This window comes from Cydia pomonella, chromosome 12, assembly GCF_033807575.1.
Source record: "Cydia pomonella isolate Wapato2018A chromosome 12, ilCydPomo1, whole genome shotgun sequence".
Taxonomy (NCBI): Eukaryota; Metazoa; Arthropoda; class Insecta; order Lepidoptera; family Tortricidae; genus Cydia; species Cydia pomonella.
The window spans coordinates 217,224-505,581 of record NC_084714.1 but is presented as its reverse complement, the minus strand read 5'-3'; the positions used below and the strand labels follow the sequence as shown (position 1 = coordinate 505,581).

The 288,358-nt window shown below is 41.2% G+C and overlaps 16 protein-coding genes across 20 annotated transcripts in view; 6 read left to right on the top strand and 10 right to left on the bottom strand.

Annotated features, from left to right (window-relative positions):
• The window catches only part of LOC133523208 (sodium-dependent neutral amino acid transporter B(0)AT3), a 70,867-nt gene extending 27,584 nt beyond the window's left edge, over positions 1-43,283 (bottom strand). Inside the window, exons 1-2 of the mRNA XM_061858688.1 lie at positions 41,979-43,283; positions 3,604-4,275 (exon numbers count right to left, since the gene is read on the bottom strand). Of these exons, the coding sequence (XP_061714672.1) occupies positions 3,604-4,275; positions 41,979-42,662 (1,356 nt within the window). The 5' untranslated portion in view covers positions 42,663-43,283. The remainder of the gene's footprint in view (positions 1-3,603; positions 4,276-41,978) is intronic.
• A 4,288-nt stretch (positions 43,284-47,571) lies between these two features.
• On the top strand, positions 47,572-50,979 carry LOC133523207 (uncharacterized). Its single transcript, XM_061858686.1, has 3 exons — positions 47,572-47,680; positions 49,361-49,594; positions 50,206-50,979. Exons 2-3 carry the CDS (start codon positions 49,363-49,365, stop codon positions 50,838-50,840), a joined length of 867 nt encoding a protein of 288 aa, XP_061714670.1. The 5' UTR covers positions 47,572-47,680; positions 49,361-49,362; the 3' UTR covers positions 50,841-50,979.
• A 1,016-nt stretch (positions 50,980-51,995) lies between these two features.
• Positions 51,996-52,753, top strand: LOC133523206 (bladder cancer-associated protein). The gene has a single exon (XM_061858685.1). The coding sequence runs from the start codon at positions 52,186-52,188 to the stop codon at positions 52,423-52,425; it is 240 nt and encodes a 79-aa protein (XP_061714669.1). The 5' UTR covers positions 51,996-52,185; the 3' UTR covers positions 52,426-52,753.
• Positions 52,754-55,441: 2,688 nt separating this feature from the next.
• LOC133523205 (small ribosomal subunit protein eS28) lies at positions 55,442-56,574 on the bottom strand. The gene is made up of 2 exons (XM_061858684.1): positions 56,264-56,574; positions 55,442-55,563 (listed from the first exon to the last, which is right to left on the bottom strand). The coding sequence occupies exon 1, from the start codon at positions 56,462-56,464 to the stop codon at positions 56,267-56,269; it is 198 nt and encodes a 65-aa protein (XP_061714668.1). The 5' UTR covers positions 56,465-56,574; the 3' UTR covers positions 55,442-55,563; positions 56,264-56,266.
• A 913-nt stretch (positions 56,575-57,487) lies between these two features.
• Positions 57,488-64,323, bottom strand: LOC133523204 (translocon-associated protein subunit alpha). The gene is made up of 6 exons (XM_061858683.1): positions 64,136-64,323; positions 62,719-62,904; positions 61,185-61,339; positions 59,836-59,958; positions 58,590-58,830; positions 57,488-57,884 (listed from the first exon to the last, which is right to left on the bottom strand). Exons 1-6 carry the CDS (start codon positions 64,194-64,196, stop codon positions 57,814-57,816), a joined length of 837 nt encoding a protein of 278 aa, XP_061714667.1. The 5' UTR covers positions 64,197-64,323; the 3' UTR covers positions 57,488-57,813.
• Positions 64,324-67,532: 3,209 nt separating this feature from the next.
• On the top strand, positions 67,533-86,766 carry LOC133523203 (alanine--glyoxylate aminotransferase 2, mitochondrial). Its single transcript, XM_061858682.1, has 18 exons — positions 67,533-67,621; positions 67,835-67,920; positions 68,804-68,988; positions 69,340-69,463; positions 69,591-69,779; positions 70,035-70,163; positions 70,735-70,887; positions 70,968-71,189; positions 71,270-71,515; positions 71,748-71,789; positions 72,526-72,654; positions 73,370-73,529; positions 74,657-74,871; positions 76,089-76,195; positions 76,642-76,782; positions 79,801-79,980; positions 80,305-80,433; positions 86,618-86,766. The coding sequence occupies exons 1-18, from the start codon at positions 67,609-67,611 to the stop codon at positions 86,742-86,744; spliced, it is 2,577 nt and encodes an 858-aa protein (XP_061714666.1). The 5' UTR covers positions 67,533-67,608; the 3' UTR covers positions 86,745-86,766.
• Positions 86,767-92,666: 5,900 nt separating this feature from the next.
• Positions 92,667-99,407, bottom strand: LOC133523202 (ER membrane protein complex subunit 8/9 homolog). The gene is made up of 4 exons (XM_061858681.1): positions 99,074-99,407; positions 98,459-98,608; positions 96,472-96,577; positions 92,667-93,943 (listed from the first exon to the last, which is right to left on the bottom strand). Exons 1-4 carry the CDS (start codon positions 99,284-99,286, stop codon positions 93,762-93,764), a joined length of 651 nt encoding a protein of 216 aa, XP_061714665.1. The 5' UTR covers positions 99,287-99,407; the 3' UTR covers positions 92,667-93,761.
• A 6,109-nt stretch (positions 99,408-105,516) lies between these two features.
• On the top strand, positions 105,517-179,767 carry LOC133523201 (putative 1-phosphatidylinositol 3-phosphate 5-kinase). Its single transcript, XM_061858680.1, has 34 exons — positions 105,517-106,100; positions 107,249-107,417; positions 107,702-107,832; positions 108,259-108,401; positions 112,292-112,375; positions 113,184-113,317; positions 114,678-114,797; positions 117,763-117,819; positions 119,831-119,986; positions 120,614-120,734; positions 122,892-123,000; positions 128,019-128,271; positions 129,253-129,367; positions 129,685-130,479; positions 130,757-130,970; positions 131,041-131,155; positions 137,316-137,517; positions 140,110-140,241; positions 141,206-141,296; positions 143,240-143,439; positions 145,204-145,322; positions 156,221-156,343; positions 162,012-162,134; positions 162,969-163,019; positions 164,939-164,998; positions 165,667-165,758; positions 170,100-170,224; positions 170,545-170,650; positions 170,960-171,092; positions 172,278-172,385; positions 172,664-172,783; positions 174,624-174,794; positions 177,757-177,912; positions 179,489-179,767. Exons 1-34 carry the CDS (start codon positions 105,792-105,794, stop codon positions 179,656-179,658), a joined length of 5,307 nt encoding a protein of 1,768 aa, XP_061714664.1. The 5' UTR covers positions 105,517-105,791; the 3' UTR covers positions 179,659-179,767.
• On the bottom strand, positions 131,670-137,031 carry LOC133523197 (uncharacterized). The gene has a single exon (XM_061858675.1). The coding sequence runs from the start codon at positions 136,890-136,892 to the stop codon at positions 131,685-131,687; it is 5,208 nt and encodes a 1,735-aa protein (XP_061714659.1). The 5' UTR covers positions 136,893-137,031; the 3' UTR covers positions 131,670-131,684.
• A 3,379-nt stretch (positions 179,768-183,146) lies between the features above and the next one.
• Positions 183,147-196,327, bottom strand: LOC133523199 (ribosome-binding protein 1-like). Of its 2 annotated transcripts, none has more exons than XR_009800201.1 (7): positions 195,570-196,327; positions 194,782-195,495; positions 193,458-193,566; positions 190,443-192,276; positions 188,382-188,447; positions 186,291-187,360; positions 183,147-186,156 (listed from the first exon to the last, which is right to left on the bottom strand). XR_009800201.1 is itself a non-coding variant. In XM_061858676.1 (7 exons), exons 1-7 carry the CDS (start codon positions 195,769-195,771, stop codon positions 186,099-186,101), a joined length of 3,090 nt encoding a protein of 1,029 aa, XP_061714660.1. In that variant the 5' UTR covers positions 195,772-196,327; the 3' UTR covers positions 183,147-186,098. The 2 variants fall into 2 exon arrangements, 1 of the variants encoding a protein (XP_061714660.1); XM_061858676.1 differs by having other exon boundaries at positions 187,254-187,360.
• A 295-nt stretch (positions 196,328-196,622) lies between these two features.
• On the bottom strand, positions 196,623-242,508 carry LOC133523200 (transmembrane protein 64). 2 transcript variants are annotated; one of them, XM_061858678.1, is made up of 4 exons: positions 241,271-242,508; positions 215,083-215,238; positions 206,908-207,061; positions 196,623-203,018 (listed from the first exon to the last, which is right to left on the bottom strand). In XM_061858678.1, the coding sequence occupies exons 1-3, from the start codon at positions 241,808-241,810 to the stop codon at positions 206,951-206,953; spliced, it is 807 nt and encodes a 268-aa protein (XP_061714662.1). In that variant the 5' UTR covers positions 241,811-242,508; the 3' UTR covers positions 196,623-203,018; positions 206,908-206,950. The 2 variants fall into 2 exon arrangements, with proteins under 2 accessions (XP_061714662.1, XP_061714661.1); XM_061858677.1 differs by lacking the exon at positions 206,908-207,061.
• Positions 242,509-242,717: 209 nt separating this feature from the next.
• On the top strand, positions 242,718-256,554 carry LOC133523193 (zinc finger CCCH domain-containing protein 15 homolog). The gene is made up of 8 exons (XM_061858669.1): positions 242,718-242,991; positions 243,202-243,261; positions 244,047-244,188; positions 245,743-245,843; positions 246,279-246,407; positions 246,745-247,011; positions 249,011-249,241; positions 253,535-256,554. Exons 1-8 carry the CDS (start codon positions 242,923-242,925, stop codon positions 253,742-253,744), a joined length of 1,209 nt encoding a protein of 402 aa, XP_061714653.1. The 5' UTR covers positions 242,718-242,922; the 3' UTR covers positions 253,745-256,554.
• On the bottom strand, positions 256,446-269,514 carry LOC133523194 (phosphotriesterase-related protein). 2 transcript variants are annotated; one of them, XM_061858671.1, is made up of 7 exons: positions 269,198-269,514; positions 269,042-269,085; positions 267,885-268,139; positions 267,164-267,421; positions 263,922-264,086; positions 263,428-263,645; positions 256,446-257,800 (listed from the first exon to the last, which is right to left on the bottom strand). In XM_061858671.1, the coding sequence occupies exons 2-7, from the start codon at positions 269,061-269,063 to the stop codon at positions 257,657-257,659; spliced, it is 1,062 nt and encodes a 353-aa protein (XP_061714655.1). In that variant the 5' UTR covers positions 269,064-269,085; positions 269,198-269,514; the 3' UTR covers positions 256,446-257,656. The 2 variants fall into 2 exon arrangements, with proteins under 2 accessions (XP_061714655.1, XP_061714654.1); XM_061858670.1 differs by lacking the exon at positions 269,198-269,514 and having other exon boundaries at positions 269,042-269,190.
• A 468-nt stretch (positions 269,515-269,982) lies between these two features.
• On the top strand, positions 269,983-273,168 carry LOC133523191 (dynein axonemal assembly factor 4-like). Of its 2 annotated transcripts, XM_061858666.1 has the most exons (5): positions 269,983-270,659; positions 270,720-270,770; positions 270,946-271,138; positions 271,748-271,947; positions 272,713-273,168. In XM_061858666.1, the coding sequence occupies exons 1-5, from the start codon at positions 270,039-270,041 to the stop codon at positions 272,944-272,946; spliced, it is 1,299 nt and encodes a 432-aa protein (XP_061714650.1). In that variant the 5' UTR covers positions 269,983-270,038; the 3' UTR covers positions 272,947-273,168. The 2 variants fall into 2 exon arrangements, with proteins under 2 accessions (XP_061714650.1, XP_061714649.1); XM_061858665.1 differs by having other exon boundaries at positions 269,983-270,770.
• Positions 273,169-273,285: 117 nt separating this feature from the next.
• Positions 273,286-279,237, bottom strand: LOC133523186 (uncharacterized). The gene is made up of 3 exons (XM_061858661.1): positions 279,204-279,237; positions 277,373-277,529; positions 273,286-275,375 (listed from the first exon to the last, which is right to left on the bottom strand). The coding sequence occupies exons 2-3, from the start codon at positions 277,462-277,464 to the stop codon at positions 273,323-273,325; spliced, it is 2,145 nt and encodes a 714-aa protein (XP_061714645.1). The 5' UTR covers positions 277,465-277,529; positions 279,204-279,237; the 3' UTR covers positions 273,286-273,322.
• A 1,578-nt stretch (positions 279,238-280,815) lies between these two features.
• LOC133523188 (heat shock protein 68-like) lies at positions 280,816-283,019 on the bottom strand. Its single transcript, XM_061858663.1, has one exon. The coding sequence runs from the start codon at positions 282,852-282,854 to the stop codon at positions 280,974-280,976; it is 1,881 nt and encodes a 626-aa protein (XP_061714647.1). The 5' UTR covers positions 282,855-283,019; the 3' UTR covers positions 280,816-280,973.
• Between the last annotated feature and the right edge of the window lie 5,339 nt (positions 283,020-288,358).

The following is a 288,358-nucleotide window of genomic DNA, read 5'->3' as shown; positions in this document are numbered from 1 at the left end:
TAAACCAATCTGCACAACTCTTATCCATGAATAGCCTCAATATTTCAACCTTCTTCTCGTCTGCAATTTGAAAACGCTCACATTCTCTTTCGAAAATGTCTATCCACTGAACAGCGTTTGAATTCTTGGTTGAAAATTTCTCAATAACAAACTTCTCCGCAATATTTTTCAAACTCTGTTGTCGGTTTTCTTGTGTATTCTCTATTAATTTTTCCAATAATTTACCTAAGGCATCCGTATCTTTTTGAGGTTCGGTGGAGGGTTGTTTTTCATTTAATTCTTCTAGGTATTGATCTCCGAATTGTATGTTACCATCCTCGTCTATATAATTTTTCTTAAGTTCTTCGGTCATTGTTATCCAGACTCTTCTTATCTGATATCTCTTAGTTAAACTGTTTTTTACTTTACTATAAGCAGCTGTTTTCAGTATTTCTTTATGATAACCGACTGATTGTAGCTCTTCCGGAATAGCATAGATTTTATTATCACTCGTAGTTATAGAAGTAACACAGTAAATATTTGTCTTTCCATCACTTCCCGGCAATATCGTAAATTCGAAGCGAAGTTTCTCCATTTCCGATCGACTTAATAACAATAATGTCGTTTTATAAGATATTTCTTTACCACTAATAAGATAGACAAATAAAAATAATGCGTTGCTTTATCTGAAACGAAAATATTTTATTTAATCTGTGTTTCTACCATTGAAACCATTTGTAAGAAAATAACTAAAGGAAAACCTACATACCTGAAACGAAAATAAACGACATTAAATGTCTATTCGTCTATCAACATGTAAACTTAATCACTGATATTACTATTTGATAAATTATTTTAAATAAACGTTTTCTTTCGTACATTTCACATTTTTTATGACATATGTGACATTATCGACAGCCACGCATCCATAGAGTAGGCGGCGGTCAAATAGGAAAAATAATAAAGTATAATTAATACTTTTTACATCCATATGCGTATAATAATGTATCCTATAAATATACATTTATCGAAATCGATTAGGAAACAAACAAAGTGCCAGTCTCTGTAAATAATTGTTCACCCACTTTCAGAAATTGGGTTGGGTTTCAACACGAAACACGTACCAAAGACCCGATGATAAGGCAAAAAAGGAAACGCTTTAGTGCGAATAAGTATTTAGAATAATGTTTTTTGTGTGAGGGGATAATAGTATGCTATTCTAATAGTTATAGATGGTGGACGTACTCATAATACACAGTTTCCATCATCCAACATTGGTAACATCTACCTAAATAAATAAATAAATCATTTAATTATTATATGAGTAGGTTACAAGGACTTTTTCACAATAGTATGATTATATCACTGGCCTCGTGTAAACACGTCATAAAAAGAAAATTTACTAAGTCAAAATACTAAAAGTCATTAAAATTAATATTTATGGTACGGAAGATGGAGATAAGGAACGAAATCTCCATGTACCAAAAAGTGTCATCAAAAAACTTTGAATAGATGGCGCTACAATACCTAGAGTACTTGAACAAAAAAATCAAATCATAACAGCGCAATTCACTCCGTCAATAACGCCTTTCTTAGCTACTCTAGCGCTACTCTGGAGAGATTTGGAACTATTATTTATAGCTGACAGCTGGACACTTGTGCAACAGTTCTAACCTTAATTCCACACTCCATAATTTATGGTTCTAATTCAACAGACTAGCTAATAAGGTACGACAGAAAATGCTGAATTTTGGGGAAATGGCCTCATGATGTACCGACAACGGCGACACCCACAACTTTCTCTATGTATGCCTGTATGACTAGCCTCTGATTAACACTGTATATAAATAGCTACTAAAGTATTTCCTTCTGTACGGGGAGCAGGAAACGTGTTAAAACTGAGACCCCGTCCGATGGCACCATGAGGTCAGTAAATCGATCGGCTGGGGCCCGGCGCGCAGCCGTCGAGAGCGCCTACATACTTCCCTAATTTGCCTGAATTTGCCCGCCGTGCATGCTGCACTTTACCAACAATGCACGACACTTCAGTGAACATTGCTCAAAGCGTTCGGATTAAGCGAATTTTGTTAACGTAAACCATTTCCATGTATTAACACAAATATTCACAGCACAATACTCGTTCATGGTTAATTTAGTACGTTTGGTAATTGTTGTTTTTTTTTTGGAGAAACAATAGAAGTATGCGACGGGATAATACGAGTAGGTTACATTGTTAGGTACATTTATTATAGAGGTGAACACTTACTTCCTTAAACGCTCTCACTAAAACACATAAAATAATAAACGGACTTAACTAAAAGGTATGTTTACATACAAGTTTACCAAGTGTTGTATATTATGTGTATTATAATTTAGGTACTAAAATTTAATGGAGAAGAAAATAAAAACTAGGTACTGACAACCAATTTGCGCAATATATTATTAAGTACACTGATATTACCGATACTAGCAATGATGACGACACACTACTGATGAACATTCTGATGGCCGTTGAGAAAATTAAGTATTTGTTTACGAAATTTGGGCCTAGTGACATTGAATATATCAATGGAAGTAAATTCTTAATTGTAAGTATTACAAATACGACGTAAGGGGGCTCGAAAACTCGCGTTACTAGAGGCGGTGGGAACCGAGAACAAAGCATTATTTTCTTGTCTGTTAAATTGTTACTGTTTATTTTTTTGCAAATGTACAATCGCTCGAGTATCGCCCTGAGGGTGGAACACCGCGAGCGCAGGCGATTGTACCTTTGCAGCTATGCAGGGATTTATATAGGTCGATGTTTTTATTTTAAGTATATATTCGTCATCAGATCTATGAAATTTTATTTTTAACCAAGGGTGTTTAATGCTAATTTTGACCCAGTTAGGGCTCTAACTGATTGGTTCACCTATTAGATTAGATTAGATTAGATTAGATTAGATTAGATTTATTTATTTCTTAAAGAAAAAGACACAGTATTTTACACAAAAGGATAAAACAAAGGCTTTCACTAAAAGATCGTCAACTTAACATTAAAACAAAAAATATAAAATTAATAAATAAAGAAATGTCACCACAAAAAAGAAAATGTCAATGTATACATAGCTAGGGACAACCTAGGTATTGTCGAAATGTCAAAAAGAACAAAAAAAAAAAAAACATATTTACAAAAACACTAACACTAAAAACACTATTATGACTAATATTAGGTATAAATGCGAAGGGATCTCCGTCTGACTGTTTATTAGGAACTTCTTCAAGAGTAAACTGCTGGAGCAATCTAAATAAAATTTAGTATGGATACAGTTTAAGACCCGGGAAAGGACATTCCACGCAGATGAATTCGCGGGCATAAGCTAGTTCGGCAATATGACTACTTTAACTGGTATACGTAAAGAGACTTCACTCCTGTAGTCCACCAAGCATATTAACCATCCTAGTCACAATCGACTCATTCAAATAATATACATAGGTAGGTATTCCGTTAATTCCAAGTCAAAAACTTATATTCCAATATGTTACTTACGAGTACAGTTACGGTTATGCTCGGTGGGGCAGAACAGAACTTATAAACATTTGCTACTACTTAACTAAAAAAGTGTGATTCATATGCTAACTCACATTATCCAGCTCCTTCTGCAGATCGCACTCCGGCAGATGCGGCATCACCAACTTCGTCAAATTCCCATTCAAGTCCACCGTCACCATCTGACCCGCCTCCGGAAACTTCATAGATCTGTACCCAGACCCGAACAACTCCAGCAGCGTCTCGTTCCTCACGTCCAGGCACTTCTCGTACACCATCGTGGCTTTAAAACCAATTATAGAAAACACCACGATCCCAGCGAACATCGACGTTAAGCAGTTAGTCATAGATACCATTATCGCATCTCTATAGCAGTTGTTATCCACGGGATTGTACGATGAGAATGCTATTAGACCTCCAAACGCTAATCCAAGCGAAAAGAAGATTTGCGTGCCTGCTTCCAGCCAGACAACTGGGTCTAAGATCGTGTGCCATTTCGGAGTGAACAGATGTATAAGTCCATCACTCATGCCTTTGAGAGTGATGCCTCTAAAGAAGAATATAACTAAGACGATGTAAGGGAAGGTGGCGGTAACGTAGACGACTTTCCCTGAGGAGGCGATGCCCTTGATCATGCACATGTACACGAGTATCCAGGCTATGACGAGGGCGAGAGCTATCTTGTAGTTGAAGGTCAGAGGGTGGTTAATATCCTCGGATATTTGGAGGGTGGTTCTATACCAGAAGTACTGGGTTGGACTGCTGACCTGAAACAAAAGAGAAGAGGTTTTATTGCTGTGCTACTCATATATAAGTACGAGTATATAACTTTATATTATTTTTATGAAATCATCCTATATGATGGAAGTATTCACTTTTAGCTCAGATGGAGTGATGAGTCAGTGTTCCAGAGCGGCGAATTCAAATCTTAAAACCATAATTTAAAGCACAATTTAATCCACCACCAAGAAAACAATACGTATAATCATCTTTGATTGTCGTTCGTGATTCGTGATCTTTGCTATGCATTTCAAAGTCCTTAGGTACTCTGCTTAACTCCATTAAAGTGTTCTCTACAATAAATGTAACAATCATCTGTTTTATTTAAATGATGCCTATACTGAGAAGAAATATTTTCGCTCATGTGTTACGTTTCAAATGTGTTACGATATATCCATTTTGAGCTTAAAGTCGCTACTTAAACTTGCGAAGTAAGGGCGTTATCCACATGTACACATAGCTTTTTTGTAAATGCTAAAACATTTATACGAGTAAGTATATTAGTCTCAACAATCCCGAAACTCACCAAAGTTGTTATCAAGCGTGGTTATTCGTATTCATGGCAACTCTATGAACAAACAACAACTGGAACTTGGAGATAAACGGCTTTATGGAACATTACAATCGTCTTCGAGTTCAAAGTAATTAACATTAGAAAGCTATATTTCAATTTCATTAAGGGATGACTTATGATATTAAGTATGACGTGTTTTCAAGAAATCATTCGCCCAGACACAGTTTTTTCTTTCAACTCAAACGGAAAATTAGACATTAATCTAGACTTCCTTTAAAAAAATAATTTCAAGTAATTTCAAATGATAAATGACTTTTCGTCTGAGTTAGCCTTGTGTATAAATGTTCCAAATTTCAAATGGGTAGCGTAAGTAGTTCCAGAGATATTTAGCGATGTGACAGACAGACGGACAGATTCGCACCACAAGTATTCAGTTTTATTATCACTATAACATTACAACTTTTCATTCATAACAGTCCTATTTGTCTCTTAATAAATTTCGAGACCCATTCCCGCCACCCTACACTCACAGCGGCACGAAAGAGTTAAAACGCAAATACTCAGTAATATAATATATGTACAGCAATCACAATCACCCGCAGACACGAGCAAAAAGGTCACACAGAGCTTTGTGTGTGTCAGTGATGAATGGATTTCACACACAACTCTAAAACGTCTTATGTACTTCATACTGTAAATGCACATACGACTTATGGATATGAACATGTTGGCGCAAGCGCACTAGCTTTTGGGCCTAATTCTTAAATTCGATGTTATAACCGAAAGGGAAAAACGTGTAACTTAGTTTGATATCTAAAACAGGTGGCGCTGTGTCCGAGGCTTTGCTCCGTGGTCGTTAGTGCTAGAAAGCTAAAATTTGGCATGGATATATAAATCAATAAAGCCGACAAAGTCGTACAATAAAATCGCAAAAATTGATTTTTTTTAGGGTACCTCCCCTACACGTAAAGTGGGGGTGAATTTTTTTTTTCGCTTCAACCCTAGAGTGTGGGGTGTCGTTGGAAAGGTCTTTCAAAACTAATAGGGGTTTTCAAGAAACATTTTTTGATAAAGTAAATATATTCGGAGATAATCGCTCCGAAAGAAAAAAAAATGTGTCCTCCCCCCTCTAACTTTTGAACCATAGGTCCAAAAAATATGAAAAAAATCGTGGAAGTAGAGCTTAAGAAAGACATTAAATGAAAACTATAGCGAACATGATCAGTTTAGCTGTTTTTGAGTTATCGCAAAATGTTTTCCCTTCATAGTAAAAAGACTTACTTTAATTAGGTACTGATTATGCTGCCTATTTGTTTAACTCGGGTGAAAGGTACCGTTTCATCCTTTGTTTAACAATTTACTATACTTTAAGCTCCAGTTTAGCTTATTGTGACGGTAGAGTAACTACGGAACCCTACACTGAGCGTGGCCCGACATGCTCTTGGCCGGTTATTAAATTATGGCTACGGTCCAGTGGGACTATTTCGCCAGTATGAAGGGATTAGGATACGGTTAGTACAAAACAGTGTACAGTGATTTTATTAGCTCTTGAAATGCGATAGCTAGACTTTACAAGTAGTACGTGGTCTACCGGCCCTTGACTCCAAAATGGTGGTTTACTGCGTTTCATGATTAATTCTCCATTCACTGCACACTACCACATTAGATATTACACTTTAAACAATATTAATGAGCATAACACAAAGGAATTAATCATGAGTACAAAGTAAATAGCGGCGGCGCGCGCCGGAGCAGAGAGTTCGCTCAGTACAAAGTGCCAATTTCGCCGCACGCACACAGACGTGACATTTACGCAACAGACGTTACATTTACAGACGTTCTCGGGCACTCTCGGGCAGAGCTTAGTCTGGCTGTGCGCGCGTTGCTACGTCAAAATGCAGTCTCTAAGGAATGTAAACATGATAAGATGTATGTATAAACAAATCGATGTATGTATGTCTGTAAACTTATATTACCGACTCCTTTTTAAAATTCGAAATTAATACAGAAGCAACCCTAGTGAGTCGGGCAAGTTTAGGTATGTATTTTCAAGAACGGTGGGAACGGACCTTCTGTTTATTTTTTATTTTGTGTCATGAGGCTAACTATCGCTCGAACCGGAAGTCTGCCATATGTTTCGTGGTCACTGAATTATGAAACGTCAACTTTTGACAATCGGAGTTACCGCAAAATGTATGGAGCTGAACAGTCGAGTTCATAAATATATGTGCAAATCCAAGGCTTCAAAAATAAATGAGCATAGAAAAGTACATATGCATCTGAACATATTAACCAATCAAAAATATTCCCAGCGAATTGGCATCGCCATACAGCGCGGTAATGCCGCCAGCCTTCTGGGCACCCTACCATCGGGCGACGTGCTAGCCCCCATTTTTTATTTGTAAATATATGTATATAGATATGTTTCTTTACTTTAGTTATATTATTTTTTGTATTTTATGCGTTTTAATAAGTCAGTTTTTTTTTTTGAAAAATCTATTTATTGACAATAACAATATACATAATGGATATATACAGATGATTACTATAACTAGCTTATATCTAAAATAGGCCCTTGAGGCATTGTACCAAGGATGCTGGCGGCATTTCCTCGTTGTATCGCAATACTGATACGTTGTGCGAGGAAGCCGCCAGCTCTTCGGTCACCAGTTACGTCAACCAGACGTTTCGCGATTTCTCCAAAAAACTTGTGCGCGCTGGGACCCCATGGACCTAGAGTTTCAACGCCAAAAGGTACAAAATGGTACTCTCTACCGAGGCTCTTATATTTATTTATATTTATCTTATATTTAGTCAGTTTAGATATATTATATTCAAAATGTTATATTTTATAAATAAACTTGGTTAACAATTTAAAAATAACTTAATAACTATGCATTCATGAGGGCATTGTCGGCGCGGCTGGTCGACACAACAGGGGACCCCAGCCGGCCTATGATGGTTTTGTCATTATATCATTAATCATTTAATGCTTGGATTGGCGATTATCTGATAAGTGACTTAATTCGGTATAAAGTCGCGAGGGTAACCTATAATTGACTAATGATAGCGCGACATATTTTGAGGTTTTGAAAAATGAATTTTAAACTCTATGCCTTAAGGCGTATTTTAAAGAATAGATGATTAAATCACATTCTACCACTTATCTTCATGTGACATTAACAGATAAAATTATCCATGGTTTGAGCTTTTGAAAAATAAATTGTAATCAAGTATAATTAAAGCGTATTTTAATGAATAGTTGGCCAAATGACATATTACCACTTATCCACATTTGACATTGATAGTTAAAAGTTATCCATGATTTAAGAGTTTGCAAAATAAAGTCTTATTGTGTTTAATTAAGACGTCTTTTAATAAATAGTTGGCTTAATGATAAGTTGTGTCTACAATTCATACATAGCAAATGGGGAATCATTGCTCGCTTAGATTTGAAGGCACGTTTTAAGGTTTGAAAGACAGGCAAATGTAGTGAAGCGTGTAAGGTGTTCAAAATTAAGCGTGTAGATCATTTCCAACATTTCACACGATGAGTTACTTTTGGTACGGACTGTGCCTATTCAGTGAAATTAACGTAAGGCGGTCTTCACACTGGCGTTGCACCGCATTCCATTGCGATGTGGATGGTTTAGTATACGGCAGAGTTCGCTATAGTTTTCCTTCAATAGTTTTTCGCCCGGAACTGAGAACTCGCGGTTTGCCAAAAATTATGTATAGCGATTGCATTTGTTGCACCTACTTACTCGGAAAATAGTAGAAAAAAGTCGGTAAATTTTAAAAAATATATGCGCAAAGGGTTGATCTCCCATATAAAATTTAAACTTTGCGCCTTTTTCTACTGGCAAACTGGGTGTCTTTGAGTATAGTTTCAAGTCACCATAGAGATTTAAAAAGACCGTATCTGTGGTAAACGGTTACGTTTCTTGTCAAATGACTATATTATGTAATTTTGAATTCGTTTATCTTGCTAATTATGTAAAATGGTACATTTAAAAACAATATCAAAAACGTGTAAACCGGGCTTTTTCACTTGATACCACCGACCACACTTTCTTGCAAACAAGTTGACTAGAATAGCAATAAGACCCCTCACAAATAGCTTTTGGGCTTCTAGGCTCTTATATAGCTCCAGAACCCCTTGATTGAGCCTGCTCATAATTTAATTTAAATTAGTACAAAACTAAAGTTATTGCATAACAAGCTATACTCTGAAAGCTCTTAAAAAAAAACCTGCCAATAGCCAGTCGTGTGTTCCAAGTTGAATGTATGATTTTTTGTCATATTATTTGGACCCAACATGGTTCGAAAGTTAAAGGGAGGGACTCTTCTTTTTTTCTTTCAGAGCGATTATTTACAAAAATATTATTATTATCTAAAAATGGTCATTAAAGACCCATATTTGTTTTAAAAGACCTATCTAATGACAGCCCACACCGTAAGCTAAACACTACGGTTTAACTTACTCACGTTATTTTTGACACTTGTGCGACATGTTGCGGAGAACCTATTAGGTCTTCATTTTCAATCATGTCTAGTTCATGTGAGCATTCACGCTACCTAGTCATATTTCTTTTTTGCTAAAGTTAGACTCACAACCGTTTAAATTCGATCCCACGCCGTGCTTATTGTTAGCTTGGCTCAGTTGAATTGCAACATCCTATGTATACCTTATATTTCGTAAATAAATGACTTATGACTTATGACGTCTTATTTTATCTTTTATTATCTTGACCCCCTCTCTCCCCCTTAACGTGTGATCTAATTAATGGATGACCTCTTGGGGCTAGTCCGGTTTCCTCAGAATGTTTTCAGGAAGGCAGTGTTAATGAACATAACAAAATAAAATAATACTAGGCGAAATAATTATTTATTAATAGGGCACGCTTCTCTGCATGTAATGCATCCCTCGAGCAGCGCCCCCTTCCATTTCCGCTTCAGGTTCGCCTTTTATTGGAAGATTTCTGGAAAAAAGAAAAACCTATTATACCTATAAAGTAAAATAATCAAAAAAAAGTAAACCGACTTCAAAAAGGATAAAATAAAATATTATACTTTTTTAAGTATATGCATTACCAACTAATATGTTTGAAGTCGGTGCCTTATCGTCAGTTTATATTAAAATTTCTTACCATAATATCATATTGTTGCATTAAAACTACTTTGATTAAGCTAATCGCAAGATATAAGGTAATTGCAGCAAAAACAATTAGAAGTCTCACAAGTTATTTTCTCAACACATTATGACGTTAAGATTTTATAATTAAGTGAATAGTTAAAAAAATATTCATATTGTCCATTTCTGCCTGAAACACAAGGAATCCTAGTTAAGGTATTTGTAAACCACTTTTCTCCAATAACAATTCTTAGTCTTTAAGAGCAACCAACGTAGGTACAATACTTTTTCAATGGATGTGGTAGGCAGCTGCCCCCAGTCCCCCATTTCAAAAAATCCATGTACATGGGTATGTGTTCGGTCACCGCAGAGAAAATTTGAGGAGCCCTAAACATGGTAGGTAAACCTAAATTTAATTTATTCATAAAGTGTCCAATGTCCATGCAATTTTGCAGATACATCACGTAAAACTAACAGGTGACTTGCATGGAACGACTCTGGGTATCTATGTATCTAATCGCGGAAAACGTCAAACATTTCACAAATATTTATACTTAAAATATTATAACAACGGTTATATGTATATGTAATCTCTTAATATCTTAGAAATTACAAAATAGTATTTGACTACCTATTTGTATCCGTTTTAGCAGAATGAATGATAGATGAGTTGTAACAAAACGTACTAATCCCGATTCAAAGTAATCCCCATTGGTGTTGTCAGGGATTACTTTGGCGATCTTACGGTTTACTCTCTTCTTCTTTTTCCTCGCGTTGTCCCGGCATTTTGCCACGGCTCATGGGAGCCTGGGGTCCGCTTGACAACTAATCCCAAGATTTGGCGTAAGCACTAGTTTTTACGAAAGCGAATGCCATCTAACCTTCCAACCCAGAGGGTAAACTAGGCCTTGTTGGGATTAGTCCGGTTTCCTCACGATGTTTTCCTTCACCGAAAAGCGACTGGTAAATATCGAATGATATTTCGTACATAAGTTCCGAAAAACTCATTGATACGAGCCGGGGTTTGTGAACCCGCGACCTCCGGATTGCAAGTCGCACGCTCTTACCGCTAGGCCACCAGCGCTTCTCGCTCGATCTTACGGTTTACAAGAAAATAAAATGCATTCGATTTATTCTAAAATTTCTAATTATGATTTTGCAGTTATTACATACCAACTGAACGTTTAAGCGAATGAATTCCTTTTCTGTTTAGAAACTGTACGCCATGCGGTAAAGGTTATGGAAATATTTTAAATTGGGTGCAGTCTACTGTGCCTACAATGTTAACAACCCCATATGCCTCCTGAATACCTCTCATTTCCTGGGAAGACTATCCATGTGTCCTTGAGTCTGTAAACAATCCAACACTTTCATGATTTGGTACTTTAGCTACACGTAGCTAACATTGAATAATACTTACATAAATACATATGTAAGAGTGGTAAAGAAGTTGCATATAATAACAAAAATAAGGTATGATTCTGCATTGAAATATTTAGGTAGAAACACTTCAAATACAAATACCAAATTTACAAAAATCCATATTCAAGCCTCATTTGTACTTCATGGTCCCTAAAAATCTACGTAAGAAAATAAATATAAATATTTTGTTACTGACTGCGTCTTTTTGCCTTCATATGTGATCATACTGATTACGCTGTATACAATATCTATGTTATCTCCGGTGTCAGTGGTATTCTGTACCAAAATGGACATACCTTCTATTCACCGCAATTACAAATTGATCCAAGTACCGGCTGACGGTAGACTGAACAATGGACAAGCCATGGTCTTGTCCAGTTCCCCGTTAGTAACTACCGTCAGCCAATAGGTGCAGTGATGTTAAAACCTAAAACAAAGACTTGTAAGTAGGTATACTACGGGTGACCAGAGGGCTGGTTCTTTCCTTGCCCAGCAAATTGGCATCGCCATACAGCGCGGTAATGCCACCAGCCTTCTGGGCACCCTACCATCGGGCGACGAGCTAGTCCCCATTTTTTATTTGTAAATATATGTATTTAGATATGTTTCTTTACTTTAGTAGGTATATCATTATGAAATAATGATTATGATCAAGGTGGTAAAGGTAACGGGAATGATTTGAGGAATAGTGCAACATTATATCTTTACTTAAAGATGTGCCGGCAATCCATCGCCATGTTGAGGCTTGAGGTCGGCGTCAAGTTCAGCACACATAGAGTGCTAATTCTTTCCGCACCCTATATATGCGCCGAAACTCCTCGTCGGGCTTATCAAACGGGTCGCATGCATCCCTTATAGCCCGGCGTTGAAGTTTTCTGTCTTGTTTTTCTTCGATAGCAGCAGCTGCCAAGAAGAAATGATATCTTGCCATCCCTGAAAAATGTATTGATAATGTTATATGTAAATAAATGAGTTTGATTGTATATATAATGAAAAAAACAGATACTTACTGATATTTAACTCCAAAAATTTGTAATTTGCACCATTTATATAGCACAAGAGCACTTATCGTGACCCAGTGAGCACTAGGATAAAATAATCAAAGTCTAGCCGTCAAAACTCGACTATATATTTAATTATTCAACAAACGTTGCCATTTACCGTCTATCGCTGTCAAAAGTAGACAAAACGGTGTAAATGCTATAAAACGGTATAAATCTAGACAAGTGTCATTTATATCATTTAACTTATCCACTTATCAACTAAGTTTAAGTTAGAAATTTAGACAAATGACAAATTATCCACCGACCATGTTATGCAGTAAATCATTTAACATCTATCGCTGTCAAAAGTGGAAAAGACGTCAAATCAATAAAAACTGGATAAAATGTTAGTTATATTATCATTTATACAGCCATATCATTTATCAAATCGACCATAATAGCCCTGCAGGACTGGCGCGTACCTCTCTCAACGCATCTCCCTTGCGATACAGAGAGGTAACGCCGCCAGTGTCATGGGGTCCATGCCGCAGGCCAGAACACCCCGTCCACATAAGTCTCATTTCATAATAGTATTATTTAATTTAGTTAGTTTTATTTAATTTTATTGTAATGAATGTATTAGTAATCCCTTTATATTAAAATAACTTGCCAAATAAAAGTAACTAGGTAAGTACCTACTCGTATGTGTAAATTCGGAATATTGTGAATATAAATATTCAGAAGCCCAGAAAATGTCAGCATTTTCTGAGTTAGGTCCGGGACAAGGCTCACATTTGTCACCGTGTTTTATCTAATATGTTTACTCTTATTTTATCTCGTCACAAATAATTGTTTTTACCTGAATTAGGAAGGAATTTAGCTGTCTATGTATAATGTTTGTCGTGAATACCACGATAGCTTCAAAATTACTGTATTATTTTTTTATGACCGCTGTGTTAGTTTTCATGGCCAACAATTGGTGAAGAAACAATATTATGATAAAATAAAGCTGAACTGATGATGAAGACTGAAGGTGGCAACAACACAACCTTAATTCGTTTGAATTTGTTACAATTATCTATATAGTAGTAGACGACTGTCGGGAGAAAACTATTCGGCGATAAAAGTTTGTACCAATTTTTTTTTGACAATAAATATTTCTGAACTGTTTGCTAATAACCTAAAGCTGTAAGGAAGATCGAAGTGTTCTGATACTTTCGCAAAGCCTTAAGCTTAGACCAAAGGAATGTAATTACATATAAAGCTCATTAGGCGTTAGAGCGGCCCGGGAGTAATCAGCCTAATGTCAAGAGCGAGATTATAACGAGGGGCCAGCGCGGGCCGGACCGACTACTGAACAAATGTTGGTCTTTTTTGGTGGTATTTTTTGCTTCTGTTACAGACCCCACCCACCCAGCATATGTACCAGAGTCGTAAAATGTTACTGTACTGTCCACATAAGTAACATTTGTCTAAAATGTGTTTGACCCGATTACACAATCTTTTTGCTCCTAATCGTTCCGTGTCTGTACCGCAAACATTCCTACCTCCGGTTATCAAAGCTCAGACGCCGACACCGACAATACCTTTATAACATATTCATGTAAAGCGACGCGAGCATTTCTGGAGCCCCATTAACGAGCGAGCGACTCGCGATAGAGGTTTCCTTATGACGGGGGCGGGGATTGTTTGCAATGAATTTATGTAGATAAGGGTACTGAATGGATTGAATAGACCATTAAATTTTTCTTAGCAAATGCTGACAATCGCGAATAAATAACGGGCCAAGCTGCTGCTGAATTAAAGTGAGGGGATGAAGCTGTGCGGTGGTTTACAGGTAGCTTAGTAGGGTTAGGACCAACTATAAGTAAGTCTAAAAATGTATGTTTGAAATGAAAATGCTTTACCTTTCTGACTTTCATAGATAAATTGTTCATGGGACAGGTTTTTCGTTGAAACCAGTGGAAGTTCTGTGCCATTCAAAAACATAATAGCATGGAGGGTAAAATGCTTTAATTCAAGAATAAAGATTTATGGATTATTGGACCCGGGTCCTTAAACTACGTCCAAAAGAGAGGTATGGGAAATGTGAATGTCATCTCGCCTTGTGTGGTAGGGCACAGCACAGCAGATGTCATTCCAGATCTAGAGCAGAGCCTAACTGGGGAAGTACCTCCACCTTACAGAAAACCGCAGCCAAATAACACTTGACCCTACTCATAGTGTTGTGTTCCTGCCGGTGAGTAAGGTTGCCAAAGCTCAACGAGGGGGGTGGGGTTAGGGTCGGCAACGCGCATGTAACTCCTCTGGAGTTGCAGGTGTACATAGGCTACGGAGACTGCTTACCATCAGGCAGGCCGTATGCTTGTTTGCCACCGACGTAGTATAAAAAAAAAACTAAGTATGGCTAAATATAGTCATAATTCCCTTTGGTCCGTTTTCATAACTATGGTTTTCGTAACTGGCTGCCAAAGAAGATTAATTTTTCCTATTTCATAATTAATTATCAAACAAGAATTTACTTTCTGGTTTCGTAATCGAGTTTCGTAACTGGTTATGAAATAAGATTTTCTTTTCTGTTTTCGCCTGGATTGGCTACAAAATATGAATTATTTTTCGCTGCTTCGTAATTAGTTATCAAACAAGAATTTATTACTCTTTTAGTAATCGAGTTTCGTTATTAACTTCGATATATTTTTTGGAAGTTAAGTTCCCCTTTTGTTGCCAATTTACCCTGTGAGTGACTGACTGGGTAAATTGACTACAAAAGAGAAGAGAGCAACATCCAGACACTTTCTGTACCAATTTTGATTAAAAAAAACTTAGATACAATAAAAGTACCTACATAGATATCCCTACAGTAAATTAGAGAAAATAAAAATACGATTATTGTAAATCATCTACTTTAATTTTCTAGATTTGTATAGATACAAAAGCTTGTTAAAACAGAGTATCCTTAGTAACAGTAAAATAAATGAAAAATATGACCTAACTTCCTTTAACAAAAAATATAATTTTCACTTCGTAATAATTCTTCTTAGTCTAATTTAATACATAAATGGAGCAATAATCTCAACGCAGTGCCCGCTAGTTATTTTGTTTTCAACTAACTCTGCTACTGCCCTTTCAATCTCTTGATCGATTTCTTGATAGTTTTTATTTACCTTCATTGATCGCTTATAATTGCGAAGTTTAGTTTCCATTTCTAACACATATCTAATATTTGTGCTATATTGGGATTCTTTCATACCACATATTTATTTATACGCGTTCGGATTTTCATGTCTTCACAGCACCACTTTTTAATAAATCCGATGTCTTTCTTCCATTTCAATTGGTAGTACTTGTTAAATATTGTAGTTTGATCATCATTTGGGGCTCTATTCATCACATATTCGTATCCCTCTTTAACGAACGCTAAAGGTAAACGTGCTAAACCGGCACAACGGGCGACATGACATCTTTGAATTCTCGACTTCATATCGAGCATCTTTGCTTTACGGAAAAGCGTATTGCAGAAGTGAAAAAAAGCAACGCTTCACTATGACGTCTGGAAATACGATTTGAATACCTTTCATAGCTGCTACTTCGTAATCTAAAGTCACTCTTGCTGGTTTCCAATCAGAAATTTGACTTTTAATTATCCTGAATAATATCTCATATGTTCTTACATTCTTAGGATCACGCTCTTTCTTTTCTATCCTACTAGGAGAAAGAAGTCCTAAGTTTTATTTTTAGGTTCCGTTACAATTTTTCAAACGCGTTGTACGGCGGTTATGGAATGGACTATGGAAAACAAAGTGAAATGTATGAAAATTTTCAGAAATATGCCTACTTTTTCGTAGGAGGATGGAATCAGCTCATGATTCTGAGTATATAAATAACATTAAATTTGTCTTTCTTAAAAAAAAGGTAGGTATGTATCGTTTTACATGAAAAAGGTACTAAGTGTATCACACGAAAATGTCCAATTATGAAAAAAGAAAAAGTAATAAGTTTTGATAATTAATTACGAACGAAGAAAAAATACTCGATTACGAAAGCAGAAAGTGAATTCTTTTTTGATAATTAATTATGAAACAGGAAAAATAAATCTTCTTTGGCAGCCAGTTACGAAAACCATAGTTATGAAAACGGACCAAAGGCATAATTCAGCCTATATACGTCCCAATGCTGGGCACAGGCCTCCTCGCTTATACGAGAGGGCTAGGGCTATAGTCCCCACGCTGGCCCTATGCGGGATGGGGACTTCACATACACCTTTGAATTTCTTTGCGGATGTATCCAGGTTTCCTCACGATGTTTTCCTTCACCGAAAAGCAGTGGTGAAGATCAAATGATATTCCGTACATAAGTTCCGAAAAACCATTGGTACGGGCCAGGATTTGAGCCCGCGACCTCCGGATTGAAAGTCGGACATCATAGCCACTACGCCACCGCCGCTTAAGTAAGACGAAATAAAAATCAATTTGAGGGATTAATGTAAGTAAGTAAACGTGAATATGTTTATAAATCTCTTACATTATAAGTAAATATACAATATATGTATAATGTAATGTTCACTTAAGCGTGATGGTGTGTACCTACAGACGAGCAAGTTGTTTCACGTGACTTGTACAAACATTTAGACAGGCTGCTCCCAACAAGGTTAGGGAGTTAGGAAATTAAGTTTACGCAAACAGACTGAGGTACTAACCTATATACGAGGTGGCCAAAAAATTTATACATGGTGGCCAAAAAATATGTGCATTCACGTTGCCAGGGAGGTTTTGGGCTTCCCTTAGTAAAAGTTGCTCAGTATAATCCCAAAACCTCCCTGGCAACGGGAATGCACATATTTTTTGGCCACCATGTATAAATTTTCCTGTTTTAGGGCTCCTTAGTAGAGCGTGATTAGTCAACAATATTTCAATTACAATTTATTTATTAAAAAGAAGAACCATTGCCTTAATGGGTATTATTAATAACATTTGGTTTAGAAACCAAATCTAAATATTTATCTATCACTACACCTTATACAACAAAGTCTAAGATAAACTCAAAAACTACTGAAAGAATTTTCATGTGGTTTTTACCTATCACTAGAGTGATTCTTGAGAAAGGTTTCGATGTATAATTTGTTAAGGTTTTGTGTAACCTGTGCGAAGCCGGGGCGGGGGTCGCTAGTACAGTATTAACCTAGGTTTCAAGTTGTAGGAAATTCTCAAAATTTCCGCATTATTTGAAAACTTTCATGACAAAATACTCGAAAAGAGAAAGTTCCCGTTCAGAGGCCCTAGTGTAAATTTACTCGATTTCGTGACGTGACGTACGCGTTTGCGTTGTCTCATTTTGTATGGGATTTAGAAACAGCGCGCCAAGCGGAACGTTTTGGAAACTCAAAATCCCATACAAAATGAGACAACGTAAAACGCGTACGTCACGTCGTAACGTGACGTACGTACGTGGCGTACCATCGAATAAATTTACACTAGGGGTACAGATTGCGATTATTACTCAATGTTCTTTACTGAACTGAAGACTGTTTCATTTCACATTTACGCTCATTTACGTCACTCATTGGCGTCCATTTGATATGTCATAGAACTGTAAACTAACTGTTAGAAGGTTTGGCAATAAATTCCCCACTAGATGATTTGATAGGCAAATCGCTTATTCCATAGTAAATGGCGGGCTTTATTTCCTATTACCAAAATGGAGATGCCACCGCCGCCATTTCCTTGTTTATTCTTGTCACTCCCGACCCGGATCCAATTATGATGTACAAAGGACTTGGACCAATGCTTCCATTACCTTTACAACATTAGTAAGTGTCGATAATTACATGGCTTAAACAGGGAGGGCGCGTAAAGCCAGTCCGCGTCGCCAACATGCCAATTGTTAACGCTTCGTAGCGAACGAAATGCAACTTTCACTGTCGCACTAATATGGATGATAGAGAGAGAGATGACTACGCTACGCTACGGAGCGTTAACGATCGGCATGTGAGCTGCGCAGGCAGGAAATTAGAAAGGAACAAAAAATATGGCACGCCGCGCATATAGTTGCGACGGAAGATTTCACGAGCGCGCGGGCTTAGACGTTTACCTAATTTATCTCAATAACTCTGATTAGAATTTCAACCCTTTCGGTTGGGTGCTGGAGTCGGGTAAGAAGATCAAATGACATTTCTTAGAATTCTTAGTACACAGAAAGGTCAGATCCGATCTCGATGGATCGGGTCTCAGGTAAACACTGAAAAATGCTGTATGTTGATATCAAATCAATTCAGAATTATTTTATTTGTAGTTCGAATAAGCTACACATTTTTCACAACCATCATTTTTAGCGATATCGAGAATGTATAATATTTTTTATTTACCTTTATTTAAAGCGTCTCGACTCATGGCAATTGATATAAAAAAAGTGTAGCAATGACATTTCAATGAAAATATGTATGACGTCCACACACCCTCACTTTGTTTCTTCAAGAGGCTGCAAAGTTAGGTTCAATGGACTCTAACACATTCACCTCTGATCTACGGTCGTAGCGCTACCTCGTAGCCGATAACATAGATTTCCCGGTATATAGAGGAAATGCTCCGTAGAGGCAAAACGACAACGTGTCGTGATTAGCGCTTAAAGGCCTAACGGATGTCTCAGCAAAGTGACGTATAACGATAAAAAGGCTACCCTGAACACTCTAGGCCTAACAACTAACAACTGCCATCACGAACAGACTGTAATCAATTCAATTTGACTCTGAATAATTCGCCGCCAACTTGAGCTCACCTTCGGTTCGGTCGCTACGCAACGCGACGTGACGTCTGAAGTCTCAATATTATTCATTTACTATAATCCAGTCACTTGTATAAAGCATAGATACTTAAATTAAATGTGTAACAATTAAATTGAATAAAATTAATTAATTACCTAATGATATTGGTGTGCACATATCAGCTATAAGCTGCCTGTGCATTTATAAATAATAATAATAATAATATGAAAACCATCATGCACATGACATGTAACTTGGCGTTATAAATAAATTATTTGTATTTGTATTTGTAAGGGCCCACTGATTACCAGTTCGCCGGACGATATCGGCCTGTCAGTTATTCGCAAAAGCTGACCATCTAGCCTCTGCCCGTAGTGTAACTACCCGATGAAAAGGCTCTCTAAGGCCTAACAACATCACGAACAGACTGTTTCCAATTCAACTTGACTCTGATTATTAATTCGCCGCCAACTTTAGCTAACTCTCGATTCGGTCGTTCCGCAACGTACTCACCTACACGACGTGAAGGCTTATTTGGTAGAACTTGGACAATCTTTTCTTAGTCTGTTATTGATATGTACAGTAAATATCACCCGCACCTATACCGGGTGTGGCCTGTTACACGAACTAATAATTAAAACATAGATGGTACTCCTCAAACTGAGACACTTTTGTTGAAGACTTAAAAAAAATAAGTCTTTGGATTTCCTATTTTTCATACAAATGTAATTGACGTCTCAAATATAACAAAGTTTGCAATAGGGAGCGTGCATGAACTGTAGGAGGCAGCACAGGAGCCGTCAGATTTTTGGCGCGAGGCGTAAATGTGATGTTTATTGTTCCGATGTAGCCCACAAGATGGCAGAACCTACTATGCACAAGAAAACACGTGACGTGTAAATGTACATGTTTATGGTTCCGATTCAGGCCACAAGATGTCCCTATACATTGCATCTAATACAAAGAGCATATAATCACTACGTTTTAAGAGACGGGACTTCCATACTAGCGAGTGGAATCCCTTTGTTTCGCAAATCATTACCAAAATGTACGACAAAGAACTGTCAAAGAACCATAGTACCAACATAAGCAATTTAAATAGTGTAGTACGCTACACGCTTGCGTTTCTTATCGATATCGATAAAATGGGGAGGGTTGAAATATAGACTCTTGTCTACAAATTTTGTACTCGAAATCAAGTTAGGATCGAGTCCACATTTAAGTTGTATGTTATATAGTGGATAGTTCTATGAGTGGACTACGTGGTCGAGCTTAATGTGGACTCGATTTTTTTTAGAACACCTTGTTGTTCTTCACCACTAGGAAGGATCAAAGTAGCACTTTTTTTTCCCTACTAGGAGGGATCACTTTTTTTCCTCTTTTTGCATACTTCTTAGGTTAAATTATTTAATTTAATTACCATTAATTAAATTTATTTATTTATTTATTTGTACCATAATAATTTCCTCATAGGTGATGTGAAAAGCAGTATGTAAATTTATCACGTGGTAGCAAAAATATTTCCACCTTAGGGTGGTATTCCGCCTATCCAATTTCTTGGTCCAATGTCATTGCGTCTCACTCTGTCATTAATCAAAATGTGAGACGCAATACACATTGGACAAAGAAATTGCATAGGTGGAATACCACCCATAGGCGTTAACACTTGAATCCCTCACTACGCTAGGGTTCTATTTTAGAATACCTCGTTACACTCAGAATGTAATTATAAAATCCTTCACTATTTTTTTTCTTATTTTTTTTTATTAAAAGCACTATTTTCAAAATGATCTGCAGATACATGTTTCAATAAATGTAACTTTTCTATGGGAAGATGTATCAGGTCTTCGTTCCCAACAAATTTAACCCACTGCCTGCATCTGAAAACATACAGCCTTGGTTATGTACAGTTTATATTCCAAGTGTTTGCTAATGAGATGATCAACTGATTATTTAGCGCTAATATGCATCTATAAATCAAATCATATATGTTAAATAATGACCATTAATGCATAGATGATAGATAATTTTCCACTGAAAATCTTCGACGAATCAATTTTGTGTCATATTGCATGCAAGTTCTCAGGAAATTTCACATATTTTATTTAATTACTTACACTGATATACAAATAAACATACAATTATCGATAGTTTTAGTACATCCCTAGTTCACAACTAAAAATAATATAAAATATCTAATTTTCGATGTGTTTAAAGCCTGCACCAAAATAAGGTCAAAAGTATCTAAAGCAATACGTACCGGTCTTTATCCAAGGGAAATTTCGCCATAAAATCCCTTTTTTCGTGATTTTCTCGAGTGGCTCGCTTGCCACATATTTCACACTTAGTAAACCGTTTTCTCGGTGGCATCGTAACAAACTCGTTCTTTACTCTGATCACGGTTCACTATTTTCGATATTTTCACTAAATAATAAAGAAATTGCACGAAATACCCGAACAAAACATTGAAGCCTTCATAACAAACAAAACAATTAGGCTGACAGTTGACTTGATGTAAACTTGACAGAATAAATAGCACTGACGTTTTATTTTTCTTCGTTGGCAAAGATTTGCGAAACAAGTTCCATACAAAACTTATTTTGTTCCTAGTTGCGTCAGCCTGATCTAATACACAAGACACCCCGAAAACAAAAGATTGGTGTTATCAATAAAAAAATATAAACGAGATTACTTTAAAGATTTTGTTTTGGTGATTCACTAAACATATCTATTTATATTTCTAAAAATATGTTTACAAATAAGGTAAAAAATCATAAGTATCAATATACATTATTTTGGTTTTATATAATCAATTGTTTATAACCTCAAAATACAGTAACGACAAACAAATCAGTATTTCTTTCTTCATAAATAACCATAGACATAATCAGTATATTTTATTACCGCAAATTTAAATTATCAAAACAACAGTGTAATGTAATCGAACAAACATCAATATTAATTATAAATACAAAATACTAAAAAGTTTACAAATTAAATCATTTATATTTTAACACCTCATTCGTATTAATATGATGCTGCGAGCAATAACATATCAACAACCAATACAAAAAGATAATTCGTAAGCCGCTAACCGTATCAATGTTTTAAAAGTTCGAATCGCCCTCCTCGCCCTCGCCTACGCGCTCAACGTCTGCGGAGTGTCGCCCACGCGCCCGTAGCACCCGCAGCGTGGGCGCTACGCCGTAGCTACAATCTGCTACGTAAAGTTTTAGTTCTACCTACGTAGCGTTCTGCCAGATTTATCCGGAGTTCAAATGGTAAAGGTTCTCGCAGATGTGGGCTAACGAGTGGATAAATATCTGCCTACAATCTGTTCTGCTTTGCCTTAACGTTGACTGGTAGAAAATGTCTCAAGGCATTAAGTTCGCCTTTTTACATTAAATTTTTCTTTAGTGCAATAAAGTTTAAATAAATAAAGGTAGCGGGGGATAATTTCGCCCTAGGTATTATCCCCCGCTATCTTTATCGTCTATATCTATATATATATTTACGTACAGTCGCCATCAAATATATCTAAGCGAACAAAGAGCTCACAAATATCTGAACACGCTTGTATTGCCGCAGCGCTAAAGCGTGTTCAGATATTTATGAGCGTGGCGTACAGTCGAGATTTTTCAGTCCGGTCTGTTTGACTGACACAGGAAGATTTTATGAATCCCCTACACGTGACGATGACTTTTTCCGCTTTATCGTGGGGGATATATCTTTAGAAAGTGTGATTCTCGTAAATAATATTCGACCCGAAAATACAGGAGACTCTGATTACATATAAAAATAAACACAAAAACATGTATACATACATATATACATATAATCACGCCTATTTCCCGGAGGGGTAGGAGGAGATCACGGATTTCCACTTGCTACGATCCTGACATACCTCTTTCGCTTCCTTCACTTTCATGACATTCCTCATACACGCTCGTCGGTTTAGGGTGCCTTTGACCTGGCTTTTCTTCAGGATTTCCCCGATTTGATCTGAGAAAGTCCTCCGAGGTCTACTCCTTCCAGCTCCCTCTTCTACTTCTCCCTTATACACTCTCTTTGTTAACCTTCTTTCACACATTCATTCCACGTGTCCAAACCATTTCAACACACCTTTCTCAATTTTCGTCACTACATCTTCGTTCAGTCCACACTTTTCCCTGATCACACTGTTCATAATTCTATCTTGTAATTTTACACCACACACACTTCTCAACGCTCTCATTTCCACTGCATTCACTTGACTCTGATGCCTCTTCTACCATACCCAACTTTCGCTACCATACATAAGTGTAGGCACCAACACCCCTCTATGCACATCCAACCGTGCTTTTTACGACACTTTCTGGCTGCTCATAAAAGCATTGAGTGCCCCGTTTACATGATTTCCAGCATTCACTCTCCTTTCAATGTCTTTATCATGCTTACCGTCCCTAGTGAACAAAGTTCCCAGATACACAAACTTTTTCACTTGTTCCACTCTTTCTTGTCACAAAAATTTTGTTTTAATCAAGATATAATAAAATCGAGCACGGATTCGGCTATAAAAACGTTTCAGTACTAATGATAATACGAAACAGCCTATAAAATTCTCATTAAATCTACACAAAAACGATCACAGAATAGCCAAGTATATCACTAAGTACGTCAGTAACAGCAGAGTATAAAATAACGCCTTTGTCAAGGAATACAATCGAACTAACACAAATTTTGAAATCTGGAGAACATTTATAAAAACGACAATAATCTACTCTCGTATAGTAAGTAGCCTACAATTGCCTGGAGTTTCAAAGTCAAAGTCAATATATTCATTATTCAAATAGGCAAGCATTTTAAATTATCAAGTTTTACAAATATCATCTTTATCTAAAGACCTGTTTCACAATATACAAGTAAAGTATTGGATAGCTAATTAACAAATAAATTCACTGCCAGATAAAACTTCCTGCAAATCTCTGCACTTTATCTTCCAGTTAAGCTTATTTGTAGATTGTGACACACCAATGATGTCTTTATTCGTCGGACAAGTGACAAGTAGCTTATTCAAGACTATACTAGGACATCGTGGAACAGGCCCTAAATGTTAGAGTAATTTATTGATTCAGTTATTATTGTTCCTAAAAACATTGAATTATTATGTGGTCGTCTGAACCCTTCGGCTGAGTAGACCCTGTAGCGATAGCGAGTGGTCAACTGAACCCGTGGGCTGAGTAGACCCTGTAGCGATGGCGAGTGGTCAACTGGACCCGTGGGCTGAGTTGGCCAGACAGGTGGGACGACTTTTCTGTGGGCCCAGTTGCTCACAGAATGAGATATATCAATCATAATAATAAGAATTTGACAAAAGGATCGTCAAACGCCAATATTGTATAAAAAATACTAGCCTAGAAACTTTCTAGAATAAATTTAATTCATACTAGCTTTTGCCCGTGACTTGGTTAGCGTAGAATGATTGTTACAACTGACACAAACTATTCTCTGTCCTTCCCCGGGCCTCAACTTACAGTACAGTCAGCATCAAAAGTAGCGGATCAAACAACGCTTCAAAAATATCTACCATTCTATAACAGCTTAACAAAAAGTGATGATTCTATATGTAGAAGAACAATTAAGATTGTAAAAATATCTTTAAGTATAAAAAGTATAACAATAACAATCTTAATTGTTCAGTCAAGTGTAAAAATATGGGTGTACACATCTCAATCAAAAATATGTCCCATAGCATCTTATTCCAGTGTAATAAGAGCGTAGTACCATATTTATGAGACGATTATTTCGATACATATTTTTGCACTTGACTGTTCTTCATATAGAATCATAACTTTTTGTTTTTGCTGACTGCACACACGTAAACTTACCAACGTAAGTGTTATCGTTTTAATTTAGCTTGTTAATTCCGCCTTTTCACAAAGCCTAGATGTAAATTAAAACAACAGAAAGGTTCCTTTTAAATACACAACCTTTTTGCGCCGTTATTTCTTTTGTGGATCGGAATGACGAGAATGCTGGGACTAGACCGCCGCTTTCATTTCACTGGGTTTTAAAAATAGAACTGTCTCTTTTATTTTTAGCTGATAAATGTCAGGATTGGAAGAGCAGCATCAGTGGCCCGTTACAAGAGGAAACAAGAAACGATTACATTAGTTAAAATATTGGCGTTTAAAAATTGCGACGTAATAAATTGATGTGGGGTAAATACTTGAACGATTTCCAGATTTTTATACAAAATATCGCCTTTCTGTTATGAATCATCACTTTGTTTTAAAGATATTTTGTACGAAAACTACCTATGTCTACTAAAATTTATTTTTTACCGTCTTGATCAAAAGTGCTAACGATTTCTTGTAATAAACACCTTAAAACTATTAAAATTATAATTTGCATAGCTATATCCTCATCCGAAGTCCCCATCAGAAGACATCAGCCCCGCTTCAAAGAATGATTAAGATACGTTTAAGCAAGATCTTAAACGTATCTTAATCATTCTTCGAAGCGGGGCTGATGTCTTTAAAAGATAAATAGATAAACGACATGTCAAAATTAACGTTTATTTCGATTCCGCTGTGATCCCAATAAGATCTATCTACGATATTTCTAACGTCAAAGTGACATTGGTTGCCGAAATCGAGCTGCTTCTGTCAATTATACGACATACAAGCGATATTAAAATTAAGATCGTTGACATATAATATATTTTCATTATATTTTTCATTTAAATTACATTACAGATAAAGATATTTATAACTTAGTGTTTTTGTAAATATATTTGTTTTTTATTCTTTTTGACATTTCGAAAATACCTAGGTTGTCCCTAGCTATGTATACATTGACATTTTCTTTTTTGTCGTGACATTTCTTTATTTATTAATTTTATATTTTTTGTTTTAATGTTAAGTTGGAAAGCTGCTGATTTCCTGCTATTTACCATGAATAGGAAATCTTGGAACTATTGTTTGAAACGGTTAAGTCTAAACTGGGTAAACAAACTATTTTGTCAATTTTGAATGATTCACGGTTAGTTTCACCACACTTAAATCGACCGGGATATAAACCGAGATTACCTTTTATATTGTTTTCATTAAGCTCCTGATATGTAACTGCGTCGAAATATCCCGGTCGATTTAAATGTAGTGAAACTATTTTGAATCCTGTTCCTAGGTCTTAAGATCTAAATATGAATGTGCTATGATCGTGATACAGTGCTGTTGCTTTTCTCCGTATGATGTTAGAGCGAGTACGTAATTATTACTATTTCAAAAGCAGATACATGGTAATATAATAAAAAAAAAAAAAATGTTTATTTATCAGCTCACAAAGGATTTGTAACAATTTCACAGTATGATAACAACATTTAAATTCGAGATGAGGTTGTGATCCTTTGTGAGAGACTGGAGTCTGAACTAGCTATAAACCTGTATTACAGTTCACCAGGCTCTCACCCCCGAGAAAACATTAAGTATGCCTATATTAATATATAGGTTTTGGTACTAAATCTACAAGTGTACAACAAAACTGATAATAAAATAAAACTAAAAATATCGGAATAATACAAAATATGTATAAACAAAGAGTTAACACTATTTACGTATCATAATGTCTATTAGTGTTACACAGGAGTTGAAAGTGTGATTAATTTGTAAATATGCTCGTGTGTGTGTGTGTGTGTGAGAGAGAGAGAGAGAGAGAGAATATAATAAGAATTAGACTAAGTAGACGTCAGTAGTAGCTCGTAAGTAGTAGCCGAGGCAGCTAGCACAGGCGACTTTTAGCAGCGATTCATAAGCGCGCATTGTCAACGCGCGACTAATCGCGACATGTGGCCTATTTTAAACAGTGTTGATCTTAATGGTCCGATCACATGCTCGTTACGGAATCGCAGCGACGCATCGTAAGCATACAGTTTTTATCGCATGCTCCACACACGGCATTGCAGTTACGTGCCGTTAACTTTCCGAATTTACTAGGAGGACATGCGTTAAAATCATGACAATCTTGGACGTACCCGGGCGTCCATAAACTACGTTCAAAAGAGAGGTATGGGCATTGTGAATGTCATCTCGCTTTGTGTGGTAGGGCACCGCACAGCGGATGTCATTCCAGATCTAGAGCAGAGCCCAACTAGAGAAGTACCTTACAGAAAACCGCATTTAATCGCTTGCCCTCCAAGTAAAATTGTAAAGTTTATAGCAAGTCGCTGCGATATTCCGCACCGTCAGCGTATTTTGAGAATTTTGAGCAGCGGTGTGAATGGCACGCAAACAAAAACGATACGGTTACGATGCGTTACTGCGATTCCGTACCGTCTCCGTTTTTTAAGGAGCGGTTTGGCCGAACCTTAAAGTCATAAAGTTTACGGCACGTTACTGCGATTCCCCACCGTGACCGTTTTTTGAGCAGCGGTGTAGCCGAACCTTTATTCTTTCAGTTGCACGTAAACAAAATGTGGGTGTTATATAGAAACTCGTCCTTGTATAACAGATTACGAGCATATAAAACGGCTCACTAAACGCGCTCACAAATGCTCCTCAAATGTTTCCTCAGCCGTAATCAGAACGGAACAAAACAAGGAAGGATTGTATAATTCCAAGTCGAAACTTTATAATTGCTTTTCTTTGCCTGGCAGATGGCTCGCAAAAAATGGATTTAATGTCGCTTTTGGGCACCATTGGCGCTATTGTTGTGTCCGAAAATGTAACGGGAAAAGACTTTTATAAGTAACTAGCTTTTTTTCGCGACTTTGTTTGCATAGAACTCGTTAATCAGACTAACAGACAAACTTCAACCGCTATTTCTCCCTTATCGAGAAAAAAAATGTGAATTTTTGTGTTTCACTCGGGACCTCGAGAAGTAAAGTTAATGAAGTCATAGTAGTGTGGGAAGTTAATCCTCGCAACGCTCAAGGTTCCACTGTTCGAACCACTGGCTCATGGTTAAATTTTGAAATCTTTCGCTGGCTTGGGTAGAGTCAAACTTAGATAAGTTCGCAGTTATAAATCTAAAGATTTTTTTTTTTTAATCGCTGCCAACTTATCTTGGTCTGATTCTATCAAGATTAGCACGAGCGATTACTACAACAACTTTGCCCCATTATAAACGAGTACCTAATACTCTACATTATTAGTTGTGGATTCTGGGACTTACTTTAATTTTTTTCAGGTATTACACGGAATATTTTTGTTTATTCAACATAGCTGTTTTTTTTTTTATGATACAACTGTAAATCAGGATCATAACCAAACTCAAAGTTTCACGAAGGCAGCAAAAAGCTAAGTTTACACCCGGAATACTTCCCAAAACGGCCAAGAGGCCTACTCTGATTTATAAATTTGTTCAAATTTTCATTTTCTTTTAATGTGATCTTCAGTCGTGCCGTTAAATATCTAACGCTCATCAATAAGTGACATAGATTGCGTGGAAGAGAGCCTTCGAAAAATGGGAAAGTACACAAAAGGAAGGAGGCAAAGTACTGGACCACACGGAAAAGCACTGTATAGCAGGCCAAGATCCGCAAAGGCTTGTAGCGCCACAGGAAGTCAAAAATTCATGAGAAATGCGATCAGAGTCTTCTAATAAAGCATCTTGCTCGCATTTATTGGTGCGCTTGAAATGCCTTATGTCACGACTCATCATCATTGGACACATCATCTGCAATAATGATAGTTGCAACGTCGGGTACGGTCAGGTTTAATGTTGCCATGACTGAAAAGTCCCACACCAGAGCGGCATCTTCTGCCACAGAAATCACATATGATGAGAGTGCGGGGGAGGAGGCCTGGCAGTGCACTGTGGGCTGAAATTCGGCTTTCATTGACATAGAAACCGAAGTTGTTATTTTTACGTTTTTTTGATTAAAATAGGTTTTGCCTAGCATTGTTATGGTAACCTATGAATTTTAGACGATTTGGAATGAAAATTGTGGAGTTACGATTTTTTTTCAAAATAAATGTATGGAGCAGGAACAAGAAATCATCATTAATCAAGAACCGCAAAACAAACCGTAATATCCTCGCAGGTGGTTATACTACGAATTATTTGTGATTTTATGGCATACTACATATATCCGCCACGGGTGCGGTTTTTTTTTTAAATCATTAATTGTTTCTATGGAAAAAGCACAAAAACCAAATTCAACATTTTAAGATTTTTTTGATTGAAATGGGTTTTGCTCAGTGTGTTTATGCTAAGTTATAAGTTTCACACGATTTGAGTTGAAAATGGTAGAGTTATGATTTTTTTTCAAAAAAAATGTATGGAGCCGGAACAAAATATCAAAATATCGCACCCGTGGCGGATATATGTAGTATGCCAAAAAATCACAAATAATTCGTAGCATAACTATCTGCGAGGATATTACCGTATTTGTTGCGGTTCTTGAGATATTTTGATATTTTGTTCCGGCTCCATACATTTTTTTTGAAAAAAAATCATAACACTACCATTTTCAACTCAAATCGTGTGAAACTTATAACTTAGCATAAACACACTGAGCAAAACCCATTTCAATCAAAAAAATCTTAAAATGTTGAATTTGGTTTTTGTGCTTTTTCCATAAAAACAATTAATGATTTAAAAAAAAAACCGCACCCGTGGCGGATATATGTAGTATGCCAAAAAATCACAAATAATTCGTAGCATAACTATCTGCGAGGATATTACCGTATTTGTTGTGGTTCTTAAGATATTTTGATATTTTGTTCCGGCTCCATACATTTTTTTTGAAAAAAAATCATAACTCTACCATTTTCAACTCAAATCGTGTGAAACTTATAACTTAGCATAACCACACTGAGCAAAACCCATTTCAATCAAAAAAATCTTAAAATGTTGAATTTGGTTTTTGTGCTTTTTCCATAGAAACAATTAATGATTTTTAAAAAAAAAACCGCACCCGTGGCGGATATATGTAGTATGCCAAAAAAATCACATATAATTCGTAGTATAACCACCTGCGAGGATATTACGGTTTGTTTTGCGGTTCTTGATTAATGATGATTTCTTGTTCCTGCTCCATACATTTATTTTGAAAAAAAATCGTAACTCCACAATTTTCATTCCAAATCGTCTAAAATTCATAGGTTACCATAAAAATGCTGGGCAAAACCTATTTTAATAAAAAAAAAAACATAAAAATAACAACTTCGGTTTCTATGTCAATGAAAGCCGAATTTCAGCCCACAGTGCAGTGTTCCAACCAGTATACTCAACTCAATGTCTCATCTAAACAAGATGAAAACTTAACCAAATCGATAAATGAGAATCTGCCTCCAAGTTTAAGTATAATGCTTAGGTGTCGAAAGCTTCAGAAAGTTAAAGGTCGTTAAAGTCGTGAAACGAGAGCTGATTTAAATATCTATTAAAAGTGAAATTTTTCCCCCTTGCTGGAAAAATTGCCCGAAGACCGGGGGAGGAAAAGTGTGAAATATCGCTCTGTTTGTTATGATATGACCGCGAGCCTGTTGCTTTTTCAGTGAGCCATAAAGGCTCCTCGACTTCTTTTTAGTGTTTCGGAAAAAAGGATGCGTTTTATGATTTTGATTTAGAGATTGATACAAACGTGCGTAAATGGGCCTAACATTTTATGGTTATACGTTCTAACAGGAATCTAAGCGCGAATGTGACGCGCATGACACCGATAAGTTATGAAACTCCCAACTGGGAAAACAAACCATTTTAAGAACTCGTTCGTCGAACAAACTAGTAAAGCTAACGTCAACGCTCCATACACAATGGAGATAACCAGTCCAGGCTTCTGGGATATTAGGATAAGTGTCAATATGGCTGTATTTACGTAGGACCAGATAGTTCCCGTCCGAACCATATTCATTTTCTATATGGTTAGCGCAAAGCAAATAACGGAATCCATCGATCAACAAAGTGTAATGAAAAGGAAATAAGCTTAGCGGGATTCATCTATATTCAATCAAATCATTCTAGGTAGGACTTTGGTTGCCCGAATCGAGCTGCTTCTGTCAATTATACGACATACAAACGATATCTAAATGGGATCTTATCTAAACCAGAACTTATAGTTATCGTATCTCATCCTTCGAATCGGGCCGAAAGTCATCGTTGGCGTTTCACAATCTTCAAATAAGCTTAACTGGTAGATAAAATGCTAAGTTTTGCAGGAAGTTTTATCTGACCGTTAATTTATTTGTCAATTAGGTATCCAATACTTTACATTGTGAAACAGCACCGTAATAAAATAGTACATTACGATACAAGTGCGAAAAATAGGAAATTCGAAACGAGTGGCGATAAATTAAAACACGACCGAAGGGAGTGTTTTAAATCGACACGAGTTGCGAATTACCTATTCGCACATGTATCGTACAACGTTTTACAGTACATATGGCCCTTTAAATGTTCGACACAGTAACATAATATGCTACTTCTCGCACTAGTGCTATAAAGTAGCCCCATATGTACTGTAATAATAATAATAAGCAAGTAGGGATGAATGACATATATTGAATTTTATAACAAAAGAATCTACCTACCGTGCTCGGGTAAAAAAGATCGCAGAAAGGTAAAAAAGAAAGCTTTCGCTCCGGAAAATAGTTTCAAGATGCATATCCAGATAATCCCGCGAAAGATTTTACGGATGGTTGACAAAGACCCGCTTGATTTTATGTCAGATGGAAATAGATTCATACAACGAAGCGAAAAGTTGAAGAGGAGCATTCGGGTGACGACTTGACGCTACTTTGATTCGCGAATACTACGCTGGAGCATTTTCACATTATCCGGTCCGATATCGGATGTCGGATGATCGTTGGAGAAAAGCAATTGTTAGAAAGTGCAGGTCTATGGTATCAAGTCCTTTTATTTTTGCATTATGGTGCTTCCACATTGGTTGTTATAAAATGTTAACTTGGACCACGTAATAAAAAAATACTATAAATTATACTTATCAATTTTTGTCTGTTTTTTGTTAGCCTGCCTGCCATAAAGTGAGATATATACATAAATATATACATACTATCATGATGTCCCTGTCACACGATGTTGTACAACATTTTGTAACAGCTAAGGTGGGAAAACCATTAATGCTTTCTTTTGAACTACAGACAATAATGAAATGTATAAAAAATATGAAACCGAGTCGGACTCACCCACCGAGTGTTCCATACAAATTTGTCTAATTTTTTTTTTCGTATTTGTTGTTATAGCGGCAACAGATATACATCATTTGTGAAAATTACAACTGTCTAACTATCACGGTTCATGAGATATAACCTGGTGACAAACAGACAGACATACGGACAATGGAGTATTAGTAATAGGGTCTCATTTTTACTTTTTCACTTTTTGCTTTGTAGTCGTAGGTAGGTATCTGACATTCGATATCGGAATAGCCGAATAGTGATTTTAATTTTGAATTCTGAGCTTATAATTAACTCCTGTAGTTATTAAACTCTGCCAAAGGAAGACAAATCTTATATAATTCACTGTCCTTGGCCATTTTATTCGCTTAACTCTGGACGCATTCATTACAAACAATTCACTCCCCTCAATTCTGTTATAATTCCTTCTTCCTTATTACAGTTTCTTTAAGCTCTCGCATCAGGCGAATATACGCGAACCACGCTAGCTCTGCATAACATATTTAAACATATTTGTATACTCTGATCCATATGCATACCCTGTCAACTGCAAAGGTACTTGACGTAGCCCTTGGCATGAAAACTTAGCGTGGTCCGACACTATGAACATATCACGTTTATTGTGGCACATCCATACACTCTCCCCTATAGTTTTTCACTAACCACGCTGTAACAAGTAGTAGTAGATAGTAGTAGTGCTAGTAGAAGATAGTAGTAGGAAACTAGCGAGACCACATTGGTCGCAATTTTGCCACTCACGGCCCGATTCGCACTTTAAGATACGCCAAATATTAGGTCTAGATAAGATGTGGTTCGGATATGTCAGTGTTAAAAGTGACGTTTTTGTTTCAAGAAACGTCTCTTTTTACAATTACATATCTGATCCATATCTTATCTATACCTAATATTTGACGCAATAGTGCCGTATGTATACGCCTACCTTATTCTGTGCCCTTGTTTGTCATCAAATGAAAGGAAACACGATAAAACGCCGACATAATGACTGTCATCAATTAACGCGACGCCGATACCGGCGTGATAAATCCTTATTGTGTCGCGAGGCTTTGTTCTAAAGTAAATAACATCAAAATGTTATTGGATCCTTGTAATAATGATTTAGTATTTCACATTAAAGTGTTAATTTAATTTATTATTATTTATTAATTGATATAAAGTTAAGTGTAATAAAGTAGAATTATATACAAAAATATATTATTGGATACTTGTAAAATAAGACAACTAAAACTAAAAAATAAAGCAAGCAAGGTGCCCATCACGCAGGCAGCGTTCCCGCATTGAATAGTGATAGCAATTTTTTACGCGAGAAAGCTGCCGGCGCGAGGGTCCTGTTTATTTCACAAGAGATTTACATATCTTAAATGAATGTTAGATATGAGGTAAGCATTTTTTTACATACTTACTTAGAGCCTGTTTCAAAATGTCCAAGTAAAGTATTGGATAACTAATTAAACAAATATGTAAATAAACTGCCAGATAAAACTTTGTCTACCAGTTAAGCTTAAATATTTGAAGATTGTGAAACGCCAACGATGACTTTATTCGTTAGATAAGTGGCAAGTTATACGGGAATTTACTTGGACATTGTGAATTAATAACTTACCTTAACATACGATTATTGTAACATACATTTAAATAAATTAAGTAGCGGTAAGAGCGGCGACTTGCAATCCGGAGGTCGCGAGTGCAAACCTCGGCTCGTACCAATGAGTTTTTAGGAACTGAACATGTACGAAATATTATTTGATATTTACCAGTCGCTTTTCGGTGAAGGAAAACATCGTGAGGAAACCGGACTAACCCCAATAAGGCCTAGTTTACCCTCTGGGTTGGCAGGTCAGATGGCAGTCGCTTGGGTAAAAACTAGTGCCTACGCCAAATCTTGGGATTAGTTGTCAAGCGGACCCCAGGCTCCCATGAGCCGTGGCAAAATGCCGGGACAACGCGAGGAAGAAGAGATACAATTAAATAAATGATGTTATACGAGTTATTGCCTCAAACCTCATCATATACATGATCTAGGTCTTAACTAAATTATTCCAAAACAGCGCATAATGCGCCAAGTAAATTGTTTCATTTACACTAACCGCATACTTAAATATGACTAAAACAGACCAAAAACATATCTGCCGCAAGGAAAACATCCACAACGTTGCGATTTCCATCTTTCCATACCCACGACTAATATCCGTTTGAAAACTAATTGAAACGTTTACTTTGTCACTTCACAATGAGGGCAGCGACAGCGGCAGAGGCGGCGGAGAACGCCAAGGTAGGAAAATACAGGGGTATCGGCACCGAGTACAATTTTATTCCATTCGGTGTCGAGACCCTTGGTCCGTGGGGCCCTGGCGCTCTGAGTCTTTTCAAAGATCTGTCTAAGAGACTCAGAGACGCCACAGGAGATCAAAGAGCTGGCAGCTTCCTCGCTCAACGCATCAGTCTAACGATCCAGCGAGGAAATGCTGCCAGCGTCTTCGGTACTATGCCGCAGGGGCCATTTTTAGATTTATTTTAGTTTTATTTTAGATTTAATTTAGTAATATTGTAGTTTTAATTTATATTGTGTTTTTATAATGAATAAAATATCTTCACAATAAGGTATAAAATTGAATGAGTTTTCAAATGCACATACGATATATATTATGTGAAACGTTATCTTCACCCTCACAAATTGCTTCTTTGATGTATACTGAATACGTTTTCGTCGGCGTGGTTTGTGGAAATAAATCGTAAACTAATACGTTTGGGGAATTAGGCGCATTGTGTAAAACGTATGCAGCTTTAGTAAGAGGGTTGAAATATAATTTGCAACGAATCGCCATTCTACTTATCTTAGGCGCTTCGCTAGAAAGCTGCACGCGCGGATTTCCTTTTTTTGTTTTAAAATTGAAAGGCCTGTAGCCCGTACGTATCTGAGCATAATAAATTCTTAGAGTTAGACAAAGATAAGTTGGCAGTGATTTTGTTAGCCCCGAGGCTTTCACTTCACTTTCACTCTTTTGACTATGGCTACCGCGCAGTTAAGCACAATTTTGCCAAAAACGAGTATCGAGCTTCACATTCACACGGCTGACATGAGGGAAGATCATAAGAAGTCCAATATAAAGATATCGGTAATTTGTGTAATACCTGGAACAAATTACAACGAACACAATTTAACATAAACCACCACCAATTTTGAACCATTTGATCGAAAAATGAGACATTTAAAGCACATGGAGCATTAATAATAATAAACATAAAGTGTGCATATGTATTTATAGTTTTATGTTATTATTAGTCATGAATTTGCTTACGGCGCACATATTTTTTTTTGCTATCAGTTAGATTTAAAAGTGAGGCCATATTAGCGGGTAACGGTACGTTAAGTCTTGGCAGACATGAATACAGGTTTGGGGGGGGTTTGTTATTAATCGGACAATTAAAAAAAATATGATCGATATTGCCTACTTCGTTTCCACAATCGCACATGGGAGAATCTTTCTTTTTAAAAATATATAATTGCTCGGACGAGCAGACGCGGCCCAATCTAAGTCTAATGATGATACTAGTGCTTTTAGAGAGAGATCTTTTTTTGAAAAACCATGGACGAGATGGAATGGTTGACTGAATTTCTGAATAGAAACATTTCTTGGCTCGGGACCAGCGGACAGACCATATTTTCCTCATGAAATTAAAAGCAAGGCTCAGAGCATCTGGTTGGAATATTTTATAAAAAGAGTCATCGCCATCAAGAATAGCCTCTTTGGCTGCTTTGTCCGCCCTCTCATTACCTACTATGCCAGAGTGGCTAAGGGATTCAAACAAAAACAACCGCAAGTGTTAAGTAAACGTCATAATGTCAAAGTTTGACGTTTGGACTGCACTGCACCGTCTGGGCTATCAAAATAGCTGCCAACTTATCTTGGTTTGACTCTTGTCGCGACGGACGCGAAAATCCGATGCCACAATACTAATTCACCTGCGGCAACACCGAACAGCGCCCTCTATGTGGAACTGTGGTAAGTTAACCAACGTAGTAAGTTGGTGAAGCTAGATTCAGTATGGCGCGAAACGCGCTAGTTCTATAAAATGTGATATAAAGTGAGGAAGCCTACAGCTGTCCGGAATCATCTAAAGCTAAGTATTTTATTTACTTGGTGAAAGCTCGCAGTAGTGGTATGGTTTCTCTGTGCGATTATCTCCTTTATTCCTTTCTGGTTCGAGCTTGCCACGTGACCTTGACGTGGAAGCTATTGGGAGCCCATCTTAGGTAAGGCGGACTAGGGACTTATGATTGTGTAGGAGTCTGCGGCTTCGGCCGCAGATCCTCCTATATCAATGTGTAAGAGAATGGCAGGTTTAGCTGCTAGATGCTCCCCGTAAGGGGGGCGGCTACTATTGAGAAAGGCGTTAGGAGTTCTGTGGCTTCGGCTGCTAGGTTCTCCTTTATCCCCGTGTAGGAGTAAGGTGGCTCCGGCCGCTAGTTACTCCTTTATCAGCACGCAAGGGGCAGCTTCGGCTGTGGTACGCCCCCTTGAAACCAGAGAAAGGCGTTAGGAGTTCTGTGGCTTCGGCTGCTAGGTTCTCCTTTATCCCCGTGTAGGAGTAAGGTGGCTTCGGCCGCTAGTTACTCCTTTATCAGCACGCAAGGGGCAGCTTCGGCTGCGGTACGCCCCCTTGACTATACAGCTACTTAGGTAGTTGGCATTATGTAACCTACATCCGGCCGGGTAAGATGGGGCTCACTAGTAAGATATATAGATTTATGTGTGGGGGTTAATGGTTTGGAGAATACCATGTTCATAGAGCAATTTTACCCACAGATCTCGGGTGTCATACATTCAGCCGCCTTAAGATAAGCGAAGCAGATTAAGGCTCCTCTGGCCCAGGAGTTGAGGTGCAGAGAGAGTGAGGATGAAGAGTCCCTTATGGGATATGAAGGTATGTATGCGATGCATTCTATTTCCCAATTAGATCCCCCCATATAATAAGCATATATATATAAGTTGCCGCCTTTCCCCTCTTTACGGTCTCATTTATATACCGTAGGCGGCTAGGGGAGAGGCGGCCACAACTCTACCCAAGCCAGCAAAATATCCTAACCTAACCTAGTCGTCCGAGTAGTAGTCGGTAGTGGCCATGTAGTGACCCTGCCTACGAAGCAGGAGGGCCCCGGTTCGAATCCTGGTAGATGTGTTTATCACCGATATTGTTCTTGAGATATTGTTGGGTGTTTGCTGTGTATTTTAGTGTTTGTCTATATATTTCTAGTCGGATCCTTTTGTTTAGCATAATTATTGAAAGTCATAATGTAATTTTATTTTATTGATAAAAATGTTTACATGACATTACAGTTGAACCAATGCGTCACGAAACTTAAACTAACTAATAATTATAAGTATTAACAATTATAAAAACAATAATGGCACATTAACAAATTAAATTGGAACAGTTGAGCACCTAGCATCCATCGCCTCACAGAATCTCAAGCATTCACTATACACTGCCGCCCATCGCCAAGCAAATAGATCGCATTCATATGATAGTCATATTATCATTAGTCATAACTCTGAAACCGTTATATTTTCAGGAATTTCCTTAGGTTATCTTATAGATAGGTTAGGTTTGTTTTATGGCAATCCTAAAAAATTACGCGTTCCTGAGAAAAACCAAATTATGGCTAACAAAAATGCGGACGAACAATACATTATGACTTAAAACGTTATGGGAAACAATAGGGACCCATTTCTATCGATGCAAATAATATAGTTTCAACTTGTTCAATTACCTATATAAATCTGATGTATGACTTGATTTAGGCATGATTCCCGATCAAGCCCAAGTCATTTTATTAGTATTAGTAGTAGTACAAAAATACATATTAAAACTAACATACCATTAGTAAGAAGTACAAAGACGAACGTATCCCTTTGAGGGATCTATTCCAGTTAACCTTTTAATTTAAATTTAATTGAGAATTTTAAAAGCTTAACTTTAACAAATTCGTCCAATATTATATACACAATGATTTTTCATCTCGTTTTTAAAGCTTAAACAACTGATTTATAGCATTAAGGTGGAAAGGCAAATCATGGTAACAATATTACGAAATTGAGTTAGGGCGTGCCGCCCGAGCGCTGGGGCAGAATCACTCCCGGAATATTAAACTTTACTGATATCTCTCCTATTGAAATACGTATACCTACTTACGTATTCCTGCGGAATGTGCGATGCGAATCATCAAGCCGCAGGAATGGAGCATTTTTGCTCTTAAGTATTTAAACTTAATTATGTATTGATCAAAATCATTTGCACGTGTAATTATATGTTCGAAAAGCAGTAAATTTCCCCTTTTTTCCTTATATTTAAAAACATATTTAAATTAATCTATTACTTCAACTTTTACTGTGTCTATAAAATGAAGATCTTTGAATGAAACTGATTCAATCTGCTTTGATTGTGGTGATTAATGCTTTGTAATTATCATTAATTAAAAAGTAAAGGAAATTTTTCAAATAAAGTTCGGCAAGTCATTTCCGCGAGTAGAAAAAGGCGGTAAAATTGGCATAAAGGCTTGTCTTCCCATACAAAATTTGAATGTTGGCCCCTTTCTACTGACAAAGAGGGTTGGCCAGGGTTATATACCACTTTCACTTAGCACTATTTAGCTTAGCCTTATTTTCTAGTACATGAAAGGACGCGTGTTCCCAACAGTGGGACGTACATAAGTTCTTGTTGTTACTTTCACTTAGCAGACTAGATTTGTTAGCTGCCCTCACTGGCTCATTTAAAAATATCTTCCCTGAATGCAATGCAATACGAATATTCTTTATTGCACACCTCAATAATAAGTAATACAAAAGAAAACAGCAACACAAGCGATAACAGGTGGTCTTTTCGCTAAAAAGCTATCTCTTCCAGGAAACTTTTAGATATAATGCTTTATATGCTTGGTGAATATGCGAAAGGGCACTTGAATAATGTTTCCTAAAAGACAATATTATTCCATTTGTGAAAGGAAATCTGTTAATAAATCTAAACTCTTATCTTGAGCCCTAAAGTCGTTTAATGGAAGCTCAGCTCAAGCCCACGAATCCAAACACAGCTGGCTATTAATGTCAAGCGACACTTTGTCATTACGGTGTATTCCCATCTGTCCCCGCCGGGGACAGTTGGGAATAAGCGCTGCATACAATTCATTCCCATCTGTGCCCGCCTCTTGTATGGCAGCGGTCACGTGGGGCGGGCACAGATGGGAATTCACCGGCATTACTGAATAACATACACTAAGAAGAACGGACCCGTAAATACGATCAAGGAATTTAATTTCAGTACCTTTTCTACCTTCTCATTGATAATAGTATGAGGTTCCTATCGACTTTAATGTTGATTGCCACTATGGCAAGTAACGAAATGGTACGCAAATTAAATTATTTTATTGTACGCTAGGATACCGACCAGTGGTGGCATCATGGTTCCATTTATATCACTCGTCACTATGCCCGTCACTTTCGCACTTACATACTTGTTAGAACGTGACAGGCATGGTGACAAATGATAAAGAGCCGACCATCATAGCCCTACTGTCAGTTATTCGCAAAAGCTGACAATCGCGAATAAATGACAGGCCGAGATCGTCCGGCGAACTGTCCGGGAACATTATCAAGCTAACGTTCGACAATCCAGCCACCATAATGCTTATACCGACTGCCAGCTACACAGCTGTTAGCTTACAGCTACAATATTTTACACTATATTGCGAGCCATCAGCCCCCGGCAAGCGCGGCCGACTAACACCTTCCCTTCCACAAACGGAGTTTCGTTCTTATTTCAAAACTAACCGGACTAATCCCAACAAGGCCCGTTTTCCTACACCTACTTATAACTAATCTCCAGATTTAATGTATTTTACCATAGAGACTATACATCTCTATTGTATTGTAGTAATTATTTATTTTAAGATTATTATAATGTAATGTTTACCCAGGTAATGGCTGTTGTATTTATAAATGTTTTTATGTATTTTTCATGTCACTATAATGTTTTACTGACTTGTAAAAGAGCCCTTGAGGCCTACTTGCAGAAAAAAAAATGTTTTTTTAAAATATAAAGTTATTTAAGGGCGCTTGAATTTTCTCAGCTAGAAAACAGTAAATAAATAGCAGAGGCAAAATGGAGCTTTAGGTATTTAGCCATTTGTAAAGGAAATCTGCTAGAAAATGTAAACACTTAGCTTAAGCCCCAAAAGCCGTTTCATGGACGACCGCCGACCTCGAGTCGACGATTACGGACACAGCTGCCGATTAATATAAGCGCCACTTTGCGATTACTATAAAATATAATTACGTTTTTTGCTGACTTATACTTACAACCTGGCTGGGTAGTATAAAAGGTTAGTAGGTAAAAGTTGTAGAAGAGGTAAAGTCAAAGAACATTTTTGGCTCGAATTTAACAACTGAACCACGTACGGAGCAGATGGCCTACCGCGAACCACGTTCGACGTGTTGCCTCCCTGTCACACTTACCTACAAATGTATAAGTGCGATAGAGAGCCAACACGTTCAATGTGTTTCGCCCTCTGTTGTGTAAGCGGTATCAATAGTTATTGTATCAGCTTTCAAATTCGGCGGCACTATTTTTTTCCCAACCAAAAACTCTGCTTATTTATAGTCTAGGAGTGAGGGTATACAAAAAGGTTCACGTTTCTCCTGCGAACATACCCAAAGTCAAAGGCTATAAAGCTTTGTTTTCTGATAGAACCCTTCCGTATAAAAGGATAATCGTTATCTATTCGACAGAAACGATAAACTAGTAGCAGTAGTGGCTCTGTGAGCTGTAGACCTCGTGATAAGCTTCATAAACATACAAAATACTTCATCGAGCCTTTATCACAGCGAATTCATAATGGTCTTAAAGCTTGGAGGATTTAAAAACTGGAGACGCCTTGACTGTAATTTTCTGTACAAATCTGCCGATTTTTGCGGGGGAGGGGCATGTCAAATGTATGGCTATTTCTACGTAACGTACTAATAGCCATGTCAGATAAACGTCAGTCCATACAATACATATGACCAATGGCCGAGCTTTTCGACAGAGGGGTAAGCTCTTAAAGGCCTCTCCAGTTGTTAAATCCTCCAAGTCTTAAAGTGCCATAGGCCCTACTGGCACTTCAGTCCTTTATACCATTATGAACATTTTCCAAAAAAAAAAACCTAAATTTCTTTTTAAATTTATAAAGTGACCCTGCACCAACTCAATCTTTCGGTTTAGCCCATGGTTGACTGGTAGAGAATGCCTTCTGGTATTAAGTCCGCCATTTGTACATCCATGGATTTAATAAATAAGTGAATAAAAATTATATCTTCAAATTTCACGAGAATCTCAACGATTATACGACCTGCAGAGGAGAACATCTGGATACACGAAAGCATTTTTGCCCAAGCTGAAACCTTCGCTAATGCTTGGTCAATTGACCACAAAAGTACCTAACTTGTACCTATTCTAAAATCCATCATGCATCCGCCTAGTCTTAATTTCGACGATGTCAGGTATGGACTGTACCTCGCTAAAGTGAGATTCCCAACTACACGTAAGACAATGGATTTGTTTGTATATCAAAGTTTTGTTCTTGGGTGTACATAATGGAGCTCTGGTTATTTTTTACGAGTTCTTGCGTATGAAGAGTTCAACTCTCCTGATAGTCGCCTACCTAAATGGAATGGAAGTCAAATAGTGTAAATGAAATAATGAAGTGGTACTCACAGCACACTCCGGCTCCGTAATATAAGACCCGTTCGACAGAAACTTCTTCGGACACTCGGACCACGGCAGCTCCGCTTGGAAGCTCTGCGCGAAGTAGAACAGGCACCACGCAATTATAGAGTTATAGTACAGCGCCACGTTGAATGACACCACTGCCGAGCTTATCCCGATCCCACCCAGGTACGGAGATACCTGATGCCACACACCAATAGCACCTTTCCTAAGTCTCTGTCCAATGGCAAGCTCTAAGTAGAAGATGGGTATGCCTTCAATCGCAAGCATAACGAAGTAAGGGATCAGGAACGCCCCGCCTCCATTCTTCTGAGCTAGATAAGGGAAACGCCACACATTTCCTAAGCCAACAGCGTATCCAACAGTAGCTAACAAGAAGGTTAGCTTGCTGTCCCAGGATTCCCTCTCACCCTCGCCTCCTTCAGGCTTCACACCTCGCTCTACTGAGCTGGCTTTACTTGTAGGGGTCTCTGAGGATCGTCTGTTAGGACTCGTGTCTTCAAATGCCTCATTCGTCGCCCCATACATTATAGGCCTGTTATGTGTAGTCAACCCATTCTCCATGGTCACCAACCGACCTCGCAGCTCCTTCATTTCCATGCGATCTATAGACCTCTGGGCGTATAGATCCCTCGAGCTCTGCCGTCTCATCAGATGAGCCGGATTCGCCATTTTGAAAACCTTTTATTAATTTAGAATTATTGTCGATTATTTTATTGTCATCGTATTAAGTCTAAGTTAAGCTATTTATACGGACTCATTTTCGCCGTCATGGCACATAATGATGACCAGTAAATAACACGTAATAGTCATCGTCGTTTTTATTAGGCGTTTCGACATCGTTATAGATTTACGGTTCATTTTTTTATATTTTCTTTATTTAAGCACTGTCGTTTGATCGATGCTTTATTATTATTATTTTAAGAATAACGTGTGGGGGCGAATTGCGCCCGCCGTATCACGGACGGCACTGGCGGGAAAGCCGCGGGGTGAGGGCGCCATTTTGATCGGGCATGCGCAGGAAGCCCCTGCACAAAAGGCAGAGAATGAAAGAGATTTTTGTTCTAAAAAGGATTAACGTAAACCTTGATATAAACGAAAATTATGATTTTTTTGTAATGTATATACTTGTCTACAATTTGTCATCAGTCTAAACCTTTAGTAACTTAATGTACTCAATAAAGTAAAATTGGAAAAATAATTGTCGTCTGTAACACTATAAATCAGAAAGACGGCTTGCTTTATATATGTACTAGGCAATAAAGTCTCTATCACATTAAAATAAAGGTTATATTTCTTATCTTTGCGTGTAATCTAAAAGAATAAAACCTAAATATTGTACAACACGGGTCCGGCTCCGGTCAACCGACATTGATTTATTTCAGACAAAGCGTGGGATAATTCTGCGTTAATTCATAATATCCATTTGAGGAGGTACAGTCCATCAGATATATCGGAGCGGCCAAGGTGCTCAAAACTATCTGAACACGGCCTTTAGAATTTTTACAATTCTATTCAGATATTAGTGAACACCTGAGCCGCCCAGATTTTTCTGATGGAGCCTTTTATACGACCTCAAAATATTGAAGGCGGAGGTTTTCCCATTTCTCGAAAACGGCTGGACCTGTTTGGAAAATCTTTTTTTATTTTAAAAGGCGTAATTATATTTTATCATCACTCTAACTATCTATATCATTAATTCATTAATTTATGATTGAAACTTGACCGAATAGATAGAGTAAAACTTTAGAACTGCGTATATAGTCCCCAATCCGCACTAGGTTGGCGTGGGGACTATAGTAATGAAACCTATAGTAAGGACGCAAAGCACGAAGAATTCCGTACATTGACTTGCCTGTTCCCATCTCTATCGCACGCGCGTAATTATATTACTGTCCCGCTCGCACAGTTTCATTGACCACCGGCATAATGGGCGAAATTCTTCGTACTTAGCGTCGAATAGCTTTTTGATTCTAAAGTAACGGTAATTTTTCTATGGATTTCCATTTCGGGAGAAAATGTTTTCCACTGAGTAAATCTTAACAAATCACTTTGATTTTGATGTCGATGGCTTCAGCATAAATATTCTAGGTTTATAGGTTTCGCTTAAAAAAAAATAGAAAAAAACCTATAAACCTAGTTTTTCATTGTATCAATAACATATTAAAAATCATGGAGAATGGAAAATGTTTAGAAGTGGAAACAAGTTTTCGCCTTACGTTGGGGATAGTGCAATACCGCGTAAGTAACAAATGCAGTAAGGTCCAATTACCTTGTATATTGTTTGAATTTCGAACTCTTTCGACTTTGTTAGTTGCGCGGTATTGCACTATCCCCGACGTTATGTATGGACGATCATATGCTATTCTTCCCTCTCAAGTAAAACCATCTTAAAATCATCGCTTCTCAAGAAACTCATCAGTGACAATAGATAACAGTCGCTTACAGACGCGTAGTCTTACGGCTAGGGTTTGTTTTCTAGTGCCTTGAAACTCTCGCAACTCTCAAGAGTCCATTTTTTGAGACTCTCGTTACATTTTTTTTAATATTTCGTTTGCGCGGGTCTTAAATTTCGAGAGCTCAGGTGAAAAATAACTTTACTTATTTTGTTAAACAAACTATTGTTTACTGAATTCAATACAATCGTCATCATACTACACATACGTACACAACTAAACTGGTAATTTATAATTGCGTAATTTACATTTCCATGTAATAGTTTTCTTAGTAACGTAGGAAACTTTAGGCCTGTTTTTTAGTTCATTTACTTTAGATATATTTGTAAAAGGCTGTTTGTTTTCTAAATAAATTAAAAAAACATCCTCCTAGCGTTTGTCCCGTACTGTGACGATACAATATCTTTAGTTGAATACGAAAACTAATGAGCTAAGATTTCTTCCACTGTTAATACTTATTTCTCTCTCTCTCTCTCTCTCACACACACACACACCAACACACACACACACACACACACACACATCTACAAAAAAAAACAAATATAAATATAAATGTAATTGCACTGTATTCTATTAGAATGGCATTGTTTTCTAGTATTCAAACAAGCCTTAACTATCTACTTTCAGTCTAATATGTAAATGGTAAATGCAGTTAACTAAGTCATAAGTCATAATAGTTTCTATGTGGTTTCTATTATATGGAAGAGGACACTGACTTCTGTAACACAAATTTTTACCTAGCTCAAAAGTCGGAGACTTCAACATCTAACTTGCCTTTAATGCCATTAAAATATATTTTTATTTATTATCTAATTCCATCTTGTTCTTTCTCTTTTGTTCTTCTGGTTCAATGTTTAATTTAAAGTCAGTCTTAAGCTAAATAGGTATTATTAATTTAGTAATTTCGCACGTCATGTACTTTACGCAGTGTGTAGACACATTGGAAACTTGTAATTGGCTTACTGGGCGGCTACCGGGAAAATCGAAATTCGGCTTTAAAATCAGAGTATCAGGGGGCCTACCGCGAAAACCGAAATTCGCAAATTGCGGGGATCTTTCTCTTTTACTGTCACTAAAACGTAATTAGAGTGACAGAGACAAATGCCCGCAATTTACGAACTTCGTTTTTTGCGGTTATAGTCCAGGGCTCGATAGATGTGTTAGTAACACACTTAAGAGGGAAGTATTCCACGTGATCGCCCAAAAAATAAGAAAAAAAAATCCTCTTCTAAATATTTTCTCCATAATTTTTTAGGATGTTATTGACACAATGAAAAAGTAGGTATATAGGTTTTCCTTTTTTTCATAATATGCAAAACAAACTTTTAAAAAAAGCGAAACCTATAAACCTAGAATATATTATGTTGAAGCGATCGACATCAAAATCAAAGTAATTTGTTAAGATTTAGTCAGTGGAAAACGTTTTCTCCCGAAATGGAATTTCATAGAAAAATTGCCGTTATTTCGTTAGATTCGAAAAACTATTCATCCCTCTTAAACCTCTAGGTTATAAGCAATATAAATAGAAATATCTATTCTAAATACTAAAATTACACTTAATTAAATAAATACGCTACCCCTTTGACTTGTTGAGTCCAGAAAAGGACTATCCCTAGATCCCAGTCATATTTGTCCGCAATAATGACGTTTAGAATTCCGTTGGAGCTCTGTCTAGCTAGTCTGTCTGATTCGTCCCAGCAGAGACACAAACCTCTTCCTCATTATATCTAAAAAACATTACAAAAAGGGTCTCTTGCGCCGATCCTGCCAATCCATGTCTCTGGGGGCTATCGCGAACCACGTTCCACGTGTTGCCTCTCTGTCGCACTTGTAAATTCGTACGTAAGTGTGACAGGAAAGCAACACGTCGAACGTGGTTCGCAGTAGGCTTTCTGATTTGTTGTCCTTTACATGCAATCATCTTACTCTTCGATCGGACGGGTCGGCCCCGAATAATCCCGACAGTTGAATGACTAATGGACGAACGTCACACATTTGATAATGAAGGGAGTTGTTCCAAAACAGTGCCGAGTGCGGGCGAGTAGGTATAACCGCTCTAAAGACTATTCCAAATTGTACAATCTCATCGATATTTATGATACCGTGTATGATGGCCGTGTAGTAAGTAGTGTAATCAACCGTGAAAATCGAAGTTCATCAATTGCGGACATTTTTCTCTGTCACTCTAATTACGTCTTAGTGAGAGTAAAAGAGAAAGATCCCGCAATTTGCGAATATCGGTTTTGCGGTAGGCCCCCTGATTAGGGTGGTTCACATTTGTATGGGAAAAAGTCAATCTCTAGCCAGAAGAGGTTACACTTATTATATTGATAAAATACGCCGTATTTTGTCATTTTATTTCAATAACTTTAAAGATGTTAATACCTTATGTATGTTAACGGCATCAATCATGGGACATTTAAAAGAAATTTTGGAGTATTTTGGATATTTCACGGACATCTGTAAGATTTCTACCGCTTTATGCGTTAAAAGTTGAATGTCCTCTTCGTCTTTTATGTTTTCTATGTATTGAATGAAAGCTACCGCAATAGGTTTTAAAATTATTAACAAATTATAACTATGGTTTTTTGCTCCAGTTATGGTATTGTATGGCGACATTAATTTTCAAACTAACGAATATAAATGAAAAATGAAATTTAAGCAGATCTTTGGCTCTTGTTTATGGTTAAATGTTGCCAGCGTTTAAAAACTGATGGTAAATACTTGTTTTACAGGATTTATCTATACCATCCCATTACTGGTGCCTGTTCCATCATAGGGGCGTTTATTACTATATATTAAGTATGTAGTATTACGTATGAAACCCAGAAAAATCAGTAATTATTTTACTGATTTTTATTTAAGTAACTTATTGTTTTTACACTGTTTGAATATGTGATTTGATTTGAATTTGAAATATTTTAATTTCTATTTTTTTTACCTACTTCAATACACCTACATATAATATTGCTATAAATCTCTAGATCAAGTTACACTAGTTCGCTCCAAAGCTCTCGCTCGTGCTCGCGATACCTATAGAAATACAAGACAAGGACAAAGCTATCTGCCAGAATGAAAGGCAATATTGCTATCTCATTAAAACTGCATGCCATATCCAGTCAGCAGTCGTTAGTAACACTCGTGTAAACTCCGCAACGCTCGTGTTTGTACACGGAAATATAAACAATAGGTACATTCGGAACGATATGGGATTTACTCAACTATATTTTTGAGGTATGTAATTATTACACACTTTTATTTAGCTTCACCGCGTATCTTCTTTGTATAAATCTACATATATATATATGTGCTTCAAATCTTGTAACTTAAATTTAAACCACTTCCTGGTGTCTGTTTGAGCTGAAATTTGGTATACTTCCGTATTTTCGATGACAATGCAATAATATGCTAATATGGAGCTGATCTGATGATGCAGTCGGAAGGTAGCCAAAGGAACTCTTCGGTGGAAAAACGTAAACACATTGAGTTGAGTTTAGGCTCATTTGAAAGATCTCTAGAATATAATACTTGATAGACATATAAAAAAGAGAAAGTGCAGTTGCCATAATTATTCGGAACGGATACGGGACTATAGGCTAGTAATAGACTTGGGAGGGTGGGGGGGGGGGGGATGCAAATACATATTCCCCTATCTTTTAACTCACACAGGTATAGAAGTATAGAAACAGTGTGCTTAAACAGAGATGATTGTTAACCATATAAGTATATGCGTATTCTACAGTGGTATTGATATACGGGACAAAAACGGGACGAGTAAAATATATACGGGACCTAAGGCAACCCTAGTTATAGCCCAGGGGGCCTACCGCGAAAACAAAAAATCGGAAATTGCGTGGATCTTTCTCTTTTACTCTCACTGAGACGTTGTTTAGAGTGGCAGAGAAAAATGCCCCCAATTAACAAACTTCGATTTTTGCGGTTATAGCCCAAATAGTAAACCCGTAAAAATAAATGTCGATAGAATTGAGTGATAATACCTAGAGCGGTCCACGGACGATCAATAAAACGTGTTTCAAAATAGTGCATCTTTCATTTTTGGTTTTTAGGGGATTCACTTGTTTTTGTAAAACCTACAACTTTCGAGTTATTTCTACTCCGAATTACGAGGTCTATTGATTTGAAAAAAATAAAGAAAGTGTTTTAAGAAAATCGACCTTTCGTCGTTACAAAAATGACTAAAACTATTTATAATTATGGAAATCTGACTAGTTACAGATGGGCAAATAAGAGTGATACACTTTGTTTTTACATTTTAATTATATTAAGTGCAAAATATATTAAATATTTTTTCATAAATATATTATTCAGGGTTGGCAATTGTATACGGAAGGTAATTGCTTCCAAATGTTCTAGCAGCAAGCATTTTTTTTTCAAATGTTTGTGTTGTTTAAAAACACGTTATTTGCTCGATTAATTTAGAGAAAAAGTGACAGTGATTTGCTCCCAAATTCCCCAAATTTTGCAGGTCCTGACTTATTTCTGTGAGGCTATCTAAAATTACATATCTATGCTAATAAGCTGATGACATTTAAACAGTTAAAACCGACTATCGGACCCAAGTTTCCTAAGATAACGCCGAAAATGAACGAAAATATGCTGAAAATTGCAATGATAAGGGCTTACGTTTGCCTGTTGTTACAGGTGGACATATGTAAGAAATGATGTCATGCCAACCCTGAATAATATATTTTAACATTTGATAATTTTAATCTTTGAACCTAATATACTTAAAATTTAAAAACAAAATGTATACTTCTTATTTGCCCAGTATAAGTATATAAACTTATAGTCGTCGTGATTCTGAGTTGTTAGTGTTTCGAAAAGAAGTACTTAACGGTACTCTTATCTATTTTTGAAAACCCCCATCCCTTTATGGTTTTTATTCCCTTTCAGAGATGGAGTCCTATATCTACCACATCGTGGAGTTTAAGGAGCTGCCATACACCGGCATCGGGAAGTACGTATGTATTCCCGACTCGTGGATAAGGTGGCGGGATACCAAGAGCAAAGACCTCATTATTGCATACCCTGACTCAGATATAAAAGTAGTGAGAGACATGGTTAAAAATAACGATAAGTACTTGGAAAGTTGGAAATTATACAAAGCTTGTAGGAAATATGGTACAGGTTAGTAATATTTGTATTTTAAATGGTAAATTCGTAAAGCATAGTCACTGATAATGTGACCTTGGTCAGCGGTTTACAGGAAGCGAACCCACAAATAATACACTACTGATATACACACGTTAATATTGTGTTTTCATAAGTACCCATTAGTATATATTATACTGAATATTACATAATGTTCAAATATTTATATACATAGAAAACACCTATGACCGAGTAACAAATACACACCTGTGCTCATCACATCAACATCATCAACATTTAAATAAGAAATAAACGAAGTCAGAGACACGGAGATCACACATAGATAACTACCGTCAACCAGTTATACATAAATACTTAGTAATCACTTAATCAGAAGTAGCAATAAAAATCTACATAAATAATTAAAGAATTACCAGACTGTGACTCTGGTAATTCTAAGCTTAAGCTTTTGCGTCTATTGCAGACGATTTAAGCATTGCTGTTTAGACAGCGGGTTTTGTGACTATAGAGGCCGATGCGTGCTGAGCGGCACGATTTCCCACATTTTTGGCAGAGATAGCTCATGCCCAATGACCAGAGTACCAGTCTCAAAATAGCCATAAAATATGCCATTTTAATGATTACAGATTCCTACGAATGCGCCATGCGTATTCTTAAGACTAAAACAGACGCGTCACCCGCCATAGAAGATGAGCTGAACAACATTTACGAACAGTTCGCTAAACTACAACTACGTGTAGAACAGTTAGAAGAAAAACAGGATGCGAACGAAATCTCCGAAGATGATTCGTTCTACGAGACAGCTCAAGCTGATCAGTCAAACTTTAATTTACCCCCCGATTTTGATGAAAATGACCCTAAATGGACTCTAAAACATCGCGAATATAGAGAAGGACTTGTTCCGCTCAAACCTTCTGCAAAAATAAAAGTTTACGTCGATGGTAATGCATTAGATCGATGGAAAAGAACGTCGAGTGATTGCAATGAATTGGCTCGACATTTACTTGAAGAAGTTTTTACTAGCAGCGCACTAAAGGTGTGCTCATGGACTGGTCGACGGGGAAATACTGGAAATTGCGATAATGTAAGGCCCGGGCTGTATCTTTATGCAAGAGAACAATTAGTTACATGCGTTTTGAGTATCGGACGTGATAAGGGATGGCCAAATAGTAATAATAAACAAAGAGTTGTAAGAAGCTTGCAAAGCAGGCTCCAAGCTATTCGCAAGCAAAACAACACCCCTCAAAAGTCACCAAAATAATCATGAGGGTATTTTGAGTTTTTATCTTAGTAATAGCTAGAGTTTAGCAAATTTTATTCTAAAAACTATGTATTTCTAAAAATACGGTATGAAATAGGTATGTATGTGTTTCTAAAATATACTTTTTTAATTATCCAAACTTTTGCATTTCCTTTTTTTTACTTTTAAAATAAAAGATAAGTAGGTGTATTTATTGACATTTAGCTTTTGTTAATGTACTTTCTTGGTTTTAATAAATAAATTGTAATTTACAGTTTATATATCTATCTACTCTACCTGCCGAATATTTAACTATTATCACCTATACAACCCTCTTATTAATGTTATCTTATCTGGAAGAAATTACTCTTTAGGTGTTAAGGCCGATGTTGTCAACCTATATTTAACTATATAATATTGGGATTATTAGGTAATGTATTCTCCTGTTTTATTCTCGATATTTTCCTGTTATATCCTCCCATTCCCATCTCGAAATGTACCTACACAAGACAAGAACATAAAACTCTCGTTTTGCTCAGAATACTAGAGTTGTATACTTTTTTTCATGCTATCTTTGTTGTATAAATTCAATATGAATTGGTATTATGATATAAGCTCTGATCGTTTTCATGATTTCATTTCAAGATTTTCCGTAATACCCTGCGCAGCTTTAGATTTATTTTAATTAAAAGACATGAGTCCTGACATGACCCTGTCATGATGTTTCAAACGATTAGGCCAAGCTGCAGGGTGCCCCTGTGACCCACTGTCACTTCCTGGCTCGCTGCCAAATCAGTAACAAAAGCATAAAACCTTACTTGGTATGCATATTGGTACAGATTATACTGCTATTTCTAAGCAATAACATTGTATAATAACCTTGACTAATTTCGAATATGTATACTTAAATATCATCAATATATAGTACCAAAACGTGCATTTAATTCCGCGCGTCTGCGGCCAGGGTAAATATAGCTAGGCAAATAAGTTTATCAGTAGAAAAGGGCGCGAATTTCAAATTTACTACGGGACATAACACTACGCACTAACATTTTTTTAAATTAGCCGCCTTTGCCTACTGACGGAAATGGTTTGACAGACTTACTGAGGACCTCTGTACTTCAATGTTGCCTGAACGGAAAATACTGAAAACGAAAACAAACTTTACACATATAGCAACACTGGCTATCAAATGTCAAAACCTAATTCGCAATTTTCATCGAAAATTCGTGTTCATTCATTCCTTGCTATCAAATCAAATAAATATCCAGCAAGATAATGAAGATAAACAAGTTTTCAACATGTCGATTGCAACATTGTCAGTGACCAAAGTCGTTCTCACACGTTAGTCGCGCGTGCCGACGAAATGTACTGTTTGCAATGGCTGATTCCCGTGCTGCTGATTCCAAAACCCGTGAACCCGGCGCTCGTGAACACCCACGTCATGTTCATGGTTCTATACCTCATAGGGTTCTTCCTGGAACGGAAGCCCTGCACCGTGTGCAGCGTTGTGTTCCTCGCTGCAGTCATACTCATCTGTTATAGCGGCATCGGTAACTGCGTGTTTTGGGCCACTCAGTGCGAAGCGGAGAAATACGACACCTAACGCGCTTCCAAAGCCACAAGTGTTAAATTAAAAAAAAATCAAGTGTTCCTCTCGCGAAATGGCGGGAAAATCGCGACGCTCCAAAGGCCTCGATTATGCCTTGAAAATGTGAATGTCTCTTTTTGTACATTTTTTGTATATAAAATGTATTTTTATTATTTCATGTTTTTGTGAGTTGTTATGGCTACATGTAGCAGTGTCCAGCTGTATGCAGATCTGTACTTATGTATCTCAACTGTTAAGTTGGTTATTATTGACATGATTATATTTAATGTACAGTTATTGTTAGTTACATATTGATTACTTGGAAATATAACTTGGGACTAAATGCATTTTTTAATCATTCCAGTGCATCCTAAACTTCAACTGTTCGGACAAACAAATTATTAGTGACAGGGCCATCTATGTAACTTGATATTGGCTAGCTTGCCAATTGCATGACAGTTGAAAATTGTATCCTGTTTTCCAGATTGCATCCTAAAGGAGCCCACAATAGTAATTTGTCCAACAAGAGAGGAAAGTTGGTTTTTCTTGCCAGTGTTGATTTTGAGTCCTGAGTAAGTGAAAGATTCTATAATTGAATCACAAGTGAAGCGAGTGATCCTAAGTTAGAATCTTGAGTGTAGCGAGGGACTCAAAAACACGAGATGTAAAATAACTTTGCTCTTGTGTGACATATACAACTTTTCACCTTAGTAGTGAGAACATATTAAAGGTTAAAAAAATTCAATATCAGGTAAAGTTAACCACATTTATTTACATTCATTAATGAAAGGCATCATCATTATGACGAAAGCTTGTCTCACTCCCTGGAGTGAGGAAAGTCGCACTTTCGTCACTCCCTGGAGTGACGCCACTTCTTCCCTGCAGTCCTTTTGATGTCGTCGTCCCAACTCCCAACGCATCTGGGGTCTACTTTGAGGACGTTCCTCCCCCCATGGTCGCCACTCCAGTAGTCGTTTAATCCAATAAATAAATAACTATCTATTAATATATATTAGTAGTCTCTTTGACATCTGTTTTCAATGAGCTACAAGTACAGTTCTATTGCGCCCCACATGACCACCGCCATACAAGAGGCGGGTACAAATGGGAATGATTAGTATGTAGCGCCTATTCCCATATGTGCCCGGCGGTGACAGATGTGAATACACCTGTAAACATAGTTTTTGCAGTTAAATGCACAACATTGTATTACTGTTGCAACCTTGGGTGCTAAAAGTGAATGTATAAATGGTCAAGTGTGACTATTTAACAATTTTACCACTTAAACCTAAGGGTTTACAAAAATAATTCAACGCTATTATAAAACTTGCAAAACAACAAGTAATCAGTAATGTATAATTACATTACTGATTACCTGTTGTTTTGCTTGATAAGTCTCATTATCAGAGGTATTAAAACTGCAAACATCACCTCTACAGGCATTTCAGATGACAAATTATATGTGGCTTTCCATCAGAGAAGATTCCTCATGCACATGAAACATTTTAAGCATGGAACGCCAAATATGACTATAACAGTTAGTCGTGCAAAAAATTTGCAAATTCTCACGAAGGATGCTTATGCTTAGCCAATGTGCCAATCTTTAACGCTCCGTAATGTGGCGTAGTCATCTCTCTCTCTCTGTCACTCTTCCGTATTAGTGTGCCAGTAACAGTTGCGTTTTGTCCGCTACGGAGCGTTAACGATTGGGACGTTGACTACGCACCCTGGTCCACCAGAATAATTGGATATACATAAATCTGTGACATAAATAAATAAAAAATCTAAAGTAGTTTACAAAAATAGGAAAGTACAATGTATTTCTATAAAACGTGACGCCGCTCATCGCCATCTACTTCGGCCGGCAAGTTTGCGGCTACACTATTTTACGTATTTTATTGTTCCTAGAGTCAGTCCAGTAAATTGGTAGCGATTTTGACAGTCTAAACAGTGCAAGTGTTATTTTAAACATCTAACTTCTATGAAATTATTACGTTTACTTAACACTTGCACAGGCTGGGCTATCTAAATCGCTGCCAACTTATCTTGGTCAGACTCTATGACTATGGTTGTAACAAATGGGGATCAAACTGTATTATAGGGACCGTGCGCGTTGGAGGGTCTGCCATCTTGTGGCCTGAATCGGAACCATAAACATGTATATTTACATGTCACTTGTTTAGTTGTACATAATAGGTTCTGCCATTTTGTGGGCTACATCGGAACAATAAACATCACATTTACGCCTCGCGCCAAAAATCTGACGGCTCCTGTGCTGCCTCCTATAGTTCATGCACGCTCCCTACTTGCGATCAGCCCCGGCTACACAAAATCACAAAACCTTAACAAATAGGCGGGTCCACACAGAGCGAGCATACGCGCGAGGCAATTTCCTCTTCCTCACGCACAAACTGGCCAGTATAGACGTGCCTCTGCAGAGGCGGCGCGCGCGTTTTCCTCGCCTGAGCGTGCTGCCTCGGCCGAAGCACGTCTACACTGGCTGGTTTGTGCGTGAGGAAATTGCCTCGCGCATCGGCTCGCTCTGTGTGGACCCACCTAATAACTATATTTATAGGTGAAAACCGCATGAAAATCCGTTTAGTAGTTTTTGAGTTTATCGCGAATATACATACATACAAACAGACAGACACGGTGGGGGCCTTGTTTTATAAGTTGTAGTGATAAATGGCACATTTTCCAATCTAGGTACACCATGAGATTGAAACATTTGAAAGTTAGTACCTACCTCGTCTTGAAAGTAACAGTAGTTACATTACAGGATTTCTTTTTCCCGTAGTTACCAGTGGTAAAGGGTGGGAAAATAATTCCCAGTAGTTACCACTGGTAACAACTTGCTGGTAACTAGTGGGACTAACCCAACATGTGACATGACATAGATCTTAGGGATGAGTTCATTACCATGCCAAGGAAATAGTAAAATTTGGTCTCATCTTCATCAAACATTCGCTTGGCATCTAGGAAATGGGAAACTGGATAATTGAAAGTTTATAACATAGAAATAAAACAAATATTAAATGTTAAAGTATGTATTACGAGCTCTTGAGATGTTCATCTTTGACGGTTTCATATTATGTAGAGTAACATAGTGTAAACATTGGTTATATGGAACTTAACCTAGAAGCAGCACAAGGCCTGAAACAAAAAAAAAGAAAGTTATGTTACACTAACAACACAACATAAATATATTTTTTATTTTATTTAAAGTATCAAATGTGAACTACGGTTCTTATATGCCAGATCCTTTTTGCTTTTTTTATAACAATCAATGAATATATAGAGCAGAGGTGGTTGAAATATAAGGTGGTGGCTCTTCAGAGTAGCATTTATAAGCAACACTGGTCCTTGCACACACTGTAAGAACCGATAATATACTGTATCTGATTTTACTGCCCAATTTCTGCATCTATCTTTATACAAAATGATCCAATCCAAATAATGTCCTCATATGAATCTAGTTCTACAAAGAAAAAGCAATGTTGTCCCCGTCATGAATTCATAACACATGAAGAGCCTAACATTATTAGTAATTAAATTACTTCAAAAATTATCTTCTCTAATAGCATTACTCCAGCCCTTTTGAACAAAATATGAACCATATTCCAAACGCTAATGTTAAGCAGGTCAATTTGTTGCTACATTATCGCATTGGGTTCAGCCTGTAATGATAATTGTATGTGTGGAAATAAAATAAAATAAATAAAAAAATTTGGAAAAACCAACATCGATTCTTCAAAAGAACTGGCTAACCTCAAAAATCAATATCAAATTTGGAACAAAATCACGACCGGAAACATTGAAATATGTTTTTAAATTAAAAAAATAAGGTTGTTACCGTTTATCTCAGCCTCCTGGCTTCACGCTCAGACTCGAGCAGAGTGAGGATGTCGCCATCGCGGACCGGGCCCTTCACGTTCCGGATGATCTGACGGCTGGTCTCTCCGATGAACTCGACCTTGACTTGGGTACACTGTCCCTGGGACCCGGTGCGACCCAGAACCTTGACGACGCGGGCGAGAACGTTGGGCTTGTCCATTTTACTTGGATTATCGAGCAAAACTCGGGAATTTACACGTGCGCGCTCGGTGGCGTGTACGAAAAAGAATTTGACAGCCGAATTGTTGCCATATGTAATTTTTTGCTGATTATCGATTCAGTGTTACTAGTACACAAATAGAGATGCCGATATTGGTGTAGTGTTCGATACAATCGATTCTTTTTCACACCACTTCGAAGAGTAAATTTTGCAAAACATGTTTTTTTTTTAATTCCGCTACCTAAAGGTTGGCTGGAAGAGATCGCTTTTTAGCGATAAGACCGCGTGTTCTTTACCTCTTCTTTATGTGTTGTATTAAGGTGTGCAATTTTGTATTAAGGTCTGTATTGAGGTGTGCAATAAAGAGTATTTGTATTGTATTGTTAACATACAAAAATTGGTCATTGCTAGCCTCCATTTATGCTTTAACCATTTAACGGTCTTCTTACTCACTGTTACTAATTAATCAGTTACGCGAACACTAACAAAGAAACATCTATAGAAGGATTTTCTGGTCTACCTTGTATGATACTGCTACTACTTGCACAGCCTGATATCATCTATGCACACCTGGTTTAAGTTAATAAAATTGTGAACGTCACAGCCATTTTCGAAAATAAATGTATTGTTGCTTAATTTTGTAGTAAGTTGTTGCATTGCAGTTCTCTTTTAGATACGCAGTGCAAGTGTTATTTACTCGTATATCTATTTTATACGTCACTCTTTCATAGAAGTTTGTCGTGCACTGCATGTGCTATCAAAATTGTTCCTAACTTATCGTGGTCAACTCTAACTATCAGCCTGCTCAGCCAGTGGTATTACCATTACCTACCGCAATTAGAGGGGTTGAGGTTTGAGGGTGCAAATAGCAGTGGAAAGGAGTTTTTCAATGCATGAATTTGCAATGGACCTCAGATCGGTCATAGATGTTTTCAAAACGGATGCCGGTTTTTGCGCGCACTTACAGCGGTTCCAGCAAAAGATATAGGAATTTAAGATTAAACGTAGATTAAAACCATAATAAAAAAATTAACATTTTATTAAATAATGTCTTCTTCGTCTTCATAATCGCGCGTTGTTACAAACCTCACACATTATTTGTTCCATAATTTACTCACAACACACTTAACTAAAACCACACAGTCTGTATCGACTCGAGCGAGAAACACCTACCGATTATCGATTAGAATAGGGTAGCCAGCTGTGATTATTGTGCTTTTTTAAATTGGGCGTGTAAAAAAACGCTCATAAAAGTGTTTCAAAAGGTAGTAAAGGCACATATGGCCTTTAAAGGCGTCCCTAGGGCAGGGTGCTTCTCGCTTGAGTTGGGTTTCGGCATAACACTTGGTTTAGTCGTCACCGGCTGATCTCTTCGCTTTCCTGAGGCGTGGTGACTGTTTGGGCGTCTTGGGGGATTTTTCTGTAACAAGCATGGTGTTGATTAAATATTTGCATGGTAAAATGTATTAAATTCTGATGTAAATGTAACTTGGGTATTTCTATATTTTAGACGTCTTCCTGAAATTCACAGTTATTTATAGAGATGGGCCGAATATTTTTATTCGGTATATTTGACAAGTTTTGCAATATTCGTTTGTTTTGATACTTTTGATGCAACAGTGTAAAAGGTTCTCCAGAACTTTTCAAATACTGTCCTACCATCAGGTTATGTTTTCCTATTGTTATTAAAATACATTAATCAGATATTGAATGCATAGGATGTTTTGATTATTTGGAGAGTATTGAATTATTTTTTTTGCGAGGCCCTTGACCTTGGAACTGTTTATTTATAGGGATATTGCCTAGAAAGCGATTTTTTTAAGCTGGAATTTAAGTGTTTTTAAATGGTTTTGTAGAAAAATACAGATAAGCGATCCGATTGCAACGATGTTGATAGCACACGCAGGGCAAACTTCTATGACATTATGACGTATAAATAACGCTTGCACTATGTGTGTTATCAAAATCGCTGTAGACTTTTCTCGGTTTGACTCTACTTATCTTTTCAAATATTCTATCAGCATTGTTAATGGTCGTATGTTACCTATGAAAAAAATAAGATGGAGGAGGGGAGGGTGGGAGCAGGTAAGAAGACTTGCGCACGGTGGAACATGGCGCTACTCACTGAGCTGGTTGACGACCTCCTTGGGCAGCCAGTCGTAGTCCACGTGGCGCGCGGTGCCGGCCTCGAGCGGGCGGGGCGCGGCCCGCGGGGCCCGCCTGCGAGCCAGCGAGGCCAGCGCCTGCTGCCCCGCCACCAGCGCCAGCACCAGCGCCGCGCCCAGGAACACGTACAGGAAGAACGTCTCGCCGTCCAGCCCCTCCGACACCTCCACGATGTTCACGGTCTGGTTGTACACGGCCTCCTGGGGACATACACATTCTATACTAACTAAATCGAACTCCGACTATTAGGCGAGTCCACACGGAGCGAACTCACGCGCGAGGCAAATTCCTCGCGCACAAAATGGCCACTGTAGAGTGTAGACGGCGGGCTCGGGCGAGGAAAACACGCGCGCCGCCTCGGCCGAGGTACGTCTATTACACTGGCCGTTTTGTGCGTCAGAAATTTACGTCGTCCGTGCTCGCTCTACGTGGATCCGCCTATCCAACAGACAGATTTGGTAAAAATTCGACACATTACATAAATTATACCTTGGATTAGAATATCGACTACTTTTCATTTCGGAAAACCACCTAGAAGTTATAACTTGGATATGAAATACTTTCCATTCCGGGAAACGACTTCAAGGGTGAAATGGAAGATAAAAGGGGTCGCATTCAGAAATTAACACATGCTCGACTAATGCCGTCAAGTTTACTCGTAAAGTTTTAATCTATAACTAGGCTTGCCACAAGTACTCAAAAGTCATAAAGGACAATGGGATAATTGGGGTAATAAAGACGTTACGGGGGGCAGTTAACAAACACATAAATAGCTTGGCTTTGTTATGTCCCTTTCTTTAGTTACATAGATAAACACTAGGTATTCTACAACGGTATCGATTATACGGGACAAAAACGGGACAGGTACAAATCCGGGACGCAACCCTTCAATACGGGACGTATGGCAACCCTACCTATAACTTTATAAATAGAGTTTCAACTTCAATGTCACACGCCATAGAGCCCGTTCCCACTGGTCAGGCCTAGATTTTAATATATCCCAATTGGAGACAAATCAATGTCAAACTAGCGTAAATAGAATATGTTCTTTTATAAAATGTTTTGATACATCCGATTAAAATTTTCCATAAAACAAGAGAGTTTTAGATCCCAGTCCCCCTAAGTCAATCCCAACTCCCTACCTGAGAAATAACATCAAAAACTCGATCAAGTCCAAATTCCTTGATAATGTAACAATAACGTACCTGATAGTAGTTCCCGCTGGCGTCTCTGTAGTTCAGCTGCACGTTGAGTCCGAATGGCCGACCTGCGAAAGCCTCATTGGGAATGAAGGAGTACGCGAAAGTTGCTTCCTGTTGGGGCTTCACCTGCACGGAAACAATTAATATTAAGTTAATTTTAATTGAATTTAAAATGTCGTGAATCAGTACTTACGAGGGAAGAATAGCTTTTTGAATCTAACGAAATAACGATAATTTTTCTATTAAATTCCATTTCGGGAGAAAACGTTTTACACTAACTAAATCTTAATCTCATCCCGCGAATTTTTAACAAAATTTCCTTTGAAGACGAGTGTAGCAGCAAAAACGTGTTTAAAACGAAACTGAAAAAGTTGCTACTAAATACCTCAACTCAAAACGTGCCTCAACTTAAAAATAAATAAATAAAATATATAGAACGATCCCAAGCTTGGGCAACTAGTTTTTTCAGATAAGAAAAACAATACACACCTACATATAATACTTAGAATAAGTCATAATCATAAATACTTAGATAAATAAATAGTTCATAATGCCGCCAGCATCCTTGGTACAATGCCTCAAGGGCCTATTTTAGATATAAGCTAGTTATAGTAATCATCTGTATATATCCATTATGTATATTATTATTGTCAATAAATGACTTTTTAAATAGTTCATAAGATAAGATCGGGTACACAAAAACTGTAAGTGAGTGCAACATTCGCCGATAAACGTTATGTTTGGCGAAATATTATGTAAATGTATATTGTACCAACTTTTTTTGGATAAATAAATAAAAAAAAATATATATATATATATATATATATATTAACAAATAGCCGGGTCCACACAGAGCGAGTGCGTGAGGAAATTGCCTCGCACGTACGTGCCCGCTCGCTCGCTCTGTGTGGACCCGCCTAGTCACTTTGATTTTGATGTCGCTGTCGATCGCTTCAGCATAATATATTTTAGGTTTCGCTTGTTTGAAAATTTTGAAAAAGATGAAAATCTATAAACGTAATTTTTCATTGTGTCAATAACATACTAAAAAATCATGGAGAATGAAAAATATTTAGAAGTGGAAATCATTTTTTCGTATGTCCGATCACGTGGTATGCTTCCGTCTTAAGCAATAATACGGTTTAACTCACGTATTTTGAGTGACTCGCGCGGCCATCGTGAACGCTACTCATGCACTATTACTCGCCTAGTCACTCAAAATCGGTGAGAACGGTCGCGGTGGTATGGCAGAGCAGTAAAGTCCTGGATGTAGTAAGTGTCGTCCATCGGGTAGCTGAAGGAAGCCTCCATGGTCTCAACCACATAGTCGGAGCCCTGTGACTGTGACTCACCTCGCGGTGGTATGGCAGAGCCGTGAAGTTCTGGATGTAGTAAGTGTAGTCCATCGGGTAGCGGAAGGAAGCCTCCATGGTCTCAACTACGTAGTCTTCCGAGCCCTTGTTGATGAAGCCCACGAGGAATTCCACGGGGAAGCCGGCTTGTAAGTCTGTCGTCAAATTTATTTATATAACAAATAATATCATACCACCAATAGTTTTTCAAAAACCTGAAAAACCTTGAAACTTGGTTAAGTGGTACCTGGGTAAGTGAGAAACCTCCATAGCTGGGACTCATGGTGCGGTCCCAACACTTTAGCACTGAATTACCTCTGTTAGTGGGACGTAACAAACCTCTATAACTGAGATTAGTATTTTAAATTTTATAGTCACATTTACCTCTATAATTGAGACAAAGAGTGTATTTACCTCTGTTACTGAGACTATATTTACAAGAATACTTTAGTTCAATGGTTTTTTCAGAATGTCATAGGAACGGACCTCTGTATCTGAAATAACGTCAATCTATGACCTCTATAACTAGGACTATTCCAGATTAATTCTCGTTATCTATTAATTTTTACTCTACCCACAAATTCCTCATTTGGTTAATTGTGTTTAAACGACGTCAAGTTTCATTAAGTGGTTAAAACTGTAGAAACGAAAGCTAAAATCTTGGTAAGAGACATGAAAAACCAAAAAATTATTTTCTATTATTATAATGTGACTAAATCTATCCTTTGTAGAATCATTCAAAATAAATTTAAATAAACTTTAAAAGTTCACTGAATTTTCTGAAGGTCAAGGATTTTTTTACCTTATTTTTATTGTTAAATATCACAACTCATACCTATATAATGTTTACAAAATAACTTACTAACCACCTCTATAACTGAAATAACCTCTATTAATGGAACCCTCTGTAAATGAGACTGAAATTTATTTATACCTGGCTAACTGAGAGCCTGGGTAAGTGGAATACCTCTTTAAGTGAGACAAATTTGCAGGTAACTTGAAGTCTCAGTTATCCAAGTTTCACTGTAATTTAAACGAGTATGCTCGTTCAAAAATTAGGTGGTTAAATTCGTCCTCAAAATTAGGTTTATTCGGTACAAAGATTTGAATTCTATTTCGGCATAAATTAAGTTCTGTTACCGTTGCATTGATTTGACAGAGATATGAAAGTACATACCTGTCTATTGACTTATTTCCTTACATAAATGGGTTGTTTTGGGTTTCAAGACAATTTGACTATTATTCTGTAGTATAATGAAAATAGTAAAAATCGAATAAAGTAATAATCAGATTAGTTCCTAACAAAGCTCATCATCATTAATACATGATTATATAATGAAAGCAACCTAATGACACAGCATGTGCACTGCATTGATTATTCATGCAAGCAATACAAGTCATGAAGACAATGGTCGAAACACTTTGAAACACAGTTTAACTAATACAGAATGTTAGGAAGTTCAACTACTGATTTTGTTGTAAAACCATTTCTAGATGGACAAAATAACATGCAAAATATTTAAAAAAATCTCACCAAAAGCAGAGTCTCCATTGTTGGGTACAGGTTTGGTGAACAGAATAGTAGTATCAACGTCTTGTGAAGACTTCACCACCGAGTCGTCATCGTCGCTTACATCATCTCCCACAACTTGGTTGTCTTCCCCGTCCAGCTCCACCACATCATCCAGCTCATCCTCCTCTGCGCGAGCGAAGATGTTTGCTGGAACATTCATATATATATAAAATAAGAATTAGGTGCAAGATAAAACAAGGTAGAAACTAGAAAGGTATAATTAAAAGTATATATTTGTTTTTTTATGTAATAGGCAGGATACAAGCAGACAGGCTACCTGATGGAAAGCAGTCATTGCCGCCCATGGACTTAAGCAACTTTAAAGGAGCCACTTAAGCATTGCCAACCTTTCGAGAACCCTAAATAGCTGAAGAACCTCATGTCATAGTGCAAGGAAAATACTGTAAAATTAGTTAATTCCACAACTTGCATGTTCTGGGCAAAAATTAGTGAGATGCCTGCTTGTTCTTGGTTTGGTTTGGTTTTAAGTAAACCATTTAATTCAATAATAACCAATTATATTTATTATTTTGTACAGTCGGCGTCAAATACTTAGTAACAACCAAAGTATGGTGTACCGAACTATTTGGCCACGTTGACTGCTACGGAGTATTTGACGCTGACTGTATTACATAAACTAAAATACAAGATATAACACACTTAACTATGGTTACTGAAGGATGTTATCCCTTTACAATAAGATTTATTCTGGTACGAGTAAATGAAGAAGGAAAATGGTGTTTATTTATCAACAATGTAACTGAAAGACAATACCCTAAGTACTTCATGGTCAATATGATGCTATAATAGAATTTTAAATAAATCAGGAAACACATAGGATATCTCATTGTATAAATGCTGTCACATAATAATTAGCCTGTCTACAATATGGTACCAAATAAACCTCTTAACAGTACATACTATGGGTACCTAAAACCTAACATTGCTACAGTTTGACGTGTAAATAATAGAAAATTTTCAATATATAAGAGAATTACAAGTGTGTGATGAGATCTGATAAGAAATATCATTGAGTTTCCATTTGAAAACATAGGTACTATTTAGTTAACTTAAATGACTAAATTCATACTTATATAAACTGCAGTAAATTAGGCGTCACATTAAATACCTTGCAGTGACCTAGAACTTCACTAATTAGAGCAAAGCTGGTTAAAAGGTTAGCCTACTGAGTACTTGTCAAGTTTTTAAAAAATCTGTAAATATTTAACTTAAATTAAACTTTAAATGAGTTTACCATGGCATATGCTAGAAAATACATGATAACTGTTTGTAATAAGAGAAAAATTTCACTCATAAATCTTGATATAAGTTGCCACGTCCATACGCGATTTTGGAACCGAATAAAAAAGAAACTTACCGCTCTGGAAGCACAGGAGGGCGGCGGGAAGCACCAACAACGTTAAATACAACAGTTTCATCTTGATTTTAGAGATCTTCTATTGTTATAAATAGAGAAATATGAAAGCGACCGACACTAAAGATCACAGGCCATTCACTTCTACCAGCCGAACACCGCAAGACATTCGAGGCAAAATGCCAATTTTCTTTCCAACTCGATTGACGTGGAATGTTTTGTCACTAGTGATGTGACAAAGTATATACGAGTTTTACGATTTTATAATCCGGTTTTTTGCAATAAATAAATGCATAAATTTCGGTGTTTTAAAGCCAGTTAATGTTTAGTTAGCAGTTGGCTTCAATTATTCTTCGCCTAAAAAACATTAAAAACTTATTTTTAAAATACGCCCCCGTAAAATTATTTTCACTATGTTCGGTCGTAAAGATAAATGTAGTTTATTTTCTAGTAGGCATATTACAATGCGCTTATGAACATCAAATAAAGCTACGCTGGCTCTAACCCTACACCTCTGATCTGAGAGATTTAAATCCCTTTAAATATCCTACCATAAAGGCTCCCTATGGGGCCAATCGCATCTACACTCGCTATCGCTCCTTGATATCTCCCGAATAAGAGTATTTTTCCGTTTCACCAAATATCAGCACATCTTTTACAATATTTGATATGTGAAAAATACTTTGTCTCTAATTGTCAAAAACTTTCAATGTTTGATATTTTTGCATATGAATATTTTTTTACTTTTCAAATATTGTTAACGATGTGCTGATATTCCGTGAAACGGAAAACGATTATCAGGCCCGACATCGGGATTCGGGACTGACTTTGGGCACGATATCGGAAGTGTGGATATAATTCGCCCTTTAGTACTTCAAAAACTAATAAGAAAATTGCATTTTATCCACGTGTGTGGCAAAGTAATCTAATGCAAAGTTTTAGTTGTTTGCTAATGTTGGCTGATAGAATTGAGTTTTAAGTGATGATTTGGAATGATAAATATTTAATAACAGTAATGAACTATATTATTATCAATAAGAAATTACACAGCTTATCAAAATATTGTCTACTAGTGCTTAATAAATTAAATCTAGTCGTTTTGCTCTGGACAAAATAGATAATACAAACTCTTTACTACAAATAATTAATTATATAACTATATAGCAATAATGATATAATTTTAACAATACAAGAACTATTACATTCTCAATTACTCTAAAAAAAAAGCATTAAAATGGATTATAAACTAAATAGAAGTAAAAGTAAACAAAAAGAAAGACACAAATACAAAAATTAATCAAACAACCCGTCCCGAGCCCTCCCAGACGCAAAGGTGCCCATCACGCTCGCCGCGTTGCCACGCTGAACCGGGATAGACAGCCTCTGCATCAGGAATGACCCGGAACGAGGGTCATGACCCCTCTCCCTCAACCGCCGCTCCAATTCGCCCAAGAAAATTTTGGCCTCGGCACACCAACACCCGGACGTCTCTACCGCTAACAGGACAAACATATACCTCGACAGTTGCGCCGAGTACTTATCGCGCTTTCGGAGCGCCGCAAATTCAGCCACCGCTGACACACACACAACATAACATAACAGTCATTGGAATTTGATTTGTAATGTTTTGCAGTTAATATTTTCTTAACATTGGTTAGGTGATATTTTTGGGTTTCACTCTTTAGCCAAGTTTCTTTAAACCTCATGCCTTGAAACCCTCGCAACGCTCAAGATACCACTTTTTGTAATCTTACGCTTCCTTGGATATAAATATTAACACGAAGAGTTAAAGAAACAACTTTGCCTCCTTGTAAAACAAATAACTATTTACTATTGACTTCATACATATTACAACAAGGAAGGAAGGTAAGAGAGGTATGGGCAATGTGAATGTCATCTCGCCTTGTGTGGTAGGGCACAGCACAGCAGATGTCATTCCAGATCTAGAGCAGAGCCCAACTGGGGAAGTACCTCCACCTTACAGAAAACCGCAGCCAAATAACACTTGACCCTACTCATAGTGTTGTGTTCCTGCCGGTGAGTAAGGTTGCCAGAGCTCAACGAGGGGGGTGGGGTTAGGGTCGGTAACGCGCATGTAACTCCTCTGGAGTTGCAGGTGTACATAGGCTACGGAGACTGCTTACCATCAGGCAGGCCGTATGCTTGTTTGCCACCGACGTAGTATAAAAAATAAAAATAAAAAAAGAAATCAAAATCAAAGCATTAAAATAATTTTATCAACCCCAATATCTTAAAACAGTTTTTCACTTAACTTTGCATTATTTCCATTTCCAGAAAATTACATAAAACGTTTGACAAACTATATAGTGTGCAAATAAAATTAAAGGGCTTGTTGTATAAATTCAAAGAGTTATATAGGGTAGTAGGAAAGTAAAGGTATGCTATGTTTAATTAGAAATTTAAAACTAACAATAGGGTTGTTTCCAATTTTTTGAAACGCTTGTATTACGTTCTATATTAACTAAAAGTTGCCCTAAAATTCAACTTTTATACTAAAAACGGCCTTAAATATGTTAAATTAACAAAATATATTTTGACAGATGCTTTCGCGCACAAAACGCTCTTTGAAAATTGTGTGACGTCACAGTTTACGGTTTGACACATAACTACATACACACGTAGAAGATACGAACTGTCAACTGACATTTGTCATTTGTTGTTTATCGCCTAACTGTCAACAGTGTCAATCCGAGAGTTGTGACGTCATCAGAATCTTCGATGACGTTTCGAGCTTGGTCACGTGATGTGTGACGTGTGCCAAAAGATATTTTAAATTCAATATTTACAAAAATATGGTCATTACAGGTCCCCTAAAGGTAGTTTAACATGTTCTTATAATCCAAAACAATTTATTGGGATACAATTCTGCCCTAAGATTTGTAGATGGAAACAACCCTATTACCTTTTCTAGACTTTCAACAAGGTATAAATAATCATTGTTTGTTCTAATTTGTTTAGTAGTTCTGAAGTGAATGCGTCGTCAAGTTAAATTACAAAAATAAAAACCGGCCAAGTGCGAGTCGGACTCGCACAGGAAGGGTTCCGTACCCCGCCCGACGTTGCTTAACTTCGGTGATTGGATGAGAACGTCGAGATTGGAAAGAAATATTTATTTTATTCTGTTTTTAGTATTTGTTGTTATAGCAGCAACAGAAATACATAATCTGTAGAAATTTGAACTGTCTAACTATTTCATGAGATACAGGCTGGTAACAGACGGACGGACGGACGGACGGACGGACAGCGGAGTCTCAGTAATAGGGTCGCGTTTGACCCTTTGGGTACGGAACCCTAATAAAAAGGAGATATGATTAGATTACGTTGAAGTAATGTAAACATACATACACTAATAGATTCAACGAAGTCAAAAGTCATTCATTATTTAAATACAATTGCTTTGATTCAGTTGCCGTTCTACTATCAGGCGAAATAGTAGTCACTTTATTTAATCAAAAATGGCAAATAGAGGTGATTTTCAAACTATATACATTACTAGAACTATTAATTAATTAGTAATGAGATATACTCGCATTACACAATTACTCGATATAGTTGAGTATATTATTATGTCCAGAATTCAAAGAAAATTAAATGTGCGAAACTGTGTATGGGTTTTTTAGGATAAAACAGACACATTAATTTTTGTTCGTTTAACTAAACTAAAAGTTGTACATGTTTCAGTTGGCTCATTTTGCCATAGTACCTTTAGTAGACGTTTGAGCAGTGCTCCTTTGCCAGCTTACAATTTCAAGCCGAAAAATTATGAGGCAAGTCTCTAATATTATAATTATAAATGTATATAGATAGTCCTTCTTCATCGCGTTGTCCCGGCATTTTGCCACGGCTCATGGGAGCCTGGGGTCCGCTTGACAACTAATCCCAAGATTTGGCGTAGGCACTAGTTTTTACGAAAGAGACTGCCATCTGCCCTTCTAACCCAGAGGGTAAACTAGGCCTTGTTGGGATTAATTCGGTTTTCTTACGATGTTTTCCTTCACCGAAAAGCGACTGGTAAATATCGAATGATATTTCATTCGTACATAAGTTCCGAAAAACACATTGGTACGAGCCGGGGTTTGAACCCGCGACCTCCGGATTGCAAGTCGCACGCTCTTACCGCTAAGCCAGCTCTTCGTATTCGTCTATAAATAGTTCATGTGAAATATTATTGCATGATATCCAGTTATTTTATTTCTAATAAAAATAAAAAAAACAGGTTTCCTTTTTCGATTAATAATAATATGTATTAAGCGCATATGTTTCGCCTAGCAGTAAGAGCGTGCGACTTGCAATTTGGAGGTTAAGGGCTCAAACCCCGGCTCGTACCAGTGAGTTTTTCGCAACTTATGTGCAAATATATCATTTGATATTTACCAGTCGTTTTTCGGTGACGGAAAACATCGTGAGGAAACTGGACTAATCCCAATAACGCCTAGTTTTTCCTCTGGGTTGGAAGATCAGATAGCAGTTGCTTTCGTAAAAACTAGTGCCGACGCTAATTCTTGGGATTAGTTGCCAGACGGACCCCAAGCTCCCATGAGACGTGGTAATAAGGCGGGATAAATGCTAGGAAGAGGAATAATTTGCACTATAACTTGAAAACAAAATATTGAATAAATGAAACGATAACACAAAAATAAAATGTTTCAGGGTCCAGATTATGATAAAACGACCACGTTGAAAGCAGCGCACATACCTCCAGCTGTATATAATGTGTATAAGAATCCTGTACTTATCCACCAAGGCCACATGCAGTGGCTATTTGACCACAAAGGGAGAAGATACTTAGATCTTTTTGGAGGCATCGTTACAGTTTCAGTAGGCCACTGCCATCCGTGAGTTGGGCAAAACCATATGGGCATTATCGACTCACAATTATTGTTTACATTTCGTGTTGAGAAAGGTTGTATTATGGATATCCCTGATACAAAAAAATCTAACTTACATTACATTCGCTAGTTTTATTATTGACTGCTTATTTAACAAATACAGCAAATACTCCTAGTTCAACAATGACTTGTCTCACTGAATAACTACCATCACACGTGTTAATTATATGTTTATTCATTGCACACCGCATGCTAATCGCTTAACATAACATTTATTTAAGAAACACAATCTTATCTTGTTGCTATTTAATAGATTATGATAACCTATTATATTAACAAGGACATCTTAATTTACAGAAGAGTGGTAGCGGCATTGAACGAACAAGCAAACAAACTTTGGCATACGACAAACATTTATAGACATCCGAAAATTTATGATTATGTTGAAAAGCTAGCATCAAAATTTAGTGGTGATTTGAAGGTATTTTTTTGTTTAAACCTAGGTTTGAATTCAACACAGTCATAAGCATAAAAATGGAGTGAGTATTTAGGTATTTGAATAAAATCATCCAAATGTACGTTTACTAACATTTTTATCACCTTTTTAGGTGATTTACTTAGTAAATAGTGGAACTGAAGCCAATGAATTAGCCATTCTGCTTGCAAAGTCATACACCGGCAACAACGACATTATCTCACTGCAAGGCAGCTATCACGGGTACTCCAACACCATCCAGGGGCTGACAGCGACGCAATGTTACCGGATGCCAATACCTGTACCAAGTGGGATTCATCATGTAAGTTTACAAGGACATTCTACACAATACTATGATGATACTGAAATCAAGTTGGAGCTCAGCATTGCGTTCTCATTTATACTCTGGCAAGCCAGCTTTGTCATGCACATTTTGAATATCGCACCTTTTTCTACTGGCACAGTTGGGTTGCCAGAGGAATGTCAGAGTATAGCTTAAAATTCATGCACGAGTAGTAAATTTGTGTTTAAAAGAAAATTCAATGGGGTATAAACAAGTGCCTACATGTTTAAACAGGCTATGTTACCAGACCCGCTTCGTGGTATTTGGGGAGGCTGCCGGGACTCTCTATCTCAGGTGCCAGGATCGTGTTCTTGTCCAGAGGACTGTATTACTTCCTACAAATACGTCCACCAGCTTAGTGAGGTAAGATATGTAGGTGTTATCTATCTTGACTGTATAAGAATTTTTAGGGTTCCGTAGCCAAATGGCAAAAAAACTGAACCCTTATGGATTCACTTTTTTCCGAAACTATAAGAACTATACTGTTGAAACTTGGTAAGTAGATGTATTCTGTGAACCGCATTTACACAAAAATAGAAAAAAAAACAATAAATTTCCCATACTTAGAACTGAAACTCAATTTTTTTTTTCACCAAACCCATACGTGTGGGGTATCTATGGATAGATCTTCAAAACTGATATTGAGGTTTCTAATATCTTTTTTTCTAAACTGAATAGTTTGCGCGAGAGACACTTTCAAAGTGGCAAAATGTGTGTCCCCCCCCCCCCCGTAACTTCTAAAATAAGAGAATGATAAAACCAAAAAAAAAATATGATGTACATTACCATGCAAACTTCCACCGAAAATTGGTTTGCATGAGATCTAGTAAGTAGTTTTTTTTATACGTCATAAATGGTACGGAACCCTTCATGGGCGAGTCCGACTCGCACTTGGCCGCTTTTTCATACTCCAAAGTATTATTTCTAATTTCAGCTAATAGATAACTCGATTCCCAAAGGAAAAGTAGCGGGATTTTTCGCAGAATCAATACAAGGAGTAAATGGCACTGTTCAATTTCCCAAAGGATATTTGAGGAAAGCTGCAGAGCTAATACGTAAAAATGGTGGCATTTATATAGCCGATGAGGTATGTTGATACCCAAAAGTTGTAAATATTTATTATTAGGTTAAACTTTGCAATTATTTAATTTTTTATATTTATTTTAGGTTCAGACTGGTTTTGGTCGTATGGGTGATACGTTTTGGGGCTTCGAAACTCATGGTGTCGTACCTGATATTGTTACGATGGCAAAGGGTATAGGAAATGGTTTTCCACTGGCGGCTGTTGTTACAAAAAAAGAAATAGCAGATGCACACATGCGTGCTACTTATTTCAATACATTTGGTGGAAACCCTTTGGCTTCAACAGTAGGCGAAGCTGTTTTAAACGTATGCATCCCAAGATGAAATAGAATTTTCATTGTGATTTTAATCTAAAAAACCTTATATCAACCTTTATTTTTACACAGGTAATCGAAGAGGAGAATTTGCAACAGAACAGCAAGGTTATTGGACAATATTTTATAGAAAATTTAATGGATCTCCAAAAATCGTACCCTGTAATTGGTGATATTCGTGGCAAAGGTTTAATGTTGGGAATTGAATTGGTCGAACCTGGAACGAAGGAGCCTTTGAATGTGGCTAGTGTCTCCGTAATACAGGAAAATATGAAAGATCTTGGAATTTTAATCGGGCGTGGAGGTAGATACAACAACGTAAGTTATCTTAATGTCCTTAAATAAGGCCCTGAGGCATAAATATAACGCAGTTTTGTAATTCACTTCGATGCCGCTTTTGTTTGGTATATTAAGGAAAGTGATGTAAATAGCACAATACTACAAACCTATATACTTACTTTACTCTTTGCTACAAACCACGAAGTGAGTGACAAAAGATACGTTTTGTATGCATAAACTACAAAATATTTTATTTTCTGATTGGTTGCAGGTACTGAGAATAAAGCCTCCTATGTGTATAACAAGAGACGACGTAAATTTCACCATTTCAGTGTTGGATAAGTGCCTAAAACAATTCTCAACAAAATAAATGGTTACAATTTGGATTATATTTTCCATATTTCATAGATATACATATATTTACTGATAATGTTTTGATGATATCGTCATTTATTTTAAATATAATTAAATAAAGCCACAGAGAGCAAAAAATCGTTTATTTATTAACCGGTAAACCGATATACATTAACATCACTATTCACCAGAATATTTTTAATTCAGATTTTGACCTGGATACGTATTCTTTAAGCCAACTTGGATGTTGGAAAACATTTAAAGGATTGGCTCATGACTATGTTAAAGTTGTGTTATACCAAAATAAATACAAGTTACATGTTCAAAGTAAAATTTAATCATAAAGAATATTTTATCCTATACTTTGGTTTAATTTTACGTTTACGTCGTCTGTAATGTCGATATATCAGCTGTTGTGTGGTGAATTACTGAACGAACTGTATGACAGTTTTGACAACTTTGTGGAATCAGTACGAATACGAAATAAAACTAAAATTAATTTATTTTTATCAGTACTCTCCCGCTAGTATTCTATTTCTACAGCAGTTCTAGGTATTAACTAGTTACCTCTTAATCAAAATGGTTTTCAAATGCCAGGAAGATAGTTTTCTTAAGGAGGTAAGTAAAACGCCGGCTAAATGTAAAATGCCGCATTGATGTAGTATCCTGATAAAAGTCACATACAATATTTTCAGTTCACTTCGAAAGTGGTCGCATGCGAGAAAACCAAGGAGCCAATAATAGAATACGGGAAGACATCGAACTTCGAAGGATATGCGGTCACTTTAGAGAATACTATACTGTTTCCTGCCGGCGGCGGACAGGTGACTATTCAGATGAATAAATACTTCATATTTTATTTTATTAAAAATATATATGATTATAAACACTCAATCTAGAGAAGGTGCCTGGGTGATCTTTTTAGTAAGTTTTGGAAGGTAATTTTTGTATACCATATTGGTAGCTAACAAGGAAATGGCTGATGGTAAGCAGTTACTGTAGCCTCTGCACTCGTGCGACTCCAGGGTGTCTCATGAGCGTTGCCGACCCTTTAAAAATGTATACATATAGTCATTAGATTTGTAGCTGGCCCTCAACGGCTTATCCATTGTCTATTGTAAATGGTGCATGCCACTATCTGCAAAAAAAGGGTCGAATAAATCTAATAGGCACCTGAGCGCGGGCTAGTCTAACGCTCAAAAAACCATTGTAGGTGTGCTCTCCGATAACGCACCTTTGTTACGTTTGGACACATTTTAGGCTGGTTCGGTAGCGTTCAACTTGCCAGCACTCAGTAACCGTATAGGGACCACACAAGAACTTGCAAATTATTTTTCTATTTGTTCATTTTGAATCTTATTTCAATTACCATAGGAGTTGTAATTAAATAACCGGTTAAAGTGGCCCTTTTTTTTGCAGATAGTGGCACGCGCCGTTTTAGTTAACAATGGACAATGGATAAGCAGACTATACACTCTATTTTAAAAAGTACCCTATGCTAGTAAAATTTTATCTAATAAAATTTTGAAATAATTTTAGCCTCATGATATTGGCAAATTGAACGATGTGGAAGTACTGCAAGTGTTACGGAAGGGCAAAGAAGCTGTGCACTTCACAAGAGAGCCCTTGGAAGTTGGCAGTGTTGTCACTCAGCAGGTTGACTGGCACCGCCGCTTCGACCATATGCAGCAGCATTCAGGTTGGCATGCCAATCTTAAGCCATTTCAGATTAAGTTATCACGCTAACAACTCAAGTTTTTATCGCTGACTGTACTTTTCTTTCAACAGGCATCTAATAGCCATCAGGACAATTCTAACAACCCAAATACAATTAGGTTTTGTTGCTAAGGTGGATATCACAGATCAGCTTGATGATATCATAATATTGCATTGTCACCCAACTTACATATGTTGTAAAGTTTCAACTCAATCAATGAATGGAAAGTGGGTCTAATTTAATTTGCAAAATTTGACCCAAACATAGACAAACATTACAAGTTAAATAAATGCTTGTAAAAATGATATAGATTTCGAGTCATAAACAATCTAAATCCTATATTTGGCACCACTATACAAAATATTTGTTAGCAATGTTCAGAAGGCCTACCGCAAAAACTGAAATTCGAAATTTTTTCTTTTTTACTCCAATGAAGGAGTAATTAGAGTGACAGAGGAAGATGCCCGCAATTTAAGTACTTCAATTTTCGTAGTTATAGCCCTGGTATACAGAGCAAGACTAAATATTCCTATTGTAATTTTTTACAGAGATACATGCAAGAAAAAGTTCAATATAATGATGAAGCTTGTAAAAAAAATACTAAAACCCTAGTTTTTTGCAAAATATATCATATTAAAAAAGCAAACACTAAAACTTGTTAAAAAATATAGAGCACCATTTTTTAAAAAGTTTTTGACGAATAAGTCTGTAAAATATCTAACTACTCTAACTAGTGTAATTTTTAAAGACACTACTTACAAAAAAAAAATATTCTGGTAAAAAACCCTGCTTTTATAATTTTTTTTCTACTGCCAAACTGCAAGCCAGTTTGTTGGCAGAGGGAACTCCCTTAAATACAGATGGGTTAGCTTATTGCCTAGTTAATTAATAAGTAAGTACGGTACATCTTATAGCTTATTGTGGTGGAAATTTAATTTTGTTTAATAGAAACGTTTCAATTTACATTTAAACATCCTAAATGATTTACATTCCCTTATATCATACGGTATTTCATTACACAATTTGTTACTTAAGTAACATCTATTGCCATCAGACCAACCTGAAATGACCTTTATTTTATTTTATTTTATTGTGCTACAAAATTTCAGGGCAACATCTCCTTTCCGCCATCTTGGAAAAAGAGTACAACCTCCCTACTACGAGTTGGTGGCTCGGCGAGCTAGAATGCCACGTTGAGTTAGACGGCGTCACGGCACCAGAGAGTATTGTTCGGGCGGCTGAGGCTCGCTGCAATGAGCTCATACGGCAGGCGAGGCCGGTGGTTGTCAAGATGAGTACAAAAGGAGATGAAGCCCTTGATGAGGTCAGTTTTAGTGGACCAATTTTAAAATGAACAAAAAAACCGGCCAAGTGCATGTCGGGCCATGCTCAGAGTAGGGTTCCGTAGTTACTCTTCCGTCACAATAAGCTAAACTGGAGCTTAAAGTATGGTAGATTGTTAACCAAGGGATGAACTGTGGGTGTACGTCTTTTTACTATGAAGGGGAAACTTTTTGCGATAACTCAAAAACAGCTAAACTGATCTTTCTTAAGCTCTACTTCCAAGATTTTTTTCATATTTTTTGGACCTATGGTTCAAAAGTTAGAGGGGGGGACACATTTTTTTTTTCTTTCGGAGCAATTATCTCCGAATATATTCACTTTATCAAGAAATGTTTGTTCTATTAGTTTTGAAAGACCTTTCCAACGATATCCCACACTGTAGGGTTGAAGCAAAAAAAAGGTTCACCTCCACTATACGTGTAGGGGAGGTACCCTAAAAAAATTAAATTATTTAGATTTTATTGTACGACTTTGTCGGCTTTATTGATTTATATATCCATGCCAAATTTCAGCTTTCTAGCACTAACGACCACGGAGCAAAGCCTCGGACAGACAGACAGACAGACGGACATGGCGAAACATAATAGTTGACTACGGAACCCTAAAAATGACTTATCTCCACTAGTCTAAGTCCCCCGCAGCGTATCTGTATGTATGTTCGCGATAATCTCAAAATTTACTGAACGGATTTTCATGCGGTTTTCATATATCAATAGAGTGATTCTTGAGGAAGGTTTAGGAGTATAATTTGTTAACGTTTTGTGTAATCCGAGCGAAGCCAGGGCGGGTCGCTAGTTTATAATAAAAGAAGGGGCAAATTTTTATAAAAAATTGGTTTATCAATTTTCCTGTAACTTTCACTGCTTCCTGCAACTTTCCACGGCTTTCCGGTGCCTTGCCGAAAGCGGTGAATTTTTCAATTTTTCCTTTCATGTAAAAATTTATAGTATCGCTCGCTGACGTATCTGTTTGTTAAAAAGAAGTAGAAGGGCGTCAATTTTATTTGTTCAATTCTGTTTTAATCAAGTAATCAAGTTTTTTATCGTATTGATTGCTTAAGGTCACAGATACCTACATCCGACATGTACCGCTATTGGCTAATTGTCCCCATTGACACGATTGTGATCGTAGATTCTCGACGAAACTTGCCTAGCCTGTAAATGTAGCAAGGAATATCTGAGTTAAACGCGTTGACAGGCTCACACACGAGGACTGCCTGCTGACTGCATATCTACCATCCGCGTCATCAGCATCGAGGGCGTGGACGACAACATGTGTTGCGGCACACACGTCTCTAACCTCAGGTTTGTAAGTACTTAAGGTCAACTTACAGGTCAGCAGAGCAGAAGGCACAAAGCTTGCTATGACGGTATATCGTATACGTACGTCGCTCGGACACAGTCAGACAGTAAGCTTTACTCCTGCTCTTCCGGCCTTTTGTAAGTGAAGTATGTGGACAAATACAAGAGTTAGAAGCGACAAAAGAGCTTGTATACTGTCTTCCTCACATAGACCTTAGCTTGTCTTCACAAAATCCTCAGTTTATAATATAGCAACGCACAGCACAGAAAGTAATTTACAACAAACGAGTAACAGAACATATTTAACTTTAATTTTTTTTTACCTTTAATCACTGACGTTCGAATGTGGTACGTCGCCATAGTCTTATGACGGCGCGTTAACGTTCTCATTCGCGCACCGCAAAAACACGTCGGTGGTTAAGGGTTAACAAACGATTTCTTCACTACAGCCAACTCCAGGTGATAAAGCTGCTAGGCTGCGAACCCGGCAAGAAGGGGAAGACCAACCTACGCTTTGTTGTAGGAAACCGCGTTCTCCAGCACTTCCAGAACATGCTGGGACGGGAGCAGGCGCTCACCGGACTGCTCAAGTAGGTGTAGCTTAGAGCAGAGTTAATAACCCGGCAAGAACGAGACCCACTTACACTTCGTGGGGGGCAACCGCGTACTCCAGCACTTCCAGAACATGCTGGGACGGGAGCAGGCGCTCACCGGACTGCTCAAGTAGGTGTAGCTTAGAGCAGCGTTAATAACCCGACAAGAAGGAGACCAACTTACACTTCGTGGTGGGCAACCTCGTACTCCAGCACTTCCAGAACATGCTGGGACGCCAACAGGCGCTCACCGGACTGCTCAAGTAGGTGTAGCTTAGAGCAGAGTTAATAACCCGGCAAGAAGGAGACCAACTTACACTTCGTGGTGGACAACCGCGTACTCCAGCACTTCCAGAACATGCTGGGACGGGAACAGGCGCTCACCGGACTGCTTAAGTAGGTGTAGCTTAGAGCAGAGTTAATAACCCGGCAAGAAGGAGACCAACTTACACTTCGTGGTGGGCAACCTCGTACTCCAGCACTTCCAGAACATGCTGGGACGCCAACAGGCGCTCACCGGACTGCTCAAGTAGGTGTAGCTTAGAGCAGAGTTAATAACCCGGCAAGAAGGAGACCAACTTACACTTCGTGGTGGACAACCGCGTACTCCAGCACTTCCAGAACATGCTGGGACGGGAACAGACGCTCACCGGACTGCTTAAGTTAGTGTAGCTTAGAGCAGAGTTAATAACCCGGCAAGAAGGAGACCAACTTACACTTCGTGGTGGGCAACCTCGTACTCCAGCACTTCCAGAACATGCTGGGACGCCAACAGGCGCTCACCGGACTGCTCAAGTAGGTGTAGCTTAGAGCAGAGTTAATAACCCGGCAAAAAGGAGACCAACTTACACTTCGTGGTGGGCAACCTCGTACTCCAGCACTTCCAAACCTGCTGGGACGCCAACAGGCGCTCACCGGACTGCTCAAGTAGGTGTAGCTTAGAGCAGAGTTAATAACCCGGCAAGAAGGAGACCAACTTACACTTCGTGGTGGGCAACCTGGTACTCCAGCACTTCCAGAACATGCTGGGACGCCAACAGGCGCTCACCGGACTGCTCAAGTAGGTGTAGCTTAGAGCAGAGTTAATAACCCGGCAAGAAGGAGACCAACTTACACTTCGTGGTGGGCAACCTCGTACTCCAGCACTTCCAGAACATGCTGGGACGCCAACAGGCGCTCACCGGACTGCTCAAGTAGGTGTAGCTTAGAGCAGAGTTAATAACCCGGCAAGAAGGAGACCAACTTACACTTCGTGGTGGGCAACCTCGTACTCCAGCACTTCCAGAACATGCTGGGACGCCAACAGGCGCTCACCGGACTGCTCAAGTAGGTGTAGCTTAGAGCAGAGTTAATAACCCGGCAAGAAGGAGACCAACTTACACTTCGTGGTGGGCAACCTCGTACTCCAGCACTTCCAGAACATGCTGGGACGCCAACAGGCGCTCACCGGACTGCTCAAGTAGGTGTAGCTTAGAGCAGAGTTAATAACCCGGCAAAAAGGAGACCAACTTACACTTCGTGGTGGGCAACCTCGTACTCCAGCACTTCCAAACCTGCTGGGACGCCAACAGGCGCTCACCGGACTGCTCAAGTAGGTGTAGCTTAGAGCAGAGTTAATAACCCGGCAAGAAGGAGACCAACTTACACTTCGTGGTGGGCAACCTCGTACTCCAGCACTTCCAGAACATGCTGGGACGCCAACAGGCGCTCACCGGACTGCTCAAGTAGGTGTAGCTTAGAGCAGAGTTAATAACCCGGCAAGAAGGAGACCAACTTACACTTCGTGGTGGACAACCGCGTACTCCAGCACTTCCAGAACATGCTGGGACGGGAACAGACGCTCACCGGACTGCTTAAGTTAGTGTAGCTTAGAGCAGAGTTAATAACCCGGCAAGAAGGAGACCAACTTACACTTCGTGGTGGGCAACCTCGTACTCCAGCACTTCCAGAACATGCTGGGACGCCAACAGGCGCTCACCGGACTGCTCAAGTAGGTGTAGCTTAGAGCAGAGTTAATAACCCGGCAAAAAGGAGACCAACTTACACTTCGTGGTGGGCAACCTCGTACTCCAGCACTTCCAAACCTGCTGGGACGCCAACAGGCGCTCACCGGACTGCTCAAGTAGGTGTAGCTTAGAGCAGAGTTAATAACCCGGCAAGAAGGAGACCAACTTACTCTTCGTGGTGGGCAACCTCGTACTCCAGCACTTCCAGAACATGCTGGGACGCCAACAGGCGCTCACCGGACTGCTCAAGTAGGTGTAGCTTAGAGCAGAGTTAATAACCCGGCAAGAAGGAGACCAACTTACACTTCGTGGTGGGCAACCTCGTACTCCAGCACTTCCAGAACATGCTGGGACGCCAACAGGCGCTCACCGGACTGCTCAAGTAGGTGTAGCTTAGAGCAGAGTTAATAACCCGGCAAGAAGGAGACCAACTTACACTTCGTGGTGGGCAACCTCGTACTCCAGCACTTCCAGAACATGCTGGGACGCCAACAGGCGCTCACCGGACTGCTCAAGTAGGTGTAGCTTAGAGCAGAGTTAATAACCCGGCAAGAAGGAGACCAACTTACACTTCGTGGTGGGCAACCTCGTACTCCAGCACTTCCAGAACATGCTGGGACGCCAACAGGCGCTCACCGGACTGCTCAAGTAGGTGTAGCTTAGAGCAGAGTTAATAACCCGGCAAAAAGGAGACCAACTTACACTTCGTGGTGGGCAACCTCGTACTCCAGCACTTCCAAACCTGCTGGGACGCCAACAGGCGCTCACCGGACTGCTCAAGTAGGTGTAGCTTAGAGCAGAGTTAATAACCCGGCAAGAAGGAGACCAACTTACACTTCGTGGTGGGCAACCTCGTACTCCAGCACTTCCAGAACATGCTGGGACGGGAGCAGGCGCTCACCGGAGTGCTAAAATATATATAGGTTTGAGGTGTGAAATAGGCCTCATTTCCATTTATTTTCCCAACTTCCTATATTTTATGTAAATTAGATTTCTATATCAATTTCAGGAATGAACCAAAAAAACATGAAGAGCTGGTTCAGAAACTCCAAAAGAACCTCAAAATAGCCAACAAAAACCTACAGAATGTGCTCTCCGAGTTGGCTCAGTTAGAAGTACAGAGGATACGGGCGAACAAACCTAAGTTCGTCATCATGTGCAAGAAGGAAGCCACTCCGGACTTTAACAGGTACTTTTCAAATGTCAGCTCAAATCCAAGTCATGAAGGTAACAAACAGGTTGCCAAATATTGGAATTCGGATATCAAACACTAGGACGTTTACCTTGTTCAAATATGGCCCAACATACTCATGATCGGTTTTAGTAACGTAAGGACACTAAGGACGAAGAATTTTGCACATTGACCCTCCATTTTCTATCTCTGTCACACGCGCATAGTTATCTTACTGTCCCGCTCGCACAGCGATATTGACCGCTGGCTTCATAGGCAGGACAGCATTACATATAATAGGATAGAAAATTGGGAAATACATGACATACCTTGTTCTTCCAGGGCCATCTGCAAAGGTCTAGAAGACACCGAGGTGTTCCTATGTCTGGCGGCAGAAGACCCTGATAAGCCGAAAGAGGGTCAGATGCTAATACAAGGCCCGGAACAACACTGCAACGTTTTAGGGACCCAGTGAGTACTTACCTCAATCCGCCTTCTTATATTATAGGTTATAGGTAAAACATGTATATGTCAATATCTAAATTTTGGCGTATTGTCACTATTGTTATAATTTTTTAACAGCTCTTTGCAAATGTTAGCAAGGACCTTTGAACTGCTCATCAAGTTTTGCAACTATCTTTCATAAATAAGTCATCGTCAATCTTTTATAGGGACCGTGCGCGGAGGGTCTGCCATCTGGTGACCTAAATCGGAAATATAAACCGTATATTGATACTTCACGCCAAAGCCAATGCTGCCCTCTACTGTTCATGCACGTTCCCTATTTACCTATATGCGTCTAAGGGGCATGCTCGCTTTCGAAAACTTGTTGTTTACACACAAGATATTTTTAAGCGTCTGCCTAAGCTATAGTCTGTATCTTTAGGTATTAAAAAAAAGGTAAACAAACAATTTGTACATTTTCGGGTAGTTTTAATATTTATTGGTTAACCAACCAAATACAAAACCGCCTGGATGGATCTGTCACTGAACGACCTGACTTTAAACCTACATTATTTCATCATGTACTTAATGTTTTCATCTGCCTTACGGAGCCATTTGAGGGTAGATTTTGTTTACCTTTTTTTAAATACCTAAAGATACAGACTAAAGTTTTACACCTGCTTGAAGGCAGAACAAAGTGAGAGAGTGTCCATAATCATCATCGCATCATATTTTCATGTCCGACTATAATAATCGGTTAAAAATAGGAGTATAGCGCCACCTACAAGACTCGGATCTACTAAACCACTGACTAAAATACTCTAACGGCAGTTAGTCTGTAACGTCCCTTTAGAAGACAACGGCTAAGGAATGGTCTGTAGAATGAGGGTCCTCGAAGTCGACATTTATTTATTTATTTATTCAGGTTCTTTGCGTGGGATGGTCCTCAGCTGAAGGCGCAAGCTAAATAACCAAACATAGGAATCCGTGGGGCAAAATTGTTTAACAAGTAGGGAGTTCCTGTATCGATAAATTCAACTATCGATGCTAGTTCTATATACTAGTGATCACTCAAGGGTTTGCTTGTAAAAATATGTTTAGAGTATATCGAGTTGTTATTTAATTATTTTTTTAGTCTTAATAAAAACATATTTTTACAAGCAAACCCTTAAGTGATCACTAGTATGTAGAACTAGCATCGATAGTTGAATTTATCGATACAGGAACTCCCTACTTGTCAAACAATTTTGCCCCGCGGATTCCTGTGTCTGATTATAATAAAATATTTGTCAGTAGCAAAAGGGGTAAATTAAAAAAGTGTAGGCGTTAAAGTTTGATTTCACCTAGTATTTTTAAGGGCCTACTAAAGCCGTGAATACCGGTTCGTAAGCCACGCCCGATAGCTTCCTCACTCCCCGCTAGCACGCACACATGGAAGCGCTCCGCGGAGTCCGCGGCGCACGTGAAGGTGAAAGCTCCATCTAGCGTTACAAAAGTTAACTACGATTATACGCGGTCGGCCAGAAACTTAATTCTTAGAAAATAAAAAAGATGGCGTTATTACTTGCTACTAGAAAATAAAAAATTATATTGTTGTAAATTGTAATAAATCTGAGACTACAATATAGCCAATTTTTATTGTTGATTTTTGGAAGATGTCAATAGTATAGATAATTGTAGGTATAACACTACCTATCTTTTTAAATTCGGTATCTTACATTGTTAGTTATCATATTTTATTTAGTAATATATTGTTGAGGCAGGAAATACAGGGTGCCGTTTTCCGACGACCAATTTTTCGGATGATAGTGAATCACAGTTGTCACCTACATATAAAAAAAAGTAAGTATATGGTAACAACGAAAACTACAAAAAAGTGAAACTTTTAAACAATTACTCAAACAATCAGGGTGATTCTTAAATTGTGTCCAGAAAAATATTTTTCACATATTGTTACGTATAAAAAGCATTTTTTGATGCATATGGTCAAGCTTAATACCCTCAGGAAAGGTAAATAAAATGAGTACATAATCACGGTTGTCACAAAGTGTCCCTCAGCCGTGACGTTTCGGCATTTTGGCGGCCAACTCCACTATTTTGAATTATACAATATTTTAAATATAGCCTAAGTTACTCCCATGACTACGACACATCGAATGACAGCTCATACGTTGAAATTCGTCAAACTAACGCTGTAGAGCGTGACAAAGAATCGGATACACATACATCCACATACACGCGGAAACCATTTTTCTGCTTCGGCAGTTGGGCAATAATAACAAATGAACGTAGCTAATAAAATCCATTTCTAAAGAGTGAATATGCCTCTAAATTAATCAAACGAATTGAGAATGTTACGACCACGTATCTATATGACACGAACGTGGATTCAATAGTCCGTGGCGGGGAGAGAATTTTGAGGCCACTGTCGTGACAATTTGAAACATGTTCGGTATTACCTAAAAATTACCTTTTTGCAAATATTAAATAATTAGCTCAATCTCGAATGTATTAGGTATATCTTATGTTACAAACAATAACGTGAAATGAGCACTGACTTTTAAAAACTCAAACATGGCGGTGACGCGTTAAGGTTGACCTTTTTTTTTTAATTAACGCAAAAAAATAATTTTCGACAACATTTCTCCCTTCAGCCATTTGCAAATCTGACACCAACACAGTATTGCTGTTCTAAAAAAAAAGCGTTAAAAAGGCTGCCAGACGTAAAGGTAACTTTCTACCGAGTACTGCATGTTTATGTTACCACGCGCGGCGGTGACACGAAAACTGATCACAAGATGTATGTTATTAAAATTGTTATAAAGTCGTTATATATCCATACAATTTTTAAACCGTATTGTGGAATAGGTGTAAGTGTTAACATTTGATATAAAATTCTTCCAAAAACACTTTCAAAGAAAAATAAAATATCATAAAATCCGAGGAAGTCACACTACACGTTCCGTGACATTTAGAACTTCTTAATATGTTTCTAATAAATGATTTAGGATATTAGGTTGACATAAAACTAGAGGTAAATTACTAAGGATATTGATATTTAGTTTACTTATTTTCTTAAAAATATATGCTATTCTTACAGGTAACACAAAATTGACGTATGATTATGATTGTTATTTTGACTGTTTTTAATTTAAGTTAATTTGTATTGTATTTTCGTTTGTTTGTGATGTAATTATGGGTCTTTCACCTGAAATAAACGATTTCATAATATTGTTCCCGTGGCTTTGGTTCACTGTGATTTTCATTCCCGTGTGTTTTGATATAAAATGTATTCTTCATGGGCATGTACAATGTAAAATCATATGTCAAGTAAATGATTATTTACTTTCATGGATTAAGTAAAAATTATCGTAATCATAACAGTCGATCAAAGACATACTTATTTCTTTTCCCCTGGTTCTCATTCAATGCCTTTGGACTGGGGTTTCAACTAAAATCAACGTTTGGTACTTCGTTCTATAGATCTTAAAAATAACATTAAGTTGCTAAGAGCGTTCTATGATTCAGTGTATTATTTTGGAAGTAATTGTTCCGAAATTCATTGTCATTATGTCATTCCTTGTCATTCCCTTGTCGGTTTTTTTCATTCCCTCGTCGCTTTTACATTCTTTTTATCGATTTTATTATTCCCCTGATAGGTAAGAAATTGACCAAAATGTATGCCTATTCGATTGATGGGCTTATATTGAAATTATATTTAATAATCTGATTTCAAAGAACGACCCTTCAATGCCCGCCATAAGCTAATTGGTTGGCTAATGGTTTCAAGAGCATGGACAAATAAAGTATTGACTAACATTATCAACACAGAATCGCGTTCCTCTGAAATGAAAAGTTTGATCGGGATATCCAAAATTGCACAACGCCGTCTATTAGGAACTACTTTAATTATCAGACAGTTAGACAAGAGGTTGAAGCACCGAACCAAGTGTAATGAACTGATACTGCTGTTAAATGGTGGTATCTGCTATAGCAGTTGCCTAAACTTACAGGAAAGACATTGTTAGTAAGCGATTTTGCTAAGTATAAAACTTTAATCGTCTTTGTCAAGACTAAGATATATTATTAAGGTAAAAAAGTATAATTTTAAAATCTGAAAAAAAAAATTAAAAACAGTGTAAGTTCTAAGATATACATTATCAAAAACCATCCTGTATATGTTAACATTTATAGTATTTTTCAAACTCGATGGGTAGGGTGACAGGTGTTATCTCTATATAATTATTAACCTAAAAACGCCAAATCTCGCAAAATCGTATTGAAACTACAGCTGTCAGCGTACCCATATAAAAAAACTATAGATAGCACCATACACGAGCTGAATTTTCTTTTTTTTTTATACTACGTCGGTGGCAAACAAGCATACGGCCCGCCTGATGGTAAGCCTGTATATGTTAACATTTATAGTATTTTTCAAACTCGATGGGTAGGGTGACAGGTGTTATCTCTATATAATTATTAACCTAAAAACGCCAAATCTCGCAAAATCGTATTGAAACGACAGCTGTCAGCGTACCCATATAAAAAAACTATAGATAGCACCACACACGAGCTGAATTTTCTTTTTTTTTTAATACTACGTCGGTGGCAAACAAGCATACGGTCCGCCTGATGGTAAGCAGTCTCCGTAGCCTATGTACGCCTAGAGGAGTTACATGCGCGTTGCCGACCCTAAACTCGCCCCCCCCCCCCCCTCGTTGAGCTCTGGCAACCTTACTCACCGGCAGGAACACAACACTATGAGTAGGGTCTAGTGTTATTTGGCTGCGGTTTTCTGTACTGGCTGTGCCCTACCACACAAAGCGTGATGAAATTCACAATGCCCATACCTCTCTTATCACAATGCCCATCTCTCTCTTTGAATGGCAATTTTAAGAAAGGGACGATTCGGTACGTTTTTCTTATTGCTCCTTGTCAAGTAAAATCAAACTGAAAAGCATAGTTACTTTACTCTTTGCTGAAAAGTCATATTAGTCATTGACGTTTTGACAGTATCCTGTTAAATAAATTATGTGAATTGTTCTTAAGGCATGCGGATTACAAATCAGAGGTCGCTGGTTCAAACCCCGGCCCGTGCAAACGAGTTTTTTTTTTCTAATAAACATGTTGATTTTTTTCGTTTTTTTTTTATATAATAAGTATATTTGTTTTACATAAAGATTACCTAGGCTATAGAAAAATTGGTATCAATAAAATAAAATAATTCGTGTCATTAAAATATGTTTTTAATACACATATTTAAAAGAATAACTTTATTTCTGTATAAGACAGACAAGATTTACTTTTACAATAAAATAGAAAATAAGCAATAAAGATATTATATAGTAACAAAAAAAGAAAACAAAAAGTTACGATTAGATTCGATTGGTCTATAGATGTCTCGCATTTTTTCTTTGGTGTCTACACGACCACACAGCTACCGATACATTACAGATGCTCTCGAAACTTCCTTACCCGTTGTAATTGTTCAAAGAGTATTTGACTTTGACGTAGCTAAGCAAACACGCACACATGCGTAACGTATAGGCCTGTAAAGATAGCTCCATTCGTAGTAGACCTCGGATTCCGTTACTAGTTAATAGAGCTACGACTCAACGTTTATTGGATATGTCGATTTTACGTAATTTGAAGCGCTGCGCGATTTGACATAGGTCTTACCTCTTTGAGGCACCACGGCCATCTAACATTACTGGCATAAAGGACGCATATATGACTTTGACGCATGACAAAAAGAGAAGTCGAACTGCGTAAAATGGGCGTTTTCTGTTGAATTCATAAAATCAAAAACGAGAATAAATCCGTTTGTATAAGATAATAAGTTAATATTTAGTTGAATGATGTTTAAGACGAGATGAAAACCTTTACTTTAAAGTGGATTATGCTGGATGAAGATGTGTTTTCTAGTTGCACTGAGGTAAACACTAAAAATGTAGATGTAACTTTGGATTTATATTCTATCGAGAAAATTTTAAGCCTTTTTGTTTCGACTAGTATCATACCTCTTATCATATAGTCAAGATACATATATCCGAAAATCACGTCTGTTTGTTTCCGGGGCTAGCCACTGCCACGCTTCAAAGATCCCGTTATTTTTCGATGCAGGGCCTTAAATTTCGCTTTTCTACTGAGTACATGACGACTTGATTTAAAATGCACAATAACATTTTATTAAATGTCGTGTATTTTGCAGGATAACCGAGTTGCTTAAATGCAAGGGCGCGTTCAAAAACGGCAAGTTCCAGGGCAAAGCGGGCGATCTGAACGGGTTCAGTAAATGCAACAAATTGGTGGAAGATTATTTTAATCATATTTCCTAATAAAAGTTATCATACGAATTGATGCTATTTTATGATTAAAACAATTTAAATAGATTTTGTCGCGTATAAAAACTTGATATCTATATCATTTAATAATAATTTTACTATAACTAGAATCGAAGTTATGCTAACAACAATAGTCGGTAGATGGCGCTCATCCCACTGTAAACTCTCCAACGGCGTGTTCCAGAGAATTGTACAGCAAAAAAAAAAATTATACATGGATTGTACTGCTCAAACGGTGACACTGTTATTCACCATCGCCAGGGCCCGTACATTTCATGCCGTTGACGGAAAAACGACGTCACGCTACATAGAGTATGATTCCAATCAGTATTTTGTAATAATTAATCATTTGTCAACCTCTTTAGTTAACTGTTATAGATACTTAACAATCAGTACAGAAACGTCTGACTTATCTTATTGTCACTCAACTAAATAATAGATTATTAAATAATACATATTTTTGATTTTTAAGTGTATTTTACGTAACAAATATTTATTTTTCTACGCGTCAATAAGTTATCTAAATTCGTAGTGTTGCAAGAAAACTCCCTGTATGTTAAACTACGTTATTTTTGCGTCAACGGCATGAAATGTACGGGCTCTGATCATCATCAACTTTAAACAATGATGAAGTGTTAGACTTCCTATTTTTAACACAAACTAAAGATTATGGATCAATGTAATATGTACGCCATCATCATTGTGATTGACGTTGCTTGTCATGTCTTAAACTCCAGTTCGATCGTCCGTTAACCCATTCATGGCCACGAACCACGAAGCGTACACAACACGCCGGGCCACCATACAAACCGTTTTCAGCTAAAACGTGTGACTCAGCTTATGGGTCTCGGGGCCTGGCGCGAACGTCAAAGAAATTGCCGCTTATGAATCCGGTCCGTTGGACAATATTATGCAACATTTTTATTAACCAACTGTTTACTGTTCATATTAAAAAAAAAATATATATATGTATTTACTAATTTGTTGATATTTGTAAGAAACTAAGAATGAACATTTTAAAGCCTGATCATAAATAGATGATCATTGTCAAGAGGGCGCTGTTATTTTCATATAATTATAGGGTTCAGAAAAATCCAGTGTCAGGAGGTCAGGAGGGTTCAAATTCCGGGTATCCATAGCCAAGGTCACAAAAATCACAAAATACGAAATCACTGAAGAGCACAGAGAGGAGCATAAAGTCGCCAACGAATAAATCGTGACTAAATATAATTTCCCATGTTACTCTAAAATACATCCTAATAGAGGGGATGGGGTGAATCATTTCTTGAGTTTATGTCAAAAATACCACGTTAAAGATAATACCGCCGCTAAATTCGCCGCCGCCCAGGTGCATCCATTGTTTATTGTCCAAGTGTCTCCGATAATCTTACATGTGGCCGGTCATGAACTTTGTTTTGGTAAACGTCATTATAATATAAACAATAGAGCACTTAAAATGTATTATAGTACTTATTACCACGAAAATGTTTAGAAAAAATCATTTCTCACACACTATTGCGATAATACAATTGTAAAATCTTCGCTGGTCTCAGGTGTTGTCGAGGTGATAAATAAGAGTGGACTGTATAGTATAGACGCTGGTTTACTTCCAAAATTACAAAATACAAAAGGCGACAAAGTGAATAGTCGTTGGGGGATTGGACAATAACGGTAAGTTTTTAAAAGCTTTGTAAACTGTCAAAGTTTTGAATATAAAATTGCCATAGTGAAATTAGAACATAGAGATATTGAATAACGATTGAATTTATACATTTCATTGAATATTTTAATTAAAAAATATGCAATCTGAATGAAATTAATTATAAGAATATTTGGATACATTAAATTAAATTATATAAAAAAATATTGATTTTTAATTGCAAACATTAATGACTTAACCTAACGAATGAAGGATCAAAAATGAGTCCATTTTTGAACGATTCGTAACATGCTCCCGGCCTTGAAGTCTGAGAACTTCAATTGTGTATCTACGGCGAGAGGGGAGATGTTGTTGACTACCCCGTCGGGTGGCCTCCTATCTTCGTCTGTATATGATGTGCTCCGCGTGTGAACCCGTCGCTGACGTGGATGCCTCGGATGACTCGACCGAGAGAAGGCAGTTTTGTCCGTCACGACAACCAGAACGCCGTCCATGATCTCTCCTGTTGATGACTGCCACGAATATGGAATTGATGAAGTCCTGGAGTCAGCAATGTGTGCGTGAGACATGAAAATTGTGGATCGCCCTATAAGGAAGTGGGAAGGAAGTAAGGGACTGAAGCTATTTGAGACGTTTGACAATGAAGTCAGCGGCCTTGAGATTGAAATTGCCTGAATTTGAATCAGAAGAGTAGACATCCCTTCATATATCATGTGTTGTGAAACCGGTGTGAAAGAAAACTGGATGCTTTCGGTTACCTGCGATGACGTTGATGCATTATCAAACAATGTCTGAATGAATGAATCTGCAATTAATCGGCGCAAGGCTGCATTGCAAACATGTGTATTACAACGTGAATAAGATTCGAGGTGCACTGCTTTCGTTGTAAGACACACAAACGCTGAAATAGTACCGTTTTGGCTGGATATCTTGACAGGTTCAGCATGCAAGAATGTGCTGTTATAAAATCGGAATATTGAACTGAGCAACACTGGATGACTGGGATCATAATTGTAGCTGGAGTTGCTCAGTCTTCCCCCCACACAAATGAGTTTGCCATCACCGTGAAACGGAGGAGACCGTGTAGGAAAAGAGTCTCCGCGAGCCCTACGCAGCAATAAATTATTAGAACGCTCGAGATCTTTGTGTATAATATAGCCTGTTTGTGCGGCTTCTGAGCGGCGCACCACTGAAAGAGACGCAGCTGAAGTACGCTGACATGAGTGCCCCAGGACCGCAGGCGACTCCTCCAACTGCATGAATACTTTGAATCGCCCGTCAGGATCAGTTTTTGGAAACTGCTCCTCACAAGCGTTTTGTTCTAGCGTCAAGCTAGGAACAATTGAATGTAGCTCCCGAAATATCGGGATGTGAATATTTGAATGTGAAGGTATTTCATTTGAATTGATTTTTGGTAAATTGATTAAGTCTGAATTGTGTGCCTTGACAACGGTATTAGCAGAGCTTACCTCCGACTCATTGACGGGAAAATTACGCCTCGAATGCTTTTCAATCAGCACTTGCGCAGACGACATGCTCGCGAAGTAGGTATCTTCGAAGAGAGTCCACTCCTCTCCGATATCCCCTCCGCTTGCAGACGCAGACAAAATCTCGATGTCTGTCTGTAATGCATCAAATTCATCGTATAAAGGCACTATATTGTCAAATCTTAACTGTAATTCGGCAAGCTGCAATTCAGTTAATTGTGGTTCGGCTGCAACATTCGAAACAAACTTCTGAAAAGCCGTAAGTTTGCCTTTAATAGCCCCACGCTTGTAGTTAAGTTTTTTCAATTCTTGTTCAGAAGACATTGTTAAATAATGTAAATTAATCAATGAGCCTACTCAAAATAAATTTGGAACAAGATGAAATGTCTTTTAATAGAATTTGCTATGCGAAATTTCAAGGCGCTTTACTTATATGCAATGCAGATCCGACATGCAATGAAGTTATGTAATCACTTAATTACTTTGTTTACGCCTTCCCGGCACACTGCAGTTTATTATAAAAATTGATCGATTAACGTGTTCTCGTGAAGTTATAATGGTTTTAATTTGGAATTAGACTATTGAATTGATAAATTAATGAATATTGTGATTAATGAACTGTTAGATATCAAGTTGGAAGTGAAATTGTGAAATGAAATCTTAATATTACTGTGAAATGTGCTAAGAGGTCTATATATATCTGCCTACAATTCTGAATACCGCTAATGAATACTAGTGAATATCTACTTTCTACTGACCAAATGATGACAATGAAGGCAATGAATTTACTTTCTGCACTAGATGGAAAGGTAATGAATAATGAATATGGTTCAACTGAATATGGATATGGATATGTTTGAAATGTATGGATAGTGCAGCTACAACAAACAAAGGAAATGTGAATTGAAAGGAAATGGAACGATCTCACAATTTCGTGCTTGTTCCTTCTGTGCTGACTGCCTCTGGATCTGAAGAGCACTGCTGTCTCATTCAACTGCAATGTTGGTTGATGTTGATCCCCACTGGATGCTCCTGGACTGGTCTGGTTGGTGCTGGATGGGCTGGATTCCGTAACTGACTCCGGTTACGGCTGGATTCCCACTGCAATGGGATGCTCCGTGTGTTCGTCGATGCTGTATTCACTCGTCGTTGATCCTGACTGCTGGGACGCGATGAGTGTCAGCTCTGGAACTTGCACGTAGCTGGATGTGCCCTACGCCAACCTGGATGACCCACGGCTTCACTGGAACCGTTGAATATGTGGAGCACGACTCGATGCCACAATCTTGCCTTCTCGTAATTCAGAGGCTTCGTAAGGACCATGTAAAATCCAAATTACGTATATGGATTCCAAATTGCAAAAAATCAAAAAAAAATACAAGAAGTGGCAAAGTGAATAGTCGTTGGGGGATTGGACAATAACGGTAAGTTTTTAAAAGCTTTGTAAACTGTCAAAGTTTTGAATATAAAATTGCCATAGTGAAATTAGAACATAGAGATATTGAATAACGATTGAATTTATACATTTCATTGAATATTTTAATTAAAAAATATGCAATCTGAATGAAATTAATTATAAGAATATTTGGATACATTAAATTAAATTATATAAAAAAATATTGATTTTTAATTGCAAACATTAATGACTTAACCTAACGAATGAAGGATCAAAAATGAGTCCATTTTTGAACGATTCGTAACAACAATATACCATTTAGTTGGTGACTGTTTAAGCCGCCCTGTTTTTATAATGAAACAAAAACAATTGGCATGGTAATAAGTTTGGTCCTTAGAAATGTTGCTTGCTACCATCCAAACAGTAATCCATTGCAAAAAGGTACAATTTGCAACGTGTTTCGTCATGGAATAAGCTTTAAAACTAAGTTATAAAGTTTATTTTTGCGTGCTATGAAGATATGTGTAGTTTTTACAATTAGCGCCAGGCCACGGTGACCCATACCTTGAGTCATGTCAATAACTTCAGGCATAAATATATTTTTGAAATGTAGATTTATCCATTTGCTTGGGACACGTATGTATCCCGAATTTCAGAATATTTACTATATTACACTTCCAGTAAACCAAACTTGAATATTCTAGGCCCTGTTTCACTAAAAAAAACATGTTTACAATTATGTTTTTCAACATGCCTTATAAAGATGGTTGTTAGCTCAAATTATAATTATATTATTTCGTCATATTACGTTTTGTTTATGTTTAAATCAGAATTTATTCACGACTCACATGTGAGTCACGTGCCCTGCGCGACTGTTTGAACATGACCCATACGCTGAGTCACGGGCCCTGAATGGACGCAACTAAACGTGAGAGCAAGAAACACATTCTGACCGGTTCAAGGTAGCCTTTGATATCCCCGTCTGTACAGCATTAAAAAAAAATTGGCAACGAGGTTCATGAAAAAGTTGTGACTTGTCACAATACCTACACGGGTATTTTCATAAACCTAGTATTATATAGATGTAGATGTGTCATATGCGTGCGCTCGTGAGGGACAGAACATATTACGCAATGCGACAAAATTAAAAACACCTTTTAACATTTCTGACAACATACCAAAAACACCCTACGTAATTTGGTCGGGTTCATTATTCCCCACAATAAAACAGTTACCAAAAAAAACGTCTTAATTCACTTTTTAGAAGTAGGCAGAGAGAAAAAGTGAGACTACTTCAATTCAAAAAGTTTGGTTTCTGGGGGCATCATTCATCCTTTCTGAACGGGTGGTATAGGGATAGTGAATGCAACAAATTGGTGGAACATCACTTTAATAACATTTTTAATAATGTTGCTATATTTACTGGTGCAAACAAAAATGCATCCAAATATATTCAATTATATTTTCTATGATTTACATAAAACAAATAACCTCACCTTAGCATTAAGTTATAATATAACATAAACAACCAAATATCAGAAAAACTATTCATAAAAATAATTTGGTATACAGATATAGTATGAATATTGACAAATGATTCTTAGGCCTCAGGCCCTATTCTGTAAAACATTAGTATATTGTGGAATTATTATGTATTATCATAAGTGAAAATTTGCTAACGAGGAACATTAGATGCACGACAGCTGGACATTAGAGTGCATTAAAGACTCGATTTTGCAATATTCTTACCCGAGTTACACACAATGTTTCTCATCACACTTGTGAAAAAAAAAACTAAATTTAAAGCAAATTAATTCTTAAATATGTTATCTTACGAGCTGTTACACCATAGATCTTAATACTATCACGATATCTATGTAAAAGCTCATAAGATAACATGTTTTGGTAATGTAGGACGAGCACCTCAATGTAGACGAGCGTCATATTATTACATAGATTTGAACCTTAATACTACCACGATACAGTTGCTTTTTAAACGACGTTGTTGCTTTGCCAAGTCCCTAACACGGGAGCCCACTCGCTCAAAATTGTTTTTGTTTAACAGTTTGGGGTTTTACTCGTAGGTGTAAAAAATCATTTCTGAAAATCTATAATATAACTCTATAACTCCTTATATGACTTTTTTAGACTACATATATGTAGTTTAATAGTATAAAATTGTATAATGGGTTGATTGGAATGAAATTAATAAATACAATTATTAATAGTGTTTTTAGGTACAATCGTCATCAGATATATCTGAGCGGCCGAGGTACTCAAAAATATCTCTACACGCACTTTAACTCTGAGTTTGATTACAAAAATCGCCTCTACAGGCAACTGAAAAATTTGTAACTTTTAACTTTATAAATTTGCTTATCAGAGTATCTAAGTATTAACTATCAGTTTCCCTTGCCAGACGGGAGTACACACTTTATGATGGTATCAATATGCGAAGCTACCCGTTTCTACCGGTAGTCCTTGTCCTTGCAGTCGTCGTTGCTGGCATCAATGCTGGCGAGCAGCTTGTCGATGCCGAGGTTGGTCCAGTCCAGCGCGCCGTCGTCCAGGTGGTTGTCGAAGTCCACGAGCGCGCGCTGCACGGCGCCCTGCAGCAGCTGCGACACGCTCTCCAGCACGTACGGGCTCTCTGGAAGCGCACTCCGTGGGAATACAAACAGACATACGTAATAATGGAGATGTTATTGACCATTTATACACCGTGTTTTTATTGAATTCCGTTAACTTCGGGTTATCGGTAAGTACGTTTAAGGAAACTAAATGGCATAGTTAATTTTAATTTTTTTTGTAACTTTTTTTACTATTTTTATTTTTATAAAAAGTAATTAAATGTTGCATATAGCGTTGTAACACGGGCATTACATTTAACTCAACCAAACAATTGAAAACTGTGACATATCAATGTCGTTTCGAACATCGATCGTCCGAGATAGTACTTATGTTTAGTAGCAAAATTTATGAACTCGCACTAAACACTAATCAATATGTAAACAGGCCTCAAGGCAAATGCACACGATGAATGATTGATTATCTCCGAAATGGAGTTAATTAGAATACCGGTGTCTTTGAGAAAGTTACTTAATTTAAGCTCAGGGATGGATGCACCCTCGAAATTAACGGAATTAAAAATAAACACGGTGTATACATATTCTATAGCAATATACGGGTCAAAAACGGGATGCGATAGTTAAATACGGTGACAGTCCCGTATGTACGGGACGTATTACAACTCTATAATAATTATGATGATAAATATCTTAAATAAGTTTTTGACAAAATTTTCATTTTTGCTACAAGCTTTTATCGCTGACTGTAGTTTTCATTCCACAGGCAACTAATACTCATCGAGCCAATTCTAAAAACCCCAAACACAATTAGGTTGCGTTGTTTTATCACAGAGTTCCTATGTCCAACTCTTGTCTCCATCATCAGTTCAACTCGATGGTACCATAATATTGCATTGTCACCCGACATACATATGTATGCAAATTTTCAGATCAATCGGAAACCGGGAAGTGGATCAAATTTAACCTGCAAGATTTGTCCCATACATACTAACATTACTAACAGGGCAAGTTAAAGAAAAGCTTGTAAATAGAAAGCCTTATTCCCAATTGGGAGTCTCCAGGGCGTATGGGGTCTCTCGAAGAGGGCAATGAGAGTAGAAATGATGATACTCGGTACCATTTTCAAGGAAGTATTTCTAGGTAAAGTGGCTATTATACAGACTTTCAAGTTGTAATGTAATTAATGAATAGTTAGTTAACACCTGCGTTAGTCATAGATAATACTTGTTCACATCTAGCCTCGTAAGGCCCAAAGTCCTACCTATAGGACTTATTCAGTTTGGTGAAATTTAAATCATATGTGTTTTATTTAAACCAAAAACACACTTATTTATTTATTTAATCTTTATTGCACAAAAGAAAACAATCTTATAGTACAAAAGGCGGACTTAATGCCAAAGGCGGACTTAATGCCTACTTAAATAATAACAAACTTAGAATAAAATGTAACCTAAAATTAAAATTTTTAGCTTGTTACATTTAATATCGATCGACGCAAAACACAACAGAAGAGAATATATCTATTTTATGCTCGAAAATGAATCGAATAATCCGTTCTCAGGTGTGAACTACGCCAGCAACATGCCTAGGACAAATTGCTTTTGCAAATACCAAATCATATTCAATTGGAACAGAGTTGCATTTGTTTTGTTTCGTTCAGAAACAAATGTTAAAATAAAATCAACTGTATTGCCTGCACTATAGGTTCAAATTTTAAATTTTCCTTAGTATGGCTAGGCATCAGGAGGCTAGAGTAGTCAGCATCAAATAGTTAGTGATTAGTGATAGCCCAAGTCGACCGGTCTGGCCTAATGAGTGACCCTGCTTATGAAGCGAATAGTCCTGGGTTCAAATCCCGGTAAGGGCATTTATTTGTGTGATGAGGACAAACATTTGTTCCTGAGTCATGGATGTTGTCTATGTATTTAAGTGTGGACATATTATATACATGTATACCACTTTTTACCCAGTTATACGCGAATTTCGCATAACGCGATATTCTCCAATAGGCATCCCTCGCTTAAAGCGGGGTAGTTAAGAAAATTTGACAAGGGGGAGTCATAAACTTTGTGACGTCACTTTAACAGTAACCAATTTTTTTTTATATTCGCTGTTCAGTTAAAAAGGAGTTCTTGGATCGATTATCATTTTTATTCGCCTAATTTTCTTTCCTAATCGGTTTTGTGTTATAATTTACTATAATTAATAAAATTACTAATATTTACTTTATCAAAAATATTTTGGTAATATATTAATAATACCTAATTAGATTTGCTGATTTCGTTCACACCAAAATTGCCAAAAATGTGACGTCTAGCCAGGGGGGAAGGGTTTGCCAAATGTGATCACAAGTGGTCAAAAAGCCTCGAAATTTGTGTGACGTAATTAATGGATGACCCCGCTTATAGGAAATGGCGGATCAATGTAAGAAATTGTTCGTGCTTGGCGTCCTTACTTTAGTATACAATTTAGATTCCACTGGCCCGTATTAAGTACAATCAACAATTGGTACATAGTTATTACTTATTTATTTAAACTTTATTACACAAAATATAAACAACAATGTACAAAAAGGCAGACGAATACTTACGGAACAGCACCTTGTTGGCGTCCTTGAGTTTCCACTTCCCGTCTGCATAGTTGTGGACCTTGATGGCCGGTGTGTCCAAGTGCTCCATCATTTTCTTGTTGTCCACCTGAAAAGATTCAATCGAAAACTGTATCCCATCATTCTCATCTAAAATATATATGTGAAAATGAGAGCCAAACTTAATATTATGAAAGTATTGTCCTTCACTTCACTGCCAAAATCAAGACCTGTGCTAAGTTCTATAGGTAATCACTGTAATTGTGCTTGTCTATTCTTAAATTCATTGGGCGGGTCCACACAGAGTAAGCATACGCGCGAGGCAATCTCCTCACGCTCCAAACGGCGTTTTGTGCGCGAGGAGATTGCCTCGCGCATATGCTCGCTCTGTGTGGACACGCCTGTTGACACTTTGGGCTGATACTATATCCTCTGGGAGTTTGTTCCAAGCTTTAACCACTCTGTTGCATAAGAAGTGTCTATGAGGATTGTTGTAGGACCTGCGAGACACCAGCTTATACTGATGACCTCTCTAGTTAGCATCTTATGAAAATCTTTGATTTTTACAAAATAAAGTCTTCAAAGTGAAAGAAGGGCCAGTTTTATAATCCAGATAAAATGTAAAGAAAATCCAGATAAAAAGTAAAAAAAAATTTAAATAACCGGCCAAGAGCATGTCGGGCCACGCTCAGTGTAGGGTTCCGTAGTAACTCTTCCGTCACAATAAGCTAAACTGGAGCTTAAAGTATAGTAAATTGTTAACCAAGGGATGAAACGGTACCTTTCACCCGAGTTAAACAAATAGGCAAATTTGCATAATCAGTACCTAATTAAAATAAGTCTTTTTACTATGAAGGGAAAACTTTTTGCGATAACTCAAAAACAGCTAAACTGATCATGTCCGCTATAGTTTTCATTTAATGTCTTTCTTAAGCTCTACTTCCACGATTTTTTTGACCTATGGTTCAAAAGTTAGAGGGGGGGGACACATTTTTTTTTTCATTCGGAGCGATAATCTCCGAATATATTCACACTATCAAAAAATGTTTCTTGAAAACCTCTATTCGTTTTGAAAGACCTTTCCAACGATACCCCATACTCTAGGGTTGAAGCGAAAAAAAAATTTCACCCCCACTTTACGTGTAGGGGAGGTACCCTAAAAAAAAATTTTTTTTTTAGATTTTATTGTACGACGGCTTTGTCGGCTTTATTGATTTATATATCCATGCCAAATTTCAGCTTTCTAGCACTAACAACCACGGACGGACGGACGGACGGACGGACGGACGGACGGACGGACGGACGGACGGACGGACGGACGGACGGACGGACGGACGGACGGACGGACGGACGGACGGACGGACGGACGGACAGACAGACAGACAGACAGACAGACAGACAGACAGACAGACAGACAGACAGACAGACAGACAGACAGACAGACGGACGGACATGGCGAAACTATAAGGGTTCCGTTTTATGCCATTTGGCTACGAAATAACAGATTGGTCAGACAAACTGTCTTAAATCTCAGTTTCATTTTCTGTTTACATTTTTTCTGTTTGTTTCTTACATACAACATATGTAACATGTTTAATATGACTGTTTGTGTTCTAAATAAATAAATAAAAAACACCTAGCTTAAATTAGCATGTTAAGCCCTTTACCGGGCATAAGGGTGTCCGATTTTATGCAAAATTGAACCCTATCACTTTGCGAACAAGTTCAAGATCATAGTGGGAAAATCATTCCCTTGCCTTAGGTTTAGAATGCACTGTGATTCAATTAATTTCTTGCAGTTTCAGAACTGCAAAAAGTTTAACATACGGCATGCTTAATTAGCGCATGCACTGAAACCACAAGAAATTAATTCCCGTGCACTCTAAGCCTTAGCTATCAAATTATGAAAATAACTCTGCAGTAAATCTATGGCCATTCGGGGATGCTTTTAATAGTAAATATCCTGCAGTAACAGCATGAAGCAACATACCACTACAAACACAGCAGAAGGGAAGTGCTCTACAATCTTTTCAGCGATCTTCTGTCCAGGACACTTGTCCACCGAGTTGTCATGGAAGTTCTCACATGCCGCATAGTAGCCAGCGATGATACGGTTGTTGGCCTGTGCCACGGTATCTATCTGGAATTAAAAAAAACTATTACTAAATATTTTGACATATTTTTCTTTGCTAATAATAAGCAGCATTTTATAAGTAAATAAATAAAACAAACAATCTACTTGTACTTTGTTATAATCAACAACAAACTCTGAGCAAACCAAACCTAAAAAACATTTACACTTTTACATAAGTTTCTAAACAGGTAAAAGAATCTGAACCAAGAATAGTTAAATAATAAATTACTACTGCATCAATCAATCAATAATAACCTAGAAATTATAGTGACAAGCTCAATTGATGACCCTTCATGACAGGAATGTGAACCCCTAACTATATGAGGCCCCCATTGCCATGATTATAAAGCACTAGTAGTAATGACATATGTATCAATCTGATGTTCCTCGACGGTACAAAACAGGAAGAAAATATAACTCTTAAACCTAGAAGTAAACCATGATATTACAAAGAATGTTAACTATAAATACCTGTGTGAGAGCAATTTCTGCCATAGGCGCCAAATAATGGCTATGGTGAAACAGGGGCACGGTGTCCACGATATCCAGGTCCTGGTTTTTGGCCCCATCTCTAATTTTTGTGGCGTCTGCCAGAAGTACCCCGTTTACGGCACAGTGCGGGTATTTCGCTGCATGTAGTATGATTTTAGCGTAGGCTGTGGTTTCTAATGACACTTCGCCCATGTTTGATAATAAAATAATATATATTTATGTGATCAAATATTATATTATATATTTCTCGTATCTTTATCCAAATATCCTCCTGTTTCAGATTTTTTAATATCCAACACCACAGGCTATAAAAACAATAACGTCAAATTATGCTGTCATATCTTGATGTTATAAAATCAGCAGGTGATACTTATTTAAAACGATTTAACATGTAGCTTAAATGGCACGAATGTTGCAAGTAATGGCCAGGGCGGCTACCGGGAAAATCGTAATTGTCAATTGCAGCCATTTTTCTCTGTCATTCTAATTACGTCTTAGTGAGAGTAAAAGAGAAAGATCCCCGCAATTTGCGAATTTCGGTTTTCGCGGTAGGCCCCCAGTTTTCAGTTTTGTGGTTTGTGGTAAATAATTAGCAGAAATAAAACATAAGATTTGAGCATGAATCCTATTTATTACTATACTTGCTTTACTCTTTGGCATTAATAACAATATTTTTGAAAAAAAAGGGCGGGAAACTTCGACCTGTGCGCGCGTCTTTTTTTACATTTAACAAATTTTAAATAATTTTTGTGTTAATAGTGGTCCACTCTGTGTAAATACTTTGTAAATATCATTAGTAGTTAGTTTATTATATTTTGTATATATACATTCATCACCTAGGTAAGTTATTTGTACATTTTTCACCGCCATGAGCGGTGACGACGATGATCCGCATGACCCAGGGGGAGGTTGTCCTCCGGTTTCCCATACAATCACGATCGACTACAATAATAAATCTGATAAAGAAATGATGGAATATCACAGCGTGGATACAGATAGCTCTATATCCTCTGTGGCTAGGAAACGAAGGACAGCATCAAGGAAGATATGTCGTCATTGCAATAAAAAAAAGCGACATAATAAAGATAAAAATAGGGATAGGGAATCTATCAAAGATGATTGCGATTGTCAGGTTTCCATAAACCATAATAATGATAGTAGACATTCTCACGCTCCACTTACAGCTCCTGCCCCTGCTCCTGCTCCGGCCCCGGCCCCGGCCCCAGCCGCGATTCCTGCTGATGTTATCACCTCACAGCCCACAGCTAGGAAACAATATATTAATTCAGATTGTTCACCATACATTGTACATGTACAGAAGCAACAAGAATCTCCCAGCGATGGCACTTCTATACATTCAGTTGCTTTTGGCAACTTTTTAAAACGCAATCATTTTAAAAACATTGTAAATGGCAGTGTTAAGCGTATAGGTCGCAATAGAGTCTCACTATCATTTTCAAAATATGAGGATGCCAACCAATTTCTGCAAGACAGTCGACTGAATGAGAATAGATATAAAGCATTCATTCCATCCTTTAATGTTATTAAAATGGGTGTAGTTAAAGGTGTTCCATCTGAAATGTCTTTGGATGAGGTGAAGGAAAACATCAGTGTTCCAGTAGGTTGTGGTGAAGTCTTAAAGTTGAGGAGGATTAATTATAAAGTCATGGTGGATGGTTCTCCAGTCTGGAAGCCATCACAAACAGTTGTTCTAACATTTGATGGCCAGGTTCTCCCAAAACGCATTTTTATGTGTTATAACGCTCTGCCAGTAGATTTATATGTATATCCAACCATCCAGTGCTTCAACTGTTGCCGGTTTGGTCACACACAGGCTCAATGCAGATCTAAACCCCGGTGTTACAAGTGTGGACAGAGTCATACTGGGTCCTCTTGCACTATTGAAGAGGATTGTGCTTCTTGTTGCCTATGCTCTGGCCTTCACTTTGCTACAAATAAGTCTCGCTGTCCGGAGTATGAAAGACAGAAAAATATAAAGCTTACTATGGCCACAAGTGCTATTTCATATACAGAAGCGATAAAATTGCATCCTCCTGTGACGAAACCTTATGCAGATGTGGTTATAACCACTCCAACATCTCTACCGACCCAGACAACTAGAAATAATAATAATACAGGCACAACTACTCATTCATATAAAAAAACAGTCTTTCTGAAGCCTCGCAGCTTGCCAAAATCCCAAAAAGGTTTTGACACTGCCTCACATTACAATTTAGCTAAAGATTATAACATGCCATCTCCCTCCGGAAATGGTTGTGCCATTGTGCCACAATCTAACAATAAAACTACCAATGACCTCATATTAGAACTTATTCAACTATTAAGCATTAATCTTCATAAAAATCATTCAGAACCGTCCAACGCTGCACACATTACCAGTCCTTCTCATGTTTCCTCCAATAATGGCCAACAATTCCAAAATCCTGCAATGGAATTGTCGCAGTATCAACAATAAAAAAAGTGATTTAATACATTTAATTAAGAAATATGATCCATTTGTTATTACCCTATCTGAAACATGGCTTCGGTCTGAGTCATGTTTCAGAATTCCTGGCTATGCATGCCTCCGTGAAGATAGGTCGGATGGGCACGGTGGTGTAGCCATACTTGTTAAAAAATCATTTCATTTCACTCATGTTCCATTAGCACATAATCATGATTTTTCCATAATTTCAGCACTTGTAGATAACATTTGCATAGTTTCAGTGTACATACCTCATCCCTCACTCACCATACTTAGTGAAGTAAGAAATATCATATCATCTCTTCCTACTCCATGTTTAATATTAGGAGATTTTAATTGCCATCACCCTGCTTGGGGGTGTTACAACTCAAGCAGTTTAGGAGAGGAAATAATAGACATAGCTGATTATTATAATTTATGCATATTGAATACTGGTGTTCCTACTCGTCGGTCTGCTCCCAATGAGAATCCTAGTGCCTTAGATTTATCCATTTGTAGCTCTTCCATTGCACACTCTTTACTGTGGGAGGTACTTCCACTCTCCTATGGTAGTGATCATTTTCCAATTGTCATATCTTTTCCTTTCAAAAATAAACCATTACTTAAAAGATCTCCACTGTTGGCATATAAACTTCAAAATGCAGATTGGGATAAGTTTCGCAAACATATGGATGAGAGGTTGGGAGAATTGCCCAATGTATCTCGGCAACATTTGTTCAAATCTTCTGATGCTTTTGCTAAATTTATAATTAATGTAGCTGATGAAGTATTTCCACGTAAGAAGCCCTCTAAATTTAACATTCCCAGTCCTCCATGGTGGGATTCCGAATGTTCAGAAGCTGTTAAAAAGAGAAAACAAATTGAGTTAATGTATAATAATAACATGAGCGAAGAGAACTTTAATTCCTTCTTAGTTACTTCAAAAGAAACAAAGCAGTTTTTGAAGAAGAAGAAAGTTGACAGTTGGAGGTCTTTTTGTGCATCCTTAAGCCCCAGTACTCACCCGTCAGAAGTTTGGAGGAAAGTTAGAATGTTTAGAGGAGCTTTTGTAGAAAATAGTGGCATCAAACTTGATCATGCAGTAGCTGAATTTTTTTTAGATAGACTAGCTCCTCCATTTGCCCCATTTCCCGTGTGTCTGGAACCGTCTCCCTCGTCTAATACTGATAACGATAACTTGCAGCGTTTTAACAGTCCGTTCTCATTGTTGGAACTAAAGAATGTGCTATCTTATGTGAAGGATTCTGCACCAGGATGCGACGGTATTCCATATTCCTTTTTGACCCATTCTAGTGACAATATTCTAGGTTACTTTCTTAATATTATCAACTCAATATTTTTGACATGCGACATTCCACCAAATTGGAAAATACAGTTAGTGTTACCCTTTCTCAAACCGAATAAACCCCGTAATGATCCAAACTCTTATCGTCCAATTGCGTTATCTTCTGTTTTAATTAAGATTTTAGAACATTTAGTTAAAAATAGGTTGGAGTGGTTTATTGAAAGTAAGAAATTATTACCTGATATTCAATATGGTTTTCGCAAAAGTAGAAGCACATTAGACTGTGTTAGTTTATTAGTTTCTGATATTCTTTTAGCCTTTTCAAAACGCGAATATGTAGTAGCTTGTTTTATAGATATCAATTCTGCCTACGATAATGTAAATATATCAATTCTTGTAAATAAATTGTTCCTCTTGGGAGTGCCTGAACGCTTATGCAATATTATTGCTGCTATGTTTTATGAACGGTCGATCAAGTTAGATTTAGATGATAAAGTATTATACAGGACAGTTTGGAAAGGACTACCACAGGGCTCTGTATTAAGCCCCTTACTTTTTAATGTATATACATACGACCTTAGTTCTAATTTGCCAGATTATATATCTATTATACAATACGCCGATGACATAGTTCTTTACTCTAGAAATAGATCAGTACAGAAGGCCTGCGAGCATATAAATGCTAGTTTAAAGGAACTAAATGTATTTTTAAATAATAATGGGTTAGACCTTTCAGTTCCGAAAACCTCGGCGATTCTATTTTCTCCAAGAAAAAAAACTGTTCATGAAAATTTATCTTATGGTGGATCTGCAATCTCCTTTTGCGAAGAAGTTAAATACTTAGGAATTGTTTTAGACTACAATTTGTCCACCAAGGGTCATTCCAATTATGTTAAAGGTAGATGCGAACGCTCATTAAACATATTGAGATGCTTAGCTGGTGTATGGTGGGGTAGCCATCCTTTCTATTTGAAGCTTATTTATAATTCAGTTATAAGAAGCGTTGTTGATTACGGTTCTTTTCTTTTAACACCGGGTACAGAAGAAGCCTTTAAAGCATTCAATGTCATACAGAATAAGTCACTTAGGACAATCCTTGGTGCTATGCGAACCAGTCCTGCTAATGCTATGCAAGTGGAGTGTGTTGACCCACCTACGCATTTAAGACGTCAATTTTTATCTGACAGATTCATTTTTAGGACTATGCAATTTTCATCACATCCTCTGATCACAAAATTATTGACTCTTTATGATCACATACAGACATCTCCATATTGGCGTAATAGAACTCCTCCTTGTATAATTAATAGCTACCTTAAATTTAAGTCTCTGTCTTCTCCTACTGTCAGATATATTTCCCTTCCTATATACGAGAAAGACTTTGACTCTTTGACTATCTCTCCACAAGTTATTCTAGACTCCAATATTATTAAGCATATAATAAGTGCAAAACCTGTATTTAACAACTTAGTGGGCGAAAATTGGTCTGGTTGGCATCACATATACACAGATGCATCAAAACTTTCTACAAATAGTTGTGTTGGGGTTGGTGTATTTCATCACCAGTATAATGTTGTAGAAAAAATTAAACTCCCTCCAGAGTCTTCGGTATTTACTGGAGAACTATTTGGTATTTATAAAGCTGTTGAGTACGTTTGCATGTTTAATTTAAATAAATGTGTAATTTTTTCAGATTCTAAAAGTTGCCTCCAACTTATATTAAAGTCACCTTTTAAAATGGCATATAATTTCCCTTTGTTATATGATATCCGAGAACTCTTGTTAAAATGCGAAAAGAAAGGGCTTACTGTAAACTTTGTATGGGTGCCAAGTCATTGTGGAATTCCCGGAAATGAGAAGGCTGATCGTCTGGCCGTAGATGCTGTTGCTTCTGGTGATATATTTCCGTATAAAAACTATTGCCATGATCTTCTTTTGCTCCCCAAAAGATATCTCAGGCTAGCCTGGGAGTTCTTTTGGTTTTGGAGCAGCCTGGAATCAGGAAGTTATTACTTTAAGATTCAAAGCGACATCCCTATAAAGCCGTGGTTTTACAATAAAAACTTTAAAAGACGTGAAATATCATGTTTAACACGCATGAGATTGGGCCATACATCTGCTCCTTCTGATCTTGCTAGATTTCAATTTATAAATGACCCTAAATGTGACTGTGGTGCTGATGAGGCTGATATTAACCATATATTCTTTTCTTGTCCCTTATACGATCGCACTGTTTTTATGGAAACTTTACAATCTAAACATATTCCCTTTCCAATAGACATTCCTTCCTTGCTTATTAACCCCGATTTATATAACATCTTAGCTTGGTTCATCTTCCATTATAACATTAAAGTATAGTATTTTATAATATTAAGTATATTTATCACATTGTATTTTTTTTATTGAGCATACCTGACCTGACCACTTTTTCCAAATTCCGAATATCCTTTATTCCTTTCCGCGTTTATTTCCCACCCTTTTACTTGACGTTGGCTATGGGCAACACCGCCTTCAAGTCCATACATAGAAAAAAAAAAAAAAAAAAAAAAAACAATATTTTTTTGCGGAAATTATACAAATACAATACACACCTCTATAAAAAAACAATACAGATAGAAAACAGCATCAGAAAAGGCGGACTTATCGCTAGAAAACGATTTTAACCTATTTTGTATAAATTATATATTTATTATAAGAAAATAATGTGTTTTTGATATTTTTTTGGACAGTTTTATGATATTATTTGCATTTTCTCGGGAATTTACTCTTTAAAACCTGACAACTTTCATTTCAGCCGAGCTGATTGACATTGACAGTGACAAATCAACCAAAATCGTCTTGTTTTCATCGCCTGATTGAATAGCAAAAACAGACGCTATTATTCATGTTACATATCCGCTAAATAATTAAGCGGTTGTACTATCATTATGGATCAGTATGACACATCCCAGCTCACGGAGTTTCCGCGCTTCGAACCCGAGTCGTCCCAGAGCGGGGTATCAACGTTCTTTAACAAATTGTGGAAGTTTCCGATCTTCTCGCCCAGCGAAGCGGGCGAGAACAATCAGAACAAAGCCATAGGAGACGGTAAAGAGGTGTCTCCGCAGAACGAGGATGTGAACAAGCAGGAATATGATGATAAACCGGAACAGGCGAGCTACGCGGTCGAGTTCGAAGGACGAAGCTTGCAAAATGTTTTAAGAAGGATTAGCAGTCTAGTTGCGTTGGGGTCTAGTGTAAGTACTCGTTATTGTATCTGGTTGGAACTTAAGAAATAAATGCAATACAGTTTTATTTCCTTGACACAGTTGTAAATGAATACAAGTCCATGAAACGGAACATTCGTAAAGGCGCGCGATTATATGATAACAGCAAAACATTTCGAATGAAAGAGATAGCATCATTACAGTTTCCAATTACCTATTTTTATAGATCATGCGTAATGAATTACGCCCATTGTTTAGAGTAATGTTGGAAAAGTTAACATTTTAATGAATTAGAAACTAATTAGAAATCTACATGCTACGTAGAATTAGACAAGTAAACATATAAGTAAACAGGATGCACCGGGTATGTTTTGTGTTCTATTCCGTTCAACGAGCTTATTTAATTATGGTGTTGGGATATAAAATGAGTATCTTATTATTGTTTTGCTGCCATGAATTGTGTTATCTAATTATATTATATATTGTGTACTGTCACTAGATCTAGTAGTAGGTGGTCACCTAGCCTCCTAATATAGCAGTAGTGCCACCATCAAATGTGCCAACTTCTGGCCAAAGGGTGTCATGTTTCAGGGTATGACTGTTGAATCTGATACAAGAGCAGCCGATTCAACAGGGCCACGACATTTTGTCGTCTACATAGTGTTTAGTTGTAATTTTATAAAATGTAAATGTATGTTAGTCTATAAGGTATTTGTAATATGGATCTTGTTACCTGAATCAATTTATTAAATAAAAATAAAAATGCATTATTCTCTAGCCGCCCAGAGGTATAGGGGTCTTCGAATCTTTAGTAAAATGGTATTTGTTTTGGCAAGTTTTAATGTTCCGTTACAGTTTTGCAGTGCGTGGATAGAACTGTATAAACTGACCAATATTGGCATCTTAAAGGCCATAATGGGTCTTTTGGGCATAAGTAGTTACAATCCTCCAAACACAAGCTACATAAAACCCTTTTTCTTGATTTTGGTTTATATTTCAAAACAACTATCTATACATTTAAGGGCCTTTTTAGTGCTCTGTACAAAACTTCAGTCTTTTAAATGAGTTAAATGCGTTTTCACACACTTTGACACAGATAGCAAAATTGTTTAACAGTTATAGCAATTACTTCCACTAACACTGAATAAACCAAAACTGCTCATTTGTCTTGCCTGCAGAGTGGCACGAAGTACTCGGACACGGAGCTGGCCCGGTACTGGATGCCCGACGACATATCTCGTGAATGCTACGAGTGCGCGGCGCGGTTCGGAACCCTGCGGCGGCGGCACCACTGTCGCGTGTGCGGACAGGTGTTCTGCGGGCGCTGCTGCTCTCAACGAGTGCCAGGTACACAACAGTGTTGCTGGACACCGTCAACATCTCTAGCTTCCGATGATGCCTCGTAGAGACGCGAAAAACTATTAATCCTTGTAATTTTGGTGTTGGTATGTTATTTTTATTTGCATATTTGTATTTTTTTTCACTGTGGGATGATGCGAATCCGAACATTAATTACAACATCAAGTGAGTATAACAGGTTAGCACGATATTGTTAAATATAGCAAAGTTTTTATCTAAGTATCTAATAACAAGTTAGAAATATGCTTTATTTAATTTATTTATTTGTACAGGTCAGATATTTGGATGCGCGGGCGGGCTCCGCGTATGCAACTACTGTTGCAATGTCGTGCTGAGCTACCTTCGCGAAAACGAGGCGGGCGAGATATCGCCCGACCTCCGCTCCCTGCAGGAGAGCTTGCAGGTATACATCAGTCTCTAGGCTGCACTGGTCCAGAAAATGGACCTATATTAGGTCTAGTCTGTTTCCATATAAAAAACTTTTCTTTATTAATTAATAAAGAAAGCGAAGTTCGATTATTTCGAGAACCATGAGGCTTTCACTATTCTTATAATTTTCTGGACCAGCCTGTTGGTGATTAGAAGGTTGACACCCAATATACATCCTACTGCTGAGCACAGGCTTCCTCTTTTACGCGAGACAGAATGGGCTATAGGCTAAAGTCCCCATGTTGATCCAATGCGGAGTGTTCACACACTTCTTTTAAATTTCTTTATGGATGTATGCAGGTTTATATTTTCCTTCACCGAAAAGAGGTAAATATCAATTGCTGCTCACGTTGTCTGTTCAGCCAGATTTGGACGCAGTGCAGATGTTATTACATTACAGGCCAAGTTCCCGGACAACAAGGCGAACGCGAAAACGCGGGACAACTACATGTTCGCGCGCGAGGAGGAGCGAGGAGGCGCCCGGGAGCCCCTCCCAGAGCTGCTCCCCGCGCTCCGCTCCTCCCTGCCGCTCCTGCAGCACAGGTACACACACACACAGACATACAGGGGAACGCGGGACAACTACATGTTCGCGCGCGAGGAGGAGCGAGGAGGCGCCCGGGAGCCCCTCCCAGAGCTGCTCCCCGCGCTCCGCTCCGCCCTGCCGCTCCTGCAGCACAGGTACACACACACACAGACATACAGGGGAACGCGGGACAACTACATGTTCGCGCGCGAGGAGGAGCGAGGAGGCGCCCGGGAGCCCCTCCCAGAGCTGCTCCCCGCGCTCCGCTCCGCCCTGCCGCTCCTGCAGCACAGGTACACACACACAGACATACAGGGGAACGCGGAACAACTACATGTTCGCGCGCGAGGAGGAGCGAGGAGGCGCCCGGGAGCCCCTCCCAGAGCTGCTCCCCGCGCTCCGCTCCGCCCTGCCGCTCCTGCAGCACAGGTACACACACACAGACATACAGGGGAACGCGGAACAACTACATGTTCGCGCGCGAGGAGGAGCGAGGAGGCGCCCGGCAGCCCCTCCCAGAGCTGCTCCCCGCGCTCCGCTCCGCCCTGCCGCTCCTGCAGCACAGGTACACACACACAGACATACAGGGGAACGCGGGACAACTACATGTTCGCGCGCGAGGAGGAGCGAGGAGGCGCCCGGGAGCCCCTCCCAGAGCTGCTCCCCGCGCTCCGCTCCGCCCTGCCGCTCCTGCAGCACAGGTACACACACACAGACATACAGGGGAACGCGGGACAACTACATGTTCGCGCGCGAGGAGGAGCGAGGAGGCGCCCGGGAGCCCCTCCCAGAGCTGCTCCCCGCGCTCCGCTCCGCCCTGCCGCTCCTGCAGCACAGGTACACACACACAGACATACAGGGGAACGCGGGACAACTACATGTTCGCGCGCGAGGAGGAGCGAGGAGGCGCCCGTGTGTGTGTATGTCTATACAGGGAAACGCGGGACAACTACATGTTACACCTACAGAACTACTCGTACAGGCATTACACGTACATTTCCAATCCGGTCATAAAATTAAATTATTCTTTTATGCAAGAAATATGGCGGTAATAAATAATGAGGTGGTATATTTTAAAATTAAATATTACATTAATGGTGACCTTTCATAGGTTTTTAGTTTAAAATTATTTCTGGTTCTGGTTTAGATTTAGTTAGCGCACTCAGCTTCGCTTCGCTCGTCGTCTCACTATGCGCTTTGTGCAAACATCGTTAAAACTGCTCTGTGGTGTCCAAGTGAAATTCTTACGAATAGAATTCGGCGCAAAAATAAAACAGATTTTCATAGTTACGAAAAAGAGTTAAAGACTAATTGAACAGTTTCAGGTCTTTGAAGGAGATTTCGGAAGTAATGTCGTGAGTGGTCGTGTTGCTGTCGTCACACCATCATTCGAGCTGTATATATTGTCATTTTATGTCCCACAGTAAAATATCATGTATATTTGACGACCGGTTTGGCCTAGTGGGTAGTGACCCTGCCTACGAAGCTGATGGTCCCGGGTTCAAATCCTGGTAAGGGCATTTATTCGTGTTATGAGCATGGATATTTGTTCCTGGGTCATGGGTGGGAAACTGGGTAAATGGGTCAGAAAACTATGTATTTAAGTATTTATAAATATTTATATATATATCGTTGTCTAAGTACCCTCAACACAAGCCTTATTGAGCTTACTGTGGGACTTAGTCAATTTGTGTAATAATGTCCTATAATACTTATTTATTTATTTTATGCTCTTCCATATTGTTTTTGATAGAAATATAAGTAGGCTGACATAAATAGTTCTATTTTTCTTTGATATTTGGCTATTTGTACATAAAAGCCGTATTGGAAGTAAAGTCAAACGTATGCTACTCGTACACTGTTTCATTATTGATGTACCTAATGTCCTATCAATCACTATTTTATTGTATACGTTCAAGAACAATGGACCCATTGTAACTGAAAATAAAACCATAATAAAAAGTGATTATGGTTTTAAGATTTTGAAGATTATGCTAGTCGGTTGCTGGAGCATTCCACGGGCTGTCCCGTACGGACGCGTTTTACCTATGTGTTGCGACTTTTTTTTCGGCTTTTAAAGCAGGCGATATTTTTGTGTGTATATTTTTGACCATTAATCACAGAAAAGGAAACTCTTGTACCAGCAAATCTTCAGAAAAATCGCGTTTGTACGGGACAACGGTAGACCACGGTTTTCAGAACCTATATTGAAATATCAATAATAGTGTATTTCATATGGATCTTAAAATAATATAAACAAAAACCACACTGGGCTCGTGAGTTACAATAAGTAAGTACGTAAGTAAATATTCTTTTCATCAAACTTGCTCGAAAAAGATCTTATTTCATGCAGATGTGCTGAAGGACAAAGGCCTATTTTGTTCCCGCGGGAGTTATGGATTGTGAAAAAAAAGCTATATAGCTTTTTTTTATTAAATCACTTATTCATATAAACCAAGTAGCATAAATGAGTTTTACCTTTAAAATACTGACGTTTATAATTTAATATTTTTGTTTATGTTTAAAATTAGTTAATTTGCTTAATTTAACAGCCGTTTAAAATATTTTTACATAATTTTCAATTGTGGCTGAATGCTGAATAGGTCTGTGCCTTCGATGCCTCACCTGCCAAGAAATTACAAAATGGCGGACGAATGTTTGATATGTCACCGTATTTAAGAATTGTTTCGCTTAAAATTTAGTTTTTTCTTCGCAAGTGTGATGAAAAACATTGTGTAACTCCGGGGGTAAGAATATTTCAAACTCGGGTCTTTAATTCCCTCCAGCCTGCGGCTGTCGGGAATTACCACACTCGTGTCCAAAATTTCACTTACCCCCCACGTTGCACAATGTACTATTTCTCAAACTTGCTATGAAATGATAACATGACTTACGTCAAATTAGGTCCGGAAAGACCACATATCAGTTGCGATGAGTGAAGATGATATGTAAAGGAATTTCATACAGCCTTACACACCTAGGCCTGTAAGGCAACCTTCTTTTGTTTTTAAACGTCAAATTATGGCACGTCTTGGCATTCAACCTCAGAAAACCTATAAGCAAATTTCTGCCATTTTGCTGTTTTTTTTTTTTTTTTTGTGTTTGTTAAATATTATTACCTAATGTGATAGGTTATTCAGTGCGTCGGATTCCAAAGGGGACTGAAAATTTGATTATTTTTGCGCTAAATAGGACGCACGGTTTAGGAGACGGCCCTATAAAGTTTTTTTTTCAGTCATGCAGAAATCTTTATAGGGCTGTATCTCCTAAATCGTGCGTCGTAGCGCAAAAATAATCAAATTTCCGTTCCTCTTTGGAATCCGACGCACTGAATAACCTATCACATTAGGACATGAAACAATCATCATCATCATCGTATTATTTTTTATTATTTCATTGCAAGTTTGAGAAAAGCACTATACAAATCTCGGCGAGAAACGGGGTTGCCGGCCGCGTATCCCTAACCGTCCTCGCTACGCTCGGCCGTCTATATCTACTTGGCCTGCAACCCTTCGTTTCTCGTCCTCTATACTATTATTGCACGTAATAAATAACAATACGTACAACTTATATGTAAATCATCACATCAGTTCATCTTACATGTAAAGTGACAAAGTCTTGAAAAAGTAAAATACAATATTATGTATTTTTGGAATTATGTTGACTGAGTCGTGATTATTGTCCATTCTTTTTTGACCCATATGGACGACACTATAATTATTACCTACTGCTTGTTTTCCAACTCGACCAGCAAAGTACAAACACGAACACTGTTATCTGACTATCAATGCACCTAATGCCTTAGCAATAAGGTTCATGAATTGGCAGTTAACAGTGGACATCAGGACAGTGGAATCAGTGTGGTGAAATGTCACTGTCGGCGTGAAACAGAGACGTGATATTGCAGGTACCGCCTGGTGCGCTACAACGGCGTGTGGCGTGGGTCCGACGTCATGCAGTGGCTCATGGACAAAACCGGCCACAAGACCAGGTGAGAGCCGCTGATATGCACAGTCTAATATGGCGGGGGCTATCATACATAGACATATAGACATAGAATATTTTTATTTAACACCACATTGAAACATGTTTACAGGCAATACTACAAAACATTACAAGCCTTAAAATGAAACTTAATTAGGCACAAATTTATGTTTACATGTAGATATAAAAAACTTTTAAAATTATGATGCTAAAAAGGAGCGAACCTCAGCATGTGTTGCAGCAGGCTTACCTACTACAACGCTGGTTTTCAGGCCGACCCTTCGTACAATACGAATTTACTTGCTGCTTGTCGGAAACTGTATGGCTAAGACTGTTTGTGTAAAAAATAATATAGGTATGCAAATATATGTTTATGTTTATGGATATATTTATAAGATTATACTGTATGATACTATGACATATGTGATAGTAGGTTTAATGTTTAGGCTAAATAAATACGTTGGGTAATAAAGTATATATTGAGGAGATAAATAACATGAATGTAATAATTTTACTATGAGTAAGTACCGAGATTAACAAAGTTGAACGGCGCATAAGAACGATTTCGACCACTACAGATACGACGGCATACATCATTACTCTTACCACAAAGTATCGCCAAAGTCACAGCTTGAACTTAAACACATCCCAAGTAAAATAAATGCATTGTAAAAATGATTTTGTACACATAATTTGGCTCCCGTGATCTCAATTCTTTCGTCGGCGAAGTCAACAATAACGCATATACTCGTACTTCATATTGAATTTGGCTCTCATTTCACCTTTTATGTTTTTGGTGGGATATTTTTGTACAGGGCACAAGCTCGAGCAGTGTGTCAAGCCTTGGTATCGGGCGGCTGGCTGACCGGCGTGCCGGAGCCCGCCGCCGTGTTCGCGGACTACGCGCTGTACCGGCCCGCGCCCGCGCCGCCCGACAATGCACGTGAGTGTACTTACTTAGTATCGGGCGGCTGGCTGACCGGCGTGCCGGAGCCCGCCGCCGTGTTCGCGGACTACGCGCTGTACCGGCCCGCGCCCGCGCCGCCCGACAATGCACGTGAGTGTACTTACTTAGTATCGGGCGGCTGGCTGACCGGCGTGCCGGAGCCCGCCGCCGTGTTCGCGGACTACGCGCTGTACCGGCCCGCGCCCGCGCCGCCCGACAATGCACGTGAGTGTACTTACTTAGTATCGGGCGGCTGGCTGACCGGCGTGCCGGAGCCCGCCGCCGTGTTCGCGGACTACGCGCTGTACCGGCCCGCGCCCGCGCCGCCCGACAATGCACGTGAGTGTACTTACTTAGTATCGGGCGGCTGGCTGACCGGCGTGCCGGAGCCCGCCGCCGTGTTCGCGGACTACGCGCTGTACCGGCCCGCGCCCGCGCCGCCCGACAATGCACGTGAGTGTACTTACTTAGTATCGGGCGGCTGGCTGACCGGCGTGCCGGAGCCCGCCGCCGTGTTCGCGGACTACGCGCTGTACCGGCCCGCGCCCGCGCCGCCCGACAATGCACGTGAGTGTACTTACTTAGTATCGGGCGGCTGGCTGACCGGCGTGCCGGAGCCCGCCGCCGTGTTCGCGGACTACGCGCTGTACCGGCCCGCGCCCGCGCCGCCCGACAATGCACGTGAGTGTACTTACTTAGTATCGGGCGGCTGGCTGACCGGCGTGCCGGAGCCCGCCGCCGTGTTCGCGGACTACGCGCTGTACCGGCCCGCGCCCGCGCCGCCCGACAATGCACGTGAGTGTACTTACTTAGTACCGGAGCCCGCCGCCGTGTTCGCGGACTACGCGCTGTACCGGCCCGCGCCCGCGCCGCCCGACAATGCACGTGAGTGTACTTACTTAGTACCGGAGCCCGCCGCCGTGTTCGCTACGCGCTGTAAATTAGCGACACAGCGTATAGTTACGCGCGGTTTGTATACAAAAAGAGATAGTTTCGGCGCGCCGGCGCCGGGCTTGGAACCGCAAGTGCTGGTTCCCCGTCAACCCCTTATTCATGAACACTTGTAGGTTTGTCTCGTAGCCAAAAGTAAGCCCCATTTAGACGGATTTTCGTTACATTTTGGTCGTTCGACTGAATTCGTTGTACCTACTGTGTAGTTAGCAATGTAACGAATATTGCATGCAAGTGATGCAATTTCTTGAAAAGTCTAAATGGGGCTTAAGTATCACGCATTTGCCTATTTGTTTGTATAGAATTTGTCGACAGTGTTCATCAATTTATCAAAGTATCTGAACGGAAATTGAATCTAGTTACAAACTGAGACATTAAAAAAACTTGCTTAATAATTGATTGGTTTTTTCAGCCGTGGACGAAGAGCACCCCCACCCTCGCCTGGCGGAGAGCGCGTCCTCGTACTGCCTGGCGCTGGACCTGGGCGAGAGCTCCGCGCGGCTCACCAGGACGCCCCGACCCAGCGCGCCGGGTGAGTCCTCTCATCTCCGACACCGGATACTACGCCACTCAATCAATGCTAATAATATATAATGGTACTCATATTAACTTTTGATGAAACACGAGTCATGTTCTCATGTTTCATGACAAACTAACATAGTGTTGAGTTGCTCACTCGTGAGGCACCTCATTTGTACCACTCATTTAGTTAAATTGTCGCAGAACTTCACACCGCATAAATGTCATACATCACTCCTCAATTAATTTTACTCATTTACTCGCGCGCATCACACACAGCTCTTACCACTCAAACCATTCAAACACTTCAAATTTGAAAAAAAACTCTCAGCCTTTCAAACTCACTCGCGTTCCTCACAACTCGCAAGAGAGTCGCGAGGCGCTCGGTGCTCGCCGACATTCAAATGAAGAAATGAGTCATTGACGTCATCGCATTCATCGCTCACACTATCAACTGCCCAACTACAAACCTTATTGCAAGGACAAAAGGTCCACCGAGAAATGCGTTGTGTTTTGTACCATTCACTCGCCTCACTGTGACATCCCCTCAAAAATCCTTTCAAAATGAAACAATGAATTAGATTTACCGAAAGAGGGAGTGAGACAGACATGCGCCGTGCTTCAATAACACCTCATCGAAAATACGTTAAAAATGAAACACGAAAGAAAACAAGCGTAAGCGTCCGCAAGCTTACATACATATTACGCCATTTTGATCCTAGCATTGCTAAGTTACTTGTCAAAAGCGAAAAATCTAAGTCATCAAAGAACCTACCGAAGAAAGTTTTTTCTCTCTGTCGCACTTGTAATTTCATACGTAAGTGCGACAGCAAAGCAAAACTTCGTGGTTCGCGGTAGGCCTCCATATTTGTTAGCTATTATTGTACTAACGCGCATACCAGTATAACCTGACCTCAAGACTCATATTGCTGGTGTCATGTATAATCTGAATCAATTAGACTGGACAGTGAAATGGTTACTTGATAAGCGATTGAAATGCCAACTAAGTCTCACTGGGCATTTACGAAGCTAGCTTAGAAACAGTTATCGTTTAAGAGACCAAAATATTATTTAAATTATTGAAATATAATATAGTGGCGTACACAAAATATGATATTTTACATTAGTTTATTAATAAAAAAGTAAATATAATTTGTATAGGTGAAATAAACATGTACATTTTAACGATTTGAATTTGTAATACTTTTTGTTAACGTGCTTCGTATAGTATTTCGATCATTTATGATTTTGACATATTTATAGTACGAGAAACTCGAAAAAGTTGTTCGTAATCTTTAGTTGTGTTTTATAAATAGTGATCAGTGACCATTCTTATAATTATACCAAAATAACAATATATTAACATTGTTTTCGCGATAAAATATACCTGTGGGTCTTTCTTTGTGTCTTTTGCATACAAAAATCAAGTGTATATTACACGCCGGTGGCATTACCGCGCGAACGTTATTGAGGCTTTCGTTTGTTATCATATTACAATGCTATTATTACTGATAAATTATGAGGTGGTAAGTTAGTAATTTCTATATAATAATGGTACAAAAAATATTGGATTTGTTCTCCTTAGTTTGTTAATTGTTTGTTTGGTAGTTTATGGTTAGTATTTATTTCAATATATGAATGTTAAACTTAAAATTATATCAAGTAGCAAGGATTGATACTGAACAATCTAACAATAAAAATAATAAACTGCTAAATTAGAACAAGTTTCATAAAAGCATCAAATTAAGTTGCAATAGGATGTATGTACTTTAACTCCTTAGTTTGATTCTTAAATGTATGTCTTCTGTTGTTAAAGTTCTGTTTTAAACCTCCAGAATTGCACTCCAAGTAAATATTTAAAAGAAAGTTTAGCAATGCCTAAATATGTATTTACATTAAATATGGTTTGCTGCCGTTGGAGTTGATGGAATAGTCGGTGCTGCAAAACTGCTAGTACCTCTCCTCATTTGAAGTAAGACATTGTAACACCTCATTTTAGAGAATGAGGTACTCATACAAACTCATTTTAAATTGATGTCCTACCCATCACTAAACTAACATGACAATAATCATGGCTACTAACGGGAATATACTTACTTTGGTTGACATTATTTATACTTGATATTATGTAGTAACATTAATAAATACTAACAATACTGACATTTAGTTAGTTTAGTAGCCAATGTATAGTGGGTATTGAACAATGTATCCTATTCATATGATCATTAAAAAACGTGTATGTTTGTTGCTTGTCAGTTTAATACATGTGCTGTTTTTAAGCAAAAGGGGTAGTTAATGGTATACAATTAGTGGTAAAATCAACTGGGAATTGACCGAGTAATCTGAAAATAGACTCCTTTTGTCTCAAGTCGTTCCAAATGGTAATGCCTTATTCCCAGGTTTTTAAAAATCGTATACAGATCATAAATAATCGTCTTTGGATTATTTATTTATTTGATCTTTATTGCACAATAGAAAAAACCTTACAGTAGTTAAGTACAAAAGACGGACTTAATGCCATAACGCATTCTCTCAGTATTAATACTATGAATTGCGGAAATGGATCCAATCCACAAACATCTGTCAATTAAAATTTTAACTTTTTTGCCAGAAAGAAAACTCATTAAATTACTTTTGAGGGTTCTTTAAATCATTACCGAAACTTATTTTGCCGAATGACGTATGTCTAATACAAGACAAAGGTACTTTTTTATACTACTCGAACATCCGTAGCAAACAAGAATACAGCCCGCCTGATGTTAAGCAGCTTATGGACGCCTGCAACTCCAGAGGAGTTACATCCGCGTTGCCGACCCTAACACAATGCACTCTCCTCGTAGAGCTATCGATGGGGGTCGTTTATACTTTAGCATCATACAATGTAAAAATGTCGGTTCGGGCGCCGTTTGGTCACAGTTGTGGGTGTCACGTTCATGTGTGTGTGGGTCATGTGGTGTCATGTCGTGTCTTGTCTCCAGAAACGAAATCATCCCCGTCGAGCGAGGAGGAAACACCTAACTTGGAACAAAGCGAAGGTAAATTATTACTTTCATTACGCATGATCATTATAAATTGTCTATGTTTGATGATTGAAGGACAAATCTAACTAATCAACAGAGATCGGGGTAAGCTGTTTTCAGTTTTTGCATAACATGGACATACCTTGTCATTTAATAAGAATAATTTAAGAATAATTTATTATCATAAAATAATACATAGTAAAAGTTGCACAAATGCTGTCCTGTGTGTCCGTTAATGGTAATTGCCCCATGTGTAATTGATAATTATAAACTAAATAAATTATTTTATTTCGGCTGCCTTCACGTCACGTCGCAATCAAAACCTACGGAATGTGATTAATCTACTTTACACAGCTTTCTGCTTAAGTGAGATAAAAGTTTCATCTAGTATTAAACTAAGCTTCCTTAGATAATATAATTATTATTGTATATCCCTTCCACTCCACTCACAACAGTGGATGTAGAAGGACCATTTTCTATATACAAATAAAGCTCAAATAAAACTCAAGGCGAAACAAATTAAAAATTGAAAATATAGAAAAGCTTATAGTTATTTATTACAATAGCACAGACAATTTAATGTACAATAAATAAAAAAGTTTAGCACTCGTTTTGTAATGATATTTAATTTTAGTTTAATCATTTCAGTCTTGTCTTCTTTTATATATCGTGTTAACGCGCACTCGAACCTATTATAACTAGTATTATTATATATGCATTTCATTTTTACTCGCATTACAAAAATCATAGCAACAGGACGTGTTTTACTTCTCCACTCAATTATGAACCTTATTGCATTCGCTATATGGATACTCCATATCCATATTAACATCTACATGACATTAATGACGTAAAAACAACTCACTCCCGCCGATCTCTGCTAATCAAACATGATCCTACGTACATACAACAATACATTTTTGTATAATAAATACATAAGTTACATAACGCAGATACCTAATTTATGAATTGTGAATAATTACGTATTTTGATGTTTTTGCATCTAAAGTGATGTAAATCGTAGATAATGGACAAAATATCTTCATTACCATAGAACCATCTCGGGGCCATGTTCACTCGTTAATTTCTGCATGTTTCCATGGGGCACACGATAGTTAATAGTTTGACAATGTGGCAAATTTGTTATTCAACTCTTCGTGCTACTATTCATACTCGAGTAAGCGAAAGTATCCACAGTTTGCACCTAATAACTTTAATTGTCACTCTGGTGGACCTTGTTATCAACTTTTGACAAATGAAAGGAAAACTTTACAAGCTGGCGTTGTGAAATTGTGATTTTATTTAATATTCTGTGTTGTTTTGTTTGTTTTACGTGTCAATGGGTACACTGAAAATCAGCGTCGCAACACTACTGATGTGCTGCGACACATGCTGAGTGTTGTTGTTATCCTTTTTTGGACCATCTGCAGCACTGTAACTTCTAATATATCTAGATTTAAGCCTATTTCAATGTTGTTGTGTATGTGTGATTTGAATAAAATCATCATTCATTTATTTAAACCCTTTTTCTACTCGTCGACTGTAATGGTTGAATTAAGATTGCGTATACCAAACTATATTTACGTATTTTTCACGTATATGGGCTCTCAACTCAACTATAAAATTTGTTTCGATACGCCGTAGTCAATTATTAACAAAATTGACCAATCACGTGCCGCCGCGCTCCCATACAACGGGGGACGGACGGGCGGGAGCTCGCTCGTTTATGTCTTTTTTATCTACTTAGATACTTACCGATTTTCATTATATATTTAGATTTTATAGTAAAAAAAATATATTTTTGAAGACTTGTATACAATATTTTTTCTACGATATAATCAAGCTTTTCAATCTCGTACCTCACTTAGGCAACTCGGCAAGCTTCGTTGCCTAAACACGGCACTCGAATTAAAACCTCTCAATGATATCACGATTGTATAGAATACTATTATTGCGGATTATTTCGAGTTCTAAGTTGTAGTGAGATTTTTCTGTTATCCTTCTTTTGTTACGATATATTTTCCAGACCCCAGCGAGGGCCTGTGCCCCCGCGTGGCGGCGGCGGGGCTGGAGCACCTGCAGCGGCTGCTGCGGCAGGGGCTGTGCGCGGAGGCGCTGGGCGCGGCCTGGCTGCACGTGCTGCTGCCGCTGTGCGTGGCGGCCGCGGACGCCACCATGCCGGGTATTTCTACCATACTTACACCGTTTTATTTGTTCAAAAATATTAAATCATTGACCATGTTGCTTGTAGATATCTCAAATTCAAAGTCACAAATATATTTTCACCGCACCATCTGCTAACGGCCCTCTTGAGTGTTCAAAAACGAATGAGAAAGTTGCATTTTATTCACATTTAAAAGGCATTTTCTGAGGCGGCACCTAGATGGCAAAAGGTCCGAGTCAGAAAATGGCTGTTTTCACCGAGGTATACATAGAGGTTTTCTCAAACACGCTCTAAAATACTGAAAGCGGCAACTTCGTTTAGCGCAGCGGGAGCAAAGTTGCCGCTTTCCGCCCGAAGGGCAGAAAATGGAATTTGTATATACGAATTTAATTTTAGGTTGGATAGTTAAACAGCTGTTGACTGTATGGGGTTCATGTGAAGAAAAGCCGAAGGTTCTAAGACGAAGATGTATTTCGGAAAACACAAATAGCACCGGGTTACATTAGATATGCTACAATCAAATTTCAACCGTAACTCTAAGTAATTAAAAGCTAATTTAACATGACATGGTTTTTAATAAGTAAAACATAACTAGGTACAGATATAACGAGCGCATCGCCAACAACAGCATTGATTTGTTTTCAGACATGCACAGCAGCGACATCGACATCCGCAACTACGTGCAAGTGAAGAAGCTGCCCGACGGCCACATGCGGGACAGCTGCCTGGTGCCGGGCGTGGTGCTCACCAAGAACGTGGCGCACAGGTACCGGCCCGGACCCTGAGGGCTGCGTGTGGGAGGCTCGTCGGCTCGGGCTCGGGATCAGAACGTGGCGCACAGGTACCGGCCCGGACCCTGAGGGCTGCGTGTGGGAGGCTCGTCGGCTCGGGCTCGGGATCAGAACGTGGCGCACAGGTACCGGCCCGGACCCTGAGGGCTGCGTGTGGGAGGCTCGTCGGCTCGGGCTCGGGATCAGAACGTGGCGCACAGGTACCGGCCCGGACCCTGAGGCTCATCAGCTCGGGCTCGGGATCAGAACGTGGCGCACAGGTACCGGCCCGGACCCTGAGGGCTGCGTGTGGGAGGCTCGTCGGCTCGGGCTCGGGATCAGAACGTGGCGCACAGGTACCGGCCCGGACCCTGAGGGCTGCGTGTGGGAGGCTCGTCGGCTCGGGCTCGGGATCAGAACGTGGCGCACAGGTACCGGCCCGGACCCTGAGGGCTGCGTGTGGGAGGCTCGTCGGCTCGGGCTCGGGATCAGAACGTGGCGCACAGGTACCGGCCCGGACCCTGAGGGCTGCGTGTGGGAGGCTCGTCGGCTCGGGCTCGGGATCAGAACGTGGCGCACAGGTACCGGCCCGGACCCTGAGGGCTGCGTGTGGGAGGCTCGTCGGCTCGGGCTCGGGATCAGAACGTGGCGCACAGGTACCGGCCCGGACCCTGAGGGCTGCGTGTGGGAGGCTCGTCGGCTCGGGCTCGGGATCAGAACGTGGCGCACAGGTACCGGCCCGGACCCTGAGGGCTGCGTGTGGGAGGCTCGTCGGCTCGGGCTCGGGATCAGAACGTGGCGCACAGGTACCGGCCCGGACCCTGAGGGCTGCGTGTGGGAGGCTCGTCGGCTCGGGCTCGGGATCAGAACGTGGCGCACAGGTACCGGCCCGGACCCTGCGTGCTGCGTGTGGGAGGCTCGTCGGCTCGGGCTCGGGATCAGAACGTGGCGCACAGGTACCGGCCCGGACCCTGAGGCTCATCAGCTCGGGCTCGGGATCAGAACGTGGCGCACAGGTACCGGCCCGGACCCTGAGGGCTGCGTGTGGGAGGCTCGTCGGCTCGGGCTCGGGATCAGAACGTGGCGCACAGGTACCGGCCCGGACCCTGAGGGCTGCGTGTGGGAGGCTCGTCGGCTCGGGCTCGGGATACGAACGTGGCGCACAGGTACCGGCCCGGACCCTGAGGGCTGCGTGTGGGAGGCTCGTCGGCTCGGGCTCGGGATCAGAACGTGGCGCACAGGTACCGGCCCGGACCCTGAGGGCTGCGTGTGGGAGGCTCGTCGGCTCGGGCTCGGGATCAGAACGTGGCGCACAGGTACCGGCCCGGACCCTGAGGGCTGCGTGTGGGAGGCTCGTCGGCTCGGGCTCGGGATCAGAACGTGGCGCACAGGTACCGGCCCGGACCCTGCGTGCTGCGTGTGGGAGGCTCGTCGGCTCGGGCTCGGGATCACAAAATTACGTGATACTCTTAAGCTAGTAAGAAGGTGCTGCCACCTGCAATCCGAGCACGCAAGGTTTCTTGCTCATTATTGACCCTGTGCTTATAATAAGGGGGCTACTGCGCTGCCTTTCATAGTTCAAGCATTAGCATAAAATAAACGAGATAAGTAGGTACCGTAAGTCACCATAATCCTTTAGGTTGCCTACTTCATTCTCGAGTTGTTGAAGCGATGACTGTTTGTCTATTAATTACGTTTCAAATTAGATTGACTTCATAAAAACTTCGTAAAAGAGCCCTTGAGGCCTACTTGCAGAATAAATTTTTGAATTTAAACCGTTTGCATTTTCCCACTCAATTGTTAACTAAGCAACTGGCGATCAATGGTGGTTTTTGGTTATCTTTTCTGGTTTCACTATTTCACATTTTTTTATTCCTAAGGTCAGTGTGGCGAAGATCGGTATATAAAATGTATTGTAGGGAAGATCGTCTGAGGCCAGGAACTCTCGTATTAGTATACGTACTTCACTCAAACACAGTCAAAAAGGAAGAGATTCACTTGTTCTGCTCTACCGACTTTCTCTAAGTGGAGTCGATATGTTTACAAACGCAACAGTTAAAAGTGGCGAAAAAGCTTGTAGACGATCTTACCCTCGTTAAGATTAACCTTGTACTATTTTTGTTTCGAAAATCATTTTTTTTATGTTTATTCAGAGGGATGCCGCAGGAGATCGAAAACCCAACAGTTTTATTACTGGATTGCTCCATCGCGTACCAACGGGTGGAGGGAAAGCTAACTTCACTAGAACCCGTATTGCTACAGGTAATACAAATACACTTTATTGCACACCTCAATACAGAAACAGTACAAATAGTACAACACATAAAGAAGAGGTAAACAACAGGCGGTCTTATCGCTAAAAAGCGATCTCTTCCAGACAACCTTTAGGTAGTGGAATTAAAAATAAAATAAAAATAAGGTAATGTGCTTGTATTTATGTAAGGTAATGCATTTGTAAAATAAAATACTTTTTTCACCACAACAACTGGTAAAGGCCCTCTTGATTGTTCAAAAACGAATGAGAAAGTTGCATTTTATCCACATGTGGGGCAAAGTAATCAGATGCAAATTATGAGTTGTTTCCTTATGTTAGCTAGTAGAATTGACTTTTAAATTACGATTTTGAATGATTATTTTTTTATTACGTTCATTTGGATTTGATTTGTGCGCGGCGCCGTGGCGCGGCCGGTGCAGGACGCTCCTAGTTGTATCGTATCGTATTGTATATCAGGAGCGGGAGTACCTGGTCCGGTGCGCGGCGCGCATCACGGCGCTGCGGCCGCACGTGGTGCTGGTGCGCGGCGCCGTGGCGCGGCCGGTGCAGGACGCTCCTAGTTGTATCGTATCGTATTGTATATCAGGAGCGGGAGTACCTGGTCCGGTGCGCGGCGCGCATCACGGCGCTGCGGCCGCACGTGGTGCTGGTGCGCGGCGCCGTGGCGCGGCCGGTGCAGGACGCTCCTAGTTGTATCGTATCGTATTGTATATCAGGAGCGGGAGTACCTGGTCCAGTGCGCGGCGCGCATCACGGCGCTGCGGCCGCACGTGGTGCTGGTGCGCGGCGCCGTGGCGCGGCCGGTGCAGGACGCTCCTAGTTGTATCGTATCGTATTGTATATCAGGAGCGGGAGTACCTGGTCCGGTGCGCGGCGCGCATCACGGCGCTGCGGCCGCACGTGGTGCTGGTGCGCGGCGCCGTGGCGCGGCCGGTGCAGGACGCTCCTAGTTGTATCGTATCGTATTGTATATCAGGAGCGGGAGTACCTGGTCCGGTGCGCGGCGCGCATCACGGCGCTGCGGCCGCACGTGGTGCTGGTGCGCGGCGCCGTGGCGCGGCCGGTGCAGGACGCTCCTAGTTGTATCGTATCGTATTGTATATCAGGAGCGGGAGTACCTGGTCCAGTGCGCGGCGCGCATCACGGCGCTGCGGCCGCACGTGGTGCTGGTGCGCGGCGCCGTGGCGCGGCCGGTGCAGGACGCTCCTAGTTGTATCGTATCGTATTGTATATCAGGAGCGGGAGTACCTGGTCCGGTGCGCGGCGCGCATCACGGCGCTGCGGCCGCACGTGGTGCTGGTGCGCGGCGCCGTGGCGCGGCCGGTGCAGGACGCTCCTAGTTGTATCGTATCGTATTGTATATCAGGAGCGGGAGTACCTGGTCCGGTGCGCGGCGCGCATCACGGCGCTGCGGCCGCACGTGGTGCTGGTGCGCGGCGCCGTGGCGCGGCCGGTGCAGTACGCTCCTAGTTGTATCGTATCGTATTGTATATCAGGAGCGGGAGTACCTGGTCCGGTGCGCGGCGCGCATCACGGCGCTGCGGCCGCACGTGGTGCTGGTGCGCGGCGCCGTGGCGCGGCCGGTGCAGGACGCTCCTAGTTGTATCGTATCGTATTGTATATCAGGAGCGGGAGTACCTGGTCCGGTGCGCGGCGCGCATCACGGCGCTGCGGCCGCACGTGGTGCTGGTGCGCGGCGCCGTGGCGCGGCCGGTGCAGGACGCTCCTAGTTGTATCGTATCGTATTGTATATCAGGAGCGGGAGTACCTGGTCCGGTGCGCGGCGCGCATCACGGCGCTGCGGCCGCACGTGGTGCTGGTGCGCGGCGCCGTGGCGCGGCCGGTGCAGGACGCTCCTAGTTGTATCGTATCGTATTGTATATCAGGAGCGGGAGTACCTGGTCCGGTGCGCGGCGCGCATCACGGCGCTGCGGCCGCACGTGGTGCTGGTGCGCGGCGCCGTGGCGCGGCCGGTGCAGGACGCTCCTAGTTGTATCGTATCGTATTGTATATCAGGAGCGGGAGTACCTGGTCCGGTGCGCGGCGCGCATCACGGCGCTGCGGCCGCACGTGGTGCTGGTGCGCGGCGCCGTGGCGCGGCCGGTGCAGGACGCTCCTAGTTGTATCGTATCGTATTGTATATCAGGAGCGGGAGTACCTGGTCCGGTGCGCGGCGCGCATCACGGCGCTGCGGCCGCACGTGGTGCTGGTGCGCGGCGCCGTGGCGCGGCCGGTGCAGGACGCTCCTAGTTGTATCGTATCGTATTGTATATCAGGAGCGGGAGTACCTGGTCCGGTGCGCGGCGCGCATCACGGCGCTGCGGCCGCACGTGGTGCTGGTGCGCGGCGCCGTGGCGCGGCCGGTGCAGGACGCTCCTAGTTGTATCGTATCGTATTGTATATCAGGAGCGGGAGTACCTGGTCCGGTGCGCGGCGCGCATCACGGCGCTGCGGCCGCACGTGGTGCTGGTGCGCGGCGCCGTGGCGCGGCCGGTGCAGGACGCTCCTAGTTGTATCGTATCGTATTGTATATCAGGAGCGGGAGTACCTGGTCCGGTGCGCGGCGCGCATCACGGCGCTGCGGCCGCACGTGGTGCTGGTGCGCGGCGCCGTGGCGCGGCCGGTGCAGGACGCTCCTAGTTGTATCGTATCGTATTGTATATCAGGAGCGGGAGTACCTGGTCCGGTGCGCGGCGCGCATCACGGCGCTGCGGCCGCACGTGGTGCTGGTGCGCGGCGCCGTGGCGCGGCCGGTGCAGGACGCTCCTAGTTGTATCGTATCGTATTGTATATCAGGAGCGGGAGTACCTGGTCCGGTGCGCGGCGCGCATCACGGCGCTGCGGCCGCACGTGGTGCTGGTGCGCGGCGCCGTGGCGCGGCCGGTGCAGGACGCTCCTAGTTGTATCGTATCGTATTGTATATCAGGAGCGGGAGTACCTGGTCCGGTGCGCGGCGCGCATCACGGCGCTGCGGCCGCACGTGGTGCTGGTGCGCGGCGCCGTGGCGCGGCCGGTGCAGGACGCTCCTAGTTGTATCGTATCGTATTGTATATCAGGAGCGGGAGTACCTGGTCCGGTGCGCGGCGCGCATCACGGCGCTGCGGCCGCACGTGGTGCTGGTGCGCGGCGCCGTGGCGCGGCCGGTGCAGGACGCTCCTAGTTGTATCGTATCGTATTGTATATCAGGAGCGGGAGTACCTGGTCCGGTGCGCGGCGCGCATCACGGCGCTGCGGCCGCACGTGGTGCTGGTGCGCGGCGCCGTGGCGCGGCCGGTGCAGGACGCTCCTAGTTGTATCGTATCGTATTGTATATCAGGAGCGGGAGTACCTGGTCCGGTGCGCGGCGCGCATCACGGCGCTGCGGCCGCACGTGGTGCTGGTGCGCGGCGCCGTGGCGCGGCCGGTGCAGGACGCTCCTAGTTGTATCGTATCGTATTGTATATCAGGAGCGGGAGTACCTGGTCCGGTGCGCGGCGCGCATCACGGCGCTGCGGCCGCACGTGGTGCTGGTGCGCGGCGCCGTGGCGCGGCCGGTGCAGGACGCTCCTAGTTGTATCGTATCGTATTGTATATCAGGAGCGGGAGTACCTGGTCCGGTGCGCGGCGCGCATCACGGCGCTGCGGCCGCACGTGGTGCTGGTGCGCGGCGCCGTGGCGCGGCCGGTGCAGGACGCTCCTAGTTGTATCGTATCGTATTGTATATCAGGAGCGGGAGTACCTGGTCCGGTGCGCGGCGCGCATCACGGCGCTGCGGCCGCACGTGGTGCTGGTGCGCGGCGCCGTGGCGCGGCCGGTGCAGGACGCTCCTAGTTGTATCGTATCGTATTGTATATCAGGAGCGGGAGTACCTGGTCCGGTGCGCGGCGCGCATCACGTCGCTGCGGCCGCACGTGGTGCTGGTGCGCGGCGCCGTGGCGCGGCCGGTGCAGGACGCTCCTAGTTGTATCGTATCGTATTGTATATCAGGAGCGGGAGTACCTGGTCCGGTGCGCGGCGCGCATCACGGCGCTGCGGCCGCACGTGGTGCTGGTGCGCGGCGCCGTGGCGCGGCCGGTGCAGGACGCTCCTAGTTGTATCGTATCGTATTGTATATCAGGAGCGGGAGTACCTGGTCCGGTGCGCGGCGCGCATCACGGCGCTGCGGCCGCACGTGGTGCTGGTGCGCGGCGCCGTGGCGCGGCCGGTGCAGGACGCTCCTAGTTGTATCGTATCGTATTGTATATCAGGAGCGGGAGTACCTGGTCCGGTGCGCGGCGCGCATCACGGCGCTGCGGCCGCACGTGGTGCTGGTGCGCGGCGCCGTGGCGCGGCCGGTGCAGGACGCTCCTAGTTGTATCGTATCGTATTGTATATCAGGAGCGGGAGTACCTGGTCCGGTGCGCGGCGCGCATCACGGCGCTGCGGCCGCACGTGGTGCTGGTGCGCGGCGCCGTGGCGCGGCCGGTGCAGGACGCTCCTAGTTGTATCGTATCGTATTGTATATCAGGAGCGGGAGTACCTGGTCCGGTGCGCGGCGCGCATCACGGCGCTGCGGCCGCACGTGGTGCTGGTGCGCGGCGCCGTGGCGCGGCCGGTGCAGGACGCTCCTAGTTGTATCGTATCGTATTGTATATCAGGAGCGGGAGTACCTGGTCCGGTGCGCGGCGCGCATCACGGCGCTGCGGCCGCACGTGGTGCTGGTGCGCGGCGCCGTGGCGCGGCCGGTGCAGGACGCTCCTAGTTGTATCGTATCGTATTGTATATCAGGAGCGGGAGGACCTGTCCGGTGCGCGGCGCGCATCACGGCGCTGCGGCCGCACGTGGTGCTGGTGCGCGGCGCCGTGGCGCGGCCGGTGCAGGACGCTCCTAGTTGTATCGTATCGTATTGTATATCAGGAGCGGGAGTACCTGGTCCGGTGCGCGGCGCGCATCACGGCGCTGCGGCCGCACGTGGTGCTGGTGCGCGGCGCCGTGGCGCGGCCGGTGCAGGACGCTCCTAGTTGTATCGTATCGTATTGTATATCAGGAGCGGGAGTACCTGGTCCGGTGCGCGGCGCGCATCACGGCGCTGCGGCCGCACGTGGTGCTGGTGCGCGGCGCCGTGGCGCGGCCGGTGCAGGACGCGCTGCGCGGCGCCGACGTGGCGCTGGCGGCCGGCGTGGGCGCGCGCGCGCTGCAGCGGGTCGCGCGGAGCGTGCGCGCCGACCTCGTGGCTTCCGTCGACGCTCGGATCGCCATTCCGAGGCTCGGCTCGTGTAAACGGTTCGCCGTCACCTCCTGTAAGTATACGTACGTTATAAAGTCCCCCAATGTCCATTCTTAGAGCTGCTATATAGCCCTCCTCGCCGTGTCCGACGACGGCGACTCCCCCGACTATTTTTAATCGGAAACTTGGAACGCTCTAATGTGACCTGCGAGGCCAAACTTGGTTTTGAAAATGCGATTTCATGGTGCGCAATGAAGCTGGCCGGCTGGGTGGTAGGTATTGGTATACTAGGGCTTCTCATCGCGATCTTAGGGCAACGGGCGAAACGGAGCACCGACGCCAGTATAACTTCAGGTCCTAAAGTAGAAACATATCGCATGAGCAGGAAAGGCTGTTTCCGTAATTTCAATGGATGTTAGAAACATTATTCTCAACCAGGAATGCTTTGCCGTCTCTATTCGTAAATATGTATCAATCGAACACCAGTTAAATAACTTACTTACAGATGCTTTCAAAATATACATACATAACACATTCACGTCTATTTCCCGAAGGGGTGGCCAGCAACCACGGATTTCCACTTGCTACGATCCTGACATGACACCTCTTTCGCTTCCTTCCCTTTCATAACATTCCTCATATACGCTCGCCGGTTTAGGGTGCCCTTGCCCTGGCCTTTCTTCAGGATTTCCCCGATTTGATCAGAGAAAGTCCGCCGAGGTCTACCCCTTCAAGATCCCTCTTCTATTTCTCCCTTATACACTCTCTTTGTTAGCCTTCTTTCACTCATTCTTTTCACTTGTCCAAACCATCACAAAGGTATCTTTCTCAAATTTCAGTCTCAATATGCCTATTAATATCTTAAGATGGTATTAAGTTGAATCTGGAGAAAGTCTCAAAAAGCAACTTAAATATGACCTACCTTTTACAGTTTTCATACCAGAATCTGTAGGACAATAATTTATCATGAGATTATTTTCGTGAAGGTTTCTCTCATGGTGCAAATCTGGCACGCACACACCTTAAATGTCTGTCTGTTTGTTTGCTGTATTAGATCCAAGCAAAACGCTGATGTCTCTAGAAGGCTGTGCTGAACCAGCACTTGGATGCTGTATCCTGCTGCGCGGCGCCAGCACCGCCGAGCTGGCGCGCGTCAAGCGAGTCGTCAGGTAATATAATAAAAATGTTTATTGCGTATAAACTTAAGTGTAAGAACATATTTATGAAACTTTTCATGTAAAGCTACTTATCTTCTTTGATGATGGATATCAGAATACGATAAAATAACTAAAGCGATAAGCGATATACTCATATTCAAAATTGCATGTATAAAGTCAATATACACCTGTCATATAATAATATATTTATTATTATATGACAGGTAGAAGTAATGTACTTTTACAACATTTTATAGTAAATTAATCCTTGCTAGATACGTACGTAACACAGTATTCAGCTTGCCTAAATCTTAATAAAACTCACCTAGGTTCATGCTGCGAGCATGCTATAACTGGAAACTCGAAAAAGCATTTCTGGCCGACGTTGAGGCCATGCTCCCGGACCCCGGTGCCTTCGATGATGATGTTGATGAAAACCAACCTAAAGATGATAACCAATGTCAAGAAGATGCAGAAGTTTTTGCCACTGGTGATAATCTGTTTGCTGGTGTGAATAGTGATGATAAAACGATTGATGATGGTGATGATATGTTAGCAAATCAAGATAAAGTACCTACTGATAAGGGTACTAAGAATAGCATAGTGTCATTTGCCGATGATAAAGTTTTGGCAAATGATAAAACAATGAATAAGGATTCAGCAGCTGCTAATAAAGTAATAATTAGTGATGGAAATACCACAGCTCCTGAAAAAGCTAAAAATACAGATGATAAAATGTCAACTGTTAAAGATAATACGGGTAATAAAGAATTAGCATCTTATGATAAAGTAATAGTTAATGACGAAAACATTCCACGTTTAGATGATAAAATTTTAGCTACAGATGATAAAATCTCAACTGTCAAAGACATAACTAATAAAGATTCAGCGTGTGATGACAAATTAAACACTGAAGAAAACATTCCACCCTCCGATGACAAAGTCATCGATGACAAAACAGCCAGTGAAGTCTCAGACCCGCTTCAAACTAAGTTCAGTCGTTCAGAGAGCGAGCGAGCGAGCGGGGTTCCTATCAGAGACTTTAGTGATCCGCTGCGCGCTGCTGTTGATGATGATGTGTTTTTAGCCGAGGACAGTCTACAGGCGGATACACACGCGGACAGGTTAGTGATAGATGGTTTTCTTTTTAATTTTTTTTTTTAATTTCATTATGATCCTTTGTAACAAACACAAATGTTAAAATGATAAGGTCAAACGATTATCGAGGGTTTGTTAGAATCCACAGGCGTTTGTGAATAACGTCATCTGACTTTTATATATAGTTGGTTTTACAATTCCAATTAATTTTGCATTATTAGCATATCTATCGGTCTATTAAGTAAAGAAATGAGATTAGTAGTATATTTTTACTTGATTTTGTTACGTGTCAAATTCCCACAGATGGTCGACAGACGACACGGTGCTGTCCATGTCGCCCAACGTGATCATCCCGCCGCCGTACCTGGACACGGAGGCGGGGCGGCGCTGCCCGCTGCGGCGCTACCTGCCCCGCCCCGCGCTGCCCGCGCGGCCGCGGCCCCGCCCCCCGCCGCCGCCCACGCCGCGCCCCGCGCGCCGCCGCAGCCGCCCCCGCCACAGCGTCATGGACCTCAAGGTGGCCGGCTGTCTCTAATATTGCTTCCTATAACAGCTTGTTTCGTGATCTTAACTCTACATATTTTTAGGAGCGACACCCATTCGTGACGCAACCGATCACGACGAAGGCGGATGATCCGGCGCTGAAGGCGTCGCTCGCGCACTACCGCGCCACGGGCTGCCAGCTCGGCGACCAACATACACGTAAATATCTCTACCGTTTGATCACTAGATGTCGCCGTACTTTAGGAGCGATACCCGTTCATCTCGCAACCAATCTCATTTTCAATTTTACCTTTCTATTATTATTTTTTTATTGTTTCTGTTTCGATAGCTATAAGGTTCGGTATTGGATGCTCAATAAATTTGAAACATTTTGCGTACTGTCACAGCGATGGTTTATTTGCAACTGAACTGGCTTACATAAATAGGCATCGATATATTCGATATTAGTCTTACGGCGACATGCATGTGTGTTTGTGCGTTTATTTGTCTAAAGTAGTCGAAACATGCCGCCTACCAAAAAAAAAATTTTTTTTTTCACTCAGGCATAATCAAAGATGATTACTTTGTTATTTGTTGAAGGCGTCAATTAATAATAATAATTATAATTAGTGAGATTCGTTCAATTCTTATATGAGAAATTACTTAAAATTTCTGTAAAGAAAAGACTCAAGGGCATTTTTGATACATAACACAATACAATCAGGCAACAAATAATGCAAAATCACAATTATTGTTCATTAGTATTAACAGGCAGTTCACACAATTTTGACACGGAACGTTTGGTAACATCCCCACGACACCGCACACTATAAACACGAGTCACGCCATCCGGACCTGGGTGCTTGTCTAGCACCCTTCCAAGTGACCATTTTCCTGGTGGAAGTTGATCGTCCTTTATCAGTACAATATCTCCGAGTTCGAATTCACGTTCTCGTTTCAACCACTTTGGCCTTTCTTGAAGACGGGAGAGATATTCATTTTGCCACTTATGCCAGAAGTCTCTAACGAGTTTTTGGGTGAATTGCCACCGTGATAACCTGTTGGTATTGATCTCTCGTAAATCCGGGTTAGGTATTGTAACTGGCGCCTCGCCGATGAGGAAATGTCCAGGCGTGAGAACTTCGACATCGGGGTCGGTGGTATCCACAGGAATCAAAGGCCGACTGTTCAAACACGCTTCAATCTCACATAACGTCGTGCTTAACTCTTCAAAGGTAAGATTGGCGGTGAGTATTCTTTTTAAATGGAACTTTACTGACTTAACGCCGGCCTCCCACAGACCTCCAAAGTTTGGGCTATATGGAGGTATGAAGTGCCATTGCGTTCCATCGTCAGCAAGTATGCTACTTAACCGCTCTGGGAGTTGTAAATTTGATTCTGTCCATGCTATGGTCAAGTCCTTGTCGGCGCCGACAAAGTTGCGCCCTTGGTCACTCCATAGGTGCGTGCATCTTCCTCGCCGGGCAACAAAACGCTTGAAGGCTCCTATGAAGGATTCTGAGGTCATATCGCCAACCAGTTCGAGATGAATGCATTTGACGACCATGCAGACAAAGATTGCGATATAGGCCTTATTAGATTTTGCTCCCCTGCCTCTTGACATCAAAACTTGAATTGGCCCAGCAAAATCTACTCCGCTGTGTAAGAATGGTCGGGCTTGCGTAATGCGAACTTTAGGTAGGTCTCCCATAATCTGCGTTCGTGTAATCGCTCTTTGTCTAGCGCAGACAACACATTTGTGAATATATGCTTTAATGGCGTTTTTAACTCTGAGGATCCAGTATTTTGAACGTAGATAGACAAACATTAACGGCATCGTACCATGCAGAGTTTTCTGGTGAGCATCTGCTATTATTAACAGTGTTAACGCATTCCTACTACTCAGTATAATAGGATGTTTTCTTTCTTCAGGAATGTCAGCATTCCTAAGTCTTCCGCCTACCCTGAGAACATTTTTCTCATCAAGGTAAGGATTCAACCCTTTTATTGTGCTTTCCCTTTTTACATCCTTGCCTTTCATTAGGTTGTCTAGCTCCGCACCAAACTCTCTTCTTTGTACTATTTTTATACATCTTATTAAAGCATTTTCTAGTTCTGTAGTTGTTAATTCCTTTTGTATATTTTCAGGGGTCTTCTTACTGTTAAGGAATCGCAAGCTATAAACAATCGTCTTCAAAAGCTCTGACAATGTATCAAACTCTTCAAATTTAATTCCAGGCTCTTCACTTTCTATATTCACGTTTACTTGTATATTTCTCTTTCTTTCTAATTCTGTTTCTTTTATTTCAGGTCTTCTATATGGAATGTCGTCAGTCTGCAGCCACTTCGGGCCTTTCCACCATTTTTGATCTTGTGCTAGTAGTTGAAGGGTTGTCCCTCTACTCGCGATGTCTGCTGGGTTATCTTCAGAGGCAACATGGTACCACCTTTGATTGCCAATGTTGTCTAATATCTCGACGACTCGATTGCAAACAAATACGTTCCACCTTCCAGGGTCACCTAATAGCCATGATAGCACTACGGAAGAATCTGTCCAGGCATATAAGTGAGTATCGGGTATTCTCATTGCTTCTTTTACTTGTTTGAGTAGTCTAGAGAGGAGTACCGCAGCACACAGTTCCAGTTTTGGAAGAGAGACTGGTTTCACAGGTGCGACGCGTGTTTTGGCAGCAATTATTCCAGTTCGTATTTCTCCTTCTGTCTCAACTCTGAGGTAAGCTACAGCTCCATATGCTTTTGTGGATGCATCACAAAACCCGTGCACGGAAACTGCTTGCAAGTTACTTTGAGTCGTATATAACCATCGCTCTACTTCGATGTCGCGGAGGTAATCAAAACTTTGACGTAAGTTTATCCATTTTTGCTTAAAATCAGCACTGACCTCCTCATCCCAGCTAATACCTTGAAGCCATAACTGTTGCAGTAAACTTTTAGCTGGTAGAATTGCAGGAGCCAACCACCCAAGAGGATCAAATAGTCTTTGTACTTGAGCAAGTATGTTTCGTTTGGTTACAATTTCAGGAATGTCGGGTAGCTCTAATGTATATTGAAAGATGTCGTTGCCCACATTCCAGGATAGTCCTAATGCTTGAATCGTTCCATCTAATTTGATATCCATCTTAACTCGCGAGCTTCGTTGCGACGCTTCAATTTGCTCCAAGAACTCTCGTTCGTTTGATGTCCATTTTTGTAAGTGAAAACCTCCTCGTTGTAGTATCCTCTTTACTTCCCGTGCTGTGGTTATGGCCTCGTCTACGGTGTCATTCCCTGATATCAAATCATCCATATAGAAGTCCTCCTTAATGACTCGTGCCGCATTAGGTTGGTCCTTGCCTTCATCCATAGCTATCTGATGAAGCGTCTTGACGGCTAAATAAGGGGCCGATGCTGTTCCAAAGGTAACTCGAAGCAGGCGATAATCTTTAACTTCTTCTTTTGGATTATTACGCCATAGAAGTCTTTGATAGTTGGTGTCAGCTTTGGTTACCAGTATTTGACGGTACATTTTCTCCACATCGGCTACATAGCATACCTTTCTCATCCTCCAACGCATGATAATGTTTCGCAAGTCTTCTTGTAGCTGGGGTCCGACTAATAAATCATCGTTTAATGATTTGTTATTGGAACCCTTGGCTGACGCGTCAAATACAATTCTATATTTCGTTGTCTCTTTTTCCTCTCTAATTATAGCATGATGAGATAGATAGACAGCTGGATCTTCCATTTCCTCTTCTGGAACTTCTTCCATATGGTTCATGGCTAGGTACTCCTCAAGCACTCTGGTATATTCAGTTTTCAACGGAGGCATCCTATCGAAACGTGATTCTAACTGCTTAAGTCGTTTCATAGCTATGCTTCTGGTATCACCTTGTGTTGCTTGAGGCTGTTTATTTCTCATAGGTAGCTTCACAATATACCTCCCATCTTCAGTTCTGGAGTGAAGGGTTTCGTATATTTCTTCACAGAGTCTTTCGTCTGCTGTATATGCTCGTTTAAAAGGTGCTTCTAACTCCCACATGTTTTTCACCATATTATCCAGGTCTAACTGATGATGCATTGCTATTACATCATCTTGAGAGTTTGATTCATCAATTTCTCCGAAGATAATCCAACCCAGGCTAGTAAGTTGCGCAATCGGCTTTCCTGGTGGACCTTTGATTATTTTTTCCTTTAAGATTCGTGAGTACACTTTCACACCTAGAAGCAAATCTATTCTTCCAGGTTTGTTAAATGTGGGATCTGCTAGAGGGAGATCTTTCAAATGCGCCCAATCACCGGATTCTTCATTTATAGGTACCCTTTTGGATGGCAGCACCTTCGTCACTCGCGTAGGCATGACATACATCTTTACATTGAGGTTGAATTTATTCTCATATCGTGAAAGAACATCTAATCGGACGGTATGATTAACCCTTGTATTTGTGTCGCCAACGCCTGTAATTCTCCCTCTAATATACTCCCTCTTCACTTTAAATAGTTGAGCTGCCCTTTCAGTGATAAACGTCGCTTGTGATCCTTTATCCACCAACGCTCGCAGCAGGATCACCCTTCCAGTCGTATCTCGTACCGGTACTATAGCCGTAGCCAATAGCCCAGCTGATTCATCTGCTGCAAAATTGGCTGCTATATCTTCTAACCTTTCATCGTCGTTTTGGCTCCCGTCGTCAACTTCTTCCATTTTGGCATGTGCAGAAACGTCAGTTGTCTTATTCTCTTCAGCTGCTGGCGTCGCTCCTCGATAGCTACTTTGATGGAGGAGTGAATGGTGTCGACGATGGCAGACCTTGCAGGATACATTTAGTTTACAGAACAGCACTGAGTGCCCTGGTAGAAGACAATTATAGCACAATTTTTGATTCTTAGCAAATTCGCTTCTTTCGCTGGGATCCAATTTTCCAAATTGCTTGCAATGGCATAAGGCATGAGCATCTTGACAGAAAAGACAATTTTTTTCGGATGTAGCACTGGCGTGAAATGATCGTTCTTTAACAGTTTTGGCTTGCGACGACGCTGCAGACGTTAATTCCAATGTATGTATTTTATTCTCCAAAAAGTGAAACAATTCATTTATCGTAGGCAGATCCCCAGTCTCTTGCAGGCTCACGTGCTCTTCCCATTGTTTGTGGCTCTCTGGGTCCAATTTTTGAGTCGCTAAGAATATAAGCAAGGGGTCCCAAGCATCAGTGTTAATCGACAGACCTTTAAAGCTGTGAAGGCACTCTTTCATATTATCAACTAATGTTTTCAATAGGCTAGGAGATTGACTCAACATTTTTTTTGATGAAAACAGCCTTTTGAGAATTGCATTGACCACAAGACGTTTATGACTGTAACGTTTCTTCAATGTATCCCAAGCGGGTCTGTAATTTTTCTCCACGACCTTATAATGCTTCAAGGTTGTGCTGGCTTCTCCGATTAAACAAGACTTTAGGTAGTAAAACCGCTGCACGTCACTCAATGACTGGTTGTTGTGAATTATTGATGTAAAAATATCTTCAAACGCCTGCCAATCTTCATAAAGACCAGAAAATTTCGGTAATTCTAAACGAGGTAATTTCACATCCATTACTGTCTTAATATCTCCAGAAACTGATGAAGTATTCATGGGCGTGCCAGCCGGTGTAGGTGTGTTAAAGTCCAACAGGTCCTGAAGCGTAGTTTTTAGATTCAAGTATTTTTCTTCACATTTATCGTAATAATTCTCAACGAAGTATAACAGAGATTGCCTTTGTTCCGTAGTTGATATTTTTAGTAACTCGGAATGTAATTGCTTGAATGATGACCAGTACTCGTCAATATATTGCATGCGCACCTTTACGTAACCAAGGGTTAGCCTCTCCTTGGGGCATTTTTTGTAATTAATTTCCGCTTTCTTGATACTGTTATATATGTCTTCTAGTTGCACCGAAACTTCGTCTATTGATGGTGTAGCCATGTCGATTAACAACAAATAACGTTATAAGTCCCAAAACAACAAAGTTATTCACTTTTATAACTCACGACGATAATAATTTCACCGCCGCATAGCTGAGAATATTAATGTTTTTAAGTAAACAACTGCACTTCGCACTCGATCCAGGTATCGCCGCGCTCGCCGACCGGTGATTATCTTATTATTCTTTCGATTCGCATCCGGTTCGAAGGACCATGTTTCGATAGCTATAAGGTTCGGTATTGGATGCTCAATAAATTTGAAACATTTTGCGTACTGTCACAGCGATGGTTTATTTGCAACTGAACTGGCTTACATAAATAGGCATCGATATATTCGATATTAGTCTTACGGCGACATGCATGTGTGTTTGTGCGTTTATTTGTCTAAAGTAGTCGAAACAGTTTCATTATTTATTTGTTCCAGCGGAATGCCCCATGTATAAACCGTCCGTCGTCAAACGCATCGCCCCTTCCGGGTCCGGATCCGGGTCCGTACCCGACTCGCCGGAGCCGCCCACAGAGGAGCGCGACCCGCTGAGCCCGGAGCACCACCAGCAGCTGAGCGTGCTGCTGTACAGCTACAGCTCCAAGTCCGCCAACGTGCCAGACTTCTGCGTCAACCCCTGGTGGGTACATAGTGCCCGGGTCCGGGTCGGAGCCGACCCGCTGAGCCCGGAGCACCACCAGCAGCTGCGCGTGCTGCTGTACAGCTACAGCTCCAAGTCCGCCAACGTGCCAGACTTCTGCGTCAACCCCTGGTGGGTACATAGTGCCCGGGTCCGGGTCGGAGCCGACCCGCTGAGCCCGGAGCACCACCAGCAGCTGAGCGTGCTGCTGTACAGCTACAGCTCCAAGTCCGCCAACGTGCCAGACTTCTGCGTCAACCCCTGGTGGGTACATAGTGCCCGGGTCCGGGTCGGAGCCGACCCGCTGAGCCCGGAGCACCACCAGCAGCTGAGCGTGCTGCTGTACAGCTACAGCTCCAAGTCCGCCAACGTGCCAGACTTCTGCGTCAACCCCTGGTGGGTACATAGTGCCCGGGTCCGGGTCGGAGCCGACCCGCTGAGCCCGGAGCAGCACCAGCAGCTGAGCGTGCTGCTGTACAGCTACAGCTCCAAGTCCGCCAACGTGCCAGACTTCTGCGTCAACCCCTGGTGGGTACATAGTGCCCGGGTCCGGGTCGGAGCCGACCCGCTGAGCCCGGAGCACCACCAGCAGCTGAGCGTGCTGCTGTACAGCTACAGCTCCAAGTCCGCCAACGTGCCAGACTTCTGCGTCAACCCCTGGTGGGTACATAGTGCCCGGGTCCGGGTCGGAGCCGACCCGCTGAGCCCGGAGCACCACCAGCAGCTGAGCGTGCTGCTGTACAGCTACAGCTCCAAGTCCGCCAACGTGCCAGACTTCTGCGTCAACCCCTGGTGGGTACATAGTGCCCGGGTCCGGGTCGGAGCCGACCCGCTGAGCCCGGAGCACCACCAGCAGCTGAGCGTGCTGCTGTACAGCTACAGCTCCAAGTCCGCCAACGTGCCAGACTTCTGCGTCAACCCCTGGTGGGTACATAGTGCCCGGGTCCGGGTCGGAGCCGACCCGCTGAGCCCGGAGCACCACCAGCAGCTGAGCGTGCTGCTGTACAGCTACAGCTCCAAGTCCGCCAACGTGCCAGACTTCTGCGTCAACCCCTGGTGGGTACATAGTGCCCGGGTCCGGGTCGGAGCCGACCCGCTGAGCCCGGAGCACCACCAGCAGCTGAGCGTGCTGCTGTACAGCTACAGCTCCAAGTCCGCCAACGTGCCAGACTTCTGCGTCAACCCCTGGTGGGTACATAGTGCCCGGGTCCGGGTCGGAGCCGACCCGCTGAGCCCGGAGCACCACCAGCAGCTGAGCGTGCTGCTGTACAGCTACAGCTCCAAGTCCGCCAACGTGCCAGACTTCTGCGTCAACCCCTGGTGGGTACATAGTGCCCGGGTCCGGGTCGGAGCCGACCCGCTGAGCCCGGAGCACCACCAGCAGCTGAGCGTGCTGCTGTACAGCTACAGCTCCAAGTCCGCCAACGTGCCAGACTTCTGCGTCAACCCCTGGTGGGTACATAGTGCCCGGGTCCGGGTCGGAGCCGACCCGCTGAGCCCGGAGCACCACCAGCAGCTGAGCGTGCTGCTGTACAGCTACAGCTCCAAGTCCGCCAACGTGCCAGACTTCTGCGTCAACCCCTGGTGGGTACATAGTGCCCGGGTCCGGGTCGGAGCCGACCCGCTGAGCCCGGAGCACCACCAGCAGCTGAGCGTGCTGCTGTACAGCTACAGCTCCAAGTCCGCCAACGTACCAGACTTCTGCGTCAACCCCTGGTGGGTACATAGTGCCCGGGTCCGGGTCGGAGCCGACCCGCTGCAAAAGTACCCGCACGTACCCGTTGCAAAAGTTCTAAAAATACTGGCCGCATTACCGCGCAGTACTGCCAGTGATATTTGCTGGACTAGGTATGAGCCAGAACGGGGACCCAAACCTCGCTCTCTTAACCGCCGCTCTCTATCTATTTAGTATTAAACTTCGGAACGTTCTCGAATATCTCAATTATCGCGCGCAACTCAAGCCAGTGCGAAGAGAATACCAAAAAACTCCTTGGACTTTTTTGCTACCAGCGTCTATATGTTCCATGTCTTGGACTAGTCCAAGGACTTTTCTCGTAGACACTGGTTGCGACATCCGTCGTGGAGTATCTCGGATTTGGTGTCTGTGTGTGTGGCTCGGCTACTTGACGCGTAGTGTAATTTCGTCAATATTTCCTTGACTATAAAGTTCAAATTATCGTGACGGGCGAGGGCTCACAATTTATTTTGAAATAAAATAATATGGCCAAACATCTCTCAAGATAGCGTTGTGTTTGTGGTAGTGTGCGTGTAGACAACAACTGTTTTCATAGTAATCCACGCTTTTTTTTTTTCCGTCGACTAAGTTTATTTTCTAGACCCACTTTTATTGCCATCCGTTACGCTCTCTCACTTTTATTGATACTTACTTTTTTTTACTAGTCTTATCAATTTTTCCTCAAAACTTTCCAGTTCAAACTCAAGATTTCCTTTGGCCACTTTCCAACTGCTCAGACTTGGGTAATGGGTTAAAATTTAAGTCGCAAGATTTGAATCATAGACCATATAAATATATTACATATTTAAGTACGAAGTGAAGCTATGTACGAGCTTTATAAACACATTTTGTTACAGGATAGTGACAATGGAGATGTACGGCCGGAACGACATCACACTGGGTGCTTTTCTAGACAAATATTGCTTCAACAGCGACTCCAAGTGCCCCTCCGGAGGGTGCTCCGTGCCGGTCAACCAACACGTCCGCAGGTCAGTGGTGCTTCGCAGTGTGCCAACATGTATATTCACAATCTCGTCTAATTGTGAACTCGACTATCGTGAAGAGACGCAGGTTGTTATATAATAATAATTATTAAATAAAATTACATAATATAAAATATAAAGTAAAATTAAATAATAATAATAAAAAATATGTTAATTTATGTTACTTAAAATCATGCTTTGTTAGGGTTCCGTACCCAAAGGGTCAAACGGCACCCTATTACTGAGACTTCGCTGTCCGTCCGTCCGTCCGTCTGTCACCAGGCTGTATCTCATGAACCGTGATAGCTAGACAGTTGAAATTTTCACAGATGATGTATTTCCGTTGCCGCTATAACAACAAATACTAAAAACTGAATAAAATAAATATTTAAGGGGGGCTCCCAAACATTTTTTTTGCCGTTTTTATAAATAATGGTACGGAACCCTTCGTGCGCGAGTCCGACTCGCACTTGCCCGGTTTTTTTGTTAATAATTGTACTTTACATTGGATTTAGATCTATGATAAGTACCTAACCAAATATTGTACACCTTTGTAAGGCAGGATATGGAGAACATGACTCATTTACCTAAGTCCTTTGTAGAACCCATAACCATACAATGAAATATTTTTGATTTTGATACATTAGAATTGTAGGTATATTGTGGGGGAACTTAGAGAGTATCAGGGCTTTTTTAGAAACCTGAACTAAGTAACCACTAGAAGCTAGCTGAAAGTTTAAGTAAAGGGAAGGTTAATCTGCAGCTACAGCACGATGGCGGCGAGTTAAAAGGCTAGTGGCCCGCGACAGATTAAGGAGAAAATACCGTCCAGGAAATGTCAGGATCTTTAGGCTCATGTTCGAACTTCAGGATATTCAGTTTTTTTTAATGACAACCTTGCTCCGGCCAGGATTATTTTAGATTTAGATGTTATTATATTAGTGTAACACGAGGAATGTACTGGTGTCAGGTTCGTGCACGGCGACGCGTGCCTCACGGTCACGTGCAACGTCATCCAGCACAGCGCCGTGGACACGCGCAAGGACGAGCACAGCAAGCAGGTCCGTCACCCACTCACTCTGCATTCATTTAGGGCTGCCATCTCGAATTTCGCCAAACCCGGACAAAGATTTAAAAAAAACCCGGACATTTGGCGTAAATCGCATTTTTCCCCCGGACGAGTCTGAAAACAATATTTTTAAAAACAAGACCTTTAATTTTACATGTAGTTTTAATGTGCTTCCTTATATGAAAAGTGTCCAGGTTTTCCCCTGACACTTCTGCCCCCCTCCCCCCCCGGACGGCCTCCAAAGTAGGACAAATCCGGGAAAACCCAGACGGATGGCAGCCCTACATTCACTTCATACTTTAAACTGCCACACTTTAACATTGCAAATGCTTTGCAGAGTTAGCTTGGTCCGAGTCTAATTTGTAGAATGAAAGAATAGAATTAGAAACAAAGTAACGCTAAAAATATGATCCAGCAACATGCTTTCCGCCGTTTCGTGGCTATTTATTATTTCTACGTTTTTGTTTTGTGTGTGTTTACGCATAAAAATATTTATATTCTATTCTTTAACCCTTCTCCAGGCATAGTACGATTTATCGACCACATACGTGCCATTAGAATTTCAACTTTAGCATTCCGATTTAAGGTTCAAATTAGATTACACTTTCAGGAAATGTTACTTGTCTTCAAATGAATCATCAAAGCTGGATTAATTGGAATATATTTTGGATTTTTTTGGGAAAACCTTATAGTTTGGTGCGGCCTGGAAAAGGGTTAAGAAGAAGGTACTATTATAACGTACATCGGGTCGGTGTTGAAGGCGCATTGGTTACACCCAATGGCATGCGCGAATTCCAATAAGCCTTTTCCTAGCATAATAAATGCAGTTGTTTTCGTAATTTATTTCTTTATGTACTTATTTTATAAATTACAAACTGAAATATATGTCACACACAAAAGAAAATATTTAAAAAAATATATTTCATAAAATATTTTGATTTGTTTCCTACTTGCACTTATTTTACAGTACATATGGTGCTACTTTACCGCACTAGTGTGGTTATTAACACTTTGTATTCTTATTTCGATAATCAATTAAAGGGCCATGTGTACTTTAAAACGTTGTACCTACGATAGACGTGCGAATAGGTAGTTCGCAACTCGTGTCGATTTAAAACACTTCCTTCGGCCGTGTTTTAATTTATGGCCACTTGTTGCTCATTTTCTAATTGCTGCACTTGTATCGTAATGTACTATAACTATAAGCACTAATACTTACCTTATACAATAGCGTTAATATATAAAAGCGTTTTCACATTGCCCAATCCGATATCGGATGTCGGATGGAAGTAAAATGTAAGACATGTGTTTTCTGTATTTATTTAATAATAAAAATAATAATTCAGCCTATATACGTCCCACTGCTGGGCACAGGCCTCCTCTCATGCGCGAGAGGGCTCGGGCTATAGTCCCCACGCTAGCCCAATGCGGATTGGGGACTTCACATACACCTTTAAATTTCTTTGCAGATGTATGCAGGTTTCCTCACGATGTTTTCCTTCACCGAAAAGCTAGTGGTGGTGGTGGTGGTAGTAGTGGTGGTGGTGGTAGTGGTGTGGTGGTGGTGGTAGTGGTGGTGGTAGTGGTAGTGGTAGTGGCTGTATTTATTTATTTTTTAATTTATTGATTAAATAAAATCTTATTACTAAAAACGATAGATAACTCAAAAAAGGTGGACTTGATGCTATATGCAACTCTCCTGCAGCTGTTTTCCTTATAGGCGCCTTTATTTTTTCGATCTTTGTTTGTGTGTGTATGTGTAGGCATAATGTTTGTTGTAGGGTGCGTGACCGCTAAAGATCGCACCCCCGAAGCCTGACTGCGCGGATATAGGATCCTTCATCCGATATCGATGAGGACAATGTGAAAACGCTCTAACTTGCAGTAATATTTGGAGAATTTTGAAAAATGTTTATGTTAAGAACCTTTTTTCAGGTGATGTTCTGGTCGCGCTGCGAGCAGTGCGGCGCCAGCGGGCGAGCGAGGCGGCTGTCCCGCGCGGCGCTCTGTCTCTCTCTGGCCATGTACCTGCGCGTGCGCGCCACGGCCGCGCGGCAGGTGGCGCGCGCGTGCCGCCACCCGCTGCACGCGCACGCGCACGTGTTCGCGCGCCACACGGCCGCGGCGTGCTGCAGGTGATGTGCTAGCTCTGTCTCTCTCTGGCCATGTACCTGCGCGTGCCGCCACCCGCTGCACGCGCACGCGCACGTGTTCGCGCGCCACACGGCCGCGGCGTGCTGCAGGTGATGTGCTAGCTCTGTCTCTCTCTGGCCATGTACCTGCGCGTGCCGCCACCCGCTGCACGCGCACGCGCACGTGTTCGCGCGCCACACGGCCGCGGCGTGCTGCAGGTGATGTGCTAGCTCTAAGCTGTCTCGGTCGTGTATCTCCGTGTCACCGCGGTGCGGGAAGTGTCTCTCTCCCTCTAACTCGCTGCGACTGTCAACAAAAACTTAATACATGTCTTTAGATGATGCCCGAAATACATTCTATTGTAACGCTTTTAATTCCAATTTCAATTATTTATTTATTTCATATCAGGGAGATCCATATACATAGTATATGCATTTCTTACTGAAGGCTCACGACGCCCGCTAGACATCTCTAAGGTAGAACAGTATGGTTCATACCTTCTAACTGGATCAACTCAGGTGATACCGAGCTAGCGAGAGAGATGGCGCTGCCAATCAATACTATTAGAAGTACCTATTAGAACAAATTAAATTATTATCAGAAAATATTTTAATTTGTTTTTATTTCAAGTAGAAACACTACTATATAAATTATAAACTGAAATAAATGTCATATACGAAGAAAAAGTGACCAAGGCCTCCAGTGCCCCAGGCTGGAGTCGAACCAGCGTCCTCTGCTATCGCACCTGCCGCGATAACAGAGGACGATCCATATAGTGTTAGTAGAATGCAACAAATCTTTAAATTAATTAATGTTAGTGAGATAGTTTTTTTTTTATACTATGTCGGTGGCAAACAAGCATACGGCCCGCCTGATGGTAAGCAGTGTCCGTAGCCTATGTGCGCCTGCAACTCCAGAGGAGTTTCATGCGCGTTGCCGACCCTAAACCCGACCCCCCCCTCGTTGAGCTCTGGCAACCTTACTCACCGGCAGGAACACAACACTATGAGTAGGGTCTAGTGTTATTTGGCTGCTATGAGATAGTTTTAAACTTCGGTAAAAAATAAAAATCAATGGATCTACAGAAGTGGGTTTTTAAATAAGAAAACAAACAACTACATCCTACCGTTACAGGTTTTATTAGATGTCGGGAACGCGCGTTGCACTTAACTTCCTTGGGACTGCAAGCGTTCATAGGCAACGTAAACCGCTAACAATTGACCGGTCTGCATTCTATATTTTGATTTAATGTAATGAATAATGTTAATTTAATGTAAATATTTTGATTGTTTGTTGTTTTGTGTGTTATGGATATTGTCCGAAATAGATGCTTTTTTTTTTTTTTTTTTTTTTTCAATTTTGCCACCAACATGGTTAAAAAAAAATTAATCTGTTTACTTCAGCGTTTGTTTTTGTTGAGGTACGGTCTGCACTCAGTTATAATCTCTATATTTGGAGATTATGTTAACTAAGTTTAGCCTTAACTAAGTATATAATTAGTCCTGTTGGCAGTTAGTGTTTATATGTTATTATAATACTATTTGTAACAAAATTAATTCATTTTAATCAGTGCTTTCTTAAGTGTACTCTTTATTTTATCAGGATGTTTTTCTAAAGTTTCTACTACTTGTTTGGGGAAAAAGTTTTTACATTTGTCCTTGGTCCCGATCGCTAACTGAAGAAATCCTCACACAATGATTTAAAAAAATGATTATCACTACAAATTTGGTTTATTTACCGCAAATATTTTATCTCCTGTTCCACAGGTACATGAAGATCACCCCATACGAGATCGAGCTGCCTCCCGACGTGATCTCCACCCACTACGACACGAAGGCCATGCGCGACGCACTCATCGCTCAGCTCAACGAACTCGTCCTCAAAGGTATCATTCATTTTCATTCTTAGAAACTGGAATTATTCATCGCATGTGAAAAAATATGTCTCCATCATCAGATTCATCACTCAGGGCTCATAAGAGAACCTAACCAGGCTGGTGCGTAAAAGTGGTATGCAGCGAAGGCGTACTCAATAGCCGTGTTTGTCTTTGAAATGTACAATGCAAAAAGGAAAGAAGAATATCCACATTTTATTTTGGACATAAATGTCTTTTTCTCCAATATGCTCGGGAATGTTCACCTTATTGTAGCAAAAATAGTACGGGAAGTTCTTCGTTACGGTCAAACTCAAATCAAAAAAAATTCAAACCATTATTGTCGTGTTTTAGCGGACGGGAAGTTATTACTGTATTGGTTTTTACTTTTTAAAAACATGTATCTATTATGGAAATCGCATACAGCCAATTAATATAGCTGCGGTAGTCCGTCCTGGTCCCGTCTACACGACCAGGTCAGTATCATTTCAAGCTATAGCAATCTGCGTCGCACCGTTGCTCAGAGTGGACGTGTGTTTGTTGATTTGTTGTACAGTTCTAAATTTAAATTTATTTATATTCCTCGATGCAGTATGGAAGTTTTCGCTTCTCGGTACCTCCTTGTCTTGCTTGGGAGAAGTTGAACTTGGCCTGTCGGCCATATTGATAAGTGTCGGACCTCCCGCTTTAAAGTGCGAGTGAATCGAGTGACGTAGTCGACTGTGAACGAGGTTTGGTGCCGGAGTGCAGTGTAAAAATTTTTTCAACTTTTTGTATTTTTCGTGCGGGTTTGATCTCCCGGCCCCCTGCGTCCGTGTCGCCGTCTTTACCGCTGCGCTACGAGAGCTTGAGCGAGGCGGCGCGAAATTGCGATACAAGTTCAAGTCGTTATCGGTTTGAGTGACGCGCTGTGATATTGAACCTTAGTTACAAGCAAATAGAACTCATATTTACAAAATGTCGTCGTGTCAATCCTGTGATCTTCCGATCAATAATAATGACTTTTTGAAGTGTACGGCATGCAGTGGTCTTTACCATTTGACTTGCTTAGACTTAACTTTAGAGCAAACTTTTAACAAGAGACAATCGTGGTTATGTTCGTTTTGTTCATGGGTCAACACGCGGCGTCGGAGAAATGACAACACCCCCGTTCCAAGAGATCAATCTAAAGCAGCTTTTGACGACTCTGTCATGTCGTTGGATGATTCACACGTTACAGACAGGCCCAACTTCACAGTTGGAACGGACAACGGCAATATGTTAGTGACGCCGCCGAATTCGTATCATCATAATAATATATCTGGAAATGGCAGCTCACTTTTAACATCTGGTCCTGAAGCGTTATTACATGATATTTTAACGAAAGTGTCAGCGTTATAGACTCAATTCTCGGCTATCCAGGCAATACAATCGGATTTGTCCCAAGTTAAGAGTGACATTGCTGAGATGAGGAGCAGTATCGACTCCAAATTGACTGACTTGGCCGGCAGAATGAGCACGATTGAGTCTCGGGTCAGCGCACTGGAAGAGTGCAAAGCTGAATTGGACGACGTAAAAAAGGCAATAAGCGATGTTATTAACGACTCTCGAAGAAATGAACAGTGGGTTCGGCGATCTAACATACAAATTAATGGCGTGCCGGAAACAAAGGGAGAAAACTTGTTCAACATTCTGAAGTCGTTAGCGGACCTAAGTGGATACTCGCTAAATACGAATACCGACATAGACTTCGTTACGCGTGTTGCTGTGAGGAACGACTCGGACGGCGCCTTACCGAAACCCATTATTGTTAAGATGCAAGCTCGCTATAAGAAAGACGACTTCATGGCGTCACTCCGGAAATTGAGGAATTTAAAAGCTTCCGACTTAGGATACAGTACTAAACCGAATATATGTTAATGACCATCTCTCGGCTCACAATAAATATCTACTTAAAGAGGCGAAACAACGAGCCAAACAGAAAAAATATCAATTTTGCTGGGTTCGCAACACAGTCATGGTTCGTCGCGATGAAAAATCCCCGGTTTTGTATATTGGTTCGGAAGAGGCTTTAAACAAAATGACATAGGCGTTACGACTTCCGCAATTGCAGCTACTTTACAATTGTTTATTGAAAACCTTTACCTCTGTGTTTTATTACATAAATTGTACGTTTGTGATAATAATATTTGCAGAAACAAATTATATCTTGGCCGTCATTCTTGCTATAAATTATATCATGGAATATTTATTTTCTATCTACCAAAGTACATTATTAAGTACATTGTTAATTACTGTATTTAATCATGTTTTCGTTGTGCACAATAAAGAATATTATTATTATTATTATTATTATTATTTCTTGCATATTATTACATTTTATTCATGATACAGGAGATTTGCTTGCGATTAAAATACGTTTTGTTCTGAGATCCAAATTCAGAAATATTGAATTATTAATTTTACCTTTACATAACGGACGGTAATATTAGTATTTATTACCAAAATGCAAGGGGCTTAAGGTCAAAAACAATTGAATTTCTTCGCAATGTTTTAAGATTTGATTACGATTTTGTTTGTATTACGGAAACCTGGCTCCTGCCTGGAATATTTGACTGAACTTTTTGATTCCCGATACTCGGTTTACCGAACTGACCGTGATTATGAGCGAGTAGGTATGACGCAGGGAGGAGGTACGCTTATAGCTGTGCATCGTAAGTTTAGAGCTGAATTACGCGAACTTCACCCATTCGTCGATCTACTTGACGCTGACGTCACCTGGATTGATGTACCTATCTCTCAAGGACCTACTGGGAAAAAAATAAGGTTGTTAAATTGTTACTTTCCTCATAGTAAATTCCAGATAGAGCCCCAATCATCGTTATTTGAATTTTTATCTAACATTTACACTGACTGTCCTAACGATTATTTCATAGTTTTAGGTGATTTTAACATACCGGGAGCCTCCTGGATACCCAATGATCCTAACCAAAAGAAGTTTAAGTTGGAGATTCCAAATTATGATATTTTAACGTCTCAGTTGTCTGCTTTTATGTGTTTTACCGACTGGTATCAATTCAATAACATTCCCAATCAGAATGATAGACAATTAGATTTAGTTTTATCAAATATTGACTGTAGTGTATCAAACGTTGAAGCCTTGGTTCCTATAGACTATCATCACCCGGTCTTTTGTGTGAAGACTTGTATAGGGTCGACTGATAATTACTTAAAACCTGCGGGTCGTATAGTACGGCGTTTCTTCGCAGCTGACTACGACATTGTAAACGCAGAATTGGATAAAGTGGATTGGGAACTTTGTCTTCCAGAAGATAGTATAGAAAATGCTGTCGATACTTTTTATGATATTCTTAACCGTATTATAGATGATCTAATCCCCACTAAAATAATAAATTCAAGCCATGATAAATTTCCGGCCTGGTACTCCCGACCTTTAATAAAAATGATTAAGAATAAAACGAAGACTCATAAAAAATGGAAAATTTATGGACGAATCGCGGATTACATAGCATTTTCAAAACTACGGGCAAAAATTAAATCTATGGAAAGTTCATGCTATAAATTATTTATCTCACGTACTGAAAATAACATTCGTTATAACTCAAAATCTTTTTGGTCATTTTTAAAGTCTAAAACGAATGTTAACGGGACTCCGAACACAGTTTTCTTGGGCAACAGTGTTGGTAATAGCGGCAAAGAAGTCGCTGATCTATTTAATACCTATTTTCAGTCAGTTTTCGTAAAAAATGCTACCTCTCAGCCACCTTTCCAATCTACTCCATTGTTAAATGACACTGCCTTCTCAAATTGCCTTGTAAATAATTTAATATCACTACCTGTCTAGTTGAAAGCTACCTTAGGGAATTGGTGACTTCTAAAGGCTGTGGACCAGATGGAATACATCCAATATTTTTAAAGAACTGTCGTGCTAGGTTAGCTTTCCCCATATGCCTACTATTCAATCTTTCTTTAAGAACTGGGACATTGCCATGTTGTTGGAAGAGATCGATTGTTGTTCCAATTTATAAAAGTGGCAATAAACATGATATTAAGAACTATCGGGGTATCTCAAAGTTGTCGGTTATTCCTAAACTGTTCGAAAAAATTATTTACGACACTCTGTTTTACGCAGTCCGACCGCAATTGGTAAATCAGCAACATGGGTTTATCAATAGGCGTTCCACTGAGTCCAATTTATGTCAGTTGATTGATTATGCGATGAATGCAATGGATAAGGGCTATCAGGTAGACGTTATTTATACCGACTACTCCAAAGCATTCGATAAAATTTCACATACTCTGCTCATTCATAAATTACAAACTTTTGGAATTCATGGGAATCTTTTAAGATGGCTTACTTCATACCTGCGTGACAGAACGCAAGCAGTTGCTATAAAGGGATACACTTCTAGTTTTGTTCCCGTATCTTCAGGCGTACCTCAGGGATCCCATTTGGGGTCCATTATTATTCAACATTTACATTAATGACGTCGTTGATTGTTTCAAATTTTCTGACTTATTATTATATGCCGACGATACTAAAATATACATTATTAAATCAAGTGACGATTGTATGAAACTTCAAGCTGATCTTGATAGACTGAGTTGTTATTGTTCTATGAATGAACTGTACTTGAATGTCGAAAAATGTTGTGCCATTACATTTACAAGAAAACGCAATAAGATAGAGTATAATTTATTCATTAAACAACAAAAATTTAAGGGTTGTGTCTGAAGTGAAGGACCTAGGGTTAAATCTTGATAGCGAACTACAATTTATTTCACATATTGACAAAATTTCAGCAAAAGCATACAGAATGTTGGGATTCATTTTCCGACAAAGCAGGGATTTTACAAACCCTAAGACTCTGCAACTTCTCTTTAACGCATTTGTTAGGTCCAACTTAGAATACGCTACTACAGTCTGGAATCCTCATTTCAATGTTCACATTAACACAATTGAAAAAAATCAGAACAAATTTATCAGAACAATGAAATATAAATTTAAATCTTTTTGCCCTGACAATTTCTCTCTTCAAACCCGTAGAGAAATTCGAGATCAGATATTTTTGTTCAAAATCATACATGGCCTTATTATTATTATTATTATTAAGACTTTATTTCGGACATCCAAGATCCATATGTTAGGTACACTATTACTTATCACTATGTTAGTATTGACAAAACAATTTATATTTAAGTACATACATTATTTACAATTAGATTAAATTAATTCATAAAAATATTATACCTCATTTATCCATCCGGTAGATTGGGACATGCATTGAGGCCCAACACTTACAAAAAGGATTATCAAGCCTCTCGCCAATTTCGGTTAGAAAACTGTTGGAGCTGTTCCTCAATCGGTGCATCTGAGATGCTGTGCGTTTTCTCATAATGGCGTAGAAATCATCCATTCGTGCCTCCGCAAACATCCCAGAAGCACTGCAAAACCGAGGCAGCCCCAACAGCATTCTGTACCCATTATTGAATTGGACACGTAGGGCGCCGTAAGTCCGCTTCGTGTATTTGATCCACAGGCTGCACGCGTAGAACGTTTGGCAGTATGACTTAAATAGCGTTCGCTTCACCTGAGCGTTACTACGCGCAAACCTGCGGATCAACATATTCGTCCTTACTGCCAGCGCCCTACGCTCCCGCTCAATATCATCATCATCTGTGAGGTCTTCTGTTACAATATGGCCGAGATACTTAAATTGAGTAACCCTACTCAAAACGGTTCCACAAAGAGTCACTGGTGGCACCTCCGATGGACTCCTACGGCTCGCCCGGAATATAAGTAGCTCACTCTTTTTGGCGTTATAGCAGAGCCCATGGGAATTTGCATACGCCTCACATACACTGAGCAGTTTATTAATAGCACCAACCGTTGGGCCCAGTAGCACCATGTCATCAGCGTAACTGATGTTGTTTACCATTTTACCACCTATAGAACATCCGACCCTGGTGCCACTGAGCTCAACGATCAGCTGGTTCACATAAATATTGAATAGCAACGGTGACGTTAATCCACCCTGCCTTACTCCACATTCGGCCTTATAGCCATCCGAGTATGTGTCTGCCCATCTTACATAGTTGAGTTGGTTGTCGTACCAAAAGCTAAATAACCCAATGATTTCTGGAGGTACTCCGGCTGCTTTCAGCTTGGTCCAGAGCTTTTCGTACGACACCATGTCAAAAGCCTTGGACAGGTCAAGAAAAGCAGCATACACGGGTGTGCTTCTATCGGTGTAGTATCGGACGGTATGTTTAAGAACTAGAATTGCACTTTCAGTAGATAACCCAGGCCGAAAACCGAACTGACCGTCATGTAACCTGGCGTATCCACTAAGGCGGCGTTCAAGCACACCGTCCAACACTTTTGCTACGATAGTAGCCAGCGATATTGGCCTATAGTTACTCACCTCCCCAACATCTCCAGTCTTATTTTTAATAATGGGAACTATAACTGTTTTCATAAGGTCCACTGGAAGATACGAATGTCTTAAGCTAAAGGTGAATAACATGGCCAGGAGTCTATAAATATGTGGTCCAGCATTTTGCAGGTGCTCGACGCTGAGCCCGTCATGCCCGGGAGACCTACCTCTCGTCATGCGTTTAATTACTGATGCGACTTCTTGAGCTGTTATAAGAGTAGGTTCCCGAGGATCACTGTGCTCAGCATCCAGCCCCGCCTCGATCCCCACTGGTCTGGCTTTAACCTGAAAATGGCCCATAAACAGGTTGGCTATTTGCCTTGGGTCATCTAAACCTCCCACTGACACTGGAAGACTAGCCCTAGGATTTAATTTATTCGTTTCACTCCAAAATTTCTTAAAATTCTTTTCTTCGTACAACATGGCAAGGTTATCCATTTTTGTTTGCTCTTTATTTTTCTGACAGAATTTTAATTTTCCCTTAAATATCTTTTTGGATGCCACCATATTGTCAAATAAGTACCCATAATTTGGTTTACCGGCCCTATTCCAATTTAGGAAACTAAGGCGAGCCTTCCTGTGAGCCTCTCGGACATGCTTGTTCCACCCTATTCTAGGTTTACCTTTCCAAGCTTTAGCTGTATCCCTACACCCAGCAGCAGCTCTTGACAGCGACGAAACAATATCCTTATATAGGAAATCAATTATTTTTCTATGCTCCCAAATACTACACATGCCGTCACAACATGTACTGAGGTCGTCAGGAAACTCTATAAGTGATAGGTAATTATGACACAGGTCCCTATACCTACTTATCTGTGTAACGTCTCTATATCCCCATACAACATTATTTCCACATTTAACCGCAGGCTTAGTCTTGGGTCTAATTAAATTAAAGTTACATTTAATTTCAAGTGGAAAGTGATCAGACCAAAATGTACCTAAGTGGACCTTGACCCCTTGCACAGAGCGACCAGCTGACTCACTAACTAGACAGTGGTCCAGCCACCTCCTACACCCGTGCGCCTCGCTTATGTATGTGTATGTGTTGGAGTTATCACCAAGCACATCCATGTCAATACAAGACCATTTTTGATCAACACAGAATTGATTCATCTCCCTTCCAAATGGTTGCCCTGGGTGCGCGTTCAGATCACCTAATACAAAAATAGATTCAGCGTCATACTGTTCTACTACGGCCGCAATTTCACTTAGGCAATCACTAAATTCTATAAGATTGTCGGGCGAGTCAGTAGGCATATATATGCAAAAGATTAAAATAGGTCTATTCGAGATAACAATCCTAATTGCCACAATGCGGTTACTGTTACATTTAACTATTGCTACTGAGCGAAATACACTCTTACGCCAAAGTATAGCCACCCCCCATACGGTCTACCCCGCAAAAGGCCCGCCGAGGTGTCCATAGCTGATTTACCGGTATAATTGAAATCAGAGTGTATTTCTCCCAAGATAGGAAGCTCCTCACTCGTAAGCCACAATTCTTGCAAACATACAATATCGGCCCGTTCACATAGTGATGTTACACACTCCTGGGATCTCTTTATATTTTTGCAATTGAATGTTAACATACAGGTATAATTAACAGCCATTATAAGTTGTTTTGTTTACGAAACAGTTTTTAACAGACACCACCTGCTGTAAATATTTAATAAATACCTATAAGTACCTACTCTCGGCTTATCGCAACACCAAGCTGTTTCCTATTACTGTTACTGTTTTCCTTATCATTAACATCAACAAATGGCCTAAAACCCACACCCTCAGGCCACAGATTTCCATCCATAAACACAGACAACTTGTGTTTAGGGATAAAAAACTTATACGCTACATAGCCTTTTTGTTGTTGCATATTAATTTTACGAGGCACAATATTCACCTTTGTTTTGCTAAATACACACTTTACAATATCAGACTCACATACATTTTCATCGACCTCCGTAATATAGAACGGAATACGTACATCCGCGGCTTTAAAAGTCCCAAACGGTACCTTATTTGTACATCTCTCAGCTATAAAACGATTTCTTAACCTATATCTCATTTCCTTAATAAATTTCTCATCTTTCGGCGCATCTTTCCAAGCTCCCTCTGCACGAACGACATCCGCCATTGATTTTTGTGTCGAGTTTAGAATATTGCAGGATTGTTTATTAATACCAATGTCACTTGCCTCCGTCGTCCTAGTCAAAACCGGTTCGGGCACTTCTAACTCGGAGCGCGCCTGCATAGCCGACAGTGAAATATCACAGCTTGGAACCGCCGCACGCGCCTCTTCCTGCATCTCGCTGACATCGTTGCATAGTGAATTTCTTAATAATACCGACATGTCCGGTGTTACTGCCGTGCCCTGCTTGTCCGTAACCGCTGTTGTCGCCTCCACGATCTGTGAATCGATTTTTACCGATGATGATTCTACCTCCCGCGATCTATTAACAATGTCGTTATCTCCATTTTCCATATGCGTTCGAGCATGCGAAAGCTGACCTTGACTAGGCTTGCGCATAATGGTCTCCTGTTGATCATCGGTTAATGACCTCTTCAACGGCGAAATAATGTGAGGTAGGCCCATGGGTCCACTGTTATAACAATAGCTAGTATGAAAATTGGAAGCACCTCTTCGGTTATTTACATTTCTATACGAATTACTATCCTGATCTGGAACCGAGACTTCATGGTTACGTTTAATAGATCTGATTTCTTCATTTAGCTCTTGTAGTTGATTTAAAGTCACGTAATTTTGTTTAATAAGACTAAGCTCAGATTTTAACAACACAATATCCTTAAGTAATTGCGTCGCATCCAGATGGTCAAAATAAACGGGTGGTAATTTTTGTAAATCCCTAGCGACAAACAAAGGCAAATCCTCGACGTTTGTGTTCGCAAAAATCTCAATTATATCTTCCAAGACTCGCACATCCTTTCCTTTATTTTTACGCACTATCATCCTCTTGCTGGACGGAATGGCCTGAAACAGCAAGCTCTTGGCGTCCTCCAGTTCTTTGACAGCAAAGGCCGAGGTGCATATTTGAATTAAGCTTTTATTATCAATTACATGAATTTTATTTTGCACAAAACACAGAACTTCATTTAATACAATATTGCACTTGTCACATTTTACAAACGTCTTTTTAGACGTCATTTTACTCGTTAATCCGGGTCAATGACCTCTCACGGTGGTGCACTTCGATTCGACTACCCGTACCGATGCGTCAGACGCGACTGTTGACTGTTATTGATTCTCCCAATCTTTTGTCTAAAATTTCAATTAGATGTCCTGATCGGCGAACTCGCTCCACAAGCCTATTTGCAATTAACTTTGGTCGTACTACATATGCAAGAAATAAGTTCTTAGCTAGAGCGTGTAGAACTTATAATGAAAATTTTTCTGATATTGATATATTCCATTTATCATTACAGCAGTTTGTTTCTGCAATAAAATGTACAGCTAATAATAATATTGATTAGTTAGTATATTTCAGCATACTTGCCAATTTGTTAATATTGTTTTCAACAGTTAGTGTTATTTGAGTTTTGCATGTTTAAATATTAATGTTAATTTCTGGGCAACATAATTGTTATTATTCATTAGTGGAAACTGTTTGGCTTATGAATGTGTAATCTGATTAACTATATGTATTGTTTTTGCCTGTTTGTTTCCCAAAGATAGTCGTGTAAGACCGACGTGTATGATCGTGTGAATACTGCTTAATAAAATCAAAGACTGACTTATATTTATTAATTATAAAATAAGAATAAGATTATGACGACCGGTCTGGCCTAGTGGGTAGTGACCCTGCCTATGAAGCCGATGGTCCCGGGTTCAAATCCTGGTAAGGGCATTTATTCGTGTGATGAGCATGGATATTTGTTCCTGAGTCATGGGTGTTTTCTATGTATTTAAGTATTTATAAATATTTATATATTATATATATCGTTGTCTAAGTACCCTCAACACAAGCCTTATTGAGCTTATTGTGGGATTTAGTCAATTTGTGTAATAATGTCCCATAATAATTTATAATTTTATTTATTTATTTAATTAATTTTTTTTTTAAGGATCTCATGCGTGCAAATCCAGCTTATATTGCACAATTCTATTGAATGGTACTGAATGGCAGAATAGTTGTGCCTTTAACTTTAAAAAATAATTAAGTAAAGAGGGAAATTGTTTTTGATGTGAAGGTTCGATTCGAGTACTGGTTCATGTTTAAATTATGATGATTTTATCTGATTTCCTCGCATGTTTGGAGAAAAGCACTATATATGCCTCGGCAGGAACAGCAATTCGTGGATTCGTCTTCATTGTCGAATCGAAACTCATACACGAGTTACCATTTCCCGACCCCTGCAATAATGTACTATTTCCAGTCCTGGTAAAGATACTAACATTAGTACATAAATCTAGCGTGAACAGAGTAGGAATAATGTTGCCGTATTAATTGGTCCCAGGGCACGAGACGCTGAGCGCGGTGGCGGGCGCGGGCGCGGAGCAGGACTACCAGGCCTTCAAGCACCACACCGAGCTCATCTCGCTGGCGCTCACGCGAGCTAAACACGACGCTACAGCGGCAGGTACGGTGGCGGGCGCGGAGCAGGACTACCAGGCCTTCAAGCACCACACCGAGCTCATCTCGCTGGCGCTCACGCGAGCTAAACACGACGCTACAGCGGCAGGTACGGTGGCGGGCGCGGAGCAGGACTACCAGGCCTTCAAGCACCACACCGAGCTCATCTCGCTGGCGCTCACGCGAGCTAAACACGACGCTACAGCGGCAGGTACGGTGGCGGGCGCGGAGCAGGACTACCAGGCCTTCAAGCACCACACCGAGCTCATCTCGCTGGCGCTCACGCGAGCTAAACACGACGCTACAGCGGCAGGTACGGTGGCGGGCGCGGAGCAGGACTACCAGGCCTTCAAGCACCACACCGAGCTCATCTCGCTGGCGCTCACGCGAGCTAAACACGACGCTACAGCGGCAGGTACGGTGGCGGGCGCGGAGCAGGACTACCAGGCCTTCAAGCACCACACCGAGCTCATCTCGCTGGCGCTCACGCGAGCTAAACACGACGCTACAGCGGCAGGTACGGTGGCGGGCGCGGAGCAGGACTACCAGGCCTTCAAGCACCACACCGAGCTCATCTCGCTGGCGCTCACGCGAGCTAAACACGACGCTACAGCGGCAGGTACGGTGGCGGGCGCGGAGCAGGACTACCAGGCCTTCAAGCACCACACCGAGCTCATCTCGCTGGCGCTCACGCGAGCTAAACACGACGCTACAGCGGCAGGTACGGTGGCGGGCGCGGAGCAGGACTACCAGGCCTTCAAGCACCACACCGAGCTCATCTCGCTGGCGCTCACGCGAGCTAAACACGACGCTACAGCGGCAGGTACGGTGGCGGGCGCGGAGCAGGACTACCAGGCCTTCAAGCACCACACCGAGCTCATCTCGCTGGCGCTCACGCGAGCTAAACACGACGCTACAGCGGCAGGTACGGTGGCGGGCGCGGAGCAGGACTACCAGGCCTTCAAGCACCACACCGAGCTCATCTCGCTGGCGCTCACGCGAGCTAAACACGACGCTACAGCGGCAGGTACGGTGGCGGGCGCGGAGCAGGACTACCAGGCCTTCAAGCACCACACCGAGCTCATCTCGCTGGCGCTCACGCGAGCTAAACACGACGCTACAGCGGCAGGTACGGTGGCGGGCGCGGAGCAGGACTACCAGGCCTTCAAGCACCACACCGAGCTCATCTCGCTGGCGCTCACGCGAGCTAAACACGACGCTACAGCGGCAGGTACGGTGGCGGGCGCGGAGCAGGACTACCAGGCCTTCAAGCACCACACCGAGCTCATCTCGCTGGCGCTCACGCGAGCTAAACACGACGCTACAGCGGCAGGTACGGTGGCGGGCGCGGAGCAGGACTACCAGGCCTTCAAGCACCACACCGAGCTCATCTCGCTGGCGCTCACGCGAGCTAAACACGACGCTACAGCGGCAGGTACGGTGGCGGGCGCGGAGCAGGACTACCAGGCCTTCAAGCACCACACCGAGCTCATCTCGCTGGCGCTCACGCGAGCTAAACACGACGCTACAGCGGCAGGTACGGTGGCGGGCGCGGAGCAGGACTACCAGGCCTTCAAGCACCACACCGAGCTCATCTCGCTGGCGCTCACGCGAGCTAAACACGACGCTACAGCGGCAGGTACGGTGGCGGGCGCGGAGCAGGACTACCAGGCCTTCAAGCACCACACCGAGCTCATCTCGCTGGCGCTCACGCGAGCTAAACACGACGCTACAGCGGCAGGTACGGTGGCGGGCGCGGAGCAGGACTACCAGGCCTTCAAGCACCACACCGAGCTCATCTCGCTGGCGCTCACGCGAGCTAAACACGACGCTACAGCGGCAGGTACGGTGGCGGGCGCGGAGCAGGACTACCAGGCCTTCAAGCACCACACCGAGCTCATCTCGCTGGCGCTCACGCGAGCTAAACACGACGCTACAGCGGCAGGTACGGTGGCGGGCGCGGAGCAGGACTACCAGGCCTTCAAGCACCACACCGAGCTCATCTCGCTGGCGCTCACGCGAGCTAAACACGACGCTACAGCGGCAGGTACGGTGGCGGGCGCGGAGCAGGACTACCAGGCCTTCAAGCACCACACCGAGCTCATCTCGCTGGCGCTCACGCGAGCTAAACACGACGCTACAGCGGCAGGTACGGTGGCGGGCGCGGAGCAGGACTACCAGGCCTTCAAGCACCACACCGAGCTCATCTCGCTGGCGCTCACGCGAGCTAAACACGACGCTACAGCGGCAGGTACGGTGGCGGGCGCGGAGCAGGACTACCGGGCCTTCAAGCACCACACCGAGCTCATCTCGCTGGCGCTCACGCGAGCTAAACACGACGCTACAGCGGCACCAATTGTGCTTCCAACTATGGTTCCATTTCCACCGAAACTAGAGCAAAACCGGCATAAAATCCGGATCGCATCGGACGGGTAGGCTCATAGTGTTGTGTTCCTGCCGGTGAGTAAGGTTGCCGGAGCTCAACGAGGGGCGGGAGGGGGTTAGGGTCGCTCCTCTGGAGTTGCAGGCGCACATAGGCTACGGATACTGCTTACCATTAGGCGGGCCGTATGCTTGTTTGCCACCGACGTAGTATTAAAAAAACGGGTTTTTTTACGTATAGTATTAGTAAAATTAGCTATATAATCATTGTGGAAACGTGATTTAATTCTATAAGTTAAAATGAGAACGCATTCAGTCATATTTAATCGACTTCCTTTTAGTTAATAACTTATTATTGATTTTGAAATAATCAAAAGCATAAAAACATGTTTAATCTTGTTTGTTTAATGTATTTCCGTAAAGATCCTATTATTGATGGTAATCAATTTATTTCACCTATAGAAAACAACGTTATACTTATTATGATCATCGTTAAATAATTATATCTACGCCCCCGAAAACCTTGAAAACGACTTCCGACTTTATAAAGAAAACTTACATTTCCATGAATATTCAATTAGAGTTGCTACTCGTAAGAACTCGAGTCTTTTAAGTCGGAATTTGTAGAACTCCAGGCGTTATTACGCGACTCCGCGCTTAAAACACTTCGGAGTATTGGCAACATTCTACAGCTAGGTAGAGGTGGCGCCTCTCCCCCTGCATAAATACCGCTGCAGAACCGGCTCTTTCTTGAATTAGACTTCTGCTTCGATACAAGATGTTTAGTTTAGCAATGTATTTTTTTTTTTTTTTTTTTAATTTATTTAGAAACCAAACGGTCGTATAAACATATCAACAATGCAATACAAACGATGTACCACAACAAAAGGAAAATACAACAAAAAGACCTGGAGGTTCATAAATTATAAATTATGTTAACTGATATAAATATAGTTATATAGCTACTTAATGCAAATTTTTGAATCTGATAGAAAAAATAACTGATATCTGTACTTATATATTAAAACAACTTACTTTTAACTATATCTTTTAGACTAGCCAACGAATTTTGAAAACAATCTACTTCGAATAGATTTTGATTATAGTAACTAGGAACTCGTCTGAAAAAGGTATGCCTGGAATAGTTTTTGACCGAAAAACTAATATGAAACTGCGATCGAGGGCGTAAGGGGTGATGCGGACAACTGAAAGTAACTAATCTTAGTAGATTAGGACAATTAATAATATTTTTTAGAATTTTAAACAAAAACATAACGTCTAAGTATATCCTACGGTTAAAAAGAGAAGGTACACCAAAATGTTTCGCCGCCAACGTTGAATTTACAAAATAAGTACCTGTTCTATAACTTAGAGATTTTAAGAAAATGTTTTGAATTCTCTCCAAACGGTCAATATGGACTTGGTATTGTGGTGTCCAAATTACACTCCCGAATTCGAGGATACTCCTAACTAAAGAATAAAATAATAATTTATAAGTATTTGGCCGTTTGAAGGGCTGTCCTACACGAAGAATCATTCCTAACCTTTTATATGCACGTTTACATAAATTATCAATATGCTCATTATAGTTTAGTTGCGAGTCCATAGTGATACCTAAGTCCTTAATGGAAGATACTCGTGCTATGTTATTACCAGACAAATTATAATTATAAATTATCGGGTTGTGTTTCCGATTAAAGCTGATAACAAAACATTTTTCTGTGTTTAAAAACAAATGATTATTAGAGCAATATAGGACAAAATTATCTAAATCTTTTTGCAATAATAGGCAGTCTGCCTCCGAAGACACGGCTTTATAAATCTTTGTGTCATCAGCATATATAAGGTGTTCAGAGCTACGGAAGCAAGCCGCCATATCATTTATATACAGGATAAAAAATAAAGGACCAAGGTGTGACCCCTGAGGTACTCCAGAGGGGATGGGGAGAAAACGAGATGTGTACCCTTTCAAGGCCACAGCTTGACTACGATTAGAGAGGTAAGATTTAATCCACCTCAGGAGGTCACCGTGTATACCGAGGTCGAGAAGTTTCTTGATCAAATTATTATGGTTAATTTTATCGAAACACTTCGAAAAATCGGTATACACGGCATCCACCTGGCCCCCAGAGGCTAACCTATTAATAATAAAATCAGAAAAGGTAAGTAGATTCGTGTCAACACTTCTACCTTGGCAAAAACCATGTTGACTGGGCGCGATGGTTTTAATTTGTAATGTAAAAAAATCTTTATTGCCACACAACAAAATTTACAATTTACGTGAAAATAGCTAAAAAAAAAATAATACAAAATAACTTTAATTAACTTAAATTAACATAATAATTTTGAATTAATTTTAATTCTTGGCAAAATACATAATATATATCATTAAAATTAATAATAAAAACTATAAGGAAACTAAAATTAAGATATGACTAAATTAAATCTAAAAGTCACATACACAATTTTTATACACACACAAGTAATATTTGTTTTAATTTTAATTAATTTGTTGTACATTTATTTTTAATTAAAAAGTATTTCGTAATTTTTAATAGTTTTCTTTGAGTAAATCCACGAGTTTTATCTACGAGTAGCACAAAGGAAAATTGTCGTTTTTAATGAGTTGTGCATAGCCCATGAATTTAATGTGGAGACACAGACAATGCCTTTTAGAAAAATTTTGTTTATAATTTGAGAGTTATCTTTATAGGGCTCAAGTCTGTACAAAAGACTTAGATTTAGATAAGGGTTCAAGTTTCGATTTAATGACTTAGTCTAAAAAAAAAAAAATATTTTTTTTAATTTGATGTGTTTATTTCTTTTTGAAGTTTTTTTTTTACATCAGTACATGTTCCGATACTTAGCTTAATCTATATTTGTTTTAATTATTGGCTAAGACGAGCAGGCTATAATTTAAATTTATTAATTACATGCTTATTTGTCTTTACTACATTATGGATTTATTATGACTTAAATGTAACAAGGCTTTCTTGGTTATACATTTAATCTTACGTGGCTTAGCCTCTATATTATCAATGACAACTAGGAAAACTATTTAGGATATTTGGTAAGTAGCTATACCATACTCTTTGTCCATATATGTTAATACTCCTGGGAAGGGTGAAATTTTTTAAGTTACCAAGTGCCCGGAGGTTATTCGGTCTATTATACCTATTTCCTATGTTATGTTTATATTCCAATATCACTGCCAATTTGGCTTTATCAGTCTGAAACCGAGTCGAGTGTTACAGCGGAGGGGTGGAGTGTTAACGGGCAGTACATGTCCGCAGGCGTGATCCGCTCCCTGTGGCGCGCGTCGGACGCGCTGATAGCGGGCGAGCGCATGCTGCGGGACGCGCAGGACGCGTGGGCCTCGCCGCCGCCCAGACCTACTAAACCTGTCGACGCGACGGGTATGCATTATGTTCTTTATTTTTTCACCACACCAACTGGTAAAAGCCCTCTTAATTGTTCAAAAACGAATGAGAAAGTTGTATTTTATCCACAAAGTAATCAGATGCAAATTTTGAGTTGTTTTCTTATGTTAGCTAGTAGAATTGACTTTTAAATGATGAATTTGAATGATTATTTTTTCATTACGTTCATTTGGATTTGATTTCATTTGAATTTTTTGGTATTTCATAGTAAGTAGTTTCCTCGTGTTGGTGTGGTGAAAAATGTTGTGTTTCACTCGGAGGCAAAGTTTGTTTAACCCTCGTGCATTGAAACCCTCGCAACGCTCAAAATTCCACTTCTCGAACCACTCGCTACGCTCGTGGTTCAATTTTGGAATCTTTCGCTTGTTCGGGCATCAATATTAGCACGAGCGGTTAAACAACAACTTTGCTCCCTTGTAAAACAAGCAACTATTATAAACTACACCGTTTTACGTTTTCCTACATAAATATTCTCCTAGAAAGTATTTAATAACAATATAATGACCTTGCACCCAGAGAGGTGGGCTAGCATAGCCACCAAGTGGATGCCGGTAGAGGGACGTGGACGGGCAGGCCCAGGCGGAGATGGCGGGATGACCTGGGCAGCTTCCTGAACAACTGGCCGGAGGAAACACCAAATCGGGAATCGTGGAAATCAAGGGGAGAGGCCTTTGCCCAGCAGTGGGACACTCAAACAGGCTATTAAAAAAAAATAATGACCTTAGTTATAAGAAATGTAATGTCTTAGGCTAGTCCTGTATTGTTACATTTTGTGGTTACTTGAATAAATTGAAATAATATCTTTTACAGTGGAAGAAAAATCCGATCTGGAAGAGTCGACAGGAGAAAGCGAAAACTCAGGTGACTACCACACCTATCTACTCTATATTGTTGCCCGTCGCTTACAAGTCAATCTAGGGAAAAATCTCTTCAATAAGTTCCAAGTCTCAGATATCAACGCAAAATGTATTTAAATTACTTGTCTTAACATGGGTAAATGTGTTTTAACGGGTTTGTCAGGATAAACGATAGTCGTTAAAAACTCACCCCCTTTTGAATTGGATTTTAAAATATATTTCTTAGTGAAACTTTATTACATAATTTGTATAATATATGTTGCAACTTTCAAGATGCTACATTAAATAAATAAATATTATAGGACATTATTACACAAATTGACTAAGTCCCACAGTAAGCTCAATAAGGCTTGTGTTGAGGGTACTTAGACAACGATATACACCGTGTTTTTATTGAATTGCGTTAACTCCGGGGTTTCGGTAAGTACGTTTAAGGAAACTAAATGGCATAGTTAATTTTCAAAAAAAATATTTTTTTTTGTTTTTTTTTTTACTATTTTTATTTTTATAAAAAGTAACTAAATGTTGCATATAGCGTTGTTGTAACACGGGCATTACATTTAACTCAACCAAACAATTGAAAACTGTGACATATCAATGTCATTTCTAACATCGATCGTCCGAGATAGTACGTACGTTTAGTAGCAAATGTATGAACTCGCACTAAACACTAACTAATAAGTAAACAGGTCCTAAAGCAAGTGTACACGCTCGTAAGGGCCTTATAATATAAAAATTTATGATTGATTATCTCCGAAATGGAGTTAGTTAGAATATCGGTATCTTTGAGAAAGTTACTTAATTTAAGCTCAGGAATGCACCCTCGAAATTAACGCAAATCAAAAAAAACACGGTGTATATAATATATAAATATTTATAAATACTTAAATACATAGAAAAAACCCATGACTCAGGAACAAATATCCATGCTCATCACACAAATACATGCCCTTACCAGGATTTGAACCCGGGACCATCAGCTTCGTAGGCAGGGTCACTACCCACTAGGCCAAACCGGTCGTCAAACCGGTCTTTCGTTGGTACATTGAAATTCGAGACTATATATATACTATAGACCTGATATACCTATAAGTATACTATACATTAATTTTGTATATCATTATATAAGTACATTTTTATTTATTTTAGTTTATTTTATTTAAGTACATCAACAATTTTGCTAGAAAATTATTCATCTATATGATAAAACGGTGTTTCACAGTAAATTTGTTCGTTTGCTGAATAAGTACACAGGGTAGTGATAGTATACTGTATTCTGTGAAATACTGGCGAGCAGGGACGGCATCAGAAACACATGCTATATATACGAGTATGCGTACGGCTCGATTAGATTGTACTTTGTTAGTATATCCATAACGCGACTGTTTTAATATATTATCTTTTATACAGGGTAACTCCCATCAAGGAGCTTTTGATGCAAGGCTCGATTCGACTCGCTACAGTGCGCTGCGTTTATTATGGGACCAACCCCGAAATCGCTAATTGTTTTTTGGCTTTTTATACCTTGTGGCTGATCAGACGTTGATGTTTCCTAAAGCCAAAGAATAAATCGTGATTTTGAGGCTGGCCCCATAGTAAAAGTAGCCCGATTTAGCGAGTAAAATCAAGCCCTGCATTTACAGCCCCATGGTGGGAGACAAACTGTATATTTTGATATTAAAATACAAAATACAAATCATTTATTCTTGAAATGATGTTTATGTTACTTAAAGTGCGTCACAATCGGCCAGGATTTGGCGTACAATATATTGTTTTTAATTAAGACATCGTGATGATGATGATGATGAAGACATCGTATATATTATACAAGTCATCTAGTTATTCTAAAAATAATTTGTAGGCGTTGGGCAACAATATCACAAATATTAAAGAGTATCAGAAACTTACTGCAATTTTAAAAAGGAACCACTTATGTGTTCGCAGAGGGGCCCCGGGAGCCCCGGGACGAGAAGGACCACCCTGGTAAGACTTCTATAGTAATAAGTTTTTGGCAAATATTTCGTTTTTGGCACAAGTTTTTATCGCTGACTGTACTTTCCTTCCCACAGGCAACTAATGCTAATCGAGACAATTCTAACCCCAACATGATTAGTTTGCGTCGTTTTATCACAGAGTTCCCAGCGCCACCTCCTGTCTCCATCATCAGATCAGCTGAGCGCCATGTCATCATAATATTGCATTGTCATCCGTTTACATATGTATGCAAAATTTCATCTCAATTGGAAACCGCGAAGTGGGTCAAATTTAGCTTCCAATATTTGACCCCACACTAAGATACATACCTACTAACAAGGAAAGTTAAATAAAAGCTTGTAAACAGCTTGTAATAAAATTTTCAATACTAAACATGAAGCCGATCATTGGGAATAATAATAAAATCCTATAACAATACATAAAATACAATACAGCCTTTGTGTATTGTTTCTAATTTGAATTTGAAAATTTAACCAATGAAATAAATTATATTCATGACAAATAATGTACCCTACTGTCACACGAAAATAATACATTATTAATTATAACTGGTGCATCATACTTAAAAAAAAGTTCATTAAAATCAGTACAGTATGCAAACCCTGTCAACCACTTGACAGCCATTGGTATCCAAAATTGTCATTCTTTGTACTCAGCAGGTGGCGAAGAAGACGAAGAAAAGGGAGACAAGAAGACCGTGCGGCAGATCCTGTCGCAGCTGCTCTCCAACAAGGAAGCCTCCCATCAGGTACTCCAATCTTATTTGTTTAGTATGATCACTAATACAAGATACATCTGACATATTAGAAGCCACATATTACATATAAGAGCTCATTTGTAATTGATTACCCACTTAAAGGTGGATTACTTAATCAGTAATCACAGCATGCATACAAAAATAGCCTAGTATTAGTAACAATCAAGGCTCGGAAACCGGTTAAATTTCCAAACCGTTATCATGTACTTGGCGCAAAACCTTTTAATTTCGATTTCACTCAAAAAACCGTTATTTTAAAACCGGTTATTATGAGAACAATTCTTGTCTAATTAACCGGTTTAGAACAATAAAAACCGGTTTCTTCCTATGTCGGTGTCTAAGTTTACGTAGCACACCACTAGGCCGACCGGCCGTCGCGTCGATTGTCGTATAAACCGGTTTTAATTAGATTAGAATAAAGTTCTTAAAAACGTTCGCGTTCTTATAAAAGATCGGAGTAAAACCGAAAATACCCGGTAATTACCGGTATTTTAAAAACCGGTTCCAAGCCTTGGTAATAATAGATGCAAAAGGCGGTGAACTTGGACTCGGCGCGTATAGTACGTCGGGTCCTCTCCCTGCGGCCCTGACCACGGCAGCTCGGGTCCCGCCCCGCTGCCGGCGGGACCCTAGGTTAGGTTCCTTGTGTGTTTATACCAATATATTTTGTAGTTTCTGTTTTAATATTTTATTTTATTTTGTATGTTACATAACACTAACACCTAAGATACAGAATGGAAATATCAATAAATCTTATACCTTTAAACGAGCAATTCTTGTATATATATATTTCTGTGATCTCGGAAACGGCTCTAACGATTTCGCTGAAATTTGGTATATGGGGGTTTTTGGGGGTATACAATCTATCTAGATTAGTCTTATGTTTGGGAAAACGCGTGTTTTCGAGTTTTCATGCGTTTTTCTTTCGACGCAGAATATGGTCGCTAATTTCGTGTTGCCGGCCACTGTCCGTCTGGTCCAGCGGGTTAAGACGCGGACTGCTAAACGAGTGTTACGGGTTCGAATCTCGCCCGGTGATTAACTTTTTTTTTTTATATGTTCAAGTTTATATATAATTTTTTAATTTTTATTGTTTTAGACAAGTTTAATTTAGTAAAAAAATGTAGTTAAGATTATCACAATAAATAGTTATAACCGAGCAAAGCTCGGTCGCCCAGGTATATAACAATTAAGCCCAAACTATCGATATAAGCTTAACCCTAAAGACGGCTACAGACGCGCCCAGATACAATTTAATATTATTTCTGTTTCGTCTCTTTCGCTCTCCTGTTTTAAAGGTAGGCGGCTGAAGACAAATGTCATAACATCAGGTTAGATTACGAAGGGAGTCAAAGCAATATAAAAGGTTAAGAACGGAACACGACTTTCTCCCCGTCCCGCAAACTTTCGCTACGCAGTCAGCTCTCGGATAAACGTGTGCACTTTATTCTCGGTTTCTGATTTTCTGCGTTTTAAGCACGTGTGAGTGAACGTATGAATGTATGCATGTAAGTGTCAAGTCAGTCGCAAATAAATCTTCAAACAGTGCACACGTCTATCTCTTAACAAAAATCCCTACTTACAACTATTAACCTTATCACAAACAACAGCAATGTTATGTTGTAGAAAAATTGAAGTTTAAATCGAAACATTCCGCCCACCAAAATAAAACCGAGATTTTCCTGAACTTAATTTATTTATTATGAAGAAACTACATAGACCTCATCTCCGTAAATCATCTTGAAGTTATCCGCTGCGTCTCCGCCCCAACACCCGCCGTCGCAGCTGCACCCGAACATGTTGCAAGGCCCCTTCCCGCAATACGACCCGGACACTTTCTTCCCGTCCCCGCAAACCGTCGCCACGCAGTCGGCCAACGTGTAGTACGTCAGTGTGTGCACTTTACGCTCCGCTTTAGAGGCCCCTTCGAAGTCAGAGCAACTTTTCGCAGTGTTTTGAATGTTAAACCTGATGTAATATGGCCCGCAGCATTCTGCGGCGATTAGAGGGATGCATAGCAATATACAGAGTGCTTTCGACAACATTATTGGATGTTGAGGTTTTCAGCCGCAACCGTAATACTCTGAAACGAAAAACTATCGTAAGGTACGGTTTCTTTAACCCCGGACCCAAAAAGAAGGATGTTGAGTCTGTCTGTTTGTGGCAACTTAGCTCTCAAACGGGTGACCCAATTTCAATGCGAGTTTTTAAAGTCGATCCAGCAGTTTAAAGAGTATCAGCTCTTTTCCAAAATTATGTAGGGCATTTTTGGATAAAGAGATTTTTGATATAATGCGTAGGGAGTTTTAAATTTTATAGTTAATGTACTCTCGTATTATGAAAAAGAATTGACGGATATCTTATTATTGTTAATTAAAACTGGTTGTGCTGCTAGTTTTAAATCTACGATGGAACATTCGGTACGACGGTACCAGCCGCTAGCCGCCCATAGACATAAATTGCTAAAATCGTAACTTTTTTGTCTTGACCGCATAGTTAGGTAGAAAATAGGCAAAACATCTAAAATATCAGCTATTAAATACAAAGAACGTAAGCAATTTAATTAAAATAGGTAATACATATAAACGTATGTAAGTATTATTTATAAGCTTTTATTTTAAATGTTTTTATTATTTTTACGTACACTTACATTTCGTTAAGTATATTGTTAGTAAAAGAACAAATATTAGAATGATAAGATATAAGTGTAATTATAGTTTCACACTTACACGATGTATCGGTGATATCAATAGCAAATGATGTTCGTCACTCGACGCTCTCGGGGCACTCGTCCCCGTAGCATTCGGCCGCGGCTTTTATACTCGTCATGTGTATGTAGTTAACTTTGAGTCAGTCGGGTTTTTTAGTGGCTGGAAGATTCGACGATGCTTTGACAAGCAATAATTTAACTACGTATTAGAGATTATTGTAGTTTCAATTTGGAATATACGTGTACAATATTTCAGTGTTAGTTCAACACATACGTTTAGCAACGCCAAATTAATCTAAACATAGATAAGTGTATATTTGTTTTTTTTTTTAATGTATAACTCGTTATTCCAGTGAAAAAAATATTATTTAGTTGCAACAATTAAATCACAGCCTTGGACGCAGCGTCCGAGCATCCTTGGGTCAGTGGGATCATCCTCGTAAGAGGTACTCACGAAAACGGCCTCGCGACAGTGTGACTCACGTCGATTATAGTGTTAAGAATCGGGACCTACGCATATAAATCGCTGTACAGTCACCTCTAGCTCGTTAACTCGTTAAGTCTATCGTCGGAGAGACTCAAGTTACGATGGGTTATTCCTACCTATTATCACCAATTTGTTACAACGGCCAACAGCTGGGATTCAAAATGTACACCTTTTACTACCACAATAATTTTAAATGAATTCTAATAAAAATACATCGTACAAAATCTGATGCTCTATATGTCGAAAATTTAAAGGGTCATATGTACTGTAAAACGTTCTACAGTCAAAGAATTTAATTTCAGTACCATTTCGTACTTTGTCATAGTGACAATCAATATGAAATTCGCTAGGGAAATCATACTATTGTCGTTATGACAAGGTACAAAATGGTACTGAAATTAAATTCCTTGACCGTACAATACATGTGCGAATAGGTAATTCGCAACTCGTATCGATTTAAAACACTTCCTTCGGTCGTGTTTTAATTTATCGCCAGTTGTTACGAATTTAGAAAGAAACTATGTATTAAACTTCTAGTAAACTAAGTACATTTTGTGATAAGGTTTGTTTTTTCTTTTTTGGCAGTTTCCTTAGGCCCGTAATCATAGGGCCGAATTTACTAGGACTAGCTTCTTAGGGGTAGCATCGTTGTTTCGCTTGCAATATTTTTTGCAAATAATGGTAACACTGGATTATTTTTGCTATTAATAAACTTTTGTATCAATTGATATTAATTTAATGCTTTGTTAATTTTGCCTCCACTAATAAAGATAAAACTTCATCCACATTCACATCACTCCGAATACTGTCGGTTTAAATATCAACTAAAGAATTTACGGCAGATTTATCCTTTTGTGAAAGTTCAGCTAATCTTCTACATTTAGTTCGGTTACTGCACGAGTCATAGTCTTTTTGTGGTCGCCCTAATTTTGAAGATTTATTACACTTATTATCTAACACTAAAGCACTTGCTGTTGACGAGGTCGTACCTATATGTAAGTCTACTGTGCACGGCCACGCCTATCGGCATAACGCGTTATGGTGAGCCTTGTTAGAATGCACGAACATTGATATTGGGCGCTTCAGTTGACATCCGTGGCGGTCACAGGATTAAAGCTATCTACTGTTGCTGCAGAACGGAATCATAATCTCCCACGGGCTAGTACCAGTGGTGGTACAGATCGGTGAAGTGGGGTCCGTGATCGCGGCCGCGCTCGCCTCAGTGACCTACCATCGCTCGCTGCGGCTGCAGAGACACAGGTATCTTATTACAATTGATGTTTTCAACCTTGCGGCCTCCTATGCAAGAAATGGCATTGGCATATATTGTTTAGACTACATGTTCTCTTACAAGACGTGAAAGGTAACGTTTGTGTGTAAGTTTGGTAAAGCTCCTGCCGAATGTTTTAGTTATCTTTGTCCATTTTTTCGAGGATGATTTTTTTTGCTCTATACGGCACTTCCGAGGTTTGGACCTTCGATTTTAGACCACCGCACTCATACAAAACGTACTATCGGAACATAGCCGAAATACGCCATAATTAACCAAACTAAGGTATAAAATTTGTTAAATTGTGCAGCACCCAGTCGGAAGCCGATGAAGCAGAAGTGGGGACCGGAAAAGACCGAGTTGATGGCGACAAGAGTAAGGCCAAGTCCAACGACCACATTGAGGTTTTACTGAAGGTATTGACTAGTTCAACCTTCCCGTTTTCCACTTTTATTTCGCCACTCTTCTCTACAACTTAGATAGAAGGAAGGGAAGTTTTAAGGATTGTCCGTAATTAATGCAATAAGGCAATAAATTTACATTCATCAGGACATTTTATACCGGTTATCAATTAAAAGTAACAATTTACATAAATCAAGCCGGTAATCAAACTTAAGACGTTTTATAAAGGCCATTTGTGATTGTGGCCATTAATGTTTGTCCTGGCAGCCACTCTCAGTAAAAAAAATGTATACATGAAGATAAATATGTTATAAATTGGCCAGGATGGACTACTGTGCCGCATATACTACGCGCCGCAGTTCCACCGGCTGCGGCACGCGCTGCTCGCGTCGCTCGACGACCTCGAGCAGCCGCGGGCGGAGGACGCGCGCTGCTGCGACGACCTCAAGGACAAAGGTACACTAGTCTGGTTGACTGTGCCGCATATACTACGTGCCGCAGGTCCACCGGCTGCGGCACGCGCTGCTCGCGTCGCTCGACGACCTCGAGCAGCCGCGGGCGGAGGACGCGCGCTGCTGCGACGACCTCAAGGACAAAGGTACACTAGTCTGGTTGACTGTGCCGCATATACTACGTGCCGCAGGTCCACCGGCTGCGGCACGCGCTGCTCGCGTCGCTCGACGACCTCGAGCAGCCGCGGGCGGAGGACGCGCGCTGTTGCGACGACCTCAAGGACAAAGGTACACTAGTCTGGTTGACTGTGCCGCATATACTACGTGCCGCAGGTCCACCGGCTGCGGCACGCGCTGCTCGCGTCGCTCGACGACCTCGAGCAGCCGCGGGCGGAGGACGCGCGCTGCTGCGACGACCTCAAGGACAAAGGTACACTAGTCTGGTTGACTGTGCCGCATATACTACGTGCCGCAGGTCCACCGGCTGCGGCACGCGCTGCTCGCGTCGCTCGACGACCTCGAGCAGCCGCGGGCGGAGGACGCGCGCTGCTGCGACGACCTCAAGGACAAAGGTACACTAGTCTGGTTGACTGTGCCGCATATACTACGTGCCGCAGGTCCACCGGCTGCGGCACGCGCTGCTCGCGTCGCTCGACGACCTCGAGCAGCCGCGGGCGGAGGACGCGCGCTGCTGCGACGACCTCAAGGACAAAGGTACACTAGTCTGGTTGACTGTGCCGCATATACTACGTGCCACTTCTTCTACGAAAAGTAATAAAAAAGCATTTTTCTTGGTTAAGAAAAGGTTATTTGCGTTACAAAAAGCCTGGAAATTATGTAAATTGTTTTGCAGTATATTAAATCGTCTGGACTTCGTCTGACTCTGAAAATTTTCGTGTTGTCGGCGTATAAAAGCATGTTTGAATTCTTTATACATTCCGTGATTACATTTATATAAAAGGACAAATAAATAACCCCCATGGCCCCAAATGGGAACCCTGCGGCACACCAGAGCTGATAGACCTATAATGAGACATATGCCCTCTCACATCTACAGCCTGCCAACGATTTTCTACATGAGATCTTATCCAACGGTAAAGGTCCCCGTTTATACCAAACTGTTTAAAATTGGATACGACTTGTTGCAAGGTCTGTAGAGGACTTAACATTCATGTCATATTTGTTGCAGACAAAAGTCTGTGCGACATCGAGGAGGGATTCATCCGTTCGCTGGCGCATTGCGTACCCTGGGCGGCCAAGGGCGGGAAATCAGGATCAACATTCTGTAAAACCAAAGGTTGTATGACAATGATAATATACTAGCTTTTGCCCCGACATTGTCTAAACATCAAATAGCATTCATTTTCAGGCAACGAGGACCCATAGATACATACCTTATAAACATGGCCTGTACATTTGGCACGTGTCTATAGCACTTAAGACCATTGTGAGTTCGCTATGATAATGACTTAACGAACTATGTATTTTTTTATTTTTTTAAGCTAATGAAGCTGTACAGCTCACAGAGCCACTATAATTACTCGTAGTAAGATATTAACAGATAGTGTTTTGCAGATGACCGCTACGTTCTGAAGGAGATGACCAAACCGGAATGGAACCAGTTCCTGGAGTTCGCGCCGCACTACTTCAACTACGTCACCAGCTGTCGCAGCCAACAGCTGCCCAGCCTATTAGGTGAGCATGTTGCTATTGACAGATAGTGTCAGATGACCGCTACGTCCTGAAGGAGATGACCAAACCGGAATGGAACCAGTTCCTGGAGTTCGCGCCGCACTACTTCAACTACGTCACCAGCTGTCGCAGCCAACAGCTGCCCAGCCTATTAGGTGAGCATGTTGCTATTGACAGATAGTGTCAGATGACCGCTACGTCCTGAAGGAGATGACCAAACCGGAATGGAACCAGTTCCTGGAGTTCGCGCCGCACTACTTCAACTACGTCACCAGCTGTCGCAGCCAACAGCTGCCCAGCCTATTGGGTGAGCATGTTGCTATTGACAGATAGTGTCAGATGACCGCTACGTCCTGAAGGAGATGACCAAACCGGAGTGGAACCAGTTCCTGGAGTTCTCGCCGCACTACTTCAACTACGTCACCAGCTGTCGCAGCCAACAGCTGCCCAGCCTATTGGGTGAGCATGTTGCTATTGACAGATAGTGTCAGATGACCGCTACGTCCTGAAGGAGATGACCAAACCGGAGTGGAACCAGTTCCTGGAGTTCGCGCCGCACTACTTCAACTACGTCACCAGCTGTCGCAGCCAACAGCTGCCCAGCCTATTGGGTGAGCATGTTGCTATTGACAGATAGTGTCAGATGATCGCTACGTCCTGAAGGAGATGACCAAACCGGAGTGGAACCAGTTCCTGGAGTTCGCGCCGCACTACTTCAACTACGTCACCAGCTGTCGCAGCCAACAGCTGCCCAGCCTATTGGGTGAGCATATTGCTATTGACAGATAGTGTCAATAGCAATATGCTCACCCAATTGTCTTAAAAACGAAGAAGAGTACATTGAGTTATTATTAAATTATTTTTTTACTCTTAATAAAAATATATTTTTACAAGCAAACCCTTGAGTGATCACTAGTATATAGAACTAGCATCGATAGTTGAGTTTATCGATACAGGAACTCCCTACTTGTCAAACAATTTTGCCCCGCGGATTCCTATGTCTGATTATCATATTTAAATAATAAATATGCACAGTTTTTTCTCATGATACGTGCGCCGTATTCGAGAAACGTGTCACCTAAATTCCTAAAATTTTGTAAGGCGCCATCTCGCTCCATCCTTCGTTTTTTTCCCTTTCTGGCGTTTTCAATTTTATATAGTAAGATTACTTTAGTTAATTGTACCTACTTATCTTAAATAAATATTTTATATTTCATACATGTGGGTAACTAAAGTACAAAATAGGTAATAAATAACAATGACGGGATCCGGAAAAAAAGGTCGGAAGGTTTTGTTTTTATATACATAGCTTCAGGTAGCATAACTTTGTTAGGTACGCTTTCGGTCTTGTTTTAAAGGAACCAATAGTACTGCTCTGTCGAATTGGTGGTGGAAGATTATTCCAGCAGTTCGTGGCAGCGTAGCAAAAGCTGCCATGGAATGCAGCGGTTCTGTGCCTTGGGCATATTAGTCAGGGAGGAGCGTGGCAAAATGTAGAATGCGTCGACAATTCAGGTTTAAGAGTTTATTAGTAATCAGATGTGTATGGTGAAACACCTTAAGTGTGATAGTATAAGAACGTATCTTCTCTAAAAACTGCTTATATATACACGTTAGGTCGCGCTGACATAAGCAATATGCGTTTATGTCGCAGTAATTCAAAGTGTCAATGTTAAACGCGGATATTATGTGGCTAATTGCCATATATATTACAATCTCTATTTCTAAAAATTAGATATTGTTCCAACATTGAACGAAGAAATTAGGCAGCAGCAGAAGTCACTACTTGCAATGAATGCAAGTCGAAGTAAACTAAGCTAGGCGTTGGTTTGTGTCGTTGCAGCCCGTATCGTCGGCGTGTACTCGGTGGGCGGCGCCGGCAACGGCGTGCTGGTGATGGAGAACGTGTGGTACCGGCGCGCCGGCACGCGCTTCGACCTCAAGGGCTCCTCGCGCCACCGCCTCGCCGCGCCCGCGCCGCTCGCCGTGCTGCTGGACGAGAACCTGCTGCAGCGTGAGTAGGGGGCGGCTGTAGCGGACTGTGATGGACGTGTGTACCGACACCTCGACCTCCAGGGCTCCTCGCGCCACCGCCTCGCCGCGCCCGCGCCGCTCGCCGTGCTGCTGGACGAGAACCTGCTGCAGCGTGAGTAGGGGGCGGCTGTAGCGGACTGTGATGGACGTGTGTACCGACACCTCGACCTCCAGGGCTCCTCGCGCCACCGCCTCGCCGCGCCCGCGCCGCTCGCCGTGCTGCTGGACGAGAACCTGCTGCAGCGTGAGTAGGGGGCGGCTGTAGCGGACTGTGATGGACGTGTGTACCGACACCTCGACCTCCAGGGCTCCTCGCGCCACCGCCTCGCCGCGCCCGCGCCGCTCGCCGTGCTGCTGGACGAGAACCTGCTGCAGCGTGAGTAGGGGGCGGCTGTAGCGGACTGTGATGGACGTGTGTACCGACACCTCGACCTCCAGGGCTCCTCGCGCCACCGCCTCGCCGCGCCCGCGCCGCTCGCCGTGCTGCTGGACGAGAACCTGCTGCAGCGTGAGTAGGGGGCGGCTGTAGCGGACTGTGATGGACGTGTGTACCGACACCTCGACCTCCAGGGCTCCTCGCGCCACCGCCTCGCCGCGCCCGCGCCGCTCGCCGTGCTGCTGGACGAGAACCTGCTGCAGCGTGAGTAGGGGGCGGCTGTAGCGGACTGTGATGGACGTGTGTACCGACACCTCGACCTCCAGGGCTCCTCGCGCCACCGCCTCGCCGCGCCCGCGCCGCTCGCCGTGCTGCTGGACGAGAACCTGCTGCAGCGTGAGTAGGGGGCGGCTGTAGCGGACTGTGATGGACGTGTGTACCGACACCTCGACCTCCAGGGCTCCTCGCGCCACCGCCTCGCCGCGCCCGCGCCGCTCGCCGTGCTGCTGGACGAGAACCTGCTGCAGCGTGAGTAGGGGGCGGCTGTAGCGGACTGTGATGGACGTGTGTACCGACACCTCGACCTCCAGGGCTCCTCGCGCCACCGCCTCGCCGCGCCCGCGCCGCTCGCCGTGCTGCTGGACGAGAACCTGCTGCAGCGTGAGTAGGGGGCGGCTGTAGCGGACTGTGATGGACGTGTGTACCGACACCTCGACCTCCAGGGCTCCTCGCGCCACCGCCTCGCCGCGCCCGCGCCGCTCGCCGTGCTGCTGGACGAGAACCTGCTGCAGCGTGAGTAGGGGGCGGCTGTAGCGGACTGTGATGGACGTGTGTACCGACACCTCGACCTCCAGGGCTCCTCGCGCCACCGCCTCGCCGCGCCCGCGCCGCTCGCCGTGCTGCTGGACGAGAACCTGCTGCAGCGTGAGTAGGGGGCGGCTGTAGCGGACTGTGATGGACGTGTGTACCGACACCTCGACCTCCAGGGCTCCTCGCGCCACCGCCTCGCCGCGCCCGCGCCGCTCGCCGTGCTGCTGGACGAGAACCTGCTGCAGCGTGAGTAGGGGGCGGCTGTAGCGGACTGTGATGGACGTGTGTACCGACACCTCGACCTCCAGGGCTCCTCGCGCCACCGCCTCGCCGCGCCCGCGCCGCTCGCCGTGCTGCTGGACGAGAACCTGCTGCAGCGTGAGTAGGGGGCGGCTGTAGCGGACTGTGATGGACGTGTGTACCGACACCTCGACCTCCAGGGCTCCTCGCGCCACCGCCTCGCCGCGCCCGCGCCGCTCGCCGTGCTGCTGGACGAGAACCTGCTGCAGCGTGAGTAGGGGGCGGCTGTAGCGGACTGTGATGGACGTGTGTACCGACACCTCGACCTCCAGGGCTCCTCGCGCCACCGCCTCGCCGCGCCCGCGCCGCTCGCCGTGCTGCTGGACGAGAACCTGCTGCAGCGTGAGTAGGGGGCGGCTGTAGCGGACTGTGATGGACGTGTGTACCGACACCTCGACCTCCAGGGCTCCTCGCGCCACCGCCTCGCCGCGCCCGCGCCGCTCGCCGTGCTGCTGGACGAGAACCTGCTGCAGCGTGAGTAGGGGGCGGCTGTAGCGGACTGTGATGGACGTGTGTACCGACACCTCGACCTCCAGGGCTCCTCGCGCCACCGCCTCGCCGCGCCCGCGCCGCTCGCCGTGCTGCTGGACGAGAACCTGCTGCAGCGTGAGTAGGGGGCGGCTGTAGCGGACTGTGATGGACGTGTGTACCGACACCTCGACCTCCAGGGCTCCTCGCGCCACCGCCTCGCCGCGCCCGCGCCGCTCGCCGTGCTGCTGGACGAGAACCTGCTGCAGCGTGAGTAGGGGGCGGCTGTAGCGGACTGTGATGGACGTGTGTACCGACACCTCGACCTCCAGGGCTCCTCGCGCCACCGCCTCGCCGCGCCCGCGCCGCTCGCCGTGCTGCTGGACGAGAACCTGCTGCAGCGTGAGTAGGGGGCGGCTGTAGCGGACTGTGATGGACGTGTGTACCGACACCTCGACCTCCAGGGCTCCTCGCGCCACCGCCTCGCCGCGCCCGCGCCGCTCGCCGTGCTGCTGGACGAGAACCTGCTGCAGCGTGAGTAGGGGGCGGCTGTAGCGGACTGTGATGGACGTGTGTACCGACACCTCGAGCTCGAACACTTTTTCGAGCGAATTGTACTTCGCTGTACACCTGCAGCCTGTGGCCGAGATACACTCAGCAATCCCAGTACGAGTAGTTACCACTGGTAACACTTGGTGATAACTAGTGGGAATAACCGAATTTTTTGACAAAAAGTTATTATTACCCATTTTCCACGAGCTAACTAATAATCCTTATGAGTTCAATTTGTTTTAGAAGTTTCGTAAGGTTTTGACTTGTATTATATAAATCGTTATTATTAGGTTTTGGTTCTCTATTCCTTCGGTCTGCTAAATTTGAACGGTATATTTAAGTTTTTTCTGCGAAATAACAAATAGGTACTGGCGCAACATTAACGGTTAACCGGTTAACAGCAATGCAACTTTAGCTTAAACTTGTCTTCCCACAGTGCGATGGCAGCAGCAGCTGTTCGTGGCGTCCCACACCGGGCGGGTTCTGTTCTCGTGCATCGACCGCGACACCGAGTTCCTGGCTTCCAACTCCGTGATGGACTACTCATTGCTGCTGGGCATTGATGGACAGAAGCTGGTGCTAGGAATTATTGGTAAGTATGCCGTAGTTCGCCGGGGCTGGCCGCGCACAGGTGAAAAAGGGTGCATGTTCCATATTGTTCCAAATAATAAGGCTACCAAAAAAAGTAACTACTTAGTCAGACTTAATTGTATAGGTACTTACCTTTTTTGGGGCTCCCCGTGTATTATTATTATTATTTGAATTATTTAAATTGGCAGGAGGAGGTCGCTACTAAATGGCCAGAAATACCGTTATGAACATACTTTTTAGGGTTCCGTAGCCAAATGGCAAAAAACGGAACCCTTATAGATTCGTCATGTCCGTCTGTCTGTCCGATTCTGTCACAGCCACTTTTTTCCGAAACTATAAAAGCTATACTGTTCAAACTTGGTAAGTAGATGTATTCTATGAACCGCATTATGATGTTCACACAAAAATAGAAAAAAAACAATAAATTTTGGGGGTTCCCCATACTTAGAACTGAAACTCAAAAAATCTTTTTTCATCAAACTCATACGTGTGGGGTATCTATGGATAGGTCTTTAAAAATGATATTGAGGTTTCTAATATCATTTTTTTCTAAACTGAAAAGTTTGCGCGAGAGACACTTCCAAAGTGGTAAAAAGTGTGTCCCCCCCCCCCGTAACTTCTAAAATAACAGAATGAAAAATCTAAAAAAAATATATGATATACATTGCCATGCAAACTTCCACCGAAAATTGGTTCGAACGAGATCTAGTAAGTAGTTTTTTTTTAATACGTCATAAAAATTAAAAAAAAATTTTTTTTTCATCAAACCCATACGTGTGGGGTATCTATGGATAGGTCTTCAAAAATGATATTTAGGTTTCTAATATCATTTTTTTTCTAAACTGAATAGTTTGCGCGAGAGACACTTCCAAAGTGAAAAAATGTGTGTCCCCCCCCCTGTAACTTCTAAAATAACAGAATGAAAAATCTAAAAAAAATATATGATATACATTGCCATGCAAACTTCCACCGAAAATTGGTTCGAACGAGATCTAGTAAGTAGTTTTTTTTAATACGTCATAAAAATTAAAAAAAAAATTTTTTTTTCATCAAACCCATACGTGTAGGGTATCTATGGATAGGTCTTAAAAAATGATATTTAGGTTTCTAATATCATTTTTTTCTAAACTGAATAGTTTGCGCGAGAGACACTTCCAAAGTGAAAAAATGTGTGTCCCCCCCCCTGTAACTTCTAAAATAACAGAATGAAAAATCTAAAAAAAATATATGATATACATTACCATGCAAACTTCCACCGAAAATTGGTTTGAACGAGATCTAGTGAATAGTTTTTTTTTAATACGTCAATAAATTAAAAAAAAAATTTTTTCATCAAACCCATACGTGTAGGGTATCTATGGATAGGTCTTCAAAAATGATATTTAGGTTCCTAACATCATTTTTTTCTAAACTGAATAGTTTGCGCGAGAGACAGTTCCAAAGTGGTAAAATGTGTGTCCAAAGTGGTAAAATGTTGAACAAGATCTAGCAAGTAGATCTTTTTTTAATACGTCTTAAATGGTACGGAACCCTTCATGCGCGAGTCCGACTCGCACTTGGCCGCTTTTTGTTGATAGACTACATCCGCACATTCACATGGGACAAGAAGCTGGAGCACCTGGTGAAGAAGAACCTCGGGTCGGGGCAGCCGACCGTGGTGTCCCCGGACGAGTACAAGTCCCGCTTCCGCACGGCGGCGCGCAAGTACTTCCTGCGCGCACCCGCGCCCTGGGACCACCTGCTCTAGGCTGCAGCACGTGGCCGGGACACTTCCTGCGCGCACCCGCGCCCTGGGACCACCTGCTCTAGGCTGCAGCACGTAGCCGGGACACTTCATGCGCGCACCCGCGCCCTGGGACCACCTGCTCTAGGCTGCAGCACGTGGCCGGGACACTTCCTGCGCGCACCCGCGCCCTGGGATCACCTGCTCTAGGCTGCAGCACGTGGTCGGGACACTTCCTGCGCGCACCCGCGCCCTGGGACCACCTGCTCTAGGCTGCAGCACGTGGCCGGGACACTTCCTGCGCGCACCCGCGCCCTGGGACCACCTGCTCTAGGCTGCAGCACGTGGCCGGGACACTTCCTGCGCGCACCCGCGCCCTGGGACCACCTGCTCTAGGCTGCAGCACGTGGCCGGGACACTTCCTGCGCGCACCCGCGCCCTGGGACCACCTGCTCTAGGCTGCAGCACGTGGCCGGGACACTTCCTGCGCGCACCCGCGCCCTGGGACCACCTGCTCTAGGCTGCAGCACGTGGCCGGGACACTTCCTGCGCGCACCCGCGCCCTGGGACCACCTGCTCTAGGCTGCAGCACGTGGCCGGGACACTTCCTGCGCGCACCCGCGCCCTGGGACCACCTGCTCTAGGCTGCAGCACGTGGCCGGGACACTTCCTGCGCGCACCCGCGCCCTGGGACCACCTGCTCTAGGCTGCAGCACGTGGCCGGGACACTTCCTGCGCGCACCCGCGCCCTGGGACCACCTGCTCTAGGCTGCAGCACGTGGCCGGGACACTTCCTGCGCGCACCCGCGCCCTGGGACCACCTGCTCTAGGCTGCAGCACGTGGCCGGGACACTTCCTGCGCGCACCCGCGCCCTGGGACCACCTGCTCTAGGCTGCAGCACGTGGCCGGGACACTTCCTGCGCGCACCCGCGCCCTGGGACCACCTGCTCTAGGCTGCAGCACGTGGCCGGGACACTTCCTGCGCGCACCCGCGCCCTGGGACCACCTGCTCTAGGGCCGGGCTCCATGCCCTGGCCTGGTCTAGGGCCTGGCTGGTGGTCGAGATACTTAGACCATCTTGTTTATTTATATGCGCGTAACGTCTCATACTCGGGCCTATTGCATAATAAAATACAAGTTTATACTATTACTGAATTTACATAGGTACAACATCACCCCGGCAGGCGGCCTTCACTAGGAAGGTTAAATTAGTCGAATTTTTGACATTAAATAATTGATATAAAGTTTGTTACTCAAATCGCGCAAATGCCGTAGGTACACATGCCAGATGAAAAGATTAATTTATAATTATATGTAATCACTAATCACAAACAACTAACTACAAACAACTAATCACAATCAAGTAATAATTGGCAGCCGTTCCCCGGCCCCGTGCGGAACGGCCGGATTTTTAAATAGCGAATAGAAAATATGTGAATCAATTGTTTTATTTACATTTGTAAAGCATAACTTATTGTTAAATCTTCAGAAATTTTATTAAATAGTAATAATACTTAGTTTAATATTAATATCTCAGGTATTATTCTCATTCCTTTATCAGATATAATTTTATAAGCTGTAAAGTTTGCTTCAAATAAATTGATTTGTTATAAAGAGTAATATGTGTGTTGTATCATTTCATTACTATTATGTTTTCAATCCTCACAAGTAATTCAGTAACTTTATACCTTAGCGTTTGCGTCAAATCCGGTAGATGTGATTTTTGCAGACTTGTTTATGATGTTGGCCCAATGAATAATCCAAGTTTGTGACCTCGAGCGCCGCACAAGACAAAAGTGCATACTCACTGGACGTACTTACCCCACTAATTCAAGTTCGTAAAAAATATAAACAGGTCTACAGAGCTAATTTTACTGTCTTATTGTAAATTTAGTCTACTTTAAAAACACTCTGAGAAGGTACTATCAAAAATATAAAGGGATACAATCGGCCATATCCAAATCTGAGAAAAAAAACCGAAAGTTTTGCGTTGTTTACGATTTTCGACATAGTTGCGTTCGGCGCTTGAGGTCACAAATTTGGAATAATCCATATGATTATGATGAATAATCATTGGGCCAACATCGTAAATATGTCTGCAAAAAATCAGAACTACCAGATTTGTCGAAAACGAACCCCGTTACAAAAGGCGATAAAGTAATTAAAGGAGCTTCGGAGGAGGAGTAAAGAAACTCCACTTGTCACCAATCCTTTATACTTACTGGATCCGGGAATCTGGCAGCTGCTCACCAATGAGGGGCTGACTAGCCATCGACTAGCAGGCAGCAAAGTTGTTCTACCCCTTTTACATGTATAGTACGATTAATCGGACACATACACGCCAATAGAATTAAAACTTTAGTATCCCGATTTAAGGTTCAAATTAGATTAGGGCTGTCGGGAAATGTGACTTGTCTTCAAATTAATCATCAATGGTTAATTGGAATATATTTGGATTTTTTAGTAAAATCAAGTAAATTGGTGCAACCGGGAAAAGGGATAAACTTGTATACCTATTCCCAAGGTTAGCTCTTAGTCTACATTCTTAGTACAGTCGCCATCAGATATACCACACCGTCCGAGGTGGAGGTGCTAAAAATATCTAAACACACTCTAATGCCGCGCGTGACAATAGAGGCGTGTTCAGATATATGTGAGCACCTCGGCCGCTCCTATATATCTGTTGGCGACTGTACCTATCAAGGTATATTTAACCCTTTACCAGGCCCCGAAGAACCAGCGTGTCTTAATACGTACTTTATATGCTGTTGCAACCGTATTAAACGCCTTGTAAAAAATGTATTTATGAAAGTCGGAGATCTTCCTTTAAACCAGAAATAAAAATGTGGGTTACGGTTATCCCATCGCCTGTCTAAGTAATGAACTGTCATACTAGATTTTGTCTTATTATATTCTTGATCAGGCCAAGGGATATATTCCACCCACATCTTATATCGGTTATAATAGTCAAGGTTTAACTCCAAATCTCCTACGAAACATTATATCAATCACTACTTACTTACGTGAGTTTTTATGACATGACAAGACAATTTACCGGGCCATGGGAAAAATAGCTCCCACACAGTTAAACTCTAATAAGGCCATGGGATAATGTCAACCCACATCCTAATTCTGGTCATACACAATAATGCATAATATTTAGCAATGTTTACGATTACATTAGCTTTCAACACTCAAAATCTACAAAATATCAAAAAATTGTTCGACCTATGTACTTACTTCTGTTTCATAGAAATTATGGAAAGTGTTCGAATTTCTCCGTAGTTTACTGAAATTAGCGTTCAAGTGAATTTAAACGGCTGCCGAAGATATATTACGCAATTTAGAAGCGTGTTCTGAATGAAGATCATAAAATAATATTTCAGGGATTGACAAAATATTTTGTAGGTGGTTTGGAGTTAAAACCTGACTACGGTAACCGATATAAGATGTGGGTGGAATATATCCCTTGGCCTGGTAAAGGGTTAACTGAATTTTTAAAACAAAGTCATTTTAACAAAGTAAGTTCTTTAATCCGGAAGATCCATCCGTGAGTACATTGAAACAAACCGTCTTAAAATAATCATTAAACAATCTTCTCAATTCCATACACGACAAATAGAACATATATTATTGAGGAACGATAAAAAATATCTACTAGGTAAGGCACAAACTGAAATTATAGTCAAAATGATTTAAACAGTTGAAAAGAGCGAAATAGGTAAACACACAACTATCGTAGCTTATCTCATAAAGGAAGGTGCATAAGTTAAGTATAAAAAGTAAATGTTACAATAAATATATTTATATTCTGGATATAAGCCTCGTCCATACAAGACACAAGTGCCTAGAGAATACCTTATCTATACGGTGATTGCTTGTTATTATGCTCTGTCACTGCAATTATATAATGTTATGTGGTGTGTTCCCAGTTGTCCCCGTGCCACGTGGCCGCCGCCATGCATGAGACGGCAGGGGAATGAGGCATATTAATGGGTGTATTCTCATCTGTGCCCGCCTCTTGTATGGCGGTGGTCACGTGGGGCGGGCACAGTTGGGAATATACCTATTCTCATCTGTGCCCGGCGAGGATAAATGAGAATACACCACTTATATAACGTCATACACTTAGGAGCAAAACTGTCCCAATAGTAGTATATTAGTAGAATGTGGAGAAGTTGATGTCGATCAAGGGGAGGGGCACGTGATTAATACATAACAGTACTCCTTGAAATTTTCTACAAATCCGCGTAACATATGATGTACTTGGCATTTACGGTTATTTTGTAATTGCGAACCGAAAAGTAGAAAAAAACTATTTATTTTTCCCAATATTTTTATTTCGTCCGTACAAAATAACCGTAAATGTCAAGTACATCATATGTTAGGCCGATTTGTAGAAAATTTCAAGGAGTACTGTTATGTATTAACCATGTGCCCCTCCCCTTGATCGACATCAACTTCTCCACATTCTACTAATATGCTACTATTGGGATAGTTTTGCTCCTTTGTTAAACTTGCTACACCATGTAACTTCATATAACTACAATGTGAGAGCACCTTTACATGTGAAATACCAAGATCGCACTATCATCGATTCATGTCAATAACATTATGCCGCTGGTATCTAAGAACGTTTACCGGCGCTATTAAGTTACACGCCGACCACGCTAACTTTGCACAGTCTCGGCAGTAACAGTGTATACATATCCCTCTAGCTCCATACTTGACGTAACACTTGGCATGAAAACTTAGCGTGGTCGAACTCTTCTTTCATTAAAAAAATCTCAGTCGTTATATTCTGATGTGAAATAGTTTTGTCATCAAATAATTCAGGTTAGGTCATTAATTTATAGTAGTATATTTCAATAGTATTCAATCGCCGTACAGTCTGCCTTAAGCTACGTACATACTTACTCGATATATCACTCGCAGTGTCACCGTTATATTATATAATATTACTTTCTCGTTCACATCGAACCCTCTCCATCGCTTGTACCTATTTACATTGTGTCGGGTACAACAAGTTTAAATATAAACATTTAAGAAACGTTATGATACAAAGATATTTCAATACGTTATTTTCAGTGGCGTTTATAGTTCGTGTCATCCACGATGGCGCGCAGACTTGTCCAATCTAACCTTTGATAACCTGACAATACGAGTCAAGGCTCGCGTCGTGAATGACACGGTCTATATACTTGTAACACCCACTTTTTTAAGCAACACGTTCTCTTTTTATTTATCTTTCTTTAATATAATTATAAACTAGCTCACTGTATATATGGTACCTACACATTTTTAACTATGAACTATATTTCTATGACAGGTAGGTATTTTGATGACAAATATTTTATACAAAAGTATTACACAGAAAAACAGCTGCTAGCGAGACGCTTTCTCAGATGTACTAAATCATTTACATTCTGAAAACTGTTTCATAATGAGATTCAGTTTTAAAATAACGAAACAATGACGTTACATTTAAAAAATAAACTCTAACTAGAGTTAGATTGTTTCATAAGAGCGGCCAGTGAAAAACGGGGTTACTGCATTTACCTGTGCTTCAGACACTTTCTTTCAGTGCATTGAAAAAAGATGTCCGGTTTTCTATGACAACCATCCGTTTTGTAGGTATCCATTCTCGACGCGCCGTGTCGGTGCAACGGTAAATGTGATACCGTTTAATGGTGGGTTTAAAAATTACAACCATTTTGTTGTATGAGAGGTGCGAAGACAACGCTATTGATACTCGAGAACATACGTATAAAACATTTATTTCAGCTAATTATAAATTAATTAGAAGGATAAGACAAGCCTCTAAGAGCTGTGGGTTGATTTGTGAAAATGTCCCACAGTATGAAATTACATGTTTTATTGTATTTTTAATAGCTTTTCGAATCTAACGAAATAACGGTAATTTTTCTATGAAATTCCATTTCGGGAGAAAATGTTTTCTACTAACTAAATCTTAACAAATCACTTTGATTTTGATGTCGATCGCTTCAGCATAATATATTCTACTAATGTTTCTTTTTTTGAAAAAAAAAAAAAAATATATTTGTAAATTTTGAAAAAAAGGAAAACCTATAAACCTAGTTTGTCATTGTGTCAATAACATACAAAAAAATCATGGAGAATGGAAAATATTTAGAAGTGGGAAAACGTTATCTCTTTTTGTATGGACGATCACGTGGTATACTTATTTTATTTCTTTACTATTTTCGTTTTAAACTTATATTTACATTATTTTTGTTTGTATGTGTACATTTACATAATTTTTGACATCACTTAGTATGTATATGAAAGGGGCAAATTGTAATATAATAATAAATTAGGGTAAGAATTATGTCTCCCGTCACACTTAGTAGGGGGCCCTCGTAAGTGGTATCATCACCATATTGTTACACCACATGAATGCTATGTTATCATCATTGCTCGCCGGCGACTAGCACTAGCGGCGTCACGCGTCCAGCGCGCGGCTCAGGCTGCGGAGCTGCTCCAGGCCCGCCAGCAGGTCCCTGCGCCACATACACATTGCAAGGGTTTAGTGTCGGCGGTGTATTGAGTTCATAAAACTATGTAATCTTATCACAACATAGGGTAAGGCGCTAGCTGCTCCTAGATACAACATGAGGACAGCGGAGGCACATACCGCAGCTCGGCCTCGGCCACGTCGGCGGCGGCGCGCAGGTCGGCGGCGGCGGCGGCGCGGCCGCTAGCTGCTCCTAGATACAACATGAGGACAGCGGAGGCACATACCGCAGCTCGGCCTCGGCCACGTCGGCGGCGGCGCGCAGGTCGGCGGCGGCGGCGGCGCGGCCGCTAGCTGCTCCTAGATACAACATGAGGACAGCGGAGGCACATACCGCAGCTCGGCCTCGGCCACGTCGGCGGCGGCGCGCAGGTCGGCGGCGGCGGCGGCGCGGCCGCTAGCTGCTCCTAGATACAACATGAGGACAGCGGAGGCACATACCGCAGCTCGGCCTCGGCCACGTCGGCGGCGGCGCGCAGGTCGGCGGCGGCGGCGGCGCGGCCGCTAGCTGCTCCTAGATACAACATGAGGACAGCGGAGGCACATACCGCAGCTCGGCCTCGGCCACGTCGGCGGCGGCGCGCAGGTCGGCGGCGGCGGCGGCGCGGCCGCTAGCTGCTCCTAGATACAACATGAGGACAGCGGAGGCACATACCGCAGCTCGGCCTCGGCCACGTCGGCGGCGGCGCGCAGGTCGGCGGCGGCGGCGGCGCGGCCGCTAGCTGCTCCTAGATACAACATGAGGACAGCGGAGGCACATACCGCAGCTCGGCCTCGGCCACGTCGGCGGCGGCGCGCAGGTCGGCGGCGGCGGCGGCGCGGCCGCTAGCTGCTCCTAGATACAACATGAGGACAGCGGAGGCACATACCGCAGCTCGGCCTCGGCCACGTCGGCGGCGGCGCGCAGGTCGGCGGCGGCGGCGGCGCGGCCGCTAGCTGCTCCTAGATACAACATGAGGACAGCGGAGGCACATACCGCAGCTCGGCCTCGGCCACGTCGGCGGCGGCGCGCAGGTCGGCGGCGGCGGCGGCGCGGCCGCTAGCTGCTCCTAGATACAACATGAGGACAGCGGAGGCACATACCGCAGCTCGGCCTCGGCCACGTCGGCGGCGGCGCGCAGGTCGGCGGCGGCGGCGGCGCGGCCGCTGCGCAGGGCGCGCAGCTCGGCTTGAGCGGCCGCTAGCTCCTCCTACATACAATATTTGCTTGATTCCATTTTTGAGACAAATTATTACAAAATTAAAACCCGGCCAGGAGCATGTCGGACAATGCTCAGTGGTAGGGTTCCATAGTTACCCGTCCGTCACAATGGACTGACTGCCGCGAACGAGAGCTATTAGTAAGTATCATGTAGGTACATAACGAGCAACAGGAAGTACCTTCGCAGGACTTGCGACAACTCAAAAACGGCTGAACTGATCATGTTCGCTGTAGTTTCCGATGAACGTCTTTATTAAGCTCCTCTTTTACGATACTTCATAGTTTTTAGACACATGGTCCAAAAGTTACAAAGGAAGCACACATGTTTTTCCTTTCGGAGTTATTATTTCCGAAAATAATGGTGTTAAACACCCTTATTTGTTTTGAAAAACCTTTCCAACGAAACATCACACCGTGGTCGAAGGAAAAAAAATACCAACACTTTATTTACGGGGAGTACCCTAGTACCCTAAAAAGTCTTTTTTTTACGTTTTTTACCACTTTGTCGGCATAATTGACTTTTGTACTCACACCAAATTAGCCTAATTGCAGCTTTCTAGCACTAAGGATCACGTACCGAAGCCTCAGACGGACAGACAGAAATGAAAAAAGCTCTTAGTTAACTACGAAACCTTTAAAAAAAATTATGGTCTCCATTAGTTAAGTACTAACGATTACGTAGCAAAGCCTCGGACGGACAGACAGACGAATATAGCAAAACTAAAAGGGTTCCTAGTTGACTACTGAACCTTTAAAAAAAATGTCTGGCTTCCATTAGTTGTAATCAAATGTAACAATTTAACTTTTGGTAAAAATAGTGAAAACAGCACGACTAAAAAGTGAAGCGGTAATGGGTAAGTAAAAAAATGGCGACTTATTTATATTTCCATATTTTAGAGTAACTATATAAGCTACATGCATGCGAAATTTCATAGTTTATTGTGTATACATAAACGTTGTTTTATTGTGTATAAGTCATACATTAACGAACAGACAAGTGAACAACTGACCTTAAGCCTCCTGATTTGTATCCTCAATTGATTAACCAGTGATTCCGACTCGGGTGATTCTCGATACTGAAAAATACAATATTATAGAGGTTCACTAATAGGGTTGTTTCCAATTTTTTGAAACGCTTGTATTTACGTTCTATATTAACTAAAAGTTGCCCTAAAATTCAACTTTTATACTAAAAACGGCTTTAAATATGTTAAATTAACAAAATATATTTTGACAGATGCTTTGGCGCCCAAAACGCTCTTTGAAAATTGTGTGACGTCACAGTTTACGGTTTTACACATAACTACATACACACGTAGAAGATACGAACTGTCAACTGACATTTGTCATTTGTTGTTTATCGCCTAACTGTCAACAGTGTCAATCCGAGAGTTGTGACGTCATCAGAATCTTCAATGACGTTTCGTGTTTGGTCACGTGACGTGTGCCAAAAGGTATTTTAAATTCAATATTTACAAAAATATGGTCATTACAGGTCCCCTAAAAGTAGTTTAACATGTTCTTATAATCCAAAAGAATTTATTGGGATACAATTCTGCCCTAAGATTTGTAGATGGAAACAACCCTATTACCTTCACTGATCAACAGTTGAATGAACATATGAACGACCAACTATAAAATGTCAATTTTTTGCATAATAACCTTGTCACAGTTGTTATCTAGTGTAAAATAAAGCGGCCAAGTGCGAGTCGGACTCGCCCATGAAGGGTTCCGTACCATTTACGACGTATTAAAAAAAACTACTTACTAGATCTTGTTCAAACCAATTTTCCGTGGAAGTTTGCATGGTAATGTACATCATATATTTTTTTACTTTTATTTTAGAAGTTACAGGGGGGGGGGGGGGGAAAGCACACATTTTACCACTTTGGAAGTGTCTCTCGCGCAAACTATTCAGTAAAAAAAAAATGATATTAGAAACTTCGATATCATTTTTGATGACCTATCCATAGATACACCACATGTATGGGTTTGATGAAAAAAAATTGAGTTTCGGTTCTAAGTATGGGGAAATTTGTTGTTTTTTTTTCTATTTTTCTGTGAAAATCTTAATGCGGTTCACAGAATACATCTACTTACCAAGTTTCAACAGTATATTTCTTATAGTTTCGGAAAAAAGTGGCTGTGACATACGGACGGACAGTCAGACAGACATGACGAATCCATAAGGTTTCCGTTTTTTGCCATTTGGCTACGGAACCCTAAAAACATTAGCTTAAGTTACTTATGAAAAATTGCCACGTTTGAAACTTAGGTACAACATGAAAGCAAATAAACTACTTGAAACTTGAACGTGTGAGTGTTGTTCAAGTTATTATTATTATTATTATTTGTATGTCTCTTACAAATTCTCGGGACCATGGGGTCCCGGGCATTTTGAAGGCGTGCGTGGGGCCGAAGCCAACACGTAGAGCCCCCTTGTAATAAGACAATTTACTCTAAAAGTAATGTGACACCAACCGACGATTATCCCTGTTCACACTATAGCAGTGCACCCAAGGACAACCCCCGGTTAGTGTAGGACTATTGTAAGAAAAAGGTACAAAAAGAAACCGGGCTATTGGGTCGAGTTGCTAGTGGACTGGTAACCGAGGCTATGGAGGTGACTATGGCACCTGCCCTGATCATATGTTAAAAAATGAACAGGTGGTGACTCGCCAACTCACAATATGGGTCCCCGAAAACGGCCGCTCGCACAGAGCGACAAGGGGACAACATTGCGTGAGCGGCTCAGGGTGTGGAGAGGTGTGCGCCGCTTATTACCCAGTGGCTGTCAGCAGCCACTGTGCCAACTCGCGTCTTATGCATATTTCACTTCCACCCTGCGAGCATATAGCTCTGACACCCCACTCTGGACGGCCGGTAAAGGCAAGCCAGAGGTGAGAGTCCTGCGGCCCCTGCTCAGTGTTCACTCCAGCCGGCCAATCAAGGCAAGCCGGAGAGAGGGGCCTGTCCGACTCTCGGGGGCATGGGACCCAAGGGACGTCACTTCCCATTCAGCTCGCCACAAGCTGCCCTGGGGGTGTATTATTATTATTATTATTAGTTACCGCGTCATCTCCCCGGGCGCCCGCGCCGTCAGCCCGGCGCCGCGCCTGCCGCCGCTCCAGGCTCGACTCGGACCTGCAGGGATATGTTACCGCGTCATCTCCCCGGGCGCCCGCGCCGTCAGCCCGGCGCCGCGCCTGCCGCCGCTCCAGGCTCGACTCGGACCTGCAGGGATATGTTACCGCGTCATCTCCCCGGGCGCCCGCGCCGTCAGCCCGGCGCCGCGCCTGCCGCCGCTCCAGGCTCGACTCGGACCTGCAGGGATATGTTACCGCGTCATCTCCCCGGGCGCCCGCGCCGTCAGCCCGGCGCCGCGCCTGCCGCCGCTCCAGGCTCGACTCGGACCTGCAGGGATATGTTACCGCGTCATCTCCCCGGGCGCCCGCGCCGTCAGCCCGGCGCCGCGCCTGCCGCCGCTCCAGGCTCGACTCGGACCTGCAGGGATATGTTACCGCGTCATCTCCCCGGGCGCCCGCGCCGTCAGCCCGGCGCCGCGCCTGCCGCCGCTCCAGGCTCGACTCGGACCTGCAGGGATATGTTACCGCGTCATCTCCCCGGGCGCCCGCGCCGTCAGCCCGGCGCCGCGCCTGCCGCCGCTCCAGGCTCGACTCGGACCTGCAGGGATATGTTACCGCGTCATCTCCCCGGGCGCCCGCGCCGTCAGCCCGGCGCCGCGCCTGCCGCCGCTCCAGGCTCGACTCGGACCTGCAGGGATATGTTACCGCGTCATCTCCCCGGGCGCCCGCGCCGTCAGCCCGGCGCCGCGCCTGCCGCCGCTCCAGGCTCGACTCGGACCTGCAGGGATATGTTACCGCGTCATCTCCCCGGGCGCCCGCGCCGTCAGCCCGGCGCCGCGCCTGTCGCCGCTCCAGGCTCGACTCGGACCTGCAGGGATATGTTACCGCGTCATCTCCCCGGGCGCCCGCGCCGTCAGCCCGGCGCCGCGCCTGCCGCCGCTCCAGGCTCGACTCGGACCTGCAGGGATATGTTACCGCGTCATCTCCCCGGGCGCCCGCGCCGTCAGCCCGGCGCCGCGCCTGCCGCCGCTCCAGGCTCGACTCGGACCTGCAGGGATATGTTACCGCGTCATCTCCCCGGGCGCCCGCGCCGTCAGCCCGGCGCTGCGCCTGCCGCCGCTCCAGGCTCGACTCGGACCTGCAGGGATATGTTACCGCGTCATCTCCCCGGGCGCCCGCGCCGTCAGCCCGGCGCCGCGCCTGCCGCCGCTCCAGGCTCGACTCGGACCTGCAGGGATATGTTACCGCGTCATCTCCCCGGGCGCCCGCGCCGTCAGCCCGGCGCCGCGCCTGCCGCCGCTCCAGGCTCGACTCGGACCTGCAGGGATATGTTACCGCGTCATCTCCCCGGGCGCCCGCGCCGTCAGCCCGGCGCCGCGCCTGCCGCCGCTCCAGGCTCGACTCGGACCTGCAGGGATATGTTACCGCGTCATCTCCCCGGGCGCCCGCGCCGTCAGCCCGGCGCCGCGCCTGCCGCCGCTCCAGGCTCGACTCGGACCTGCAGGGATATGTTACCGCGTCATCTCCCCGGGCGCCCGCGCCGTCAGCCCGGCGCCGCGCCTGCCGCCGCTCCAGGCTCGACTCGGACCTGCAGGGATATGTTACCGCGTCATCTCCCCGGGCGCCCGCGCCGTCAGCCCGGCGCCGCGCCTGCCGCCGCTCCAGGCTCGACTCGGACCTGCAGGGATATGTTACCGCGTCATCTCCCCGGGCGCCCGCGCCGTCAGCCCGGCGCCGCGCCTGCTGCGCCTCGGCCCGCGCGGCGCGCAGCTCGTCCTCCGCGCGCGCGCGCTGCCGCCGCTCCAGGCTCAACTCGGATCTGCAGGGATATAAACTTAATAACTAACTAACTGGGCCAGCTGGTCGACTACGCCGCCTTCGATGCAGCCTAGTCCCGATGTGACTCTAACAGTAGTGATAAGGGAATTTAGCGTAGTAATAAGGACCTTTAACACCAGAATGTTATTCTTTTAACATTTTTCTTGTCGTGTCTACCTTGCTTCCTAAGAGACCTCAAATCAATTTTTAATATTTAGCCGTATGGCTTGTTGAGTGTACCTCAATGACTATTCTAAACAGTCATGAACCAAAATGAAATGTTGGCGACAAGCCCGCCGCCGCATCGAATTAACTCCACAGCAACAGCAATTACTAACTAACTATCAATAATTAAAATAGTGTTTACAGTCCGCTATAGCTTTATTCAGCAGTCTAGATATCCTGGATTCAACATAAGTTGTAATTTTTAGTATTACAGGCAGCTTGTTGATTCTTACAGCCTGATATTTCACACTATGCCTTGCAACTTGTTGTCTAGAGAAAGTTGGCCTAATGTTTTTAGTTCCCGTTTGAAGGCGCAACTCCCGTTCTGCAGAAGACTCGTACTTTGATTTCTGACAAGGGCAGTCAACAAAACAAGAATGTATAATGAAGGAACTGTCAAGTCAAGGAACTCTCAAAGAGATCGCGGCAAGATATCCATTGTGGAAAGCGCAAAATGGTTTGATCCACTCTTCTTTTGTACGACCAGCTCTATTAATGTTTTGCTTGTAGCTATTTCTCCAGAATATGATACTGTACCTTAGCTTGGACTCTACTAACACATACTACTCGTCCTTGAGCTGCTCAATTTGAGCTTGTCCCTCAGGGTTCTGAGCGTGTAGCAAGCTGACGAAATAGCATATTCTATATTGTCTATCTCCGGTTTCCAGTTCAGCTCTGCGACCATTCGAATATCAAGAAACTAATCTATAATCATCATTTATAATGTCTATTGATACTCCATTTAATATTACTTCAAACTTGTCTGCTTTTTCTTATATATATTGCTATTAAATAATATTACTTGAGTCTTTTCCGTATTCAATCTCAAATTATTTATGTAGGACCAGCACGGGAATACCACTAATAAATTCAACTATATAGTTATTTTTGTAAAATTAAGGTTGCTCTTACCTAAATTAAGGTTGATAAAAAAGAATGGCAATTTGAAGTACACACCTTGTTCTTTCCAACTCCTGCAACAGCGGCTGCAAGTCAGGCTCTGGTTCCGGGGACGTCCGCCCCGGGTGCACCGGCAGGAAGTCCGGCAGCCGCATAGACTCTGCCCCTGACACATCAACACAGCCATCACCCGCTTTCAAAGGTACTTTTAGAGAAGTTATTAGGGAAGAAATGAGCATACACATGTACTTGTATTATTCCTTTTGCTATGAATATTCTAGTAAGTAAGCAGAGTTCTTCAAGTTTTGCAGTATATATAAACATTGGCAATGAACAGTTGGGAAGATAACGAGATATGTATGTACTGCTACTTTTAAAGCATTACTTCATATGCATGAATTGCAAAAAAAAAAACCATAGTTAAGGCCCTGTAATTAATTTTAAGTTAATTGATTCCATTGTGGTAGAACAATTAACCTGTTTCTATTCAAGTTATATGGATGAAAGTGTGTTAGCATATGTTACAGACTTATGTGTGTATGAATTAAGTACAATAAAACAATTAACATAGTTAATTTTTTAACACAATGGAATCAACTTAAGCCTAATGAAAGATCCTTAACTATGCTTATGTAACACAACTGGAAAGAAGTATTCTCATCATAGAGAAAGACAAAATAAGACTAAGCACCATAAGAAAAAACACAAAATTAATGGATGTATCCTATGTAACAAATAACCTTAAATGGAACTGGACTGGACACATGGTAAGAGAACCAGGACAGAAATGGTCAAAAATTGTTACAACTTGGTACCCCAAAAGACGCAGACATTACCGCAGATGGGAAGATGACATAAGAGCTACCGCTGGATAAACATGGACAAAAAGAGCAACCAACAGAGAGGACTGGGAGGTCTATGGGAGGCCTATGCCGGGAGGCACGTCGACCAATGTCAATAATTTTATGAAACAACATACATAACAATTTTTTTTTTGAACATATGGCTTTTACTCCTCGCTCAAAATTAAACCGAACATTCTCTTCTGACAAGTCAAAAGTCTACACCTCGACATCGGCAGAATTCACCCTGCTAAATTTTATTACATTCACCCAAACAACATTTTGTTTAATAATCTAAGGAGCACTTCTGCTGGCATAATAGCATAACTGCTTTTTTGTACTGCAGAAGCAATGTACAATTCTATAGAAGTTTTATAAAACTAAATCCATCATTAATAACATAATTAAAAGTCAGATCATGCAAACAGCAAGTGATAAACAATTATCATAATTATGTAAATAATAATTAATTTTCTCACCCTGTTCATATACATTGACACCACCAATTATAAACACTCAGCAATATAGGGAAAACTCACCAGCATTAGGAGGCAGGTCTAGTGGGAAGGTGCTGCGCGGAGACATGTTCCGCCGATCAGCAGGGTTCACAGACTCGGTGAGGTCCAGGCTCAGTGGCACATCCGGGGCCGGCGCGCCCTCCGCGCCCGGCGGCAGGTCCAGCGGCACCCGAGCCCGCGCGCCCGCCCCCGCCGGCGCAGAGTACTCGAAATCACGTCCTCCATAACTTCGCGCCCCTCGCCGCCCCAGCGACCCCGCACTACCCGCGTTGTAATTTGTGTTAAACGTAAAATCCGGCAGATTGTCCAGATCCACTGATATGGGCCCGTTAGAGTTCAGATAGGCCTGTTCCACAAGTATGTGATCCTGCACAAAGTCAGGCAGCGACGGCATGCCCAGCGGCTCCAGGCCGGCCCGGTACGGCTGCGGGTCCGCGCCAGCCGCGTACGGGTTATGATCACACTCGGTATTGTCCACTACACTATTATGAGACACCTCTACAGAACTACTTGAAGACGCAATATCACTGGCGCGGGGTTCCGCGCTCTTCTCTTTGGCTTGGGGGTCGCGCGCGGCGTCGGGCCGCGTGGGCGAGTGTTGCACCGTGCTGGCGTACACCTTGGGCCGGGCGCCCGTGCTCTCGTAGGTCGAGGTGCCCGGCAGCGATAGGTCGCGCTTCAGGAAATGCCGGAACGAAAACGGGTTCTCCTCCTTTCGTGTCGCCCCGGTGGACTCTGAAAGCAAAACGAACGAGACTCGAGGCGTGCCTTTATATTTAGATGACAAAAAACAACTTCCAAACACTCACTCGAAGACGAACTTTTTGCTTCAGCGGGCAACGCATCGCCGTTTTCGCTATTATTACACTTCGCTTCGTCAGTTTCCGGGGTTAGTAGACGGGGGAAGTATGGCAAATCCGTTCTGTTCTGTTCGTTGTCCTGCGCAGACCCTGCATTATTTGAATTTTGGGCCGATTTCTTATTTGATACACCGTCCTCGTCTTCCGCCATGATAATGAAAATGACAGTTCGTAAATTGCGTTCAAAAATAACAAAATTGTTGCGTTCGTAAATAAAGTCGTGTTCAATACGGAATCTTAAAAATGGTAATAAAAATCATTGTAGATTCATTCAATCATTCTAAACTTGATTACATCAAAAATCATCATGATCTAACATTCTTATCAGGTTTACGACGATTTTATAACTGATGTCACGGAGACGCCTTGTCTGTAATTTTCTGTACAATAGTCTGCCGATTTTTGCGGGGGAGGGGCACGAAGACAAAATATTGTTAATGATGCGCCGATATTTAGTGAAACGGAAAACGATTATTAGGCCCGACATCGGGATTGACTTCGAGCCCGATATCGGGAAGACTAGATGTAATTGGCCCTTAAGCTCTTAAAGGAGACTCCCAAGGATGTCATAGATGAATATGGCTTCGTACGCGACAGTGGAGCATCTATCTGTTGTGATTGGTAACTTGCAAAAGATCCAATTTTTCCACATCGAATTTGTGGAGTGGACGCAAAAATGTAATTGGCTCGCTCGTCCCACTTGATTCGATTGTGACCGATTAAATCAGGTGGTGCGACGCAAAGATGCCTTGTTGAGGCATTTTATTAATTTCAAGCGCTCGACTGTTACCATAAACCAAACATTGGTGATTGAATTTTGAACTTGTAGACGCTAGATGAGATAGCCGCCAATTTAATCTCTGATCAAATTGTAAGTTTTATTGTCTGGACGTCCACATCACGGCATTAAGTCCGCCTATTGTACGATAAGTTTTTCTTTTGTACAATAAATATGAAATTAAATGAATCCAGTGAAAAGGGGATTGAAGTAAAAACCAAATAAATAAGACAAATTGTTTATTAGTTATTTATCCTATTACTTTAAGGCTCCGATTTCACCACTTCTTTGTGACTGTTACTATTCCTCAAAATAGTCGCTAGATAACAATTATTATATTAAAAATAATAACAACAAAATAAATTCGTTAACAATAAATGCATTTAGTATAATTTATACTTGTTTATTTTCTTAATTATTACAAAAATAATGACAGCATTCAAGATTCTGAGCGCTCTAACACTTATAGGGGTTACAATTTACATATATTATTTATATAAAGGGGAAGTTAATAATTTGATAAGCCAACAAGCGGAAGCTGATAACGATCAAAACTTTTATACAGAATCAATTATTTATAACATCCACATATTTCCATTTACAAAAACATTTGGCACAGAACTTTACGATATCAAAAAAAGTATTTATTTACAGTAATTTACACATAATATTAGACAGGGAGGACATTATAACAAGTGTATTACACTATGCGAGCTTTCGTGCCCTATATTACTTCAGGACTTATTACATCGCTCTAAGTACCTACCTAAGGGGGCCTTCGGAATTTGGTAGTGTAATACGCTTTTCACATCTTTTACAACATAAGTAAACTTTTTGCAACAGACAATGCGCAAAAATAAGTCAGTGACTTTAATAATTTGTATTTTAATCCAGTAAATCAGCACATTTTCCATTCCTGAAAGTAAGCAGCAGATATTTCCATAAACACAAAAACATGACCATTGATAGGCCTTAAATTAATAAAATTGTCAGTAAAGTGTTGAGGATGTTTCAAAGACCGTTCCATGATGCGACACAAATGTGTGCACAAAGTTTACGAGAAAAAATAAAAGCTTGTAAGAATTTGTGCAGATTATTTTGAACATGATATTATACGTAGTTACTTCTGCTGCTGACTGTACATTAGTAAAATGTCTTATGCCTTCGAAACACGGTGCCATGTAGATACTCGTATATCAACTACAGTAATATCACGCACGACGAAGCGTGGCAAAATATATCTTATAATAGCTCTAAATATAAGATAATTTAGTGCACTTAGTAATAATCCATTTAAAATCCATTTTCCATCAGAGATGTGTAAGGATGCGTAGCGAAGGATGTGTTCGGTAAAGAACCAATAGTGAACAATATTCTATTGGTTCTTAACGAACACACCATAACTCGTTACGATCTTCGCACATCTCTGGTGGAAACGCTGAGACTTTTGAGATAACTTTTAGAACGCCAAAACGTACCTGTTTCCGGTGCTTGCCGCCGCAACTTGATCACTTTTTTCGGCTTAATGAGTGTGCAAGTGATAGTTCAGTGGTGTGGTGTGTTATATATAGGAGGCTTTCGGTACAGAAAATACGTTCATGGCATAAAGTCGTTGTACACATAGATTCGGCTCTTAATTACATACACACACTATCGTGCATATGGAAAGAATTATACGAATTATAGGTAAGTAATAGTACTTCGAATTTAACAATAAGTAGTTTTAGAATTTCGTTGCAAGAAGAGACTATATTAATAGGAGATAATAAGGTAGTTGGAATAGGACCAGAGTATAGATAAGATCGGTTGAATAATTTAGTCTTAAATGTGAATATCTTCAATTAATTATCGAACTTTCTCCGACTTCGGATTTAATCCAAAATTATTATTAATTAATTAATTATGATCAAGTAGAAATTCAAAATTACAATATAAGTAGGTAAAGGTATAGCTTAAAAAGGTGTCTTTCAAAACGCTTTGTGATTGTGATGTATTATTTAAGTCAATAACTTTTAGAATAACGAGATCCTTCACTTGTAGCAAACAGTTAGTGGAACTTTACAAACGCGTTCGGAATTGAATTTGTAATTGTTATATTGAACTTTACTTCTTCACGATCATGATTTATATTGAAATATCTACTCAGTACGATAGATACATTTGAAGTAACGCAAATATCCCAGAACACCTTCAATCTACAGTGCGCAGCAAGCTCGGCCGAATTTCACCTTCCCATACAATCGGATTTTCGTTCTCATTTTAAAACTGTGAAATTGTAATGTGCTTTGTAATGAAATTTTCTATGGGATTGTAATGAAATTTTGCCCATACAATGACACGAGGTATATCTATGTCTGTAATTAGTTTATATATTAGCTCCAGCTTATAAAACAAATGATATATAACAAATTTTTCTATACCGCACCACGCATAACAGCCGTAAGAACCGTTTTTAAATTCAAACTACTCTCTAATGGCTGTTTTCGTGATGGGACATTAAAGCCGAGTGTTTACTGTTTACATATCTTCTGGCCGCCCAGAGGTCTATAAAAAGGTCTTCCATTCCATTTTGAATCTTATTAGTTATGACAAATCAAAACTGCATTAGTCTTGGCAAAATTTGATGACTTGGCGACTATAGCATATTGTTTTTGTTTTTCAAGAAACCCAAAGGTCACGCGATTCGCATACAAAGAGAAACATTAGATGAATGCAACTAATCGCAAACTCGTTAGTTCTGTTATTCCGCGATAAGAACGATAAAACTACCGAGCGATAACGACTGATTAGCTACCGAGTGCTCGAGCAACAGCAACATTTCACTGACCATCGGTGACCCTTATGTACTCGCAATAAGGCTCACGAATCGTCAGATAACAGGGTGGACGATGGTACTATACTAACCGCAGTACCAATTGGCGACTGAAGTCATACTGCTATCTCTTTCATGCGTGTTCAGACCCAGCGCCACTGCGCCATTGAAAGAGACGGCATTATAACTTCATTCGCCACTTGGTACTGCGACTACTACATATTATAAACACTATTAACTTGCCATTATAAATCCTTACACCTTGGCATTAAGGTTTAAGAATGGTGAGATAATTGTGTCACAGTAACAGTGTGTAACAGCAAAGCAGATAAAGCTACTAAATCAAACACGAAACGAATCAGTCTTAAACGTTCTCAAAGGAAGAACAAGGAATTTTAGATTATGAGACGAAAGATTATTATGCCAAAAACAAGATTATAAGATTGAAATCAAAGTTTAGTTGAAAGCTAATATGGCTTTGGGCAGAAAGCGCGTATCGTATGTAAATTAGTTTAAAATTCGGCCCCAGTCAGCATAATCCCAAAAGACAAATTTTTAAGTAGTTATAGTTAAAATATTAATTATGACCCAAAACAAACTTATTATGACTTAAATAAATATTATTAACGCAAAACAATGTAGATAAGGATAGGTAAGACCTACCTAGCGTTTCCTAACTTACTTATATTTGAATTGGATACATTAATTGTAATATAAACACCTACTAATGCTAGGATACATTACAAGGACTTACAAACTAAGTTCAATAAATAATTGTTTAACATATCCGTACTTAGTCTCGAGCACATAAGAATAAATGCCAAATGTTACCAAAGAAGCAAAAATATCTGACCATCATTAAACCACTGAAAGGCTCACAATACCTAATGTTCACATTCTTTTGCTACTCATATTGATCTAGTTGATAAATCATTTATAGTCATTTTGTGTCTAAACATGATCATGATTGTAGCAGGGACCGGTCCGGTATCCCCTTCGAGGGTTTTGGAAGGGGTATTTGGTAAGGCTTTGCTTACCAAAGCCGTTACTGACTGAAACCCTTTCATTTGGCTTTTTAAGCGCTTGATAACAGGGATAAGCTGATACTTGTTCCTAAGCCCTAATAACCTCTTCAAGGGTTATCGATTATAAATTATAACGCTTATGCCATTTTCAACTTTCTCTTCGTAAAAATAGAATCAAATATTGCTTATTTATGTTTAAAGTGAACGACTGGGTGTCTAGCGCGTTGACAGCACAAGTGTCACAATTTTTTGAATTAGGAAGGGGTTACCCTTTAATTTGAGCGGTATCTCTGAAAGGGAAACCCCTTCCTAGAGCAATCTCATATGAACATAGTCATAGAAAATACAAACCTTATCGAAACCCCGTTTCATAGCGTATGTACCTAAACTCTAAATATTAAAATACGAAATCTCTTCTCCTACGGCCGTAATTTGGCAACATTCATAAATATCAGAAAAATCCCCGTTTAAGGTATTTTGATGCTACAAAGACAAAATTTTAAACTTTTGAAAAAATAGTAAGTTATATATTTACACATAGGTATATCTTGCCTGGAAAAACTACGGTTTATATACATTTTGCTATATGTTCTATAAGTTGTTGAAGTCGAGTTTGTCGTGTGAGCACATCTTATATCTATTTGGTTCCATCGTTTCTCTGCAAAACGTCCAATAATAAAAATAGGCCGCCATAAAAGAAGCTACATTTACATGGCGGGACGTAATATTAATTTATTTTTGCGAAAATCAGTCAACATTTCGTCCGTGATTGTTCCGAAACGGGAAACTGTTTTCCGATAAATCCCAATATTAAAAGTTGTGGAATTGATTTATAATATGGTGACTGCTGGTGGTTCTGATTGTAGGTTTGTCTAAAGTATGGGGATTCATCAACTTCTTCCTGTCACTAATTGCCATGGTTGCCTTTTCCTGAGTCATTCTTTACCATGAATTTATAGCAGATATAGTAGGTAATTTGATCATCTACTAAGTCGTTTAGTAGAACATGTTTCATAATTATGGGATTTAATTATGGGACAAAATAACAAGAAATAGTTTATCCACTCATGGGACCTAGAAGAGCGTGTCCCATTAGCCTCTCCTTCCCCATTGCACCGATCGCCCCGTTCAATCGAATCAGCCCTAAGAGCGGAGTAATCATTATGAGCGGGCTCGGTCTGCCTCGGTGGCATCTTGGAGAGCCGCCAGCTGAATGCCGATCGGACGCATTTTTATCCAACACATTAAACATGTCCACTGCGAACTGTACAGTGTACGCCTACGGTCGCGCGCCACATTGTATTGACTCGGAAATAGAGCCATGGCATTGTCGAATGATGTCTCACTCTCACTGATGTTACTTCTCCAAGAATTAAGTTAAAGAGACATGTCTATTTTGATTATGTTACTCGGGGAATTCAATCAAGGTATCATAATCAGCTGAGATATCAATCGGCGTTGTTACATTACGATGTAAAAAACAACTAATTTTAATAATAAATGAATAAGTTGCCGTTGCCAGGCAAGTGAGGCAAGCTTTGCGTAGGTATGTTTTATCTTTTACTGTTCAACGTATTTCCTACGACAAAATAAAACCCTGAGTAAACAACTGAGTAACCGCAGCAATACAACCCTTTGGTCCCTTTGAACGCCACGCCTGTCGCGTCATCGTGAACCTTGTCGGAATGCACGAAGGTCGACATTTGGCTGCAGCTGCGCGTGAAAGTTGACGTCCTTGGCGGTCAAAGGGCGCTCGAACTGATCATCGCTGGACGTGTTTGCAACAAGATTTACGACTACGACAGTTAACCGCGTGGACGAGTTCAGGGCAATTTCTGCAGGTTCCATCTTACAAGACTCATTAGCGCTACTCTCAAACTGAAGTCAAACAAAAGGTCCTAAGAAAGATTGAAGAGATCACTGGCAGTTCTCACAAGTCATTATTGATAATATCATGAAATTACATCTTTATCTTTATACGTTAAACAGTTTAAACGACCAATATAAGTTCTAAGAGTTCTAAGAATAAGTCAAATATGAGCATTTCTCTCAGAGGTTATTAAAACGTCGCCACTACGATCTATCGCATATTGTCCATCTCTTTTCCACCTTCGTTATCGTCCTGTACAATCATGGCTGCACTGTTATCGTCACGCGTCATTTGGCCTTAGTTATATTGTTGGAAATTGAAAGGACCCATTGACGATAAAAGCGTGACCATCTAAGGATCTCGCGGGTGCCTATTTACTTAGTCTAATATCACAGATCGCACGCAAGTGCGCTCCCTTTCAGGCCCAATTATATCCAAGCATATAGACCAGCATGACTCTAGCTACACTGCCACCTGGCGGCATCGCAGGGTTCACTGTCTGGTGGTCCACTCGTGTTCAGGTCTATAGAGAAGCAGACACCACTAGCCATTCTTTCCATGCTGGCTGCCTGGCCGTACTCTCTGGCTATTTGGCCGGACAGGCCACACACACACACTCTGGCTAACTGTCAGAACTGGCCACGGTGTCCTCTAGCGCCGTGGACTCATAGACACCACTCGCCTCTCCGTTCCGTGGGTTACTGTCCTCTGGCCAGTCGGCCGCGCTGTCTGACCTGGCCACACTGTCTGGCTAGCTGACGGGGCTGGCCGGGCTGTCCTCGGGCGCCGTGGGCTAGCTGGAGCTGCTCGTGGAAGGGGTCTCCCTGCCGAGCTCGGCCGCCATGATGGCGAGCGTGAGCTCCTTGCGCGCCTTCTGCACCACCCACACCATCAACGTGATGCCGATTAGGATCTGAAAATAGAGAGTTTTTTTACGTTAGCATTTAAATATTGACTGAAGGCATCAAAACCACAAAAGTGAACTGCGGTGTGGATGCACCTTAAGAGCATCATGACGTACGTTTTTTAAACCGAGGAGAAGGAAGCCCAGCTCGAAGTAATACCTAAGTGTTTCGGAACTTCTATGAAAAACATCATCTGATATTCACCAGTTGCTTTCTTCGAATTAAATATAATAAAACGAAACAGAATTCATCTATTTCATGTGTGCGTTTCTAATGACTTATCAACTTAGTGTTCATGAATTTATCTGTCAGCGTAAGTAGACTTTTTAAACAGGAAGTAACTGGTGGCAAGAGCGATTTTACAAGTATTTATCCGGTTGATTTCTTTTTGCCTTTTTATCTTTGATGTCTGTTTAAAGTAGGTATTCCTACCTAAATTGTAACGTAAGCACTTCGGTTATCTTAGTTTTAAATTCACCTGTACATGAGGTACAGTGGATAACTTTATGTAGGTACCTAATATAGAACTATGTGGAGTTTAACATTAGAAGTACCTAATATAGAACAACTTAAATTGTTGTTAAAATATGAAACAAACAAACCAACCTAAACAAAATTCTTATGCGTCGAAATAGTATTCCGAGATTTCATTTCAGAGTATGGCCCATTTTACACTCTAGATATTCGCCCGAATCGTCGTCGGGTCGGAACTAATGTACAATGCAAAGGGCGACTTTTCTACGCACAAATGTCGCTTTCCCCTTCACTTCAGGCACTTTGGGCAGGTCATTTGAATATCTAGGACACCAACATTCTGTATTCTTACGAACTGTCTTATTTTAAAGATATAACACGTGAGACAGTTGTAAATAAGTTAGTGATTTGTTTCAAAAGTTGTGGTCAGCTTGGTGTATGCAGAGAAGAATAGCGAGAGGACGCACATGTCGATATTACAGGCAGATGATGTAAACAAATGAAGGATGACGCTACTGTCAAAATTCTTATGAGTATATGTGTGTATACTTATGTGAAGGAGGCTTCTTGAGTCCGCTAGCTGGTGCGGGTGCACGGAGCGGCGCACGCAAGCGGGTGGCATTGTCCGTAAAATTCGTCGCACGAGTCCGCGCCAGTTATCGTTGCTCATATTATTTTTCGTTAACCCGCCCACCCGCTCCCCGCTCCGTGCAACCGCGCCAGCTAACGGTTAGATACTCGTCACTTACTGCTTAGCTAAGTAAATAAAGAAACAGGTGCCGAACATAAATTTTACAAGACATAACATGTACCTAATTTCCGTTTAGCTCCAAAACCAGTCGAACAAGTACGGATACGATAACAAGTTCTACCTCCAAAAAGACGAACAAAGGTTGTCATTATCGTCGCATACCTACTTATTTTCGCTTAAATTCCGACTCTGTACCTAAGCAGCACAGAAAGGTTCTTGTTGGCAACTCCAACACAAATTAAAGTAATTAATTCCTTTTTTCATTATTCGTTCTCTATTCAATCGGTTACCATGTAAACCACCTAACATGTATTACTTATATCACTTTTGAGCTTATATCCGCTGAACACATCTCGTACCTTGGCATTCATCTCAAGTGCACAGATCAGGAACCATTTTTTTGTTACACCTGAAGCCGGTGTGTACCGACAGTACTTTTAACTAACCTTCGCTAGACCTTATTTTCTTCACAATAAGGTATACAATTGGTCAGTTATCAGTGCAGACGTTGTGTAAACATCGTACTCACCATGCACACGACGTGATAACGACAAATGACGGCGATAATGATAAGAGATAACTAGTATAACTATCTCGTCAGGAGTGGCAATTGATAGTACCTAAGCGGTAATAGATGGTCGCCCTTGAAATTTGGTGATAGCTGATAAGGTTCGCTGAAATTTGCTACATGGCTTAAACAGTACTATTTATAGATAGCTGAATTTTCGGTACGCCATTAGAAATCAGTACAATTTCCATTAACATTCTGGTTAGTATTAGGTATGAGCCCACAATACTGCAACATGACTAACATGAGGCAAGGAGACGAAAATTGACTTTTTATAATAATAATGTTCATAAATGGGTACTACTATATTTAATAAGTTAATAACTTTAGTCCTAGCTAGCTATAAGAATACTTGCAATACCCTTTTCAGGGTGCCATGTGTTTCTATAATTTAAATGTAATAACTATGTACCATGGCTCGCAATAAACGATTTCTGATTTCTGATATATTCGTCGACTTTAATGGTTGAAATAAGACTTAGTACCAAATTATAATCGTATACTTTTGGTTCCCGACTGAACTGGCTGAAATGAAGTGACTTCATTACGCTGCTAAAACTGTTAAACTTTAGTGAACTATGTACTTATAATGAACTTGACCAATCGCGGTCGAGAGGACCGAACTAAAGGATACAGCAAAAGATATCAACAAGCACCTTTTTCAGTAGGTACATAACCTCTACCTACATACTAGGTACCTAATTATGTTTATTATTTGGGTTGTATAGCAGAAAAAGTATTTAGTTAACTCATAGAAAAGTATTATATAATTACAACAGTGATAAAATCAAGGGTTTCAATCTAGTACCTTACTTAGGCCACTCGTGGCTTAAACACGGTACTCGACTCAAAACCTTTATCACGATTATATAAAATACTATTTTAATGTTTGCTATTATTTATTGCTATAGAAAACACTTCAAGGTAAAACTTAAAAAGCTTTACCTTCCTTAAAAAGGTTATATTTATCGTCATTATTCTTCCTCGGTCTTACACTTACAACGAGTGAACGTTCGGTATACGTAGGTCAGCTCGTCGGCTCAACGACTAATCGGCACTATTAGAGGTTTACGTTAGGTTAGGCTTAAAGTAAGAATACAATAGCACCGTAAACTAGACCATCTTATGAACAAAGGCATACGTTTCATTTTCGGACTTCGCAAATACGACCATGTTTCTTTTTATCGCCGTCAGCTAAATTGGCTCTCCCTCCCTCCTCCTGAAGAATCCTGAGTATTTTATTGTCCATTTTGTTCGAGCCTTCCTCTCCTGGTTATCTTAAACGTAACTTCACTTTCATCGCCCCCCGTCCAGGATGTGAACTCCGTTCCTCCCGTTCTCTCAAACTCTCGATTCCTTCTCACCGTACTGGTTTTATGACTAACTCTTTCGCCGTTGAGGCAATCCGTCTCTGGAATTCCCTCCCTCTCTTTATTCGACAAGCCCCAAGCAAACCCGTTTTCAAACGACTACTTCGCAAGCATCTTCTGTCAGAAGAACTTAAATAAGGTTCACCATTATGTATATGTACATAATTATCTATATGTATTAGTTTATCTTTTATACATCATATAAGTAGTAGTATTTAACTATTTATATATTTTTAATATTATTTGACTTCACGTTTAATTTTTTCCTTATTATGTTTTCCTGCACCAACATACACAAATGTCTCTGTTTGACCCAATGGTTGACTGGTAGAGAATGCCTGTTGGCATTAAGTTCGCTATTTGTATTTTTTTCTTTATGTGTGCAATAAAGTTTAAATAAATAAATAATAAATAAATTGCACAATAGTATAAGAAAGTGTTAAAATACTTGTGTATTCCCATTCCAGTTAGAAAAGTGCAATAGTAACTACAAGATCTCGATTGATCCGTATTTACCGTGACCGCAACCCGCAAGCGTGTTTTCCTTAGTACCGATGAAATTTGCGAATTTACGTGCGACTAGCCTGTCTTCAAGGAAACATATTTAGCAAAACACTGCGTATCCCCGTTAGATTCGAGCCCTCAAACAAATGCAACGACAGCGCCGCTTCTCGGCTGTGTTTTGAGACTACAGGTTAGAAACATTTAGCAATTATTGATGTAAATTGAAAAACCTGCATATTCCCGTTAGATTCGCGCACTTGTCGAACAAACGCGTCAGCACGATAACCTCAGCGGGCGGCGCTCCTCGGCCGCCGCGAGCGCGCTCGCGAGCTCGCGCCGCGCCGTGCCCACCACCCACACCATGAGCGTGATACCGATTAACATCTGCGAACGGGAAATTAAACATATTTGGGGACAACATTATAAAGAACGGTATTGCAATCAATATTAGTTATTACTTTTTCTATTTTAGATTTTTTAGAAAACAATAGCAGGCGGTCAAATTTAAATTAAAACAGCCCTTGCCCACCAACCGCAGTACCATGAGGGTGATGCCGATTATTATCTGCGAACGGGAAATTAAACATCTTTGGGAATAATTTGATACGAAACGGTAATGCAAAAGTTAGGTATATTAGTTACGTTTACAATTTTAGATTTTTTTGTAATCAACATCCGATATTTTTAGTTGCAGGGAGCTCCCGACGGGCATCGCGCACCCACGCCATGAGGAGGATACCGATTAATATCTGCGAGCGGGAAATTACATTTGGGGACAATCTTACATATCAAAATTGCAATTAATATATTTATAAACTTTATTCTAGACATTGACATATATCTAAGGACGGGCCTTACGGGCAATAAGAATGGGGCCAGTACAGCGGTGTCACGCACACGAATTCGAGCCAATCTTGCAGTCTAACGTCGCAACGCGATTGGTTGATGAGTTCGCGTCAAGCGCGCGATTGGTCGCAACTAGTTGCGTTAGACTGCACGATTGGCTCCAATTCGTGAGTGACACCACTGAACTAGCACCATTCTTAGTATCCGTAAGGCCCGTCCTTAATTATACGTCAATGATTCTAGGAGTTTGTACAAATCTATAGCCGATTCGGTTTAAATATGTTGAAATGCACTAACAGTTACAGGCTTTAGTACCGCGATGACTTTAGCTGAGGGCTAATTTGTCCACAGTTCTGTTTCGTCACCTTTTTAAGTTGTCCTCATTGCCATATGGTCCGCGGTCCAGTTTCGTCGACACCTTCTTAACTCGTCCACATTAATACCTATCGTATCGACCACAGTGCTAACTATTGTCACCATTCCTATATCGCCTTAGTACTTACTCTATAAGAGACATATGAATGGCGACGAGTTAGCACTGTGGAGCGTGGACCGTATATTAGGAATATGGACAAGATAAGAAATTGATGATATATCAATGTGGACGAGTTGGGAAGGTGACGATTTTGGAATTGTATAGGTACTATTACTGACGACATGGCATTATGGACAATTTAAAAAGATAACGAAATAGGATTGTGGACGAAGTAGTCCTGAGTTTATGACCTCAGTAAAATTGATATAGTCTGCGCACCGCGAGTGTACAAGGGCAAACTTTGCAAGGGCTTAACTATTGACATTGACAGATTACTGGTACCTAGAGGATTTACTTTATAAGGATTACAGATTTATTGAACGTGCGCAGCGAAGCCCTCATGCTAACTGGACACTAGTTTACCGAAACGTAAATAGCTATTCTGTCTTTGAGGCCTTCGAACTGCTTGGACTGGACATTTCGCCACTTGTCTAACTAAACATTCCTCGCTGTCCCTCGAAAGATATTCAACAACAGATATTCACACGACTATAGAAGATCTTAGACCCTTTTGAATTCCTCGAGCGCTTAGCTACTACTCGCTGACCGTACCGAAGTAAACATATTGTTTAAATAGCGTTTACACACGCACGGTTGACGTACTCGCAGACGGGGTTTTACCGGGTGAAGTTGAGGCTAATTAAAATTCTTTGCTGTATTATGTAAAATTTGCGTCATGAAACATCGCGCGTTTCAACTCCGCTCAGCTGGAAATCTCCATAAACTCACAAAGAAGGTATAAACTAGTATATTATAAGTTATTACTACTATCCTACTACACTATACTACTAGTATATTATTAGTGGTAGTAACTGCGAAGTATGAAACAACTGGCCCAAGAAACGAATGGCTTGGTGAATTCAACGGAACCGATACTGATATGGGTATCATCATATAAGCCCTTTTTCGCCCACTGCTAAACATAGGCCTCTCTTCCAGTACGCCACTTGTCCCGGCCCTGAGCTAATCTCTTATGGGTCTACCCTATTCTAAAGTAATAATAAGAAATGCAGGAGTACTCAATTAAGGAACATGTATTCACACAATCGCGACCGGGAGACAACTAAGGAGCGGGCTATACGTATACGTTGGACCTGCAGTATTAGGCACGCGGAATGCTGACGACGCATATTAAGCTGTCCAGTCAAGTGTAAAAATATGGGTATACACATCTTACTCAAAAATATGTCCTATAGCATCTTATTCCAGTATGTACATATTTATGAGACCATTTATTCGATACATATTTTTGCACTTGACTGTCCCTTTAACTGGAAATATCCTACGAGTACGAGTGTTGGCTGTAGGACTACTCGTATTCGTAATCTAAGTGGGGGGGGGCATCGTGTTAAAATTACGATTATTCCATGGCGTAATTGTGCAATCAAGGAAAGTAGAGTTGTTCGATTTGCCATTACCATATTCATTGTCGCAGTGGCGGATTAACCGAACAGCAGAAAAAGCATATGCTAAGGGCCCCGCGCCTAGGGGGGCCCCGCGCTCCGACCCTGACCATGCGATTTCGGCACGCGGAACCGGCCAAGTTCAAGTAGAACTCTACTACCACATTTTATTTACAATGTATTTTTTTCGTAAGTCAGTAACAATATTGATCAATTATTATTATTTTATTATCCTGTTTATTTTTCTTTATGACGATACCAAATTTAAAGAATTTTTAGGCTTACGCAAAGACCAAGAGCAGAGTTCAGCAGAAAACCGAAGGTGCAGAGTGCCTCAAAACTTTTGTGCATGGCTAAGCTGCAGGAAACAGAGCTCGGAAACGAACAAAAGAAGATACTGTGTTTAAAAACATATTAGTGAAAAGCAATGAAGGATGGTTTATTTATTAATTATTATTTCAAATAACAAATTGCACCTTACAGCTAATGCCTAATTATGATCAGCTTTGAGCCCGTAGTAGGCCAAAGGAGGCGCTCCTCTACAGCTGGCCGGGCGCCCAAAATATGCCGAGTTGCTGCAAAGCCGTGATACATATGATCTAATTGTCAAAATGTTATAAAAAGAAAACAGCGGGGCCCCTATGCAGGGCTTTGCATTCGCATATGCCGGATGTAAAGCCCTACATAGGGCCCGATACCCAAAGAATCCCAGCAAGTCGCACTTTCGAGCAAGAACTAAGGCCGAGTAGCAGGCGAGCCGAAATCACATTGGTCCAATTCCAAACTCTGTTCTCCTACAATTCAGCCTTTGCATGGTGGCGCGCCGCGATAGAACGCTCCGGGCCTCTGCCCTTATACAGAGCTCGGCCTACGGCCTCGTTCACACTATGGCATTAGTTTCATTCTAGGCTCTGCTTTCCTGTAGCTTGGCCTTCAGCTTCGCACGGGAACGCTACAAAATCTGGTGGTGGTTTTTTGGCTCACTTAGCCATTAGTTCCCACTTCTTAGGTCCGACTCATTTTTCACCTATTTTTACTAGCTTTTGTTAAACTTAATAATATTGATGTTGTTAAACAGTATCTCTACATGTTTTTATTTAACTTGCAATCCTTGTTGTTTTCAAAATCCAATGTTGTTTTCAAAATCTGCAAACCATCTGCAAACTAGTTTTTTGACCATTTGTCAAAATTTGGTAAAATCGACCTAATCTGATGATGAAAACCGACGGTAAGGAGCCTATATAGAAAATACTTTTATTTTCACGGCGAAACCTATATAGAAGAAAGGAACTGTGATAAAATCACACAACTTCATTAAATTTGGCTATTTTAAAATGGCTACATAAAAAAATAAGAATTCCTTAAAATAAATAAATAAGGAAAATACTTCGGAATTTAAATGACGGGCGCGTCTTCGTGGATAACATGAACTACAGACACAAAAAAGAACATATCCTGTGTAGGGGCTCCGTTAATGTTTCTTTTTATTTTATATTTATTATTGTTAGCATTCAGTCAAAAAAGGCCAAACGGAGGCTATTTGTAAGTATCATTTACATTACATTACAAGCATAAGGGAGTAACCTTTGCAGCGCTTTGTACGTCTATTTAGTAAGAAGAGAAGATTTTTTGCAATAACCCACAAGCGACTAAACCGATCATTTTCGCTATAGTTCTCATTGAAAGTATTTATTAAGCTTTTGTTTCACGATTTTTTTTATATTTTTTGGGCCCATGGTTCACATTTTTTTTTCTGTCGGTGCAATTATTTCCGAAAATAATAACTTAAAAAAAAGGGTTTTTGGAGACCGTTATTCGTTTTGAAAGACCTTATCCATCCATATGCCACACTATCATCAAAGCAAAAAAAATCAAAGTAAAAACATTTTGTATGGGAGGTACCCTAATTTTTTTTATAGTTTTTATTTTACCCGTTCTGTCGCAATGCATGATTTATGTATCCATGCCAAATTACAGCTATCTAGCACTAAAAATAACGGAGCAAACCCTCGGACAGACGGACATGGCGAAACTACTTATATAAGTTTCTACGTGACTACGAAACCCTAAAAAATACACTGCATAACATGTTAAAAACTAATCGAGAACGACTCGAAAAAAATGAAGACATCGTAAAAACTTTGTGATGGTACTGAATCCTCGGGGTGCGAGTCCGACTCGCACTTAATCTTTTTTTTTTTCAAACCAGGGGGCCCCGCGAACTATTGTGCTAAGGGCCCCGCGCCTTCTTAATCCGCCCCTGCATTGTCGATGTAGTTGCCGTTCGTTTAATAATAAAATAACTAGTTCAGACATTGCCAATGGCCTTTCTCCTAATATCATCGCCATTAAAATCAATAATCATCATTCCTCCATTAAGCGCCAGCGGTAAGAGCGTGCGACTTGCAATCCGGAGGTCGCGGGTTCAAACCCCCCGGCTCGTACCAATGAGTTTTTCGGAACTTATGTACGAAATATCATTTGATATTTACCAGTCGCTTTTCGGTGAAGGAAAACATCGTGAGGAAACCGGACTAATCCCAACAAGGCCTAGTTTACCCTCTGGGTTGGAAGGTCAGATGGCAGTCGCTTTCGTAAAAACTAGTGCCTACGCCAAATCTTGGGATTAGTTGTCAAGCGGACCCCAGGCTCCCATGGGCCGTGGCAAAAATGCCGGGACAACGCGAGGAAGAAGATTAAAATCAAGAATCATAATACATACCTACAGGATGTTTTTGTTATGTCTGACCATACTCTGAGGGGTGAATAACATGTAGGTCATACTGAACAACTTTTACTAAGGCGCCATTCCCAAAAGTATTACAATCTGTCCCATTCCATGGAATATAACGACAGTGTTAAGAAGGAATACTTTGCACGTTCAGATGTTACTGTAGGGAACTTTAATGGTCTCCGATAATAATAATGTAGTATTTTATAGTTCAATAAACAATGCAATCGCAGTAACGGTTTAAAGAAGAAAGAGCTTAACCGACATACCGATTACCGGTGTTACCATCAGAAACAACGATTTGCTCCTGTGCCACAAATCTCTGCGATAACATTGTTCGAGTGCAAATCTTAATCCGATAAAGCTATTTAAGTGTAAAACAAACACAATAGTTGATTTTGATAAATTAAATGATTCATGAGTATCAGATAAAAGTCTAAATAATATTTATATAATAAGGAATCTTGATAAGAATTGTGAAAATAATCGATAAATATTTAGTGCTGTCTATAAAGGTTACACTTTATATCAGCGCCAAGCGGATTCCGGGTTCGTGTTCGTCTAGAACGCATATGCATGGTAAAACGCTAAGAAGATATCCGCCAAAATATCTACATAACAAAACGTGCAAAAATATATGATGCCCTGTTCTGGATCAACAAAAAATTAGGTTGTGTAGTGTCTGATAGTTTCGCGTGCTTGACAAGATAATATTACGGTTATTTAGGATCCAATTTCAGCGAATGAATGTGTAAAACATTCATCACATGTGTTTTGTACGTGTAATAAAGTATCTGTTATGATTGATCACTGACATAAGACAGGAGCTGAGGTAAACAGAGAGTCACCGCATTCAATTCCGTTATATACAGCATGTTTATTTAGACACCTGCAATAATTTACGGGGTGAATATGTAGGTCATATTGAGCAATTTTATTTCACTATTTCGGGATTGGTCATCACAAACCATTGGAGGTAAAAACCAATGGTTTGTAGTAGTAGTAGTAAACTCTTTATTGTACAAAACACATAATAAAAGGACTTACAATTAGGAAAAGCTAAGTACAAAGGCGAGCTTATCCCTTCAAGGGATCTCTTCCAGTTAACCTTTGAGTAGATGAGACCAATGAATGATGTTTGTGCAGACCAATACCGAAATCGAAGAGTAGTATATGGTGAAAATGGGGCTATAAGTTTTTAGCTACTTCTACGCAGACGACGTCGCAGGCGGATATAATATAAGAAAGAGTTTGCGATATTTTCACCCCATTTCTTTCACACATTACAGAACCTGTTTTTCTCCAGGAAATTGCTTTAATAACTCGCTCGTTACGCGTGTTTCCAATTTTCCTCACACACGCACGCAATCGACTCATTTCCGATAGTCCGATGCGTCGTCCCTTTCTGTCGCGTTAGAGTAGTCTCGAGAGCGAGAGAGACGGCTGCTGGAACCTTGACCCTTTCATGTCGAGTAACGAGTACCGTGTGCTAAAGTTTCTGAAGTAGGCATTCAGGGTGTAGGTGGCCTCGAGTCAAGTGACTTGCTGACACTGCGCGGGGTTGCATGCAAATTGGTTATAAAAACGTTCGCATTTATCTTTTGAAATTGTCAGGTTTCGAACTATAGGTACCTATACTTCGAAACATGTACATACACCTTACCTAATTAAAATCTGTACCTATTTTGGTTTTATATCAGAGCGCTTGAAAAGTTTTTTGTAAGTATTTTATGTTTCATTAGGTCAAAAATGTAAGTCCAAATTACTTAACACGAAACGCAGCCTCAACGCTATTTGAAAAGAAAAGAAAAAACCTTTACTTTTTTTATTGTGTTCCATTCGTTTCCGTCTAAACTGCGCGACCGGCCGATAGATTCCTGTCGCGCTGACAAAGGCGGCCTCATTCTCGCCATCATCCAATTAGGTGGCTCAGACGGAAGATTTAGTCAGTATGCCGACTAGCCGCTGTATTTTGGACAGGCTAGTTGTAAATATTACCAAAAACGTTGTCTCTTTTTTATGATATAGAAGGCAAGCGAGGAGACGGAGGACCCCATTCAAAGACTTCTTTTAGGGAACTCTCAATTTCAGAAACAAGTTTGTTCCGGCTTTCGATGACGTTTTCCCGAGAGATATTGGTGCGGCCGGTGTAAAAGGCATAACTTGTATTGTACTATCATCAGCTTAAGCAGAAGAAATAGCGTGGTTGATAGCACCAAACTTTCACAGACATGGAGTCAGAGTGTTCACCGTCACGACCTTTATGCTTCTGTCTGCTAGAAAGCTACTCTCTCGTCTCTTCGGCGTTACACCACAAATCTTCTTACATAGACGCAAAGGCCAATGATGATGATGAGAGCTAAAACAAAGATGCTTTTGCATTTGCTTTCAGCTACTTAATAATTGACTGTTAGGCTAGCTGACTTGATGCGAGTTGAGTCGCTCAACTCCAAACTCAGATATAAAAAGAAAAGGTAATAAGGATAATAATCTCCTAAGAGAGTAAGAGTGAGTTTATTCGAGTTTGAAGTTAACCAACTCAAGTGCGGAGCGAGAAAATGCAGCACGTCGTCGTGTATGGAGCGCAGCGTAGAGCCGAGGTACACGTCTGCGCGGGGAGCAGCCCCGCTACATACACACCTGGCACACGAACACCACGTAGCACGTGGCGTGCGACTTGTGCAGCACGTCGTGCACGGAGGGTAGCGTGGAGCCGAGGTACACGTTGATCAGCAGCGCGGGGAACAGCCCCGCTACATACACACCTGGCACGCGAACACCACGTAGAACGTGGTGTGCGACTTGTACAGCACGTCGTGCATGGAGCGCAGCGTGGAGCTGAGGTACACGTTGATCAGCAGCGCAGGGAGCAGCCCCGCTACATACACACCTGGCACGCGAACACCACGTAGCCCGTGGCATGCGACTCGTGCAGCACGTCGTGCATGGAGCGCAGCGTGGAGCCGAGGTACACGTTGATCAGCTGCGCGGGGAACAGCCCCAGCATGGTTGCCAGGTGGTAACCGCAGCCTCGGATGTCGCTCACCTGCGGACGGAAAATTCTTTTAGTCTTCCTTAAAGAGTGACATGTGTGGTTGAGAAAAAATTCACGGGGTAACGCAGATGCAGGACAAGGTTGGTTTAGGTTGTAAACCTTTCAATCAAAATATACAGATGTGGCTATTGACGTGTTGTGTCACGACCTCACGTCACGATTACGATGATAAGATTCGCTGTAAATGATGGGAGGTCAACTGGCGGAATTGGTAGCGCGGTTGGACCGGCAATCCTAAGAAGTGGGTTCGTATCCCACATTGGTCAAGGTTGATCACAGTTTATTTCTACTAAGCTTTTATTTAACTTGCCCTGTTAGTATGTTTGTAAGTTACTGTGGGTCAAATCTTGAAAGCTAATTTTGACCCACTTCCCGATTTTCGAATGCGCTAAAATTTGCATACACATGTAAGTCGTTTGACTATGCACTGTTATGGTACAATCGAGCTGATCTGACGATGGAGACAGGAGGTGGCCATAAGGAACTCTGCGGTGAAACAACGCAACCTAATTGTGTTTGGGGTTTTTAGAATTGTCTTGACGAGAATTAGGTCCCTGTGGTACTAAAGTGGTAAAAGCACAGTCAGCGATAAAAGCTCGTATTCAAAAAAATTTTTTTGTCAAAAACTTGTGTCAACACAACTTATAGTAATGTAATTATTAACATATATTGATTTATTAAATATTACACTAAACCCCTTTCCTGATTTGTCTATGTTTGCAGTATTACTTTCTGATTGGGAGAGATTACGGAAACAGAGCGCGGACCCGCATCGGGGCTAATCAAGTAACAATGCTGCTGACGCAGTTCCTGGGCGCAAAGTAAGGAATGGGCCTAATTTCAATTGTACGTAGAGAGTATCCAGGGGGGTCAAAATCAATTTCTAACCACATTTCATTTTCATAGTACGCTTTTACGAGTTTGCAGTCGTATAATCCGAGTCAGAACCTACACAAATGTTTCTAGGTGTAAGACATTCATCACTTTGATAGTTAGAAACTCTTTTTGGTTAATCAGTTTATGTATAGTTATTAGGTAACAACCTAACTGTTAACTGAAACTAAATCTATTTTCTTCAGTGACAGAAAAATAGGAGAGTCTAACTGTGGAACACAATTAAGTATTCCACCACCCAGGCTGCCGTGACGGCGGCAATAAACATGACCACAAAGAAAATCGCTAGCACTAATGGAAAACTGTACTCTCATAACGACTTATAATTGAACGATTCAAGCTCGGTGTATAGGAAAATGATTTAATCTAGCTTCCGCCCGCTTTATAGAACCAAAGGTCAACAAGTGGCAATCGGGCGGGATCATTGCTTACTGTACTCGCACAAGCGCTGGTAGGCTGCACGCTAAGCTACAGCACGCAGAGAAATGTCGAGCTGTCAAGATCGAGCTGTTTGTGGATGGTGTTATGCGATATAAAAAGTAGACAAATAGCCAGAGGGCCTACCGCGATAAACGAAAATTCGTTAACTGCGTCTCCCTCGCTCTTCCATATTTGTGCGATTTTCGTTTATCGCGGTGGGCCCTTAGAACAGAAACTGATAAGACGTGGTGAACGTAAGTGCACGCGTATCACGTTCGAAAAGTCAGACCAAATAATGAACGTAAGTGCACGTGTAAGAATAATAAGTTAAAATGGATGTCCGAGTAAATAAAAGTAAACCCTGCTGCTATGTAAATAATCAATTAAAACAGAATTAATAGTCAATATTACCTTCAATTCTCAATACTGCTTAACAACAATAAGTTAATTATATAAATTAGGCATAACTTGTAATCAAGTTATTTATTTACCTTGATTCAGAATGATTTGAAACTGCTAAATCAATCACTAGATGCTATTTGGATTACTAGTATGATAAATTAAATAATGAACAAACATAATTGAAAATAAAACCTTTTTATTATAGTCAATAAACCAATTTATTAACCTTATCATCAACAACTAATAAATACAATCACTTAATACTATACTTAATACTATACTTTATAATTCACCAATATATTATTTAATAATTAATTCATCAAATTAATCAAGTAAGTACAAAAACATTAACATAATGATCAACATAGTATTTACTTAACTTTCAATATTCCTGTGGCGACGATTAACTCAGTGCTGCAGCGCAACGAAGAATCACAATGAGAATGATTCAAATGAAACGGGTCGGACCCTTTTATATCCACTGCTAACCAGCCACTCACAACTGGTTTTTTTTTTTTTTTTTTTTTATAAGGTTTTAAGTGTCAGTTGAAGACACAGGGCCCTCGCTAAGGATACGGGCGACCCTGTGTCCGAGGTGACATTTACGATGATGTTTTTATGTTTTATGCGATGCCGGGTCCGGCATCACCATCAGTCGGAACAATGGTGATGCTCAGTTTTAGAGACCCGGCGTTGTTCTTGTGGCTTAGCTATAAATGGACCCATGGTCCCCGCAATGACTACGGGCGGCCATGGGCCCAGGTTGAGTTTTGTGAGGTTGAGGTTGATTTTTTAAGATAGTTTAATTTATAGAAGAGGGGTTGATTTGAGTTGTTGAGAGTTATGTTTAATTGCGTAAGATAGGAATTTGAGATGGTGGTGGAGAGATAGTTGATATTTTGAGTTGGTGAAATTGGTTGTGGTTGGTGGGACCGCAGTAGATATAAATAGAGGGACTCAACGGACGCTGCTGCCCGTCCGTCGGTTTTCCCTTAGTCGCCTTTTACGACACCCACGGGACGAGATGGGGTGGTGCTATTCTAAACGCCGGCACCACACGGCGGGTTAGAGATGATAGAAATGAAAGGGGGTTTGGTTTTTAGATGGGGGTTTGTTTTCGAGTTTTAAGTTGTTTGAACGAAATGGGACCGCAGTAGATGTTGATGACAATACTCGACGGACGCTGCTGCCCATCCGTCGGTTTTCCCTTAGTCGCCTTTTACGACACCCACGGGACGAGATGGGGTGGTGCTATTCTAACGCCGGCACCACACGGCGACTCACAACTGGTTAATCAAGCCATTTGTCGTTCGAGAAGTGACGTCACAAACGTATCTTCTCATGAACCTTATCTATTTATCGATTAATGCAGAATAAAATGATCACAACATCTTTTCAATAAACTACGTTATACATAATTACTAATAAGTAATATTAATACATAATATAATCACTTTAAAATAGTTTACAAATCTTATTAGTAGGTTAACTACTGTCTCAAAGTTACCACTATCCATGTTTCTCTAATCAACCATGGTTTCGTATCGTACCCACATAAATGTAAGTGTTTAAAAAAGTGAATATTTATTAACATTGGACGTCAAAGAGAAACAGGCCAGTTCCATACATAATACAATGTATAAATAATAATCTAACACACGCGATTAAGTCCCGTCTCAGTTTTTAAATTATGAGCAAAAATTGTGTTATTTTAAATCAACAGAAACCGATTATTGACACATGAAAGATGCGGTTGCTTGTACCAAATTGATAGACTGGAACAAGTCAAAGTATGGACAACAATTGCGTATAGGTAAATGTGCAATGCCAATAGCATGGTCACCACTTACTGTAAAATAACAAGATTATATTTTCGGCATAACGCCATCCGTTTAGCAAACCTAGTTCACAAAGGTCTTTTAGTCCAATTACCAGGTTTAGCGCCTGCGTGTCGGCTGATCCAGATCTACTCCGAATAGATTTCCTTAATTACGGGTGATTATAAATAATTGCCTTAAGGCTTTGCATCGCTATCGCTATGCGTGAAATGGCTCCTTACTTTAGCCTAATAGACGCCTATATTCGTCATTGACATTTATTTTCGTTAAGAAATGAAGACCTGTCAGATAAATTGGCAAAATGTCGCAATTTAAGCAGCCCGTAAGGAATACGTTCCGCCACTGGAAGGTAGAGATGATTCTCCAATTCAGATATTCGTGGTAGTCCCCTTCGGAGCTTTTATTGATACTCGTGAAGGGCGAGGCGGCGCTGCGAAGTGATGTCATTATTGTCGGGCCAATCTTGTTAACGTCCAGTCTATCGCCGTAATCGGTATCAATCTGCAAACACCGCACTTTCACTTATCACTTCCAAGAAGTTTAACTAAGTATATCGCAGAAAACAGACATTCAGTTTAGTCACGACGAATCATGAAGTAACTTAAAAATGAACCCTAGTTTAATGAAATTGTTATTTTCATACCTGGGAGAAATCCCATATTGTAAATATCATAAAAATCGCTAAAGCCGTCTTTGAGAAATAATTTAAAAATTTATCTGAAAAAAATATGATAGATTAGCCGCTACTGTATATTTGGCCTCTTAGGCCGGCACGGCACTGTCTATTTGATGTTGACTGTACAGTGTATAACTGTGGGCAGGCGTAGGTCCTGTATGATTGGGAGTGTAGTCCTGAATAAGAATTTACGTAGAAATCCGACACATGGTGTCACTGCCCTCTTTACGGGTTCGGTGCGGCTGTCAGCCTGTCAAATTCGTTCCAATTCCAAGACAAACGGATTATAAAGTGTAAGTATTACAGCCGTCAACGGGCCGCGGTCACGCGACGCTTGTAGGGGAAATTAATGCCTTCCACGCTTCCGAGTACAGTCGCCATCAGATATGTCAAGCGGCCCAGCTGCTCGCAAATATCTGAACATGCCTTTATTGTCAATTGTCGAGAGAGGTGACTACGCTACGTTGAGAAGTGTTAACGATTGGGACGTTGGCTAAGCACCCAGCTAGTTTTAATGCGAACTGTACTGTACGGTCTTTAATTGTTAAGCGATATAGTGTTCAACAAGTAAAGACCGTGACTGTACATTTCCATTTCCATCCAATCTCCCATTTCGGCACTTCTGCTGCTGTCTCTATTTGAACTCAGTATTTACAGCAACATAAAGTTTGAACAACTGGAGTCGTCTTAAAGAGCCAATCCCTCTGTCGAAAACGTCGGCCAATGGTCATATGTATTGTATGGCCTGACGTTTATCTGACATGGCCATTTGTACCCTACGGACAAAACAAAAACATTTGACATGTTCCTCCCCCGCAAAAATTGGCAGACTGTTTTGTACAGAAAATTACAGTAAATCCTCCAAGACCTCCGATGATGAACTACCTTCGCGATGTATACCTGTCTTTAGACATCTACTTTGCGTTCATAATCGCAGTGTCAGTTCAGTTCCAAACTCTTCGGAAAAACAAAAGCGAATAATTTAAAAATAGCATTGTTTTCATCTTCAATAACAATGGCGTGTATTTCTCGGATAAAACACGCGGACTGTCAACGTGCCAAGAGGATAAACGTGTTCGCAGTTAATTTATATTAAAGCAATCAGGGTTCTTTCTAATTAGCACAAGTAAAGTTAAGTAATTAATGTAATTACTGATCTGACCGCAATTTAAAATCTAAAAAAGGAAACCTTGAAAAGAACTTCCTGATTAAAATGTCTGAAAACTATCTACCGAATTTCACAAAATTGACAATTTCATTTACTACTAGTTTCAGCCCGTGTTTTTGTCTGCGTACTGTTGAATATGTAAAAAATTATCCCATGGGACTCAAATTATCCGTACGAATATAATAAATGCGACAATAACTCTGTCTGCATGTTACTTCTTCACACTTAACCGCTGAACCGATTTAGGTGAAATTTGGTATAGATTGTTAGAGGCTAGGGGAAGGACATAATAGTTTGTATTTATCACCATCGTCGTCATAATCATCCCACGCAGACGAAGTTGCGGTCAGAAGCTAGTCTCCATATCTCAGTTTTATGATTTAAGCTTCAAGGGAACTGAAAAGGTAATAATCAGACATACTTAATTGCAAATATATAATATCGGTGGGGAATTTAAATATTTTTATTCTACAATATTTTCAACCTCCTACATAATATGACTAAACGCATATTTTCAAGACAAGCGTGACTGGCGCTTCATCGCCTTCAACGCTAAACAAAATCGAAAACGACATATACCCCGTGTCTAACACCACGGAATAAAGTCGCATTTCCTCTCGCAGATTAGCAGTTCTCGTGTAAACATTAATATTGCTGTTTGTTTACAATATGTCTCGACTGAAATACTGTGGCGGCTACTGAAAGCATGCATGGAAATCTGTAGAGGAATTATACAGAAAATATGGTAGATATTGAAAACAGATGTTATGAGATCATCACTATCATCAGTATATGCAAACAACTAGAGATTAATAAGATATTTTTCATCACACTTGTTCGTAAACGGTGCAATGTATGCCAGCATACTGAGATGGAATATATTATTATGGAATGAGCTATATATTATTCCCACGGGAGTAATAGTTTTTTTTGTCATCTACTCATTTTTTATGCAAGGAGGTATAAACGAGTTTTACTTTTAAAATACATACTTACTTTTAAATATTTTTTTTGTTTATATTTAAAAATATTTCATTTGATTGAGCTGTTTGAAATATTTTTACACAATTTTGAATGCCGGGTGGATCTATATCCTCGATGCCTAACCTACCAACAATGACAAATATAGCAGACGAATGTTTGAATATGTATTTAATAATTATTTCGCTTGAAATTTTGTTTTTTCCTCACATGTGTAGTGTGATGAAAAACATTGTGTTCTTTTCATCACACCAGCTCGAAAAGACTCTTTATTATTTATTCCAAAAACGAATGAGAAAGTTGCATTTTAACCACAAAGTGATGCAAAACATAATACATAATGCAAATTTTGAGCTATTTCCTCATTCTGGGTGAGGAATTGACCTTTAAGTGATGATAAATATTGACTTAATAGCGTTTACAATTCTTAGCCAGAGTTTTTTTTACCACAACTTCGCAGAAAACGAGGAATATTGTAAATTCCAAACCATCCTTGAAGTTAATTTTATTTTGAATTCCGTACCTGCAGTGTTAATTATAAGTGTTAATCATCAATCAACGCAATCAAAAGATACAGCTGTTTATTCCGCAAATTTTCGACACTCGCAAGGGAATCAAAACCTACAGAGTACTGCCCGTGAACTCAGAATCTTGAAATTTGGTACGACGCAACGTCTTATTAGCACAGATAAAGGAAAAATTGTGAAAACCGTAAATTGTTAGTTACATCATATAATAATATATCCCTACAGGTTTGTACGGAACCCTCGGTGCGCGAGTCCGACTCGCACATGGCCGGTTTTTTTTTAGACTTTACCTCTCTATAAGAATCAATAACTCTTTGCTACTATCGATCATAATTCATAAGATATTTAGCAGGATACGTTACATGCCCGTATGAGGCGAAAACGATGGGTGTAAAGGTGGCCACAAATACAAAATTATTTCTCGGAAATACACTTGTGTCCTGTCCTGTCCAGTAAAAGTATACAGGCTTATTATGTCCTGGTTTACCTGGATATATTCAACATAGTTTACTTAACATTACGTAATTTCTACGACGGTCATACCAACCACGAATAATGTGTCTTATCGTAATACCAATGTCGCGAGCCCAACACACACCACGCAACGCAGGCATATTGTAAATTGCATCGTCCAGCGCATCCAGACGATGCAAGCATAGCATAGCAGTAGATAAAGTATCTCAAAAGCTGCATTTGAATGAAAACAATGATCTTCGTTTGAGCCAAAGCCGAGCGGCCAAAAATATCAGACTGAATCTTATTTGGAAAGCCATTACACTTCGTTATGCATTTTTTTTGCAAGTGACTACATATAAATGCATGCGAGATGCACTGAAAGTATAACATGAAATCTGGATCATATTATTAAAGTCCGAATGCGTCTCGGAGTGGTCGATGTTGACCCAGAATAGCTTATCGTTACATCTCGCCTATTTTTAGCCTCCTGTTCGAAACTGCTCGCAAATAGAATGCATTGTTTGCGTTGTTAAAAAGAAGAATTTAACAAGTGTTGCTACAGACTTCCGTTTAGCAACTTCAAATAAATAGGTAAGATTGGAGTGCTCACTCCTAATATCAGTTTCATACTTAACCTTTTAACCGCCGTAGTTTGATATAAAAGACATACAATATCCATAATATCTCATTTCGCCGCAGTCTGATGAATAAGACAAAACTTCGTGTAACTTCGTACCGGCCGGCGGCGGCGAGCGAGCACGCTCGATGAAAAATTCTAAGCGGTTAAAAGGTTAATAAATAATAAGTTAGATGTATTGTATGTGAGGTATGGAAAAACGTATTATTAATAAGTATAAAGGTCGCTTACTAAGCTTAAATCTTATTACAAATAAATTTTCTGAAAACTCGCTTCAAATTTATTAAAAATAAATATAAATATTAGGGGACACCTTACACAGCAAAGCTAGCCCCAAACTAAGCAAAGTTTGTACTATGGGTACTACCTCCCTACTAGGCGACGATATACACCTACTTTTATAGGTATGGTAAATACATACATACATACTTAATACATAGAAAACACCCATCCATGACTCAGGAAGTCAGGAAATAACTGTGTTCATCACACAAATAAATGCCCTTACCGGGATTCGAACCCAGGACCATCGGCTTCATAGGCAGGGTCACTACCCACTAGGCCAGATCGGTCGTCAAATGGATTTTTATCTATTTATGGAGTAAGCACTCTAAACTACTTATTTCTCTAGGCGTGGCATGGCATAGCAAGTACATGCACGCGCGTCTTTATATTCGCAAATAAAACTTTCTTCTCATTCGCTGCATGACCGCGGCAAGAGTGAAATAGATGTCCCCGGTCGTCAGTTGAGTGTATAAGTGTAATTTGCGGATACTAGTACTAGCGGCAGTTGTAACCGCGTTGCATACGCATGTAGTGATTCATGCGTGGCCGCAGTGAACTTGCATTGATCCAGTTGCAGGTGCGTATAATCGGAATAATGCCTGGCCGGCGGTCCGCTGCTCTTTAAGCCAACTAGAGGATACAAAACAATTATAGCCAAGCAGCGAGAGTGCAAACAAGAAAACCTACCGCGGAACAAGAAAAAAGAAATTTCGGTATCTGATGCCTGATGCCTCTCTGTTACTCATTCATATTCGAACAATAGAGAGACAGATAACGAAATTTCGATTTTCGTGATGAGGTCCACCGACAAATTCGGTCAGATAAGTTAACAATGATGCTGTTAAATCTACTCAATGATCTTATTTTAATACTTCTTATCATCCTTTAGAAACGGAAATAACAAAATTGTGCACCCAATACAATTAGTCGATTATTAAGTGAATTTGAACTCAATGATATGAATGATAATTTAAGAGTCTAGTAATGAAGAACGGTATGTATACGCGATGCGCCCCGGTGTCAACGTTCGTTCCTTCGACCCATCCTAAACTTTATTTTGCTACCCATTGTAAACTTTATTGCAACGTAATAAGACTAACAAATAGTCAGCAAGTTGTTGTCGGCATTGGCAGTGCATTCGAATCCGGAAGGCTGTCATTATGGCGCGCGAACACTTGATAGATACCAGGCGGTGCGTGATGATGATGATGATAACATGCCAACATACGGAGGGCGTTTGTTTATTTACGTGTGTACGGTCGCCAAGCCGCTCCGAGGCCAGATTTAATTGACTCAGCTCGGCCTTACCCACAACCGGTATCAATGTGTTCGGACAGTTCTCCTGATCACCGTACATGCGGTAGTAAAGCGGAAAAATGGTGGAGGGGATAGTAATGACGTCACAAAGATGGCGGCCGGACCTATTCTTTTTGGCGGTGTATCTCGAAAACCACTTAACCGATTTTAATCATCGAGGTGTCAAATAATAGCTTATATTATGGAGATTATTTCCTTTTCTACAAACATTTACGTGAAACCTATAGGAAAAAAAATAATCACAAAAAACAGTTTTTTTATAAAATTATTATTTTTTATTTTGTAAAAATCTCCGTAAATATTAGCATTTCGCAAATTTTGTTTAATATAAAACATATTGCTTCATTATCAAGGAATATAATGAGCCTTAAAACATACAGATCGAGTAATAAACAATGAAGCTACACTCATTTATTTGCGCATGGGTAACGATAACTGGCTTTTACCGGTCGAAACTGTGGTGACTGTTACGATACGTATTGAATGGAATTTATAGAGTATCGGTTTTAATTACTGAAATTATAATTAAAATTATAAAAACCAGACACAATAATGTTACCTTACTTCGACGTTTAGTCTCTTTTTTCGTCTTAATCATAGGTAGGTACATATTTCTTTTTACTTAAAAATTTTATACAGGGTGAACTTTTAACCACCAGTCATACTCTGCACAGCGACTTTATAGGTCATACTTAACAACTTTTACTATGGGACCAATTCCGAAATCGCGAAAAAAATTTTGACTGTTCCATATAAAGGTGCGACCAACTTTACCAGACCAACACTTTTCCAAACTGAGCTACAGCTGTCCGATGAAGTTAAGTACTTAGAACTAACTCTCGACAATAAACTCAATTGGAACAACCACATCAACAAACGGATAGACAAGGCGGGAGTTGTCTTCTGGCAGTGCAGAAGGATGATTGGTAAGAGGTGGGGACTCAACCCGAAAATTACCCTCTGGCTCTATAAGACGATAATCCGCCCCTTACTCTGTTACGGTGCTCTGGTTTGGTGGCCAAGAACAAACCTAGGCAACGTACGAGACAAACTACAAAGACTTCAAAGGCTCGCATGCGCGGCCACCACTGGCTGCACGAGGTCTACCCCGACTGCAGCCATGGAGGTCATGCTAAACCTTCCACCGCTGCACCTACACATACAGCAAGAGGCCAGTCTCTCAGCGGTAAGGTTGCGAACCCTCAAGATATGGTCTAACATCACAGGAGCTCTTCACACAAAATGCCTGGAAAAGGTGTATGACGAATTTCCAGTGCTTAGGTCAGGCACGGACCGGATTCACAAACAAGCTATCTTCGATAAAAGGTACAAAATACAGTTATATGAGGACGACAATCATGAAGGACTCAATCCCCGGGAGCTGAGAATCTTCACTGATGGGTCCAAAACAGACAGCGGATCGGGCTCTGGAACCTTCTCAGAAGACCTGAACATGTCGATCACCACTCCGCTAGGAGCCCATAACTCGGTATTCCAAGCTGAGTGCATGGGCATCATAAACGTGGCGGCTGCCATCACTGCAAGGAAGGTAGTAGGATCCTCCATCCGCATACTCTCCGACAGTAGAGCAGTCTTAATGGCTCTAAATAGCCATATAGTTACATCGAAACTTATACACGAATGCCACGAACGACTAATGGAGGTATGTCATAATAACAAGATCACCCTACAATGGATCAAGGGACACAGTGGATCCCGAGGTAACGATGCTGCGGACGAGCTTGCCAGGCAAGGATCGAATGCGGGGGCGATTGGTCCGGAACCGATTCTTCCGATACCATTTAGCAAGGTACGCTCAATGCTGCTGGCACGTACAGAGAAACTACACACAGAACACTGGCTGAACCAGACTGGATGCAGACAGGCAAAAGAAGCCATGCCTGGCATCAACGGAAAACTCACAAGGGCGCTCCTGCAACTAGGGAAGGTCCGACTGAGTATGGTAACCAGTGTCATAACAGGTCATGGACTATTTAACAAACATCTTTTCACAACAGGTGTCACAGACAGTCCCCTGTGCCGAGGTTGCATGGAGACAGAAGAAACAGCCTCTCACGTGGTGCTGGAATGCAGCGGAGTGACTCCATACAGGGCTAAACATCTCGGATCTCCGAGAGACCTCCCCGAGGTCCTACTCAACATCAAAGGTTTGATAGGATTCCTCGAGGAGCTGGGCTGGCAGGACTAGCCCACCCCCAACATATCACGCAAAATAGGCGCAAGTCGTCGAGTTGCGGAAAAATCGCCCGAATACAATACAATACAATACAAGGTGCGACCAGACCGCAGCTTAAAAAACGGTCACGATACGGAATCGCAGTGACGCGTCGTATGCGTACCGTTTTTGACGCATGCTCCCCACACCGCTGTTTAAAAAACGGTGACGGTGCGGAATCGCAGTGACGTGCTTCACGCGAATCTTTTTTGTTCGCAAAACAGTTGCGTCTTTTACGTCACCGGTACGGTGTCTGCCATAAGATCTCCGTGTAATATTTTTTGCGATTTTTACGCAGTTCAATTTACGGTGCGTCAGCTTATTTTAAGCAGCGATGTGGCGAGCATGCGTCATGGACCCGGGTACGTCCTTAAACTACGTCCAAAAGAGAGGTATGGGCATCGTGAATGTCATCTCGCTTTGTGTGGTAGGGCACAGCCAGTGGGTGTCATTCCAGATCCAAATTTTCTTGCGTGATTCGGCATTGGTCCCATAATAAAAGTTGTTCAGTATGACCTGTAAAGTCACTGCGCAGAGTATGGCTGGTGGTTAAAATTTCATCTTATACCTATATTCGACACAAGTAGTAAGTACTTACAGACCAACTATGATACACATTTTGCCTGTATAGTGATACATAGTGAATAAATTAATACCTGATTTAAAAAATAAAACAAAAATAACAAATAGCATGTTATTTAATTCAGTAATCACTAATCAGTCTTAAACAATGAACATCATACTTTTAGATTACACAACAAAATGTATATTTATACTGTGTTTCGACTTGAAAGATTTTACTGCTTTAAAACATAAGACAAACCTACCAACCAAATGTATTAAAAAAAATGTTTTTTGTGATTATTATTTTCCTATAGGTTTCACGTAAATGTTTGTAAAAAGGAAATAATCTCCATAATATAAGCTATTAGTTGACACCTCGATGAATACAATCGGTTAAGTGGTTTTCGAGATACACCGCCAAAAAGAATAGGTCCGGACGCCATCTTTGTGACGTCATTACTATCCCCTCCCACCATTTTTCCGCTTTACTACCGTATGTACGGTGATCAGGAGAAACGCCCGAACACATTGATACCGGTTGTGGGTAAGGCCGAGCTGAGTCAATTAAATCTGGCCTCGGAGCGGCTTGGGGACTACTAATAGTAAAAGTTGTTCAGTATGACCTATAAAGTCGCTGCGCAGAGTATGACTGGTGGTTAAAAGTTCACCCTGTATAACATTTTTAAGTAAAAAGAAATATGTACCTACCTATGATTAAGACGAAAAAAGAGACTAAACGTCGAAGTAAGGTAACATTATTGTGTCTGGTTTTTATAATTGTCATTATAATTTCAGTAATTAAAACCGATACTCTATAAATTCCATTCAATACGTATCGTAACAGTCACCACAGTTTCGACCGGTAAAAGCCAGTTATCGTTACCCATGCGCATATAAATGAGTGTAGCTTCATTGTTTATTACTCGATCTGTATGTTTTAAGGCTCATTATATTCCTTGATAATGAAGCAATATGTTTTATGTTAAACAAAATTTGCGAAATGCTAATATTTACGGAGATTTTTACAAAATAAAAAATAATAATTTTATAAAAAAACTGTTTTTTGTGATTATTTTTTTTCCTATAGGTTTCACGTAAATGTTTGTAGAAAAGGAAATAATCTCCATAATATAAGCTATTATTTGACACCTCGATGATTAAAATCGGTTAAGTGGTTTTCGAGATACACCGCCAAAAAGAATAGGTCCGGCCGCCATCTTTGTGACGTCATTACTATCCCCTCCACCATTTTTCCGCTTTACTACCGCATGTACGGTGATCAGGAGAACTGTCCGAACACATTGATACCGGTTGTGGGTAAGGCCGAGCCGAGTCAATTAAATCGTGTTTCTAGAGGGCTTTTGAGATTTGGCGACCGTACTATGTGTACACAATACATACTACAATCAAGAGGCGTTAATGGGCTCTTATCTACTGTTTGCACATCATCAGAGTTATAACAGAAAGCTGTTAAATTAAAAACTACCTACGCTAATCATAAGATTTTAAACCATTTTATGCCAAAAATAATTTTGGAAAAGAGCTGATACTCTTCAAACTGCTGAATTGATTTTTATCAAACATAGCTAAGAACCAGCGCCAGGAAACTTGCTTTCAAGTTAAAAAAAACCACATCGTAATCGGTATATACTTTTGAGAGCTGCGATCCCCGAGACAGTCAGACAGTCACACAGAGTTTCGCGTCGGAAGTTAAAAATCAACGGGAGACAGTTTACGGCAGAACGAACTCTGAGTACCCGTTCTGCGGTGGGTATTCCGTACAATTTGGATCCTGATTACAAACAACGGACGGTATTTGTTTAATAATAGTACCTGGTCTATTTTTACTTACACAACGACATGCAAAAATATCTAGCACTACGAAGTATGCAAGAATATGTGACACAAACTAAGAGCGTGTCACATTTTTTCTGCGCATTTTCGTTGTACAAGAATGTTTGATTGCAATCATATATCACTGTACTGTACAGTCAAATTCACAAATATCTTTACATTACAAACCATGGTTCCAAAAATGTATTCACATGCCTCTAAAGGGGCTCACTGATTACCAGTTATACTCGTATGCGCCGGACGATATCGGCCTGTCACATATTCGCAAAAGCTGACAATCGCGAATAACTGACCGGCCGATATCGTCCGGCGAACTGGTAGTGGGCCCCTTAAGACACTGACAATATGAAGGTCGTGTAAGTATGTTTCTGGAACGTTAATGTGTAGAGATATTTGGGAACTGGACCGTACATGCCTACTTTTTCATAGGAATTCCCTGAGCTGACTACGCTTAAGATGAGATATTCGAATCTATTTTAAAATAACGTGTTTACAACTTTACATATGCGAGCGAGGGCGACAAACACTTTATTCAAAAACGGTCTGACTGCGCTTTATTGAAATGTCAGAATGCCAGCTCGATAGTACCGGTTTGGGCGGTCTACGTCGGAGTGAACACGAGTGTGGCAGACAGCCCGCGTACGACGTAGTACGGGGATACCCGCCAGACTCGAGCTAGCCAACTAGACTATACTCAGAAACAATTATTTATTAGTATAGGTAAGTCTTGCCCCGCGACATTGCGTGGCGTCATCTATTTAAACTAGGTACAAAACTTTCTAACAAACATTTTAGATTTTCTATTTTGAGAGAGCACATGCACTAAACGGGAACGTACCGAAGACCGGGGAAGGCCTTTGCCCAGCAGTGGGACACATCACGACACAAAGAAACTCTTTTAAACAATGTGGAATATGCCGAAATTATCTTTGATTCAGCATTCATTCTAATTAAGTGAATAATTAACAGCCAGGAAAATCACTAGTCCGACGATAATCGCATAATACAATCGGCTCGAGCGAGTATTAATAAATGTAATGATGGCCGAGTAATAATCAGCAAGCTTCCGTCGTATAGGCGGCTAAACGCAATCAGTGCTATAATAGCGCAGTACCTAATTATACGAGTATTATGCAATTATTAACTATTCTATTAAGTACTTTACAGTCAAAAAGTTTTCGAAATGGTTAGGTTGAATGATTAAATTGGAATTATACGAGTAAACAAGTCAGTTTTGTTGAGCCTGATCGTGTCATTCGTGTCAATGTCGTGGTGTGTAAGAACTTGTAACAAATTATTATGAATTATAGGAGTAATAAAGGTCATCGTTTAACTTACCCACTTTCCTCTTTCTTTCACCGATATGCGCAGGCCCTTGCTGGTTTAACCACATTACGATACATATCCTTGTGATCCAATTCTGATACAATGTGTAGAATTTTTTCCTTTCGTGTTTCCTTATGGATTAAAACTTGCAATAATGGGCCACCCCACACTAGCGTCTTTTGAGCGTCGGCGTCTAGTCAGCGCTATGGAAAATGGCGTCTCTGCGCAGTTGCGTCAACGTAAGGTCGAGCAACAGCCATAGAGTTGACTGGACGCCGACGCTCGAGAGACGCTAGTGTGCGCCGGCCCAAAATCTTGCAAAAGGAAGGGTACATAAAACTCTGATACCAACAATAAATCTCGAGCTAAAGATACAGTTTACATTTACATAAACCCGCATTCCAAATGTGTGTTAAGGATTGTTATTAATAGCTCTATTCATTTTAGAGCTAGTGAGCAGAAAGTAATTATTGTTCGCAGTTGCGACTTCAATTAAACTCATTGGTGTTGGCTAAACCCCAAGAAACGTCGCAGTTACTGAAGGGCGATTCTATCTTGTTCGCAGACGAAGTGGGCCGCCATGCGTGCTGCTGCGTGGAATGATGATGATTGATAAAAACTATCCTATAATTTCCTCTAAAACGGGTCAGCGGTTCAATCGTGAAGAAGTAACAGACAGACAGACAGAGTTAATTTTGCATTTACAATATTAGTAGGGATTATGAACTGTTATGGATATGATCTGTCAGCTGTCATTGTTGATAGCTGATAGATTTCAAAATGTCATGTATATCAGCTAGAATGAGGAAAATCTTACTTAGTGGCGACGATTAAATCTCTTCTCAGAATCTGTATTTTCCTTATCTTGTATATTTATAATTGTGTGAGCCAGATGAACAGCATCGTCGCAGTAGGTTATAGGTCAATATCGATTCCTATAAACCTCATTTTAGTTTCATTTGGAAATTTAATTTTAAAGCACTTACTGAAATTAGTGGCTTACCACTGCGACTAATGCACATCCAATAACAATTTAATCGACGATACACCATCAAATACATACTATACAGGTGTATATGTTTGTATGTAAAGTAATAAGGCAGACGACGTCAAAGGCAGACTTTATTGATATCGTAAAATTTCATTACGCACGTAAAAAGGCGTCGATGTAATAAAATTTAGTCACGAGTAAAAATATACAAGCTGGCAATGTGGCGAAAATATGTAAACATGTAGTATTGGTATACATTTGCATTTTATACTATAAAAATGCAGAAGATAATCCGGTAACCCTCATAATCTGTCAGCGGCCGGTTTCTTGCCCGTCCGGATTGGCGAGCTCCTAATGTAAAGAATTTACAAATTAAAATTGTATTGTCACTAAGTAATACCAAAACATTATGATATGTAAATCAAATACATGTTATGCCGTTTGCCGTTGGCTGGCTACTACATATTACCACAAGATGGCATGTCGTGATACATTTGTATGAGTCTCACGCGAGCCAAATTTTCAACTGCCGACTAAATGCCCGTAAAAATTCAATTGGATGCAATAAGTATGATTACTATGATTTATGACATGAGTAGATTTTATTAAAAAAGAGAATGTTGTCAATGAAAATAGCAATATCGGAGAAAATGATAGCCTTTCTTATTGAGCTGTATCTTATGGAATTTCCTATGATACCTACTAAAAATTTCTGTGTTAAACCCGGCCAGCTTTTCTAACCCCTTTTTAGGGTTCCGTAGTCAACTAGGAACCCTTATAGTTTCGCCATGTCCGTCTGTCTGTCTGTCCGAGGCTTTGCTCCGTGGTCGTTAGTGCTAGAACGCTGAAATTTGGCATGGATATATAAATCAATAAAGCCGACAAAGTCGTACAATAAAATCTAAAAATTTAATTTTTTTTGGAGTACCCCTACACGTAAAGTGGGGTTGAATTTTTTTTTTCGCTTCAACCCTAGAGTGTGGGGTGTCGTTGGAAAGGTCTTTCAAAACTAATAGGGGTTTTCAAGAAACATTTTTGGGTAAAGTGAATATATTCGGAGATAATCGCTCCGAAAGAAAAAAAAATGTGTCCCCCCCCCTCTAACTTTTGAACCATAGGTCCAAAAAATATGAAAAAAATCGTGGAAGTAGAGCTTAAGAAAGACATTAAATGAAAACTATAGCGGACATGATCAGTTTAGCTGTTTTTGAGTTATCGCAAAAAGTTTTCCGTTCATAGTAAAAAGACTTACTTTAATTAGGTACTGATTATGCAAATTTGCCTATTTATTTAACTCGGGTGAAAGGTACCGTTTCATCCCTTGGTTAACAGTTTATTATACTTTAAGCTCCAGTTTAGCTTATTGTGACGGAAGAGTAACTACGGAACCCTACACTGAGCGTGGCCCGACATGCTCTTGGCCGGTTTTTACGGTGTGGGAATGCAAGTTCCGCATCGAACATTATTGAATTCTGTGCCACTTCGTAGCTTGAGTGCAATAATGTGAGATCCCTAGCGGCTTTCATATTGATTGTCACTGTTACTGTGACTACGTTATAGGCACTGTTTCCAGGGCTCTTGAGCCATATGTAATCATTCGTTTATAAAAAGTCACATTTTTATTATTGCAAAAGTCACATTATTGTTCTTGCATTATAAAATAAGAAAATCTGCCAAGTCCGGCCAAATCATAAGTAACGCATATAGTGGCACATGTCACAGACGAGGACCAAGTCACGAAACTTTTGACCATTGAAAGTGACCATCTGGGAAAAATGATTCTAAGTGGCACAGAAATAAATTCCTTGTCTGTAGTGTCTGTACAGTACAACCACGAACTTTAATTGTTTATACCGTTTAGAATTATCTTTAAGGCGCCCACTGATGAACAGTCCGCCGGACGGTATCGGCCTGTCAGTTAGAACAAAAAGTTACCAGTTCCGAACACCAACTGACAGGCCAATACCTTAACAGTCCGCCGGACGATATCGACCTGTCAGTTATTCGCAAGAGCTGACAATCGCGAATAAATGACAGGCCGATATCGTCCGGCAACCGGTAATCAGTGGGCCCCTTTACAACACATTTAATATCAGTTCAATTCAATTAAGTAAATCATTTATTTCAGACATAATAAGCCCATATCATTTGTAAGTAATAAAATAAGATTAATATGAATATGCTAATGTTAGTAAAAAAAATGCATTCACATAAAAATGAAAATGCTAATACAAATATTTTATAACATAAATAAGACACTACCGCTGCACGGGCAGCAGCATTCATTGGTGCTGGAATATCGCAATTCGCAACCAACCAAACGTACGTACGTCTACAGGTTGTAACAAATATAGTTTCGGTATTGTGTTCTGATTAGGAAAAAGCAGATTTTTTTTTTTCAAGCAAAATTTTTTTGGCCTTACCTTTGTATGGAGGGTTGGCCGGCTTGAATGAATGAATGAATGATTGATTGTGCTTGAACGAGTCCTATAAAAAAAAAAATGTTTTTGCGTTCAAAAAATTCCTTACTATTTTTGTTACACCTTGTATTATAGTTGTCTGTTCGTGCATTGCAGTGCGTGAGTTTTCCCGCGTGCCACTAATATTTCCGCAAGGGTGCCTATTGCTGCCGCGATAAGTTGAACCGTACTCAGACTAAAATACCAACAGACCGGGGATAGACTTTGTCCCGTTGAAATAAGGATTATAAATGATCGGTTAGTTGTGTCGCCGATGGTTTTCCTCTTCGCTGCGGCCGCTTGCGCATGACGGCTACAGAAAGTGACGGTGGTGCAGCCGGTGCAGGGCGTTTGTCATGTCATAAAGTCATACTATTGTGTCGACTAATATATCATTAACAATTGTTAGCAATCCAGAACAATGTAGCTTTCATTTTCTTCGTAAGCAGTAGAAAAAGTTCTCATCTGGAACAAAAAACCGGTGCTCTTCAGCCACAGATGCAGCACCACCGACGTTACGTAAGCATGTTTCCATAAATATTGAAGGAACATGCAGACATACCTTCTAGATGTGAATGTCTGGCTAAACATTGATTTATCACGTTATGAATACTGAAGCAGTAAATTACGGGCCTTATGGTTACAATCAATCAATCAATAAGAATTTATTTCGAACAATGTCCATATTGTGTTAGTAACATACAAATACTTAAATCTAGGGTTAGTATGACAAGATATTACTACAAATTCCTACATAAAGGGGCATGTAGCTGCACCCAGTGCTTCAGCCACGGTGAGTCCCACCGGTCGGCCAACGTGCACAGGATGGTATTCGAGCTGGCGCGCCACCGCCTCAACAGCGAGCTACACCTCTTCCTGATGATCGCGTGGAAGCCATCGATCCGTCCCTCCGTGAACATACCAGAGGCGCTACAGTGCCGCGGCAGCCCGAACACCACCCTGTACGCATTGTTGTACTGCACCCGCAGAGCGTTGTATGCCCGCTGCGTATAGCTGATCCATAGGCTGCACGTGTAGAAGGACTGGCAATATGCTTTAAAAAGCGTAGCCTTCACCTTTTCGGTACATCGTGCAAACCTACGAGCCAACATATTGCAGCGCACAGCCAGCGCTCTGCGTTCCCTCTCAATATCCATGTTATCACACATGTCATCGGTGACCCAGTGGCCCAAATACTTAAAATGCTGAACTTGTGCTAAAGGAGTTCCACAAAGAGTCACAGGGGGCACGCTGTAGGTTTTATTACCCGCTTTAAACAGCATAAACTCGCTTTTGTTAGCATTGTACTTGAGCCCATGGGCCTCCGCGTACGACTCACATTTGCGCAGTAAACTAATTAAACCACCCACTGAGGGGCTCAGCAGCACCATGTCATCCGCGTAGCTGATGTTATTAACGCGCACTCCGTCTATGGAACATCCCACACTGGCACTACTGAGCTCCTCTAGCAGTCGGTTCATATATAGGTTGAAGAGGCGGGGTGAACTTAACCCCCCCTGCCTCACTCTGCACTTCATCCTATATGTCTCCGAATACGCTCCAGCCCACTTAACACTATTTTCTTGGTTACCATACCAATATTTAAGCAACGAGGTAACTTCATACGGCAGATCCGTATCAGATTGTAACTTACGCCACAGCATGTCGTAAGATACGAGGTCGAATGCTTTTGACAGGTCCAGGTAACAGGCATATACGGGTGTTTTTCTTGCCGTATAGTACTGGACAGTCTGCTTCAGACATAAGATGGCAGATTCAGTAGATAGACCAGGTCTGAAGCCGAACTGCGCGTCGGGCAGGTGTATATGCTTAGCCAGCTGTTTGTCGAGCAGACTGTCCAGAACCTTGGCAATAACATTGGCCAGCGAGATGGGCCTATAGTTGGACATGTCAGAAACATCGCCCGTTTTGTTCTTAACAATTGGGACAACTACTGTATGCGTAAGTTCATCCGGCAGATAACTGTGACTCAAACAAAGGTTAAAAAACAATGCAAGAATTCTTGGTAGGTGCACACCCGCGTACTTCAAATGCTCTATGCTTAAGCTGTCTTTCCCAGGAGACTTCCCTCGCACCATCTTATTAATGACTGAAGCTACCTGTTTAGCAGAGAATCTCACAATATTAACCTCAGGATGACGATCAGCATCGCACATATGAGACGGGGGCGACAGCGGTCGATCAACCTTAAAGTGGCGCTGAAACGCATTAGCTATATCACTCGGCTCATGCAACCCAGCTACGCTCACAGGAAAGGCCGCCTTAGGGTTTAATTTATTAGTCGATTTCCAAAATTTACCAAATTTTTTACTAGAATGTAGCTGCGCAATAATATCCATTCGGATTTGATCTTGATTAATTTGACAATATTTTAATTTAGATTTGAATATTCTTTTAGATTCGTACATTTTAGAGTAAACATCTCCGGAAACCGGTTTACCGCACGATAACCACATTAGATAATACAACCGAGCCTTACACTAATCATCATCATCATTTAGCCTCCAGTAGCCCACTGCTGAGCATAGGCCTCTCGTCGTGTACGCCACTTATCCCCGGTCCTGGGTTAGTCGCATTTGATCTCCTTAGCTATAGAGGTGTTGTAAGACAATCTTAAGGATCCCATTGATTAGTTATAAGTTTTAATTATTGTATTAATAAATAAAATAAAACAGTCCGCCGGACGGCATCGGCCTGTCAGTTGTTCGGAACTGTCAGCTTTTTGTTCTAACTGACAGGCGGATACCGTCCGGCGGACTGTTCATCAGTGGGCCCCTTAAAAGGAAACAAGCGATATTGCTATAACCTCATTCCACCATACGGTCAGCTGCGTTCCTTAGATTAGCTTACTTTGCCCCAATATGTTCGGCATCAAGAAAGGAAAGTGCGTTTGTGTAGGTTTCCAAGGGTCAGTAATGGGTCCTCTACATGATGGCCCAGCGCTGGCCAGTCCAAGGGAAGCATTTATGCGTTAGAGGGAGTAAGTGATATTGCTATCTCATTCCACCTCATAGCTGCGTCCCTTGACTGGCCTACGCTGGGCCATCGTGTAGAGGAGCCCTAACGTTATCAACCCGTCGTAAGGTGCATGTGGGGAATACCGTCATATACAATGTTCGGTTGGATAGACCCTCATAGTGCAAGAACTCTCGTTTGTATACGTACTTCACTCAGACACAGTCAAGAAGGAAGAGCATCGCTCCTTCTGCTCTACCGACCTTCTGAGTAGAGTACTGTGTACAAACATAAGAGTTAGCACCGACATAGCTTATAGATAGTCTTACCAGATAGACGGTCTCCACATTGGCCTTAATCTTACTTTAATGGATATCATGTCAAAATTCAGCGCACTTCTTCGTGCAAGATATTACAGTCGACTGTGCTTATTATCATCATCAACGTAGTATAAAATATATTAGAAATGATTGTCATTACATTATACAGCACCCAACCAGCTGTGAAGCTGAGCACACGACATAATGACCCAATTAACCCCAGCGTCCATTATATGTGCCGACCGATATACCGGTCCACTGCGGCGGGGAGGCATTGTGCGTTACGAGTAATTGACCGAGAAATTTACTAATTTGATAAATGGGTTATTACTTAATTGTGAAACATGAACATGTTTACATAGGGGCGGTCGTTTTAGAGAGGTATGGTCGGTAGCATAGAAGTACGGGATGCCTATATTGATGGTCACTGTGCCACGTACGAAGTGGCACAGAAATGAAATTACTTAAATATACAATGTATTGTCAAGAATTGTCGAATGTCGGAAAGGCTCAATGAAGTTACCGTTAAGAGCTAATGAATAGGTCGGGCTCATGATGATTTGGCTCGAATCACTCGAATGGCTCGATGGCCTTAATAGGACCATTACTCAGGTATCGTGCTTCCAGATGTCAAACAAAATAAATAGAGTGTTTAATGTTCGTGCTGTTTGTTATTGAGGCCGCGTACCTTATAGTAGCTAGTATCCACACTAGGCAACTATTCTCATTCGCTGCGCGCTTCACGTTTCACAGCGAATGCCGTTGCGTGGCCGACTATGTATATCGGCGGCCGGCGGCCACACGTTACGACGTTTAGAAGAATTCAATATTTTGTCTGAAAAGAGATCTAAATTGGAATGACACCCGTGTTCGCTATTTAGGATTTGTAAGCGATTAGCAAGCGACGGACTATTTACTATATTACGTGTCGTAAATAGTAAATAAAATATTTGTAAGCTCCGATAATCGATATAAGTTAGTGTTCGGCAAGCTATTGTCATCGGAACGACACCCTTGCTATTCAGGTTCCATAGCAATTTATTACTTTCGCGGCATTCTTGTGTTTGTATGAACACTTTAGTTTCGGCGTGACAATAATGACTATTGTTTTAGAATACGCTGAAACACGATGGACGTGTAGCCGACGACGCCACCATTGCGGACATGTCTAGACGGAATTTATTAACACGAGTGTAGGTACGCTACACTGTAGTAATAAATAGACGCACTCGTAGTATTTACTGAGCAAATAGAGCATAAAGCTTCGCGGCCTTTATAGAGGTTTGTTAATCCTTTTTTCGTTTAACCTTGGTGTGCATTAGCTATTTACTTACTGGTATAATCCAGAAACGGTACAGTTTCAAAGGGTATCCAGTAAAATAGGACCCTAAAAACATCGCAGTAAATACCACTTCGTCTATGAATGATCAGGAAAAAAATGTTTTATACTTAGAGAACAATTTTCTTATTTTCCTGCTAGGTATTTAATTGTACATACCAACATATATAACCATGATAACTCAACATAGGCAATTAGATTACAAACTGGGGAAAACCTAACAGCACGAAACCGTAGGTTTTATACCTATGACTATAACTATAGACATTTGTGATGTGATCCCTTCAGGGATGCAAGTTCTGCCTGTCCTTTCACTGTGGGTTCAAAGTGTTCAAACCCACTCCACCCTTTTTAGGGTTCCGGAGCCAAATGGCAAAAAACGGAACCCTTATAGATTCGTCATGTCCGTCTGCCTGTCCGATTATGTTTATGTTAATTGTGTTTTACCTAATTTACCTCCATTTATATAAAAGAGGTGTTTTATCAGACCAAAGCATCGCTTTTGGAGTGTGATATTTAAAAGTGCCTAAAATAGAACCCACAAGTGAACAGTGCAATTTAAATATTAACATACAACCTTTAACATTTGTGGCTTGTAGTTTTATTTATATGATCGCTTGGAGATTGCATTTACTGACTAGAATTAGACCTTATATCGTAGCAATAAGGGTTATGGATGATCAGATATTGTGTTGAGGATGGTTTGTCTGCATTTGGTGGTCTTGGCCTTTCAGTATGGGGATGCATTGATGGCATCGGGCTGGTTCACAGAACAAGTTTTTTTTCATGTGCTACTGAGATAAAGTTGGTGCTACTTACATGCTAGTAAGTCAAGGTACAAAACCATTTATTAAAAACACAATTAAAATATATTATGCTAGTTAGATAAAGTAGTTAGCAACAGAAGGAACTAAGCGGGCTGGGTGTTCAATATGATCAGAATTCAACTTCAGGGTGGTTGCAGACAGTGTTTTTTCTGCACATATACACATATATAGTCATTTCGGCGTAATGGCACCCTATGCATTACACGCTACATTTAGTCTATACAAGCCTACATGCGCTTCCAAAAACGAGCTTATAGTCACATATAAAATGCTATAAAACTCTGCTAAGCTAAAACATCTGAAACCACCCTTATAGTTAAGTGAATCTGTGTGAGCTGGTCAGTTTGAACACCATGATAAGCTTGCTTAGATAATTCTGCTTCTGACTGGAATTAGCTAAAAGCTAGACTGTTAATTGCCATGGTTAATGCACCTACACAAGAAACACCATTGAAGTGTATACCACAGTTTTTAGGATATATAAGTATAGTCGTTTTTTTACATCTACAGATAAACCCTAAACTTCTGTTTGAACAATAATAAGTTTTTATTTTAAATATTGCCATAAAGTATGAAGATGTGTGTTGCATCAAATCTATTTAAATGTAATCAAACAAGCCCATACAAAAAATTGTACACTGTCAAATTTTATCTGATAAAATTGGTATTAGATTATGAATAGGTTTAAGTAATTATTTTGTCCCAAAGTTATCACCAACAGGACAGATAATTTCTTACCTAAATGTATATTAATGACATCATGACTCATATGAACATTTTATAGATATGACAGATTGAAGTCCTTAATGAATTAATTAGATTAGAACCGAAGAGCAGCCAGTGACATGCAGGTTTACAACACTGACTTGTCACGGTTGGAGCCCATTTGGAAATTTAAATAATCTCCTGGTGGTAGAATGGTTTTTTTTTATTTGCAAGAAAAAATGCCTCATATGTAAAAATACCATGGCTTTTCAACAGAAAAACCCACTACAAATACTGATAGAATAAGGAAGTCCAACGGAATGTTACAAAGTTTTTGATTCAGTCATATTTATGTAAAATAATGATTGAGAAGGCAAGCCACATAAATAAGAGTAACTATAAATCATAACAATTTATAAGATTTATTTGATAATGAGGTAATGTCATAAATCACAAGCCCTCTACTGTCAATTCATTGTTTCTAATTCTGGATTATGCAAAAAACTAATGCCTCATTTTTGGATGCTTTGGAGTGCATCCTAGAGACATGAAGAGGCCAATATTTGAAAAAATACATTGATTGTATTGTTTGTAACCATAATTACAGAATGTTTTTAATCAATGTCTTTGAGTAAGAATGATTTTAACTGTAAGTCATTGGCACTGGTTTGACATTGTGAAGTGTCCTTTGTTTTGAATATTATTAATGTTTCAACATACATAACTACATTGAAGATAGCAGCTGAGAATGTTTGATAAATGAGATAATAATCTGTTTCAACTGGTTATCTCTAGTTTCTGCTGTAAGGTCATGAGATTACTCACAGCAAATATAGTGTTCTGCAGCCCAAAGGGTATGGGCGTGAGGCGCGCGAAGAAGACGATCTTGAAGGCCTGCGGGCCCGAGATGACCTTGAGCAGCGCGCGCGCCGTCTCGTTCTTCAGCAGCCGGTCCAGCGGCAGGAACCCGCGCAGCGCCTTCAGCGTGAAGTGTGCCACCGCCACCCCGAAGTTAGCACTCACTAGCACCGTCCCCAGACCCTTCAAGATACCGAACAGGTATCCGCTCGTAATTATCAACACCAAGTACCCTATAGTCACTGGGAAACTCACGATCAAGAACAACCCCATAAACAACAAAAAAATTATCCAAGGGTCCTGCTCGTCCACCCACACTAATATCGCGTACAAATATTCCTTAAAGAAATACAATATTAACACTAAACACGTTAACAACAATATCGAAATCACTATGTTGAACAAGTAGCTGTACGTTGTCCTATTGTTAATTTTAGCCCACAAACTTCTCTTTCTCGTCGTGACCGACGAGTCCGGCTGGCATTCTTCGACGTCTACGATTTCCATGGCTGTTTTGAATTAGAATTTAACACTGGGACGTTAAGGATTGGCGACGCGCGCTCGGAAACACTTCCATGGTCTGGCCAGTTCCAGCGAACCACTGTTTACGCGGCGCACAGTGAGCGGACGCGACAAGAAAAAATAAATTCGGGATAAAGATTGACTTCTGTCTGCTTTGACAAGGTCTCCCGGCCCTACTGACGTACTGACATACTACTGACTTTGACATAATGACATTTGACATTGAATAGGGGATTTTCATCTTTAACCGGTGTGTAAAGTGGATGGCGTGACCGAGAACAAATAAATTGAAAAGGAGTGGGATAAAATAAGACAAAACTTCAAAAATAACATAATTCCCTTTAGTATTTTGTCTCATTGCATAGCAACAGATTCGTTCAGTTTTATTTTAAATTGTAAAAACGCCTTTGATAGTATTGCCGTGTTATAAATTTATACGAATTATATGGAATCAAGGAAAGATAACTTAGAGTCAGACCAAGCTAAGTTGGCATCGATTTTGATAGTCCAAACTTCCAAAGTAAACAGTGCAAGTGTTAAGTAAACGCCATAATTTCTTAAAAAAATAACATTTAAAATAACACTTGCACCGTTTGGGCTATCAAAACCGCTGCCAACTTAGCTTGGTCTGACTATAGGTTATGTTCCCGTTACATTTAGTTGCTATGGTATTTTTTTTTCTTATACGAAAAAAAGATCCCTATGGGTCGAAGTGTATCCGCAAGGGCCCCCGGTAATTAGAAGATAAGATATACGAAATTTACTTTTTAAATTAATTTCATTTCGTTTGTGTAATAATGATTTGAAATAATATATTTTTTAACTGATGAATGCAGATCAGTGATTATTGAATCAAAATAGGGGTGAAGCTCTGTTTCTACTAGTAACACCAATGAAAACTGTCAACTGTCACATTTTACCACGATAAATTTCGTTCGTGGCTGGATCACTGCACAAAAATAGTATTATCCAACTAACACTGTTCTTTTCCTATTTATTAGGGTTGTGGATGCGGCTTATGCCGCATTTATAACACTTAGCCCGTATCTGGTACTTGTGATTAATTAATTAGGTAGTGGACGTACAATAACCTAACCATGCCTCCGAAGAAAGCGCCCGCTGCGAGCAAAAAGACGGAGCAGAAGAAGAAGGAGAAAGTGATTGAGGTAAATACATCTAATTTCAGTTGTATTGATAGCCATTTTAAATATATTAAGTAACGTTAACATGAGCAGAAAGTAAACAAAGACCTACCATGCCTCTCTGTTATGAAACATTCTGGAACATTTAAGCAATATGTTCAATGCCGTGGCAACCGATGCCGATCTGATTTTTGATCAATTAGACATAGCCTATACATTATCCGACTTTTTCAGGACAAAACATTTGGTATCAAGAACAAGAAAGGAGCAAAACAGCAGAAATTCATCCAACAGGTAACTTTGACTTTCATTTTTAATATTATTTTATTTGATAAACTAGCAGCTCTTGGAGTCGATGCGTGTATATCGCAGCACTTGTGTTTATTTTGCACTTTTGTGTATGTGTGTATCTAGTCTATTTTTGAAAGAGTTCACCAACAGTGTACTCAGTTTCTGGTAGAGAGTTCCACACATTTACTACACAATTTGGCAAGACGTGTTTCCTACTCATACTCATACTCATAAAGTCTATATGTTAAAATAAAATTACTATTAAATTAAAGTTAAAAAATAACTTAAAATTAAAAATTAAAAACAAAGCCAGTTTACATGTAAGTCCTAGGGTTGCTAGCACATGGAGGTTTGATTAGTTTTTTAGAGTGTCCTCTCAACCTTACATTCAGGCTTGATATGTATAGGTCTTTAATATTTGGAATATTGTTGTGTCCAGACAAAATTTTGTATGTCTTAATAAGATCGCCTCACTTCCTTCTTTCCTGCAAAGTTGTAAGACCTAATTCCTGAAGCCATTCTTCATATGGTTTGTCTTTCAATGAAGCAACCAATTTAGTTGCTCTTCGCTGAACTTTTTCCAGCAATGTGATGTCCTTTTTAAAGTAGGGGTAACCATATCTGAAAAGCATTCTCATTCTCAAGTAAAGGTTTGGTGTAAAGATTAAAAATCTAGGATGCTTTCCCCTAAAGTCAATTTTGGCTTTAGTATTACTTTGAAGTCGTTTGCTCATATGGACATTTTATCCTCACTTAAAATATGTTAACATATCTATTTTTTGATGCAGGTTGAGAAACAAGTGAAGAGTGGTGGTATCCACCCCGCGGGGCCCATGCAAGACAAGAAGAAGGACAAGGAACAGAAACTGAAGGAAGCGAAAGAGCTGGCCGCACTCTTCAAACCCGTGCAGACACAGAAAGTGGAGAAAGGTAGGTTGTGTGGGTACTGTGCACTGCCTAGCTGTCTTTTGTGAGTCCATTACCATTTAGACTATGTTTGCCACAGAGGTGTATAAGGATGCGTACTGAGAAATGTGTAAGAACCAATAGAATCACTTCATTTACCCATCCTTGCTCAGTGTATAGCGATTATATTTGCTGCGCAACCTCACACGTTTCTGGTATAAATGCAGCCTAAGCCACTTACAAAGTAAAACAACTGTGACTTTGATTTATTAAAAAAATATTTAAGACACAAAGGAATAAAAGGCTTTTTATTTAGGGCTCTGAAAGCCTGGAGCAGGGGTCACAATTAGTTTCTTTAGGGGTCCAGTTTTACTAGAGTTTATTAAATCAGCTAATGTAATGCACACTACACAAAATAGATTAGAGGTCCGGATCCGGACCGCGGTGTGTCGATTTTTTTTTGTAGTATATCACATCGGTGGCAAACAAGCATACGGCCCGTCTGATGGTAAACAGTCCCTATGGTCCATAGGCTATGGCCTATGGACGCCTGCAACTCCAGAGGTGCTACATGCGCGTTTCCCTGTAGGGTACCCTCAAGGGTAGAGGGTAGATATTTCTTGTATGCGTAATAAACTAATGATCAGGGACCGGTCTGGTATCTCCTTCCAGGGTTTTGGAAGAGGTATACCTTAAGGATTTGCTTACCACGGCCGTTGCTAACTCTGTCTTAGCTTAGCTTAGCCACATCCCATTTCATTTGGGGTCGGCTCTCCTCGTCAATCTTCACCATATTCTTCGGTTCTGGGTCGTTGACTTGGGCTCTCTTCAGGTCATTGTTGATGACGGACATCCAAGTTGAAGGGGTCTTCTGTGCTTCCTCGGACCGGTGTTTATACTGAGGACTTTTTTGGTCATATGCTCCTCGGGTCTCCTCATTACGCATTACGTATCCGTTGCTAATACTACTGATACCCATTCCTAAGCGCTAACCTCGATTATAAATTATAATGCTTATGCCATTTTCAACTTTATGTTCATAAAAATAGAATCGAGTGTTGTTTATTTATGTTTAAAGTGGGTGTCTAGCGCGTTGACAGCACAGGTGTCATAATTTTTTGAATTAGGAAGGGAAACCCTTTCATTTTAGTATCTCTGAAAGGGAAACCCCTTCCTAGAGCTAAGTCAAATGAACGGGTAAGTAATTCAAAGGGAAATACTAATTCAAAGGGTAAAACCTATAGTTGGGGCTATTCGATTGGGCCTATGCCGACTGGCAAGCGGGCACCCAAAACATTTTACAACACATCAGTGAAGAAGTAAAGCAAATAAACAGCATTTGGGTGCCGCGACAAAAAGGCAATAATAATAAAAAATAATAATAATAATGGGGCTATTCGATAAACGACTAATCCAAACTAGGCCACTTAAAGGCTTTTTTTTGGAAACGGGGTCCCTGCTAATGATATATCTCAGTTTAAATCCAATAAGCTGTTTAATTTCATTTTAAACTGAAGACAAATAGATTATTTCAGTTATTAAGCTGGTTTAGGTCATAAAGATGTGTCTGTTCTCCAGGAACGGACCCCAAGTCAGTGGTGTGCGCATTCTTCAAGCAGGGCCAGTGCACCAAGGGCGACCGCTGCAAGTTCTCCCATGACCTCACCATTGAGAGGAAGGTTCGTTACTCACTTTAACTATACTTACATCCTGATTTAATTTAAGTCTAATTTGTGATTCATGATTTATACAGTTCATTTTCTAATTTCTACCTTGAATTTGAAATTTATGAAAAATTAAAAATCATCTGTCAATTACAAACTAGCAGTGATCTATTTAAACCACTCTGGCCTTAACATTCTCAGTGCTAAGCATGCCATTTCCAATAAAAAAGGAAACACATATTTTATTATTATTATTTTATTTGATACACCAGGAGCTCTCGGAGCTGATGCGTGTATATCACAGCATTTATGTTTATTCGGCACTTTTTAAAGTTTTAAATTGTATATTTAGTCTATTTTTGAAAGAGTTCACCGGTGCACTAATAACAGTTTCGGGTAGATATGTGTAGGTAGGAAGAATTTTTTGTATACATTTGTGTGGTGTTCCAGGCGGAGAAACGGTCCCTGTACGTGGACATGCGCGACGACGACACCATGGACAACTGGGACGAGGAAAAGCTGAAAGAAGTCGTCGAGAAGAAGCACGGGGACGACAAGCAGCGGCCCACCACCGATATCGTATGTGGTTGAATGGCTTTTCTTTCTCCCCCGGTCTGTATCCGTATAGATGTATGTAAAACCGCCCCTCCACTTACAATTTTGTAAGGGAGGACAAGGAAGGGGTCGGCCGCCTCGTACACCCTTACTAAATTGCAATCCTTAATTCACCTCAAGGGATGAAATCTTGGATAAAAATTATCCTACGTCATTTTTTTTGTCAGGTAACATTTTTACACGAAGAGGGTGTACATCCAAGTAGCCAATCTTACACATCTTTCACACGCATAATATTAGCAGCAATTCCATAACGTGATGACTGTGAGCCAGCGTATTGAGTTTGTGGGGTGTGGCGCAGATCTGCAAGCACTTCCTGGAGGCGGTGGAGCGCGCCAAGTACGGCTGGTTCTGGGAGTGCCCGGCCGGCGCGCGCTGCATCTACCGCCACGCGCTGCCGCCCGGCTTCGTGCTCAAGCGGGACAAGAAGAAACTCGACGACAAGAAGAACGAGATCTCGCTCGTCGACCTCATCGAGCGCGAGCGCGCCGCGTTGGGACCCAACCAGACCAAGATTACCTTGGAAACGTTCTTGGCCTGGAAAAAGAAGAAGATTAAGGAGAAACAGGTATTTATTACTATAAACTATATTGTGCTTCGTGCTCGAGAGGGAAAAGAAGAGGATGAAAGACGAGAAGAATGTGATGTCGCTTGTGAATCTTATAGAGAGAGAGAGACAGTGGCGTTAAAACCGGCGGCGGCTGGCGACTAAAAATTACGGGTATTCACTTATATTAAAGAAAACCTAAACTACACATTCTTATTAACAATCGCAAAATACCTATATAGATATCGGTTTTCGTTCGACCGGTCATTGAAATCTCTAGATTTTGTGTAAGTACCGATGTGCAATGGAATATAATGCTTTACGAATATTTTGAATGAATATATATTATGAATGTTTTTTATTTTATGGAAATAAGTGCTAAATTGTTAACACACCGGTTTCGGTCCAAACATTTTTATGAAAGTTGAAGGTCGTCCTTTTGTATCTAACTCGAGTCAATTTTGCAAAGTTTTTTCACATTCTTTCATGAATGTCACGTTATATTCATTCATTTTTAAACACTTTACCACAAACAAATTAAGTACACTCACTTTTTGAATTCTAATCTAATTATTTAGAATGAAAACAGTCAAAATTGCATTCCCACGCGTATTCCAATAAATACTGAGATAACACGCGGAGTGCGCGCGCATTCGTCGCGCGGGCTAGGCGCCAGGCGCGCCGCTCCAAGTTTACGTCTTTCTTCATAGAACATCTTCTGTTTCACGTGCGGAACTGTGGCAAAACTTCTCTTTCGCTCTTATGGAATTTCCTATTGATTCAATGTACTAAATCTTTTTTCATAGGAGCATAGTCATAGTATCTTTATTCATGAACAATACAGAATTGTGTTTGAATATACATGAAGTGAAAAACATAAGAAAAACAACAACAAAGAACTTATCAAATATAGGTAGCGTAATCCAAAGCGCTCCGCTTCGCGCGTTAAGTATAAAATTATAGCAGTAGACTAGTAGTCATATGCTAATTAATAATAATTACTTATTTAAGTATTATTGACTTGTTTACGATAGAAACATTAATAATGAATAAGTAGTATTTATTACATTGATTAGGTATTAAATTATTTATGGGAGTGCACTTCACAAGCGCTCCTTAAGGCGGGCGCTACCGGTTAGGATGAATCGGACAAAGATTACCTTAAAGACCCCTTGTAAAGTGTCGGCTATTGGTAGTCGTTGTCTAGTCTATTGGTAGGTGTCGACGACAACAATAATTTTAAGTACATAAGTATGGATTTCCCCTTATACAAAATATCACAATAAACTCACTAGCATACTTTTTTTTTCAATATGAATTGAGAGATTGAGAAAGTAGTAAAACATTATAAGGTTAGTTAAATTTAAAGCTCAGTCACATTTTTAAGCGACATAAAGATAATTAAAAATGTGTTATTAAAAAAAAAAAAGTAATTAGTCATTTAATTAATTATGATAATTATAAGTGCAATTACTTTTTACATGTAATTGTAATTAATAATTGCAAATACATTTTGTAATGTCAATTGTTAATTTATATTTCAATAACTTTTTTCCCAACACTACCTAATAAAACAGGAAAAGGCAGAGTAAGGCAATCAGATAAATATTATTTCAAAGACATTCTTGGTGTGGTTGAAATAAAAGAAACAAGCAAAGTTAAAGGGGGTAACAGAATCTCTGGGGCGAGATGGTAGTCATCATGTTTGGGCCACACCCCACACTAGTCTTTGAGCGTCGGCGTCTAGTCAACGTAGCGTCGAGCAGCAGCCATAGAGTTGACTAGACGCCGACGCTCGGGAGACGCTAGTGTGAGGTGGCGCCCCACTCTTGCTCCAAGCAAAATAAACTGTTTCTCTTACTCTACACGATCATAAATGGTTTTCTGCCTGGTTTGTTTAGCTTGACGAGAAGAAGAAAAAGAAGAAAATAAATAGGTCAGATTACTTGAGAGATCCTCTCGGTGTATAAAGCCGGAGTCGTATTTAGCCAGTGTTTAACGTAGGGCCGCATTGTCGCAGGACAACATCGCGGCGGCGGAGGAGCAGAAGCGCTCGGACTTCAAGGCCGGGCGCGCGTGCGGGCTGTCGGGCCGCGAGATGTTCTCGTTCGACCCGGCGCTGGCCGCCGACGCCGACGCCGACGACGCCGACGGCGACGCCGTGCTCGGCGCCTACGACGACGACGCCGACGACGACGCCACCCTCTACAGGGAGATCACCTTCGACGGCATCGGCATGGAAGCCTCCGAGGTGAGTGACGACGGAAGCTTATATCGTTTGTTTCGTTCGACGGACCGAGACCGTGAAAGGGTCTTTATGTTGTATGCGGACATCGCTATAAATGGGAAGGAAGATGCCACCGAGTATACAGAGATTAGTTTACCTTTGATTACTTTTAAAAAAAACCGGCCAGGTGCGAGTTGGACTCGCGTCGCAAAGGTTCCGTACATCACACGATTTTTCACTCTTTTTCAATCTTTGCAAACTGTAAACCTCCCGATGGACTTTATATAACTAAAAACCGACTACATATAAAATCCGCGCCACGTACCTATATCGGGCGTCGCCCGACTATTTCAAGTACCTACTATGAGACGAGAGCATCGGATCACGAGCAGAGCGCCCCGTAAGTTGCCCAGTTAATTTTGGTGGGCAGGACTTTACGTCGCCTTCGCCCGCCTCTTTGAGTAGGTACGAGGCCGCCGCGAGCGCCCGCCACTGGTCAGGTCCCACACGCCGGGCGCACCAGTGGAGGGTCGAGGCCGCCGCGGGCGCCCGCCACTGGCCAGGTCCCACACGCCGGGCGCACCAGTGGAGGGTCGAGGCCGCCGCGGGCGCCCGCCACTGGCCAGGTCCCACACGCCGGGCGCACCAGTGGAGGGTCGAGGCCGCCGCGGGCGCCCGCCACTGGCCAGGTCCCACACGCCGGGCGCACCAGTGGAGGGTCGAGGCCGCCGCGGGCGCCCGCCACTGGCCAGGTCCCACACGCCGAGCGCACCAGTGGAGGGTCGAGGCCGCCGCGGGCGCCCGCCACTGGCCAGGTCCCACACGCCGGGCGCACCAGTGGAGGGTCGAGGCCGCCGCGGGCGCCCGCCACTGGTCAGGTCCCACACGCCGGGCGCACCAGTGGAGGGTCGAGGCCGCCGCGGGCGCCCGCCACTGGCCAGGTCCCACACGCCGGGCGCACCAGTGGAGGGTCGAGGCCGCCGCGGGCGCCCGCCACTGGTCAGGTCCCACACGCCGGGCGCACCAGTGGAGGGTCGAGGCCGCCGCGGGCGCCCGCCACTGGCCAGGTCCCACACGCCGGGCGCACCAGTGGAGGGTCGAGGCCGCCGCGGGCGCCCGCCACTGGCCAGGTCCCACACGCCGGGCGCACCAGTGGAGGGTCGAGGCCGCCGCGGGCGCCCGCCACTGGCCAGGTCCCACACGCCGGGCGCACCAGTGGAGGGTCGAGGCCGCCGCGGGCGCCCGCCACTGGCCAGGTCCCACACGCCGGGCGCACCAGTGGAGGGTCGAGGCCGCCGCGGGCGCCCGCCACTGGCCAGGTCCCACACGCCGAGCGCACCAGTGGAGGGTCGAGGCCGCCGCGGGCGCCCGCCACTGGCCAGGTCCCACACGCCGGGCGCACCAGTGGAGGGTCGAGGCCGCCGCGGGCGCCCGCCACTGGTCAGGTCCCACACGCCGGGCGCACCAGTGGAGGGTCGAGGCCGCCGCGGGCGCCCGTCACTGGCCAGGTCCCACACGCCGGGCGCACCAGTGGAGGGTCGAGGCCGCCGCGGGCGCCCGCCACTGGCCAGGTCCCACACGCCGGGCGCACCAGTGGAGGGTCGAGGCCGCCGCGGGCGCCCGCCACTGGTCAGGTCCCACACGCCGGGCGCACCAGTGGAGGGTCGAGGCTGCCGCGGACGCCCGCCACTAGTCAGGTCCCACACGCCGGGCGCACCAGTGGAGGGTCGAGGCCGCCGCGGGCGCCCGCCACTGGTCAGGTCCCACACGCCGGGCGCACCAGTGGAGGGTCGAGGCCGCTGCGGGCGCCCGCCACTGGTCAGGTCCCACACGCCGGGCGCACCAGTGGAGGGTCGAGGCCGCCGCGGGCGCCCGCCACTGGCCAGGTCCCACACGCCGGGCGCACCAGTGGAGGGTCGAGGCCGCCGCGGGCGCCCGCCACTGGTCAGGTCCCACACGCCGGGCGCACCAGTGGAGGGTCGAGGCCGCCGCGGGCGCCCGCCACTGGCCAGGTCCCACACGCCGGGCGCACCAGTGGAGGGTCGAGGCCGCCGCGGGCGCCCGCCACTGGTCAGGTCCCACACGCCGGGTGCACCAGTGGAGGGTCAAGGCCGCCGCGGACGCCCGCCACTGGTCAGGTCCCACACGCCGGGCGCACCAGTGGAGGGTCGAGGCCGCCGCGGGCGCCCGCCACTGGTCAGGTCCCACACGCCGGGCGCACCAGTGGAGGGTCGAGGCCGCCGCGGGCGCCCGCCACTGGTCAGGTCCCACACGCCGGGCGCACCAGTGGAGGGTCGAGGCCGCCGCGGGCGCCCGCCACTGGTCAGGTCCCACACGCCGGGCGCACCAGTGGAGGGTCGAGGCCGCCGCGGGCGCCCGCCACTGGTCAGGTCCCACACGCCGGGCGCACCAGTGGAGGGTCGAGGGCGCCCCGCGCACTGCGGGTGGGCGCCCCGGGACTAGCGTGTGGTGTGGAGCCGCGCCCGAGAAGTAGTTACACCGCGGCCCGTGGTTGGAAGACAATATCATAATTAAAATATGCTATGTATACCTATATAACTGTATACAAAAACCATAATACTTATTTTGCTTTACCAAAATTGGATTACGCGCGTAGGTATGGTATAGGAACCCGACTACGACGATTGCGGATTCAAAATCCACTTTCCCCACGAAATCCTTGTTTTAGTGCATCAATCAGGTGCATGCAAGCAATTCCAAACAAGAGCTAACTGAGAGACTACAAATGTGCTACACGGTATCATTCTTTAATTATTAGAGTCCATCTGAAATAATTTTGCACCGCCTTTAATAGCACAAAGAGTGGAAGGGTAACCGCCTAAACATCATTTATTTCTTCAAAATTTGTCATGCGGGGTTATCTTGGTTCGACTTTATTTTCATTCATGACAGACTTAGGACATCACTTATGATAGCCTTAAACCTCACGAGGTTTATTCACTAAGGACTCTTAGAAGTTATACATTCTCTTTGCGCTAAATTTTATGGTGGGTAGTCAAATCTGTATTCTAGTTTGAAACTAACTGCTACTCTCTGTCAAAGCCTCATAGCTGACATACGTGCGTTTCGACGCTATTAAAAACAACACAGTACCATTTATCTTATTTTTTTGTACCTACATTTAAATTACAAAAGACTATCAAAATACCTAAAATACGAAGTTTAGAAAAATACGAACGTTAGTTTGCATTTTGGTTTTAAGTTTGGAAAAGTAAATGTAATTAGAATAATGATAATATTATATTCCTTTTATACAACGACACACATCTACCTTTTTTCAATCTATCAAATATTTGCAAGCAAACGCCAACCTTAAATATATATAGGGAGCGTGCATGAACTGTAGGGGGCAGCACAGGAGCCGTCAGATTTTTGGCGCGAGGCGTAAATGTGATGTTTATTGTTCCGAAGTAGCCCACAAGATGGCAGAACCTACTATGCACAAGAAAACACGTGACGTGTAAATGTATATGTTTATGGTTCCGATTCAGACCACAAGATGGCAGACCCTTCAACGCGCACAGTCCCTATAGAAGTGTCAATGGTCACTTAACAATAAATATGTTCACTTCCATTATAAAATAATGAACTACAAACGAGATCAAAATATTACTTTATATTACATGAGAAAATAGTTCATTTCTGTTTTATTTACACGCCGGATTTTGTAATTTTTTATGAAAAATTTCCGTATAGTATACGTCCGTACGAATAGTATACGTACGTGTTTAAAAGTTTTCCTTTCTACATTCTTGTTTTCAGTGAAGGATTTTTCCACACTCCCGTTTCATTTCATGATTCTGTTTTTACCATCGTAATGTAGAGATTCTGACGATTAATAAGACGTTCGTTTCAATCCAAAACGCTCCAGTTTGTTCTGGGCCCAAGTGCCAAACAGAATCGACGATCTCCTTTGCCACGAAAGGTTATTTTTATTTTTTTGTACGTCGTAATAAGTAAAAAGTAATCGATACGTTCCCTCAAACATGATACTGCCAATTTTTTTGAAGCAAATTTCATATTTTTAGCTGTTGTGCATAATTTGTTACGAATTTTTAAAATGCTTTTTGGATCTATGTTCGTAATTTTTTTTTCTATTGAGCGAAAGTCATAAACTCGATATCGAATCGACGATACAGGCCTCGAAATTGATAATTCAATGTATAGCAGCCGTATTGTGATTTGTGATCCAAAAATGCACTACGACTTTTTAAAAACTCCGTTTTCCGAACATCAAGGTGTATAATTATTTCGATAATGTCTACACAGATAAAATATAAGGTGTTATTTACACAGGTGGACGACACAGGCACTAAGGCGACGTCCGACCGCCTCCAGCAGCTGTCCGCGGGGCTCAGCAACGGCGACGCACAGGCGGCGGCGGAGGCGGAGGCGGCGGCGGAGGCGGCAGCGGAGGCGGAGGCGGAGGCGGGGCCCATCAACGAGAACCTGTTCCTCGACGACGAGCTGGACGAGGAGCTGCAGGGGCTGGACCTGGACGACTGAGGACCTAGGGTTATCTAATTCGTTACTCAACACGCTTATAAACATATTGGAAGTTGCATGTAGATTACAAGTTTAAGGCCAGACTATACGACCTTGTGCTACACTTATTTGAAGGCTATTCTTAATTGAATTGACCGAGCAGGGAAGCCCGAGCGAAGCGTCTACGTTTTAGCTTGACGAAAAATGCTTTCGTAAATGTGTACGTCCAACTGGCCTCCTCATGTGGGCGCGTGCGATAATTATAAAGATGTTTTTGTCTATTTAATGTTGTAATTGAATGTTTCGTCCCACGCGCGACCTCCAATATTTTTATAAGCTTCTTGGTTTCAGAAACTACTTACACCATTTAATAGACGGCAGCCTAATTGTCAGACGACTAACTAACAAGTTTAGAAAATACTTTCATTTGCCGGGTGAAACTAAACCTTACGAACATTATAATAAGGTTTTAAAATGGGAAACCTGCTTTATAAATGTACGTAAATATTTTTTCAACATAACCGTCTCTTACACAGTGCCGGATTAACCATTAAGCAAAATAAGCACTTGCTTAGGGCACCACGTCTAGGGGGGCACCAAAATCGTAGGAAAAAAACGCGCAGGCTGCATCGCAGTCGTAGTACTTATGTACCCATCTAATAACGAAGGGTCGTAATAGAGTGAGGACACGTAAGCACATCTCCAACCCTTCACGGAGGCCCTCAAAGCTCATAGCCAAAATATCTTACCGTCGGGCTTGTGGCCAACCGATTTTCTCGACGTAGATTACCGATTTTGTAGCGAATTTTGCTCTCTTGCACGCCAGATGTGTCGGCCTGGCCGAGTTGCTGCAGAACCACGATCCTGCGACCTAATTGTCAAACTGTTATAAAGGGCCCCGCGAAGGCACAAAACCAAAAGCAACTTATTAAGTTTCGGTTTCCACTTAAGCCAAAGGCCGAGCAGTAGGAGAACCGTGATTACATAGGTTCGATTTCAAGCCACTCTTTTGCAGTTCGGCGTTAGGTCTTATGCGACGCTAGGCCTTCTACTTTGTGCAAACTGCCTTACTTTCACTTAACATGGATCCAAATCTAAGCTGTCCTCTCTCGAAGCTGGGCCTTCTGCCTTGCTCACACCTCGCCATCAGTTGTAATGTATGATAACCCACCGCGATCGGACGCTCCGGACGTTCAGCCATTCATACCTCGCCAGTGGTCAAATTCAAATGCTTTCTTCCAGCTCGACCTTTGGCCTCATCCATGCCTCATCCGTAAGCGCCAATCGAACGCTCCGCGCGTTCAGCCTTATGAAAAGCTCAACCTTAGACTTTGCGTTTAAAAACACTGATTTAAACTTTCACGATTTAGGCCAATCAAATTAGATCCAAAAAAAAGCGTTTTGAGGAATTAATTCCCAGCAAGCTGAAAAATGTTTTAATACTTTCATTTCATTCTAAATGCGTATAATCCAAGTTTGCAAGATATTTTTTTCCTTTCGAAACCACTTGATTTTGAAGGACATAGGACAGTTCGTGGATTAGACACTGGTAAGAAGGCGTTTTTGGATTTTTAACATGATTTTACCAAAAATAAAAAATAGGTCGACATTTTTTATTTTATACAACTTAGACTAGGAATACATATTAGGGTACCTTCAATAAATCAATATGTTTTATTGCAAGAACATAGTTAAATTACATTTCGGATCCTCAGATATCAGTTTTAATCATAATTAGAACAAATTTTCCGCCAGACGTACCGTTTTCGATTTTCAAGCAAAAAAAACTGAAAAAGAGGAAACATTTATGCACACCTCCTGGAATGGAGCAAACTCGGATTACACGCATTTTTAGGACCAAATTCGAAAAAATCTAATTTTATTAGCATAATTGTGACACATTATTATTTAAGAAAACGGGACTTAATCGCCTTTGATTAAGTTCTAAAATTACCTCCAACGTCAAGATAATGATGTCGACTTTACCCAGTCTTCTCCGAGACCATGGGGACAACGCTTTCGTTTTCGTAAACAATAATTTGCTATTTAAGACACTTGCGGCCATTGGTTCTTGTCCTGACAAGAACCAATGGCCAATGGCTAAGCTCCTACTGAAGCTCTGCCTTTGCCCTCACATGAATGAGCTTCGCAGGAAAGCTCTAGATGTTGTAAAACCCTGTGCGGAGTACGGCCTATGCCTTTTATGTCTTCTCACACTTGGACATTGGTTGGCTCGCCTCCGGCCTTATGCGAAGCACGATCTTCAATTTGCTAACACTTGACCTTACATACTGTTGGAATATTACTGCTGCAGTACTGTCAATTTCCGTGATAAAATGATGTGTTTTCTGTGTGAATTGAAAATTCTATTCTCAGCAGTAATGCGGCAATAAATGTCACTCAATTTACCAAGAAAATTCAATGTAATCTTGATGAGGGGGCACCATGGTCTAGAAATGCTTAGGGCATCAAAATGTCTTAATCCGGCACTGCAGTCTTACAAATGTCTTATGCAAATTAGTGATGCGATTAGGTTGCAGTTTGTGTAACCATGTTTACTACATGAATCAAATCCGATAATTATGAATTATCTTACAAATATTTTTGTACTCACATAATTCCACAATAGAAATCCATTATTAAGTAAACTTATTTAGTTGAATGCAACATAGGATACTCTCAGTATTTCCTTTGGTGTGTAGAAAACAGACAAACAATCATATTTCTCATAATACGTATATTTCTTAATTTGTAAAGAATTGGCGCGTTTCAGTGACTGTACATAATATAAACGATAAGACGTGATATAAATAAAACTTATCTTTAAATATGTTCATTTTATTCTTATTAAATATCCCTTCGTTTTGCACAAGTACTCAGGCAGCAGGAATGTTTATTTGAAATTTATATAATTGAGAGAAAATTTAAAGTCCAAGAAATCTCGAGTAGTGAAAGAAATAAAACACTGTTGTAAGTTTAGATGAATTAACAATTGTATAAGATAACATAAAAAAACATACGTCTGTATTAAAATCTTCTTCTTCCTCGCGTTGTCCCAGCATTTTGCCACGGCTCATGGGAGCCTGGGGTCCGCTTGACAACTAATCCCAAGATTTGGCGTAGGCACTAATTTTTACGAAAGCGACTGCCATCTGACCTTCCAACCCAGAAGGTAAACTAGGCCTTGTTAGGATTAGTCCGGTTTCCTCACGATGTTTTCCTTCACCGAAAAGCGACTGGTAAATATCAAATGATATTTCGTACTTAAGTTCCGAAAAACTCATTGGTACGAGCCGGGGTTTGAACCCGCAACCTTCGTATTGCAAGTCGCACGCTCTTACCGCTAGGCCACCAGCGCTTTTTTATCTGTCTGTATTAAAATGAGAGTACAATTTATTATTTCTTGAATATGTATAAAATAATCACAGTTAATTTGAAACACTTTCAATATTTTTGATATGTAAGATATGTTAATATTTTTTATGCATTTCTTGGACGGCGGGGAATCTAAAAGCGATGATTAATATGTGCCAAAATAAGAACTTCCGGACTCCAATTTCCATACACGACCTCTATTGACTGTCAAATGACTAAGTTGTTCCTTAGGTTGGTATTCCATCTGTCCAATATCTTGCTCCAATGTGTATGTGCGTCTTACATTGTGTTTAATGAGAGAGTGAAGGGGCCCACTGATGAACAGTCCGCCGGACGGTGTCGGCCTGTCAGTTAGAACAAAACGGTGACAGATCCGAACAACTGACAGGCCGATGCCGTCCGGCGGACTGTTCATCAGTGGGCCCAAGAGACGCAATGCACATTGGACAAAAAACTGGAGAGGTGGAATACCATCCTAAGCCACCAGGCGGACGCCACGAAACTTGTTCCGGCGACTGGCTAACAAACCGAGTCGTCTATGATGTAACATGATAAATATTAGAATTGTTTATCTATGGTGAGCCACCGTGCGGGGTTCTCGATGGTGATGAGGTCGATGTGTTGCTGCGTGAAGCCGCGGGCCTTCATCCGCGGCAGCACGTTGTGGAGGATGTGCGAGTAGCCGTGCCCGCCGAAGTCCGCCTGCAGTGTGACAAGGACCATTACCGGTGGCTCTGTGGATCGCACTCGATGCATGCACCACGAGTGTACGGCTCGCGGACTCCTGTGACTCCGACATTTTGAAAAGTTGAATCGCCAAAAAAAACTATTTAATCATCGAATTGCGGATAAAATTTCACGAGAATCGGTTGAGACTTGCGACTTGTAGAGAAGATCCGGACACACGAAAGCACTTGTGTCCAATCAGAAAAGGAGACCTTCGCTAATGCTTCGGTCAGCTATGGAATAGAATAAAGTAATAAATATTATTACAATATCTAATACTCGTATTAGAGATAGATAGATAGAATACTCTTTATTGGCACACCTCAGTAAAAATATACAAGAAAAATAAACAATTGATTAAATGTAGAGGCAGACAACAGGCGGTCTTATTGCTAAAAAGCGATCTCTTCCAGACAACCTTTGGGTAGCGAAAATAGACAAGTTAATCGAAAAAGTAGGTGTTGCTAAACCGTTTTGAAGCCTACATTCACACACAATTACAGTGAATAAACATACACATATAAGGAATACAAATAGACATACATAAACATACATATAAATATATATAAAATTAACCGAAACAGCTAAATATGACAGCAGCATGTCAGCCACAGAGTAAAAATAACTATGTACTATATAAACACTAATAGTACAGGAGACGTGTGAAAATTTGTATGGGGTAGGTCATACTAATTCCCACAAAGACGGGGTTTGTTTTTTTTAGTCCTTTGTGGGTATCTTTTTGACATACTAAAAATCTAAAAAAATATACATATGCAAAATGCGTTTTTTTGACCGCCAAAACTTTTAACTGAACATTTTCATACAATATTAAAAATCGTGCGTAGTATCAAATCACAGGAAATAATATGGTGTTACTACTTCCTACAAGGCCTAGTTTACCACCTTGGTTGAAAGGTCAGATGGCAGTTGCTTTCGTAAAAAATAGTGCCTACGCCAAATCTTGGGATCGGTTGAGATCGGTCTCCCATGATCCGTGGCAGAATGCATGAAGATATGGAGAAAAAAGCATTCATTTATGAAAATATGAAGAAATTATAAAAAGGTGGAAGAAAAAAATGCAGTATTCAAAATCATTATTTTAAATAAGCGGATCGCATTTTGTAATACAAATGAAATATACATTTCTATAAATAAAATAGCAAAATACAAATGAAATATATAATAATAATAATAATTCAGCCTATATACGTCCCACTGCTGGGCACAGGCCTCCTCTCATGTGCGAGAGGGCTAATGAATTTGAAATGAAATATAAAAATCTAAATCTAGTAATCTTCGGTTACTTCTAAATCAGTTTCTTTTTGTACACTGTTGGTGCAATCGCTACCAGAACAGTTAAAACAGTTCGGTGCATTCCACACCATAACGTCGACACGTACATTTGCCACTACCACATGGCGCATTTGTATCCGTTTTGCAGGTGCATCGGATCATATTTAATAAAAGCTCTAGTGCAGGACTCAATTGGCATGTTATGGGCTAGAGTTGGTTTTCTATTTTTTGCCTACCCCACTCTACGGGATTAACAATATTGGTGTCCATAGTTTTTCAATAAAGACATTGTAAATGTACGTGGAGAAGATGATGAACAGCAGCAATGTGGTAATCTTGCCAATTTGCCACCTACAATATCAATACCAATACCATCAAAATATTAAATTCTGCTTTGGCCGTAGTGATTTTTTTCAAGTAGAGGTTATAACGCAATAGGTTCAAAGTCTCTATCTTTGGATTTCCACCGTATAATGATACCAATGCCTTGGTTCCAATATCTATGAGTTCCTCTCTGTTTGCATTTTCTCATCCAAATAGAGTAGCGCTAATGCAAAAATCTTCCCATTTACAAAAATGACGATATGATGCTGATTTACTTTTAGCAAATAAGGAGCTTGTGGTATCGCATCTAGTTAAAGCATGTGAAAAGAGAATTATTTTGCATCCTTTTACACCAAGTGCGCGTTGCATTGATTTAATATCACGTTTTTATCACTGGACAAAGATAACTGCAAAGAAATATCTCGTGTATTATGATAAATCAAAAGTACAAGAATGTCGGTGCCATCACCATCAGCAACAACTGTTACATGCTTTTCTTCTGCCAAGGCCAGTGCTGTTTTTACAATAACAGTGTCAGCATCGTCTCTAGCATGAATCACGGAATGACCATTCGCTTCCAAGTGTGTGCCAAGCATGGTTATAAAGCACTGTTAGTTTTGACTATCAGAAAGAAAAGGTCCTTTGCTAATAAGAAGTGGGGAGTTTTCATTAAAATTCACTGCTACTGATGATTGTTTTGTGCGTATCTGATGCTCTACATCCTTTGTACTGGAGGTGGTATAACTATCAAACACAACTGTCACAACTTTATATTGCTTGGCAATATGATTGCTGTACAGTTGTAACACATCCCCAAATGTTCCAGTTCTTGGCCATGGTAACTTGTGTAGCAATGCACCTCCATCAAGAACATACGATGTTTCATCAGGTGGAACGTCATTTATAGTTCCTATGCTATCTAAAGTACAAGCCAATGTAGATTTGTCACATTTTCTCATTAACTGAGTTTCTGTATCAAATAGAGACGTAGGCAGCACACATAATTCATAATTGAAATTATCTTTTAAATTTTGAAGATCAGGATTAACAGATATACATACCAGCATTCTCTGAGTGAGTAATCCTAAATCAATGTGCTTTATTAAGCTCCGTGAATAACAAGACCTTTTTTTAAATCTTCATTGTGACAGCTTGATTCTTTTTACCCAGGGTAACATTGTTGAAAGCTTTTTCAGTCAGTTTGGATAGGATATCGAGTCCAATAGACTTAGCTTCATCTGCTGTTACTTTGTGTTGGCTGTCGACTAACCCAGTGGAAATATTATGTAGCTCTACACAGTGTGAATCAAATAGATTATGTTCTTCCAAAAATTTAAGTAATGTTAAAAAATCCTTGGCATCTCTCGATTTTCTAGCATCAGATATTTCAATATGTTCTATAGTAACTTTTTCCCGCCATTCGAGTACATTACTTACGACCTTACTGCGCTCTGCAACGACCTTTATGGTATTTTCGTTTTTTTTTATGTTTCCTTTGAGGTGCGTTCAATAATCTTTTATATTGATACGCAACCTATTTTCTATATTAGCTATATTAATATAGTTAAAGATATTTAATAATGAAATGTGCTTTTCTTTTATAAAACGAATGGTAATAAGTAAAATTAATAGTTATCAATGAATATAAAAATATTTCCTACATTGAAAAATTCCGGTTTTTTGTCACTATTATGTTTTATAAAATTATATTATTTTACAAAATCAATGCCATAACGTTTTTTTGTGTGGAATTTCCTGTAATTTGATACCACACATGATTTTTAATATTGATTTTAATTTTTCAAAGTTAAAAGTTTTGGAGGTCAAAAAAACTTATTTTGCATAGGTATATTTTTTTAGATTTTTAGTATGTCGAAAAGATACACACAAAGAACTAAAAAAATTAAACTCTACTATAAGGGAGAGATAAATAATGTTCTTTGAGTGATTTTTTTAAACACAGCAAGTGATTGAGCGCATCTAATGCCAACGGGTAAGGAGTTCCAGAATCGGACTGCTTGAAAAGTAAATGAAGTGTTGTAAAATTTTGTAGAAGAAGATGGGACGGAGAGAAGCAGGCTGCGCGACAGCCTCACAGAATTTAGATAGTTAAAACGCTCCTTGAGATAGCGGGGAGTTGCTGGAAGGAAAATAATAGAATATAGGAGGGACAGAATATGAAAGTTACAACGAAAACGAATAGGCAACCACTTGAGCTGCGAGCGGAAAAGAGAAACATGGTCATACTTGCGTAACCCAAATATGAACCGGATGCAGATATTTTGGATGCGCTTAAGTTTATTAAGTTGCTCTTCCGTTAGATCAGGATATGAAACGTCAGCGTAGTCCAAAATGGGGAGAAGGAGGGCTTGTGCAAGCGAAATCTTCTACCAATACCGGTAGAAGATTTCGTAGCCTTTTAAGAGAGCTCACTGCTGCAAACATTCTCCTGCTTACTTCGCCAACTTGAGGCACCCATGATAGGGTCTTTACTTGCTTCGAATACGGGATCAGAACGCCCGCGCCATCATAATAAATTGGAGATAGTGTATTGAAGTCTATCTTCGATAGCAATTTTGGACTTCCAAAAATAAATACTCTGCGTTTTTGAAGGATTTACTAGAGGCCAAAAGTAGCACTCCAGTACAAGATTTTCACTAAATCATTATTTATAGTGTCAATGACAGTCTGAAGATCATCAGTTTTACCCTGCGAGTAAATTTGAAGGTCGTCGGCATACAGGTGGTAATGCGAAGAAAGATTTAAGGTTATGGAATTTATGAAAATTGAAAATAATAACGGAGACAACACGCCGCCTTGCGATACGCCGGCCAGCGTGTTGCACCATGAAGAGCAAAGATCATTCACCTTAATCCATTGCCGACGACCAATTAAGTAACTGCGAATCCAGCCAATTGCCACAGGAGATATGTTAAGGGACCGCAATATACCAAGTAGAATGTCAGAGTCAACAGTATTAAACGCATTACTAAAATCTAGTAGCGTCACTACTGTCAACTTCTGATCATTCATTCCCGCCCGAATATCGCCGGTGATCTTGACGGAAGGGGTTAAGGAGGTCTTGTTTATTCAAGTAGGATGCAAGCTGCTGATGAACAAGACGCTCAAGTACTTTGGAAAGAAAGGGGAGAATAGAAATGGGACGAAAATCTGGAAAAGAAGAAGGAATTGTTTTTTTTTATCGGGACAACACAAGCATTGTTCCAGAGCGTAGGGAAACAAAATGTGGAGATTGAATTATTAAGTATAGTGGAAATAATGGGGACCAGGAAGTCTAGAAGGGGGTAGATCATAGTACGGCTAATACAATCGATACCGACGGCATTTGACGTTATGGAAACAACGCTTCTCCTAACATCAGTGTCGGTAAAAGGCGTGAAAGAAAAGGAAGATGAGTGTGGAGTCGGAAGCGAGGCAAGAACCTGAAGGGTCTTCTTCTTGGCAGGCCCATCAAAGATAGCGGAAGTGGAAAAGTGCTGATTAAGCAGGTTGAGATCGATATCTTTGGGGCAGGAGTGCTCTTGTGGTTAAAGAGGTCGATAATGTGATTGTGGGTAAGGATATATTGTATATTTCACGTAGATAGTCATTAGGTTAGAGCACGTGCCAGCCCTTGGGACCGGGACAACGGTGGGAGGGTGAGTCGGAAGGCTAGCTCTAGGAGCCATTGTTATTCCGACAGAGGTATCCTAGATTAGTGCGTATTTTCTCTATCTGCTCTGATTACGAACTAAAAAGCTATAATACCTAACAGCGGCCTCTGACCGCCACGCCTATCGTGAGCGGCGCATCACAGTGAACCTTGTCGGAATGCACAAAGGTTGATAAAGGCGATCGTAGTTAATATTGTAATCTGACTGCCATAGGTACTCAAAGAATACCGCCGGTAACATATTACCGCTAGATGGCGTCATTCTGAGCGCCGCATCGCGCTGTTAAGTTTTCCTGCAGTATTGTATTACCAGGCGGTGCTTGGTGTGTATGTCGTGCGACATGGTGCAGCGCTCGCCGCGGCCGTCGTCCAGCAGCGCCTGCAGCAGCTGCACGCGGCGCGCGTCGCTCGGCATGTCGCTGTCGGGCGCCAGCTGGTAGTACGACACCTCCGTGCCGAACAGGTCTAGCTGGCAGTAGGTGCCGAGTTCGGCGAAAGTTAGGAGCTTCTCTTCATCTAACAGGGTGCCTGGAAGTTTAGGTTTTATGTCACAATTAGGATCTAGGAGTCTAACGCGACCAACTTTGCCTTCGACCTCGAGATAGATCCGGACGATCTCAGCGAGGGCATCAGGGTTGCGATGGGAGAAGCTCACACCCCATTACTCGCGGGGGCGACTTACGGCTCGTAACGGCGCGATCAGCTTTGCCTCCGGCCTCGAAATAGTTCAGGATAATTTCGGTGGGGGCGTCAGGATTGCGGTGAGGGTGGAAGTTTACGCTCCACCACCCGCGGGTTACTTACGGTCGAGATGGCTCATGACGGCGCGGTCAGCTTTGCCTCCGGCCTCGAGGTAGATCCGGATAATTTCGGCGGGGGCATCGGGGTTGCGATGGGGGTGGAAGCTCACGCCCACGCCCAGCTGCTCCACCACCTCGCCTGCCGCCACAATCGCTCGCCGTTCAAACTCTGAAACATCGGAAAATTAAGAAATAGATTTATCAGAACAATCTGATGACAATCTAGAGCGCCTTATGGTCACCGGAAAAGTGGAAGGAAGCCTTAATTAAACGTTGGACAGACTAGGTGGCATCAAGCCTTGAGATGTCGGCCAACACGGCCCTCTACAAGGCAGAGGACAGAAGCCATCAAGAAACAGCCAGAGGAGTCCCGATCCTCAGTAATGAGGGATCCACTGAGGAGGAGGAGGAGGGCAGACATATAAAAATAATGTTTCTATTGAACCAACAGCAAGTTCTTAACTGACCACGGATGATTCGGATGAACCTAATATTTTCGGAATACGTTTTACGACGATGGAACAAAGGCACGAAATCGACAATCTATCAGTGCAACGTCCTCATTTCGTAGTGCCGCAGTCTGTAGGTATGTCTTATCAGATCTTAGTCCATTCTGAGCTCAGAGTCAAATCAAGTAGTGATTGTGTACCTATGCAGTATCGCTCTTTCTGGCCTCTAATAGACCAGACACTGACCACCTTCCCAATGAAGTCCGCCTTGGTAGTCTTGGTACTCTGGTCCATCAGCTCTCCCATCAGTACATGTACATTTCCTCCATATTAGTGACGAAGCGAGTCGTTTTAGTCCGAGTATGTCGCGGATACTGACTTCTGTTAGGCCAGACACTAGACATCTCCCCGATGAAACCTGCCTTGATCTCCTTCTCAGTGATACAACTTGCATCAGCTCTCACTATCTGCTTGTACACAGTGCCGGATTAACCATTAAGCAAAATAAGCACTTGCTTAGGGCACCACGTCTAGGGGGGCACCAAAATCGTAGGAAAAAAACGCGCAGGCTGCATCGCAGTCGTAGTACTTATGTACCCATCTAATAACGAAGGGTCGTAATAGAGTGAGGACACGTAAGCACATCTCCAACCCTTCACGGAGGCCCTCAAAGCTCATAGCCAAAATATCTTACCGTCGGGCTTGTGGCCAACCGATTTTCTCGACGTAGATTACCGATTTTGTAGCGAATTTTGCTCTCTTGCACGCCAGATGTGTCGGCCTGGCCGAGTTGCTGCAGAACCACGATCCTGCGACCTAATTGTCAAACTGTTATAAAGGGCCCCGCGAAGGCACAAAACCAAAAGCAACTTATTAAGTTTCGGTTTCCACTTAAGCCAAAGGCCGAGCAGTAGGAGAACCGTGATTACATAGGTTCGATTTCAAGCCACTCTTTTGCAGTTCGGCGTTAGGTCTTATGCGACGCTAGGCCTTCTACTTTGTGCAAACTGCCTTACTTTCACTTAACATGGATCCAAATCTAAGCTGTCCTCTCTCGAAGCTGGGCCTTCTGCCTTGCTCACACCTCGCCATCAGTTGTAATGTATGATAACCCACCGCGATCGGACGCTCCGGACGTTCAGCCATTCATACCTCGCCAGTGGTCAAATTCAAATGCTTTCTTCCAGCTCGACCTTTGGCCTCATCCATGCCTCATCCGTAAGCGCCAATCGAACGCTCCGCGCGTTCAGCCTTATGAAAAGCTCAACCTTAGACTTTGCGTTTAAAAACACTGATTTAAACTTTCACGATTTAGGCCAATCAAATTAGATCCAAAAAAAGCGTTTTGAGGAATTAATTCCCAGCAAGCTGAAAAATGTTTTAATACTTTCATTTCATTCTAAATGCGTATAATCCAAGTTTGCAAGATATTTTTTTCCTTTCGAAACCACTTGATTTTGAAGGACATAGGACAGTTCGTGGATTAGACACTGGTAAGAAGGCGTTTTTGGATTTTTAACATGATTTTACCAAAAATAAAAAATAGGTCGACATTTTTTATTTTATACAACTTAGACTAGGAATACATATTAGGGTACCTTCAATAAATCAATATGTTTTATTGCAAGAACATAGTTAAATTACATTTCGGATCCTCAGATATCAGTTTTAATCATAATTAGAACAAATTTTCCGCCAGACGTACCGTTTTCGATTTTCAAGCAAAAAAAACTGAAAAAGAGGAAACATTTATGCACACCTCCTGGAATGGAGCAAACTCGGATTACACGCATTTTTAGGACCAAATTCGAAAAAATCTAATTTTATTAGCATAATTGTGACACATTATTATTTAAGAAAACGGGACTTAATCGCCTTTGATTAAGTTCTAAAATTACCTCCAACGTCAAGATAATGATGTCGACTTTACCCAGTCTTCTCCGAGACCATGGGGACAACGCTTTCGTTTTCGTAAACAATAATTTGCTATTTAAGACACTTGCGGCCATTGGTTCTTGTCCTGACAAGAACCAATGGCCAATGGCTAAGCTCCTACTGAAGCTCTGCCTTTGCCCTCACATGAATGAGCTTCGCAGGAAAGCTCTAGATGTTGTAAAACCCTGTGCGGAGTACGGCCTATGCCTTTTATGTCTTCTCACACTTGGACATTGGTTGGCTCGCCTCCGGCCTTATGCGAAGCACGATCTTCAATTTGCTAACACTTGACCTTACATACTGTTGGAATATTACTGCTGCAGTACTGTCAATTTCCGTGATAAAATGATGTGTTTTCTGTGTGAATTGAAAATTCTATTCTCAGCAGTAATGCGGCAATAAATGTCACTCAATTTACCAAGAAAATTCAATGTAATCTTGATGAGGGGGCACCATGGTCTAGAAATGCTTAGGGCATCAAAATGTCTTAATCCGGCACTGCTTGTACAGTCAGCGTCAAATACTTCGTAGCAGTCAAAGTGGCCATCAAATAGTTCGGTACACCACCTACTAAATATATGGTGTACCGAACTATTTGGCTACTTTGACTGCTACGAAGTATTTGACGCTGACTGTACTTTTCCTCAGTAAATGTAGAGAGTAGGATTAGTTGACAGTAGATGTAGAGAGAGTGTAATTGCCCAATACGACCTCTGAGAGGCCACGTGCTGGCCACCTTCCCAATGAATTTTGTCCCCCACATACACCTCTGCTCTCCCATCATACCTATGCATGTACATTATTTCCTCCGTAGTCCAACGAAGCGAGTGACCTTGCTGTAACGAAATGTCTCAATACTGACCTCTGATGGGCCACCCACTGGCCACCTCCCCAATGAAGCCCGCCTTGATACTTTTATCCCCCACACACTCCTCCATCAGCTCTGCCATCATATGCTTGTACATTTCCTCCGTAGTCAGATGCAGCGAGTCATCGTGCTGGGTGTCGGCGATGTAGTAGCCAGTGCCCGCGACGATGTGCACGCCGGTCTCTGTCGACAGCCGCTTCACGAACGACAGGTCGCGGTCCAGGCCCTCGGCGGAGTTCTCTACGATCGTGCCTATAGTGGGAAATTATAGTCTTAGTAATAAAGATTGTCGACAATTAGTTGTAAGAGGAAAGGTAGCCCTAAGAAACGTTGGTTGGACTTTGTGAGAAATGATATGAAATATGAGGAGAAAGCATCTGAATTATGACATGTCGGATAAAGAGCTTGAAGGAGGAGACATGCTGTGTCTAGCTCTAGTGAGACCGTTTTTGATGACTAGGTAAGGTATTCGTGGCTAGTTTTACAAGTGATTCTTCAAAAATAATAATAATATATAATAAAATAAATTTTATTACCAAAAACCAAGTAGGTACATATAAGTGTTGAAGTTGAGCAAGTAGGGAGTTAAATGTCAGGTTTGTTAATCTGGGGTTAAAATACTTATTTCATAAAATTTCCGAAGAAAACTATCGTTGAGAGACATTACTATTCGGTTTCACTAAGTATGGTCATTATAAGTAGGTTAATTTCTCACCTCCCCCAGACTCCTTGAACATCTTGACGTCATTGAGGACCGCCTGTACCGTGTCCTTGTCATTAAGGGTGAGGTTATACTTGGAGGAGTACGGGTACTGGCGCAGGTAGCCAGCCGACTGCAGCGAGATGTGTTTGGCGGGGAACTTGGAGGCCAGCGCGGTGGGCGGGCGGCGGTAGAAGTGCGTGAACTCCATGGACACGTGCTCGTGCGTGAGCGTGCGACCGAGCACGTTCGGAGACACGGCGCCCAAAACTACCGCAAACCATAGAATAAATCAAATTTTACAGCAGCGGTGTAGTGTAGGTGAGACGTTTTGCATTGCTTAAGTCATTTTTACTACCTGTTAATTTGATGGGATATAAAAATGAGTTAACTATTTAGATTACTATTTTATTGTGGTTCTAGAAAACCAACAGACTTGTGATAACTAAGAACTGAGGCCCATTTCTCGATTCCTACTTAATTATACTTATACTCGTATTTGACTAAAACGTTATTTAGCCGACGTAGTATGTATACAATCCTCCAATCGTACCTACGGGTGTCCATGACAACTTAACTAACAGTACCTAAGCCTCTGTCAATCGTGTTTTGCATCGTTGGACTATTTTGGTTTTAAGCATACCTAATGTCATTGTGGTGATCTGGTTCGAAGGACCATTAAGTCCTGATAGAAGTGAACTAAGTGATAAAAATATTCTAACAGTATTGTTATTTTACTTGGGGGACAAACTTAGGAGGGTAGTCTTATCAGCAATTCAGCAGTAGATATTATCTACTACTAATTATAGGCATACATTTTATACGAAAAGCAACTTTGTCCGAAATTAAATATATAATTAAGTACCTTTGAATGAAAACACCACATTTTGATAATGATAAATAAAAACGTTATGAGAAAGAATCAGTTATCTCGGAATATACAGAAGATCCCATAACTTAAATAAATTTTAAGTTGAATTCAATACAAACTGAATTCTATTAAGCTTAATTTAGCATTTGATAGAATATCGTCACACTCACACTTGACATAAATAAGTAGGTTCTAATATGATGCATCAGCATATAAGTATTCAAACATTTAGCTCCATGCTAGGTACCTATTGTTTGAAATTTATCTCTGGCTCGTACTAAAGTAAATAGAAACAACTCACCGGTTTGCACACGGCCGCTCATGTTTACTATATTTTTCTGCTGTCTGTCAATAATCAAAACACTGTTCACTCATAAAATTAGACGTAGGTAACAAACAAACAAATAAATAATTAACAAACTGTTTCTTGTAACTTTGGTGAATCTGAAGGCTCGACCTGTTTTGTCCCCTCTGTCAGCTGCGCGAGTGACACGTCGCCTCGCTTCGACCGTAGAGTGAGACTGATAAGACGGAAATTTAATTATAGCATTCTTGTTTAAATAACGCCGCCCATTCAAAGAGCTCCAGTCAGATGCGCGCAGGATATTTAGTGAATGGCTTTAATTACCCATAGATAAAGCGGAAGGAGATTTCTAAGCAAGGTATAGGTACCTAATACCGTACCTATACTATGGCATTTGCATGAATCTAGGACACATTGCCATTACGTAGTACTTAGCCTTATTAGTCATTTGTTAGCAACTAACTAGAATAACCATTTGTTAGCATAGGATAGGCCTATAGATATGTTACGTTGTAGTTGTGATATGAGGTGTATGGGTATTCGTATTCTACATTGCAAAGCAATTATTAGCTGACAATATCTATTCGATGCTGACTGCACAATGGTCTTTCTTGCAAACATTGAAACTATTGCAAGAATGAACGGAATAAATTATCGCCTGCGGTAATTTCCCGACCGATACGACCTTCAAACCTTCATGAAAAGAGTACTCCCATCTTAAATGTCGGCAACGCGGTAATCGCTTACATCAGGTGATTCGTCTGCTTGTTTGCCTCCTATATAATAAAAAAATGCAACAACACAACAATTAAAATCATTGTATGTAAAATTATAGAAACCGCGCGAATTGATAAAACATTGCGCGCTAGTATCACCTAAAAATCAAATAACCATAGCAACGAGACAACACTTGTTACAGACGTTGTCATATGCTTGTCATCGCTATTATTGATCGCGCAAAAATAAATAAACTTGAAACACATTCACAGCTAAAATGCCAATAATAGTAAAAGAATTTACTTGGAAGCAGACTCCGACAGCTTTGAATATAACGATACCTCTGAGTCAAGGGAAGAAAGAAAAGGTGGACTTGTTCGCAACTGATTCATACATAAAGGCGCACTATAGCCCGTTTCTGTTCGAGGTTTTCCTTCTCCATGATGTTAACATAGATAAAAGCAAATGTCTCGTTAAAGAAGACTTTATAATCCTCGACCTGGTGAAGCGAGAAGAACAGGAATGGGAGCAGTTAGAGAAGGAATTAACGAAGGCGGAGAAGTTGAAGTTAAGGCAGGAGATTTTAGAGAAATGCCAAGAGAAAGCTAAAGAGGAGTTTGAGCAGAAGAGGATAAAGAAGAGTGAAATGGATCGGTTCACGGTGCAGAAGGCCATGGAGATAGACTCAAGGCATCATGAGATAATGGATAAGAGGAGAGACGAGCAAAGGAAGATAGCTATGGATGCTTTAGAGGAGTGGAGGGTGAACACTGACGGGAAAGGTGTCAAAATAGTAGAGTTACCGGATGATAAGGAAAATGGGGTTGTAATAGAAGAGGTCACAGATGAAAAGCCGACGCCGAAGGTAGAGAAGAAAGTAGAGCCAGAAGAAGTGAAGGTGAAGAAAGTAGAGCCAGAAGAAGTGAAGGTGAAGAAAGTAGAGCCAGAAGAAGTGAAGATGAAGAAAGTACTGCCACCTGCGACGCCGCATCCCAGGAAATCAGTGAAGGTGAGAAGCCCACCAAAAGGTTTCACACCAAAAGATTCTAAACATATCGAAGTTAATCGTTGCCAATTAACGATCATTCCTTTGGACTTCATAAGCAGTCTTAATAGGATACGAGTTACAATTTCATGATCCCTCTACTCTATAGTACTTTGCTTTATTAATCGTGTATTCACAGACCCCAGTAAAGTCAGAATACGTAGACAAGAAGCGAGCTGAAGCGGCGAAGCGCGTGCTGCCAGCGCTACGCAACCAAGGCAGTCTGGAGATCCACCATACGCCCAGAGTGTTCCCTACGCCGAGTCGCGAGTCAGCCAGGGCCGAGGAGGACGCCTGGCTGAAAAATGTGACCCTGGCACGCCGCGCCACAGGTATCCCCACTATTAGGGCAGGCTGGAGATCCACCACACGCCCAGGGTGTTCCCCACGCGGAGCCGCGAGTCATCCAGAGCCGAGGAAGATTCCTGGCTAAAGAATGTGACCCTGGCACGCCGCGCCAAGTATCTTCACTCAGGCGGAGATGAGAGGAGAGGTGAATCAACCAATAGCATTATTAGTTGTAATCCACATCTTTTCTTCGCTCTGCTGGAGTACAACCACCTATTGGTTGATTCCCACACATCCACTCTCATCTTCGCCTCAGTGGACAGGCAGCGTATATAACAGCAATATTTTTAACAAGAGGCGAGCTCTATCGCGTGCTGCCCGCGCTATGGCCAAAGCAGAGGCCAGTCTAGATGACAAGCAGAAGACGCAAAGGTAGAAACTCATAAGAGAGCCGCCTTCGTGACCTTCAGCTAGCAAATATCTATTTAATTTATACTGTGAACCTACTGTAGTGTACAGTGCTGCAAAATTGCATGGCCTTATAATGTGTCTATGCAATTTTACAGCTAGCTGCCTATTATACTAATAGTATATTAAGTATGTACTAGATATAAACGTTTTACCTACTCACTGTAACCCAACGTGTTCTACAGGGTTCGTGTCAGAGGACCTACGGCCGGAGGAGCAGGACCCAGAATGGTGCAAGAACAAGGGCGACGAGTTCTTCCGCGCCGGCAACTACTTGGGCGCCATTAGCGCCTACACGCACGGCATCTTGTTGTCGGACCGACTGCCAAGTCTGTTCTCCAACCGCGCAGCGACTCACTTCGCGCTCGGCAACTTCAACAAATGCGTGAGCCTTTCAATAGTCTAGAAATACGAAAATTAATGCTAAGATATGTGCTTCAGAAGTCCGAAGCTTCTACATTACATATTATATAGGTACACACACAATCCCGAGTTGTTTATGTTTTCTGCAAGATTTCGCTCGTAGAGGGCTCTCTTTCCAATATAAGGGGTTGCAGTACAGTGGATGTTGTAGAGTATAAATATTCAGAGCACCTTGTACAAATCGACAACACTCAAGTACGCGAGCTACATGCAGAGTTTCGGCAGCGTAAATACCGCAGCGCGTAGATGTTTATAAATGCTTTGTGCGTAAATATATTTTTAAGAACGACAGGAAAGTGAAGAATCAGAGAAGTATGAGTAGGTCAGATTGTTTTGGTTTGAATGTTTTCTTGGTTTAGCTAGGATTGTTTCCTGACGGCTTTGAAGGACGAGTAGGCCGACTTTTTTTAAATTCCTCTTCAAGCTAAAATCGCTGAACCAATTTAGTTAAAATTTGGTATAGATACAGTTTGAGTCCCGAGGAAGAACATGGGATCATTTTTATCCCAAAAAACATCCCTTAAAGGTATGAAAATGATAAGGTATTATATACTGTACCATGGTTGCAACAAAGAATGATTATGAATCATATAAATGTAGCATTATGTGTACAGCCTTAGCGGTGTATTCCCCACAGATTTATGTATATGACCTTTAGAATTTTAGGTACCTATTTTTTAGAAAGTTAACAGTTTGGGCCAGTAACGAGTCACTTGAACATTTTCAGGTGAACGACTGCTCCACAGCTCTGGAGCTGCTGGTCCCGCCGTGCGAGTCCAACCGCCGCGCCCGCGCCGCCTGCGTGGCGCGCCGCGCCGCCGGCCTCGCGCGCCTCGGCTACCTCGGCAAGGCCATCGACGAGATGAAAGCGGCCTCCAAGCTCATGCCGGACGATGAGACGATTAAGAAGGATATTTATGAAATGGAACGCGCCTGGGAGCAGAATCCTGATGATTATTGAAGTGTTTCCCGTTTAAATCCTTACGTGCAATGTTAAGAATTTATTTATTTATTCGACCTCTTTTTACCTTAAGTAGGTAGGTTATAAGGCTAGGCTACCTGAACAAGGCCATCGACGAGACGAAGGCGCCTCTAAACTCATGGCAGATGATGCGAAGATTAAGTAGGAACCGAATCCTGATCATGATCATTGTGAATGTTTTGCGATTAAATTGACGTGCTATGTTGAGAGTTTTATTTTTGAACACTAATTTTTTACCTAAATCCTACATATCTGTAAGCCTAGGCGTAATATTTTCTACACTTGCTTGTTTTTGAGGAGAAATAAATATGCAAGAAGAACGATAAATAGCAATTATATTATAGTACAATAGAGTCTACTCCTGCGTCTTCCTCCCGATGAGCCCGAGGTCGGCCAGCAGCGCGGCGGGCGCGGGGTCGCGGCCGCGGAAGCGCCGGAACAGCTCGGCGGGCGCCGCCGCGCCGCCGCGCGCCAGCCACGTGCGCCGGTAGCGCGCGCCCGCCGCCCGCGCCGCGTCCCCCTCCCGCCACGCGCCGTACACGTCCGCCGCCAGCAGGCGCGACCACACGCGGCAGTAGTACGCCGCCGCCCACTCCTCCGACACGACCTTCGTGAAGGACAGCGGGTGGGAGTCGTACTTGTCGAACGGCAACGCGAAATACTTCGGCCACAGCTCTTTGACGACGTCGCGCCAGAATACTTTACTCGAATGCAATTCTAAATCCAATCGCGCCAAGTACAGTTCGCGACACAAATTCAGCCCCGCCATATGCTGCCGTACGCGGTGGAGATTGTCGACTAGCTCGTCCGGTAACGGTTCCTCGGTGCGATGATGTCCGCTCAGCGCTTGGATCGTGTGCGGATCGAACAGCCAGTGTGTCAGTACGTGGCCGCACACTTCGGCGGCGTCCCATTCGACGTTGGATAATCCGGCCACTTCGGAGTAATTCGCTTCGGTTAGGAGGTGTCGGAGCGCGTGTCCGAACTTCTGGAAGAGGACGCCGACTTCGTTGAATGTGAGGAGGGACGGACGCTCGCCTGCTGGCGGTTGGAAGTTGAAAATTAGAGCAGATAACGGCGAGGCTTTCGTGGAGGCGCAACGGTTACGGAGCGCCACGTGCCAACCCGCGTCATCAAATACGCGAATCTTCTCATGCTGACGAGCGTAAGGATCCAAGTAGAATCCGGCGACGAGCTGCCCGGACCCGTCGAACACGTCGTAGTACTTGACGTCGCGGTGCCACGCCTGCACGCTCCGCTCCTCGATCTGAATGTCGAACAGCGAACGACACAGGTTGAAGAGGCCGCGGACGACGCGCGGCAATGGAAAATACTCTCTAATTTTATCTTCTTCAAAATTGTAGAGTGATCTTTTCTGTTTTCTCTGCCAGTATGGTATATCCCAGTGCTCCAGTTTGAAGTCGAAGCCTCGATCTTGTGCGAATTTCTGCAGCTCGTCAAGTTCGACTTCCTGTGCGGGGCGCGCGTGCTCCAGCAAGCTATCTAGAGTGTTGTAAACGTTCTCCGCCGAGCCAGCCATCTTAGTTTCCATGCTCATGTCTACGAACGTTTCAAAGCCGAGTAGTTTGGCCTGCTCAGTCCGTAATCCACGGATCTTTTCTAAGTGCGTGCTGGTTTCTAAATCCTTGTTGCCGTAGCCGGAGCAGCGCTGCACGTGCGCGTTCCAGGCGTTCCAGCGCAGCTCACGCGCGTGGCAGTGCTGCATGAAGGGCTCGTACACGTGCGGCTGCAGCGTCACCTTCCACGGGCCCCGCGTAGGGTCGGACGCCATGGCCGAAAGCAGCGTCTCCGGGAAATCCTGGACTGTCAAACTGTCTGTGATAGTGCTGGAGAATAAACCTGTAGCCGTGTTTACTTTCTCGCGGAACATATACTTCTGTTTCTGCAACTCGGCAACAACACTGTGAAGCCTTTCTAACTTCAATCCCGTTTCATCTAGACCATTAAGCTTTCCTTCTAAAATATACTTATCTAGCAGCCTCTGTTCCTCATCTGTGAGTTTCTTGAGCTTGTTCTTCTCGTTGACAGCAGCTTGGAATATAGGGACACTGTTGAACTTAGCTGACCTGGCTTTGTGTGCACGTTCATGTATGTTTCTGTAGGACGCTGTGGGCATGAGAGAGCTGTTGCCGAGATATAAGGTCTTGGCCATGCCCCAGGTGAGTTCGAGCTGCGCGTCGAGCTTCTCCAGGGGTTTGAAGACGTCGTCGAAGGCGTTCTTGCAGGTGGGGGCGGAGTGCTCGATCTGGGCGACGCCGTTCTCGTACTCGAGGCTCTGTTTGCTGATGGACGCGATGCACTTCTCGATGGTGACGTCGCTGAACTCTGGCAGCCCGTTGTCCCCAAGGAGGGACGTCTTGTCGCCATCCTCGCCTATTTCTGGAATACTGAACATATACATGATTAGTAGAATGCAGTATATTGAGAACAAATATGTATATTCGTATTTTGAGAGTTTTGAAAGTCCTTTCTCTGCCTTTGATACTCTTTAAGAGTAAAATGTGTAAAAGCTGCAAAAGTATCTGAAGGGCAAAACTTATGATTTATTTTATCCTTAAACTGATGGTTATCAAGTTGTCAAAAACTAGTTTAACATCGTCAAATGTTAATAATGATGTTGTTTATTTTGTCAATAATAACAACACTGTGATTTTCAAAGAATGATTTATCATGTTTTTTTTTTATACTTTGTTGGTGGCAAACGCTGCAATTCGTTTACCATTGCTGTTTGCCACCAACAAAGTATAAAAAGTATGAAAATTTTTTGGGATATTAATATTAAATAGCAAATAAGAGAGTCTGAACATAACTTGTAGCCAGCATAACTTTACTCTCACTTGCTGGTGGCTCTAACACACAAGCCAAGACATGACAAAGTAGGGCAATACTGACATGGTAGAGGTCAGTGCCGCAGCCCGAAAACACCGGCAGCGCGCCGGCATTTATACCGCCACGGCGCAGTGCCGTGATACTGCGTTGCTCGCGCTTGAGAGGCATGCCAGCAATAGATTTTCCTACAACACCAATGGCCACTCAACGGACACTCTGACCTTAAATGCGCTTCACACGCCGCACTGGCATTGAAATTTTCAGATTGATATAGTTTTCAATTTTGAGATTGGCATGACTTTATTGATGACCGTGGTGCACCGGCATGGGGCGAATCTCTATGAGATGGATATCCCTGACTCTAAAAGGGTCCGAATTTTACGAATGTTTCTGAAAATCCTACATGGATGCTACCCAGAACGAGTTAAAACCCAGATTGATGGCAGCACTAACTATGATGTGTAGTTTTCTCTAACTCCCTCGTCCATCAGTCAAATCTAAACTGCTAACATTTTTACATAGCTTTTTTAATTGAAGGCACACTAAACAGAAATCACTCAAAACATTATTACAATGGTATAAATGTGATAGCTATTACTTAAGAATGCCATCCAAAATAAGCATGCACAGCAAAGTAAAATAACAATGAACAAGAACTATCCCAAAACCATGCTAAATAAGTAGTAGTAGTAGTATTTGGTTCTGGTTCACAGGCCATAAGAAAAGGAAAAGAGGTAGACCATTTAGAAGATGGGTCGACGACATCAAAGCCATAGCAGGAAGCACATGGACGAGAGTTGCCAAGGATAGAGAGGAATGGAGAAGGTTGGAGGAGGCCTTTTGCCAATATGAAAATGTAGAAAAAAAAAGAAAATTTACTTTACTGTCTAAAATAAAGGATTCTTAACTTCTTAAGTAGTAGTAGTGTAGTTTATAAGTATATTAGTTTGCTTTTGTTTTTAATTCATTAGCCGGGTCCACACAGAGCGAGCATACGCGCGAGGCAATTTCCTCACGCACAAACCAGCCAGCGTAGACATGCCTCGGCTGAAGCGACGCGTGTGTCTTCCTCGGCCGAGGCACGTCACATCTAGACTCATCTACACAAATTGCCTCGCACACACATGCTCACTCGCTCGCTCTGTGTGGACCCGCCTATTGACTTTTTTTTCTCTTTCTGCACCAATTGTATCTCTGTTTGGCCTTATGGTTGACTGGTAGAGAATGCCATTTGGCATTAAGTCCGCCATTTGTACATTGTTGTATATATTTTGTGCAATAAAGTTTAAATAAAATAAATAAATAACAAATTTTCATAAATATGTTAAATTGCTTGGTATTCATGTGTTTAGGAAACATGACAGTCGGTAGACAAGGATCCAGACATTCAAGAGTCAGGAAAGGTTACAAAAATTGCACCACTATTTCAAAGATAAAACCAAAAGTTACAGTCCCGTATTTACATATAAAGGAGCTTGCAGACTCTAGAGAACTCAAAATAAGTAAGCCACTAGAAAATGTACAAGTCTTTACAAAACAAATCAATGGCACTCACAGAACGACGTATCCCGCATTGCGTTTGTTCTGGTAGAACTGCTTCCTGGCGTGTTGAGAGATTAGTTTTGTTCGTAGAAAGGATAATGCCATATTATTAGAAACCTAAATAAGAAACCTCACAAATATTATTTCATAATCTTATATCGAGCCGCACCAGGCTGACGCAACTAGGAACAAAATAAGTTTTGTATGGAACTTGTTTCGCAAATCTTTGCCAACGAAGAAAAATAAAACGTCAGTGCTATTTATTCTGTCAAGTTTACATAAAGTCAACTGTCAGCCTAATTGTTTTGTTTGTTAATAAGGCTTCAATGTTTTATTCGGGTATTTCGTGCAATATCTTTATTATTTAGTGAAAATATCGAAAATAGTGAACCGTGATCAGAGTAAAGAACGAGTTTGTTACAATGCCACCGAGAAAACGGTTTACTAAGTGTGAAATATGTGGCAAGCGAGCCACTCGAGAAAATCACGAAAAAAGGGATTTTATGGCGAAATTTCCCCTGGATAAAGACCGGTACGTATTGCTTTAGATACTTTTGACCTTATTTTGGTGCAGCAGGCTTTAAACACATCGAAAATTTGATATTTTATATTATTTCTAGTTGTGAACTAGGGATGTACTAAAACTATCGATAATTGTATGTTTATTTGTATATCAGTGTAAGTAATAAAATAAAATATGTGAAATTTCCTGAGAACTTGCATGCAATATAACACAAAATTAATTCGTCGAAGATTTTCAGTGGAAAATTATCTATCATCTATGCATTAATGGTTATTATTTAACATATTTGATTTGATTTATAGATGCATATTAGCGCTAAATAATCAGTTGATCATCTCATTAGCAAACACTTGGAATATAAACTGTACATAACCAAGGCTATATGTTTTCAGATGCAGGCAGTGGGTTAAATTTGTTGGGAACGAAGACCTGATACACCTTCCCATAGAAAAGTTACATTTATTGATACATGTATCTGCAGATCATTTTGAAAATAGTGCTTTTAATAAAAAAAAATAATAAGAAAAAAAATAGTGAAGGATTTTATAATTACAATCTGAGTGTAACGAGGTATTCTAATATAGAATCCTAGCGTAGTGAGGGATTCAATTGTTAACGCCTATGGGTGGTATTCCACCTATGCAATTTCTTTGTCCAATGTGTATTGCGTCTCACATTTTGATTAGTGACAGAGTGAAACGCAATGACATTGGACCAAGAAATTGGATAGGTGGAATACCACCCTAAGGTGGAAATATTTTTGCTACCACGTGATAAATTTACATACTGCTTTTCACATCACCTATGAGGAAATTATTATGGTACAAATAAATAAATAAATTTTAATTAATGGTAATTAAATAAAATAATTTAACCTAAGAAGTATGCAAAAAGAGGAAAAAAGTGATCCCTCCTAGTAGGGAAAAAAAGTGCTACTTTGATCCTTCCTAGTGGTGAAGAACAACAAGGTGTTCTAAAAAAAAATCGAGTCCACATTAAGCTCGACCACGTATTAGTCCACTCATAGAACTATCCACTATATAACATACAACTTAATTGTGGACTCGATCCTAACTTGATTTCGAGTACAAAATTTGTAGACAAGTCTATATTTCAACCCTCCCCATTTTATCGATATCGATAAGAAACGCAAGCGTGTAGCGTACTACACTATTTAAATTGCTTATGTTGGTAGTATGGTTCTTTGACAGTTCTTTGTCGTACATTTTGGTAATGATTTGCGAAACAAAGGGATTCCACTCGCTAGTATGGAAGTCCCGTCTCTTAAAACGTAGTGATTATATGCTCTTTGAGCCGCACCGTATATTTGACATTTCTTAATTGTCAAAAATAATTTGACGCATGTCATGTAGTGTTGCGCTATAAATGCTATAATCGGTATGACGTATACCGGTATTTTAGTTATTTACTATTTGCGTTTAAAAATTTGATAAGAAAGGGAAGGGTGAATTTTGTTTATTTTTTAGGAACAGAAATAGATTATTAATTATCTTCTTCCTCGCGTTGGCCCGGCATTTTTGCCACGGCCCATGGGAGCCTGGAATTGGCGTAGACACTAGTTTTTACGAAAGCGACTGCCATCTGACTTGCATCTGACCTTCCAACCCAGAGGGTAGGTAGACTAGGCCTTATTGGGATTAGCCCGGTTTCCTCACGATGTTTTCCTTCACCGAAAGCGACTTGTAAAAAATCAAATGATATTTCGTACATAAGTTCAAACAAACTTATTGGTACAAGCCGGGGTTTGAACCCGCGTAGTGATTATATGCTCTTTGCTGTGAACCGCATTAAGATTTACACTTGATTGTGGCTCGTGTTACAGGCCACACCCAATCAATCAATCTATTTTTCGTGTTATGGCTCCATCAAGGTGTTGATGATTCTGCCAATGTCGAGATTGGATAAGACACGGCTGGTATAACTATTGTGCAATTGATAGATGTTAGTTCTCCGAATAATAAATAAATTATAAAAAAACACGACTGCACACTATAAAAGAGGAAAACAAGCCCCACAAGAATATTGTTGTTGATGGTAAGTATCGCAGCCTCTTTTTTAGTGTGCAGTCGGGTTTTTTGTTTTTTATAATATTTTTTTATTTATAACTTTTTAGCTACCCCCAAAAAAATCATCCAATGACACTCCCGTGATCAAGACGAATCTAACGATACCTCATACATCAAAATCCATCAAGCCGTTTAGGCTACAGGAGGCCACAAAGAAACAGACATACATATAGGTTGGCCAAATAAGAAGTATACATTTCGTTTTTAAATTTTAACTGTATTAAGTTCAAAAATTATTAGGTATTGTTTTAAAAATATATTCTTCAGGGTTGGCAAATTCATGCGAAACATAATGTCTGACATATGTCCACTCTAACAGCAGGCAAATGTAAGCCCTTATCATCCCAATGTTCAGCATCTATTCGCACATTTTTGGCATTATCTTAGTACATTTGTGTCGAATAGTCGGTTTTAACTGTTTACATTTCATCAGCTCGTTAGCATATACACGTAATTTTAGATAGCCCAACAGAAATAAGTCAAGAGCTACAAAATTTGGAGAATTTGGGTGCCAATCACTGTCACTTTTTTTCAAAATTAATCGAGCAAACAACGTGTTTTAAACAACAGTTGCTTGCTGCTAGTGGTAGACATTTGGCAGAAATTATCTTCCGTATACAATTGCCAACCCTGAATAATATATTTATGAAAAAATATTTAATAAAATTTCCACTTAATTTAATTAAAATTTAAAAACAAAGTGTATCATTCTTATTTGTCCACCCTGTACATACATACACTCGAAAAACATTTGGCCCTTTGGCAATCGGGTAATAACTATGTGATTCGACAATAAATCGCTTGGTGAGTTAGCAATTATCTACTAGAAATAAAACACATAATAGGTATCTTATAATAACAATATATTTCATTAAATATCTTTGAAGCGGTTTAAATTATTTAAATCTGAGATCAGTCTTCAGTTACAATAATTAATTATTTTGACTAGGAAAGTTTGCTTTTAAAGCTATTAACTGGGATAATTTTACATCTTCCCTCCATATTTAATCGACTTCCTCGACGTTCGGTTTGCCTGCACCGGCAGGGGCATCACCGCCAGCGCCGTGCATCTTGGTCATGAGCGGCGCGCACACGCGCTGCAACTCCTTCAGGCGGTGCTCGTACTCATCCTCCTCGGCCAGCGAGTTGTTGTCGAGCCAGCTGAGGGCCGCGTCGCACTCCTGCCGCGCCGCGCTCTTGTCTGTCTCGCTCAGCTTGTCGCCCGCCTCGTCCAGCGCCTGCTTCACGCTGAACACGTAGCCCTCGAGCCGGTTGCGCGCCGCCACGCGCTTCCTCTGGCGCTCGTCCTCCTCCTTGTAGCGCTCGGCCTCGGCCAGCATGCGGTCGATGTCTGCCTGCGAGAGCCGTCCGCGCTCGTTTTTGATCACAATGTTCTTGGAACGGCCCGTGCTGTTCTCCTTGGCCGTCACGTTCAGGATACCGTTGGCATCGATGTCAAAGGTGACGTCAATCTTGGGCACGCCACGCGGCGCGGGCGGGATGCCGGTGAGGTCGAAGGTGCCGAGGCGGTTGTTGTCCTTTGTGAGCGCGCGCTCGCCCTCGAACACCTGGATGGTGACCGCCGCCTGGTTGTCGGCGTACGTGGTGAAAGTCTGTGACTGCTTACAGGGGATCTTGCAGTTGCGCTGGATGATGTTGGTCATGACGCCGCCCGCGGTCTCAATGCCGAGCGACAGCGGCGCCACATCCACCAGCAGCACGTCCTGGATCTTGGCGTCGCCGTCACCGCTGAGGATGGCCGCCTGCACTGCCGCGCCGTACGCCACCGCCTCGTCGGGGTTGATGGACAGGTTCAACTGCTTGCCGCCGAAGAAGCTCTGCAGCAGGCTCTGGATCTTGGGGATACGCGTGGAGCCGCCGACGAGCACCACGTCGTGAATCTGGCTCTTGTCCAGCTTGGCGTCGCGCAGCGCTTTCTCCACGGGCTCGAGCGTGCCGCGGAACAGGTCAGAGCAGAGCTCCTCGAAGCGCGCTCGCGACACGCGCGTGTAAAAGTCGATGCCCTCGTATAGCGCGTCCACCTCGATGGTGGCCTCGGTGCTGGACGACAGCGTGCGCTTGGCGCGCTCTGCCGCCGTACGTAAGCGGCGCAGCGCGCGTGCGTTCCCGCGCAGGTCCTTCTTGTACTTGCGCAGAAACTCGTCGGCGAGGTGGGTGACCAGGCGGTTGTCAAAGTCCTCGCCGCCGAGGTGGGTGTCGCCGGCGGTGGCCTTCACCTCGAACAGCGAGCCCTCGTCGATGGTGAGGATGGACACGTCGAAGGTGCCGCCGCCAAGGTCGAAGATGAGCACGTTACGCTCGCCCTTCAGGTTCTTATCCAGGCCGTAGGCGAGCGCGGCGGCGGTGGGCTCATTGATAATGCGCAGCACGTTGAGGCCGGCGATAGCGCCCGCGTCCTTGGTGGCCTGGCGCTGCGAGTCGTTGAAGTATGCCGGCACCGTGATCACGGCATCCCTCACCGCCGCGCCCAGGTACGCCTCGGCCGTCTCCTTCATCTTGGTCAGCACCATGCTGCTGATCTCCTCCGGCGCGAATCTCTTCGTCTCTCCCTTGAACTCGACCTGTATCTTGGGCTTGCCGCAGTCACTGATGACCTTGAACGGCCAGTGCTTCATGTCCTGCTCGATCTTGGGGTCGTCGAACTTGCGGCCGATGAGTCGCTTGGCGTCGAACACCGTGTTGCCGGGGTTGAGCGCCACTTGGTTCTTGGCGGCGTCGCCGATGAGTCGCTCGTTGTCCGTGAACGCTACGTAAGACGGTGTGGTCCTGTTACCCTGGTCGTTGGCGATGATCTCCACGCCGCCGTGCTGCCACACGCCCACGCATGAGTACGTCGTTCCGAGGTCGATTCCGATAGCAGGCATTTTCTTCAAATTCTTTAGCTTCCTTGTAATAATATAAAAGTTTCGTAGTAAGTTTCTCGAGAGGTATGTAACCGCTCAACTTCTCTTTTCCTTGTTCGCTCCTCTTGCGTTTTCAAATTAGACTGAATCCCCGCCATCGCACCGTCGTATTTATACCCCGCCGGTAGCGACCAATGACGAGCCAGCATTTTCCAGAAACTTCGCGGCAATTGTTCGACGCACCAATAGGAGCCACCCCCCTTCGAGAACAATCGCGATCGATTCGAAGTTTTAGAGTGAGAGAGGCGCTCGGCTTGCACTAGATAGAACGAGACAGGGCATTGTTTAGTGATACCATATGCAAGAAATATCGCTAGTTTTGCGGCTTTTGATTAAATACTGTCATGAAAGAGCCTATTAGATCAACAGCATTATTTAACTATATACGATTAGTTTTAATTTAACCTAGTTTGAGTGCGTAAATTGTACCTGGTCATTTAATGTATTATTAACCATAGTGACTATACATCTCTATGTATTGTATTGTAGTAATTATTTGTTTTAAGATTATTATAATGTAATGTTTACCCAAGTATTGGCTGTTGTATTTATTAACGTTGTTATCTATTTTTCATTTCTAGACCTTTATATAAGCAATAACGGAACGAAGAAGTGTTGGTGTCGCTCTTCTAGAAAGCAAGAAAAAGAAAACTGAAGTTTTAATTCCTACATTATCCAAGATTTTTTAAAGAAAAATAAAATATTATTTGAAGAATATATGAGTATCGATATAGAAATTACCGTACCAAAATTTTACGTAAATCGCATTAGCCAGTGTGGGGTTTTTTTATTATTTATGAAAAGTAAAAAAAAAAACATATCTCAGAAAATAGGTAACAGATATAGGAAGCTGAACCTTACAGGAAATAATACTTGTCATGAGGGCTTGCTCTTAATTAAAAAATACTGTAAGGATTTCATGGAAGGCCCGCTTTTCCATGAAAACACGGCTACAATCTTTGCAGCCAAGGTCTGACTTAACAAGAGAATGAAAACAAACGAGGATTGTAGGGTAAGTACTTACACTCAAGTGAGAGATGTAAAGACAAGGCTAACAATTAAAGATATAACTAACAACTTACTTTGATAAACTATAAAACTTATTTTAATCAGCTATAAATAATTACAAAACTTTATAGTCCTCCTCATCGATGACGGCGACCTTAAATAAACATTATGGACGTTGTCTAGCATGAGCCCTAATGTGGTTGGCCAGGTCGAACAATAGCATACGATACATTTTTTGTAAAACTTCAAATTTTATATCTTCCGTTTTTAAGAATAAGACTGATGGTAACCCTGCCCCAGTTATCATTAAAATATGAAAGAACCATTGGTGTGTGTGCCTGTGTGAAAAAGAGACCGCAACAGTTGCACGGAGAGGGTCAGACGTCAGACGGAGGTATATTTAAAGAGATTCTGGAAAATTCGCAAACTGTTCTGTATTTAGCCTATCTATGTTTGTAACACACGGTGCTACAAATATTTACACTATACTCTATTTCTAGAATTTCCAGTTGTTTACATCACTGACCTTCGCCTCTAAAATAGAATTAGCGATTATGACTTGATGAGTAACAAATATGCATATAAAGTCCGTCACAGACGGAGCGATAATATAAAAGATCGCCGTGTGGTGCCGGCGTTTTAGAATAGCACCACCCTATCTCATCCCGTGGGTGTCGTAAAAGCTGACTAAGGGAAAACCGACGGATGGGCAGCAGCATCCGTTGAGTACTCCTATTAACTTCTACTGCGGTCCCACCAACCTCAATCAATTTCGCCCTAACAATTCAAAAATTACAACCACATTTCGCAACCTTCAAATGTATCTAAAAGTACTACAACCAACAACCAATGCCCGTACTCAATGCGGGGACCATGGGTCCATCAAAGCTCAATCATAAAAACAACGCCGGGCCTCTAAACTGAGCATCGCCATTGCTTCTTGTCCGAGATACCAAAAGGTATCTTAAAATTTGGCATCTTCCGATCTTACGATATATTTTACGTACCATTTGACAGAGTCCACTCACGAAAGGTATCATATCGGCGCTATACTTACTCAACCTCGTTTCTGTATATTAGATAAGAGTTTGACTAACTATAGCAACGATGTATATTTTGGTATCTTACGATATCTTATTGGCCGGGTGCAGACGGCTCGGAGGGAAAACAAAACCGATCGCAGCGCTTGATGTTGCCAAAGTTGGCGAAAAATCTCGCGGTGTATGGGTACTTTTCAGTTAGCATTCAGTTAGTATGTTCGCGATAAATTCAAAAACTACTCTTAATTAACCCTTAAATGCATATAGTGATCTATGCAGCCTACACAACAAAAAACATATAATAGTATGCATAATTAGATAAAATTGATTTAGTCCTGTATAATTATTTTGATCGTAAATTTATACACTTTCAGATGTTTTATTCGAATTTACGCAGTATTTTAGTTTTAATAAATTACTTTAGTTTTTTAAGACGAAATGGCGGAATATCTGGAAAAATTGGTGATTTTTAGTTTTTCGGGGTTTGCAATTACTTTATATTTAAAATCTTTATCACAGGTATATCACAAATAGTGTACCTTTCTGATAGTAGTAAGATTTTTCATATATATCTTACTGAAAATTATATATTCATATAAATATGATTAAGCCTATGTAAATTCTAACACTGATTTAGCAGTGAAAATTGATGTTTTAATTTATTTTTCCCAGAGTCAGTAAACAATTATGTAACACACACATACATTATATATATATATATATATATATACAATATATATATTTATATATTAATTTCAGACAAAAAGAAAAATCATGCATTAAAGGGTTAATTCGGTAATTAGAAAAAATATTTTAATATAATATGATATTATAATAGAGGTCAAGATCCATTGTCAATACATTCTAATTTACACATCAGTCAATAATTCTGTTATAGAGTAATAAGCTTTCTTGGTAAGAAAAGCTTTTAGGTTTCTTTTAAAAACATTATCCTTGTCCTTACATGCTATTATTTTCGACGGTAACTTGTTGTATATTGTGTGAGCCATTCCGAGTCTGCTTTTTTGTAATAATGCTGTATTACTTGGTGGTACTTTTTGCAAAGACTTCACTTTATTTTGAAGGCGATCACTTTTAAACTTACTAAATAGGCTGTGGGTCTTATTTACAAAATTGGCCATTTCGTATATATACAAACCTGGCAATGTAAATATTTTTAGACTTATAAAAAATTGTTCATGTATTCACTTTTATTTTATATTTCTTAACTAAATAAATGAGTATATAAGGTCTTGTTTTAATATTTAGTATTCAGATATTTTTATGATATTTTAAATAAGTAAATGTGGCGATTTAATGGTATTTCGCGCGGCACTATTATTTTGGCTTCGCCACAAGGCTAGCGGAACAGGGCCCATAACCTGTGGACATTTAAATAATAACACTCAATATCAAGATATTTTTATATTGCCTCCATTTCCATGCCTAATATAACTTATATATGACACGACAAGAACACTAAAGAACATATCTGTCAACTCTGACCAACTTCAAAATAGTTTAAACCTAAAGAGGTTGAATATCTATTCATTCTGTTGGAATGTTCTAACTCCCCCACGCATTGAACTACTAGTATTATTACACTAATACTGTACGAAGTGCATTGAACTAATACTGTACGAAGTAATAACAACTAATTATTACTACTTCGTACAGTATTGTAGTACCTATAGATATCTAGTTTATCACTTTTAACTATTGAGAGTAACCATTGGGTCCCACGGTATCTTGCTAATCATATTTTTTTACGAAATATCAAACCACTGTCAATTTAATTGACCGAGCCTTCGAGCGAATCGAATAAACACCGTCGCCAACGCCATTTTGGATCTTACCCTTTATTTATAAACACGATCACGTTGCACTTCATTCGTGAACAACAGCTGTTTGCGTCAGCCATGACCCCTCCGTCTATTCAATGTCTACGTGCTAAAACCAAAACAAAACATTCGAGAAACATATTGCGTTCTCGTTCTTTCACATTCAGTTAAGCGTAATCCCATCTCACACGACACGTCATATAACGTCTAATTAACTCTAATTTGGATAGTGATACCATAGCATAAAGGAAAAATATATACATTTTACTTTTTCATGTCTAGGAATAGGTAGGTTTAATAACTTCCCAGTTATTTATTAATATTTTATTTTCCTTTCGACGACATATCTGGTCTAGTGGGTAGTGACCCTGCCTATGAAGCCGATGATGGTCCCAAGTTCAAATCCTGCCGGCATTTATTTGTGTGATGCATGATGGGCGCGGGTATTATATTTTGCATCTGAGTCATGGGTGTTAATATTATATACATCGTTGTCTAAGTACCCACAACACAAGCCTTATTGACGTTAAATTCGATAACAAGCCTTATTGAGCTTACTGAGGGATTTAGTCAATTTGTGAACAATGTCGTATAATATTTAGTACCTGGGCGACCGAGCTTTGCTCGGTTATAACTATTTATTGTAATATGGTGGTGTATAGGTGATAATCTTAACTACATTTTTCTACTAAATTAATCTTGTCTAAAACAATAAAAATTATATATAAACTTGAACATATAAAAAAAACAAAAGTGGACCAGACGGACAGTGGCTGGCATCTCGAAATTAGCGACCATATATTCTGCGTCGAAAGAAAAACGCATGAAAACTCGAAAACACGCGTTTTCCCAAACATAAGACTAATCTAGATCGATTGTATACCCCCAAAAACCCCCATATACCAAATTTCAGCGAAATCGTTAGAGCCGTTTCATATATATATATATATACTAGAATTGCTCGTTTAATATAATAAGATTTTATTAGTAAAATATCATTATAATTTGATTATTAATCACCATAACGCAATTACCATAATGTATGTCAATATTTTATTTATTATCACGTATTTAATATTAAAAATAGTATTTTCCATCATGTTTCAATATTTATTTAGATAAAAATCCTCAGTACGTATTATAAAGTAATATAGGAAATAAATTTTCAGCAAAATAATTCTTACATACGGTGACATTCCAAACATTCAGCCACCATATTGTCAATCTTTCAAAGGTTAGCCATCGAAGGCACATACAGTAATCCTCTGTATACATCCATTATGTATATTGTTATTGTAAATAAATTGATTCTTATTATAAAATTAAATATTATTTCATATAAACAATAAAAATAAATTACTAACGTCAGTATTTTAAAAGTAATACTCATTTATACTTACTTGGTTCGTATGAATCAGTGACATAATAAAAAAAACAAGCCATAACTCCCACGGGAACAATACATGCCTTTGTCCTTCAGTATACCTGTATGAAATAAGATTTTTTGTGAACGAGTGCGAGGAAACATATTTTGTCGCAATGTTTATTGTTATTTATGCATTTTCAGCTTAATTAA

What these genes read in the sequence shown, in the direction of transcription:
- LOC133523194 (XM_061858671.1), bottom strand. Translation starts at nt 269,063, where the DNA reads ATGAGCGGCCGTGTGCAAACCG. An exon ending in CGTCATGAGCCATCTCGACC is followed by an intron (nt 263,646 to 263,921) that starts GTAAGTAACCCG and finishes CTAAACTTCCAG; the next exon opens with GCACCCTGTTAGATGAAGAG. An exon ending in TACACACCAAGCACCGCCTG is followed by an intron (nt 257,801 to 263,427) that starts GTAATACAATAC and finishes GTCACACTGCAG; the next exon opens with GCGGACTTCGGCGGGCACGG.
- LOC133523188 (XM_061858663.1), bottom strand. Translation starts at nt 282,854, where the DNA reads ATGCCTGCTATCGGAATCGACCTCGGAACGACGTACTCATGCGTGGGC.
- LOC133523202 (XM_061858681.1), bottom strand. Translation starts at nt 99,286, where the DNA reads ATGGGCGAAGTGTCATTAGAAACCACAGCCTACGCTAAAATCATACTA. An exon ending in CAGAAATTGCTCTCACACAG is followed by an intron (nt 98,609 to 99,073) that starts GTATTTATAGTT and finishes TTTTAATTCCAG; the next exon opens with ATAGATACCGTGGCACAGGC. An exon ending in CTTCTGCTGTGTTTGTAGTG is followed by an intron (nt 96,578 to 98,458) that starts GTATGTTGCTTC and finishes GAATCTTTTCAG; the next exon opens with GTGGACAACAAGAAAATGAT.
- LOC133523193 (XM_061858669.1), top strand. Translation starts at nt 242,923, where the DNA reads ATGCCTCCGAAGAAAGCGCCCGCTGCGAGCAAAAAGACGGAGCAGAAG. An exon ending in GACACAGAAAGTGGAGAAAG is followed by an intron (nt 244,189 to 245,742) that starts GTAGGTTGTGTG and finishes TCTGTTCTCCAG; the next exon opens with GAACGGACCCCAAGTCAGTG. An exon ending in ACCTCACCATTGAGAGGAAG is followed by an intron (nt 245,844 to 246,278) that starts GTTCGTTACTCA and finishes GTGGTGTTCCAG; the next exon opens with GCGGAGAAACGGTCCCTGTA.
- LOC133523204 (XM_061858683.1), bottom strand. Translation starts at nt 64,196, where the DNA reads ATGAAACTGTTGTATTTAACGTTGTTGGTGCTTCCCGCCGCCCTCCTG. An exon ending in CAATGGAGACTCTGCTTTTG is followed by an intron (nt 61,340 to 62,718) that starts GTGAGATTTTTT and finishes ATTTGACGACAG; the next exon opens with ACTTACAAGCCGGCTTCCCC. An exon ending in CCAGCGGGAACTACTATCAG is followed by an intron (nt 58,831 to 59,835) that starts GTACGTTATTGT and finishes GTATGTCCCCAG; the next exon opens with GAGGCCGTGTACAACCAGAC.
- LOC133523200 (XM_061858677.1), bottom strand. Translation starts at nt 241,810, where the DNA reads ATGGAAATCGTAGACGTCGAAGAATGCCAGCCGGACTCGTCGGTCACG. An exon ending in TGCAGAACACTATATTTGCT is followed by an intron (nt 215,239 to 241,270) that starts GTGAGTAATCTC and finishes TTCCGTCCGCAG; the next exon opens with GTGAGCGACATCCGAGGCTG. An exon ending in ACGTGGTGTTCGCGTGCCAG is followed by an intron (nt 203,019 to 215,082) that starts GTGTGTATGTAG and finishes CTCTATTTTCAG; the next exon opens with ATCCTAATCGGCATCACGTT.
- LOC133523205 (XM_061858684.1), bottom strand. Translation starts at nt 56,464, where the DNA reads ATGGACAAGCCCAACGTTCTCGCCCGCGTCGTCAAGGTTCTGGGTCGC.
- LOC133523207 (XM_061858686.1), top strand. Translation starts at nt 49,363, where the DNA reads ATGGAGTCCTATATCTACCACATCGTGGAGTTTAAGGAGCTGCCATAC. An exon ending in TTGTAGGAAATATGGTACAG is followed by an intron (nt 49,595 to 50,205) that starts GTTAGTAATATT and finishes TAATGATTACAG; the next exon opens with ATTCCTACGAATGCGCCATG.
- LOC133523206 (XM_061858685.1), top strand. Translation starts at nt 52,186, where the DNA reads ATGTACTGTTTGCAATGGCTGATTCCCGTGCTGCTGATTCCAAAACCC.
- LOC133523191 (XM_061858665.1), top strand. Translation starts at nt 270,039, where the DNA reads ATGCCAATAATAGTAAAAGAATTTACTTGGAAGCAGACTCCGACAGCT. An exon ending in ATCCCAGGAAATCAGTGAAG is followed by an intron (nt 270,771 to 270,945) that starts GTGAGAAGCCCA and finishes GTGTATTCACAG; the next exon opens with ACCCCAGTAAAGTCAGAATA. An exon ending in CCTGGCACGCCGCGCCACAG is followed by an intron (nt 271,139 to 271,747) that starts GTATCCCCACTA and finishes CGTGTTCTACAG; the next exon opens with GGTTCGTGTCAGAGGACCTA.
- LOC133523199 (XM_061858676.1), bottom strand. Translation starts at nt 195,771, where the DNA reads ATGGCGGAAGACGAGGACGGTGTATCAAATAAGAAATCGGCCCAAAAT. An exon ending in CAGGAGTTGGAAAGAACAAG is followed by an intron (nt 192,277 to 193,457) that starts GTGTGTACTTCA and finishes ATATCCCTGCAG; the next exon opens with ATCCGAGTTGAGCCTGGAGC. An exon ending in TACAAATCAGGAGGCTTAAG is followed by an intron (nt 187,361 to 188,381) that starts GTCAGTTGTTCA and finishes TATTGTATGTAG; the next exon opens with GAGGAGCTAGCGGCCGCTCA.
- LOC133523203 (XM_061858682.1), top strand. An exon ending in TCAAGCCGAAAAATTATGAG is followed by an intron (nt 67,921 to 68,803) that starts GCAAGTCTCTAA and finishes AAAATGTTTCAG; the next exon opens with GGTCCAGATTATGATAAAAC. An exon ending in GCGCTCACCGGACTGCTCAA is followed by an intron (nt 76,783 to 79,800) that starts GTAGGTGTAGCT and finishes TATCAATTTCAG; the next exon opens with GAATGAACCAAAAAAACATG.
- LOC133523201 (XM_061858680.1), top strand. Translation starts at nt 105,792, where the DNA reads ATGGATCAGTATGACACATCCCAGCTCACGGAGTTTCCGCGCTTCGAA. An exon ending in GCCCCGACCCAGCGCGCCGG is followed by an intron (nt 114,798 to 117,762) that starts GTGAGTCCTCTC and finishes TCTTGTCTCCAG; the next exon opens with AAACGAAATCATCCCCGTCG. An exon ending in ACATTGAGGTTTTACTGAAG is followed by an intron (nt 170,651 to 170,959) that starts GTATTGACTAGT and finishes TAAATTGGCCAG; the next exon opens with GATGGACTACTGTGCCGCAT.
- LOC133523186 (XM_061858661.1), bottom strand. Translation starts at nt 277,464, where the DNA reads ATGGCATTATCCTTTCTACGAACAAAACTAATCTCTCAACACGCCAGG. An exon ending in AATGCGGGATACGTCGTTCT is followed by an intron (nt 275,376 to 277,372) that starts GTGAGTGCCATT and finishes GTATATGTTCAG; the next exon opens with TATTCCAGAAATAGGCGAGG.
- LOC133523197 (XM_061858675.1), bottom strand. Translation starts at nt 136,892, where the DNA reads ATGGCTACACCATCAATAGACGAAGTTTCGGTGCAACTAGAAGACATA.